We start from the raw sequence: 281,320 nt of genomic DNA, 5'->3' as shown, positions 1-281,320 counted from the left end.
GGTTCTGAATACAGAACTATGTAATGTGGTTTGACTGAGGGTTCTGATAGAACACAAAGGTGCGATAGAATTAAATAACCTGACGACACACTGAAACGAGGGCAACGCCTGAGGCTCTCGGTAGGGAATCCATCTTTGGAACGATGGATTTCAAAGTGGAGGTGTTATCTTGATTTTTTTTTTTTTTCTTCTCTCCACAGAAGGTGCTAAAAAAACAGGCTCACATTAAACTGAAGCACATGAAATTTAATTCAGTGCACATAGACATGTAAATCCCCATTTTAAGAAACTTAAATAGGTGATCATGTTTCATTGTCTGGTTATTTGTTCATTTACTAAATTTGTTTGTGAAGACTGTACTTTCAAGTTTTATTTCTTTTTGAGGTTGACAACATTTAAATTTGACAGACAAATCTCCACACATAAGGGACGGGCGATTCAAATGTGTTGCATTGATCAGATTTTCAAAATTAAAAAACGGGACACGAAAATTTGCAGAACATATACAATAAATTCTCACCAGGAACTATAAAAAAAAAAAAAACCTTAACTACGAGTCAATCTGGTGACCGGTGGTTGTTTTAGTACCTTAGCTAACGCTAAATGCTATCCTGGCGCTAAACAAGTCATTACAGTCACTATTATCCAACCTTTTTGTTCGGTCCCCGCAGCTATTGGAAGCTGACTATGCCGTTTACCATATTCTAACATTGGGAATATGCCGCCAAAAAATCTCAGCTTGCGTTGTGTCTGACCGGCAACTGCAATATTATGGTAGTAGGACTACATTTCCCATGATTCTTAGTAGTGTTGTTTTCCGATACAGATACTGGTATCGGCAGAGGCGCCGATACTGCATTAAAAAAGTGGTATCGGTATCGGTGCCTACTCACAAGTAACATGCCGATACCATTATTTCCAAAGCTGATATAGTATTTTGGATGCAGCATCTTGTGTCTTGCTCGTGCACGACATTCACTGATATGTGACATGCTCACTGCATGCCGATCTAAGATATCCTATTGGCCCTTGAATGTTCTGAACCAATGGCAGGACAGCTTTTTCATGTTGAGGAAAAAAAAAAACGTAGGTATCGGTATGGTATCGGTCTGGTATCGGTATCGGCCGATATTGCAAAGCTGGGTATCGGAATCGGTATCGGGGGCCAAAAAAACACTAATTCTTAGACATGGAAGCTGGGCGAGTTTATCATTATTTTATATATATTTTTAATGTTTTAAATTATTATATTTGATTATTTGATGTTTGACAAAAACACACCTGTTAGTGAGTAGATGAGTTAAATTAGGTGCATGAATCGCTATGACAACTGTGTGATTTGCATACACATGGCCCAAACATGGATGTGGATGGACTTAAAGAAAAAAACGGGACACAAGGCTAAAAAAAATAAATAAAACAATCATCCGGAATGTCTGGTCACCCTATCCTATAAACAAAGCATGCAACTTCCAAAGTACTAAACCTCTTTTTAGCCATTGAGGTTCAAGATCACAGGCAAGGATTTTACGTATCAGTGAAAAATGCTTCAAGCTAGTCCAAGGTCTGTCTCCACTCACATTTAATGTATAGTGTTGGACCAACATAATGATTGCTAGGACAAAGAAGTGAGATTACAGAAGGTCAAAGCAAAGTGCAGAGTACTTAAATGAATGTTAGTATGGACCTTACACAAGATCACACGTCCATGTGAGAGAATCCTAATTATAGCCTTGAACAATAATGCTGGCAGCTCTCTAATTGCCAATTACCTCAGGGTCACCACTGTTACCTCTCAATCGCACACCGTCTCCCCTGCTATGCCCCTCTACTCTTCCTCAAGGGACAAAACGGGTGCTTTACGCGGCGCCCCCTTGCTCGCTCCCTCTCATGTGTGCCAACCAAAGCGCTTTTTAATTTGTGGCAGGCCTTTTGAAAAGCTGCGCGATGGCCAGAGACATGACAACTAACTAAATGGCTATCATTTCGTGTCGCCGCAGAATTGTCTGAGCTCCCGGATGCTTCTGTGCGCTGCGCGGCTGCCTCTAAATCATCGCACAATCCACCCCCGCCTCCGCCCGGCAACGCGGTTAGCTGCTAAATCACAGAAAGTAAATGTGACAGGGTAGCTAATCTAACTGTAAACACATTTGCTCCTAATGCTGATATACAAACGGCCTTTAGATGATACATAATGGGAATGGGTGGGGGGGAGACAAGTCTCTCTAGTAAGCTTAAGATGGCGACAGGACTGTTAGATGCATGCATCCTGGTGATTCAGTAGCAGAAACTGCTGCTGCATAAAATAACAAAGACATACTAGAAACTATGTTGGGATACTTGCACGTTGGGATACTGGCACATGGGAGAATTACCCTTTAAAATATAAAGGTTTTGTCAGGCCTTATGAGTGTGCAAAGTTCCCAGACAGCACCAAGATTATTTTAGTTAGCTAAAATTAACGAAAAAACTCAAATTAAAATTAAAAAAACAACTTAGTACACAAAATAAAATAAAAACGAAAATGCTTTTTAAAAAGTTAAAACTAGCAAACTACATTTTATGTTTACAAAAGTAAAACTATAATTATAGCAAAAATGTTTTCATCTTTGGTCATTATTTTAATGCATGAGACTTTGGGGATGATTTTAAGTGCGCCTTATATATGGATCAATATTGAGCCGCCACAGGTCTCGCTGTCAAGACGCTATCGGTGACCCTGCACGATCGGTGACGCGCATGCGCAGAAGATCCCGCCATCTTGGATTGCGAGCTAATACTAATACTTTACCTCAGAGAAAATAATAAAACAGCTGTTTATTCATTTTGGGAGTGAATGGAGTTGTCAGAAAGCTGGTTTGTAATCTATTAATAAAGTTTGACTGACCTATCTGACTGTTTTGTTGACATTCCCTTTAGCGCAGCACCATCTAATGGATGCATAACGTAACCCCAGCATCTACTGTAGCGCATTATATATGGAAAAAGTTTTAAAAAAAGGTCATTCATTGAAGGTGCGCCTTATAATGCGGTGCGCCTAATAATATATAATATTAACCAGAAAAAAGACATTTGAAAGTGTAACACACAGAAGTGATGTCATCTAGCAGCAGCCAATAGAAAAGTACCTTCAGATGACGTCGCTTCCATGGTGTTTTTTTTAAATATTGCGCACAACTAATAAACAATTATATATATATATATATATATATATATGTATATATATATATATATATATAAATATATAAACTACAACTAATACTAAAACTAAAACTAAACAAAAACGAAGCATTTGCATTTATTAAATAACTAAAACTAATAAAAACTAACAACCACCCTGAAAACTAATTAAAACTAACTAAATTTAAAAAACAATATTCAAAACGAAATCAAAATTTTACTAAAATGAAAAATTCCCAACCTATAATAACACGAGACAGCACCCATTGTTCTTGCAATCGCCACAGCAACAGTGTGAGCCAAAATAATAGCTTTCGATCTTAAACATCTTTAAATGAAACAGAGTGTGAAGACTATTTGGATAAATTCTGCAAGATGAGTTTGTGAAAATATGACCTATATAAAAGGCCCCCAAAAACTTGTGACAAGTTCCAAATGAAATTCAAAATGGCGGACGTCCTGTTTGGTTTAGCATATGGCTCCAAAAGACTTTGTGGGCTGTTCATACAACTGAGAATGCTTCGCTAAGAAGGAATTTTGAAAAGGAACATTTGATGCCCCATCATTTATCAATTACAAATAATATATAAACACAATTGATTGCGATGACCTGCAAATTCTCAAAGCACATCTCGACTATTTTACTTGTTTGTTCGCTCACCACATTTCAACTGGAAAAAGAAGCAAGTTAATGAGTCAGGTCCAGGGCATCACGCGGCGATTCAGGAACATCTTAAGGAGCTCGCCTAACAAACAGCATAATGCTAACGTGCAGCGTTTCCCTTTTAAGTAGGCAGTTTAGTATTGGCGAGGAGTTCTTCAAACGTCTGCCAGAGACACGAGTGGGTAGAGGGCAGGATGGTGGGAGGTGAGGCTGACGGTGCGAGTAAAACCAGGAGAGGTGGAGGATTAAAGCTGACAGGGGAAAAGGCACTTATGTCACCAAAAGGTTCTTAGCACTGCAGGGGTAACGAGTAAATAATGTGTCTATATTAATTTCTCTCTGCCTTTTACCCCACCCAGACGCTTTAACGCTTTTTCTTTGAGATCAGCGTTTGCCCAAGACGTGAAAGGTTCAAATGGATGAGTGCCCACTCATTTCTATTGCATCACCTGCATTTACTCGAAGCTTGAGCGTATCACCGCAAATATCAAAGCTGTAATGGCAAAGTTAAAGACCCAATATTTGCACGCTGCCACGATAATGCTGAAAGGCTCAGAATGGGCTTCTGTGATTAACCTTCAGTGCAAATTGAATTTTTAAAAATTTAATAAAAGGTCAGGTGTCTATGTATATACACAAGACAATATTTAGATACACCAAGAAGGTTAAGTTTGTTAGTGGGAGCAGGAGTCAACTCTTAATTCCTGTACTTAATGAGATTTTTCAACGATCAATTTTGCATCATATTTATGTGCCACAAAAATGTGAAATGTCAGTCATTCGTTCAAAATAAAAATAGTTCTCTACAATGTTTTTTTTTTTTTGTTTTTTGTTTTTTTAGGATTTTGTTATAGTCATTGGTCCTGTGTTCCGCCGAAATGACATCAGGAGCATTTTGTATTAATCTGACCTTGGCATCACATTTTACTCAATGATGTGTGATTGGTTGAAAACAAGGAAGTGAGAGATGACGTCTTTTCTTCTCCTGTCATGCAACCCTGTGAGTAAGTATTGTAGTACAATGCGGGCAAATGACAAGGCTGTGTCAAATGTTTATTTTAGCCTATGGTACGGGAGGCTAAAAAAAAAAAAAAAAAAAAAAAAAAGGATGGATACAGTAAATTTCGAAGAGTAAATTTTACTCTAAAAAGACTATATTTGGTACCAGGCTAAACTATAGTAAACTTTACACTTGGAAGAGAGTAAAATATCCATCCATCCATCCATTTTCTTGACCGCTTATTCCTCACAAGGGTCGCGGGGGGTGCTGGCGCCTATCTCAGCTGGCTCTGGGCAGCAGGCGGGGGACACCCTGGACTGGTTGCCAACCAATCGCAGGGCACACAGAGACGAACAACCATCCACACTCACACGCACACCTAGGGACAATTCGGAGCGCCCAATTAACCTGCCATGCATGTCTTTGGAATGTGGGAGGAGACCGGAGTACCCGGAGAAGACCCACGCGGGCACGGGGAGAACATGCAAACTCCACCCAGGAAGGTCCGAGCCTGGACTCGAACCGGAGACCTCAGAACTGGGAAGCGGACGTGCTAATCACTCGTCTACCGTGCCGCCTGAGAGTAAAATATATATTTTTTAATTACACAAGGGTTGAGGAACGAACACAGAACTTTCAGGTTGGGAGATGGCCATGGTGTCAATCCTTGTGGAATCCTCATACGTCCGACCATTTTTGGTCTTTTGGATACACCAGCAATGTTATCCAACAGTGAGCATGGCATAGCTCAAGTGATAGAGTGGCCATCTCACATGCTGAAGATTGTGGAATTGTTCCTGACCCCTTGAGTGATTTATTTATTTATTTATTTTAACTCATTCAACCCCAAAAATGTATAAATATGTTTTTTAATACTTTGCCCTTCACTCCCAAAAACATATTTATACGTTGTTGGGGTTTTTTTTGTTATGTTTTGGGGTTTTTTAATGCTTCAGACATGAAGAGGTCGCTTAAAGCAATGGTAGTTATTACAACAACAAAAAATGGTCATAAGATGGCAACAGAGTATAAGAGATCAGCAGCTTTCTTTTGGTAGGGTCCATGTTTTTATAACAAAGTGGGCCTTGCAAAATCAGTCAAAATACAGTAAAACAGTGACAACAGCAGGGAGTGAATTAATTAATTATATTTAATATTGTACTCTCTCCGAGTATAAAGTTTACTCTGTTTACATTGGGACAGAATCTAGTCTTTTAATGGGCAAAATTTACTCCACAAAATTTACTGTTAGACACCCCATTTAAACCATACAAACTTTTTTGACCCATTTATGCCACAACTGAATATGAATTCCATCTTTTTTAGCACAACAGCGACACAAAGCATGCATCCAAAATACGGTGAACAAAATGTCATCCACACTTAAGCACAACATAACGCCATAATGTCATCTTCTGTTTCCTAATTTGACCGTTTGGGTGCTGTTGAACATCTGACAGTATTGATCAGAGTTTAGAGGCCATAAGAGATCACTGCGCTGTTGGGCATGCCTGCGGTAACACTACGAGTGGAATACATCCATTAAACGGACCTTTTTTTTTTCCCTCCTCCACAAACTGGCCTTCCATCTCTTTATCTACCACAACAGATAAACACACACACACACACACACACAAGGTAGAAAACACACACCTTTGACATATTTGGTATGAATAACAAGCTCTCCCGAGAGTTCTATTGCATGCTTGAGAAATGTCGGGCCCCGTTTTGCGTTTAACCCGCAGCTTGTTATGAAAGCAGAGGTTGTTTATGAACAAGACTACTTCAAATAAACCACAAACAAGCAACAAAATGACAGAATGGACATCAGATATTCCAAAGTCGTGGTGCAGGCGCTTCCGACGCGATGCTCTCTCATTTAGATATGCAAATGCCGGCGCAGACTTGGCCTCTGAAAGCGGCGGACAACAATAATTGGCGGCGGATAATGGAGACGACGTGTTCAAAAGCCTCGTCGATATTTGCACATAGATTTAATTTGCGACTCCTGTTCACATTCTATTAATTGCTGCATTCGGCGTGGGGCCTTGTTTATGTTGTTGTCCTTTTGGCTGTTTGTTCGGACCAATTAGGGCTGATCCTCCCGAAGGGGGAACCGGACTCCTCAGATGTCTGCTTAAAATATTGATTGCTTTCATCCCGCCTTGCTTTTGCATGCGCGTGTTTGTGTATGACAGCATGTTTGTTGAAAACAGATGGGGGCGGGTGTTTGCGTATGTGCTGGAAAGGAGTCGATCTCATTTACACGCACACACTCGAGCAAAGGAGGGAGGGCATCCCGCACGCACGTTTGTTTGCCTCGATATTTCCCAGCTCCATCTTGCTCTCCCTGCCTCGCCACATATGCTCATAGCGCTGTGTCATTATCCTTCTCCGTCTCATTTGTCTCTCCCTACATCTTCTTTTTGCCTCGCAGCTTTGCATTATAACCCTCCGTCACTGTCTTTTACTTTCCGCCCGCTCACCCTCAATTTCTCCATCCGCGGCCGTTTTCTATTATTCTGCCTATTTTTATTTCACTATCACTCATTCAGGATCCACTCTCATTGCTTATTCACTCATCTTGGCCAGTCTGACTTGGAATCTCCTCGGCTTTATTCCACCATCCATCAGTTTTCTTTTTAAATCACGCACGGCGAGAAGCTAAAATATAGAAGACAAAGGTAATCATTCCAGACAAAATGAGGATGTGATTTTTGTGCATCCCGTATTTGGATGTTGATTGGGTGGAAAGTGTTGTGTCCCAGTGGTGCTGTGGAAACAAACTCAGATGAAGCAGCTTTGCAGCAGCAGCAGCAGTTTTGTTAAAAAAACGACCATGTATAGTAATGCGTTTTTTTTTTTCCACCTAAAAAAAAACAACCATGTATAGTAAGGCGTTTTTTATTTGCTTAAAAAAACGACCATGTATAGTAAGGCGTTTTTTTATTTGTTAAAAAAACGACCATGTATAGTAAGTTGTTTTTTATTTTGTTAAAAAAACGACCATGTATAGTAATGCGTTTTTTTTCCACCTTAAAAAAACGACCATGTATAGTAAGGCGTTTTTTTATTTGCTTAAAAAAACGACCATGTATAGTAATGCGTTTTTTTTTCCACCTTAAAAAAATGACCATGTATAGTAAGGCGTTTTTTTATTTGATTAGAAAAACGACCATGTATAGTAAGGCGTTTTTTATTTTGTTAAAAAAAACGACCATGTATAGTAATGCGTTTTTTTTTCCACCTTAAAAAAATGACCATGTATAGTAAGGCGTTTTTTTTATTTGATTAGAAAAACGACCATGTACAGTAAGGAGTTTTTATTTTGTTAAAAAAAAACGACCATGTATAGTAAGGCGTTTTTTATTTTGTTAAAAAAAACGACCATGGAGGAGTGGTTGCTGTTGCAGCATCACAGCAAGAAGCTGAAGGTTTGATTCCAGCTTCACTTGACATTTCCACCACTTATAGAAATGACGATCCATCCATTTTATATTGCGTTTTTCTTATTAGAGTCACTGGTGACTCATACTCAGCCCAAGAAAGAAAGAAAGAAAGAAAGAAAGAAATGAACAATGCAGAAAAATAGAGGCGTAAGAAAATGGAGAACTGTCAAAAAACTGAACGAAGCAAGCTCCCGAACCAGCAGTCGAGTGACTCAAGACAAGTATGGCCATAAACTAAAGAACAAGGAAGATATAAAACGGAGATGGACGGAATAAATTGAAGAGTGCTATGTAAAGAATGAAAAGCAGGACGGTATACAACGTCAAGAGCCATTATCTCCACTGATAGAAAATGGAAAAGCTGAAGGAGTGGATGTTGTACTTGTAAATGAAAGATGTAACTCACCAGAAGACTTTGTTTAGACAAGAACAATGCCAAAAGCAGAAGTCGGATACAATAAAATGCTCAGACTACTGAACGATGTGTCTTGTATCTCATGCCTCGTTGATAATCTTGAAAGTATTGACAAAGTGCCTGAATTGTGTAGCTAAGGACTACCTGGGAGAGGATCATCTTGGATTCAGGACAGGCTGACAGATTAGGAAAGCAATGTCAGAAAAATCATTGACTAATCTTGAAATGTATGTACACAAAGTAGACCTTGAAAAGAAGTCGGAATTGGAATAGCAATGGCCAAATCCAAATTGGAATTTAAAAGGAATGGTAATGACAAAAGGAATATCCAAAGAACTGATCTCATGAATTGTATAGTCTGGCAAGATATGATAGATGCACACGAGTGTGGCTTTGGAGAAAGATCTAAAAGAAGTGGCTAAGACGCCCCAATAATTTGTGTCTAGCTAGCAACTACATAAAAGTCACATTTTGTTTGACTTTTGTTGTTGTTTGAATCCAAAAGACTAAACATAGCACGGAGGCAAACCCAACAGAATCCAAGGAGAATTCACAGCGTAACATCCTCCTGCCTAATTACAACAAAAAGTAGTATTTTGGGATGTCACGATACAACCCCAGCTTCCTTTCCCAACAGAATGAGCGGATGACAGAACTCCGAGTGGAAAATCAAGCGCTGCTCGCTCTCTTTACGGTGATCATGATCCCATCGCCTCTCGCTCATTGTACAACTTCGAGCTACCATTTCCATCCATCACCATCCGTTGTAACGTTACTGTGGCAACCTTGACACTTTCACAGTGGGAGTCACTGACTCAGAGAGACAGAACAGAACCGCGATAACATTGCTTACCAAACGATTCCCCTTTGCACTCTCACTATATTCTGTGGTGATGTCTTGTTGCTTAACTCGTTCTCCCAGCCATTTTGACAGAAGCAATCCCGTTCGCTCCCGGCTGTTTTACTGGATTTTGACTGATTTTGCAAGGCCCACAGAATATTATGTTCAATTGCTATAAAATCATGAAATCTATCAAGGATCATCAGGGAAAAAAAGTATGTTTCTATCTGTTTCCGTTTTGCAGCAATTAGCATTACAAGAGAGCTAAGTTTCATTAGTTTTCACCAACATATTTAGAATTTTGAGTAATTGAGGTTTTTTTTTAAACATGACCCTGGTTGATCTCCTTTGCTCTGCTGTCACCTGCTGGCCGTTTGTGTAATAACTACCATTTCTACAACCGTTCTTTGCTGTTGAGAGGCTGCATCAAAGCCTTCTGTATGCTCTAGCATAAAAAAAACAACAACAACAACAACAAAAAACGTATAAATACGTCTTTGGGACACTTAAAACTAAACAAAAAAAACGTATTTACACGTTATTAGGAGCAAATGAGTTAAGGATTAAATAAGTTCCTGTTATGGTCAATCTGTCAATCTCTATAAGTAAATCTTTATGTTTTACAACTGAGACCAATCTACAGATCAGGAAAACACAATAATGATACAAACACTGTTCAGTTAATTGGATGAGCTGAAACTGTTATTTAAAAGGTTGTAACATGAAAGTGTGTCAAGAAAAACAAAATACCGTTTTATTTTGACGCTTACTGTAGAAAGTGTAGATGTTATGTTCAACATTCATTACAATTTGCAAATAACATTAAAACCCTAATGACAAGCAACAAACACGACCAACTGCGCCTTGTTTTCTTTAAGCGAATGCAAATTCCGAAGGACCTGGCTGCTTTGATTTTGTTTTGTAATGTTTCATGTCGAGAAAAGCTGTTGTTATTCTTGGATACAAATCTGCATTAGCACTAATTGCATTGTTTCACAGATGCGTCTGACTGAACGTGTTCATTCTTATTATTTCAAAGGAAGGAAGCCAACTGTGTGTGTGTGGGGGGGATATTTTTGTGTTGTGGTAAAGCAAATCAACCTGTTTTGACTGCAGTAATCATATCGGTTAATTCCACTTTGAGAGAAAAAGGAGAAAAATGTGTTTCGCTTTTAGGTTATGTTGTAAATCTAGGCATCTGAAATATGTTTTAGATTTTTTGTCCATTAAACTCTTTCTGTTGGTTCTTGTTGAAACTTAATGAAATAAATGCTAAGTCGCCAGGTCAAATCTATACTTCAGTCTCTATTAGATTAATTACCATTTAATTCTATGAATAACACATACCCATGTATAAGAAAATGCTTAGAATGATTTATCTCGTTCTCACTGAAATGTATCATTAAAACTAGGGTTCGGTATTGATTCTATTTTCCTCAATCAATTCAATTTCGATTCACAAGATTTCAGGTCTATTTGATTAGATTTTTTTTTTTCCCTCAAATCGATTCGATGCACTTCACTTCAATCTGATACTGATTAATTATGGAACATCAATTGTTGATAAATATCAAGCATATGATAAAAACTCCACAAATATGAAATTAATATTAAATATTGTGGAGGCAGTAAGTTGATAAATGATTCAGTTATAATAAAAGTAATGTGTTATGATCACTTAATTGTTACACAAATATTGATATCAGCAAGGATGAGATGAAAATATTTTCACAATTCTAATTAAATAATTGTGGATATAAATTTAAAAAAAAATGCCTTAAAGTGAAATAAGTCAGGTCTTTCATAAACGTAAACAAAAATTAAATTCATGTGAACAGGAAATTTCAAGAAAACAGTAAATACAAGAAAAGAAAAAAATGGCCTTTAAAATTATATTTTCTTTTGAATTTATAGGAAAAAGATATTAAAATAAAAAAGCTTAAAAATTAAAATCGATTCAATATTAATTATATATTTTTTTTTAACCCAACCCTAATAAAAACCTCCCATTTGAACAGGGGTGGGGACGTCTTTTAATGAAACTTATTTTATTTTATTTTTTTTATTGCTCCTAAATGTGACATACAGGACTGTAAGAGCAATGCTTGATTTAATTCTGACAGCGCAAGGAGGGTCCAAGAAGTTCACGGCCACACACGCCTGCCGTTTGATTGAACATATCGACTCCATCACGCAAACGCTGAAACTCGCTGAAACTCCTACTCGCCTGACCCTTCATAAACCATGGAACCACCTGGATAGATGTGAAATGGAGTTCAGGTCCACAGTTCAAAGCAGCACAAATGATGGCTGCCCTGTATGAGAAGGTGCTATAAAGAAGTATCCATCTGCTTTGAAAGGAAATAAAATCCAGTCTAAGGCTTGTTATCAAAACCTGGTCTACTATTGGCCAGTCAAAGCCTGGGCAAGTGACGAGTGTAACACATGTCAGCTATGTCAGTAAACGATAACTACTGACGCGTTCACGCAGCCGCGGGAGATTTCGTCTAACATCCATTTGATCAGAACAGGCCCAAGTGGAAGCGGTCTCAGCTGTTCTCTGATTTCTGTTGTTCGGCACTTTAAAATATTCAAACAGGAAAGAAGTTCAAACTGAAACAACAATCGGCGACATCTTAGATTGGGGAACGCTTTTGATTGAGGGGATATTTCGGATTCAAGCCGTTCGTCTTCCTTGTGAAGCCTCGCCAAGGCTTTGTTTTACTTGTCTTCTTTGATACGCTCTCTCTCTCTTTGGGAGTCTCCATCCATTCCCTTCTCTATCTGAAGACTGCCGGAGTTGAGGACTCTATCATGGGATAATTTCAACACAAAGAAGCCGAGGGAATTGAGAGAGCTTGAAACAGAAGAGGAAAGGAGTGAGAGATAAGTAGCACAGGTTTTTTTTTTCTCATCTTCTCCGATACAATACGCAGTTGACTGCATAAAAATCAGGGACATTCAAGATACACTCGTGTGGGCCACTATCGTTGCAGAAGGTTTTTTCAGATAAAGACAAAAAAACAAAAGGGATTATTTATTTATTTTTTTTAAATCTAGTCCACTTTACAGATATATACCAGGAGCTGTTTTTGTCTAATGTGTTTTTATGATTAGAAGTGTTTTGTTCTTTCATCCATTTTTGCAGCCATGGCAGCCTTGAGGAAGCGTTTTTGTTTTTATTTAGCTCGTACTTGACTTTCTCTATCTTTTTCATGTCTTTTTTTTTTTTTTGTTCTCGCAACATCAAGCCTTCAGGCAATGTGTCTTATGAAAAATAATAGGGGGAGGAGAAAAGACATGTCGAGCTCAGGCTATTACATGGTGAAGCGCTCACCCTGGTATCATTTTAAGTTCTTTAATTAAACCCTAACGGGCAGAGACAAAACTGTGAATTAACTAAGAATTGGTGCTTGTTGTTGATCAATCATTTAGACCGGTCCTTCTCAAATAGGGGGGCGCGGTGCAATGCCAGGAGAGGCGCGTGTGAAACTTTTTTTGCCGTAATAAAGTGTAATTGCACATCCACTACAGTAGGTGGCAGTGGCGCTCTTATTGTCAGACTGCGCAAGGAGTATTAGCTCCTCTGTAAAACAATTTTATAGATAAATTAAACTATCTATACTATAGATAGTGAGGAATAGGTGTCAAACTCATGTTAGCTCAGGGGCCGCATGGAGGAAAATATATTATCAAGTGGGCCGCATCGGGAAAATAACGGTATATAACTTAAAAACAGTTGTTATTTATACGCAGATTTTCATGGGCAAGCCCTAAATTACGGAGCTCAACTGTACCTTAAAAAATAACACAAATGCAAATGGATGCGACAACACTGCCGGTATATGTTCCGGACGTATACTGCCTTTTTTGCATATATATTGTTACCAGAATGCATTGCGTGGCACAGTTAACGATGTTATAAGGACGTTAATCCGTGTCATATGTATTTGTGTTACCAGTAATTGAATTTGTGTCGTATTTAACATGTTTATGTTGGTGTATGATTACAAAAAAAATAATATAATTAAACAAACCGTAGTTTAATTGTGTGTAAAATAATGACATCCAGGATGACGATTCCCTGTACAAGTTGCATTGCTCATCTGAGGACTGCTTGCAAAATTACAACTTTATATGTTTTGATTGTGGACGGCTAATTAATTAGTCCGTCATTACATTTTTATTTTTTTTTTTTTTACTTTAAAAAATCATCTTGCGGGCCGGATTAAACCCTTTTGCGGGCCTGATCCGGCTCGCAGGCCGTATGTTTGACACCCCTGATCTATAGTACCGTATTTTCCGCACTATAAGGCGCACCTAAAAGCCTTCAATTTTTTCAAAAGCTGACCCTGCGCCTTATAATCCAGTGCGCCTTATATATGGATCAAAATAGAGCTGCAACAGGTCTCGCTGTCAAGCCGCTATCGGTGACCCGGCACGATCGGTGACGCGCATGCGCAGAAGATCCCGCCATCTTGGATCGCTAGTTAATACTAATAGTTTACCTCAGAGAAAATAATAAAACAGCTGTTTATTCATTTTGGGAGTGAATGGAATTCTCAGAAAGCTGGTTTGTAATCTATTAATAAAGTTTGACTGACCTATCTGACTGTTTTGTTGACATTCCCTTTAGCGCAGCACCATCTAATGGATGCATAACGTAACCCCAGCATCTACTGTAGCGCATTATATATGGAAAAAGTTTGAAAATATGTCATTCATTGAAGGTGCGCCTTATAGTGCGGAAAATACGGTACACAGCGGATAGTTGTGGGTGGGCGCAAAATATTGGAAAGCAGTGATTTTGACGTAAAAGCCAATGTTGTGGCCTTACAGGATGAGTTTTTGATCAAGAGAGGAATCATACGTTTACAGACAGACAAACAACATGCTGGACTGTCACAAGTAAAGTGACACGTTGTGCGAGGGACCTTGAAAGCGGTAATGAAACTTGGACTTGGAAATATTCCATTAAGGAGTCGCATGTCCTCTTGTGTCCTTTGTCTGCATTTCCATTCAGTCACTCTTAAGCCATAAACACGCTCAACGAACAGCCCGTGGCTAGCCGAAAATGACGTTTTTTGTTGTTGTTGTTTTTTAATGCTATTCGTCTTATCTGCGTGAGTCATAACTTTGTTTTCTTGCCTTTTTGCTTCTGTTGCCGAGGACTGAGTTAAGAGAAGAAACCAGAATGAAGGATGAGTGCTGGTCATCAAAATGCAGGTTAGATGAGATAATTGAGGTCTTGAGGCAGACATGAGACGTCCTTGTGTCTTCATCCCCAGAGGTTGGCACGCTCAACGACGACTTTTTTCCCCCCTTTAATCCATTACAGCTCCTGTTTTCTCTTCTTCAGAAATGTCTTTAATATTTCTTTCAACTTGCTCACTCATCTCAACATCCATTACCAGGTGGAAGACAACAGCAATGACCAGCTTCATTTGCTTCAGATAATGAAACGCACTGCTGTGTCAATTCCACTCGTACCTTTTAACACTTTGATGTCGCTGCCCCTTCACTATAACATAACATTGTGTTCACGACTGATGGAGAACTTCAGTTGCCATGGAGATAGAAGCAGCTTAAGCAGCATTTATCACATCCATATGTCGTCTAATCGTACAAATGTGCAGCGCTATACACCGTGCAAAATCCCCAGCTTGCTTATGGACAAATTGTTCTGTTCCCTCAATTTAGTTCTGGCAGCCAGTCTCTCACTTGCCTCACTTTCTAGAATGACTGTGCCCCCTACTGGAAGTGTTGTATGACACCCACCAAGCCATTTAATAATCCATTAATCATTAGAGTTGCAGGTGCGCCGATCGCAACTACAACCAATAATAATAAAATGCATATTGAGACGAGATTCAAATCTCAAACCTCATATCTGTGAAGAAGCCTACCAAGGATTTAATTGCATGTTTACCTCTCTATAGACAATTTTGTTTAAAAAAAATAAAAACATAAAAATAAAAAAATCACACCAGGAAGTTCATTTATCTGTACGTGGGTCAAACTGAATTAGCAATAGTAATGAGTACTAACACCAGCCCGTATTTCAAGGTATCAGTACTCAAGATTGGCCATCCTCGTGTGGCTGTTTTCCAAACAGAAATTAATTAGAAATTAGAAGAATAGAAAATTGCCATTAATTTCTGTTCTTTTTTGTTGTTCTTTAAAATTATCTGTCATTGTTTTTTGTTGGGAAAATTTTATGTATCAAACGTACTAGTGGTATCAGTTCTTGGTATCGGTATCGCTGACTACTCAAGAGTTCAGTACTTCTACTGGTAGTAGTCTGAAAAAAGTGGTACATATTAATTTACATATTAAATACATATTAATATTCTTAACGTGATTTCAAGTGTACAAATAAGTTTCATTATTAAGAGTTAAACAATACAATTTTATAACTCATGGCAAGCATTTGATATTTATGATGATAATTTATGAAAATACATTTTTATTTACCAATTAAGGAAAAATGGTTAAAATGAACTGTTTTGTTGCATTATTTTGATAAAATAATGTTATTACTTTGTATTATTGTTGCTATTATATTCACTGTTTTAGCATTTGTTTATTTTGTTTATTTTAGAACATAACTCATAGTCAACAGATTAAGTATAAAATGTACATGAATAGATAAATAAATGAATATACATTTTTTTTAATTTTTTAATTTTTTCATTTAAAAAATACATCAATTGACTAATTTTTTAATTGCGACCATTTGTGGTCCGCGGACCACACTTTGACCACCCCGCTTGGCAGCAACATTTTCAGTCAACAAAGCTTGAGCAAAGTCACACTAAAGCCTTGGCGGAGGCCGTCTTGCCTCATTTTACTTCCTGTGCACTCTAAGCAGCCGGCGCACGCAGCTTTCAATCTCAAACGTCTGCCTCGAACAGGACTGCATGTCCTCATCGCCGCGTTCGGCGTGTCCTTTCCCGCGCCGCGTCCGCCACGTAGCATGAGATGCCATCTGCCAAGACGTGGCAATTCCGCAGTCCGCCCCAAACGAAACAACCGCGTGCGTCGTCGACGTGTTTTTACGAGACCCATCAAGGGCAAGCGGCTAGTAAAACGTGTTTGTGAATATGTGCATGCTCGAGTGCACATGAAGGAGAGATTACGTGAGCGAGAGGGCGTGGAGGTCACTGTCAGCCCCCAACAACGGCTGATGTTGTTAAATTACACAGTCGGATACTCATAAACACTTAAATTCATCATTTATGGTGCCGCGATATGCGGTTGTTATTGCCTTTTTAAATATTTGACCTCTAAATTGGTTCAGTGAACAGACCTTTAGAAGTTTGTTATACTGCAATAACAGTGTCACGGCGCAATAGTACAATTATTTTGCTGTCATTGAACAACATTCATCAGTTTTTCAGGGTACAGTGAATGCAAGTTAAGAATGTAAAAATGTTACACCATAAAGCTTTTATGATGGTGCCACAATCACCCTTGACCGGATTATTTCTGTTTCCATTATTTCCTGAGGGAAAATTGTTTCTAAATGCAAACATCCAAACCAAACAATCATCCCTATAGACTGGACAGCATATCATAGCAATCCACAAATGAGATGTGGGGATTGAACCAACTCTGGGTTTCTGTTTGACTAGACCCAAACTCTCTCAGACTTCTATGCGCTCCAGTCCCGCAGCAAACTTACAGCGGATTTTCATCTGATCAAGCGGATTTGACACACTCCCCTTCCTGTGAGCACATAACAACATGTTCCTGAATGTGCAGTGGACATGTCACATAAGTATTCAAAAGTCACAGTTGGTCTTGAGAGTTTTTACAGCAACCTCAAATGAACTTCGGCAAGCTTTCCTTCAGTCTTTCCTCGAAAAAGATCTCACCCAGTTGTTTTTTTTTTTTTTTTTGTTATGTTTTTTTGCGATGTCTAATCATCTACCGTTTTCACCAGTTTCATCACAGTGTGTGCCTGAGAGGTGAGTATGACCTCTAAAACAGTCTTGCCTATACTAAATAGCCAGGAAAGCGATAAGTAAGACACATTTAAAAAAAAATGTTTACAGTAATAGGTTGTATGCACCCGTACTAGTCTAAATACGACATTCTGATTCATACTGGGTTTGTGTAATACAAATTCAGCCGCAAAACCCACCGGTTTTTATCCATCTTTAGGGGCGGCCATTTTGCCACCTGCTGTCGACTGAAAATGACATCACAGGTAACGGCCAATCACGGCTCACCTGTTTCCTGAGTTTGGTCATTCATATTCCCTAATCACAATATTGAACATACTTGACTCATTGAGCCATTTTCAGCAGTAAATATTAATATTTGGTCCAATATCAATTTGCTAACTTCATCATATTTCTTGTACAATTACTACCTTTAAAAACAAATTTTTCCACTTGGTGTCGACTGAAGATGACATCACATGTGCTGAGGAAGTAGTTAACGACCAATCATGGCTCACCTGTTTTCTAGGTTAGGTCAGCAAACTGAGCCATAACTAGTCGTTACCTACTTCCTCATCATAGGTGATGTCATCTTCAGTCGACAGCAAGTGGAAAAATTCGTTTTTAAAGGTATTAATTGTACATGAAAAATAATTAAGGCATCAAATTCATTCTGGACATGTATTAGTAACTTTCTTTTGCTGAAAATGGCTCAATGAGTCAAAATGTTGGACTTGACTTCCCCTTTAAAGTGGTGGTAGCTCAAAAAGTCAAATCAAAAACACTTGCGACATTAATCTTAAATGATATGAAATAACTTTTTGCGCAAAATGACATTCAATTATTATGAATGCAGGTATTATCAGGACTCATTTTTTTTAACAGTTAATAGTTGTAGATCTTGTAAAAACGTGCACAACGTGAAGCGATTACATTCAAAAATCACAACAACAAAAAAATGCTTTAGATTGCAATATGACATGACACAAGAAGTGTTCTATATTTCATGTGTTCATCTAGCTTAAGTCTTTTGTCTTTGTCAATTGTTTTTCTCTCTCTCTCTCTCACACACTCACACAGGCACGCGCGCACACGCACGCACACAGCTATGTATCCCCTGAGACCAATTTGCTCCTGCAGGAATACGGTAGGAGGTACAGGCCATGTAGCATTCACCCATTTACCAAAGTAATGAGGCTTACTACTATTCATGGTCTCTTTTGCCTTTACTATGAAAAAAATAGAATGTTCCAGCATTTTCTCCCACGCACTGTGAAGGAAAGTGCCTGGTTGAATTTGGCTCAAGCGCGGACAACACATTCCGATACGGGCGAATTAAAGTGGTCTGAACAGCAATTTAGCCCTCTTTAAGGAAGGACCTAAAGGAAAAGCGGATCTACAAGCAGTCTGGCTCTGCACTCACCTGTGTGTAGTAAAATCGCTGGTGGAGAAAAAAGGCAGCCAAGCAAACACGGCGTCTCGGGAATATGAGCTGGTTATAAAAAAAATAAAAATAAATAAATAAAAAAACAGGGAAAGTGCAAAGTAGACAAAGATTACCTGTGACAAGAGGAGATGGAGGAGGAGGTCACTTTGGGTTAAGGATCATTACGCTTTTCCTTGATCCCAAAACTGCTTCTCTGACATTTTTCTGCCCAGATGCATCCTAGACAGCAAACAAACAAGAAATACACATTTGCCTGTTAGGGCACATAACAATCAACCAAACAATGTCCGCATTCATTGTAGATCCCTCTTGGGCAAGTTGCTGATGGATGCTTGACAAAAGTGGAGGTGACGATAGCATTAAACAAGTAACTCTCGGTTTGCATGATTGCTGCTTGAAAGAAACAAACACCCTAAGTGAACACACCTCTGAATTTGATCAACCTCAACAACCCATCAGATGATGTGAACCAAGTCTTAGCAGATACACATTCCAAATACTTTTCAGTGGAGGAAGGTAAAACTGAGTAGAAGGGCTGAAGGGACATTAAATGCCAAGCGATTGACTCACAACCAGTCCAAGCTGTACCCTGTGTCTTACGCGAAGTAAATTGGGATTGTCTCCAGCTCATTTGTGACACTGAAAAGTATACCTGGTAGAAAATGGATGGATGGATGGATGGATGGATGGATGGTGTATATGTGTTGAAATGTTAGACAGGAACAATTATCTCACCACTCTTTCGGTGAAGTCAAAAGATTCCTGGGTCAATAACTGTTTTTTATCAAGATACCTGGTGGTCCTGGTCTAGCGTTATAGTCTAGTCCTGGACATTAACCAATAATCAGTAACTTTAGACCTAAACTAAACTCCTTGGGTAGCAAGTCCCAAAAGAAAACCCTTGACAGCAGCAAGACATTGATGGCTCTTGCCGATCTCTCAAGTCAAGGATAATGGTCTCCGGTTAATTCCAAGGGGATCTCATTGGAGACACGTGTTTGACTTTGATCAACATGAAGATCTCGTTGCGCCCCGGGAAGCCCGCCATCTTGACAGCTCTCAAATAGGATCCAACGGCTGGGGAGCCCAAATGATTGGGACCGAGGCACCGCCGCAGCCTTCATAGTCGTTGAGTCGCTATTCCGCCTGGTCCGCAGTTGATGTCTTATTTGATGCCACAGGGAGTTCTACAGGGTGCCCATCCACCATTCTCGAACAGTTTTAGTCGACTGTTAGCCATCCATGACCTGAGTTTACATGGTTACGCATTCGGACCATGTCAATGGTGTCAGCCCAGACACAGACATTGATAATTGTGATTCACTCAAGAGAGTTCTTCGCATTATCAATATGGTAGTTCACTAGGCAGACCCGTTCGGGAAAGGCGGGACTTGCTGTGCTATACTTTGAGCTGAGTGGACGAAGGTACGGCATCTTTGCACCTTTGTCGTTAGCGCGAACATCTTTACCAGATAAAAATGCAAACAGAGCCTTTCGCTGGTCAAATTTAACAAGAAAACGGTGAGTAAATCTGAGAGAACAGAACTAACTCATTTGCTCCCAATAACGTGTAAACATTTTTTTTTAATGTTGTAAGTGTCCCAAAGACGTATTTATACGTTGTTTTTTTTTGTTTTTTTAATGCTAGAACACACAAATACCACGAGAATTCATCTTCCTGGCCAGGTTATGTACAGGTGTAAAACCATGTGACAGGCTTTTTCCAGAATGATCAGACGTGTCTTTATTTTAGGGCATGGCCTAAAGGAACACCTGGAAGATACAGGGTTCCAGGGCAGACTGTATGCCTGGAAGGTCATTCGTTTAGCTGCGCATGCAACCTGTCAATGCATCCACCAGTAGTTTCTGTTTATTATTGAATAGTCGTACCAAAAACTAATACCTCAAGCCATTCTTTAATGTGCTCACAACAGCCATTGTGCTGAACACACATCTTCCATTTCTTGTTCAGGGGACCAATAGACTTCAGCACAAATGAGCTAATGGTTATAATAATGGAGGATCTAAAACGGGGAGCCCGTGGCATGAGTGGAGTGTTGTGCTGAAGTCAGGAAGATTTCTATTTTATCTTCGAGTTGGTGTGTGTGTTGACGTTGGGGGGGGGGGACCAGAGATTGGCACTGACAATCCGAGGTCGAAATCAGAATTACAGTCATCAGATGTCCTGTTTACCTCAAAGACATCCCCCTGCCGTGAGAATTGCCCAAGTAAACAGTGAGTCTGAGCCTGACGGGCAATTAGCACAAAATCCAACAGAAGTTATGATTTGTTTTGCGTGGGTGATCTTCTGTGTGTAATTTCTGACTCTCTCGCCAGTTTATGAGCACAGGGGAAAACTGTCATCTGTATTCTCCTGCACTTCTGTTCATGTTGAAAAACTGTCTGGATGTGAACTTTAAGCAACGTGAACGTCTCTTGACAAAGTAAAGTTCAGGCTACAGCCGTGGGACTTCGAAGTTCTTTGTCTGTTTTTTTTTTTTCTTCAAAAAGTACATCTCAGAAATTTGCCCTAATTTATCCAACAAAATAAACCCATTTGAAATGTCTACTTTTGATGTGGAACACTGAAGTGCAAAAGTAAAGATTGCAGAATGAGTAAAAGCTGTTGCATGAAGTGAATTCACTGATAGTTTCAGTTTCAAGACTGACTGAAATTATTGTCGGCTTGTTTCCCAAAACTCCCTCATCCCGTCATTCTCCTGTGCTTCAAGTTCCTGGTCTCCATGGCAATGAGACGATATGCTTTGACGTGCTCACTGGGACCCACTAGTCCAACATTTTGCAATGCATGTGCTTTCCTTCTCGGAAAAAGCCGCAGAATCCAATATTGTTCGACACGATAATCAATTCTCGAGTCATTTTCAAGTCAAGTCACCTTTCCTTTTTATTGCGACTCCCCCACCTCCAGCTCCCAACTCATCACATCTCAGCCATCTCCTCATGTGGGCTGCCGTGGAGCAGCAGTAAAAGTTTGTGGCGGCTGGAGAAAGCCGCAATGGCAGGCAGATAACAATGCGGCAACGGCACACTAATTGGCCCGGGGCTTACCGGGAGAGTCGGATGTTCAGCCGCCTGGTATTTGGGGAGAGGAGAGGAATGAGGTGGGGGACGGATGGTTTGGAGTGTGTATGTGTTATGGGGAGGGGGCGAGTGTCAGTTTTGATTACGGATGTGTGAGATAAGTTTAGTCGGGACGTGTTTGTGTGAGGTGGAAAGAATTGTGTGGGTTTGCATGCGCGCGTGGGTTGTTTCATGCATTTCTGCCATACAAAGCTCTAATCAGAGGAGATGGCTGATGCTTTAGCACTATTTTTTTTTTAGGGGCAATTGAAGGGAGAAGTCATAAACTATGCTAATAAAATCACTTCTGCCGTATGCATTTACAGGCCAACCATCGCGTAGGCACTTTCTTAAATGGCAATTTTAAAAATTAAGGTTTTGACCTGCGGGATTCAGATGAAACTACTAACAAACCAACCATGCAAGGTAAATCTACTGTTGACTTCACAAAAGGAAGATTATACACATCTTATCAAAGTGAAAAAAAGAAATAGCATGTACAGATTTATATGTACCGTATTTTTCAGATTATAAGTCGCAGTTTTTTTCATAGTTTGGCCAGGGGTGCGACTTATACTTACGTGTGAAATTAACACATTATTATATCATTTCACATGTTATTTTCACACTAAAGCGCAAGAGGGCGCTCTAGGCCTGTGTTGATAATTTCAACATTGCCCGTAGAAGAGGAAGTGGCGCATCGTCTACCTCCCGAGTTGGGGGAGTTGTTTAAAAGTGACACCGAGGATGAAGATTTCATTGGATTTAGTGATTTGGAGTGAAACTGATAGTTTGGTAAACTTGTTAGCATGTTTTTTTATGCTAGAGTTATATGAATAACTTGGAGTGATGTGAACATAATTCACCCACGGAACGTTGGGACAAAGGGAGAGTTCCGGGTTTTGTTATGTGGAAAAGGGGAGTTAGCCTGTTAGCTTCTAGCTGAGTGGGGAGTTGCTGTTAAGACCTCAGAAGCTGATGTCAACACTCCGCCTCCGACTCCCGTCACTGCTCGCTACAAACTCTTAATATGTTACGTCGTTACTGACATCACCAGGCATGTCAGTCATGTAACGTTAGTATACCGTACACGAATTCAGCCTGTTGTTCTCTCTTTTATTTTTATTTGAAATTGCCTTTCAAGATGACATGTATGTTTTTGGTGTTGGATTTTACCAAATAAATTTCCCCCAAAAAAGCAACTTATACTCCAGTGCGACTTATATATGTTTTTTCCTTCTTAATTATGAATTTTTTGGCTGGTTCAATTTATAATCTGGAGCGACGTATAATCCGAAAAATACGGTATCTCTCATTACAAAAATAAAAATAGCAAAAAGTCGGTACAACATTGCACCAGCTAGCCTTGTTGCCTTTAAACGTAATATGCCAGCAATCTGCATCATAAAGGGGGAAAGACGCCATTAGGCAAATGGATTTCTGACATACAGTAGGTTGGGAGAGAAGTGGGTGGAAGTAATACAACTTTAATGAAGCCCGCATATACAGAACATATTTGTACGTTAGTCTATCCATTCACCTGTAAATGTAAATTTAATTAGCAAGGCGCTGGAAACTTTAATAACGTCAGTCAGTTGAAAACCTTCTAGGATGTTTTTTAAACAATATATATTTCTAGTGCTCTACAAAATGGGGGAGTTATCATTATATTACTCGATCACAATGCAAAAGCATGAGGTACAAAAAATACTGTTCAGAGGAACTTTATATCATGTATTAAAATTAATCTTTGAATTCACTTTACAGGGTCTTTAATTTTGTCAGCTGCTGACAAAAAACAAAAAGTTCTAGCAATGGAGACCACAATGTAGAGGAAGAGGGCTTCTACTTTTTCTTCACCCCCTTTAAAAAGTCTCAGTGAATCCTTTTCGAAGGTTTGAGTCAATCAGTAGTCTGTCAGATCGAAAGCATTTTCACCTGGTGGTTGTTTCAGCCGCCGCCGCTCAACTCAATCCCGCTTTCACCTTGTTTTCAGCCTTCCTCTCAAACTTGTTTTATTACCTTGACTCTATTGAGCGGACCTGCCTGCCAATGAAACATTGCCCCCCCCCCCGATACCCTCAGCCAACCTTACGCTGCTCAGGCTCCTTATAAAAGAAGGGTCATGGTGTCAGACATACTCAGCAAATTGGGTTGTGGGGGGGAAAAAAAAAAAAAGACACTTTACAGTGGGTGAAGTTAATCCTGTAAAACTAAACCACTACTCTGCCTCTGTCAAGTGCCTCTTCCTGCTGCCATTTTTTCTGCCTTTTGTATGGACAATGTTTACTGTAAATTGCAGCCATAAAGACTGAAGTAACGTTTGAACACGAGTTTATTTCTAGTATACAAGCACGCAATGAATTTTTTTTGTGAACAAGCCCTGAATGTTAGCTTCCTCGCATTGGAGTGACACTTGCTGCAAATCTACACAGCCATCTGGTGCCCTCCAGTTCCAAAACATTTTGTCCTGGTTACTCAACATCAGCACAGTAATTCACAAGTTGACAATGATAGTAGAAGAAGAAGAACAGATTGTATAGCAGGAAGTGAACTTAAAAAAATGTATAAATTTGAGATCTACCATCATAAGCACTGTCCACAATTTTTGGACAGCTTATTTTGATAAGGTCCATCTTGTGAACCTTTATTTGTCCTCTTAGTCCTAATAAAGTCGTCATTCAATGCGAAGTAAAAAAAAAAAAGCTAAAACCTCCAGAGAGGTTTGCTCTGGAGACCCGGGACGCCCTTCAGCACCGGCAATCATCAGCTGTCAATCATCCTTCACTCAGCCTGTCAGTGCATGATTTAGATGATTGATGACCATCTTGATAACAGGGGGGGGGGGGGGGGGGGGGGAGTAGGTGCGCAAACTACAGCGGAACCTCCAAAGTCGAACAAAGACGATGAATGATGATAATATTAGACTTATTGTGACATATGAACGCATCTGGTTGTCCAAGACAATATGAGCAATTGAATTAAATGAAGACTCGAGCTACTCGTGACGCTGAGGATAAGCAGTATATAAAATGGATGAATGATTCAAAATTACCATATCGACATAGCAACTACAAAGCTAAACATCTGTTGCTAGCTTGCCTACCTACAGATATAAAAGGTTTTACTAATTCCAGTAATACTTTTCGACAAACAAACAAAACACCCTCCCATTCCTACCCTTTATTTCCCCTCTGATGTCACCGGAATGATAGCTGACTCTCATCATGCTAACCGCGATCTAGCCTTGAAGCTAACGTTAGGCAAAGTCAATGCGGTTTTAGCTAAGGTAAGCCAAACTGTCAAACATTTCAGATCATTCTTTTACCGCCAAAAACGTTTAATAACGATTAGTAAAATCACAATGTATGCTGCCATAAACGTGAAATGACGTCAACTAAGTTTTTTGTTGTTGTTTGTTTGTTTGTTTGTTTGTTTGTTTTATCAATGGGCAGGTCAGCTTCTTCTGGAGCTCTGCCTGGTCAGTAGGTTTGTGAAATCAAAAACACCCACTAACTATGGCAAGCAGATGGCAGCATTGCATCTCTTTTCAATGGGCTGCCTGCCGGTGTATGAAATTACAATGAAACATGACGAATCTGATGAAATCGGATGAAATAGAACGTTTTCAAGGATCATGTGAATGATGGAAGCCTTTGTCACATTAAATCTAATTCATAGAGCGTCACTAAACAAAAAATAGTGTCAGAGTCACTGTTTAGAAAATTTTTCCTCCTTATCTTTTCAATTTCCGCTCAATGTCACTCAATTTACCTATTTTCAAATGGTGATTACTAAAGAACGGAATAAGGTAGAAACATGCGACCTTTCATTTGGCACCCACATTGTAAATGTAGTAAAAGGACATAATATTCTGTTTGCTTTGAAGGATGAGTTAAAATGCTTGAAATTGGCTGGCACTCACTTTTTTTTTTTTTTTTTGATAACGTGTGGCAGTAAAAGAGTTGAAAGAGATGCAAAAGAGATGGTGCATCCAAAGTTTTTGCTATCAATATCGTATTAGCCGTCATCTGGGTACATCTAAAAAAAAATAAAAAATAAAAAAGATTGGAAAGTTTATAACACAGCTGAATAGGGTTATACAGGAAAGTTAATTAACATGAGCCATCTACTAGTCTTTCCGTTTTATGCCAATTCGACCTCCAACATGGCTGATCCATAAATGATCTATATTCAGCATCAACTAGCATCACAGAATGGATTTTGTTTTGACTTTGGTTCCACACTAATTCTAATGAATACTCACACACTCATGCAAACACTTGATAGCATAATGCTCATTTACTTAAAGAAATGTTCAAATGTGCTCTGGGGAAAATAAGGATTCTCTGTAATTAGCCACAGAAAAAATCTACAGAGATACATTCCTTTCTTCATCAGAACATTTGTGCATCAAAAGGCAGTGCCATCTCTAGGCATTACTCTAATGTGTTTATTCTTTAGTATCAACTTGCTTTCGCTTTATTTTTTCCATTACCACCCTTTGTGAATTCATGTTTATCCTGTATGGCTTTTACAGTGTTGCCTCATCTTGCCCATTAAAGCTTGTTCAAAGAGAACCACTTGGACGGCTCGGGAAATGAACAAAAGGGAAATGCCGCCTTACATAGCGTGTAACATCACTCATAACGGAGTGTGATGTCATTTGCCAAGAATAACGCACAAGTCTCTACAAAGCAAGCTTTTCTCTTAAATTGCCCGTTTTGCTTGAGTTTTGCTTAGTGCCCGTGGAAGGTCAGTTTTGAGCAGAGAAGTTGTTTCTAAGCGAGCAGGTGTACGAGTCGATGTGATGACACAGACAGCCTCAAGGTGAAAGCGTTAACTCAATACCTGCTTCAATACAAAATCCAATGTTGACGCATTTAAGAGCAGAAATTTGATTGTCAGAATTCTCCAGTAACAAAATAAAGGATAAGTGTAAAAACCTGCGTTGAATTCATTGTGTTCCAACTCCGTTATCAACCTCATCAACATCAATTGAGTGGGTGTGCTGAAGCAGGGCGACACGCAGCGCGCCGGGGTCCCCGGCACCGTGCCGGAGAGACACGTCGTTACCCAAACGCGTCCCAATAAACGCTGAGACTTGGGCCGGGCACGCTTCTTCATCGACCCGTGCGAAAAATGCCTTAAAGTGCATCGAGTGTGAACCCCGGTGGGACGGCCGAGTCAATATGAGCCAACGGGAGCGATGATTGATTGATCCGACGCTAGCCTAGTCGACTTGCCCCACCTTTCCTCGCCACGCCGATCTTTGGGATCGTGCATGAGTGTGAATTTTCCCAAATTGGATCTAGATTCAGTCGAGATAGATTAGCCTGTTCGGGTGGTGTGTTTTTTTGTTTTTTGTTTTTCGTCAGATCCAATCCACACTAAACCTGAACGATGATAGTGTGCAGGACACCTTGTTCTAAAATTGAGTGATGACCCACCGGATCCAGGAGCATATTTATGATTAGATATATAGTTAATATAGTCATAATTTCAGAAGTACCTGTGCATAAAAAGTAGGGATGGGTGAGTATCTGATACCAGGTATCAGTTTCAGGCCCTATTTCAAGGTATCACATTCTTTAAAAAAAAATTCCGTCGTCGTTATTTGGTGGAAATTCTATGGATTAAAATTTGTAGTTGTATCGGTATCTGTGACTACTCAAGAATTGAATAGTGGTACTGATATCGGTCTAAAAACGTGTTAGAGAACATTTCTAATAAAAGCAAAGCGGTGAGAGTCTCTGTCGCACTCAATTTCCGACAGGCCACAATTCTCTGCCGCTCATTTTCTTTGTAGCTATAGTGCAGGGGTGACCAAACTACGGCCCGGGGGCCATTTGCGGCCCGCCGTCCACTTTTTAGTGGCCCAAGACATATGCTAAAAATGGCATTTGACTCAGTTCAAATAAGATAAAAATAAAAATGTTTGGAGATGGTCAAAGTAAGAAGGGAGGGTGTCGAAAAACACAGGTGCTATTCAAGTTTATTTTAGTTAACTAAAATTAACGAAAAAAATTTTATTCAAAAAAACTATTTCGTTAACAAAATAAAATAAAAAGGAAGATGCTTTTTAAAAAAAGAAAACTAACTGAAACTACATTTTATGTTTACAAAACTAACTAAAATAAAACAAAATAAAAAATATTGCGCAAAGTATTACACAAAAAAAACAAAACTTAAAACTAATACTGAAACTAACTAAAACTAAGCATTTATTAAAGAACTAAAACTAATTTAAAAAAAAAACAACAGAACCACCCTGAAAACTAATTAAAACTAACAATTTAAGAAAACAAAACTCAAAACTAAATAAAAACTAAAATGAAAAATTCCAAAAGTATAATAACCCTACTGCCATATTACAAATAAATTGGTTTAAATACTGTAGCATTTTTTTTAAATATGCAAAAGCACAAATAAATTATTTGTACAATTTTTATTACTAAAGACAATTTCCCTTCATAACATTATGTGGCCCTTGCGTCTTTCTGATTTTCTGTATGTGGCCCTCAAATGAAAAAGTTTGGACACCCCTGCTATAGAGGTCTCAGCAGTGCATCTTCTATGACAATTAGATTAGATTAGATTAGATTATTAAAATGTATCTATGCGGACTACACCCAAGGCAGTTCTACAGTGAATCCCTGGTCTAAAAATGTTAATTTCGAGTTTCACTTTTATAATGAAGCAAATATTTTCTTTTTCTCCTCTTTTAACAATGCCATGAAAGATCAATTTGAAAAATGATCATCAGACTGCAAGAGTGTACTGTAGATTTACTTATGTGTAGCTCACCTTGGATTTCAATTTTTTTTTTAAATTTAAAAAAATCAATAACCCTCTTGTGAATAAATAAACATTTGTGAAATTCATCCACGGTCATGATAAGAATTCACAAAATTCCCCTTGAATGGCTGTCGGCTGCACAAAAGGATTGCATTTTGCTCTGTGAAATGTTGATAATGCTAAAGAAGCAATTTGACTTTGTGAATAGCATGTATCAGATCTTTTCTGACATAGTCAAGGCAACAAAATCAAACATCCAGCATTTCTTTGCCTCGCTCTCAGTCAGACTAATAATACCAGTAGGTTTTACCATCCAGGAGGAAATTTCACGTTTGACTACCACCGTGGCGAGAATATGTTGAACTCACCTCCGGATCCTTTATCAGGGTACATATTTTAATGAGCCGTGCACAGACGGAGACAGGAAGCGAGGTCAGCTTTAAACACGGCGATTAGCAGTTCAAAGAGAACAAGCGGGGGTTTCATCTACCTCTCCTCCTCTCGGCCTTCCCTCCGCTCGCGCTCGCTTCCTCTCATCTTCAAACGAGCTGGGCGGAGGGTGACGGATAGCCTCTCCTGGGTCCACCGACGGGGAGCATTGAAGACAGGACGTGTAAGGCTCGAGGACGGCTTTGTTGCCTGCTTGCTCGCGCCTCTCGCAGGGCAGTGATTAAATCAAGGCCCTGGTGCGAGGCCTTCTGCTCATGCGACACCCTGTTCGGCTTGCACCCCGGGTCGCTGCTGTGCTGGTGTTCTTGAGGGGCTTTCAAATGTCATCTATTTTAATTCAAGTTGCCCCGAAGGCACATTTTCTCCTTATGCAGGACAAATAAATCACTCAAAGAAATCTCACACCGGCGCAGAATCCTAAGCAGTTATTGTTAACCTGCCGCATACTAAGTACTTGAGCAAGGATCCCTCATGCTCAACAACACGTTCTCTGCACTGTGGCAAGAATCACAAAAACAAACATTTGATTTTTCATTACTTCCACATGACATTGTTATTCGTTAGCAGCATTACTCAATACTTAAGACTAAAACGGCCTGCCAGAATCAAAAGAATTAAATATACCCACTGAAAACAATAGAAATGGAATTACAATTTGTGCCTTATGCACAATTTGGCCACCTGGGGGCACTATAATACAGTCGTGCAGACTCTATCATAGAGGAGTTTCACTACCAAAGTACGTGACTCAGTAAGCCGCTCTTATATTAGCCGTTTCTCGCAGAGGATGAAGATTGTGAGTAGAGATGGAACGATTAATCTTATCAATAATCAAATTAATTGGCAATTTTTCTTGCTGGCCAGCGTGCACACTACCTTCCTCCGTCGAGGAACGACAAAATATGGTTGGCCGCATGTCGTTACTGACCCTGGCCGGCAAATAGGATTTGACTCATGTTGTTTGTTGTCCACCAAAAAAAAAAAAAAAAAAAAAACATTTAAAAAATATATATATAATTTCCACTGCCATGTTGAAAAAAATGTCCTGTTTTTGAATAATGGAAAGGAATTTTTTTATTTTTTTATTTTATTTTTATTTTATTTTTTTATTAATGGACAAAATAATCGATTATTATTGTTTTACTGCCAAAAACGTATAATGACTTATGCTAAAATCCTAGTGAATGCCGCCATAAACGTGAATTGACGTCAACTACTTTTTTTTTTCTTTTCTTTTTTTTTCTTTGTTTTTTTTTTAAAATCAAGTCAATGGGCATTGCAACATCTTGTGAAACACTGCCTGGTCAATGGAGTTGTGAAATCAAAAACACCCGCACACTATGGCCAGCAGATGGCAACGTTGTATCTATTTTCAATGGGCTGCCAATGTATGAAATTACAGTGAAACATGATGAATCTGATGAAATAGAACATTTTCAAGGCTGACTTGAATGATCAAAGCCTTTGTCACATTAAATCTAATTTGCAGAGCATCGCTAAACAAAAAATATGAGTGTCAAAGTCATTGTGCAGAAAATGTATCTTTTGAATCACAAAAAAAAAACTTGTTTTCTCCTGATCTTTTTCTATTTTTCTTATGTCACTCAAATGATCTATTTTCAAATGATGATTACTAAAGAACTAAATATGGTAGAAATGTACTTTTTTTTTCTAATGAAAGAATGGAAACCAATCTTTCAGATGGTATTTATGTAGTCATAGTGCACAATATTCTGTTTGCCTTTAAAGATGATTGGAAATGCTCAAAATTGACTGGCACTGTCGGGGTTGTTTTTTGGAAGTCAAAGATTAGTTGAAATTAAGCAGTTAAAATAAGGCTCAGTTGCAGCCCTACTTGTGAGCATTGTTATGTTGTCTGTCCACATGTTTTGATCCATCACTTTAATCCTGTCCATGTTTGCACTGTTTGTTCGCGCTAAGCTAAGCGGACATTTGTTTGGGAGTTCAGTGGTCGCTAATTTACATAATAATATTTGGCAGACAAGCTGGCCTAACATCCATCAGTTCACTATCGTGTCCAAGCTAAAAGCGCAACATGCACGGATCCGCTCCACTAATTACCAGATATAATTTGACGTTGAAGTGCTACATCCATGAGTGAAAATCATTACCAGTGCATATTTTTTCCCGTTTTACACAGTGGGCTAGTAGAAGTGCCTCAGCAGTTGTCATGGTAATGAAATCCATACTCTGCATTGGCCCAGCAGTATATAGAGAGGCAGGGGGAGCAGTGGCTCATGTGGATGAGATGGGACCGCTCCTGAAAAACAGGCTAATTAAGAATAATGGGGTGTAAATTCACCCTTATAGGGTATTTTGAAGAAAACATGCAAGGTTATTAACTCATTCACTCCCAGCCATTTTGACTGAAGCAACCCCCTTCGCTCCCGGCTGTTTTACTGGATTTTGACTGATTAGAATATTGTGTTCTATTGCTATAAAATGGAACATGGAACCTACCAAAAGAAAGAGGAGTCTCTTTTTTCATTAGGAAAAAAAAAAGTGTATTTCTATCTATTTCTGTTTTGCAGCAATTAGCATCAGAATATAGCTAAGTTTCATCATTATTCACAAATCTATTTAGAATTGTGAGTAATTGAGCTTTTTTTCAACATGGCCCTGGTTGATCTCTTATACTCTGCTGCCACTTGATGGCCGTTTTAGTAATTACTGCCATTTTTCACCCGTTCTCTCTAGTTAAGAGGCTGCATCAAAGTCTTCTGTATGCTCTAGCATAAGAAAACATAAAAAATAAAAAAAATAAACGTATAAATATGTCTTTGGTACACGTAATACATTTTAAAAAGAACGTATTTACGGTATCCGTTTTTGGGAGCAAATGAGTTAAGTTGCACATCTTTTAGTATTATTGTCAACTTGTTGTACTTAGTAACAAAGACAAAGAAGCAGTCGATTGACTGACTTGGGAGGGAGTGGATGTTGCTAAAAGTAGCATTTCCTGTTTTATGTCCGACATCATCATATTCTTCCAGTGACTTTGGAGTCATTTCTTTCCACCAAAAACTTTAGTCCAACTCCCCCGAATATACAATTTAATTGACTTTCGGTGTTCCACTGTCCTGAATCTTAATGACAAACATCAGACATATGCATGAGGCGAAAGTATTGATCGTAACAAAGATTGGTGGGCCGTGCCAGAGGTGTCACGCATTTCAGTCGACACGCACAGAATGTATTTGATGAAAGGCCAAAAAAGTTGAACAAAACGAGCTTTTAGAGGGAACTTGTGAAGAGAGCTGCCCGTCTACTTTTTCTTGAAGAGCCTTTTGAGCAATCCTCGGTTGTTCCCTGGGAACAGCATGCACTTGGTCTTGGCAACTCCCTGCTTGGCCTCTTTATATCCGGGTGAGTATGACACAGTGTGGCGCGGGAAACCGGCGTGAGGGCGAAGGCAAAGCCCCGGGAAAAATAAAGACTTACATTTTCGACGAGCTCCCGCAAAGCACCAGTGAGTGATTGCAGAGCCAGCGGTGTCGTTCCAGTCGGCTTGACGACGCAAGGCTCAACATATTCGGGGAGGTTATTCTTTTCTAATTGCTCTCAAATCAAAGAAAAATACTTTTGTCAAGTTTTGGGGAGTGCCGCGAGTGATTGCTTGGCCCCAAGTGCTATTCGGGATGCGTTGACTGAATGATGCCACAGAAAGTCATCGTTTCTCTTTCCATGTAATCAAGCATGTGGAACAACTAAATGTCGACTGACTGGGGATGGGAAACTCCTGAAGGAATGTGTGAAATCCATGCTGGGAGAGGATTTTCAACCAAGAAACGAGGAGATGAGAGGGAGGGGAAGTCAATGCAAGGTCAAGCCTTTTTTTTCCACGATGGACTAATGAGCAGTCAGGTCTTGTGATGAATTAGTAGAAAAAGAGTCTAAAAGCATTCATTGTGTGCAATTTGCTCAAACAAGACTTTAGTAGGAAATCTTTCAAAAAATTAAGTTGAATATTAAGACAGATTTCTTCATGAATATTTGTGCGGGCTCCTTGCACAAAATTCACACACCAAAAGCTGATACGTACAAAAAAATCATTTACATGAAAGGTCAATAACAACTCAACATTCCTTGTCGTAAATGATGCCAATGTATCCTACCAAAAATCCTCTTCTTTTATTTATTTATTTATTTTTTATTTATTTTTATTTTTTGAATGACTATAGATTAGCACGTGTCGTTTCGGCAAAAAAATTGGAATTTCCATTTGTCATTATAATGGAATAGATGGGGTTTTGGGGGGGGGGGCAAACTTTCAGGATTTTCCCGCCATTTTTGACCGTGTGCCGCCATTTTGAAATTTCCGCAAATTTCATTGACAGATATAACCGAGTGTTTGCACATTAGGTGTTTTGGACCAAAGAGATGTTTAGCGACTATAAACACTCATTGAATGTTCCCGACAATTTTGACTGCCATCATTTAAGTCATTTAGACCCTTTTAGCTCAGCTGTGATTATGTGCCGTATTTTTCGGACTATAAGTCGCAGTTTTTTTTATAGTTTATATAGTTTTATAGTTTTTTATAGTTTTAGTTTATAGTGCGACTTATACTCTGGTGCGACTTATGCGGGAAATTAACTCATTATTATATCATTTCACATGTTATTTTCACAATAAACCGCAAGAGGGCCCTCTAGGCCTGTGTTGGTAAGTTCAACACTGCCGGTAGAAGAGCATCGTCTACCTCCCGAGTTGGGGGAGTTGTTTAAAAGTGACACCGAGGATGAAGATTTCATTGGATTTAGTGATTTGGAGTGAAACTGATAGTTTGGTAAACTTGTTAGCATGTTTTTTATGCTAGAGTTATATGAATAACTTGGAGTGATGTGAACATAATTCACCCAAGGAACGTTGGGACGAAGGGAGAGTTCCGGGTGGGAAGGTTTTGTCATGTGGAAAAGGGGAGTTAGCCTGCTAGCTTCTAGCTGAGTGGGGAGTTGCTGTTAAGACCTCAGAAGCTGATGTCAATACAACGCCAGCCTTTGGCTCCGCGCTTCAACACTCCGCCTCCGGCTCCCGTCACTGCTCGCTACAAACTCTTAATATGTTACGTCGTTACTGACATTACCAGGCATGTCAGTCATGTAACGTTAGTATACCGTACACTTATTCAGCCTGTTGTTCTCTCTTTTATTTTTATTTTAAATTGCCTTTCAAGATGACATGTATGTTTTTGGTGTTGGATTTTACCAAATAAATTTCCCCCAAAAATGCGACTAATACTCCAGTGCGACTTATATATGTTTTTTCCTTCTTAATTATGCATTTTTTGGCTGGTTCGACTTATAATCCGGAGCGACGTATAATCCGAAAAATACGGGAGTTCGGTTCTGAGAGTTCTAATAATGAATAATGATTACAAGTGAGGGCGGCACGGTGAATGAGTGGTTAGCACGTCCGCGTCCCAGTACTGAGTAGATTTTGCTTGTTCTCCCCGTGCCTGTGTGGGTCTTCTCCGGGTACTCCGGTCTCCTCCCACTTTCCAAGACATGCATGGCAGGTTAATTGGGCGCTTTGAATTGTCCCTATGTGTGTTCGCGAGTGTGGATGGTTGTCCGTCTCTGTGTGCCCTGCGATTGGCTGGCAACTAGTTCAGGGTGTAATCAGACGGATGTTTGTATGTCAGTTGCCCATAAAAGATAGCCATCAAACAGAACATTTTTTTTCATGAACAATTTGATCTTGATTTGGAATCATATCTCAATAGGAAGTGAACCTGTAGTAGGTGTGATATTAAACTTTTAAAGTGTGACCTTTGTTCATCTCACCAAAAACACAAATCCAATATACAGCTGCAAGTAGCACTCTTGCTCCTCTCCCTTGTAGTGGCCGTCCTATAAAGATCAATCCAAGAGCATGTTGCGGAATGCTCAATGAGGTCAAGAAGAATCTATCCTAGTGCCAGGTTTGCTAGACAACTTGCATAATAATCTGTGGACAGATGAAACCAAAGTTGGGCTGAGGTTTTATTTCTTTTTTTCACCCTAATGTTATCAACTCAACTGTGAAGTATGGTGGAGGGTCATCATGGTTTGGGGCTGCTTTGTTATTTCACAGCCTGGACGCAATGCTATCATCAGTGGGAAAATGTATTTCATTTAAGTTTATCAAGACATTTTGCATTGGAATTTAAAACATTAAAGTAAATAAATGAATTGCTTTCACATTAGAACAAATTACATCCATTTTATTCTCAGTAAAGAGAAGTAAACCAAAAAAATGTCACTTTTCTCCTAATTGTAGTGTTTGGTGCTTTATCCTACTAAATTCTTGAAATAATGAAGAAATAATTATGTGAATGAAGTCAAATATCTGAAAAGAACCTTAAGGCATTTTATTGAATACGATCAAGAATGAATCTAAATGGAAAAATCACCTCGATTTATCACCACATTCGCGCATTTTGCTGCTGTGCTCAAAAACGTGCACAATGATACGCTAATTAGCCAACCTCGCGCTGATATGCTGCTAGAGTTCCATCTTGTTCATATTCCAAACATTCACATTAAAAATTCTCTTTTCCCGCTTTCTCCCGGCGTAATTCTCCCCAACAAGTGTCTCCTCGGTGCAGCGGCGCCTGCTCCCCCGTACTGCCAAATGAAAGCTAACTCGATGAGCGCTAATCTCAAGGCCATTATGAGCATTGCCGGGATGAAAGAATGGTAACGGAGCGGATGAAAAGCTTCTTTTTTTCTCCCTCCCTTCTCCTCTGCAGCGCTGTCTGCTGATGAAGGAGTTTAGAGAGTGTTTGTGGTGATCATTAAAGATAAAATAAATCTTCTCCCCTTACGATGTACTGTACGCTCTCTAAGACAACATCGGTTTTGCGAGTAGCTCGTTGCCGTTCACTTCAGTCTTTGACAAACAAACAGGAGCTTGTGGGGAGCTAAAGAGCATTTTGAGTGCGCGGCTATGACAGGAAATGAATATTTAAGCACGGAGGCGCAGGTGGAGGAGCTGCAGCCATTTCGGCGGGCTCCTTGAGCGCATCATTTATTTACCAGTTCGGGAGACTTCAAAGCGGGTTTAAACATCATCATATTTTTCACTATGTTCTTCTTTAAACAGGCACATCATTTCCTGCTCTCCAGCCGCCTGGCCCCGCAGGTGCTGCGGTGGCGTTGCCGCTCTCAAAGCGGAGGAGCGACAGATCGGCGCGCGCTCATTTACTACAAGTAGCTCAGCAGGTTGCAAGGCTGATTTTTCGCCGGCTCTCAGAAGAGGGATGATCAATCATACAGGTGGGCAAGAGGCCTGCTGGTCTTTCTCTCATTCAGGACACATTCGAGAGCAATTGTTTAGTTTGAAAATCTAACAGAATATCAAACTCTGAGGGCTTTTATCAGTGGCCAAACATTTGCTCACAAACCAGTAGAATGATAAGTCTTCAAATGTGATATTGACTCGAGTTGGTTTCCCAGTCATGACGGCCCTCTGAGGGGAAACCGCCAAAACGACAATGTGGCCAAAAACGAGTTTGGCAGCCCTTGATTTTATAGTCTTCAATTATCCTAATGTTTTTTGGAATGTGGGAGGAAGCCGGAGTAACAGGAGAAAACCCACGCAAGCACAGGGAGAACAAGATGTTAACGCCACATGGGAGAATGGGAGCTGAGATTCAAACCTGTGACATCTCGACTACCAATCTGGCGTGACACCCGTGCTCGTCGAATGTGTTGCAAATTGCCTTCAATTTTGACCTCCCCCAAGGACTATATAGCGTGACGATAGCAAGTATTACAGACAGACTTTTTAGTAGGATTATGCAAAAAAAAAAAAAAAGACGAGTTCCATTAAACTTGGTACGTAGAATATATAATCCTGTATGCTGATACATTTTTGTTTAAAAATTCAGGTTTACATGAAAATCCTCTATATGGTATAGAGGATTTTCATGTAAACCTGAATTTAAAAAAAAAAATGTATCAGCATACAGGATTAGATTTTTTTTTTCCAACTTCCATTTACAATGGAAATATTGCCCCTCTCTACTACCGCTACTTTGAAAATCTAATGGTCGATTTGTGGATCAAACACTCGTTTAGGGCTGCAAATAACAATTATTTTAATAATTAATCTGTTGGTTATTTTGTCAATTAATTGATGAATCAAATTTTTTACCGTTTATTCAATAATTTTGCATTATTTGAAACTGACACACACCGGCGCCGTTTCCGGTTGCTGTTTGCGACGTGTGGACCACGTCCCAGTGGTTGCATTTCTTACTTACGGAAGTCGGAAGTCTGTGGCATCTACCCCATTGTTTGCAAATGTCTTATTTTGAAACCACACACACACAAACAAATATATACTTTCATGGAGGACTATATAAATTTGAGTATTAGTTATTGTTGAGACGATTTGGACATTTTAAAGTCTCTAAATGATTAGCTGATTATCAAAAATAATACGGAATTGATATAACTGAATATTTGGTGATTACTGTTGCACCTCTACACTTTTTTTTTTTTTTTTTTTTAAGGGCCTATACCGATGCTGATAACTGATATTTAAAGCCAATATTCATTTGCGATAAAAGTTACAAAAGTTTTAGTAACACAAACTTCCAACACTTGACTTCATTGAAATGTCTTTAAGCACGTTTCACAATTTTTTTATTTTTTTTTTTATGTCTTATGCCAATTTGCACCAAAATTTCACCAAATTGTATTATTTGGTTCCTTGATTAAAAAAAATACAAATGAAAAATAATAATAATAATAAAAAATAAAAACAGAAAGTTATGCCTTCAAAAGTTAAGAGAAGGTTCAAATAAAATGCTGTTTCTGGTCATTGTGCATTACAGGATCATCCTGTAAATTCTCCCTGCACAGTTGTTTCAATATCCCATTCCCATTTGGTTGTGTGTGAAAGACACAGCTGGATAAACGCAAAGTCTTCTGTAGATTCGCAAAGCAGCCTTCACCAATTTATGACATAACGGTAGTGTTGACAGCCAGCCCAAACGGAGGTTTTCCATGTGTGGGTGACTCACTCTCCTCTGAGTCCCTTTCACTGTTGAAGATCTTTGACACAACATCCTACCTTTTGTTGGAGGGCATTTCCCATTGAGAGAGTACACACGGAGAAACAGTAAAAAAAAGGCTGCTGTGCAAGCTTGTTTCCAATGTTTTGTCTTCTCCTGTGTAGTGTGAACTATCAGTGTCCTTGAGGGATCCATATTTCCCCTCCGTAAGATTCCTTCACGAGCCAAGATGTGCAAGTGTGGCTCCTGGTGATTAGACTTTGATGCTACCTTGACTGATAGTTGAGGGAGGAGGTGGAGAGCGAAAAGGCAAGCAGAGGCGCTGGTGCTGACACAGTACTTTAGTCTGATAACTTTCTTATACTTTGAAAAGTGTTTCCTGCTCTTCTGCCGCCAAAACAAGGCCTTTGCTTCTGTCAACCAAGTTAGAATTCATGCGCTGAATGAATTTCATGTGAAGAAAGACATGCATTTGAAAGCACGTTCTTTCAAAAATGGGTTTTATATTTAATACAGAGTGTCGACCTTTCTCCTCCAAGTGGCAAAGGGGCACACATGATTCTGCTCTTGCATGTGCGTGGCATCCTCTAGCCTGCTATTAGTGTTGTTCCGATACCGATACTGGTATCGGCAGAGGTGCCGATACTGCATTAAAACAGTGGTATCGGTATCGGTGACTACTCACAAGTAACATGCCGATACCATGAATTCCAACGCTAATATAGGATTTTGGATGCAGCATCTTGTGTCTTGCTCATGCACGACATTCACTGATATGTGACATGTTCACTGCATGCCGATCTAAGATATCTTATTGGCCCTTGAATGCTCTGAACCAATAGCAGGACAGCTTTTTCATGTTGAGGAAAAAAAAAACTTAAGTATCGGTATCGGCCGATACGGCAAAGCTCGGTATCGGTAGCGGGAGCCAAAAAACGGTATCGGAACAACACTACCTGCTATGCAGCTAATCAGACATCGGAAACTAACAGTTGCCAAATAATCACCTTCTCATTCATTCGTTCATTACTGTAAGTCTGTAAAATGAGAACAAAATAGATGTTATCTACCACGTAAGATATTTACAACGGAACACATTAACAAAAAAAAACAAAAAAAACATAAATTTGGCATATTCAAAATGATACGAAAGCACCACTAGCTTAATGCTACTGTCTAACTGAAGGAGAACGCAACTGGTTAGCTTAGCAAATGTCTTGTCTTCTTAGCTCCCGTAACTAAACACTCTCTAATACACAGGTGGTGGGTAATCCAGGTCCAGAAAGTAAAAACCCTGCCACAGTTTGGCTTTAGTCACAGGAGGTTCTACTTGACCGATTGGTTAATAACTTGTTTACCTGCTGGTTGATTAGATGCACCTGTAGCTAAAGCCAAACTGTGGCAGGGTTTTTACTTTCTGGACCTGGATTACCCACCTCTGCTAATACACAGTATGATACCAGAACATACATTTTTGTGCTATATAGCGTTTAACAAAGTACACAGCAACTAGAGTAGCTTTCCTGCTGTCTTTGGCGCTCTGACTTCTTGTTTTCCGTACAAACTAGAGAAATGGTTCTTGTAGGAGATACAGTTTCCTATACGCAGTCATCAAGTCCTTTTTTTAAAAATACTATATGGTTTCTTAGGTCGCCGCTCATGCCAAAATCATTGGCCACTCAAAAATAAATGCCTCATGCAGCCTATATTCTTACAATGCACTGTGAATTGTTTTTCTGTTTAAGTCGCACCTTCCTGCATGGTTTGATTGAAGATCTACATCAGTCTGCGTATATTCAGGACTTTATATCGTGAGACTCACTGCCTTACTTGAATGGTGGGCTGGCGTGTGTGTTTGTAATACCTCCTGAGGCGGAGGACTAAAATGTTCTGAAATGTTCTCTCACCAAGCAATTTCTGATCCCCTGTTAGAGATAACAATAGTAATTAATCCACAGTTGTCATATTTACTTTACGTGGGCGTTTGTATCATGACAGCAATCTTCTGCCTTCAAAGGACGCTATTACCTGAGATCACTGGGACATGATAATTCCAAAATTACATATCTGTCATTATTACAAAAAAAGGGAAAAAAGTAAAAAACTTCAACTATGAAAATATGCCTGCTTTCATACTGCTGTTGGGGGGGAAAAAACGGACTAATTCATTAATTTTGACATCCTAATTTTCTCCAAGCTACCAAACATAACCTTGCATTAATGAAAGAATTTAGTAAAAGGTGAAAGGTGCGGCTCCTGTTGCCCTTCAATTACAGTGCCACTTACAAAAAAATAATAACTCTGTCTTCATTACCTCTTGACATGCACTCTGTGTATTTAATAAGCCAGGGTAGCCAACCCTGCTGTTTGTCCCATCAGTGCAAATGAAACCAGGGCCTTCAATCACCTTTTCACTTACTGCAGCTCAAATTAACATCACTAATTTAAGGCAGCGGCCACTCCAACTAACCAAATTATGAAAATATTCTCCTACACAAAACGGAGTTGATGAAACGCTCACGTAAAGCGTAACGTGGAGGCTTACTTGATGACCCTTTCAAAGTGAACTATTGATGCAATCTATATTCCTGCTGGCTTGCAGCAGATACAGACCGGATCAGGAAATGTCATTGTATTTCATTAGCATTCATACATGAGTGAACTGTGAGGTTCGCCACGTGGAGGACAAATGCGTTTTTATGAGAAGGGGCAACAGCGCCCCCAAGTGGCTTTAGAGTTTAATGTCAACTCGGCTTTGATACAGATGTGATTCTAGAATTGTCTTCACAAAATCCCTAAAACTAATATTAATCTAATCTTCAATGAAAATAATGCAATTAAAAGATTCAAATTTCATTTATTAATAATTTTCAATGATGTTATGGGAAAATGATACCATAGAAATTCAAATAGTGCCATTAATTTGAGGACATTACAGTTATTTTATTTTTTTTTTAATCCAATTATTGTTTTAAAGGCAAAGGGTCATCTTGATTTTAATTAATCACAACAAATCACTCCAGCTTCCTCTGTGGTGACACTTTAATTTCGGCAGTTATTATCTTTGCCACGGCGTCGACGCAGCACGTTGAGTAATGGCTCCGTAATGACCCTCGCTAACTGCATCCCGCATGTCTGCCATTTAATGACGCTAGTGAACAATGTCAGCTGTGCAGAATGCATATTGTCTGATCAGGAGGGACATGCCCCGTCAACCTTTTCACTGGCAGTAATCTGTTTAACATGGTAACAACATGCACACTGTGGAGTGTGGAGCAAATCAGGCGTAAAGGCATTTGTGTCGTTCATTCTCTGCAGACAGTTTCTGAGAGGCGTACAATTGTGAATCAAAACAAAAGTCAACCGCACCAACAGTGAATAAGTAACTTCATGAAAATGGCATTTAATAAACGGGGCCATGATTGACTAACTGGTAATTGCCACAAGAAATCCAGAGGCCCACAAATGTCTCACAAAAATTGAACTGAAGAATCCTTTTCTTCAATTGAAAGCAATTAATATTGTTTGCCTTCACGTGATTTGAAGAAAGCATCAACAAGATAAATTTGAAAATTATTGAATACTTAATTTATTCCAATAGTTTAAATTTAAAAAGTGAGTCATACATCAAAGAGATTGACTGCACAGTGTGAAATATTTCATGATTATTTTTTTTCCTTATATAATTTTGATGATGAGCTTACAGCTACCAAAACCCCAAAATTCATCATCTGAAAAAATTACAATATTTCGAAAATAAATTAGGTATTTTCAATGTCAGTTTTTAGAATGGTTGTGACCATATGCTGTTGTGGTTATTATTATTATTATTATTATTATTATTATTATTATTATTATTATTATTATTATTATTATTATTATTATGCTGCTTTTGCATAACTATTTTCAAATCATTTTGTAGCAGACCGTTGCATTTTGCAGTTTGAGCAGTAGGGGGGAGTAATGAACTATATAGCCACTAAAACAGTCACGCTGTGAGAAAGAAGAAGAAATGCACCACTCCGGCAGAAAATGGCTCGCTAAATAAGAGAATGCATGTCAACTGACCCGTGCGTGGTTGATCTCAAGTCTATCGATACTTGAAGCATGCTTGATCACAGCTGACTACGAAAATGTTTAAAAGGATCAAACGCGCCAACTTCCGACGAAGAAACGAGTCCGACGAGGACGAGCGGGAGGAGAATGTGCAGCCGATGCTGGCGCCGACGTTGTTCGGGCCTGTTTTGGAGGAAGTCCCGTTCCTGGAGACGTCCAGCGGCAACAACGACGGGAACTTGAGCCCCAGGAGCAATGGCCTCGGGGGCGTTTTTAAAAACACCAGGAGGGACAAGAAGGGGAAAGACAGCGGTATGGTGCTCGGGCCCACGAAGGCCAGTTTGCTGAGTTTCGACGATGACGAAGAAGAAGGTACCGGCGTTCATTTTGGCTAGCGAATGTAGCTTGCTGTGCCGCCATTTTCACATTGTTAGCCCACTTTAGGTTCTAAATTATAATTCATATCAATAGCGAATTGTCACAATTATGCAACGGGACAATTCGTTAGTGCTACCTGAATGACAGAAAACTTGTATGATGGAAAAAATAAATAAAATTCTGTGCACCCCGACTATTCGTAGTTACAAATTCACAGTTTGCAACTGTCTTTCTTTCATGTCATGGCTGCGAACAGAAGGACCAGATGTCTTTCGAGTGAAGAAGTCTAATCACAGCAAGAAAATAGTCAAGCAGCTTAAGAAAGAATACAAAGAAGACTTGGAGAAGTGTGGTATTGTCAAAACAGGTGGGGTACCATTTACTGACATGTGATTATATTCACTGGGAAATAAAGGACAATATGAATACTAATACACTGCCTGCTAGGCACAATTTTGCCAAATATAATTCAGTTCATTGTAATTTTGCATCTTTCTTTGTGCTCAATAGAAGTCGTGCCTCAACCTGTCATTGCCATCAAAGAAGAATTGTTCAGTAAAGTGGGCAGTGAGCATGGTGAGGAAGAAATGGAGGTTGATAGTGCTGACGAGCAGCGGGAACAGTTGAAAGGCAGTCAAGTACAGAGGGGCAGCAACAACACTGGAGCAACTTTCAACACGTTCTCCTCCCTCAACACTTTGAGACCTGGTACCACTTCGCACCATGTTTCCTGGACTCGACATGTATTGTTGCCATCATCAGGATTTCATTTTGGGTACCTATGTGTTTCTCTAGGGGAAATCCCCGATGCAGCGTTCATCCATGCTGCCAGAAAGCGGCGACAGCTGGCCAGAGAGCTCGGAGGAGACGCCCCGCTCGTCGAGACGGAAGCCCCCAAGAAACGTATGACACAAGAAGACCAAGACGGCAGCGACGACGAAGACGAGGATGAGAAAAGGATCCGCTTCAGCGGCGTGCGGAGTAAAACCCAGAGGCAAAAGATCGCAGAGGAAATAGGTACGTTACCTCACTCAGACATGTTCAGCATCCGCCTTTTGCCGTCGTGGCTTGACCGTCGGCTGTGTGTCCGTGGAGGTATCGAAGGCAGTGACGACGAAGCGCTTAATGCGGGTCAGGATGAAGAGGTGAGCCGGTGGGAGCAGGAGCAGATCAGGAAAGGGATCAGCATACCACAGGTGAGATTCCCTGAAAAGCATAACACATATTGAGCAGTTGTTCTGTCCTGTAGCCTAAGTAAATAAAAGTGAAAATAAAAACGGATATAAAAATATAATTCAAAAATGATATCCAAAAAACTGAATGGAATTAAATACATAGATACATGCATACATTTTCTTGACCCCTTATTCCTCATAAGGGCCCCGGGGGGTGCTGGAGCCTATCTCAGCTGGCTTTGGGCAGTAGGCAGGGGACACCCTGGACTGGTTGCCAGCCAATCGCAGGGCACACAGAGATGAACAACCATCTACACTCACAAGCGCACCTAGGGACAATTCGGAGTGCCCAATTAACCTGACTTGCATGTCTTTGGAATGTGGGAGAACATGCAAACTCCATCCAGGAAAGCCGGAGTCTGGACTCGAACCCGAGTCCTCAGTACTGGGAGGCAGACGTGCTAACCAGTCGCCCACCGTGCCGCCCGGAAATAAATACACAACTTTTTTGGTCCTCCATACTGTAGGGAATTGGTGACAGTCTAGAAAATACAACAGTCCCAAGTGACCATGTCGTCTTTTGTGTCTCAACCAGGTCCAAAGCAGCCAACTGGAGGACAGCTCGGCTTACTACCAGAACAGCTACGACACTCAACCTTACGGCACTGGCTACAGCATGCCCTTCACCTACAGCGTGGTGCCCCCGCAGGCCAGCAAACCCCCAGCCCCGGCAGATAGCGCTTCGGCTCACTTTGGGCTCTCTGTTTGTGACTTAACCCCGGTGTCCATTGATCTGGTAAAGAAACGCCTGCAGGATAGGTAGGTCATGTACAAGACCGGCCTAGTCATGTTGGCCAATGCCTTGTCGCTTTCTCTGGTCTGGGAGACCCGTAAAGCTACATACAGAGCTAACCACATTCTCATTTATGGCCAGAAATGACTTAGAATTCTCACAACTGCATTTAAGCCTTCTGTTGCATCTAAATATGCACTGTAAAGCAATTGTCAACTTGACCTACTTCCTACTCCGTTGTTTTTTTTTCTTTTTTTCTTTTCTTCTTCCCTTGCTTCTTAATGTGTGCAGGCTCGGTCATATGCATACAGGCCACAACGCCAACGTCAATCGCTACACGCAGATCCAAGAAGACCTCAATGCCTCCGAGAGCGCCATACTGCAGCTGGACGGCTCGTCCAATGACAATGCAGATCAATATCAATTCTTGCAAGAGATGCGAGGGTATGTTGGAGACTTGCTTGAGTGTTTCGGTGAAAAGGTAAGGGAGATTGTCTGCTCTCTGTTTAGATGTTTTGTGTCTTTTGTAATCTGAGCATGTGATGATGAAGTGACATAAAAAAGATTTCATTACGAAAGATATTTCTAACTGCTAATAGTTTGAAAAACATGGTCAGTGTTATTAATATTTTGGGGCATTAACATTGCCTCTTTTACATAAAGATATTGACAAATGTGTGCACTTTGGACACATAACCTGATAATGTCAGCGTTGTGATGTAGAAGTGCTTGTTGTCACAGGGCAGGAGAATTGAGTGCTAAACTTAACTTTGATAAAACAACTGATAAAAGGTGGAAACTGCCCGGTTACATTTGGCATTTACACAAAATGGCGTCATGGAAAAATGCAGACGATAACACTTTTGTGCAAGCAGTGTTAAAGGGTTACAGGGGGTCGTTGTTGATAAGAATCCCGACACGTTTCAAGCTAACTGAACAGTGAAAAAATATGTCGGCACAAGAAACAAAAAGGTGTTTCAAGTGAAGTGTTTTTCATACACGTGAATTGTAACCGTGACTTACTGTTGTGTTAGTGATGGACTACAGAAAGTGCATTTGAACAGAACTCTCATAAGCCGAGGACCCACCGTATTGGTTTTATGCAATTCAGTTCATTTTTAGAGCACATTAACAACCACCCCAGCTTTACAAAGTGCTATACCTTGTAACAGAAGACAATTAGTACAAAAATAAAATGTTTCTACTTTATTCCCTCTTGTTACAGTTTGAATGGATAGTTTGCATGTTGAGAATACTAAACAAAACAGTGCTATGCATTCTCTTGGATTGCATTTGCTAAATTGTAAATGCATATTTAATTTAAAAAAGTTTTTTTGCAGAATCAACTCCTTGAAGCAACCTGCATCTTCTAAACTCATCAATGTTTCTTTTAATTCTAGGTGACTGCTCTAAACATAGTAATAAGAGTGGGATAGCAACCGACCTTTAAATGATAGTGGAATATTGTTTGGTGTTGGGTAAAAGCGCATCTGTATATTTGCTGTCATTTAAGGCTTCAAACACTGGCGAGTTACTTGCTTTTACTCCACACTGGTAATATTCCAACTCCGCCTTTTTGTTATCGTACGTCACAATCCTGCTCTCCCCAACAGCAGCGAGGCATTCCTGTGACTCGGAGCCCTGCTTTTTGTGCAGTTCAGAGGTCACAGAAGGCGTCATATGTTTCAGGTGCCCGCCATCGAGGAGCTGGAGGCTGCCATGCACCAGTTACTAAGGCAACGGGCCTCGCGACTCGTCCAGAGAAGACAGGATGATATAAAAGATGAATCAGCGGAGTTTGCAAGCCTTTCAAGTCAGTCCATCTTGAAGGTTTTTATGATTCATTCGAACGGCCTCGTTAGTTCTGTGCGAGTGGGCGAGCTCTTGTGTCTGTATGGTTGGGATTTGTAAACTTTAAAATGTGTGAACTGGCTTGTGTGTGAGTGAGTGAGCGAGCATGTACACATGAGAAAAATGTATTGTCTAGTTTTGCACGGCTGTCAGCGGGATGCCGGTTAAGCCACTTTTAAAGTGACAAAAGTTATCTTGTGAAATCTGAGCTAACGAGTATGTTGCAGACAGGTAAGTGAACAGGAATTTCTACAGCAGCAAAATGGGCAGAAAATGAAATGATAGTTAAAGGTGGTCCTCTGTTTACAATTATTTTCTATAATTATTACTTTACTACGAAACCGAGGACCCTTGTAATGACTCAAAATTATGTGCACTTCTTGTGTGTGACCAGCAGAGGTGCTGTTGAGTTGGTCCCCACTAATTTGACATCACCTCAGACATTTTTTATTTTTTTTTTGTCCTCAAATTTTTACTGATTGTTATTCTCTCATGGTCAAATGCCCGCCTTGAGTACAAAGATGAATTTGTAACAATTATTGCTAGAATAAAAGTTGGTCATGATGAAATGTTTAGCAGTGTTAATGTGAGGTCAGGGTGATGTCCTCGTAACACAACTGGCCCTCACATCCCTCCTGTCTCTTGCAGATAAAGCCGTCATGGCTCCCAGTCTGGACTCGTTCGGTCGCGACCGCACGTTAACCCAAGAGAGCAGTCTCCAGAGGAGGATAGCAGAAAGAGAGGCCCGGCGGTAAGACGAAAGAGAATAAGTGTAATTTGAACATATCATCTAATGTCAATATTGGTTTTGCCAGAGCTCGGCGACGTCAAGCGCGAGAGCAGAACGGAAAGTGGGCAGAGCACAAAGAAGGCTTGTCGTCCGATGACGAGGAGACGTCCACGGACATCACCAGCTTCAACATGGAGCACGGTATTCAGTCGCCTTGACAAGATTCGACAAATTCAAAACATCAGCTGACGCAGATGCGCAAACTCGATCCCTTCCAGATCGTATCAGCAGAGAATGTAAGAAAGTTTTTGAAGATGTGGTGGAGGACTTTCATTCCCTGGACTCCATCAAATCCCAATTTGAAGTGTGGAGGCGGGACTACGCCGAGTGCTACAAAGACGCTTACATCGGCCTCTGCCTGCCCAAACTCTTCAGCCCTCTCGTTCAACTGCAGCTCATCACATGGAATCCTCTGGATGTGAGTGAGGACTTTGGTTTTGCAACCTGCGATGAGCAAAACCTCAAATGTATTCTTATGATGTCCCCTCTCCAGGTGCAGTGTGCAAACTTTGAGTACATGCTCTGGTTTGAGACGCTGCTGTTTTACGGCTTCGAGGAGACCAGCACGTTGCAGAAAGGAGACAGCGACATCGGCCTGCTCCCGGCAATCGTGGAGAAGGTCGTCCTCACCAAACTGACAGGTAGGGAAAGAAATACTTGGACCTACATCAGCTTTTCTTAAGATGGAACCATGGAAAAATCTAATAGTTTCTCAACCTTTGAGTCAACTCCGTATTCTGTATTTGCACAGTGTTGGTGGAACAAGTATGGGACCCGCTGTCAAATAGTCAGACGGCACGGCTGGTGGGTTTCATTCGCAGGCTGATGAAAGGTTACCCAACTGCGCTGCATGGGGACAACCAATACACACGGGTAAGGCCTACTCGCAAAAACACCTTCATCTGGGTAGTCTTTGTCTTAACAGAAGCATTCTAAATCGACTTTTACTCTTGTCAGGAATTGTTGAAAACAGTCGTCCTGCGTGTCCGGCGGACATTGGATGAAGATGTCTTCCAACCACTCTACCCCAAAAAGTATGCTGTGTTTTTGCTAAAATGGGGTGCATACAGTATATTATGCTACTAGTGTGATTTTGCTTTTGTTTTAGTTTGCTAGAAAACAAGAATGGTGGTCCCTACTTGTTCTACCAGAGGCAGTTCTGGACATGTTTGAAGGTTTGTAGAACATCCCTCACCTATTCACAGTTTCTGTGAAATCTGTCTTTGTGTACTCTAATGTCCTAAGATGGCGCCAAAGCCTTGTTTTATAGGAAAGTAATCCAAATCTTCTCTGATAGCTGTTGAGGAACATCCTCCAATGGGACGGGATCATCTCCACTTCCTGTCTGAAGGACCTGGCTTTGGACAGCACTCTGAATAGGTACATCGTCTCCGCGCTGCAGACCACCGATGCCAGTGAGGACAATGTTCAAAAGTCCCAGAAGGTAAACTCCTGCTTGATTGTTGGCACATGCTGCGTTCAAGTGCTCAACTCTCACGCTTGCTTTTGTGCTTTTTTTCCCCCTCTCAGGTGGTGGACTGTTTGCCGCTGCAATGGTTCAATGGGCTGAAGGGCCAGCAGACGCTGCCCCAGTTGGAGCCGCTGTGTCGCTACCTCGTCCATTTGGCCAACTCGTTGCACCGCAGCAGCTTGGGCGCTTCCGATGTCGAGCGCCGTGTGATAAAGTAAGACCGTGTGTTCCTTTCTTTATAGCTTATCTTGTTTTGCAAGTCAACACGAAAATAAATATTGTACTGATTATGCCTAATAGTTAAGCACATCACCTTGCCATTGGGCCTGATATATACTGTAATCATTTTCTTGGATAAAGAATCAACATGATTTATTTTGTCACCATTTTGTGACCACAGGGATCACGTGAAAGAGATTGTGAAGATGCTGGTGTACATGAAGGCCGTGGACCACATCATTGCCGTGGCAGCTGAGCAAGGCATTAAAGACATCAAGTCTCTGTTGGAAACCAAGCCGTAGACAGAGGCGCGGCAGCATTATTGTTTGACTGCTCACGAAATTGGACTCTGGGCTTAAATGTGCATACGGAATAAAACACGTGTATATATTGTGAATAATGTATAGAAAAGCTCCTGTCTTCATGCACTTGTATGATACAGTCTATGAAACACTGCCAACAGCATTCAACATATATTTGGACTTAAAATTAGAAGATAAGATGTTTAAAAAAAAAAAAAAAAAAAAAAAGTTCAATTACTGAGTTATGTGTAATTGTCTTGATACTCCTCTTACATTTCCTGTGCTAAAAGTGGCTTCCTCTTGCACCACACAAAAAATAACGCCGCCTCACCAGCCCTATCTGTACACCCATCTGAAAGTTGTACCGTAGTCTTTTTTTTTTTTTTTTTATTTGTCTGCTGCTTGTGAATAAAGTATACATTTGAACATACAGCACTGTATCAGTTTTGTTTGGTTCCCAGTTTTGTCAACCTGACTGATTTGACATTTTAAAGCCCAAATTGACCGTCACTATGGTCAGTTACTCCCAACTACTGTGCCAAAAGAGATAATCAGGTGTGCTGCAGGAAATGATCCAATTTCACTGAAGTGGTCTGAAAACTATTTACTATAAACAAATGTATGACAGTGACCTTTAGTGAGGGACATAAGAGACTTTTCCATGGTTGCTACACAGTATAAACTTAATTTATTAAATATTTTTTATCGAAATTAGATATACTACAATAACAATTCTGCTTTTCTGTGAATGTTTTCTATATTTTTTATTTTTGGGGGACTAACCTGAGTGACCGATCGGTTTCCTTTAAAAATAAAAATAAAAATATCTGTGATCCAAAGTTATTTAAAAAAAAAAAAAAAAGTCAAAAATATGCCGTGCAAGGGTTCACACAGGGTTTACAGTAGTTTGCATACTGCTGGCTTAAATTCGGTGACTACAGCGCCACTTGAGCCAAGTTGGCGATATTACGCAACTGCGTCGGACTCAGGGCGGGCGGGGCTAGAGTGTGTGAGTGTGAGACCACGTTTTAAACCAAGTGGCCCCGAGGAAAAAAAAAAAAGAAAAAAAACGAACCCGTTTCTACTCTACTCTGCAACCGGATCGGAAAAATTTGGACTTATATCGTCTGTCGCAAGGGTGTGTGAGGGGAAAGAAAACTTTAACATAATCTGATGCTCTCGTTCAACTTGTACAAGGTAAGAGACGTGTTGCTTCACTACTACTACTACATGTGCACGCACACAATACAGAGCACTGTTTTATACTGCATGGAACTTCATGTACAGGTTTCGCAACAGATTCGCTGGTACATCATCATTGCAAATCACGTTTATTCAAGACCATCCTACGCAAAGATAAAGAACTGTTAAAGGACTTGCTGTCCCCGTCATCAACATTGCAACCCGCCAATGCAGCAGCCCCATTGCGGGCTGTTTTTTGTTTTTTTTTTGCACACATGATAATGTAGACCACAGAGGTACAATGTATTTGTTTAGCTTCGATTAAATACCGTACAGTACATGTGACTTCACGAAGTGCATTCAATGCTTTGAATACTGCACTAGATAGTTACTATTTAGTTACTTGAAATGGAATAAAGTAGTTTTTAAAATCTAGATATACAGTATCCGAATGGAAAAAAAAAATAATAACCAAAACTTTTTTTTCTTTCTTTCTTTTTTTTTTTTTTTTAAATAAAAGGATTTTTGTTGTTGTTGTTTTTTATTGGAGAGAGCCAATAAGGATTGGAGTAGCATAAGGGGCGACGTCAGCAATGCGATTGGATGCTGTGAAGGGAGGATTGGGGCCATACTTAAAAATGCAGGAAAAATAAGATAATTTAATGCAACATAAAATAATGTCATATTACAAGACTAAAGCATGGCTAAGTCTTATTTTTTCAAAGGGGGGAGTTACAGCTACTTGTCAAGGAATGTTGTGAGAAAATGCAAAACTAAACAAGGGCCATAATTTTAGGACAAAGTAACGTGAAAACGCAAAAAGTCATAAATCATAGCTTGTTAACTTCTAATCTTCAAACATCAACATTTTATTTAACATAACTTTATTCTATTATTTAAATTCTATGATTTCTATAAAGTCCAATATTTTGGAATTTGTTCTTTTAGTTGAATCCATTGAGAAGAAACCGTACTACAGAGGCCCCATCATGCAACATTTCGAGTTGTGAATGGTTGCAAAATACTGTATTCATGGTCACGGAAAACAAAACGTCACCCTCAGTGGCAGGCGTACTGATTGCTTTTCATTTTATTTACGGTCTAAAAAAGTTATTCATATAAATATTTACATCCTTCTACTAAGTAAGATTAGAGATACTGGAACACGCCCTTTGTGTTCTTCTCAGTCCTCACACTATGAATATTTTGATCGACCTACACTTGTTTTATTACCTGCCCATGACAGTGCTGGGATGCAACAGTACAGGTTTCAAATAGTATACATGAGCAGCACTGAGGGCGATGGGGAAGCATCTGGAGTGAAAGCAGCAAGTGGTTACAACAAGACTACACGGAGCAACAAATCAAAAGTTGTGTAAAATGTCACACGTGACAAAGAAGTACAAGTAGTACCGAGCACTGTAAATAATAAGTAATCTAGTTTACTGTAGATAAACACAAAATCCTTCCTGTAACTGCTTTCTGAATTACATCTCGATTGTGTCCACTTTTTGTTGTTGTTAGCAGCCGTGCCGACCGTATATCTAATTTATTTCCAGACCGTCTAACTTTAGCTGTCGTGAAAGTGGGTCAGCAGTGGTCTGACTGCCGGAATGGGAGGTATCCTGTATGTCCAGCTATGTATATCTTATGCAAGCTTGTGTGGCGGCTTTCCAGGTTCGCCGAGATCAGACTCGCTTGCCACTCCTGTGGGCTGCCATAGTGTTTATGAGGCCATATAATTCTACGAAAACTACGTTTTCAAAGCAAAGCATGGTTACAAATGAGAGTGGTTGCTGCTAGAGTAAACAGAATGAGATGTGTACATAAAAACAGTGAAGAGCTGCTTTTCCATTACACTCACAGAGAAATTGTGTACATATTGAGTCCTGTGGAAGATATCACTTAATAGTTTTCAAATTGTCATTTGAAAACTTAATTGAGTAAAAGAAAATCTGAAATACTTTCATTGTATTTTAAAATCCAATTTTAAAAATAAAACATGAATATATGCAGAAGGACGTTTTTACAATTCACAATTTGAACAAATTGTTCAGGAAATATACACAGTAAAGTCGCAGTTATTTCACGGCTTCGCACAAGAGCTCAATTCAGCAGGCGATGGCAAAAGCAGACACAACCACAACAATAGAAGAACGTGAGACGAGAATGGGGCGCAACACCCTTGCTCCAGTGAATCTGTTTTAAGCAGGTGATAAATGAGGCACAATGTATTCCCATTCCCATAATGTGCTCGATGGGAATATGAGGAATTTGACCTCCTTCCAGCTGGACGTCGAAACAAGGGCACAGCCGGCGCGGCACGTGTTGCCTCGTTGTTATTGACGTGCTCAGTGTACAAGGTTGGCCTATTCGTTCACAACTACACAATCACATTTGGGGATTGTTGACGTTGAATATATACGGATATAGTCATGTCATATTTCCATGTGGACAATCCTGAAGTGAACACTAAGTGAACCGGGACACAATTTAACATCATATGTGATGACGTGCTTTGGCTCGGAACAGATAAACACATTTCAACACTAGTGAACACGGTGTTACAAGTTCTTTCTGACCCACTGGAATACCTTCCACTCAACTCTTTGTTGTGTTCTATTTTTATTTTAGCTTCATCAAAATTACTGCCATCAATCCACATACACAGTGTCGAAATGAATCCACGTCTCTGTTGTCTTCTCAATGCTCCTTTTTGATTGGCTGTCAAAGAACACACCTTTGTTTTCCATCTGACACACCTCCACTGAAGGGCACTACTTCTACCTACACTCACCAACATTTTAAACTTACTTAACAGCAAATGACCTGGCAAGTTGTTACTATTTACCAGAGTGCTCATAGCTTGATTTCAGGAAATTGTTTGAATTTAGAACCGTCCGCCTCTGCATGATGACCGATGCTTCAGTGTGTATGCACGTCAATGCTGCTTGGAATAGCTCAGCCATGTGATTCCCGCCGCTCCTATTTTAGAATCCTTTAAGTCGCCGCACGCTCCTCTATGGAGCTCAAAGAATAGACAACAAACGTGCGATTTAATCCCGTTTCTCCGGAGGCATGCAGCGTTGCAGTGTATCCGCAGGAGAGGAGTAAAAAGTAAGTCATTGCCGCCGTTTGCATATCTTGTAGAGTTGCCGTGTTTCATCTAATTGACAGTCCTCTGAGGGTTATTATTTATGGGAAAAATACATTATATATTCATATTTAATGGCTATTCAATCTGGTTGTGTTATGACTGATGCTAAAGCTAAATGCTATCTAGGCTGACATTTCAACAGCTGTAAACAAGCAAAGCACTCACTCACCATTATTATCCAAACTTTTTTTGCACAGTCCCAGCAAGGAAGCTACCTTGCGTTGGGTCTGACTGGCAACTGCAGCATTAGGCTAGTAGGACTACATTTCCCATAATTCTTAGACAAGTAAGCAGGAAGGTTCCCCATACCCTGATTTAAGACGTCCTCATTTATGCTGCTTAATTCTACAAACAGTCTGCGTTTAACTTGGCACTCAGTTACCAAAACCTGGTCACTGAGGGAGTCATGCGGTTCATAAAGACAGCTTTGATTTACCGTTTCTGTGTGTGGTTCTGTAAGCACTCTACCAGTTGTACTATTTTTACACACTGCTTTTTAAAAATGAATTTTGTCAATGAATACCATCAACATCTTCCAAATGGGTCCCCTTGGTGACCCTCATTGAGCTTGACGAAACTGATCCAAGTCAGATGGGAGTTGCATCAGCTTGGCGATTCTTCTCAGCCAGGCACTGTCGGAAGCTCGGCACACTGTGAGCAAGTTAAGTCGCGAAGCGGTAGGCTATACGAGATGCCCTGACTAGCTTCAATTCCCAGTAACACTTGGGAACACTTCATAGCAACAATTCTGAGAAGCCGGAGTTTTAGACGGTGGTCTGCTCCTTGTATAATTTATCCCCTGGAACTTCCTGTGTCTCTGTGTAAAGAGGGGGGAGAAAATTGTAACCTTAAGTCACCCTAAAGGAAGTTTCCACGGGGTGTGACATGACTATCACTGTCCTTGTGACCTTTCGGAGTTTGGGTCACCATGTGAGTGAGTTATGGAAAGCGCTCCTTCATGGGACGTTCTGGATTCTTTCCCAATCACTCCAGAAGAACTGAAAGAGTGATTAAAGAATTTCCCAGCCCCACCACCCTACTTTCTGTTCCTCTAACTACTCCCTTTACATGAACTTAACACTAAGGAATGTAAAAGAAATGTTGAACTGCTTCGTATCATCCTGGGAGTAGTTTCCACAAACAGCTGTGGTACTGTAAATTGGGTTTGGTGCAAGACCAAGCGTGTACAGCTGAACACAATCTGTGTCAGTGGTTGACATCCAATTTGTTCAGATTAAAATAAACAAACTGAATCATAACTGATTAATCACATCCCTCTATCCATTTATTATACTGCTTATCCTGTTCAGGATCACAGTAACTTGGAACCTTATCCCATCTTATTTGGGATGAAAGGCGGACACACCCTGGACTGGACGCCAGTCAGTCCCTGAGCACGCATAGAAACGGATAAAAACAGTGTAACATTAATCCGTTTTGAAAACCCAATGAGGAGGTCGTTAAATACCCACTTGGCAGCTTGCAGGCTAACAACTAGCATTAACAGCTAACGTTAGCCATCAATTATACTGCTTGGCTTTGTCCTACATCTTCAGTTTCACTCAACGACTATCAACTAAGTGTTACATCATTTCATCTAACATAGGACAGAAATACTCCGGAATTTTGAACAGGTCGCTGTGACATGCAAAACTCTTTGAACTCGAGTGTGCTCACTTGCTTGTTGTTTTTGGTAACTGTTGCGGCATATCTTCCTGAAAAAAATTCTGGATATTGCTAAAGTGGGAGTTCCAATTTTGAGGTTCCACTCTATGGACAATGATTGTCGTCGTTCATAATTAGTAACTTCTGTTTTGCTTTTGTATGAGACTCTAAACCAATTGCAGTACTTGCATCACGAGTTATGAATGTTTATGCCAACTAGTCTGTTCAGGGGGATTTGGTTCCACGTCTGCGAATTCTGTTATGTAACACATGTCAACAAAACATCCAGCAATAAGATGGATTATCCATAGACTTTTTACGTTTTTGGACACTTATCAGAAATTGTGGATTTGGGATGTGTTATGCAACACAGGAAACTGTTCTACTTAAGTTTGTCCACTATGTCCATAGTGTAGATCTGATTGCAAGTGTGACCGCTAAAAGCGTTGCCACAGCTATGTGCCTCTCTGCCAGTGGATCAAGCTTCTTCTGTTAACCGCTGTATATAACTGCACGCTTCAAACCTGTGCTCATTTCTACCAGCGACAGAGACCATTGCATTGTCTTTTATCGCTAAACTTCTCCTTCCTCCAAAGGGTGTACGCTGCTTCTCACCTGTGACCCCTGAAATCGCAGACAACCGTCTACATCTTCTCTTCATTTGGACCAATGGGGCTGAATAAACTTGTCAGATTTGGGAAGCAGTTGCTGAGGGTCAAGGTGGTGGATTGTAACACGGAGGATTCCCGCCTGTCGCGATGTCTCAACACTTTAGACCTGGTGGCGCTGGGAGTGGGCAGTACGCTGGGGGCCGGTGTCTACGTGCTAGCGGGTGCTGTTGCGCGGGAGAATTCAGGTAATCGCCGTCCGTGATTTAAAGCACCTGTCGTATGCTGTTTAAGTCTTTAATTCCAAGCCGTGCGCTGCCCTCCTAGGTCCCGCCATAGTGCTATCTTTTCTGATAGCAGCTTTAGCATCAGTCCTAGCCGGCTTATGCTATGCTGAATTTGGAGCTCGTGTTCCCAAGACGGGCTCGGCTTATCTGTACTCTTATGTGACTGTTGGTGAACTCTGGGCCTTTATAACTGGATGGAACCTCATACTCTCCTATATCATCGGTAAGCCTGCATTTCCTACCCTAATAAATACCAACAAGAGCATTCACGGAGTGGTAACTTCCAGCTGAAATGTTATCCCCATTCGGCCAATTAAACGTGACATATGAAATGACCTGATCTGACAAAAATGTGTCTGAAAATGTTCAGTGTAATTTTCTATGTTAAATGTCAGCCAAGTGAGTAGTCTAATTAAGACAGATTTAATTATAACCAGAGGTGGGCGCTTCAATGAATTTTGAGCGTCCATCAATCCTCATCAATTGGGACACGCTTCAGTCATCGCCAATCCGTCAAAATTTCAAGACGGACCTGGACCGCATTGTGATCCGTCATTCGGCATTTCACAGTGAAATGAGCGTCCGTCAATCTTACCATCATTCGTCAGCAAAATAGGCATTCCGTCATTGACGCATTGATGATTACGTTGACGGACGAAAACCCACTTACGGTATATGCGTAGCCTTTCAGTTTTTCCAAGCTTCCCGTCATTCGTCAATCATCAACAAAACGTTTGACAGAATGTCCATCTCCGATGATAAACCACCACATCAAATCTCATTTCCATGAGAATTCTTACAGCTCTGACAAAAACAATAAGTCTCAATAATTCATCCATGTCATTCAGGTACTGCTAGTGTGGCTAGAGCATGGAGTGCAACCTTTGATGAGTTGATAGGGAAGCGGATAGAAGAGTTCTGCAGAGGCTACATGAAAATGAACGCACCAGGAGTGCTGTCAGAATACCCGGACTTATTTGCAGTTGTCATTATAATCACCCTCACAGGTAAAATATGAATATTCATATTAGCTGTTTAAAATGTTTTTCCCTTTCTGGCCATGCGGTTGATCTTATTTTTTTCTCCCGTTTCTTGTTCACATCTAAGGACTGCTGGCATTTGGAGTAAAAGAGTCTGCAATGGTCAACAAGGTTTTTACTTGTATCAACATGCTAGTCCTGTGTTTCATGGTGATCTCCGGCCTGGTCAAAGGTTCTTTGAAGAACTGGTACCTGGACCCTGATGAAATCCTGCATGCCAGTAATAGCAGTAACTCCAGCCTCAAGTAAGGACATGCTCACATACAGCCACACTCACCATTAGGTTCATAAAGAATGCGACAGACCTTCAGTTTCCATATTGATTCAAGCGTTGAGAAAAATTAAATTCATGAGCACTTTAAGGCCCACTACAACCTCGAAACCAGCTGAGTTGATGTGCAGTATGCGGGTTTTGGCCACTACCTTTCATGAGTAACTAACTACTAGCCACTGTCACCAATTTTAGTCGCCAACCATTGATCGAGATACAATATAAGAGAAAATTTCTTTTCTCCTTCACTACAACTGTATGTCATACACAGTGGAATTTTCGCCATAGATGCAGAAAATAACGTGAAAACGCTGCCAGAAAATCAATGTACTCAAGTTAGCAGGCTTAGTAGTGAGCAACAACGTAAGATGGCTGCCGGTGCCTTCGCTTCTCCCAACGCCGAGTAAGCGGCATTGTTAGTCCATTCATATAAAAGTCCATGGTTGCACCAATAGATGTGCGGCACTTCTATTCCTGCAGATGTCACTTTGCTAGTTACCGCCACCTACAGGATTGGAGTGGAACGTTTTGCAACTGCTAATCATTTATAGTGTTTATTTATTAACTTGTATTAATCTCAGAGTTCATTTATATATCTCAGCTGTCTTGCTCATGATCCAAGTTCCTTTTTTTCACCCTCTGCGTTTAGTTTTACAGATGTATTACCAACGAGAGAGGAACTAGGAGTTGGTGGCTTCATGCCATTTGGTTTCACAGGCGTCCTGTCTGGAGCTGCTACCTGTTTCTATGCATTTGTTGGATTCGACTGCATAGCAACCACAGGTCAGTGTTGATTCGGTTGGCCCTCCAGTCTTCCTCTAATTTCCCCATGCCTAATATCACCCAGTGGACATACTTTTGGGGGAGTGTAACTAGATCTGGAGCAGAGATCATGTCCCAAAAGCTTGTCCAAACATTTGGCGCTCTTACATAAGTGGGGCATAGACAGACGTTAAAGTTTTAGAGTGCTTGGCGCAATACGAACTGCGACGCCGGTAACGAGAACCACTCGGACAACCTTCCTTTTAAGTACTGTAGCTTCTAATCTGTTCACTCTGTAAAAGGACTTTTAAAGCTTGCTCTCACCTCCTCTTATCCCACCCATCTATGTTCTGAATTCTAATTGGCTCCTGCGCCGTTAACCCTGAGCAATTATTTGAGCTTTATTTATGAGGGCGCAGAAAGACTTTAGTGTGTGTAATCTGGGTCATACCGGTGGCTTTGACCTGTCAAAAACAGCAAAAGGACACAGACGGTGTTGTACACACTCCCATCATTGCAATGTGATTTTTTTTTAAGTGCACAAGTCCTGAGTCTTCGTCTCAGGAACGCCGTTGCGTAATGGCCTGCAGTTGAATAGTCGGGTGTTTCAGTTCTAACGGTGCAAAAGAAGCTCCTTGTTCAATTCTGTTGCAAAATGCAGCGGAAACTATTATTAAATTAACTCATTCACTCCCAGCCATTTTCACAGAAGCAATCCCGTTCGCTGAATTTTACTGGATTTTGACTTATTTTGCAAGGCCCACAGAATATTGTGTTTGATTGCTATAAAGGCATGGAACCTATCAAAAGAAAGATTAAAGTCTCTTCTTTCATCAGGAAAAAAAAAGTATGTTTCTATCTGTTTCCGTTCTGCAGCAATTAGCATTAGAAGAGAGCTAAGTTTCATCAGTTTTCACAAATCTATTTAAAATTGTAAGTAATTTAGATTTTTTTCTAGATGGCCCTGGTTGATCTCCTTTGTTCTGCTGCCACCTGCTGGCCGTTTGTGTAATAACTACCATTTCTGCAACCGTTCTTTGCATTGAGAGGCTGCATCAAAGCCTTCTGTATGCTTTAGCATTAAAAAAAAAAAAAAAAAAAAAAAAAAAAAACGTATAAATACGTCTTTGGGACACTTACATTAAAAAAAAACATATTTATACGTTCTTGGGAGCACATGAGTTAATCCGTTTGCACCGTCTTTCCACTATGTTTACTGGGATTCTGCACACATCCAGAGAGGCCTGAAACTTAAATTAGGGTAAAGTTTAAACAAAACATCCATTTGTTATGACCAAACAGTGACATATGAGCTAATAAAAAATTGAGATAAAAAAAGATGTGATTAACCTGTGAATCCAGCCGTTGCTATATAAATAACAGAATGATCTTTGTGTTCAACTAAACAGGGCCAGGTTTTCGTAATTAAGTGTATTATGATTTTATTTTAGGCGAAGAAGCGAAGAACCCCCAGCGAGCCATCCCGATCGGCATTGTGTCGTCGCTGCTCATCTGCTTTGTGGCCTACTTCTGCGTTTCTGGCGCCCTAACGCTCATGATGCCGTACTACCTGCTCGACAGTAACAGCCCCCTGCCCGTCGCCTTTAAGTACGTGGGCTGGGACGGCGCCAAATACGCCGTGGCTGTCGGCTCCCTTTGTGCGCTGTCTACAAGGTAGGCCCAGTATTGATGTGCTTTCAGTCTGTGGGTCTATTTGTGTAAGCGTATTTTTAAAGTCTTGGCTTGCGAGGGATTTGGTGTCATCAGACTGCATGGGTGGTTATAAGATCACTAAAGGTCACTGCAAGAAGCGTCTTTTCTAAAAATCCGCCTTGAGTAGTTCATGAACTTTTGAATATGTATGCATGACTGGTACCAAATTTGCAACCATGTTGTTATGCTAGCATGGACTCTCAGAAGAGGAACATTTCAGCAGTTGAACTAAATTTAACCTAAAGTTTGTTGGAAAGTATTTTTAGTGATTTTTTTTCCCCTTTGGCGATTCCTCTGTGTGTATGTGTGCATCAGAGTTATAATAATTGTGGATTTGTCACTGTAGTTAGTTTTGACTTTGTTTTATGTTTGGTTATTTTTAATTTGTTTTAAGAGTGAATTTGTTTCTTTTTATTCTTATTTTTTGATAATGCTTTTTTTTAGTGATTTTTTTTAGTTTTAGTATTAGTTTTCATGTATATGGAATATTTGTTGAGTGCAAGATTTAATTAAAAAAAAAAGATTTAAAAAAAAATAATAAAAAAAAATAAAGGTCACTATAGGGATAAAGTGAAGTAAACCTTCCTGCTTTTGTCCGGTCGCACTGTAATACCGGAATATATACGTATATACGTTTTTAATAGATTAAATTAATTGACAAAGACAGTAAGCTAACAAAGGACATTTTTTGCTATATTTATAGTTTGTTTTAGAAACGCCAAATCTTGTTTGTTAGTGTTCTCATTTTTATTTAAATTTATTGTAATATTTTATTTATTTAGGTTTTTTTTTTTGTTTTGTTTTTTGCAATTTTAGTTCTACAAGATACAAGTTTTTTTTTTTGTTCTAGTTCAGGGATGGGCAATCTTGGTCCCCGAGGGCCGCAGCCCTGCAGGTTTTGCAGGTTTCCCTGTCAATGGGATCGTTATCAGTCTAATGCATGCAGAGCTTGCTGATGAACGGATCATATATCAGCTGCGTTGGAGAAAGGCAACATCCAAAAACCTGCAGGGCTGCAGCCCTCGAGGACCGAGAGTGCCCATCCCTGTTCTAGTTATTTCTGAGTGTGTATGTATAAATGACTGAGTTTGCGACATATACACGTCTTTGAAAATGTTCAGCACAATCTGTAAAATAAAATAAAATAAAAAAATGTAAAAAGTGAAACAATTTGATTAAAACCAACTGGTAACCGCCTAGTCCTAGATACGACATTTATATAAATTCTTATGGGGGAAATGTTCTTTGACAGATGGAAAAATGTCTTTGAATTTCATTTGACTTCTGAGGGTCCATTGTAAATTAGTATAACTTATAGCAAATAGGTTATTCCAAGCGATATACTGCAAAGAGATGGATAGATACAACCAGTAATTTTAGTTGCATGCCACTCTCTCACTGCATGCACAGTACCATACCACTGTTATGTATGTGACTTATGATGAATGCTTTGTCATATTTGTTGACTATTTGAGATAATGCCTGATGTGTGTGTACTGCCTTTACGGTTTCTATATTCCCTGGCCCCCCTCCCCCACCTCTGGTAGCCTGCTGGGCTCTATGTTTCCAATGCCGCGTGTCATCTGGGCAATGGCTGACGACGGGCTGCTTTTCCACTTCCTGGCCAAGATCAGCCCGCGCAGCAAAACCCCGCTAACCGCAACCCTCACCTCTGGCATAGTGGCAGGTGAGACACTAACACGCATGTTTTCAAACGGGCATTTGCGGTTTCCTTTTTCATGCTGCAGGTCTGAGGAGGCCAGATTGTCGATTCTGTTTTTGTTGTTTCGAGAGCCCCTGGCAGGAACCAGTACCGACGCACGCAAAAGGAACTCACTAATCCTCTCTAACGTCATGCAATTTCTATTCCGAGGATAAATGCATGATGTTGATATGACAGATTACTTTTGTTGGAATGCAGATTGAAAAACAAGTTCTTATTCAAACTTTCTGCATGCAAGCATGAAAATATATCAAGTCCACCGTCGTGGCCTGCTGCTCATGTGCAGCCGCTTTCACACCCCGCTGCTTTTTTCCGTCCGTGGCACGACTGCAACTTTCCAACTGCATTCGTTTCCTATTGACTAATCATTTCCCTTCTCCCACTACTGACCTTTCTCAATTCCACCCCCACCGTGTCCTGTTCTCATGCCTGTCACCCCAATCTGTTGTTTACCTGCCCACGCCACCCCAGTCTGTTGGGTTCCATGTTCCCCCTGCCTCGTATCATCTTTGCCATGGCTCGGGATGGCCTGCTCTTCTCCTTCCTGGCCCGCATCAGCGAGAGGAAATCCCCCATAACGGCCACTATGACTGCCGGGGTTCTGTCTGGTAAGATGAATAGGGCACGCAACGATATCTGCATGGGTTGTTTTGAAGTTCGTGGAATGATGACGTGCGTTTAAAAATATGTGTGTATGCTAGCAGAAGTAGCTACACGCTCATAGAGTAGCCTTCTGTTATCTGCAATTAAACTATTTGCATGGGATAGGGACCAAGCCATGCCATAAATGTTGAAAAAATGTGAGAAATTGATAACCAAATTGTCTAAATTAACTCATTCAAACCCAGAAACGTATACATGCGTTTTTCAAAACTTTTTCCTTCACTCCCAAAAACGTATTTATACTTTTTTTTTCTTTTTTTTTTTTTTTAATGCATAGCGAAGGCTTTGATGCAGCTTCTGACCTGAAGAGGTCGCTTACAGCAATGGTTGTTTTTACAAAAAAACAGCCAGCAGGTAGCAGCAGAGTATAAGAGATCAGCCAGGGCCATGTTGCAACAAGCTTTTTCCCAGTGTTTTAAATAGTTTTGTGAATAATGCTGAAACTTAGCTATATTCTCATGCTAATTGCTATAAAATGGGAATAGATACAAATGTACTTTTTTTTCCCCTGATGAAAAACAAGAGAGAATCTAATGTTTATTTTGGAAGGTTCCATGTTTTTATAGCAATAAAACACAATTTTCTGTTGGCCTTGCAAAATCAGTCAGAATCCAGTAAAACAACAGGGGGGTTGCTTCAATCAAAATGGCTGGGAGGGAATGAGTTAATAGTTTTAAGTATTGAAACTTTAACACAAAATATGATCTCAAAAACTGCAAAGCTCCTTTTTTTTGTGGAGGGAGTGGGGGTCAAATAAAATTATTTGCATTAGTTTTGTGTTAATTTGCAATACTAAAAAGTACTGATTTAGTTATTTAATTAATTGCACAATAATAACCAACAATAATAACAATATTATTTACTCATCTTTGAAATCTATAATACCCCTGGATGTGGGAAAGGAGAGCCACAGTAGCAATTTGTAATGGGCTGACGGGTTACTGTGGTTTTAAAAAGTCAAGGTTTCAATAACCGGGTGGCATCGCTAATGAGGTATTCTTTTTTGAGTGGACGAGCCTCCTCTTTTAAGTTAATTTATTCCAATCAACATTTTTTTTCTCCACCTATGTGGTCACAGAGGGGATGAGGAGGAAAGGGAACCGAGGAGGCGTTGGATGAAAGAGACATGTTGCAGTTACACAAATGTCTTCTGATTGATGTGAATTGTCCTCATTAAAAATAAATAAATAGATTGCACCGGTGTGTACTAATTACCCCCAAGGACAACATGAGTACCCCACAAATATATGGTAACTTAACAGTGATAGGACACAATAATTTATTGTGATAAGTTGTAATATTACCAATAACTACCTCGTGAATAGGCTTCACTGTATGACTTTCTTCTCTATTCGTATTTAATACTTTATGAAAGACCACACTACAACCAAATTTCTAATTTTCTCTATTTCCATTGTTCTCCCTTTCAAGCAATCATGGCATTTCTGTTTGACCTGAAGGATCTGGTGGATCTGATGTCTATTGGAACCCTGCTGGCCTATACGTTAGTGGCTGCCTGTGTCTTGGTACTAAGGTGAGTGGAGCACTGTCAGAATCACCAACAGGTTCTCGTGTCCGGCCATTACGAGCAGGACATAGTTGACTGTCAAAGCCAATCTGGCGTATTTTGCTCTGGGTGATGAGTGGAAATAATAAGTAATACCGCCAAACAGGCGCTTCATCAGCACGGTCGCCACCCCCGCACTGCAACGTCTGCTCTCAAGCAACCGTTCAAATTGAGCCCTGCATCCATAACCGAATGTCATTTCACACCTCATCATCTTTTATACCGCTGCACAGATTACAACCGACATTATGATTGACAGAACGCAGAAGCCGGATTATTGCCTGCTAACGTTACAGTATGGCGGCGTTATTACTGCGAGGACACAGGTTGTTGCGGCTAGTTTCAAGTTGATGCGCCCGTTTGATTGCCAGGTACCAGCCCGAGCAGGCCGGCGCGATGTATCAGATGGCCAATATGCAGGAGGAGATGGAGCCGAGCGATGGCAGTATGGGAATCCTACCCGGGGTGGAGGAGCGGTTCCGCTTCAAGTCCTTGTTCTTCCCGGACAACCTTGATCCGTCCTCCCTTTCGGGCTTCACCGTCAACATCTGTGCTTCTGTTATGGGTAGGCGAGAATGCAAGTGGGCTCCTTGCATGCATGCGAAACGCGTAAATATTTAAAAATATTGAATGAGTGACTATAATTTCGGAACAGGCTTCAAAAAACAGGGACTCCCTACAGCACTGGTGTCCAAACTACGGATTGAGGGCCATTTGCAGCCCAACGTTTGTTTTGAGCGGCCCTCAGCTTTTAAAAAAAAAAATAAAATAAACTTTTGTCCTGAATTTGATTTCTAGAGCATTTTTACTTATGCGGTGAAACAATTTACAACTAAAATAGTATCAACATTTCTCTTTGTAACTGAATAGATATATTCTATTTTCCTCCACTTTATGATTTGTGTTAATTTGTGAACCTAAATGCTTTATAACTAAGATCCTCAACTAAACACTGCTTTAAAAATTTTTACCATTATGATTAGTCTTGCTTTGATTCTGAATGTTGGCATTTGCTCAGGGCAGGGGCGGCTCGATTGTAGTGGGATGCAGGGGTTTGCACCACCCTAAAATCATTAAAGAAATAATAAATACATTAAAAAAATAAAAATAAAAAAAATCACAAAATGTTTGCTTTATTGCCTTTAAGTACATTTTTTTAACCCTCTCATTAATTTTAAATGCCAAGGGAATTATTATTATTATTATTATTAGATATTTAGCCATTGTTGCTAGTTGACATCCACTGCTTTCACTCACATGGCAACGAACAGAGAGGAGATGCTTTACAGTTGATGCCAACTACATTTAGCGACGTTTCCAACCGACCCCAGTTTGAGAACACATTTTCCTCCAGACAATTGAGAACAAAATCCACAAAAATCCATGCTAAGTTTAATTTAAACTGTAGCCAAATGTGCTATCAAAATCACAACATACACGTCTAATTATTTAAATTAGATTCGATTTGACAGATATTCCGATTTTGACTCCACTATTTCGTTGCTACTCAGGACTGCTGATCCTGGTTTTCAGTGCGCTGGCAGTCCAGGGAGGCTCAGCTACGTGGAACATCATATTCCTCATTATCATCTTCATCGTGTGCCTCCTCCTCACTTGTATTGTCTGGAGACAGCCGCAGAGCAAAACAAAGCTCTCTTTCAAGGTGGGTGTCTTTGCGCAGCCACAAATTAGCACCGAGTGAAATGAAACAGACTTCCTATACAGCTGTTACTTTTCTGTCATATTTTTGCTTTTTAGGTTCCGTTGCTGCCGATTCTTCCGGTCGTCAGCATGTTTGTTAACGTCTACCTGATGATGCAGCTGGATAGAGGCACCTGGATACGCTTTTCGATCTGGATGGCGTTAGGTAAACAGGAGTCAGTGTTATTGTTGGCGAGTAAGGCATGGGCATAAGCTGTGGCGGTTTCTGGCATGCGCATCATGTGCGGCCCCCATTGTAGCCCGTAAAAATTCTGTCATGTTGTCAAGCAGTAAAGAGCTCTGTCGTTTGTTTGCCTGAGCTTTTTAACTCATTCAGTGCCATTGACGACTATCGACGTCAAAAGTCCATTTTAACTAGGCTGGCAGTGAATGAGTTAACAGCCACTCCACTTTCAACTTTAAACATTGGTTGACATTTAAAAAGGGATTTACGGTATTCATTTTCCTCGTTCCTCGTTTCCTCCTCCTTCAAAGTCGAATGAGAAACCGTCACAAAGACTCATTGAATTGTCATCTAGTTAACATATGTCTGGCTTAGGTGTAATATTAATATTTTGAAATATTATTTTTTATTTTTTGGATAAAATATTCTTCAAATAAAGTACCGGTCGTAATTCAGATTTTTTTTTTTTTTTTTTTTTTTTTAAACGATTAATTGAATATGCAAAAAAATGCCACACAGTCCAAATGTTTAAATTGTCAGTAAAAGAGAATTTAAAATGACCTAAAAATGTCCAAAAAGTGACCTAAAAGGGCAGAAAAAATATCCAAAATAAAATAAAATATCCAAAAACAAAAATAAATTCCGAAAATTCCCATAAAATTTACACAAAAGTGCAAAAAAAAAGGCAGAAAATTTATTTTAAAAAAGCAGAAAAGAAAATGTTTAAAAAGTACGGCTGTAATTATAAAATGTAAAAAAAATTTAAAAAAAAATAAAAATTCTGAAAATTACCATAAAATGTCCACAAAATTGTTAAAAACGTCAGACCATACAATTGCCAAAAATTTCATATTTGACAAAGGCTGAAAAGTCTAAATATGTATGAAAAATGAGTATGAAGAATTACAAAAATGTATAATATATATAATAAATAAAAACTAAAACGGAAGGTGAAAGGACAAAGTATTGGATGCTGCATATTTTTGTGCTATAGTGCAGCTCGAATTAACTCATGCACCCTCAATATTACACTAACACACTGTTTCCTTCATGTTCAAAGGTTTTGCGGCACCAGACAGATTATTTATTTTTTGGCCTAAAAAAGCTCTTGACAGGAAAGGTCGCTGACCCCTGGTCTGCCTTGAGTCACATTTCCAACACTGCGAACAACAACTCTATTTGTTTCCCTGCAGGATTGACGATCTACTTCTGCTACGGCATCCACCACAGCGCCGAGGCGGCGGGCGCCCGTGCGTCTCCCGACACGGAGATGAACGGCTTCAAGCGCGATTCTGTATCCACGACGCCCGAAAAGGAGGCCTTCCTTTACAACCGCATCGAGGTCAGGGAGGACGACGACGGAGACTTGTAGGGAGCTTTTGTTTCGCATACACGACGAGCTGCCCTAGCAACGGCGTCATTTGGACAGCATATCTTATTGTAAAAAAAAAACAGGCAAGAAACATCTTGTGACCCAAGTGCAGTGGAACATGCCTTACTGTGATGGTAACAGGTATAATAAGATCGCTTTCTATTTGTAATGCTTACTGCATTGCAGCATAAAGTGATACTTATGCATGGGAGCGTCTTTCTTGACATGCACCAGTACATTCTATAATTGCCAACACTTATGTAAGTGATGTTGAAATGTTCCCCCCCTCTTCTGGCAGGACACACCAACACAAATAGCTCATCTCTCATGTTATCGCTATCTGTCAGTGGCAGAAAAAAAATGACTGCACCTGTTGGGGCAGAAGCGGAGGATGCAGGTCATGTGTCCAGAATAAGGTGGCAAGTAGTCGTTGTCGTTTGGATCTAAAAGATTAATCTGACGAGTGTTGAGCATTGCGTGAACATTTTCACAGTGCTGGTTGCTGTGCCCTTTAGCACCCCTTAGCTAATTACATTGTTGATTTTCTAAACCTAATGTGAACCGATGCATTGCGTGGATTGTTTTTATATAAAATATCTTTTACTTTATTATAGACTTTTCCCACTTTTGTATTATTCTATGTATTTCCCCATTATTAAGGCCTTTCAAGACATATTTTTTTTTGTATTTTAGTTACAGAAGAATTGGATCCAAATAAACAAACACCTGCATTTTGTTTTAAAGTTTGTACAAATTAAATATAGTAACAGGTGGCTTCTATTTACATCAGCCACAATTATTCCTCAGTTGCGGTTAAGGTCTTATTTTGAAGGCCAGGTATTTGCCGTGCAGGTTGGGAAAATAGAATATAGGAAACTAGAATATAATAAAAGAATATGTAAATATGTTTTTGTTTATATTCAAGTAAATTATTTGTAAATGTTGAAGGGGTTTGTTTCTATTTTGTATGTCTGGTGTACAAATTGTCTACAGATTGATTACAGTGGTGTTGTACAGTTACTCGTGTTCTCGGGATTATTCCAAATCTCTGACTTCACTTGTCACCGGAATTGGTATTAGCACAAGATAAGACTGTAGTTGTGAGTTGAACGGGTGTGTGAGTGTGTAGATAGGACTTTAGGTTCTGTTTGTATCTAAGCTTTTCAGGAAACAAAACAAAAAAAGAAAGAAAATGAAACATTGTGCTGTACAGTAATAATAAACTCCATGAATTGTGCACGTGTCGGTAATTTGAACTTGCTCAAACTTTTGTTCATGCAGAGAGAAATATGCTGGTTCTCTGTCTGAAAGTATAAAAAACAATATTCTTGTTTTTTCCATTCTTTGAATTACACTGAATTAATTTTGTCATAAACGGTGGATCCCCCTCCCCGATCATCGCAAAACTGGAGGATGCTCAGCTGGAGTCCATTCTGATCATTTATAAAAATGAATTTCTCATTTGTCACTGAATAAACACCATCCCATCCACATAAAATATATATATATATTTTTTTAAATCACACCATTTGGTAACTATATACTCACCATTCCCAAATGTTATTTTAAGTTTTTTTGAGATTGCATCACCATTTTCTGATAGATTCCGGCCTAATGATGTCATGAGATTTTAAAATAAGAATATTATTATTGGGGCCACACTAAAGATAGAAAACAGTAATAATACTTTGAGAACTTTGAAACTTACAAGTTTATGTATGAGAATAAAAGATAAAATATTCCAAATATGAGATTAACTTTATCGTATCTGTCATAAATATGCGGCTTGACTTCAAGCTAAAATAAATACAACAACAAATGCAAAGTGAACGTGCATGTGTGCCTTTGACAGAAAATTTTGTGGATGGAAAATCAATGACGATTTTGTGTAATAATGTCATAATTTATGATGGCCAAACCACTTAAGTGCTCTTGTGCTTCCGTTTAAAAAAACAAAACAAAAAAAAAACAGACAGCATTACTGCGATGCAGAGAACAGTAAATAAATAATATGTAGGATAGCATGATAAATAATATAAAAACTACGACTGTTACTATTCCACCATTATTTATTATTATTATTATAAAGACGTGTTTTCAAAGGTGCTATACAAATAAAAAGTTTATTGTTATTTGAAAATGTGAACGTTGGTCGGGATTTATTCAAAATGCGCATGCTCAGCGTTTGGGAAGCCCGCTTGGGAAACACGAGTAGCTTTCCAAGTGTTCAACAAAATTTTCTATGCTGGCCAAGATCCGGCAGGGGGCGCTGTGGTGCAGAGACAGAAAATCCGGCACTCTGACACACCGCCAAGAGTGGCTGCAGCATCAGCACCATCAGCTCCTCCTCCTCCTTCTGTCCGCAGCATCTCTCTCCCTCTCGCGTCGCACCATTTCATCCAGAAAGGGAGAGAGTGCAAGGCACACGCGTGTTTCTGGTGGCTGTGCATGGAACGGTAAGCCGTGAATGTTTTTTTTTTTCAGTTAATTAGCAGTCGTAGACTCTTTGCGTTGATTATTTTCTTTGTCAAATCAGTATCCTGTGGCTTGCATTTACACATATGGATTTGTACTTATTTCTATTACTCATAAGAGGTGCGTTGTTTGCGTTTGTATGACGAGACCGTAAAGTCAGACGGCAAAGATCGCGCTGCCGTGATAGATGCGGCAGGTCAAGTCGCTAACGATCACGCGTAGATCATCAGAGCTTGAGGTCGAACTCCTGCGATGATCCACTGCGCACGGATCACACGCTAAACGCAATCATTGTGGACATATAAACAAATGTGAATTTAACACACTGTGATGCTGACTAAACTCATTCAAGATGAAATATTTTTCCAGTCAGATGCTGGGGCATGAATAATTCAGCTCTCTTTTGGGAACACCTTTCTATTTTGGGCCACAACTGTTATTCGTCTCTGAAGTCATTCATGGGGCTTTCCTGTAAACAACCCAAAAGCGGCTTTTAGTTTAGTTTTTGTAGTCATTTGTGTGTTTTAGGCTGATACTGCGGGTGCTGTGGGCATGTGGAGAGGAAGGGGAGGGGCTGGGTCAACTAAAGGTAAGCACGTTGAGGGCATGTCGTCCACAGCTGCCCCCCCCTTGTCATGATTGAGTGTTGTCTGACGGTCAGGTTGTCCTTGAACTGCACGCGTGCACAAAAGGACACTCGTGCTTGTTCGCACTGCACAACCATCTCATCCAAATCAGTCAAAAAAAATTAAAAAAAATGTTGGTTTTCAATGTCACAGCATTTGTTTAATCAGTGATTTGACACTGCATCAAAGTCTGGTCGCCCGTGGCCTCGGCTCGCCTTGCGCTGCCGGCGATGCTGATGCATGTGTGATTGATTCATTATGTCTGACCTCTGCAATGTCTGAACAACGATCAATTCAGCAGATCTCTGCCAGTGAAGCCACCAGGGGCTCGTGGGAGTGTGCGCCTTTTGAGTTGTGTGGCTCACAAGCTTGCACGCATGTTGGCCTATACGATGCACGTGCGCGCACGTCTATGCAGGTGAGACGTGTTGTCAGGGCGTATGAGTGTAGCACACTGGTTTGACCTTCAAGGTCATTTTAATAGGACAGAAGAGGGGGAAGAGGAGGAGGAGGCGCAAGTGAGAAAATAGAGACTAACAATGAGGTGAAGAGGAAAGAGTATGAGGAGACATTGAAAAGGAAAAAAACCTCTTGTGAAGCCTTTTTTGGTATGTTGTAAGTCAAATAAAGTTGTAATATAAAAAAAAAGGTGGGTTTAAAAAGGTGTGAATTAAAACACATTTTTTTCAAGCCGCTGGTTTATTAGTTTCATTTTTTTATTTATTTATTTATTTATTTATTATTTATTTGTTCATTTATTTAATTTTTTTGTATGTTCTAACCCACGTTAAATAAATTGGAAAAAAGATAATTGAAATTATTATTTAGATTTATTTCATGCAATTTTAAGGAAAATAATAATAATAAAAAAATAAACAATGATAATAATAACAAAAATAATAATAATCATCATCATCATCATAAAGCCTAAAGATGCTGCCCCTGCGACCCGATCTCTGATAAGCGTTAGAAGATGGATGGATGGATGGATGGATGGATGGATAACAATAATAATAATAATAATAATATTAATATTAAGAAGAAGAGAAAGAAAGAAAGAAAGAAAGAAAGAAAGAAAGAAAGAATTGTAATAAAGTTGTAAAATTATGAGAAAAGTTTCTAAAAAGTCATATTAGTGTATGTCAGAATTCACACACTAACCAATACAGTAATCAAGACCAAGTCCAGAGAATCAGTATTAAAATTATATTATTAATTGCTGTTAAATTAAAAAAAAAAAATGAATACAATATAAAGGCAAATTATGGTAATAGTATTGTGAAATTTCAACTTATTTTTATTACATTACTGCTTTATTCTCATCAAATTATGACAACTTATTTCATGCAATATGTTGACTTATTCTTTTTAATGTGGACAGCACTTAATATTTTCATTTTTGCTGGTTCGATTGTATTTGTCGTTTTAGTGGCAGCACTTTTGTCTCTTTGCTTGGACACAAAACATGCAAATATATTCAATGCTGCAGTGGCTATTATGTTGCGGATTCAAATGTGTGACGGCATTATTTGGAAATGTGTGTGAAACAACAAAGAGGGCTGCAATTACTTTCCTAATCTCTTTTTTTTTTTACACTGTGAAAAGACGCAGTGAGTGTGTGCGTGTGCGTCTGAGGTAGAGACACACACAAGCATGCATACACTACAAACTGCCTTTGTCTGGAAGGTGGCTTGCTTGAGCTCCTCCCCACAGGCACAAAAGCAGCCGAATTTCATATACATAAACGTTCATTTGTACAAGTCAGCACAAATCCTGCTGTCTATTCTAACACAAATCATTTTATCTTGTGCACTAATATAAAAATCAAAAGCCACAAAAAAAAAAAAAAAAAAAAAAAGAGTCCAGCCCACCGGGTATCTGCCGTGTATGCCCGATGGCCAATCCAGCTCAAGTGACCAGTGCACCTTTCAAACTCTTTGCTTCTTTCTATTGTAGCACCTTCCCCACTCCAAATGTTTTCCTTCGACAGCCAGTTCAAACCATTACCATATTTTTCCCCTCTACCACCATTTCCCCAAAACGTCCATCTCTCTCTATGGTTTGCCTTCACCTCTCACTGATCCTTTGCCAGCTCTCCCTCCCCCACGCTGCTGGTGCTTCATCGCCACTTGCTTATTGCATTTACACACTACAAGGCGAGAGAGAAAACTCTACCACCACACACTCTTTTCTTTCCCTCCGCAGCACCTGTCGTTGAGGGTTTTGTATTCTCTAAGAATAACAGACGTGACTCAGGCTGGCGTCTACACGCCTTCTTTATCCACGCCGTCTGCACATTTCTGTCTGTTTGTGTACGTTTGTGTGGGCAAAGGCTAACTTCCTCGCAGTCCCACGCGTTTGCGGAATCTCCGGCTGAATCGAGCTCCGCATTTGAACTCTGTTTTTCTTTGTCTCCTCGTGCAGCCGTGTGAGAGTTAATGGTTTTCCTCCCGGATGGTGCTCATAACAATGCCGAGCCAGCGTGCAGGAACAGACAACTTCTCCTCATGACACCCCCGTCGGGTTTGAGCTTCGTCGATATTGCGGTCTGCTGGGCATAAAGCAGAATAATTGCTACACTCGGAAAAAGGACGCGTTCGTTAGAAGGGTTTTAGCGTGCACGCTGTCAAATGTTCTTTGTCTCCTCGCTCGCTGGTCGCCAACGGAGTGCGTAGGCGGCGTCTCGACAAACTGCGCACGTTTAACTGTCCTTCATCACTTTACCTTTCTCGAGGTGTTGATTGTGTTAATGAGTGGGCTATTTTTAGACGTGTAAATGGCAAGGAGTCAAAGCTATTGTGCGAGAGCGGCTCGCATGCTGGTGAACGAGCAGTGGCGATTTTTCATCTCACTTGAGCAAATAAATCCTATTAGTGGGCTATAAGTATTTGCACACGCATTCTTAGCAGGTAGCCCGCCTGTGCGCAACGTGGAAATAAATCAGCTTTTATTGCAGATGATCCGATTTCCACTTTCTCCTCATTCATCATCAAGGTATGAACACCCACTCTGACCCCAAATCCTGTTAGAGCCCGCCTTGTGATGACGAATGAATTCCCATGGGGTGCAAAAAAGCATCAGAATGTACGTGTGAGGGAAATGAGAGAGGGAGATGGTGGATTATTGAGGTTTCTTTATGGTTGAAAATAGGATTGATGATGTCAGCCTCCCTCATTGACTCTATTATCATGCTAAAAGATTGACGTGACGAGGGATTTTATTTTAGAAATGGAGGCGCATTTAGATGTATAGAATGACACGTCTCATATCTAATCCAAAATCAGTTATAGACTATGTGAGGTCAAGGGTTAGACTACTAAAATGTCGACTTCTGAAAACTGGAGTAAATAGCCTTTCACTTGTATTGTGCTTTTTCTACCTTTAAGGAATACAAAGTGCTCTAACAATGTCTTGTTATTCATTTACGTATAACAAAAAAAAAGGCTGCAATGGGAGCAGCTGAGCCGCAAATCGAAATCAGCAGTGTAAATTCAACACCTACAGAGTTAAATTTGATACTTCAAAAGTGCCTATATTTTAAATATAGTTAAAACAACATTTTTGAAAGTGTTAAATGCAGAGGTAATCCAACACTAAGTGGTCAACTAAAATAACACCAACTCTGGACACCATATCACTCTGAAAGTGTTAAAATTACATTTCAGGAGTTAAAGGCCCGGTCTGCCGTTTTCACTCAGGAAAAGGCACTTTTTAAATACAGTGTTTACGCCCCTCCAGCGAATCGCAGAGCGGGACGATGGCGTGTCGCAAACGGGGCTGGACGACTTGAGAGCTCGCACGGATTTTTTTTTTCCACTCACTCGTTCACATATGTAAGCTTCTGCGAGTGAGTGAAGAAAAAATAATCCGTGCGTGCTGTCCAGTTGCCGCGGGAGTGACGTCACGCAGCCGACAAATTCGCCCGGCCCCGTTTCTGACACGCCACCGTCCCGCTCTGCGATTGGCTGGAGGGGTATAAACACCGTCTTTCCACAGAAACGTCCCGCTGTTTACAAAACAAACACAAAATGGCAAAATACACGCTGGGGGGGTGCGGATTTAGGACGAAATCACCACCAGAAATTAAGAGAAGCCCATAGCTGTAAATTGAGAAGTAAATTGTTTGTTTAAATCCTGTATTTAAAAAGTGCCTTTTCCTGAGTGAAATCAGCCGACCGGGCCTTTAAGATCAACTCCCAAAAATCTTACCCTTGAATTTAAACATTCCAATTTTTGCTCTGTGATCGATTGGGAGACGACTACACTCTACTATCAGAGTCAAGTAGGAAACTTGGGTTTACTTGACTGAGTTAGGTTGATCTTAGTTTGCTTATAATCAAATCTGTTGCCGGTTTTTGAATGTTTGACTATTTTGCAGGGTTACAACGTTTATTTCCGTGGTGCTGATTGACTACATTTGTTCAGATTCCAAAACTATTTTTGAAACTGTGACCATCATAGAAGCTTCATTAAATGCTACAACAGTGTTTTAAGTGACACTATTTATAAAAATAGGTAAAACGCTGTAATATTACTGTGCTAAAACATATTGCTTGTTCAAAAACGTGACGAATGAGCGTAATCAAAGTCACGTCAGAGATGCGCTTCAGGTGTTAAAAGAAGTTCAATCAATAACACACGATCTTCCTATTTCACGCCACCAAAAGCCATCGGTACCCTTTAGTGGTTCCATTGTGATTTTTTAATCTCTCTGCTGTTTAGCAGAACCGAAAGTGAAGACTGGAGGAGAATGGCTGCATGATTAAGCCCAGCTTATTCCTCAATGGATGCCCTCACTAAGCTTTATCCTACTGGTGGATTCCAAGCACATGAAAGAAAGTATAAGGAGGGAATTTCTGCATTTGATGACAAGACAAGCATGTTTTGACGCGTAGAATTCTATTTGAGTCCATTTCTCACAGAAGGAAACACATTTCATACTTCAGAGTCATGGGAAAGCCTCTAAAAATATGCATGGATGATAAAAGCATCAATCGCGGTGAATTACAAGCGCGCAAATGCAACGTAGTGTATGTGCAGTAGCAGAGGAGAGGATGTTGATGTCAAGGGATAACTGCTACACTGCATTTTTATGTAAGCGCAGCGCTAAATCTAATTATGTCATGTGCGACCACTCCACAGCCATAAATTATGGTTATGCACATGTCAACGCTCCTTCCATTTGCGTCGCCTCTTTTGCTTCCTCCTCACTCTGCTGGAATTCACACGTTGAGAGTGTGGATGAAACAGAGGAGATGCGACAGGAGTGTGAGCCGAAGTGTGCGGAGCCGGGTTCCCCCCCGGGGACCGTGCGGTGTAGAACCTGTCCGCTCTCCGGAGGGGGGAGGAGAGCAATAAAGCAAAGTGCCGAAGACAAATGGCTTCTGTAATATCCACATGTGATACTGGACACACAACAAAAGCGCTGAGATAAGGCATGTCCGCGCGTATGTGAGCACATGGCATTAGTGGTTGGCGGCTTTGTTGGAAACAATGGTCATTTATACATGAAACAGAATATTCATTGATAATCTGTACCTTCAAATTTACTTTGTACCGTTTACCAATCCGTACAGTCAATTTAGCAATCTGTACATTCCATTTAATAACGGTGGCATGGCTCAGGTGCTAGAGTTGCCGTCTCCCAAACAAAGGTTGTGGGTTCGATCCACAGCCATGATGACCATATTGAAGTGTCCTTGAGCAAGATATTGAACCCTAATTTGCTCCCAGTGGCCCTGGCATTGCAGTCCATTTACTACCATTTAGTAATCTGTACACTCACTTTATGTGTACCCTCAATTTACTCATTACTAATCTTCACCCTCAGTTTAATAATCAGCATCTTAAATTTAGTAATCTTGTACACTCAATTTAGTCATCTATTTTGTACCCTCAATTTACTAATCTGCACTCTCAATTGATCTTTACCCTAAATGTAATAATCTGCACGATCAATTTAGTAATCTGTGCCCACAATTTAGTCATCTGTAACCTCTATTTAGTAATATGTACGCTCGGTTCAGTGATATGTACCCTGAATTTAGTAACATGGACCCTCAAGTTTACTAATATGTACGATCAATTTACTAACATGTTTTATCAATTAGCTAATCTGAACCCTTCATTTAATAATATGGACTCTCAGATTAGTAATCTCCACCCAAAACTGAGTAATCTGTACTCTCGGTTTAGTCATCTGTACCCAGTGTTTGGTTTGTGCTGTGAAATTTTACTACAGAAATGTCAGGAAAAGCTTAATAGAACATCCGAACTTTGTTTAACTTGGTCTTATTTTTAGATATATATATATATATAGATATATCTCAAAAATGTAGACTTTTTATATCTACTGTAGCTCCTCCTCATTATACAAAATTTGCCTCTCTGTCGAGGTCATCATTTCCATATTCTTTCTTAGAACAATTGGTCTACTACTTTCCTATTTATACTGAGCTTTGGCCACATTTTGTGGCATTTTAGGAGTATCGGAAAGATCATAAAAACACGACTGGGTGAGGTTTTCAGCTGGTTATAGTTACAGGGGGAAAAAGGCAAGTAGATGAATTTGTAAATACAATTACATTTATAAGAATAACAGTGCTACCTTCCAATGTGACAAATAAAAAAAAATTCACACCCATGTCCCGGCATTATAGCTTTCCCGCTTACACCCATGCAAACCTTAGTGTTGCCATGATGTAAACACAAACATAACACGATGTACTATTTCTTATCGTTAATTAAATTCACCGCTAACGTTCGGAATGATGGCTATAAAAAGAACTTGGCTCTGATAGCACAACGTAATACGAAAGCGTGTTGTCCTGTCAATGAGAGCTATTATGAGCTCATTAGCAGACTATAAGGGAAGTTGCCTTCATTAATTCCTTCACTCTGCTCTTGTGATTTGTGATCACCAACAAACATGTCCTCTATAGCTCTTCCTATAGATGAAATATTAACATCCATGACTGTACCTGTTGTTAACAATGCAGGCTTTCACTCATTTATTCTTGGACCCGCCAGATGCGTTTGTGCAGCGTCGCGAGTCACGAAACATGCACGACAGGATGTATCGTATGCCGGTTGAAAAGCACCCCGCTAACCTTCAGAAGTGACCGTCCCTTTCTGCCGCTGACCTTTCTCACTCACCAAAGACCATACGTGGATTCTGTCGTTCTCATTGCCATGACAACAGAAGCAGGACTGCTCTTTTTTTTTTTTTGCTTTGGTTTTGCATCTTACATTTCTCCCGGCGGAGTCCAGATGTCACGCGAAGCAAAGAAAATCTTTCTTACAAACGCTCCTACCTTGTTCACCTCATGCTTGTGGCCAGGAATACTCAGTTGGTCTTATTTTATTATTCCACTCAAACATCAAGCATAATGGAGGGAAATGAAAAAGACAATCATTATTCGTACAGTATTTCACCTCCCGTCTTCAGTGCCTATACGTGTAATGGCCAGCATTTGTAATACTTTTGTCCTAAAGTCATGCACTGTAGCCTACGTGCAAATTTAGCGTTATTTCCACAGGGCATACTGTAGAGAAGCGTATCCACGTTGTCTAAATCAGATTTGTTACCTCAACAAGGGAATTCAATGATACAGGTTTCTACATTTTATCTATTTATTTCTACGAGTGATTTTCACCAGATTGATGCGGTCTTTAGGATCACCATCCAAAGAGTGCTGCCATCAGTACGGCTGCCAACGCTGCATCAATGCTAGGATGGATCTGTCAGGATATCATCCGAGTAAATTTTATACTCTCTCTTACGTATCCCACTGCTCCCCTGGCTTTTCAAATGATTTCTTTTCTGCGTGTGCTCCTATAATTAGCTAATCATTTGTTTGTGTGCACCAATTGAGGGTAAATATTAGCAGCGAGGTTGAGTGGAGCAGAGAGCATGCTGATAAGCTTTACAATTTGTTTGTGCGCTAGTCTACCGACAGGATTTTCGTTTCGCAGCAGTTGGTGCTCCAAATACAACACAAGCTTGGAATAATGTCAGAAAAAAGCGGTAGATCTTGTGGTAGAAAAAACAAAAAACAAACAAACACCGCCATGTTTCCACCAAGCAGCACTGTTCTACATTCAGTACACCACATCACTGTATGGAACCGTATTCAGTAAACCGCCAATAACCAAGAGAAATAAAACATGGTATGAACTATGAACAGAAAATGTTGTGTTCTGATCACCAATCAAGCAACTGCATTGACATTATAAGCTAAATCTTGAGGGTTTTTTTTCTACCTTTACTCTCTATCTTAGCTTGATACATGTGACCAATGGTTTTGTCATTCTCTCAGCATCAAGAGACGCCACATGCTAATGAGTACTAATGCTCCTGCTGTACTTATTATTAAACCGCAGGAGCTCAGTTTGCAAACTTGGATTCTAATCAAGTATTCATTACAACAAATAAGCATTGAAGGGACACCATCCAATATCAAAAACAACTGCTTGGTTTAAACTTTTTTACATAGCACACCGTCACATAAGAACAACATGCTTAACATCATCTCTTTGTATTTTTGTTGCAAAGCAAGTGGAGAGCTGGCTGTTGTTTTGTTGAACACAAGAGACTCGTGGTCGATTCAGCCATATGGTGTGCTTGAGGAGAGTGTTAACCCCCTGTAGAGATCAGGCCAACAATATGGATTTATCAGCACTGAGCCGGTGCTTTGCTCCTGTTCCTCAACACTAGCATGTTTTTGCTTGCTCACAGAATGCAAAAAAACCTGAAGAAACCACTGCTACATTACACAATGTAGAAAAACACGTTGTCCCAGGCCTTTTTAATTTCAGCGTCGCTGAAAGGAAAGGGCTCATTACAAATCATTTTATACTCTTCTTCTTCCTCTTCTCATCTCTGAGTGATCCCCGGAGTAATTCCAGGCTAACAAGCAAACAGTGCACAGCCAGAACCAACCCGAGCCTCCCTCCTAACTCATCTCATTCATTCATGCCGCTCAGTGGCCATATTTCATCACAAAGTTACCTGAATTAAACTAATGAGTGATTTTTTTTTGCACTGAATATCATTAGTTCCACTTTTCCATCTTGAATAGAGGCTAATTTCGTATCACACTTTTCCATATACATTTCAACTCGCTTCAAAAATTCACGCCTTCTTGGTTCAAGTGTTCTTTTTATTCGTTAACTGTCAACTACAATTAATGCTTTGTAATTTTCAATGTTCTTCATAAGTTTTCAGTTTAGCATTCAGCTATTAGCATTCCCACGCAATTTCTCCAGAAATTGCACTTAGCATAGTTAATAACACTCTTGCCAGTGATTTTGCCAGCAGTTTTAGGAGATGATGCAGCCAACTGGGCCGGAATTATATAATATTAGAAATTGCTTTTGAAAACATTCTACAAAAGAATGGAGCTTATTGTCTTATAGTCCTCTGTTTTGTTTTGTTTTTCTTCGTCTAGATTGAAGAGTCCTCAATGCAGAGTCACCACAGACTGCTTTGCTTACTCAAAGGGAATGCACGATGAGTGGTGAGCTGATGTAAAAAGAATTCATGAAATTCTATTTTTGGAGGACCGCATCACAGCATCACAAAGAACCTGAACAAAATAGAGCGGGAAAAACAGACTTCTAAGTCAATCAATGGCCTCAGGCTCTCGAATTTCCTTCGGGATTAATAAGGTATCTGCCTGGTATCGTTGAGCGCTCGACAGAAGTAGTCCAAAATGAGCATCCCAACTAGTTTCAAGGGACATGGGGTTGTTGAAAGACCAGAAAAGATCACAAACAAAGCTCCAATCCGATTCCCCCACTCTGGCGATGACAATGCCAATCAATTAACTTCATCAAGTAATCAAGGAAGATTTTTAGAAGACACAGGCTGCAATACGACCTCGCTCCCACCTCTGGTATCACAAAGAGAATCCCACGACAAGATGATCATCTGGGGCCCTGAGCAGCAATGTTCAGAGCCTGGGCTGAGAGAGATCGAACTTGTGGAGTGTCCGGACATACATACGTTTTTGAGAAACCCAAATGAAGAAGATGACGATGACGAAGATGGGGGAAGCACAGGAGAAGGTAAAGATGAGGGTCCGATGTCAATATCCTCCAGTTCAACTGCCAGCTCTGCTTCAACGGGGGTGAGGAGGAACGACAACGACAGCAACAAAGTGGAGAACAGAACTCAGAGGGACAAAAATGAGTGGAGAAAGAATACTCGTCATAGTACAGAGCAAGACACTTGTGTGATAGGCTTAACTGAAGAAGAGAACACCAACACAGGTCGAAGAGGGCTCAAGCAGTCCAAGTCGGAAACAAATGTGTTTGTCTCCAATCTATCCACAATGAATCTCAGCGGAAGTCTGTCTAGTACCCTGGATTCTACGCGAGACACGTTTATCTGTCTGCCCAGCTCTAAGACTAACATTTGCTATGCCAACAACACTACCTCAGCCCAAGCTCTAAGAAGGGCCGCTCAAGAAGATAAACCTCCACCGTTGTGTCATCAGGAGAAACGTGATCAATGCCACAGTCAGGATGAAAGACACGAGGAAAGAGTCCAGTACAGGAACGGATCCTCCTCTGATGGCGGTTTGGGCCAAAGAAGAAGGACTGGATTTGAGGAAAGAGTTCTACCACCGAGGCAGCTTGTCAGACCGATGTGTCAGTCAGAAATGGCTAGAGCTCAAAACTTAGCAGAGCTTAGCAGTCAGGGTGCTGAAGTGTCACCAAGTCACACTCACAACGGGTCAAACAAAAAGCTTACAAAATCATCTTTACGTGAACCATCAGATTTTTCCCACCTGTACAACACATATGGAGTCTTCCAATCCAAGCAGCCCAACCAGGCAGCCAAAAAAGAAGTTGCGTTAGTGGACAAGCAGCCAGGTTCAATTACAAAATCTACTTCAAACACCTCCAAATCTTCCACCATGGAGAAGCGACCCCAGACTCAGTTCACCTACAGACGCAATTGCTCCAGTCCCAAAAGGACATTCACGCCTCCCCACTCCCCTCTCAGGACTCCCCAGGGCTCACCTAGCAGGCAAGCATCAATGTACCTCATCTCGAAGGACACACGTAGAGGAATTCAACACGCCCCATCGGGAGGCAGCCCTGACGCAAAGACATCAGCTCAGGGCTACGACAGCGCTTGCATGAGAGCGCCGGTTAAAACCAACACAAACGCGACTGGAATCCCCAAAGCGCCTCTAAACAACCAGCAGAGCACCCCCAACTCAAGCCATAACTCGAGCCCCAAAGACAGCTCTCCTTCACCGAAACTTAAACCGAAAGGGGTCCGTCCAAAAATCATCACTTACATCCGCAAAAATCCTCAGTTCAAGCCTCAGGCTGCTGACGGACCGTATCAGGTATCTTCTTTACCAGCAAGGTTGTCCACGTACACGCATGGTGCAGGTGCGACACCTAGTTCCTTCAAAGATACCCCCAAAGTCCCCTTCAAGACTGACAAAGAAACCAGAGGGGCACCAGTGTTCAGTGCCTCCAACTTGCTTTATGACAAGTACCACAAAGAAATGCAAACAAACATCTTCCCACCAGGATTGTTGAGTAGGAGCATCCGGGGTCCGGGACATACAAACACAGTTCCGCCAACACATACCCACAGCTATGCAGCGCCCCCAAAGCTTGCCAGCAAAACAGAAGACTTCTATGGAGCACACTCTGAGGTAGGTGTTCTGTATGAAGACATTACCGATTTTTACTGAGGGGAGGAAGGGTCATCACATACGAGTGAGGTTATACATTATACATTTAGGCAATTTATCCATCGTTTCCAGGTCAGATCAGCCAGTTTTAAAGAGAGTTCCGCAGAGGACCCACTACAGCTTCGGACAGCTGCTCAGACCGGAGGCAGCGGAAGTCTCTTGGGGTCCGGCAGAGGTCTACGTTTAGGCCTGGGAGCTGTGACCAGAATGGCTTCAGGCTCAGTCAAGTGCAAAGGAGCTAGTCAAAGTCAGAGGTCAACAATCAGCCAACCAATCCAACAAGTCTGCCCGGCAACCAGCCATAAGAGCCACAATACCACAGGTAAAAAAATAAATAAATAAAAAAACGAGTCCAATTTCATTTTATCTAGCAGAGATTTGACACGCCAGAAAGCTGTTATGTGTCTGCTCCGAGATGTCGGTCTGCTCTGACAAATTTGGCCTGAGATGAAAGCAGCTCATTAAAATGCATTTGCTCAAATTCTGGTTGATCCGTTTGGAGGATTTTAAGATGCACACCACTCTAAGGGGAAATGTCCTGCTCCAAGAGGCTGCGTCTGTGAAACGAAATTAATAAATCCCCATCTGCTTTCACTTCTCCCGCACCTTGAGTTTAATTTCCAGTTCAGACAATTCACCTTCTACCTCTGGCACCTGCAGCCTGCTTTATGTTGCAGTGTGGTCGTCCCTGGTAAATTGGAGCTCGAACTCTCCTCATCATCCTTCCTAGTGATGGCTTGAAATTCCATTTCTCACCTCCATACATATTTAAACTTCTCTCGCCTTGGGTCTAATAACATGGAAATCAAGCTGAAAACATGGGCTTGTAGTGCAACACACCGTCAGCTATACAAACGTATATCATCGCTATACGTACAGATTTTATTAGCACACTGCTATCATGTGCCCCATCTTATTATTATGATCTCTGTTGATTCATGCTGCTTGGCCTTCTGGGACGTGCAGGCTTTGAAGTGAACTCCAATTAACTCTTAATTAATGTCCCTATCTTCCTGCTGTATCCATCTCACCCCCCTGCTGCCGACAGTCCTACAAACACTGCATGCAATCTAACATTTTGTCAGTTCCCCATTGAGATATGACCAAACCTGCGCCCTCATTTCCTCTCCAGATTCATGTGGAAAAATGTTGCGTTTTCAATCATCAGCAGGATGTGTGCTGTTTCAGGTTTAAGTGGATATTTGTCACAATCTATTTTGTCGCCACACACTCGAAAGGGGAGGGCCAGAAACGGGGACAGGAGGGAAATTGGGACATTTATCTTTAATGATCCAGAATTACGCACTCGAGAGGAGTGAGCTCCAATCTAATACTCCGAGCAATTGGCTAACCGGCTGACAAGGAAGAAAGAGGTGGAGCAGCAGCAATGATAACACCTTTCAGTGAAGTCCCTACTTTCCCCCCCCACTCCTAGACATAAACAGAGCTCACATTTTCTCCCGTGAAATGTTTTTATTCATGGGTTGATGTGATGGGGACTCTCTCTGCAGCACACAGTGGAGAGTTGTGGCAATTGGCTTGCGGCCTTATCTCTGCAGCCAGCAGGGGATAATGTTTTCCACTGATTCTAGACCTTACTGGGCCGAAAAGGAGTGTGCATGTGTGTGTGTGTCCTTGTCCAACAACAATTACTGATTTTTTTGTTTTTGCCTCCTTTGTGTATTTTCCTAATTGATTGGCTTGACTGAAGGTTTTATTGTCAAAACAAGCTAAGCCACAAATTGCTCTATGCATTTTAAACCCTGTGACAATGTTGGCATTAGATAAAGCATGAGAGGACCACACAAAGCCAAAAAGCCGCTGATAGCCGCATTGGTAATTGTTAAAATTGTGGAGTGAGCAAAGTAACTCAGAAAAGCCTGCGGAGAGCAAAATCAGCACAGAATGATGAACGATTCCACGGGAAACAAACATCTTAGCTATGCAGTATTACTCACACACGCGGTCACACTGCTGAATAATGACCTAGTTCTGCTCGACCAGGGGTTGTCGCAACCTGGCCTGTCAAAGGAGACAATTTTGGCCAAATAACTAAAAAAATCTTTTTGGAGCTGCAAAACATTTAAACATTGCGATGACGGAACACGTACAAATTCATTTTCTTCTACTTTTTGTCTTTTGTTTTTTTCATTTTTTGGTAATAGTTTCAGACTTCATTTTTCACACATTTTTAGACTTTTTGACCTTTCTTTCAAATTTCTGACATTTTTGGCAATTTTATGGACGTGGTAATTTTCTGCCTCTCTCCTTCCTTTTTTTGAGATTTTATGGGTATTTTTTTCACTTTTTTTTCTGTGCCTTTTTTATATAAATTTTCTCACATGTGTGGCAATTTTGTGGGCATTTTTATGGTACATTTCATGATTTCGTCTTTGTTTTTTTGACATTTTATAGTTACTTGTTGAACATTTTCTTCCCTGCTTTTTCTTAAATCATTTTTCTGACTCATTTTGGGCAATTTTGTGGACATTATGGTTACATTTTGATTGTTTTCTTTTCTGACTTTTTTTTTAAAATTAAATTCTCTGACATTTTTGGCAATTTCATGGACATTCTATAGCATTTTTCTGCTTTTCTCTTCCTTTGTGGACTTTTTATGGTCATCTTTTGGATAATTTTTTTTTAGGTAATTTACAATTTTCGACTAACAGTTTTTAAATATTTAAATCTTTTTTCTTAATCTAAATCATGAATTCATTTAAAGAATGTTTTATGTATATGTAAATTTAAATATATGTAAAACAAACTCATTTGCTCGCAAAAACATATAAATCCGTTCTATTTTACAAGTTCTACGTGTCTCAAAGACGTATTTATACGTTTTTTTTATGTTTGTTTGTTTTTAAATGCTAGAGCACACAGAGTGCTTTGATGCAGCCTCTCAACTGTAAAGAACAGTTGAAGAAATGGTAGTAATTACACAAACGGCCAGTAGGTGGCAACAGAGCAAAGGCGATCAACCAGGGCCATGTTGGAAAAAAAAAAAAGCTCAATTACTCACAATTATAAATAGATTTGTGAATAATGATGAAACTTAGCTATATTCTAATGCTAATTGCTGCAAAACGTAAACAGATAGAAATATACTTTTTTTCCTGATGAAAGAAGAGACTTAAAAAAAATTAGCGATCCACAGGGAGCCACAAGAAAGGGACTAAGGAGCCACATGTGGCTCCAGATCCGCAGGTTGCGGACCCGACATCAAGTATGGTTTGGTTCGATTGTGAGGACAAGTCGTACAACACTTTTGTTTTGGGTACCAAAAAGAGTAGGTATCAAAAGGGTGGCATGAAAGTCTCTTAAATAAGTATGTCTTGCAAAAAGTTTGTTAAGAATGTAGAGTATTTTGTTCATTGAATTAGATGGTACAAATTTGACAAGAAACTGCAGTTAACATGACTATTAGCTGTTGGCTAGTTGTTCTGTCTTCTTACTTTCTTCTCTGCTTTTACTCAAACTGTTTACGAATCTTTTTTTTTTTTAAATGTTGCTTTGTGTATGTTATTCTAGCTGACGATGAGGTTTTCACTCCAGCGTCAGCGCAGACGCAGGCCGCGACCTCCCGATCCCTGCTTCCCAAAGCGAGCCAGTCAGGCCTTCGCTCCCCCGGCTTCAGCTCCACCCGCCTCCCCGTGGGCCGCCTGGCCGCCTTTGGCTTCGTCAGGAGTTCTAGCGTGTCCTCCGCTTCCTCCGCACACTCCGCCGACAGCACGCAGGGTGACCCGAGCAGGACGGTTCACCGTAAGTCTCAACGTTTCACAACTTGCGCTGTATAAATAACACGTGACGAGAAATGGTGGAACAAAGTTGCGTCCTAGATTGTTGTGGTGTAAAAGTCGCAGGCATACACGAGAGCATCATTGTGGGACTGCTGAAAGCAACTACAACAACTACTACTACTAGTAGTAGTAGTAATTACTAATTATGTAATTACTTTGTAATTTTAACAATTTATCCTTCATAGGCATTCAACTTAGCATTCAGCATTCCCACGCAATTTCTCCAGAAATTGCACTTAGTCTAGTTATCATCACCATCTTGTTTTTATTACCGCTTTTATGCCTCATTTGCATAAACACTCCCCATCCACATTCATTATGTCGTATTTACAGCTGAAGCTTCTTTCTTCTTAACATCTTTCAACACCGTTTCACGAGACCCACCGGTAGAAACTTTTCAGCCACTGATTTTCTCCAACGGAATGAATTAAAATCAAGCTGAAATATAATCAAACATTTTTGTTTGAAATGATGTATTCTTTTTTTATAGGCCAATAGCTCAGCTGGAGTCAGACATCATTAGCCAAGAAGCTGCCTACTCATGTTTTACGCTGCTGCATGAAATGTGCGCAACCATAACATTACAGTACTTGAAGTGTACGCCGTTTTGGTTACGTGGCTGAATTTGGAATAACCGCATGCGTTTTTAATGTGACCTACATAGCTTGCTTTTTCTCTCCCAGTTACAGCTGACGTTAAAGCTCCTCAGCTCTCGCGTACGTCACGTTCCCCGTTACGTAATCGCTCTTCTCCCTTGTTTCCCCTGAGAACTCGTTTCATCTCTCCTGTCGCCCTCCCATCGGTTGATCGTGAGTGCAAGCTGTGTGCCAATGTGGGGGAGGCCCTTTCTTAACAGCCATAAGGAACGAGGGGAAGCATTCCGCATATACCAAAGGCAGATTCATTTTCTTATCAATATTCAACGAGTTGAGAGACAAGAACAGTCAAGTCACACAAACCTCAGCGTTTACTTACCATCCTTGAATATAATCACACATTTGAAATTATTCAAACATCCCAGAATTGAAAGTTCAACCAAAATTCTCCAAAAGTCGCCGGACAGTTCAACTTGGGAAGATAGATTGTCACTATTTTAACATTTATTTGGCTAATTTTTCTGCGTGCTCTATGCAAAACACAATCAGCAAGGGATGGGCCGGTATCGGGCCAATACCAGGCCTTTTTATTTCAAGGTATCGATACTCACAACGCCTACCGATACCAGTATTATCAGCCGCCGTCTTGTGGCCATTTTATGATCAGGAAGCACCCATCCACTTTCTCGACCGCTTATTCCTCACAAGGGTCGTGTGGGGTGCTGGAGCCTATCCCAGCTGGCTTTGGGCAGTAGGCGGGGCACACCCTGAAATGGCTGCCAGCCAATCACAGATCAGGGAACAGATATTAGAAATTATAAGGATAAAAAAAAAGGAAATTAAGGAAAAATGCTATATTGGAGTGCATGGCCTCTCTTTAAAATTATCTGACACTTTTTTTGTTAAGTTTTATGTATCAAAACTAGGGATGGGTGAGTACTGACAACTACTTATGTACTAGTGGTATCAGTATTTGGTAAAGTGGTATCGAAGTTCCCTAATAAAAAGTAGTAATGGCATCTGTAGCAGTGACTAATCAAGAGTTGAGTACTCATACTAGTATCGGTCTTAAAAAAAAATAAATAAAAAATAAATAAAAATAAATAAATAAATAAATAAATAAATAAATAAATAAATAAATAAAAGTGTCATCTGATCATCAAATGAAAAACAAATTCCACCTTCTTATTTCAAGGCGCAATTAGGAGAAATAAGATAAGCGCCTGAAAATTAAAGCTCTGTGCAGATTCGAATTTTAGATATCGCCACTTCTGCCTATAAATAATTGTACTGTAGCGTCGGCACGTAGCCCAAGGTGTTGTGGGAAATAATGAGCTTGTGAGTGACTGAGCAAGATGGCAACATGACGATTAGAAGGAGAACATTGCACTGGTAATCATGGTTTCCGACTACCAGGGGCCTCTTTCAACTCTGTTTACGTTGTGTTTGCACTACCTTATTTTCCGCTCATCGCGCTGGGTTTCCCCCTCACGGCACACTCCGAAATCCGATCAAAGAGCAGTCAGATTGACAGATGAGTTTTTCACACATCCTTCCAGCTTTCGTCAGGGGAGTTGGAGCAACCCACAACCTCATTCTGAAACAAAGAGAATAGAAAGCGGGCTCAGTTGCGCAGTCGAGCCATTGATCCAGCAGAAAAACAGGCTCCGTTTGGGCTCCGGATGATCCAGAAAGGAGCAATCATTAAGGAATAGAGCGATATGGAGGCAAGGGGTTGCCAAGTCTCAGTAATGTGGGTTAGAGGAACATCCCCTGAGTTTAAGCTCCCCCGCTGCTCAAAGCAGCGACTCAATGCAATATTTAATTCGAGAATAAATTCATCCAAAAATGCTGACATTTATATTCCATTTCGGTCACCACCGATTGGCCAATTTGAACGTAAAGGTTTCGAGAGCTGTCAAATTCATTGGCAAGTAATCGATCATCAAATTCATTGACAACTATTTTAATAATCATTAATCTTTTTGAACTATTTTTTTTTATTTAAAATGGTCAAAATTATCTGATTTCAGCATATCAACAGTAATTTTTCACTGATTTCTGTCTTTCATTAAAAAAAAAAAAAAACTATCTTCTGTGTTTAATACTTGACTCATTGAGGCATTTTCAGTAATAAAAAGTTAATATTTTGTCTATTGCTATAAAAACATGGAACCTACCAAAAGACAGATTAGAGTCGCTTCTTTCATCAGGAAAAAAAAAAAAAAAAAGTATATTTCTATCTGTTTCCGTTTTGCAGCAAATAGCATGAGAATATAGCTAAGTTTCATCATTCATTATTCAAAAATCTGCTTAGAACTGTGGGAAAATCAGCTTGTTTTAACATGGCCCTGGTTGATCTCTTATACTCTGCCGTTTTTGTCATTACTAACATTGCTTGAACCGTTCCCTGCAGTAGAGAGGCTCCATCAAAGCCTTCTCTATGCTCCTGCATTAAAAAAACAAAACAAAAACAAATACGTCTTTGGGACACAAAACATTTACAATAGAACATATTTATACGTTTTTGGAAACTAATGAATTAATGTGGTGACGTCATTATTTTTCATGTACAATTAGTACCTTTTGAAAAGTAATTTTTCTACTTGCTGTCGACTGACGATGACATGACCTGTGCTGAGGAAGTAGGTAACGACCAATCATGGCTCAGTTTACTGACCAAACCCAGAAAACAGGTGTGCCATGATTGGCCGTTACCGACTTCCTCAGCACAGGTCATGTCATCATCAGGTGATGTCATCATCAGTCGACAGCAAGTAGAAAAAATACATTTTAAAAGGTATTAATTGTACATGAAAAATAAGGAAGTTAACAAATTCATTCTGGACAAAATCTTACTTTTCACTGCTGAAAATGGATCAACGAGTCAAGTATTCCTTTAATCAAAATAAGACATTTGCAAACATGTTTTTATTTTGGTAAACAATGACCGAACAGTGCAACATCAATCCCCCTTTTTTTAAATCACTATATGAATACAAAGTATGAAATCACCACCAATCACTGGTTAATAAACATTAATTGTGGGAAAACTTTTTCTTTTTTTTAATGCCAAATTCAAATGAATCTGATTAATCGATGGAATAATTGATCGATTAATTGATTCTAGAAATATTCAATATGACAGCACTAAAAGTTTCTTTAGACGGCTAAAACGCAAGATCAAGAATGCCGAAATGTTTTGATGGCACCGTCGATTGCCAACAACCACATTTACCATCACGTCTCCGTATGACTTTACACTTAATTGTTTTGGCAAGCCGCCCTACATCATTGAAGCTGTCACAAAATCGTTTTGTTGGACATCCCGAACCCTTCCGGGCGCCAGAAATGAACATGCATTATAGATCCCTGGCAGGAAAAAGCAATCGAACTAAGTCCACAAATGACGTGTTTGCATATAAAGCTGCATGTAAGTATTAAATTCTATCAAGTGTGGACGCGTATATGTTATCGCCAAACATCGATTAGCCATTAACGCAATCCCGTCGTCAATCCTTGTGCTGGCATCCCCAAGGTGTTTCCGTGTGTGTGTGCGATAGAGCGATGCATCCATGCATGTCAAGTACACTGGGAAAACGCTGTTAATTCCGCTGTGATTGGCAGGTTCTGTTACAGAGCTGGGGGAGGGGTTACCCCGCAGCGTAAGGCCCAATTCAATAGGCAAAACAAATACAGTCGATCTCCTCTTTAAGAGATAATAAAACTCGACGAAGTGAGTCCCAGGAAGGAAACGTTTCGAGAGCTTGGCACCAAGGAGGAGAGTGGATGTTGCACCCCAGATGCCACGGCTCCGAGCTCAGATCTGGTGTGCGACTCAAGCTAGCTCGCTGTCACCAGATGGTTTCCCGTGATGCGTGTGTGTGCTTGTCGTAGATACACACAAGCACGTACGCGCATACACACAACCGAGGAGAAGCAGATGAGATGGCCAATTAGATATGGATGCCACTTGGCAGCAAAAAGGAAGAAAAACTAGCACGGCAGCCGTGACGGCGTTGATGCCTCGGCTCGCACTTTATTTCAACCAGTGTCACCGAGTGCAGACATTTGATTAACAGTTTTTTCTAATTATTTTTGATTGCATTTTTTAGTCTAATTAATTTCATCATTATCATTAATGTAAAATCGTCACATTATCATCAACTCTGCAGCCTGTTTACCTAATAAATATTTTATCAAAGTAGGGCTGCTCGATTATGGAGAAAAAAAAAGAAAAAAACAATCACGATTATTTTAGTAATAATTGAAACGAATATTTATTTTTTGGGACAAAACAAATGTTTGCACATTTAAAAATATTAAAACCAATTAAAAAATAGAAACACTATAATTCCGTAAGTTCCGCATGGAACAAACATAATTTATAATAATATATATTTATCCATCCATCTATCCATTTTCTTGACCGCTTATTCCTCACAAGGGTCATGGGGGGTGCTGGAGCCTATCTCAGCTGGCTTTGGGCAGTAGGCGGGTTGCACCCTGGACCGTTTGCCAGCCAATCACAGAGCACACCGAGACGAACAAAATATATATTTAAAACAATATTTATTTATTTATTTATTTATGTTGGCAAAAACTTGAAGTTCAAGTGCAATCATTTAATTTTTGGTACAAAACAAGAAAATGTTTAAACGTAACAAAACAAATAAAACAATTTGAAACACTATAATTATGCAAGTTCCTTTTGGATGAAACAATTATTTTATTCAATGTATTTAATATTTATTTTATTAAATTTTATTTCATTATTTGTTTGAATTAGGTATTTATTAAATTTTATTTCATTATTTATTGAATTAGTTATTAAATTTATTAAAATTAGTTATTTTAATATTTAAAAAAGGTACAAATGTATTAATTTAAACAACTCAAAATTTGTATTAATCTTTTTTTTTTTTTTTACGATTATCATGATTTTGTAATTGTGGAGTGTACCAATTGAAATTGTAATTGAACTTCGATTAATTGCACAGCTTTCGTCATGTCTGTCTAATTCATGACCCTGGGTCCAGTTCTGGGCGCCGTGTCATTTTTTGTGGCCCACAAAAGCAAATCATGCTCATCAACTTGCATGATTCTTGCTAAAATCTGTACCAAATTTCAAATTGTCATATGCAATAAATAATAACATTGAAATATCACAAGCATAATTTTTCACTAACCCTTTTTGATAGTAAATTAAACAATTGTTGGATTAACTATTATACTCTACATAATTAATTTATAATCATAATAATTTGTTAATAAAATGTTTATTTTATGATATGATAGGGTGCTTTTACATATGTTCAGTCATAACAGCCCTCTGAGAGAGACCAGAACTACAATGTAACCTTCAACAAAAATGAGTTTGTCAGACTTTCGCATTTAAGACACATAAATGTACAAACTAGTGACCTATAATGTGATGCAATTTTTTCAGAAGAATGTTCAATTAACCATAACATATAGACCTCAGTGTGACGCACTTGCATCTGACCCCTTAATACAGAAAAATCAGAAAATCTTTTGTCATCATATCCAAAAGTCATAAAGCCGATTGAAATGATTTATTCAAACAATTCTTCTGACAGCGCTTCTGTGGCAACGTTGAGGACGTGCCAAGCAGCCTCACACTTGTCTTTTCTATAAGCAGATACTCAACTTTGAGAGCTTTATTCTCTGACATCATCATCAGACTTCTTCTCAGGTCCAACTTTGCAGGGCCATTACTTTGCGCTTTATGTATGCAGCTTTAACCTTGGCCTTCTCTCCGACTTACACACGCACACACATACTGCTGCTCACATGCGGTACTTTGCATTCATAAGCGTTTCCTGCAGATATGTGGTGAAGATATGCTCACTTATTAAGTTTTCATTGCCTCTTTGCTACATTAACTGGCACATTCCTCCAATAAAACACATTACGGTAACAATTGGAATCTGCTCAGCATCAATCACATCGTGGCTTAAAACTAAAGCAACAGTATTTGATGAATACAGTAAAGGTTATTGACGAGGAACACGGCGAAGATTGATGATGATTTGAACAAGTTCAAACTTCGAACAAATGACAGGAAGCAATAGGCGGAACAAATTACAGGCTGGGATGAATTCTATCTCACAGTTTAATTAATGACACATGGTGTCAAGTGTGAGGCACAGCACAGAATGAAGCTGACATCTGTCTGGTATGTTTCACAGACAGCGGCGAGGTTAAGCCATCAAATAGGACGGATTTAAAGAATTACGCACTTTTAAACTTGCCGTTCAGGTTTCGGGTTCCAGAAATCAGGACTGCAAGGACTCGAGATTATGCGGCGAGACCTTGCCAATAAATCAATCTCCAAGCGAGCACGGCTTTTTTTTTTTTTGTTTAATATCCTTGGTGTTTTTCATAAGACCAGAAGCTTGCCACCGGCTCCACCCTCATCTATCTTCATATCTCTTTTTACATTGTTTGCTTCCTCCCGAGCCCAGCTGCTCCTCCGTTCCGGCCGACTTATTATCCTCCTCGTGTGCCCGTATCCATCTTCGGCTGCCATTTTGCCAAGAAGCGTTCGTGTTGACGATGCAACTTGCCTTTACTGTTCATGAAATCCATCGGTTTGGATTCCTTTTTTTTTTTTTTTTTTTATCATTCACGTCCTGCCTCGATTCTGCACGTGTAGAAATGTTGTTACAAAGTTGTCCTCGGCAATTTCACCGTCTTTGATCTGTCCTTGCTTGAAGTCCACTTCAATAAGACCAGTCAGAATCAAAACCTAAAATATTCCCCATGTTAATGTTACTTGAGTTTATGTGATGTTGTTTTTATTGCAAATCAAACAAATATCAATAGAGAACAATAACAGTAATCGGTTTAAATTTTGCAGCCTGCTTGAAATCACCAACTAGGCTTTCTGACGTCCATGCAGAATGCTTGCTTGCTTTCTCTCACATCATGTTTATTTTATTTAAAATTTTTTTTGCTGTAAATTAGTCTGCAATATGACTCAGAAGAAAGTCAAACATGCTAGTAAGAAACCCTGAAAAGTGTGCATGGGATCTGTTGTGCCCTTAATGGTTACGTACGAGAGCGCCATTAAATTTTGGCTATTATCCTTCAAGTATACATTTAACACTTTGCACAGGAAAATACGACTCCTTAACTCACTTTACTCCCAGCCATTTTCACTGAAGCAACCTCCCTTGCTCCCGGCTGTTTTACTGTTTTACTTTTTTACCAAAAGAAAGATTAGAATCTCATTTCATCAGGTACAAAAAAAGTATATTTGTATCTATTTTCCATCAGCATTGGAATATAGCTACGTTTCATCAATATTCACATTCCTGGTGAAAATGCTGACAAAAAGCTTGTTGCAACATGGCCCTGGCTGGTCTCTTATACTGTACTGCCACCTGCTTGCCGTTTTTTTTTTTTTTGGGGGGGGGTGGGGGGGGGTTAACACTACCATTGCTTTAAGCCACCTCTTCATGTCAGAAGCTGCATCAAAGCCTTTTGTATACACTTGCATATAAAAATAAATAAACGTGTAAACACGTTTTTGGGATTGAAGGACAAAGTATTTAAAAACGTTTTTACACGTTTTGGGGTTTGAGTGAGTTAATAGTAACGTTTGTGGCAAAATTACACATGAATGCCAACCTTTTTTTTTTTTTTTTTTTTTAAACAACTTGTGTCTTATCCAAATAAACTACTCAACATACTCAGCGATATAATAAGTAATTTTTAACAAAACCAAACCAAAAAAAAATAACTTTGTTGTGATGTTTTCCTAACAAGCATGAGTGTCTGCTATTCGGCACTTAACATCTAACAATAAAGGCCAAAAGGAGACGAGCGGTAGCCTAATCAACACCTGACGGTTTCTTGTTTACCCCCGTGTGTCACACACAATGACTGTGTAGAAGTGCAATATTGATCGCTTATGGGGAGATAAACAGGAAACACACAGTGTGAGAGTGTTTGAGAGATTATCCACCTGGAAATCAAATCATGAACACAAAAATCTCATTAAGTCATAACATAATTTGGACCTGAAAAAAAATTATTCAAGTCATTCATCTAAATATGTCTATTCCAGGTCTGAGTGTGAGCGAGGATCCCCCCCTCCACCGAGTGGCAGTTGCCCCTCCGTCAACGGATCACCAGAGAGGCGCACCATGTCGCAGCAACAGCCTTCAGCCACCGTCCACCCCAGCACTGCCGCGACGATATCTACCCGCACAACCAAGAAGCTCCCCTGCCAGTCAGTACATCACATTTTTCTCCTCCGTTAGAATTCTAATTAGTTCCTTCTCTCTGCACAGACAATAGACTCCCCATGAACCTCGTCTTTATTAACTACAAAATCCTTCCCTGTCGCTCCCCACTCGCTCCTTCTTTTCCCCATTCCAAAGTGTCTAGGTAGCACATTTCACAGGCTGTTCTAAATCCAGCTACGGGTTCTTAATACCCACGCATCACGCCCACTCCAACTCCAGATCTAATATGACACACAACAGATTGGAAAAGTCATCCCGAGTATCATCCGGAGTTTTAGGATTGTTTTCTGTCTTGTCTGGAAAGTTTGTAAGAGTCATGGAGGGCAGACGAGTGCTGGCTCATCCCTCTCAGGAAGCGTGACTTTGCTTTGTCCCGGATTCCTATCAAATATTGAGCACTTGTAGTTGTAAACATAAAATCTCTCCACTAGTCTTTAAGTGGACATTATTTTTACGGTGATGGTTATTTAGTTCATAATGGTCCAGAAACAATCGACTCTCTCCTTTCTTTTATTTTATGAAGTAATTTCTATGCCAGTCAATTAGTTTTTAGTTTTGTTTCTTTTTTTAAATCAGGTTCAACTTGGACCTTGAGGGCTTATAGTTTTACAGAACAGAAAAGAGAAAAACGTCAGAATCTGTTTCCATTTTTCAGCAATTAGCATTACAATATTTCTAAGTTTCGTCAATATTCACATTCCTGGTGAAAACACTGACAAAAAGAGCTTGCTGCAAAATGGCAATGGCTGAACTCATACTCTACTGCCACCTGCTGGCCATTTTTTTATTAACTACCATTGCTTTAAGCCACCTCTTCATGTCAGAAGCTGCATCAAAGCCTTGTGCATTCTCTTGCATTAAAAAAAAATAAAAATAAAAATAACAAAAAAAAAAAAATATAAAACATTAAAAAAAAAGTGTAAAAATAGGAATGCTTAAATGTTTTAATTTCTAGGGCAGCCCGTGTACGCAGAAAAGAAGTGACTGAGACATGAACGGAAAGATTCGTTCTTGTTGACTGTCATGTTGGGGATTAGAGGTGCAACAATTCATGGACAAGTAATTGATTATAAATGAATTACTTTTGATCAAAGTCATAATATTACTCGCTAGTCGAAACGGTTTTGTATACTTGTTGTTTAACAGTTGGCAGGAAGGAGTTCCAGCGGAGTTCAGAGGTAACGCGCTCCCTCCCATCCTCCCCAAAGAGGCTGGCCGTTGTTCCACCCAAACCTCAGTCGCCAGGTCAGTTGATCATTTCTTAGCTTTTGAATCTCGTCATGATAAACCCTCAGACAAGATAATGGGGAAAATGTGTGAAGCTCGTGGCTATTCCCTTTCCTTGAGTTCTAATGTTTATACTTCCGTTAAATTCTGTGAACCCGATTGGGCACAAGGCACCCGGCTGCATCTGATTCTTGCTAAAGTTGCCTTTGTTTACACTTGACTGCAAATTTGCTGACACATTCTCTTCTCTTGAATAGTAAGCATTTTCTGTTTCTTACCGAGATTATAGAGATATTGACAGAGAAGGTGCTTGTGTGGCAATAAGATGGGGGGAAAAAAAAAAAAAAAAAAAAAGTGAAATTGTGTTGAAACGTAGCTGAAACTGGCAGAATGAGAAAGCTAAAGTTGCCACGCTAGCGAAAATCACCTCATTGTTCCTCGCATTATTGTCCTTCCAGTCTGCCGCCATATAAACTAATTAAATGTGCGGTATTCACTGTTCTCCATCTGTCAAGTATCATTCAGATATGTGCTAGTGTACCTTTTTTTTGGTTGGTTCATCATTTATACACGTTGTGGAGGTTTTTTTGCATGACTCTTTTGTCTAAATTGCTGGAAAGTCCTTTGAACTACAATCATTGAATGGCCTCAGGTACCCCAACCCTCCTTGCTTCTTTACACAGGATTTTTCATCCTATCACCCCCCACCTCCCGCAAACTGATTTTCCACTCATTATCTGGGACCCTGCACCCAACCCCAGCACCGGGTTGTCATGGAGACCGCTCCCCCACGCGTTAATTGGCTGAATGATAAGGTCGAGGCAGTCAAAGTGTGTGGCAGTCTTTTTGATTGCTAATGTTAACAAGGCATTTTAATTTGTTTTTTGGACTTAGTGAAGCTATTGTCGTAAAATAGTTTCACTATATTTTTTTATTATATTGTCTGCCACTGAAAAAAAAAGGATAGGTCACTTGCTCTTCAGACGTGAGGTGTATTTTATTGAGCAACTCCAGAGTATTGTCGTGTAACAATCGGCAGAGCTTGTTGGCAGGGAAGCTGTGCCACTATTGGCAATCCAAATCCATATAAAACTTACAAAATAAGGGCTTAAAACATGCAAATGAGTCACTGTAACACAATACTGTAAAATGGGCAATATTCATATTCATAGTCATTTACTCTTAGTTTTGAAAAGCGTACTGTTCCTTTCACAAACATCCTGCATAAAACGTTAATGTGACCTAGTGGCAGAAAATTTACCTCACCATTTTACATTCATTTGAACTTGTATCTTTTTAACTTCAAATTACTTTCTGAATTACTAGAAAACTACTTTATTAATGAACTACATGATAAAATCATATTTGTAATAGAAAAAGATTTGTCCGTTTTTATGAGTATTAAAAAATGAAAAAAATATATTTTATTAAACATTTAGAACAAATATAAAATGTGCGATTAATTTGCGATTAATCACGAGTTAACTATGGAATTCGTGTGATTAATTATTATAATTGATTTTTTTAATCGACATTAATGGCCCCAGTTAAAACTAATCTTTATTCAAAGTATGTTCTTTTCCCAAAAGTGCAGGAATATACCCTGAATTAGTAAATCATAATAGGGTTTTAGAGTTGCATCTCAGCCATTAATGTTAATCATGAGATCGGTATAAAAGATTCAATTAACTCTGTGTCATTTATCAGCTGAACGCAACCATTAACAGTGGGTCAGGCCAAATTTCCTTGGTTGATACTCATCAGTTTGATGAAGAATTTATGCAGATTCAATGGAAATATTTATGAGTATATGATGACTGGTGATCTATGTAATATTTAATCATAGGCATTTATAATTCTTATTCCCTGTGTTTGCTCGTCCAATCAGGCCAGCGGCCTGCAGGAGGACCATCCCGGGGGTCCGTCCCCGCTGGTTCCCCTCGCCGCGTTCCTCCCCTGAAGCTGCAGCAAGACAAGGAGGACGCTCAGCAGAGAGAAGAAGAAAAGAAAGCAAAGGAGAGAGAGACCGAGGAGCAACGCGAGGAGGTACGATTCAAGGAAAAACCAGTCAAAGGCATTGATGCTAACATTTTGTTTTTGTCGCATAAGCTGGAGAGGCTGCGCGGATGCTGCGAGCAGCAGGAGAAGCAACTGAGAGCCCTTAAGGAAGAACTGAGGAAGACCTCTTTGGGTTTAGAAGCCTTCATCGTAACCACTCAGCATTACTGCCTCAAGGTGACAGTGCTAATTGAATACAGTACGGCATTATACTACCCTGTGCTTGTGCGCGTCAAAATTTGCCTTTTCGTCTACCAAAATGTACTTGTAGTCTGCACACGCACTCAAGAGCACATACAGTATTTAACACGGTGAGGTGAGATTCACAGCGCGGTCCCCGGGTGTGATGATTATGAGCCGGAGTGTTAGTGACTGCGGGGGAGGTTGCGAGAGAGTTCAGTGTGTCATCTCTCTCGCAGCCTCCCGAGTACTCGGGAATGATTTAACCCGTGAGGTGACCAGACGTCTTTATGGCTGATGTCTGAGTGCAGCAATCACAAGCCCCTCGGCGCAAATAAATAAAGAGCTGTTGAAGTGTGACCTCATAACGGGAGCTATCAGCGCCACCTGCTGTCTGTACCAGCGCAACTACAGTTTGGAACGGACAGCACATTAGGGCAGGAAATTGCTGAGTAAATCACAGTACTTGATGTCAGTGATATCAAGAGTGTATCTGATGTTGGTGTATCAGTACTGTACTAATAAATAGAGCAAAAGATATCTTGTTCTCTTTGACATATCCATTTAAAATCATGATTTAAAAAAAAAAAAATCCCATCAGCTGCAGCAGATGATGCAAATGTTTGTAACACGACTTTCACCTATTTCTTCCCCCATCAGAATAAAACCGCAGAAGAGAATGAATCAAACTTGTTCCAGGAAATACAACTGATCAAACAACAACTGGGTGAGTTAAAATTTCCCGTCACTAAATGTCTCATAACTTCCTCTTATCGTATCACATTCGTTTTCTACACACTTCCTGTAGTAATGGGGCAAATGTGGATAAGAATGTTTGCACAAATTTGTATATACCACTTGAATGATTGAATGAAATATTTGTCTAATTTAGAGTCGTCAAACTTGGGGGTCCCAAAATTAGCCAAAATGATGCCCTATTTAAAAAATTTGCATACCTATACATCGCTGGTGTCGGGCCAAAACCTTGTACCTCCAAAATCGTCACTTTTCAGGAGACCCCAAAAAAATTGGATGTTTGTGTAACTATTAACATTACATCATCAAAGAGCGAAAGGCATGGATCCAAAAGTTTGAGAACCCAAGATTTAGGTTACACTGTGAATGTTATTCTCCATAAAAACATCAAATGAATTCCAAATGTTTGAAAAAGTCTTCTAAAAATGACATTTTATCAAAGAGGAAGCTTTCATGAATGCACATTAAAATGTTGTAACTAGGGGTGTAACAAAAAAAAAAAAACACACAAAAAAAAAACGGTTTAACCGGAAAAACGGTATTTGATTTGTGAAAAAGTCTTCTAAAAATGACATTTTATCAAAGAGGAATCTTTCATGAATGCACATTAAAATGTTGTAACTAGGGGTGTAACAAAAAAAAAAAAACACACAAAAAAAAACGGTTTAACCGGAAAAACGGTATTTGATTTAAAAGATGTAAGTGCATCAAATCGAACTGAATCGAATCTTTCAACTTTGAAACATCGAGATATGTATTGAATCGTCCTTTATCGGAGAGATATATCTTAGAAGGAAATGGCAAATTTGCAGTACGAACAAGTTCATTCTAATCTATGTAAAATGACAACAATGATGAATGATACGCTCTCGAACTGAACCATTATATATATATATATATATATATATATATATATATATATATATATATATATATATATATATATGGAAACCAATCGTAATACCCTTCAGTCAATCCAAGTTGAATTGTTCCACTTTCAAATCAAACTAAATCGTTTCGCATCAAAAATCGTACCGAATTGTCTTTTGTGGGGAGATGCACACCCCTACTTACAACTCATCTCTCCTGCTCAGTGTCCAACTCTGCAAACTGGGAGCGGCTCAAGCTGGAAAAATCTGCCGTGGAGTCGGCGTTTGAACGAGAACTCCAAGAACTGCAGGTGCAGCAGGAAGCGGAACTGTCCGCCGTGGAGGAGAGCCTACGGAAGTGTCACTCCGTCGAGACGGAGAACCTGAAGGCGGAGCATCAGTCGGAAATGGAGGAGCTCAGGACCCAGCAGCAGGAGCAGGTGACAAGCGGGCGGCATCAAATTAGATTTCTATAAAAAGTCAAAGCCAAATATTGTTCTTCATATTGCATGTGAGAAGTCCGCGGAAGTCCTCATTCTGTTTGTGCGTCAGGTGGAGGAGATGACAGCACACCACCAGGCAGCCATTCAGGAGCTCAGAGACATGCATAATATCACCATGGCAACGCTGCATGAGGAGCATGCCCGAACCATGAGAGGTTGTATGATTATAGGTCACACAAAAATAACAAACTGACCTTCTACAAGTAACACAAACTTCGTTCTCCAGACTTAAGGAAAGCTCACGAGCAACAGAAGTTGCTTCTTGAGGAGGATTTTGAGAAACTCAGGCTTTCTCTTCAGGTCTGCTCCGACAACATTTAATGCCTTTGAAGCCAAAGCTGGCGCACAACAATGTTTTTTCTGTGTCGTCCAGGATCAAGTTGACACGCTCACGTTTCAAAACAGCAGCCTGCGGGACAAAGCCAAGCGCTTTGAAGAGGCGCTGAGGAAGAGCACCGATGAACAGATAGTTGTGAGTTTTTAACCAAAAGCAAATATGCGCTGCTAACAACTGGTCAGACATTACAGTAAAAAAAAAAAAAAAACTATTGAAAATATATTTGTATCATAATGTAATTCTCCTCCGTAACGTGGACATATTTCGTATATACAAGTGAGATTTATAGACCCCTTGGATAAAGTTGGAAGGATTGGCAAGAAAATGAAACACTTTTGGAGTCTCTGAATAGTCTTTGAATGTGGTCTCAAAAATGTGGTCCTGGGGGCCATTTTGCGGCCCACAGGATGATATTTTACGGCCCTCTACTTGGCTGGCGATGATAATTGCCAATTTCAAGAAAAACGGGAGACACAATATATATTTTTTAATATTTAGTATAATATAAAGTCTCTATGTCAGGGGGTCTAGATCGATTGTGTCGAACAAAAGGTCTAAGGGGCCATTTGTGGCCCGCAGGATAATATTTTGCGTCCCTCTACTTGGTTGGCGATGAGAATTGCCAATTTCAAGAAAAACGGGAGACGCAATTTGTTTTTAATATTTAGTATAATACAAAGTCTCTATATCAGAGTGTCTAGATCAGTGGTATTAAACAAAGGGTCTTGGGGGCCATTTGTGGCCCGCAGGATAATATTTTGCAGCCCCTTACTTGGTTGGCGATGACAATTGCCAATTTCAAGAAAAACAGGAGACTTCTATTTTTTAATATTAGGATAATATAAAGCCTTGATCAGAACATGCAAACTCCACCCAGGAAGGCCGGAGGCTGGACTCGAACCTGAGTCCTGAGAACTGGGAGGCGGACATGCTAACCAGTCAACCACCGTGCCGCCCTGGAGACGTATTATTTTAATAATATATAAAGGTTCTAGATTAGAGGTCTCAAACACGCGGCCCACGGGATGATATTTTGCTACTTGGTCAACGATGAGAATTGCCAATTTAAAAAAAGCAAAGAGGCCCTTCAAAATGAATGCACAAAGAAAGTTGTGTTGCTTCAGAAATCAGGCCTCATTACAGACAGAGGACAAACCACCAATCTTGTTCATATTCTGGAGAACTGTTCATGTTCTGAATCTGAACTGTTATTAATAAAAAGACTGGAATAGTTCAACTTTTTTTTAATATACTATAATATACAATACTAAAGTAATCCCTTTCTAGTGGAATACTTGATGCAGCCCAACATACCCAGACTATCTTCAGTCCCCCCCCACATAAGTTGAGTTTGAGACCCCTACTCTCCATGTTTCCATGCCACAGGACGCCTTAGCTCCATACCAGCATATTGAGAAGGATCTAAAGAGCTTGAAGGAGGTTGTGGAAATGAAGAACCAGCAAATACACCAGCAAGAGCAGAAGATATCCGAGCTGGAAAAAGTGGTAGGCTCAAATAGACCACCTTCACCAGCACTATGCACTTTGTGTGAATATGTCGGACGAATGAATGACATTGCCTGGGTTGCGTTTTTACTTTTGAGCAGGCCCAAAAGAATGTGTTCCTGGAGGAGAAGGTGCAGGTTCTGCAGCAACAAAATGAAGATCTGAAAGCTCGTATTGAAAGAAACCTCACCTTATCTAGGTAAAACATCGCTACATTCCTCATACAAAACCAAGATGAACCTTTTAGTATGCAACATTCTCTTTTTTTTTATCCTTCTCCAGGCAACTGTCAGAAGAGAACGCCAACCTCCAGGAATCGGTGGAGAAGGAGAGCACGGAGAAAAAGCGCCTCAGTCGGAACAACGAGGAGCTGCTGTGGCGTCTCCAGACCAGCCCCCTGACGTCTCCCTCGTCCTCCCCCCTCCATCGCTCCTTCTCCACCTCCCCCATCCCGTCGTCCCCGTTGTTCTCGTCCTCACCTGCTCCTCCTCCGCTGGGATGCCACTCCCCCACCCACTGCCAAGGCTGCCCCCAGCAGCCACAGTCCACCTCCCCCTTCCACACAGTCAATCAGAATTACTCCCCGGGCCCGGCCACGCCCACTCACAGGGCAGCAACCAATCAGAATTACTCCCCGGTCCCGGCCACGCCCACTCACAGGGCCGCAACCAATCAGAATCACTCACCGGGCCCGTGCACACCCACTCATAGGGCAACGGCCAATCGCAATTCGGTAGCTTGTCTCACGTTACAGAGATAAACAATTCTAAAAGCCCTTCCTTTTTATTTACATTTTGTTTGTTAAATTATTTCCTCTAACCACTACTATTTCCTTACTGAACGTGGAATGTATTACGTTGTGGCCAGAATCACAATAGTTTTGAGTTTGACAGCTGATGCTTCCTTGATGCTGATGCTTCATAATTCTTACCAAACATTCACGACGTCTCAGTTCAGTCTTGAAATAGTTGTTGTATACATTATGTACATTAGTGGCACAAATAAGCATGAAGTCAGAGGAAGCAGCACACAACAACAAAATCCTTTCAATTAAATGATGATTTTGCCACTTCTGTTTTACAAAAGTTAAATCCCCAACAAAGCGCCTTATTCTGCCATTTCACCAGCAAAGGTCAGTCAATTGTTATTCAATATCTGTTATTTTTAATTGGTTTTAGTGAAATCTTATGCCTCACCAAAATGTAATATACTTCACTTACAGTGGAACCTCTAATGTTGAGCACAATTTCAGGACGCTGAGCCAAATAATTTGGATTTTCAAACTATTATTCCCAAAAGAACTAATTTCCATGAAACAAAAACAACTAAACTGTGTATTTATTATAAAACAAAATACACATACTGTAACTTGTTCATATACAAAAGTCAGCAAGCTTCATGCTAACAATGTAAAAAAAGAAGAAAAACATTATAAAGACAACATAACAATACTCACAGGCATATATTATTTATTCTCTGTGGAAAATAGCAAATATTAACTTAAAATAGCAAATATTAACTTATTTTCCCCAAATGTTTTTGGTCCAATTCTCATTTATATGAGCTCAGGGGCATTAAACAGAGGTTCCACTGTATCCAAATACTGATACCTTTGCATGATATTATTCCGATAGTGATAACAATGGACTGGATTTATGGGAGCTGTTCCAACAATTTGCTGGATCCATTTCTTGTAAGTTTAGTAGGATTTTGTACGAAAAATAACGAGCATTTAGTTTCAATGAGAATAATTCATTCAAAGGATGGATGGATGGATGGATGGATGGATGGATGGATGGATGGATGGATGGATGGATGGAATATTTCTGCACAACACTGATATTGTCCTAAAAGATTTTCGAAGGATTCAGAATTTTTCCTAGTGACATTTTCATTTTCCGTACAGTTTCCTACTAAAGCCGGTTGGCATCACGACACATTCCTTCAGATAGGCTTCAGACCTAGTTGATCTACGTACTTATTTTTGGTACTTAAGCACGCATGCACTGTGAATGTCTTCCAGTCTTATTATTGCCGTGTTTTGTCTTATTTATTTAGCTAACTTTATGAAGGAAACGAACGATACAGGGGACAGTCTTGAAATGAATGAATTGTCAATAAGCTATTTACAGTGGAACCTCCAAATTCAAATTGTATTCATCATGCTGATTGACTTCTATTTTTTTCAAACTGTAGAATAGTAATGCAAAATCATCACTGTCTGAAACATTTGCCGTAATGGAAAATGTATTAACAGGGAATATTAACATTTCAACATTCTCAACTGTGTAAAGAGATGTTAACCACTATAGTCAAACTACTCAACTATTGACAGTGTAGATGGGAATAAAATGCCTCGTGATATTAATTATACTGCTCATATAGTACCAAGCAGCCAGAGCTCAAAGCAATTAATAATTTATTTTCTGCCATCATTCCTGATTATGGTTTGATCCGCTTTGACTTTTCAGGTATATGTTTTCGGAAAATTCCTGTTGATCTTCAAATTTTTACAACTTTTGACTTTGGGGTTCCACTGGAACATTAAACTTCAGTTTACCTCTTTGTGAAGATTATTTTCAACTTTTTCTAAAAGAATCTTTGAAAGAAAAAAAAAAAAAAAAAAGAATTCTAACATTTCTGCTTTGTCAGAGCATGTATTTACCAGTATGTGTTCTAAACCTTTTCAAATAACACAAATTTCTCAAGTGTTTGAAATGTTATCATTCAGGGAGTTTCTCTTTAAAATGTTTCAATTTTTGTTATTTTAAATATATCTTCTACTCGGTCTCATTTGTCGTCTTAAAAAAAACAAATGCAATAGAAACCAACCAGGATTGTAATGTACTCACACTTCAGCCTCAGGGTGCTCATGGGGGCTGCCTTGACCAAGTCATCCCGATTTTCAGTCCGTTTACACGTGTGGTGTCCCGCTAAGGAGCGTAAAAAGGTATTTAGTCTTTGCATGAAAACAAACTGCTGTAAATAAACTATGTCAGAGAGAGTGATGGGATAAAAGAGTTATGTAGGGGCACCGGTCATGTGTTCTTTTACAGCAGGGGTGGGGAACCAATATTATTACTGTATAACGCACATTCGAGCATTGTTGTTTAAAAGTAAAAAAAAAAAACATTCAACTCACAAAAATAATAATGGATAATATTTGTGGATTGAAAGACTGTAAAATTACTGGGATCAATTAGCCTGAAAAAGAAATAAAAGATTCCCCACCCCGTGTTACAGCATTTAGCAACATGATGTTGTTTCCGTGTTGCACTTTTCTTTTCTTCTTAGAAACAAACTGTAAAGTTGATGCTAATTAGCCATACCAGCACTTTTGATGGTCATGAAAAGCGAAGTGTGTCATGACGAGGGTTTTTTTTTCTACGGTTGGTAGACAGGGTTGTAAAGAAAAGGAATGTCGAGTCAAACAAAGCATTTGATTGATTTTCAGAATGTTAATTGTACGAAAACTGCCAGTCACTCAGTCACTGTGTTTTCAAATATTTACAATTGTACTTCAGGGTCGCTTCAGGTGTAAAATAATACAGTTTACAACAACAGGTTTTCAACACAATAACAGTATACAGCTACATGTAATTTAAACAACACTAATCATGACCCTGCCAGTGTGTCCTGTGGACATCTGTATCTTGCTCTGAATGTGAAAAACAACGTATTGACTGTATTTTCTATCATTCACGTGATTTGATGACACATAAAAGGACCTCTTGTCGAAACAATACTGCATTTGTAGCAGCCATTTAATATGTCAATATGTAGCACATAGTCCTCGAATAAGAGAAGTCTTTTCCACAAGGATTGCATTTGTAAATGGTGTTACAAAGCGCGACGGCTTTCTTTTCTTTATTTTTCATGGAGGTAAATGACACAATTTGGTCCTGAGGGAATGAATGTGTTTGTTCTGGCACTGATTGTATGTCTGAATGTAAATATATTTACCACACAACGCGTGTCTTAGTGCACCAACAAAGTAATAGAAGCATGTTTTGTCAGTCTTTTGCTATTTCTCTTCTTTCAACTTCTAGCATTCGTGATGGTCGACATGTAGTTCGAAAGTGTTGCAGACCAATTTGAAGGATGATGAATGTCATTTGAAGGCAAATGTATCTGTTTAGAAATTGGTCCTGCACCTCCACTTATCACTTAATTGTGTAAGACTATAGAATAGATATTCATCACAAAACAATTAAAGTCTACTTGAACATTCTTATTGTCTTGTCTCTGTTGATTTTGCTGCAATTGAACTTTTAATTTTAGTCATTATTCTCACCTGTGGATGTGATACATCATGTCCAGGTGTCACCAGATAGTTTGACGTCGGGTGCCTTGCCTTGTCTTGTCTTTCTTGTCCACTTCTCATAACTACGTCACTCGCAACTTTTTCAAAATGACCTGTGTGTCTAAATGTAGTTTTGTTCAATCAATTTGGTTGCGAGTACCGTATTGTTTTCGCGTTTGTATCAAGCGGGCGAGAAGTATAGTTTCGCAATCACGAACCACGTGATTATGAGCCACTGAAATGATTGGTTATGCGAAATTGCTGTTGTTGCATTCAAGGACACCCGGAGTTTTCGCTTTCCACTGGAATTTATTAATGAAAATTCATGTTAATGATATTCTGTTTGTTTGTTTGTTTGTTTGTTTGTTTGTTTGTTTGTTTGTTTGTTTGTTTGTTTGTTTGTTTTTTCCCCACAAACAGATACATTTCAATAATGCAGCACTTTATTTTTACTGGTAAGCTACTGTAGTTTTAGAACAGGTATGCGGTCTTTTGGTGACCACTGTAATTTACCATTCCTGCTTTTATATAAGCGGTTCACAAAATGGATGGATAAATAACTGGAAATCATCATTAAGCAACACCTCATTGCTCATCAGGTATGGGGATGTTAACTAAGTAAACAATTAATACATTACAAAATGAGACAAAAACAACATTGTGAAATGATGGTATTTCTTAATAACATCCAGGAAATTGATAAAGACCAGAATACTCTGCGCATCAAACGGAAAAAGAGAATATTTGAGATTTGATGTATGAAAGCATGCAATGGTTCCTTCACAAATAGAAATGTATACGCTGCAGTCTCAGCGAAACGGCACTCACTACGATGACATTAATTGTGATTACATCAACCAAATCCTCTGTTAAAAGTTGTCCGTTCAACAACTGCATAAAATTATCTGACGTCAGCAAACAATGCTACTAATGTTGTCACTTGCGCATGAAATGCGAAATAACATCCATGGGCAGGGGGAAGATGATGGTGGAGTTCTTCTCTGCGGCGATGGTGTTGAGGGTCTGCAGGTAACGGAGCTGCAGAGCTGATGGAGACTCGGCGATGACCAGTGATGCCTCCTTCAGGGCGCGGGACGCATTCATCTCACCTTCTGCAGCTATAACCTGTAATTAGGGGGTTCAAATTAACACAATCGCTTGGTCCAAAAGGGGACAGACACAACGCGGAGTTATTTGCACCCGACGTAGTAGGTCGAGGATTTGACCCAGCACGTTTGGTCAAGATTAAGACCCAACAAGGGGTAAAAACTACTCATACTGATGAGTTGAAGCTAACAAAAATGGGTCAGTACAGTAAAACTGTGGTTATAAATAATGCTTATTTTGTTACCAACATTTAAAACTTCTGGGTCAAAAACAAACAAATTTTGTTAAAAAATAAAATAAAAATAAAAATTGTACAAAACAACCCAAATAATTGATTTGTTTACATTCAAAACAACCCAAAGTTGGGTCAAATTGGCCCAAGTTGGGGGTCGGCTCAATTTTTGACCAAAAGTGGGTTATTTGGATGGATGGATGGATGGATGGTTAGATGGATGGATGGATGGATGGATGGATGGATGGATGGATGGATGGATGGATGGATGGATGGAACACTAGCCCGGACGGATGGACGGATGGATGGATGGATGGATGGATGGATGGATGGATGATGGATGGATGGATGGATGGAAGATTAGGCCAGATGTTGCATGGATGGATGGATGGATGGATGGAAGATTAGGCCAGATGTTGCATGGATGGATGGATGGATGGATGGATGGATGGATGGATGGATGGATGGATGGATGGATGGATGGATGGAAGATTAGGCCAGATGTTGCATGGATGGATGGATGGATGGATAGATGGATGGATGGATGGATGGATGGAAGATTAGGCCAGATGTTGCATGGATGGATGGATGGATGGATGGATGGAATATAAGGCAGATGTTGCATGGATGGATGGATGGATGGAAGATTAGGCCAGATGTTGCATGGATGGATGGATGGATGGGTGGATGGATGGATGGATGGATGGATGGATGGATGGATGGATGGATGGATGGATGGAAGGAAGGAAGGAAGGAACACGAGCCCGGACGGACGGACGGATGGATGGATGGATGGATGGATGGATGGATGGATGGATGGATGGATGGATGGATGGAATATAAGGCAGATGTTGCATGGATGGATGGATGGATGGATGGATGGAAGATTAGGCCAGATGTTGCATGGATGGATGGATGGATGGATGGATGGATGGATGGATGGAAGGAACACTAGCCCGGAAGGACGGACGGACGGATGGATGGATGGATGGATGGATGGATGGATGGAAGATTAGGCCAGATGTTGCATGGATGGATGGATGGATGGATGGAAGATTAGGCCAGATGTTGCATGGATGGATGGATGGATGGATGGATGGATGGAAGATTAGGCCAGATGTTGCATGGATGGATGGATGGATGGATGGATGGATGGATGGATGGATGGATGGATGGATGGATGGATGATTAGGCCAGATGTTGCATGGATGGATGGATGGATGGATGGATGGATGGATGGATGGATGGATGGAAGATTAGGCCAGATGTTGCATGGATGGATGGATGGATGGATGGATGGATGGATGGATGGATTGATTGATTGATGTGTTGATGACTTAGAACAGATCTCTGAGGTTTTATTCGTTCTTAGAATTGCACAGTGGGTGGAATTCGACACTCTTTTGGACCGTACATGGCACGCTGGTCTCTTTTTTTCCCCACTTTTGCTGTTTTTTTGTTTTGTTTTGTTTTTTTTACCTTGGCCCTGGCCTCTCGTGCAGCCTCCGCCTCAGCAGCCATGGCTCTCTGCAGCTGATGAGGCAGCTTCACATCTTTGATCTCAACACGTTCCACTTTGATACCCCAGTTGTCTGTAGCTTCATCCAGGTTTGTCTAAAAAGATGTAGCGAGAAAAGATTTTTTTTATTTTTTTTTTAACTTCCATTTTTGAATACGTGTATCCATACCTGCATGCTGTGAGCGATGCCCTCGCGGTCAGACAGGACCTCGGCCAGGTTCTTGGTGCCCAACACGTTTCTGAGGGTGGTCTGGGCGAGCAGTCGGGTGGCGAAGTCGGCATTGGATACGTTAGCGACAGAAGCGATGGGGTCATTGACCCGGAAGTACACCACGCCATCCACGCTCACTGTCACTGAGTCTTTAGTCAAAATCTGGAGATGAAAAAAAAAGAATGTGTCAAAATGAATTGTTTAACTTCGACCGATCATCATTACCTCTTGCGGAGGGATGTCGAATGAAACAGTTCTCAGGTCAACTTTAACACATGAATCAGTGCAGGGCAAAATGAAGAAAATTCCTGCGGGTTAACCGAAAACAACATTTTCAGTCCAATCAAACACATGAGGTTCGAACCGTTACGAAAAACACGCTGCTGCTTCATACCTGGTCCTTTTGCCTTCCTGTCTGTTATGCGGCCCAGTCTGAAGATAACCGCACGCTCATACTCCTGAACTATCTGCAAAAAGAATCATGCATGAGCTCAAACCGCACAGATCAAGAGGAAGTGAATGTTCCAGACCAACAAACCACATGTTTTTATTGGGGTTTTTTTTTTTTTCACACGCACTTTCAAACAGAACCAAATGGTGAAGGGGAAGAGGCATATTGTGAAGAAGCCAACCAATATGACGATAAACCACCCGCAGCATCCCAAAGATCCGGTCTTCTCAGCTGCAACGACAGATGAGAAATTGATTATTCAGCCTTTGAAAACTGGTGTGCCCAGTCGGACAATACCATGATTGTGTAATACTTTATTAGTTTATTATTAGTTTGTGGTCATCTCATATTTCCTTCATTCACAGTGGACCTCAACACAAAGAAAATGCAAACAGTGAAATGTTGACGCAAGCTTTATCACAGAAGACGTTTTTCCATACGCGTCATAGTTTCCAGTGCACGTTAGTTTACAATATTACCACAGTAGTTAGGAATAACTTTTGCTCACACACATATTTGTAAAAATCCGTACACGGAATGGCAATTACATCAAGAAATGACCTTTTGTTGTCATGACCTTTTTGCTTTTTAACTCATTCACTCCCAAAAACGTATTTATACGTTTTTTAGGTTTTTGTATGTTAGAGTTTTTGTATGAAGGCTTTGATGCAGTTTCTGACCTGAAGCGGTCGCTTAAAGCGATGGTACTTATTACAAAAAAAATAAAAAAATACGGCCAGCAGGTGGCAGCAAAGTATGAGAGATCAACCAGGTCCATGTTGCAACAAGCTCTTTTCCCCAGTATTTTCAACAGGTTTGTGAATAATGATGAAACTTAGCTAATTCTAATATTAATTGCTACAAAACATAAAAACAGATTAAAAAAAAATATATACCGTTCTCTTTTTTTTTTCCCTGATGAAAGAAGAGACACATTTTTCTTTTGGTAGGTTCCATGTTTTGATAGCAATAGAACATGAAAATGGCTGGGAGTGAATGAGTTAATCGCACAATCAGTATTGTTCTCAATTTTGAGGTCAGACCACATGATTTGCCCACAGCTGAACTAAAGGAAATTTTACTGTTGCTTTTAAAGGAATGACTCGGTAGCATATCAGACAGCCTCATTGCGACACTCAGTCACATGATTGATCATAAACACAGTAGTGTTTGGACTCTTGGAATGCTGTCAAAAATGTGTCATACATATTTTTTTGTTTTGTTTTGTATGTATTTCTATATAGGCTATGTGTCAGAAATTATTATTATTATTATTGTTATTATTATTATTATTATTATTATTATTACGTGGCACTTATTCTATCTGTGTTGTAAATCACCATGGTCACATTGTATCATATCTCACAAAATAAACTGCAATTAATATCATTATCTGCATTTATAACTACATATTTTACAGGCATTTTATCTGTATAGTAAAACGTGATTACCAGGAAAAACAAAATATAATTTAATGCGCCTAATCTAACGTGTCATATTTTACAGTAAAAAATAATGGCTCCCAATTTAAATGGATTTTTTTTTTTTCTGCAACAAACACCTGGAGATGATAATTCTGTGCTAAAGATTTGTGCTTAATAACTAGATGGATACGATGCACAAACAGCCACGTCACATGCTTTGGGGACGCTTTGTCGCCGTGTGTCTCTATGACGACGGAGCTATAAAATGCCTTAAGCCGCTTCGCACCTTTCTACCTGCACAGGTGAGCGTCTCCATGCAGCACACACAATAAACTTGCTCTATTGTACATTATGCCGATTCCATTTTAAACAATTTCTGTGAAGAGAGAACGCTTGTTCATTGTACAGCAACAAACCATTCAAGATTTATTGAAGTACTAAAAGCTATAAATGGAAGAAAAATAATGTCAATCTTACATATTAAGGCCTCTTTGCTCACCCCCGACCTCTTCTGACTTTCCATTCGGTCCTCCATTTCCATATGGTGCAGAAAAAAAAAGTGAAGTGAGAGTCACTTGAGCGAGTGTTACAAATCAGCAGGAAGTCATCCGGAACCTTTTAAAGCTGCAGTCTGATCTCATACAACTGAAGGAAGGTGTGGCTTCGTGTCATCAACTGAGGACAATCAGGCTGCCATGACAGATTAATAGCTTTCCCTCTTGTTTGCACAAACTGTGACAACAATCAGGTTGGAAACCTGACTTTTGTAGAAATCAACCATTTCCTAGTACGGCACATCAGACCACTGGGATTGGCTTGCATCAAAGTTCTAAATGACTGTCAATTTTGGCCCATTTTTTTATTTATTTTTTATTTTTTTATCATTAATCAGTACGAGTTAAGCGCTCTCATTCTCAAAAGCATCCGCTGAATTGAGTCTGCTCGAAAAGTTTGATTATTGATGATAGACAGGCCTTCTGTTATGTTGTCAAGAACAGATCCTATTTCGAGAAACTTGACAAATGTTACATACAAATTAATTCCAGATCAAAACTAATAACTCATTTAGTGGATCTCGTTTCTTTGTGAGAGCTTGGTACATTCATTACATGAAATTAAAGGGATACTTCACTCATTTATCCCATTAGCAATAGCAATGAAAAGTTCAAATTTTGTCTATAATTAATTTGATACTTTCATTATTTTTACACATTTTTAAAAACACATTTCGCAACTTGCTGTCGACTGAAAATGACATCACAAGGGCTCAGGTAACCATGCAGCTCACCTAGTTTTCTAGGTTTGGTCATGTGACAGTCACAAGGTGAGCTGGGATTGGTTACCTGAGCCCTTGTGATGTCATTTTCAGTTGACAGCAAGTTACAAAATGTGTTTGTAAAGGTACGAATTGTACATGAAAAATAATTAAAATATCAAATTTATTATAGGCAAAATAATGTTTGACTGCCAAAAATGGCTAAATAAGTAAAGTATCCCTTAAAATAAATGAATACAATAATGATTTTTTTTTTTTTTTTTTTTAAACAGGTTACAATAGTTGTGGAATTTTCATTAGTTAGTTTATATTAAGTTTTGAGTTCTCTTAATTTAGATAGTTGTAATTACTTTTCAGAGCAAGTTTGTTAGTTTTAATTGGCTTTATTTTTTAAATGCTTTGCTTTAGTTTATTTTTATTAACTTTAGTACAGTATTAAGTTGTTGTTTTTTTAATTTGGGGGGATATTTCTAGTGTGCAATATTAAAAAAACAAGTACTGTGTAGTACAAACTAAACAAAAGTATTTTTAAAAACAACCAACCAACCTCAATTGTCTAAATACTGTACAGTATGCCTCATGGCTAATTACATATGATGACTGGCATTAATCATTCATTGATGCTTATGATAAGCACTCCTTGAAGGTCCACGTTTACAGCATAAACAACAGCAAGTCAGCAATGTAACGTGGCTTTTTTGACAACCTCACATTCAGGAAAATCAATCATTTTGGCGATTCACCTCTATAATCAAATGTAAGAACCTGTTTCTGATGACCGTTCCATTTATTGAGCTGATCTCATTCCATTGGCTTGGCACAGTCATAACACGATATAAACCACAGAAATTTTTACAGTATCCGGTGGTTTACTGGCAAAAGCAATAAAGCAATTTCCAATCCGAGCAAACAAAAGACAGTGTAAAAAATGGAGACCAACTCTCAAAGTAATAGTAGGTATTAAAATGTAAATCAAGACAGAAGGAATTAGTGTTTCACTCGTTATTAGAACATCATAACTAAAAAAAAATAAAATATGACTATCAAAATGAATACAGCATGTCAATTTACATGCCCATACATACTTGATTTCATCAATGAATTAACATGAGAGCGGTCATTTCATTACATGACATCATGTATCCACAGACATTTCATTTTCACAATTCATGTTGGTAAAATTGGCGACAACAATAACATTAAAACTACTCATAATCAATTTTAAAAATAATAAACATATTTATATCTGTTTACTACAACTAACACGCATACTATTTTTCACTCATTTCATTTCACAGTCTTCTGTCTTCAGCTCATGGATAAAAACAAAATTGCTGAAGGCCGCAGATAGGGCATTGAAAGGGATGGACGGCAGTTATCACTGCCAACCTAACTGGGGGTGCAGGCCCGGCTGGAGGGGGAAGGGGTTTCCTGGGCCTGCGGGGTAGTTGGTGAAAGCGTTGGGCTGAGGAGGTAAGCCCTCCAAAGTGGATGTCGGAGCCTGGAACATGAGGAAAAGCAAGATGTTAAAAAAAAAAAAAAGTTCCTAAAAAGTAGTATACAAAACTGTTTGTGTGTGTACCTGCAGCAAGGCAGGCTGCATCGCTGGATTGTGGAGGCCACCGAGAGCAGCAGTGGAAGCGGCGGGAGAGAAGCCCGGGACACCAGGGAAGGACAGCAGGCCCGGGAAGGCGCTGTTTGCTGGAGCCTGGAGGCCACTGCTCAAACTGGAGTACACCATATAAAAATCAACATTTAAATCAAGGTATTATTTTAAGCTAAAATGGATTTCTTTTTATTTTAATTTTAAGTTAAATGGATTTTTTATTTTAAGTTTAAATGCATTATTTTAAGTTAAAATTAAAATGTTTTAATTTTAAGTTAAAATTTATTATTTAAGTATAATTGATTTTTTTAATTTTAATTTTAAGTTAAAATAGATTATGTTATTTATTTTATTATTTTTTTATTTGAAGTTAAAATAAGATTATTTTTAAATTGATTTTTTAATTTTAGTTGTAAGTTAAAATACATTAAGTTACAGTGATTTTTTAAATTTTTAGTTTAAAAAATTATTTTTAATTAAAATTGATTTTTTTATTTTAATTTTAAGTTAATATAGATTATTTTAAGTTAAAATTGTTTTGTTTTTTTTTTTTAAGTTCAAATTTATTATTTTAAGTTAAAACTGTTTTTTATTTTAATATTAAGTTAAAATCGATTATGTTTTATAAATTGATTTAAGTTCAAATTAAAATTGATTTTTGTAATTTTAATTTTAAGTTAAAATAGATTAAGTTAAAAATTGATTATTTTTAGTGAAAATTGATTTTTTTTTATTTTAAGTTAAAAAATTGATTATTTTTAGTTAAAATTGAGTTTTTATTTTCATTTTATGTTAAAATTTATTATTTTAAATTAAAATGGATTTTTTTAAATTGGAAAAAGAGTTCAAATTGATTTTTGATGTTTATTGAATGCTGGTTTTGTACCGCCACATCATAGGATTATATAAATTTATGGTTATTTTTGAAAGGCGTCAGTGAAACCAAAGGTACAAAATAATTTGCAAGGCATTAACGAAAGTAGAAACACAGTGAACTAATACAGTGGAGTCATAAGTGGAATTAACATGACATCACCAAGAACTGGATGTCCTCTGAAAATTGATGAAATTACGGGCAGAAAAGTGGTCAGAGAGGCTGCGAAAACATCAACAGCAACACTGGAGGAGGTTCAGCAATTGCTGGCAAGAAGTGACTGACAACAATCTGCCGTGGTCTTTATTTTTCTGGGCTATGTGTAAGACAAAAGACCAATTTTCAGAAAATAATTACTATGTAAGATATGTTCTTGAATGCAACTGTGTTCTGTGTTGAATTGTCTCAGTAAAAGCAATTTAATTAAAAAAATAAATAAATTCCAATCACTATCGCGGCCGACCTAGCAACACTCCATTCTGTGATCCCCGCTTCTCACCACATACACAATGAATGGGTCTGATTAGGGTGCGCTGTGCCCTGCTAAATGCAGTGTGAAAAGGGCTTCCGCTTATTTTCTGTTCAAAGAGAATCCATTGTGTTGTACAGGTTTTAGGCTACATTAATGGTGGAAAATGTTTTGGAAAAAAACGTGGTATTGTTTTTTGTTTTTTTTTAATATCAGAAAAAAACAGGCATCACAACAGGCACATGCAAAACAGGAGGACTTTAGGTGTGGCTTGATGGAATATAAAATTCACTGCTCATACTCTACTCGAGACAAAGTCCACACACCGCACCTAGGGCAGAGTACAATCTGTAGAACATAATGGCTCCACCTCAGATACAAGTGGGTGGATATAAAACGTCTACACACCCCTGTTCAAATGGCAGGTTTGAGAGGAATAAATGAGCACAAGCTAAATCCTTTCAAAAGTTCAATCACCATTAATGTGACCTATAACCTTTACAGATAGAGAATCTTTTCGAGAGGAAGCATGTGTTGCACAAGTGTGCACACCCTCTTCGAAATGTGGATGTGGCTGTATTCAGATTCAGAATAAACCCAGCATGTGAAATAGGAGTCCGCAAACACTTGAAAGCGCCTCTGACTTACTTTACGTAATATTCAGATGTTCTAGTAGGATTTTCTTGCCCCTTTCTGCTTTTTCGCAGAAGCCTAAAGATGATGTGCAAACAGTAATCACTATTTTTAACTATTCTCAAAATTCTTTCCACCTTGTCTAAGTCTCCAGTTGCAGCTGAAGAAAAACTGTAGGATATGGATATGCCAGGACATGTCAAAGTGTTTTGTTTTGTTTTTCTTTGTCCAAAATGGAGCAAAACTAGTAGGTTTTTCCATGGAGAATCAATCAGGCTTTCATCTTTCCACCCTATACCCCATCTGAAGAAGACGGGAGATTGTCATCACACGTACAAAACAGCCAGTACTTCCCTGCAATCTGCAACATTTTTAATATAGTATAGTTACTAGGAAAAGGCACTCCAACCAAAAAATATTTCACAAAAAAATATACAGTGTTGCCTCGTATACTGGTGGGGTTAGGTTCCAAAAATACCACTAAGCGTTATGTTTTACAGTTATTATAAATGTTTTAAGGGTGTAAAATCCCTCACCACACATTTTATACACTTTTCTCATCGAGGCATTTACGTTTTCTCACATTTCTCTCTTTGGGGTTAAATATTCTCAATGCTCAAACCTCCATCTAGTTTATAAAATAGGTACATTACTGTCAAAAAAACGTCCATGCAAAATTGCACTAAAAAAATCCGCAAAACATAGAGACTGCCAAAAGGGAGGGAACACTGTAAATAAAAAATAAACGTCTCAATGTACTTTCAAATGGAGCTAGTGTGTCTTGTCATACTCTTTATACAATGGCAACAAGTGGAGAGGCTAATTATAGACCTGCTGCCATCTGGTGGAAGAAAATTTAACTGTTTTGACTGTCCTTACACATCATCTCAGGATGGTTAAATCAAAATGTGTGACATACCCAGGCTGGAAATTGGAGCTGAAAGCAGATGCGAAACCAGGTAAAACCGGCGATGACGCCGGGACGCCGGCCGCCGCCGCTTGCATCGGTGCCACCGACGCCACGGAAGACGGAGAGGCTCCTGGTAATCCCATGAATGAAGGCAACACGGGGCTCCCTGCACCGTGCCCTCCTGACACTCCCAAGCCTGTGAACGCAGCGGAGCTCGGACCCGGCGGCAGGCCTGGGAATATCGCTGGAGCAGACGTGAGGCCGAGGCCGAAAGGAGAGGCCGCTCTCGGTGCGGCGTTGGGAGCCAGGCCGTGGTAGATGGCGCTCGGCGAGGGGTTGGAGATGTTGCTCGACGAGGGGATGGAGGCGGGAGGGAGGGCGGAGGACAGAGCGGGAAAAGGGGACAGGCCCGGGTAGTGCGGCGGTCCCGGGCTGCCGGACAAAGCCTGGAGGCTGCTGATGGCAACGGGGCTGGCGAGCGACACCTGAGGGGAGCCCGGTGGGTGCGAGAGCCCCAAAGAACGGGCCACCAGAGGGCTGAGAGACGGCGTGCCCGAGCGAGACGTCCCCTTGAAAGCCGAGGGCGCCGGGCTGTTACTGCCGCCGCCGTGCCTGTTGGCGGCTGCACGTTGCTGCTCGTGCTGAAGTTGCCCAGGCGGGCCCATGGCGGCCTGAGTCTGGCCGGAATGAGCAGGGGAGGGTTTGGGGCTGGGGCCTGGGGTGGAACTACTGGGAATGACCGGAGCGGAAGACCCAGGGGCGTTAGATGGCGTTTCAGAGGGGGCGTGGCTACGGATCACCGAGCCAGGGTGGTTACCTGCTTGGGGGTGTCCGCTATGGAAAGGGTGCTCGGTAGATTGCGCAAAACCCCTCTGCTGAGTCGAACCCATCTGAGGGTTGGCAGGGGTGCCTGGTCGGGAATGAGAATGGAAAGGGGAAGGGGAGAAGCCGCCGCTGCCAGGAACGGGAGTTCCACAAGGGGTACCAGAGGGGGTGTGCGCTTTAATGACAGAAGATGCATGGCCAGTGGGGGTCTGCGGACCCGTTTTGATGACGGACGGTGACGGAGCAGGCGACGGAGAGTTGTGAGCGGGCACCATGCCGGGGAAAACAGGTGTGATGGGGGTGGTGGGAGGGGGCTGGGAGGGGGAAGCGTGCGGTCGGACGGGGGTGGACGGCGTGGAGCCGTGAGGAATTAGCAGCGGCCCACTGTTGACTCCTGGTGTCGTTTTCTGGGGATTGCCTGGTTTGGCGTAGCCTAATGGTGAGAAGACATCAAGATGACTGTCATTCCGTTATCACATGACATGACCACACTTTTGGAAATCCTAAAGACAGTGGCACCTTCACTTAAGGTGGCTTGGTCAATTTTGTGTTTTATGTTGCCGGCCAAAATTTCAAAAGAACAAATTAACCTCCCAAGTCACATGTGGCTCCTCTCCTGAGGATGTCTTTAAAAAAAAATTAAAAAAATATTTTTTTGTTTTGTTTTGTTTTTTAACATATTTGCATTTTTCAGATAAAATATTTGTCAAACGAATTAATGATTTAGATTTTAAAAAATGAATTAAGATTTTTGAAAATGAATGAATTCCAAAAAAAGTTCAAATTTAAAAAAAAATAAAAATTATAATTACCTAAAAATGTCCAAAAAGTGATCATAAAAGGAAGAGGAAACTCAGAAATTTTCCATAAAATGTCCATGAAATGGCAAAAAAAAAAAAATCAGCTTACTTAATTAAAAAAAAAAAAAAAGGCAGAAAGAATGTTCAAAATGTAACAAAAAATGTTGAGAAACAAACAAAAAAAGGTAGAAAATTACCATAAAATATTTTTTTACTTAATTACTATAAAATATTCTTATTCTTATTATTATTATTAAGAAAAAAAAGGCAGAAAACATTAAAAAAGTAACCATAAAATGTTCAGAAATAAAAGACAAAATTCTTAAATGATCATAAAATGTCCACAAAAGTGCCAAAAATGTCCGAAATTTAACAGAGTAGCAGAAAATTCTAATCATGCATGAAAACAGAATTATGAAAAATAAAAATAATTTAAAAAAAAAAGACGAAAGATAGACGAAAATGAATGTCAAAGTATTGGATGCTGCATATTTCTGTGTTAGGGTGCAGTTCTAATTAGCTCTTGGGCCACCAGTACATTAGGCTACATTAGTTTTTACAGTACATTAGGCTCACAACATTCAAATGTTTTGCAGCTCCAGACACATTTTTGGTTATTTATCTGGCCTAAAATGGCTGTTTTGACAGGAAAGGTTGCTGACCTCTGTCCCAAGTCAAGGTACCATTGTAATGTTAGAATCCAACACTTGTAAAAAAAAAAAAAAATAAGATAGAGTAGAAAAGTAGAATAGAGAAATTCCCCACGTGCGACTTCAAAGGTTGGAATAAAAGTGGGTTTGGCAATTTCACTATTAACATGGCTGACAAGCCTGACATCGTCCACTTTTGAAAATGACAAGTGAAAAAAAAATGTGGTTCACATGCCTCCCCAAAGGCCCCGAAACAAGAATTTCAAGTAAGTTGGCACAAAAGAAAAGCAATGCGAATTAAAAGTCCCCTAATGAGCTGCAAGCATGAACCCCGAAATAAAACCAGCAACAGCATTAGTCTGAAGCTATTTGTGCCATAAGCAACCAAATGATAAATGAGCATCTACATTGACTGACCAAAAAACACAAGTTACATATTTCCTCAGATACCTTGACTATGATATGACCATATGTCATGTCTCTGCAAAGTAGACATGGCATCTGTCAAGCTGTTTAAAGAAAAAGCGCTTATGTATGCAATGTGGGTCATTCAGGAGCATAAAGCATTGGATATGGAGACGTTTACAGCCTTAAAATGTACCAGGAGTTGTCATTTTCTGGTCATTCAGTGCACCTGTTAAAAAAAAAAAAAAAAGCAAATTGTGCACCTGAAAGCTGCAGAAGCGCAGGTAAGCAGCATGCCAGCTTTAATAGGCGTCTACTTGCTCATACACATACAGGCTTCTCAGTTGAACCATACCTGCTACTTTGTGGGCAGAGTTGTAGGGGGGAGGGGGCACATTGGCCGTTATGACCCCTCCCATAGAAACAAGGCCTGCGCTGTTGTACGCACCTGTGTAGCAGTTGCAAATACAGGACTGTCATTGCCCAACTTGCAATCAAACAAGATCTGACTTTACGCCCACCACTGAACCTTTTTTTTTTGTCATCAGTCTAGAGCAGGGACTAGCTTTGCCTCTTACTTGGTGCAATGGTAGCATGAGGTCTGCACGGGGGTATGGGGTAGGGCACGGGCCGATGAGGGTTGTAACTTGAAGGGAACTGAAAGACAAGTCATAATAAAATGAAAAGAAGTCATTCACATATCAGGCAGTTCTAGTTTTGGAGTGCTCATTACTGGTTTGGAATGTCCGATTATGCGAGAAGCAATCCCTTTCCCCTCCATACTGTTAGAAGGGTCATCTTTCTTCTCTCCCTCTTTCTTTAAGGGAGGGATTCCCTGTGATACAAGGAACAAAAAAAAAATCAGATTTGGTTCAGCGTCAGCCCTTTACCATATATCAAAGATTGTAGGTATTGCATCGCATTTTCAACAATACAAGCAGATCGTGACACTGATTCCAAACCTTCAATGTGTCTAGATTGGATTTGAAAAAAAAAAACAACAAAAAAAACGTCAACATGGAGCTCAATGGAAAAAAAAATCATTAACAGTAAACATGATTTTGATTAAACAGAATCTAAGAATATCTGCATCTGGGGAAAAATTCTGTATACAGTCAAGAACCTTATGTGACTTACCGGGAATGTGCCTGTAACCAGACTGGGTCTGCCTTTCGGATATGGATTTCCTGGTATCATACCGCAGGATGAGATCATGGCTACAGGAGCCTTGCAACCCACTTTACATACCTTGGAAAATAACGTTAAGTGAATGTGGTATGTTCGTAGAGATTATATGTAACATTCATCACTGATCTTTTGGAAAAACAAAATCATTCATCCTAACACAAGATAGAGCAATGTCTGACTGTATATATAAATACCTGTTCCAGAATCCTGCGAGCACGCTTCTTCTCCGACAAGTGTATGCGAAACAAATCCTCGACAGGACGGTAATTTTGTGCATCTGAAATATTCCTGCAAAGTAGACAAAAAGTTGCTATGGAAATCCAACAATTTCACACCTGAATTAACCAAATAGGATGATCTTCCAAGACGCCTAGTGTTATATTAGCTAAAGTACAGCACTTTGTATACAGTTATGCCTGTTTTTAAAGCACTTTATAAATAAAGTTGAGTTGAGTTGAGTTGAGTTGAGAGTGCACTCACAAAGCAATCAGCTCCAAGACAATAATTCTGTCCTTTGAAAAGGTGAAGCAATTCAGAATGTTCGCAACTTTGGTGGTGGGGATTGCGACCATTTTCTACAAGAAAAAAAAAATCTATTAAACATGAGAAAATAACAGAATGGCAAGACCGTCGTCTATAAAACATTGCTTACATGCTGCAGAGCTTTTACTGCTTTAATTTGAGGTTCTGCCCATGAGAAGTATTTCAGTATGTCCATGACCTGTACATAAAGAAGACATCTTACAACGTGAGACTGCTTCATATAAGTTTGTGAATTTGATCTATTAATCATAATACAAATTTGATCTATCCGTGTTTCTATCTGATAACCTGTTCGCTGGAGAAGTATCCATGGACCTGCTCAATGGCTTTAATCCGCTGATCAGTCAGGACACACTGAAAAATGCACAAATTGAGAAATTAGAAACCGTATTGTTGATTGAGTGTTCATCACAATTGTGTGAATTTTCTTTCCACCAAACAAATTTTACCTTCTTTATTTCATCTATGACGATGTCAAATGACTTCTTATCCATGGTGATACAATTAAAAGATATTTTTTTTTCGTTTTGTTTTTTTTAAATGTACCACAGGCGTGGTAAATCCACTATGCAAATATCGTGATTCACAATAATTTCAAATGATGTAACGCCAAACTATGCTGGCATATTCATAAACCATTGAATAATACCAATACATTTATGGTACTTCACATTCATCTCACGCGACACAACTTTTCCCCCGTTGGAACAATGACTTCCAAAAAAAAGAGAAGCGATAATTTCGAGGTGCAGTGCACAACCTGCCTGCTTCACATCCCCAACAACAAGCTAGTCAACTTTCGCTGCTCCGTTTACAACTATGGTTGAACTAAAAGGCGTTATGCAGCTGGAAAAATGTTTCATCGTCCGTTTCATTTGTGTTCTTTTAAATTCGATACCAGAAAATATTAAAATAATGGCATAAAATAACAAAATTAACAAAAAAACGCGACGGGGACGATAGCTCATATGCTAGCTACAAATGACAGCTGCCGCTAGCACGCCAACACGTTCAAGGACCTCTACAAGGCAGCTCGACAGAACGCCAGCTAGAAAAATATGTACAAAATGTAAATATTTAAAAAATATATAGACAATATAAAAGTAAAAAATATTATATATATACTTTAAAATGTTAATTATGTCATAATTAATAAAAATATATATTTTTAGCAGTATAATTTGGACTTTTTCAATAGGCAGCGCCGGGGCCCTCTTAGACTAAGTATGAACAGGAAGTAAACATAAGATAAGACGCCCCACTGATTGTTTTATTTTTTATTTTGCAAGAAACTATCTGACGCCAGTATCACAAGAAATGGATCGGTTTTCGTGGTCAAACGGCCTTTTGGAAATAAATGAGACTTTAGTAATACAGCAGCGTGGCGTCAGATTGTATGATGGCGACGACAAGGTATAATATTCCTACTCCGCATTCTACGTACATTCATGTCAGATTCAGTGTATGCGGAACTTGGTTTCTTGCACTGTTGTAGGCTAAACTAGATGTTGGAATTGCGTTGCTGAGCACCCATCGCCTGATTTGGAGGGACAGTAAAAACCATGTAAGGGCGCTGAGAAATTGCAAAGTGTAAACATAACAAAACATACACATATTTTCGTGTTCTGTCTCATTGGGACTTGTGAATGTCTGTTCTTTATCACAGGACTGCTGTATTTCCATACCATTGTCACAAATTTTATTTTTTGAGGAGCAGGCTGCAGGAATAGGGAAGAGGTGAGTAAAGTAGTATACTGCACATGTGTTTTGAAGTGTATGTGACCTTGCTGTTAAAGAGCATTGTATGTATTTGCATTCAATTCATATTTTGTTTAATGTATTGTTTTCATTTGTTGCAGTGCAAAAATTGTGATACACCTTCATCCAGCACCAGCCAACAAGGAGCAAGGTCCCTACCAACACAGCAAGTTTTCCTACATCAAACTCTCTTTTAAAGAACATGGACAGATTGAGGTAAATCCCACTTGTTTAAATTCTACACTTAATAAGTGTGCGCCGGGCGGGCACTTCAGAGACCCAACGATTGGTGTGGAAGCATTTAAAAAGCCAATTTTCCATAATATGTCTACTTTATGGTGCAATTTAATCTTTAGTTTTTCAGGAGGCTAAATGAGGAGATGACTCAGAAGAGATGGCAGAATACACCCGATTCCCAACGCGTCCCAACAGAAGTCGGATTACAGGTTTGTACACCCCTGTCATTTATTTCTGCCTTGGACTTTTGGATGGAGGAGTGAAAAGGCAATTTCGCAGGCCACTCCCCTTTTAAAACTTGTCCCACAGGATGGCAGTGTTGCATCCATTTCAGATGCAGACTTGTTTTGGAACCAGCCATATGGGTACTTTGCCACTTTGGTTTACATCCCCTCCAATCTAAATTACATTCATGCAAGCAGTATTTAACAGTATGGAACAATCACCACAAAAATACATTATAGTATTCTCTTGCTAAATTGCAGTTCTGATAATACGACTTTGCAGGTTTTCATTTGTGACCATAACTTCTACAACTGAAGTAAAATGTGTATTTTTTTTTCTTCTTTTAATTTGTTTCACACAAAAAAAACAGATACCATGAACATTAGAGCTGTCGCCCCCAAAATTCCTGCCACTTCACTCAAGACCATTCGGAAACTCAGAATGGTGCTCAAATGTGCCTTCAGTTATTCAGAGTGTTGGGGTGCAGGAGTGCATGTTGCCTCCAGCATCGCACAAGGATGACGGATTTTTTTTAAATTCTAAATGGCTTACCCTAACCAGAATCCTGCGTTGCATTGCATGTACACTCCTGGTGGAATAATGCGCTTTGTAAATTGTTGTGCAACCTGAAAGTTAGTTGTCATGGCTAACATTGCTTCTTCTTTGTCGTCATCGCCTTCATCTTCTTCTTTAGTCTTCTTCTATTTTAAAAGAAGAAGGCAAAGAAGATGCAACGGTAGTCATGGCAACTAACTTTCATTTTGAATAACAACTATTTATAAAGCGCATTAATCCACCAGGATTGTACCTTTGGCAACAATGCAATGCAAGATTGTGATTAAGGTAAACCATTTTAAAATAAGAAGTAAAACTTTAATGTGTGCTGCACTCACATTAATTTATAAATGCAGCCTATGATCAGCAGCTCGACATTTCTTATTGCTGTAAATATACGCATGTTTAGCTAGCCGCTAACTGCAATTTGTTCCTTGCTCTCGTGTATCCTTTGCTCTCAAAACGTTCACATTTTTTTTTCTTTTTCCTTCTCCATTGTGGTCTTGCAGGCAGGAAAGACGCGAGCAGTCGGGATTGTCGGCATTGAGCGGAAGATCGAGGAGAGGAGGAAAGAAACGGACAAAAACATCTCAGAGGTGTTTTAAAATAAGTTGGCTGACCATGTTCGGTCTATTGTCGTGGTGAAAGTAAAGAAAAATGCACTAGCAATTAATGAATCAACGATTTTGATATAAACATGCTTCTGAATTGTATCAATGGTGTGCCTTTTATTGTATTTTTTTAGGCCTTTGAGGATCTCAGTAAGCTGATGGTAAAGGTAAAGAACACGTGTATCTTTTTTCACTTTGTTTGTATGATATAAACAATTAGATTTATTTACTGGTTGATTACTATGTGTTCCCTCGCTGTAAAAACAGGCCAAAGAGATGGTCGAGCTGTCCAAATCTATAGCAAACAAGATAAAAGACAAGCAAGGGGACATAACCGAGGATGAGGTGACAACAAGAGCTCACCAAGTTGGATTCTTTCACATATGACACACAATAACGTGATTATTTCTACTTTGAAGACCATCCGCTTTAAGTCCTACCTGCTGAGCATGGGTATCGCCAACCCCGTCACCCGGGAAACGCATGGCTCAGGCACGCATTACCACATGCAGCTGGCTAAACAACTGGGAGATATGCTCCAGGCCCCTCTGGAAGTGAGCATGAGATACCACGCAGGCCGCCATCTTAAATCCCTTCTCAGTTTATCACACAACACCTTTCCGCTGTTTGATATGTTCTCAGGAGCGGGGAGGGATGATGGCGCTGTCCGAAGTGTACTGTCTGGTCAACCGGGCTCGAGGCATGGAGGTAATCCTATTGTCAAAAATCAATAAAAATACAACCAAAGTTGAATGGGTTTTTTTTTGTTTTTGTTTTTTTAAACAGCTTTTATCTCCAGAAGATTTATTGAATGCATGCAAGATGTTTGAGTCCTTGAAGCTCCCACTGAGGTGAGTTGTCTTAAAAATAAATAAATAAATAAATAAATCCTACCACACTGCCCACATAAGCTCAAAGTGGCACCCATAACCCTCTGAGCCTCGAGTCGCCCCTGGTCGACCTACACAGAAGACCCAGCCAGGCTTTTCCTGTCAGGCTTCCTGTTTTTGAAAATCTTGACCCCTTCCTGTCACTTCCTGGGATTTTGCACCAAGCTACACCTAATAGTCGTACATACTAGTCATTCACGTATATGGCAAAAGATGGAGAAAAAAAGATTGCAAAATCATTTTAATATGACACAATTTTTGCCTTGCGCAGGCTGCGTGTTTTTGATAGTGGCGTGATGGTGGTGCAGCTGCAGTCTCACAGCGAAGAGGAAATGATCGCCTCAGCGCTGGACAATGTGAGCGCCGCTGTTACAAACACTCCTACCATAACAAATAGGGGAAGAATTCATTTTTTAAACACCCTGTTTCTTGTCTCTTCTCAGGTGTCAGAAAAAGGTTCTTTAACAGCAGAGGAGTTTGCTAAACTGTTGGGTCTCTCTGTACTTTTGTCGAAGGAGCGGTAAGTGTTTTAATATGCAACTTGAGTGCAATGGAACCTTCCTTTTTGGGGGAAAAAAAAGACTCTGTGTTAGGCGGCCATCTGCCTTGACCGGTTGGATTGAGATAGAGAAAATGGGCAGAAAAAGAAGATAAATATATTATTAAGGAATTGCAGGAGGGATAAGAAAGTAAATTACAAGGGGGTGGAAATAGAGTTTGGTGACATACATGATCATGTAACTTTGTTGTTGTTGTTTTCTTTCTTTCTTTTTTCTTTTTTGGTCTTATGTGACACTTAAAGCCATAAGAAATGTTTTAGCAAAGATAAACATAATGACAAGAACACATAGACTGGACCAAGAACTGGGGTTGAATGCTAATGCTAGCTAGCTGCTAACACACTGTCCCTCAGCAAGCTAGCTAGCTACCATTTTTTTTGTTTCTATACCTGGACCAGGAACAAGGGTTGAATGCTAATGCTAGCTAGCTACTAAAACGTTACCCCCCCCAAGCAAGCTAGCTACCAATTTGTTTGTCCTATACAGTATGTTAGTTGTTATCAAAGGCAGAATGGCAACTAAATGACCCTTCAAAAGTTTTCAGGTCAATTTCCATTAATTTTTGTTCACTCTCTCTGTAATCTCTCCCACTTCCGTATTGCAGTTTGCTTCTGGCTGAGAAGATGGGCCACCTTTGTCGAGATGACTCCGTTGAGGGTTTGAGGTTCTACCCAAACCTCTTTTGAGGTTTTTGTATACATTCTCGATATACTGTATGTGTATCAGAACTTTCATTTAGCCTGACTCCTCTTTGTGCGCTCTCTGCTATCATAAGATGTTCAGAAGTATTGTTTGTTGTGTGTCCACTCGTTCTTTTTAAACCAAAGTGTACACAATTTAGCATGGTAATAGAATGCATATGAATGAATATGTAACAAATCATCTTGTAAATAAAATCCACCTTTGCCACTTTTATGAATGGCATATTTACTGCTGTGGGTCACTTTAACTTGTAATAGAAAGCTTCCTCTTTTCAAATGGTTCTCCAGAGGTAAAAATCAAAGTATGCAGTCCACACTGATTAGATTAGCCTGCCACGTGGTTTATGTGGCTCATTGAGGAAGGACAGATTATCCTGTGAGTTCTAAATGCACAAATGAACTTGTATAAGGTAAATTTATTTTCATTTTTTCATACGGTAGTGCAACTTGAATGAATGCACTAGCAAAGGATAATTTACATGAATGATTGTATTAGGCTACCTTTTCTTAAAGAGTTAAAAATAAAACTCTTATTTTCAGGTAGTATTATGACTTCATTTACATCTCACATAATATTGCACTTATTTGCACAAATTTACAGTTTGAGTGTGCTTTAATTCACTTTCTATCTGAACTTGTTATATGCGGAATTCAGTTAATGTTTACTGTACATGTTTAGTTTCCATTTTAAAGTAAAAATTAGTTGTTTTAGTAATGTGCAATACATGTTGATTGAATCATTAAGTGCCTCCCAAAACACACAACACACAGTGCAATATGAATGTTCAAACTGTGGATAATATCACATTTGTTTGCAATAATAAATGAAGACTTAATGAATAAAACTGGCTTGATGAACACTTTGAGCTATTACACTTTACTGCATGTTGGTCGTTATGTTTGTCCTTGGTGAGGACATTTTTTAGGGGCTTCTTGCATAGTGTAAAAAGTTTTAGAACCACTGATGTATAACATTTTTGTGCAGGCATTGTCTCTTATTAGACAAGCTCCTTATATAGAGTTTTTATGTCGTATTAATTTTGTTCAATAAAAGATAAGACAATTATGGATATTTTGAACCTCAGAATTTTTTTTAAATTTTATTTCCTAAACCATTTCCACATGCTGAAGTTGACGATAGGTATGGTGATGCATTAAGAAACGAGCATTAAAACAAAAGTAAAACAATGGTGAGCACGTGAGCTGTGTTGTCTGCCACTCTCACGACAGCAGCACACGACCACTGTCGACTTCTCCACACGCTGAAATAAATAACAGCGCAGTTTGGACATCATTCTTACTTAATTGGAGCGAAAACAAGGTGGGAAAAGCAGACTGATGTTGCCGAAATGAGGCTGGACGCGTGAGTAGTTTATTTTTTATGTACATTTTGTTATGTTTATGACGCATTGTTTTGCGCACACACAATTAGAAAGTGGGTATTTTTGTTCAAATGATTTTTACGACTAACGACCATTTGCTTCGAGTATGTTTCAATGAGAGTGCTTGTTGTGTATCAAAGTTGTTTTTTTTAAATTGTCAATTTGAGAACGATTGAAGCATAAAGATTAAACATAAGCAAAAATTCAACGTTCACAAACGAGTATTTTTTTTGTTTTGGTAAATTGGTGTTGTTTGTAAAGAAAAAGGCATATGGTTTCATTTAAAAACTAATAAAACAAGACAATAGGAACCGCAGGGCAAATATGTAAAAAAAATATATTGGGACAATCGACAATTCCACAGAAGCAAACATTTGCTTTTAATCTGGACAAAAATTTTACATTTATTTTATGGTACATTGTGAAATTATCTATCTATCTATCTATCTATCTATCTATCTATCTATCTATCTATCTATCTATCTATCTATCTATCTATCGTAATGATTCTCCATGTTTTTTTTAATGTTAATTGGTGTTGTAAGTTTCTGTTCTCATTGAGGAAGAGGAAAACTCCACAGTGATGTTTGCTTCCTTCCTGTTACTCAGGCTACACCTTGACATCCCCCAAGCAATTTTCTACTATGTTACGTGTAATGTTGTGTGTTGTTTTGTGATTTTTAGAGGTCAGCGATGGTAAAAGAAAGCGGCCATGAGGTGTAGACTGAAAAACGAGAAATCGGAATGCCACAAGCTGTCTCTCTGCTCTCTCTGTTGCTTGGGATCATGGGATATGGTATGCGTGATCACATTGTATACATCAGTGACTTTTTACATTTTTATTTAAATTTTAAATGTGCAATAATGCAATTGAATCATGAGAGCTATTTGTCCATATCACCTAAAAATGTGTATCTACGAAAAGGGGTAAATCATATTTGTGCTTGTCTTATAACTTGTTTAAATGTTTTTTTTACTTGAATAATTCTGAAAGGAGTACAGTAGCTCTTAACATGTATTACTCTGTCGTGATATCCTACTTTTATTCAATTGAGGACCTGAGTCAGTCAAAAGAACCATATAGTAAAGTTGTATTACAGAATAAAGTACAGGTATGTGATACAAAATTAAGTCAAATCGATAAATACTACGAGAATAACTTGTAACACCTTTCATGGACGTATCATTTCCCCGGTGAAGCTTTGGCAGGGCTCAACATCTGGCCCTCCTTCCACGTCGCCCTTAGCAACGCCAGCGTATTCGTGGACTTCAGCACCAAAACCAACAGCAGCCTCATCCGCCACCTGAGCCTCTCTCTGATCGACATGGACACCAACGCCTCCCTGCTGACCAGGACTCTGCCCGACAACCAGTCTGCCGGCAGGGTGGAGTTCAGCTGCTCCTGTTTCCTGTACGCCGGAACTTTCCGCTTCCTGCTGAGGCAGACCGGCATGGCGGTTGAGCCGCACTCAAATGGGACGGGGCGTTCGGAGAGTAGCGCGCGGTGGTGGAGTTCAGAACTGCAGGTGCAGTGGCCCACGTTTCACATTGCGGTTGAGAGGGTTGGAAACCACTCGGGAGCTTTTCAGGCAAGTAACCCCTCGAGATGAATGCGATAAATTTAAAGGGTGGAAGATGCTTATTTTATAAATCTGTCTATTCAGATTTATAGATCTATTTCGATCAATATATCGAAAAAATATCAATATCGCGATATTGGCCTATGCAGTATGCATATCGCAAACACATACAATAAGCTGTGATTGGCTGGCAAACCAGTACAGGGTGTCCCCCGCCTACTGCCCAGAGCCAGCTGAGATAGGCTCCAGCACCCCCCACGAGAAAAAATAATAATCCCCTCCTTACCCTCTCTTTTTATTTGGTTTCTACGCCCCTAGTTCCAAATGTGTTCCAACCCTAATAATTCAAATGCAAAACATAGTTGGAACACAGTGTACTTAAAACGTGCACCACCATCCAATAGTTGGACATATCAAGAGGTAATTACAATCAATTAAAGGGATACTTTACTTATTTAGCCCATTATAGCAATAAAAAGTCAATATTTTGTATATAATTAATTTGCTACTTTCATTATTATTCACATACAATTGGTACCTTTAAAAACACATTTTGCAACTTGCTGTCGACTGAAAATGACATCTCAAGGGCTCAGGTAACCAAACACAGCTCACCTGTTTTCAAGGTTTGGTGATGTGACATTCACAAGCTGAGCTGTGATTGGTTACCTGAGCCCTTGTGATGTCATTTTCAGTTGACAGCAAGTTGCAAAATGTGTTTTTAAAAGTACTAATAGTATGTGAAAAATAATGAAAATATCAATATTATTATAGGTAAAATATTAATGTTTGACTGCCAAAAATGGCTAATTAAGTAAAGTATCCCTTTAAGAATACATTGAGTTTGGTTATTTTGCCGTATGAAAAAAATTGAAGTCTTTCATTAGATAATAAAAATATCATTTCTAGGTATGTGTTAAATATCGTAATAATATCGATGTCGCTATATTCAGCAACTATATCGCATATTTTTCCAATATTGTGCAGCCCTAGTTGCTAGCATCAATGTTGTGCTAGTTATAATGCTTTAAAGCTGAAGTATGTAGTCTCACTTCCTCAGAGTATTTCCAAAAACGAAATGTTACCGGTTTGTTGACACTAAAGATAGGTCATCAATAATGTCACTTTTCTACCGACAATCAAGTGAGCAACATGCACCTTGTTGATAAATTCCTTTTCTCTCCAGATCGGAATATCCACCAATGAACACTTCCAGCCTTGCTCCAGCATCCTCGAACCCGCTCTGCTACTCGAAGTGAGCTACATGGAGTACAACCAGATCGGACGAAAAGGCATCAACAAGGTGCAAGCCCGCACGCAACATCCAATCCGACCTCTGCGTTCCCAGATGATCAAGCTTCCGTGTGCCTTCCCTTTCACCGACAAAGACTTCATACAAGTGTCCCTCCGCTCTCCCCATTCAGCGCAGGAGGTGAAGCGCTCCGGTCCTCTCTACCTGTCTCGCATCTTCCCCTATAAGCTGCGAGTGGAAAACGGCAATATCTATAGGAGTGGCTGTGAAGGGACTGTGAGCGTGAAGCTAGTAACGCCACCTTGCGCTCACATTGACGGGAAAGTGCTTCTGTATAAGGACGGCGTTGTTGGGAGAGGGGTCGGCGTCTCCTCTGGGGCGGGAGCAGGGGGTACGGCGGCGATGGGTTTCGGGCAAGAGGAGCCGTCCTCCCCCCCGTTGGCTTTCAACTGGCTCACGCAGGGGGAGAACGAGACGGAATTCAACTGCTCGGTTTTTTACCCGGGAAGGAGTAAGTACTGCTTCCGATTTGTGTTTAACTACAGCCGCTCGCCTAGTCCGGCTCAGAGCTGCCTGGTGGTGTACAGGAGCGAAGGTGAGCAGTGTGGCGTGACGACATACATGACTTTCTTGTAACATTTCTGTTCAGTTTTGTTCTTATGGATGACTGAAAGTGTTATTATTAATGATTTCAACGTGTATGATAATTCAAATGACTAATAATGTAGCAAATACCAATTGACTTTATGCTTGTGTTATTTCATTTAATCCACGGTCCCGTGTTAAATTAAATATAAATGTACGCCATCATTTAATTATTTTATTGTCATTAATTAACTAAAATTGTGATTCAATACACTTTTATTTAGTTTTTTTTTTTTAATTATTAGTTGTTTCATGGTATGAAGTTCCAAAAGTTCAAAAATAAATAAAAAAATTAATCGGTCATGAAGTCCTTAAGAAAATGAGTTGTTAATAAATTATCATTTGAATTAAATACATAAAAATGTAATTGATTCAAATTCCAATTCATTTTATTTCAAAATGTAAATATTTTACTGTTCAATTTAAAGAATACTTAAAGGCACAACTGAATAATTACTTGAATGTGTCAAAAATGTAAATATTTTACTTTAGAAATAATGTATTTAGAATGTAATTAATTAATTAGCATACAGATTCATTTCATGTTAAAATGTAAATATTTCTCTATTCAATTAATTACTTAATGATTACATAAAGAAATACATCACTGGTGCATCTACTTAAAGTGATACTTCACTTATTTAGCCCATTATAGCAATAAAAAGTTAATATTTTGTCTGTAATTAATTTGATACTTTCATTTTTTTTCCAAGTACAATTAGAAAATGACATCACAAGGGCTCAGGTAACCAATCATAGCTCACCTGTTTTCTAGGTTTGGTCATGTGACATTCACAAGCTGAGCTGTGATTGGTTACCTGAGCCCTTGTGATGTCATTTGCAGTCGACAGCAAGTTGCAAAATGTGTTTTTAAAGGTACTAATTGTACATGAAAAATAATGAAAATATCAAATTTATTATAGGCAAAATATGCCAAAAATGGCTAAATAAGTCAAGTATCCCTTGAAATGTGCCATTAACTACAAATGGAAATAAATACACAAATGAGAGATGTATCAATTAATTCTAATTGAAATTAAATTTAAAAAAAATGTCACACCAATTCATTTCATGTAGAAAAAGAAACCCACAGATCAATTTATTTCACAAGTAATTCCTTTAATGTGTCATTAATCAATTACAATTAGGATTAAATACACGTGCTTATTCATTAGATACTAATTCATTCTATTTAAAACCATATGTAAATATTTCACTGTTATTCCGTATATTTTGCTCATCCTTTTTCGTGAAGAATCTTGGGGGCCCTGGAAAGAGTGGAGTGCGTGCAGTGTGAGCTGTGGCGATGGCGTCAGGGAACGTGTGCGGGAGTGTTTGTCGCCCTCTGGTGTTCAAGGGAAGCAGTGCACTGGAATGGCGAAGAAACAGTCCCTCTGCTCCCTGGAAGACTGTGCAGGTCAGTCAGCCATTTACCCTGATGTTGATTAGATAAAAATCCTGCCAAACATACAAAACTTGTTTTGAAAATCGAAAGTAACGTTTGCTTTTGTTTCCCCAGCATTTCCAGCTCCTTCTCCATCTCTACCTACCGTGCCGGCTGGAGTTGGCCCTCGAGGTGGCAACATGGTGGTGATTGCCGGCATCTCCCTCTGCCTTGCCGTCATCCTGGCCACCGTCGTCATCACCGTGTGGGGGAAGCTCTGCCGCGCCCCTCGGTGCGGCTCCGTCCGCAGAGGCTCCGTGCCTTCCCCCGGCGGCCGCAAACTCTCCGACGAGGCCTCCATTTGCGGCAACAGCCTTCAGAGGCTGAGCCTGGCGGGCGTCGGTTCGACCCAGATCCACGGGCCTCTTCCTCAGACAACGGTGACGCCGCTCTCGCAGGATCCAGAGAGGCTGTCTCCCACCGGCCAGAAGGTCCTGCCTCCCATTTTTGGGTATGTACATGAATCAGGTCTTCAAACTGACCACATACACAAGAAACTGTTATTTTAATGTAAAATGTGTTATGTCTCCCGTACAGGTACCGCTTAGCTCAGCAGCAGTTAAAAGAAATGAAGAAGAAGGGCTTAAAAGAGGCAACTCAGCTCTACCACGTCTCCTCAAGCCCCGTTCACGATTCTTCAGTAGAGACCCCTGCTTCACCAACCAATCCCCACATTCCCTCACCCACCGCCTCCTCCTTTTCCGAACCGCCGTCGCAGGCTTCCAGGATCACGCCGGACCGACCGAGTCCTCGAGTAGACCTCGTCTTGGGTCCCCAAGGGTGTGGACATGCAAGCGGGGGGAGATCCAAGTGGCGAGACCGCACTGCCGATTGGGTGGAGATGGTGGAGAGGAGTGGCGTCGCGGGTCTCGCAGAGAGGCCGACGAGAAACGCGTATCAGAAGAATCCGAATTTCCGCAGGACCTCCAGTTTTACTGAGGCAAAAGCTCAGGTTTCATCGGCGGGGCACTACCGAGACAGGAGCATGACTCAGGTGAAGTCCACAGATTTAGTCAGGTCATTTCTGTTCTGTTGAATTATCCAGTTTTATTAATGGGTCCTAATATGATTTATTCATTATTTATAATGTATCGGTATTCATCTTTTTATGTCAGCAATGTGTAGTGACATGCAGAACCATATGTTTAGGGTTCTGCAAGCTGAAGCTCTGGAACCCTTTTCTATGTCTCCCCATGCATTTCTAAAAAAAAAAAAAAAAAAGTAGAAAATACATGTTTTTTTCATATTTATTTTTAGATAAATATTATACAATGAAGTAATGATTTATATTCAAAGTGAATGATTAAATAATCCAAAATTGTCAGAGTGCAATGATTTAAATTGTCAGAAAAAGGGAGATTAAGTTGTTGTTTTTTTAATTACCTAAAAATGTCCAAAAAGTGACCATAATATGTCCAAAAAAAGAAGAGAAAAAGCAGAAAATGACCATGAAATTGAGGAAAAAAAAAAAAAAAAGTAGTAAAGAAAACGTTGGAAAAGTAATCATAAAGCATGCAAAAACAAAAGAAAGCAGAAAATTACCATAAAATATCTTTGGAATTGCCAAAAAATATATATATTTATAATAATAATAATAATAATAATAATAATAATAAATATTAAAAAATAAAATAAAATTTAAAAAAAACAAAGGCAGAAATGAAAACATTTAAAAAATTAACTATTAAATATTAAATAAAAGAAATCCACATTACCATAAAATGTCCACAAAATTACAAAATATGTCACAAAATTAACAGCAAAAAAATGAAAAAATATTTATTAAAAATGGCTATAAAATGTCCAAAAGAAGAAGAGAGGCAGAAAATTACCATATGTCCATAAAATTACCAAAAAATGTCAGAAATTTGACAGAAAGGCAGAAAAGTCATGAAAGGGCATGAAAAAGAAAATATGAAAAAGGTGTCATTAGCTCTATTAACACTGTTTCCGCCATCACAATCTTCAAATATTTTGTGATTTATTTGGCCTAAAATGGCTTTTTTTTTTTTTTTTTTACAGTAAAGCTTGCTGACCCGTAGTGTAATATAAAATATGTTGCCTGGCTCTGTAAAGATTACGAAACATTAATTTTTGTCCTGTTCAGGTGGGATCTCGGACCCTTCCTGAAGGAAACTCGTGGACCAAAGAGAGACGAGAGAGGTCCCCGTTTAGCTCCTACCCCATTCCAGAGCACGACACCCCAAAGTGGACCCAATCTAGACCCCAGTGGAATCCCTCCATACAGAATTCCATTCCCTCTCATGCTAATCAAGTCAAACACACGGGAACCAGCACCTCGCCGATACCAGTGGACCACAGCGGCGCTGGTGAGAGCGAGGCGGGAAGCAGAGCTCACCAGGGAATCTCGGGGATCGGCGGCCCGGTCACGAGTCCTGCCTGTCAGCACGGCGTCAACCTGAGTGTGGAACGGGCCGAGCAGAACTGGAACCGCCGCGGTCCATCGCCTATCCAGAGGAACATGCTGGCGCGGAAACTAAAGGAGGCTCAGTCCTGCTCCAGCGTCAGAGGACGTCAGCGCAGCTCCACCTTCAGCGTGGCGCCTTCCGAAAACAGGAGAGAACATGGCCGCCCGCGTCCTGGTTCTGGATGCTACGTCGGCACTGAAAGCTCTGCGTATATCCTGAGTGAGGCGGAGCAACAGATGCTGGAGCTTTAACCTATTGTCTGTTATTTACTCACCTAAAGTAATACTTTGGCATCAACTATGTTGTGATTCAGATTTATTGATCCCTAAAAGAGCAATTCCGCCAGTCACCACCCGTCCAAGAAACAGAAGGGGAAGCCTGGTGGGTCGTCTTTCAGCGCCCCAGCTTTCTTAGATGAAAAAGAAACAGAGGGGAAAATGAGGCTCAAAAGCTGATCGTTCAAGGGATACTTGACTAATTTAGCCGTTTTCATCAGTAAAAAAAATATATCGACTGAAAATGACATCACAAGTGCTCAGGAAACAGGCAATGACCAATCACGGCTCGCCTGTTTTCTGGGTTTGGTTAAGTGACGTTAACAAACCGAGCCATGATTGGTCGTTAGCCTCGTTACCTGTTTCCTGAGCATTCATGATGTCGTCTTCAGTCGACAAAATTAGTTTTTAAAGATATTAATTCCATCCATTTTCCTCAAAAGAGTCGTGGGGGTGCTGGAGCCTATGAGATTTTAATTGGACATGGAAAATAAAGAAGTTAGCACATTAATTATAGACAAAATATTATCTTCTTACTGTTGGGAATTGCTAAATGAGTCAAGTATTCCTTTAAAGGGGGGCACAGTATGAACCTGGAAAAAAACCTCATAACACACAGCAACGCCATTTTGTGGCATCTTGGTGGCAAGGAACAATGTTGAAGTGTTTTAGAGGATTTTTTATTTTTTTTTTGTGATTAATAATTTGACATCATTTTACATTTTCAATGAATTTACAAATTTATCCTATTTTGCATTTGATGTGTTTCGTCTTTGTATGTCAACCACAGTTTTTAAATATTTTTTTGCCACTGTTTTCAAGAAAATTAAACATTGCTCTTCCACACAAATCCCCTTTTATGGATGTCAAAATACAATTGTTGTTTTATTATGAGTCACATCACATACATTTGTGGTATTGATTGATTAGTTGTAATGATAAAAGATGGTGATATCCAACTATCAGAATAATAAAACTGTAGTCCGTCACCAACGTTTACGGCATGTTTGACGTTGCTGGTGTATTTAACCTTCCCCGCCACCGCTGCCCATGGCGTCCAAGAAAAGCAGAGGGCGGACCTTCATGGTGGTGTGTCTGAGGGAGTACCAAAGGCCCCGCCAAGTGCCCCACACGATGCCGTTATCAAACTGGCCCTTGTACTCCCCTTTGCGGTAGAACTTCCCATTCAGGTTGGCAACATGGCATCTGTTGGCGGAAAGGGAAAATTACTAACCATAGCGCCAACTAGTGTTGAGGAGGACTTACTCCATGTGTGTCAAAGATCAATATCGGTATAGTTTCACAAGTCCCACCTGTTGTACCACCAACCCGCGTTGTTCTCCTGAGCACAGCTGCCTTGAATGTAGCGGTCATTGTCCTGTTCATGACAACGTATTTAACCCTTTATACGAGAAAAACAATACTTGGTACTACTAATACTACTGACCTGATCCCTAGTGCTAAACTGCATGCCACCGAGGCCCGCGGACCACTGCTCCACCATGCCCCGTCCACCTGCCAGAGCATCCCCAGCTTTCCCGCTGTACAACCCGTACTGTAGCCGGTAGCGATCCTATTTTGAAATCAAGACATTCACAGTGCATGACATGAAAATATTACAGTTGCAAGTGAGTACAAGTAGAATTGTGTTGCATACAGCTTCATTAGTGATCCGGAAGTTCTCATAGTAGGCATGACTTCTCTGTCCCACCCAGTCCATTAAGTCTATCTTCACCAGATTTTTACCTGTGGACACAAGTATGGAAAAAATATAAATCTACATGAGTTTTGCTTTTCAATTAAAATAATAGAATTAGGGGTGTCAAAAATGTAAAGTTCCTTTCACGCCACTAATTCTATAACACGCGATTCCAGTTGCAACGCAGCAGACACGTCCACGTCAAAATTTAGCAGTAAATAAATTTCATAATAAAGCATATATTTGTGGAGACCGGGGTCAAGTTGTATTTTACAATTTTAAAAATGTGCAGAAAGTTATGTCATGTTAAAGATTAGATTGCTCTTAATATAAAAAGAAAAATGCACTGAGCTGTCACCAATGTCTTACAAATGCAATTATGCCATCTAGTGGCGGAAAAACGACCTCAACACAAAACAATTTTAACTCAATTTTGTGAATTGTGAAATTAATGTTATCAATGATAGGGCTGCACGATATTGGAAAATTGATAAGCCATATGCGATATAGTTGCTGATTATAGCAATATCGATATTATTGCGATATTTAACATGTACCTAAGGAAATGACATTTTTTCTGATCTAATGAAAGAATGACATTTTTCATACAGCAAAATAAGCAAACTCATATTTTTTTAGTGAATTAATTGTAATTACATATCGATAATGTTCAACTATTGGATAGTGGTGTACATTTTAGTTAGTGGCTGACTGGTCAAATTCAAATAAAAGCATAAAATTCCATATGAGACTTATTGCATGTATTTGCGATATGCATATTGCATGGGCCAATATCACGATATCGATATTTTTTCAATATATTGTGCAGCCCTAATCAATTATCAATCTATTAGTTTAATATTTTTTCCATTTTTATGTTAACAAGTGTTTACATTTTATTGTACATTTACAACAGATGTAAAATTTGTGATTAATTATGAATTAACTATTGACGTCATGTGATTAATTACGATTCAAAATTTTAATGGCCTGACACCCCCAAATAGAACATTTGTTGTAGCCTACTATACAAATCATATTAAGATGCACCAGTATCCATATATAAACAATTTTGATATTGCTTACCGTTGGAAAGTAGAGAATAGATGTTCTCATTTCCCAACCAAAACTCGTCATTCCACAGTTTGAAGTCGCCAAAACCATCTCTATAATCCACCCAGTCTCTATGAAGAGACACACTCATTAACTCATTCACTGCCAGTTCAAGAAAAAAAAAAATCTTTGACGTCTAAAGCCGTCTATGGCAATGAATGTGTTAATATAAACAAGATGAGTTCATATCATCTTTATGAATAGAACACCTGTCAAAGTCAACTTTTCCATTGCGCCTCCTCTGGAACACCGTCCACCCTCCACCGTCGTCCATGTCGCAGTAGACCAAAACTGGCTCCTGGTGGATTTTGGGTCTGATGCGGTAAAACCCGCTGGGTGGTCTCATTCTGTCGAACAGCTCAGAACAATCTAATATCATAACAAAAGAGAATTATTTTGAATATCTGGATCAATTCTGTGAGTGGGTGCAAACCTCGGTCGTGGACAATCAGGCTTCCTGCTGGTGGCAGACTCGTCATCAGGGTCGTGTTGGAACTTTGCGACGTCATGCTGCCGTTGTTAGGGCCCGATAGAGTTGGAGCAGGTGAAATCGGGCGAAAGAATTTATGCCTCTGCAAGTGTTCCACCTGCCAAGCTCCTATTAGGAGTTTGTTTTCCAGTCGTTTTATGCTGCGCTTGAGAGCTGCAACATCTGGACTGCATCCCTTTGATTGTAAACACAAAAATGACTGAAAATCCAGGTAAGATATAGTAAGATAAAATAGAGCACCTACCGAAAACTGGTTCAATGATGAAGTCTCGGTTGGGGAAACCAGCAAAAACAACATCAACACTGTGAAGGAATTCCTGCAAGTCTAAAATGATTGAAAACATTGCACTTACACATATTTGATCACTTGCTAAATAAAAATATATTATGTACCTGCATTTTGAAGCTTTCCTTTTGTTGTCTCCCGGCTGTGTGCTCTGCAGTCAGTATTTATTTCAAGCTGGGTTGGGTTGGTTCTGCATGGTCCACATTAAAAGAAAGACGTTGCCAACCCAAGTTTCGCTTTTTTTTTCATCCCTCTATCAAACAGTCCAGCTTTCGGGAAGAGTAGCTGACGTCATTCCTTTCATTCCAGGAATACTAGTTGCATTCTTTTTTAGTTAACATGTTTATCTTTATATGACTCCTAAATTGTTACTGTTAAAAGACCATTAATGGACAATTTAGAACAGGGGTCAACAAATCTGGTCCTCAAGGGCCCCTTCTGCACGTTTTAGATGTTTCCCTCGTCTAGCACACCTGCTTCAAATGATCAGCTCACCAGCAAGCTCTGCAGAATCCTGATAATGATCGTTATCATTTGAATCAGGCGTGTTGGAGGACGGAAACATCTAAAGATGCAGGATAGGGGCCCTCGAGGACTGGAGTTGGTGACCCCTGGTTTAGAGTCGTGTGGTTAACCTTGCAAATCCTGCACGGGAATGTTGCAGCTGTGAGGCAGAAATATTACCCGAAAAAAACCTAATAAATAAATAAATAAATAAATAAATAAATGCCATTATTGCCCTACCAACTGGGCACACCAGCCAATAAAAAAAAAAAAAACATAAGCGAAAATAAGAATAATCTGCCAAATAAACAATAATATAAAGACTAAATAAATCAATAAAATTATCAACCTACCAACTGGGCACACCAAAATAAAAAAAGTTAATTAACATAACTGAAAATATATAAATGAATAAATAAATAAAGGACTCATATCATTATTGACCAACTGGGCACACCAGCCTAATAATAATAATAATAATAATAATAATAATAATAATAATGAGTGAAAATAAGATTAATCTGCCAATTTCTAAACAATGGAATAATGAGCAAACATTTCAATAAATAAATAAAATAGTAAGCAAATAAATAAATAAATAAATAAATAAGATTATCAACTTAACTGGTCAGACTTACCAATAATTAAACAAATAAATAATCAATTAAATAAATAAACATAATCAAATACATTATTCTGCAAAGTAGTAAACAAATGAATAGTAGATAAATACATACATACAACTGCCTATGAGTAAAACAAATACAGAGAAATACAATTACAGAAATCTGAGAATATTTACTGCGGAGAAGCTAAAATTCCGAGGATTTGGACATTTAAAAATTAAACAACATCTCTAAATTATTAATTGATTATCAAAAAAAGTCAATAGTCTAATAATTTATGAGTTGTCGATTTATTGTTGCACCTATTTATAAAAATAAGTGAATAAATAATACAAACTAAACTAAAAATGAAAAAAAAAAACTGCTGCCAATAATTAAATGAATGCATGAATACATGCATACATCGTTCATCATCAACCAACCACTTAAGGCACATCTTAATAAAACATAAACAAAACAAAACGAAACAAAACATAAAGGTTTCTGCCAATAAAATGAATCCAAACGTGCTTTAAAATCGGACAGACATTTTGTTCCTTGCATTTGCTATCCTTGCCATGTTCAAAACAATTTCTTTCTTTTTTTTGTACTTTTGTGCAGTAATGAAAAGCAGATGTGGCAAAGAGGAGGAGGAAAAGGAGGTGGCTTAACTTTTGCAACAGCGAGAGACGAGGAAAAAAAAAAAAAAAAAACATCCAGGAAGTCCCAAACACAGAAAACCGCTACGTTAGCACAAAAAAAGGAGGAGTGGATGAGTAGAACACAAAGCATCCGTTTAACCTTTGAACCGTCTTCCTTTTACTCCACGACGAGTCACAAGACCAATTCCCGGTGATTCTCCCGAATGTCATTGCCAACGGTAAGCCAGGGGACACTTGAACGTTCTTCCACAGAGGAACCGGAGGGACTTGCACTCGCGTTCTGCATGGTTTGTGCGCATTTTCTTCCTGCTAATTAACCTCATTGACAGCCTCGCTGTGCTAATTGCGCGCGGTTTTCTGCACCCACGAATTCCACCTTGCGAGTTTATTTGCAAACATCTTTGCACGCTGCTATTTGTCTCGTCTAGAAACTTCAGGACCACAACACAACTTTCTTAAAGTCATGACCACGGTCCACTTCGACCCGGGTTCGGATTGGGGTGTGAATGGGTGAGGATTGAAAAAAATAAATAAAAAATAGACAAAACACATGACTTCCTTTAGGGAAAGATTAACCTGTGCATGTGTGCTTTTTTTTTTTTTTTCTTACTGCATGGTTTAATGTTTGAGCCGTTTTATGCGTCACTTATTTTTCAATCAATTGTGTTGTTTTATGACTTAGAAGTGTAGCAAGGATGAATGATGCCAAAGTGGAGATTGACAACGGGCGAGATGATGGAATGGAACCAGACACTATGTACCAGTGAGTATTTTTTGTTTTCCTCCTCATTTTTCAGGAACAGTCCGATATTTAGTCATCAATGAACTTAACATGCATGTAAGAAATTGTATGCAATCCGCTGCTACTAGCTTTATTCATTAAGTATTCTGATCCATATTTGTATTGTTCTTATTTTCCAGCAATATCCGGAAGAAGATTGCCCCCTTTGTTATGTCTTTTGGTTTCCGGTCAGTATCTTTCAGAATTTTTATCAACAATATCGTCTTATTTTGAAACATAACCTTCCATATTATCCCCCGCAAAGTGTTTTTGGAGTGGTACTGATCCTTGTTGACATTGTGCTGGTCATCGTGGACATTTCCCTGCCAGCCAGGAGCAGAGAAGTTGGCAATTCTCTGGAGACCGTGTCCCTTGTGATCTCCTTCTTCTTCCTGGTTGATGTTCTCCTCAGGGTCTATGTGGAAGGGTAAGAAGAAAATCCAAAGTGTGCTGTGATTGGCTGTAAAAGAGGAAGTAATGAAGGAGGAAGTGAAATGACCTCCTGTGAAAGGAATGTTTTTAAATGGACATTGTGACATGATCACATTTATTTATTTCTTTGTGTGTGCCTTTGTTTAAGGTTTAAAGTTTACTTTGGCTCCAAGCTGAACATCGTTGACGCTTGCGTCGTGGTGGTCACGTTGGTGGTCACAATGAGCTACACCTTCACTGACCTGTCCGGCGCCAGCCTCATTCCCAGGTACTCGCTACAGTGCGGCCGTAAAGTATTTCCGAATTGATTCGAAAGGTCCAATAAAATTCCGCAAGCAAGACTTAACGGACACTTTATTAGGTACACCTGCATGAGACCCAATATAAATGTTTTGAATCATGAGAGGTACTAAAGAGGAAGTCAGTCTTAAACTTTTTAATATGTTTTATTTGACCTCTGATTAATATGACATTTGTGGAATATGCGTTAAGCAGCGAAAATCCAACCGTTTTTATCCATCTCAGGGGGCGGCCATTTTGCCACTTGCTGTCAACTGAAGATGACATCACAGTTGCTCAGCGCCCAGGCAACAACCAGGCAAAGCTCACCTGTTTACTGAAGCTGAGTTATGATTGGTTGTTACCTGAGCAACATTGATGTCATTTGCACTTGACAGCTAGTGGCAAAATGGCCACTTTCTGATTATTATTATTATCATCATCATCAAGAATTTTGGGGGGTTTGACTTGCCTTTAACATATTTACCCTTTGATCATAGAAATGTAATATTTTTTCTTTTTCCATTCATTATTATTATTATCATCATCATCATCATTATTACGTGACTGCTGAATAACTTTTTGCTTCAACTTGGTGTCACTACAGAATTTTTTTTTTGCTGAAAGAGCCTGAGCTGTTGGTAGCCCATGAAAGATAAAAAAAAAATCACGCACACACAAAATGCCCATGGCAAACAGTGGGGGCATCACTAACATTAAACTTTAATGTCAATATTATATAAAATATATAATATATTATCCAGAGTCCAGGGGTCCATAAATGGCCCCCGGGCCCACAAGTTTAAGACCACTGCTATAAAGTGTGTTAGATCTCATGGCTGTGTTGTGCGGGGGTACCTAACTCATTTGCTCCCAAAAACGTATAAATTAGTTTGTTTTGTTTTTTTTACGTATTTATACGTTTTTTTATTTTATTTATTTTATTTTTTTATTTGTATGCTTTATTTATTTGTATGCTGGAGCATACAGAAGGCTTTGATGCAGCCTCTCAACTGCAAAGAATGGTTGCAGCAATGGTAGTTATTACCTAAACGGCCAGCAGGTGGCAGCAGAGCAAAGGAGATCAACCTAAGGCCATGTTGGAAAACAAGCTCAATTACTCACAATTCTAAATAGATTTGTGAAAATTGATTGATCTTAGCTATATTCTAATGCTAATAGCTGCAAAACAGAAACTGAAATATACTTTTTTTTTTTTTTTTTTCCTGGTGAAAGAAGACTAATATTTTTTTTTTATGTTTTTTTTAGCAATATAACACAATATTCTGTGGGCCTTGCAAAATCAGTCAAAATCCAGTAAAACAGCCGGGAGTGAATGCGATTCCTTCTGTGAAAATGGCTGGGAGTGAATTTAATAAAGTGTCTGAAGACTGATTATTTTGTAATTAATGTGCATATTTGAACTGAAGTCAGTACTTGTGAGATCACGACATCATTTGCAATAACTTTCAGTGTTGTTCATTTTCTTAATCACGCCATTTTATTGTCACTTCCTCCCCAGGGTGGTTTCCTTTCTGCGTTTCTTGAGAATTATCATCCTGGTGAGGCTGTTCAGGCTGGCAGCTCAAAAGAAAGAGTTGGAGAAGGTCACGAGGAGGATGGTAATACTCGCGCCTGCCGCTGTGTACACATCGTACTAGATTGACGTTGACAGATCAACTTGTGTCCCTTTCTGTCAGGTGTCTGAGAACAAGCGGCGCTACCAGAAGGACGGCTTCGACCTGGACCTCACCTATGTCACAGGTAGAAACGGCATAGCGTGACGGTAGCATGTTGTCATCATTTTTTTTCTGAAGGGATTTTTCTTGTCCAGAACGTGTCATTGCCATGTCTTTCCCTTCATCTGGGAAGCAGTCCTTCTACAGGAACCCAATCAAGGTAAACTACACAATTATTGCCAAAAGAACAGAAAATAATGTCATGTATTTCGCACATTTTAATAAAATCTGCCATTATTCTCGTTGTGCTTGTCTTGTTTACGTCCAGGAGGTGGCTCGGTTCCTTGACACCAAACACGACGGCCATTACAGAGTTTACAACCTTTGCAGTAAGTCAGCTGAGCTACTTGTAGTCAAAATAAAGGTTCTAATAATAAAGTCCGTGCAAATGCAGTATTAAATCTACTTGTATAATTATAAGAAAAGAAAAAATCAACTATGAATCAAATGTAATTTTTTGTTGTTGTTGTTTTGGTAGGTGAGAAAGGGTACGACCCCAAATTTTTCCACTACAGGGTTGAACGGGTGTTCATCGATGACCACAATGTTCCTTCTTTAGAGTGAGTTCCTCACTGGATAAAGTATGATTCAAAATGGCAGTATTGCACCATATTATCACTGTTGCGCGGAAATGTCCGCTTGCAAATTTGGTCAATTTAATATTTTTTGCATTTCACGTCATATTGGTTAGTTTCCTACATTTTTTTTTTTTTTTTTTTAACGAATTATTGACCAATCTAAAGAGTTGAAATGGCTTGTTGTCTTTGACAATATACAATAATAATAGCTAAAAAAATATGCTCTTTTTTTTTTTTTTATTATTATGATTTTTTGGGGGGCTCGATTATGAAAGAAATATTAATCACGATTAATTTGGTTATAATTGAAATGACAAGACAATCATTAGTTTTTTGGTACAAAAGAAAAATGTTTAAACATGTAAAATACATATATTAAGCCAAATACATATCTTTGAAACACTATAATTATTATCCTTTTGGCCCAAACAAGATTTATTAAATTAGTAATTATAAAATAAATAAAAAAAGGTGCAAATATTTACATTTAAACAACTCAAAATTAGTAGTAATAATCTTTTAATTTTTGTTTACTATTATGCCAATTTTGTGGAGTATAATAATTGAAATTGTAATTAAATTTCGATTAATTGCACAGCCCTAATTTTTGGAGATGTGAGGATTATTCTGCCTGACAACAGCAATTTATGCAGGAGGTCAATGTTGAAAAATGATACATAAAGCTGGTCCCACCCACTTTTTGATGACATATCCATAAAATGATTATCTAATGTTAAGATGCTCCGCCCACATATGTCATAGGCACACATTCTGACTGGTGCTTATTTGGATGAAAATAGATGCTTCAAAACAAAATGGTGGACTTTTTATGTGCAGCCAGTCATGATAGAAATATACACGGATTTTTTTTTTTTTTTTTTTTCTTTTTCTTTTTTTCTTTTTTTTTGAGAACCCTAAACAATGCATTCATTTTGACCAGGATTGCAATAATTGCAAAAAAACAAAAACCAAGAATGACCTTTTCCACAGTCATTTATCAGAAAAATAATAATAAACATTGAATCCAAGAGGGGCTTTACACCATTTAGTAATGCCACACATTGTTCAGCAAGATTCTTTCCAATTTTACATTAAAACCACTGAATAAAACTAACATAAATCACAAAAATTCGCACGGGTTAAAAGGACGGTGAAATGATATCAAATTGTTCGGCCTCTACCGAATGATGATGTATTTTTAATATTATTTGTATATTTCAGGGACATGCTGAAATACACGGCTAGCGTGAGGGAGTGGATGTCAGCTGATCCCCAGAACGTCATCGCTATTCACTGCAAGGGAGGGAAAGGTTCTTCCTTTTATTTTGCAAGGCAACCATCTCTTATTTTGTGGCCATGTACATAAACGCTGATTTTGACTGTTTGTATCAGGTCGTACTGGCACTCTGGTGTGCACGTGGCTTATTGATAGCGACCAGTTTGAGAGCGCACAGGTGAGGCGGACTTTGATGTCTTCATCCAGTGACAGATTTTCATTTTATTTTATTTTGTCTAATAGGACAGTCTGGATTATTTTGGTGAGAGGAGGACGGATAAAAGTCGAAGCTCCAAATTTCAAGGAGTGGAGACGCCCTCACAGGTTGGAAGATGCCCGCACAGGTTTTTCGATTTAAAAAAACAAAAAAAAAACATTTTTTTTTATCTTGACTACAGAGCAGGTATGTGGGCTATTACGAGACCATGAAAACTAAATTCAACAGACAGCTTCCTCCTCCAAAGACCCTCAGAATCAAGAGTATCCGCATCCACTCCATAGCAGGTCCAACTTCAACATTCCGCACGTACGCAAATATCATGAAGACTTTTGAGAGGTACAAATGATGTGATTGTTCCCGTCATCAGGTGTGGGCAGAGGTAACGGCAGCGACTTGAAGGTGAAGATCATCGTCAGGAAAGAGGTCGTTTTTCAGTGCGTGTGCGCCACACAGGAGAACTGCACCGTAAGTCCTCTGAAGTGGGATCACTCGAAAGTGGCCTGGAGACTCACCTGCGGCCGTTTTGGTTTTAGGTGTTTCCCGACGTGGGCGCCAATGCAGCTATCATTAGCCTCCAGGATGGACCCGAGGTTCAAGGAGATATTAAGGTCATGTTTGAGTCCACCGCTGTGAGTGTTTTACACGTTGAAATCACATGTAAACAATACTTTATTCGATATTAATGATCACAATATATTTGAAGTCATTTTTCAAACTCCTCTTCCTCAGGGTATTCCGAAAGGATATGAAGATGTCCCCTTCTACTTCTGGTTCAATACCTCCTTCATATCAGATAACAAGTATGAACATCCTCACCTCTCAAAATCATATTTCTGATTTGTTTTCACTGTAAAAGTGTCTCACTGTTGTGTGATGATTTCTCCGCAGGCTGTTTTTACCCAGAGAGGAACTGGACAACCCTCACAAATCCAAAATGTGGGATTTGTACAAGGAGGACTTTGGCATCACCATGTCTTTCTCGGATGTCTAATATTGTTATTGTAAAAATAAATTACCTTTAGCAATTATGATGAACTATACAAAGGAGCTCTTTTTTTTTCTTTTTCCAGTAGTTGTGGGAATGCTGGAAGTATCCCACGTTATTCGGATTTTTATTCTCACTTTTTTGCCGAGAAACAACTTCCACATAAATACTTGATTTACACCGATCAAATTTCAACTTGCTTCAAAAATTCAAACAATTTCTGGGGTATATATCGTCTGATTTCACATTACTTACAGTACTCACACAATTTGATGTTAAATAACTTTTCCCTCATTCATTTCAATGGTACTGACATTGAACTTTTTCAAAGTCCCACTTTCCACGCCCACTTCCATACATGCAACTTATCATTACCAGCTCAGTTCTTTGTATTCATTTATCTTTTAACTTCAATTAAAACTTTGTAGTTTTCACAAAATGTATCTTTCAGTTTACTTCATAAGCATTCAGCATTCCCACACAATTTCTCCAGAAATTGCACTTAGTTAATTTGGGTTTTTATTAACTAAGCTAGCATCAATATTTTGTGTAGTGAACTAGTGATATTTAATTTAACTAAAGAAAAATTTCTAATTTGAGATGCCACATTTTCAAGTTTCACAAATAAAAAGCCGCATATACCAAAATCTTTTATTCATAAATTACTATGATAAATTTTATTCACAATTTATACATCAACAAGCTACATATTATGTAGCTTTTCATTCCATCTTTATGTCAATTAAAAGAACAGTAATACTGTATTTAAATTGTGTCAACACATCCGAATTTGCTAACATTAAAGTGCAGACAGTAGAACACTTCTGGGACTGATAGTGACCCAACATTGTTGCATTTCAAGTAAACAGAAGACATTCTTAGCTGGAAATAAAAACGAAAGCATGGGAAACGCTACACCTGACACCAATTAAACACGTCATGAATATTCCCCTGCAAAATACCAGCAGCAGGCAACAAAAAGTTCCTCACTTCACCTAACATGGAATTTTTCTCACTTTGACACCATTGAGCAGGTCACACTGCTGCAGCAAGTCATATCTGCCGCTTTGCAAAAAGCACATGACGGCGGTTTTGCACGTCTCCTTGCACGGCTCGGAAACGTGCCCCTTATGTCGGAAGTACCAGAACTTCTGGAAGAGGCGGTCGTCCCCGATGAAGCCCCGCACGAGCCCGTCCAAGTCGGACGGGAAAAGGCTGGAAAGACCGTAGGCCGCTGTGGCGCGGTACAGCAGAGTCCACTTGGGGTTTTCTTGAGGCTCGCCCAATTTGTGGTTAGCTTCGGTCAAGTTGAGGATGTAGGTCTCGTGATCCAGAACCAGCCGGGAGCTCCCTTGGTAGTTCCCGTCTACGTAGTAGACACGGTAACCTGGAAAATGAATTAAAAAAAAATAAATAAATTAAATCAATTAACCTGGAAAAACGGTCAATAAAATTAAAAACTTTAAAATAAATCCATTAGTCTGGAAAATAATCCAAATTAAATTATAAAGCAAATAAATTACATCAATTAACCTGGAAAATGATCAATAAAATTCAAATGTAAAATCAATTAACCTGGAAAAAATTATCAATTTAAAAAAAAAAAATCAAATTTAAATTATAGCCATTAATCTGGAAAATAATAAATTAAATCAAAGCAAATAAATTATATCGATTAACCTGGAAAATAATCAATAAAATTCAAATCAATTGATCTGGAATATTGATCAATAAAATAAATCCAATTAAATCCATTAATCTGGAAAATAATCAGAATGAAATCAAATTAAAATATAAAGCAAAAAAAATTACATCAATTAACCTGGAAAAAAATGATCAATAAAATTAAAATTTAAATCAATTAACCTGGAAAAAATGATCAATAAAATTAAAAAATTGAATTTTAAATTATAGTCATTAATCTGGAATAAAGTGAAATTAAATAAAATAATTTTAATCAAATAACCTGGAAAAATGATCAAATTAAAAGTTAAAATTGAAATCAAATAAATTAAATCAATTAAAAATGATCAATAAAAAAAATCAAATTCAAATTTTAATTAAATCAATTAACCTGGAAAATAATAAAAATTGAAAATTAAAATTTAAATCAAATAAATTAAATCAATTTAACATTCTTTGTGTACATAGAATGGAACCTATGATGTGCTCACCTGGATTTAAATTAATATAGGTGGTCACACTGGGAGAAATGAAAGCAACCCCTAGCGGGCGAGTCAAAGTCTCCTCATCATACAACATCTGGAACTCGTCAAAGTGTGTATGCCCGAAAAACTGGCCTGTAATAGTACTTTCATATCTAGAAGGAAAAACAAAACAGTAAACAGTTTTTATTTCTCTCAAACGAATGTTAACATTTTCACTTTTTAAAACTTAATGTACCTGTTGACAATATGATAGTAGTTCCAGCTCCAGCTGCCCAAGCACAGACCAGGTGGAATGTGACCAATAATATGAACCTGCCCACAGAAAGACAATTACAGTCATAAAGAAACACACGCCACCAACTTTAGCCTCATTAAAAAGCAATTCCACAATGTTTATGATTTCCTCGTTCCTGTTCACCTTCTCCCCCTTGTCTTCGCTGGCCTGGAGAATGTGGACCAACCACTGCAACTGGTTGGCGGGGTCGGTGGAGTTCACCATGAGCCAGAAATTCTCGCGAGCGCAGAAGTTCATGTTGAGGGACACCAGCCTCAGACCCGGCTGGATCTGCATCGTGTAAAATCCTCCGTATCTAAAAATCACATCCGAAAAATTATTTTTTATACAAATATATGGAGAACCAAAAAATGCCAAAATAAAAATAAATAAATGTGAAAATAAAAATGGATATGAAAAAAAATCATTAAAAAATAAATATAAATGGAAATAAAAACAAAATATATTATACATACATAAATACATAAAAAGTAAATATACATAAAGACAAAAAAAGATTCAAAAAATACAAAATAAATGTGGAAATAAATACATAAATACAATTAAATGTCAATCAATAAATAAGAATGCTCTGCTCTCATATTTTTTTCATGCTGCAAAGGCTGTCGGCATGAAATGTTTGTACTGCCCCCTCGTTTCATACTGACAGTATCTGCAGCATGAAATAAATGAGTAGAGCCTTTTTATTTATTGACTGATATTTAAATCTATATATTTATTTTTGGATCTTTTTTTTTTATTTTTGTATTTTTAATCAATTTATTTATTTGAATTTAATTTTAAAATTATATTTTTACATCCATTTTTATTTATTTTTTAACTTGGCTTTTTTGGTCTTCCATACAAATAAACTGACATTTTCTGTCATCAATAAGTTGACCCACCTAACATCAATTTTATCCACTTTAAAAAAAGAAAAAAAAAGAAAGAAAAAAGAAGCTAATATAAAGATGGCGGCACCTTGCGAAAGTATGACTCACATCGCCAAGCGACATGTTCAAATTGCAGCCCACCTCAGAGACTTCAAAGCCTGCTCCGGCAGCCATTTTGACCACTCGTCAGCCATGGTGTCATAGAGCCATGCGGAGGATCTGTTGCCGTGAACAAAAGGCGGCGGGAAGCTGTTCACCGGGGTGCTCTCGTGGTTGCCAATAGCAGGGTAGACCGTCACATTCGGCCCAAGGTGTCTGAATGGAAGATGGCCAGGTTGTTCAAATGGATCCAACTGCAACTCATTCACTGCCATTGACGACTATAGACGTCAAAGATCCATTTTAATTAATGATCAATTTTCTTACTTCTGGATGAGCGTGGTGACAACAGTAAGTGCGGACAGCTGCTGTTTTCTGGTCTGAGACCAGACGTTGTGCGCCGGGATGTCCCCCGTCCAGTAAACCCAGTCCCAGGGTCCGGCCCTGGCCACATTTTCCAGGAGGTTTTCCACCGTCCAAAACGGCAGATCGCACTTGCTGTATGTTCCCCAGTAGCCCGCCTCCCTCCGCCGCCATTTGGGCGTGTCCGAGTCATTACGGCAGCACAGAGGCTCCTTGCAGTCGGCGGCACTGCCAGTGGCGTACTCCTGTCAGTGGAGAATAGACAGTTAATAGTTTGTTTGCAGAAATAATTCAGGTCCATCAACACCCATCAAGTGTAAATTTGAGCTACCATGTAAATCTGCTCATTTCTGAAAATTAAAATTGTGTAAAGTGAGCTGTAAATTTTGATTTCTGTGGGATTTTGACAAACCTGACACAGACATGTTATTAATCAAACAGCCAGAAACTGTTTGAAATAAAATTTAAAAATGTGTAGATAATTAGTTATCTTGTTTACAAGACAAAAACCAGCAGAGGGCGCTATTACTTTGCTACCTAGTACCAACAAGAGAAGAAAACAGGAATTCAGCACGAGGGGAAGGAAGTTTGTTGCAAAACCATTTCAGATGCTTTTTATTTATGGGCCAACTGTGTACATCAATAATGCTCATGGAAAGTGAATATAATGATGTTTCCTTAATGTTAATATATTTAATACGCTGATATGACTCAAGAAGATTCAGTTAGCTGGAGTGGTTTCATTTTGTTTATACCTGAATGAAAAGGGATTTAGCTCAGAGCTGGATTTTCAACTTTCAGTCCCAATTAATAATAATAATAATAATAATAACAACTATTATTAATTATTATTATTATTATTATTATTTTATTTATTTTTGAAAGTCTAAATTAAACATGGCCAAGTGAGCCAGGTAATATGTAGATTAGGTGAAAAAAAAAAAAAAAAAAAAGTGGATATGGAATTATAAATGTAACAATTATATTTATTTGCTGTATATTAATTATTAAACTACATTTTAATAAATCAAGTTTTCATATATTTAAATGATTTAGTAATTTTAGTACGCTACGTTTTATTTATTTGCTTTAAAATGTCATTCATGCTTGGAAATACTTTTCAATTTGTTTTGAATTATGTGAAGCACATTTGTGTATGAAATGTGCTATATAAATAAAAGCTGCCTTGCAAAATAAATACATTGAATTAAAAATTTGAATAAAAAAATATACACTCCTACATTTTAAATCAGTCACTTAGGAAGAACAGCTAATTTAAAGCAATATATATTACAGTACGGTGGATAATAAAAATGCTCAATGGACTGTCCTAATAAAGCAGACTTACGTTGTCCCAGTGGATGTCTGTGAGAAACAGCACCCTGCTCTTCGGCGAGCCGGGTTTAGGCGGCACAGGCGGCGTAACGGGAGGCTTGGGGTCCTTGGGCAAGGTTATGTTCCACGACGCGTAGATGTCGAACTTGCCGCAGGGGGGCCCCACCAGCAGGCCGCACGCCTCGGACGGCCACAGCAGGGACTCCTGCAAGGCCCGGATGAAGTCGTCCCGGAAAAGCTCGGTGATGTCGCGGCACACCTGCTCGTCGGCCAGGTGGAGGCGGATGCAGGCCTCGCCCACGGCGCGCGCCACTCGCTCTTCGTTGATGTCGCTCTGGAAGCCAAAATAAAAACACAATAATAATTGAAGACTTGTTAATCAACAAAATACCCTAAATATGTGTATTACTTTATGAGGCCATTACTACAGCCATAAGAAAAATACAATTTTTGGATACAGCTTTTTGCATTACATCGCATAGACTGTTCACGTATATATTATGGATTGGTGGAGGACGGAGTCCACAATTGAGGTCAACCAAAGCGGTCATATGATTCTTGGTGTCATATCAGCTATACAAGCCACAAAGAAGACTTCGTACCCTTAAATCAATCTAGATTACTAATAGTTTTGTTTTTTTTTGGCTGCCTATTGTGACATAAAAAGATGACACTGATGGTGGAATCAACAATCACATTTATTGAAAAAAAAAAGAAAAAAAAAAGAAAAAAAAAGCCTCCTATTTGGTTTGGACAAGTAAATGATTGAGTTAATTCAAAGAACTGCAGACTGACCACCACTTACAAGTTCAAAATCTAGTAAATGTCAACAGAACTCATGTGTTTGAAATACTCAAGTCCACATTTCCTTGTTTTTGTTCCTCTAAAACCGTGTTTCAAAATCTTTACTGAAACAACAAGATTTCACACTGAAACGGACACATTTGTGAAATCTGAGACAATTTAGTTGAACACAAATGTATTATTCCGTTTTAGAATGGCAACGGGCGGATACACGTTCAAATTATCGGGTATTATGTCAGTTATTATAATAGACAGAACAGACAAATGAAACTTTTGTTTTTGACTGCTAGCATAGATAAAAAGTAACAAAGGCTCATCTTGTGCATTACTTGTCGTACATGAATAATAATGTTCTGACCAATTATTTGTCATTGGATTACTTCCACTGCACATCTGATTTCACACTGGTTGGGAATTACGTCTCTAAAATGAAGCTTAACTTGCACTTCTTGTAGATTCCTTGGTTCACTCTAGTTTAAAGTCTTGCACAAGTATTTTAAAAATCAATTGCGACGTGACTCGTGTTGCCCTCTAAACTGATGAAAGGGGCAAAAGTAAAACGTCATCAGAAAAATAAATACTCAAGTAAAGTAGAGATACTTGAAAAATCCACTCAAGTACTCGTGCAATATCAATTCTTACCAGGAGAGCCACATCGAGTATAGTGAAGAGGACTTGACACGCGCGGCACGAGATGCTGGTCCAGTTGAATCTGAACATCTGCAGGCTGAGACGCTCCATTACGAACTGCGGCTGATCTGAGATCAGCGTCGGGTGACACGACGCGTAGAAAGGCAGCACGATCAACAGCGCGCAGGTCAGCACACCGAAGCGGAGCTGCGGCAAGGGCAGCTGTGTCATTATTGTTCTCCTCGTGGAAGCCTTTAAACGTCCTAGCGTGGAGAAAACACAAACACGGGGAGTGGGTTCGGGGTGAAGTTTAAACATAATAGCGTGAGAATGTTTGACTTTCACGAAGGAATGAAATACAAGGCTGATGAATGCAGACCGAGCAAACTTTTAGCCGCTACCTGAAGCTAATGCAGACGGGAGTTTGTCGTCGTCTTCACCCGGCGACGACTTTGAAGAAGCGTCGTGGGACGAATGTTGTTAATCTCGTCCTCCGACCTCCGTGGCCGCAAGTCAACTGCGACCAGCTGACCGACCGATTCCCCTTTAAAGGAAGTTACACGATCAGCTGATTGGTCATGTGACTCACACGTGACCCGCACTTGTTTACAACAAGGTGCAATGTTTATTTTATTATTATTATTATTATTATTATTATTATTATTATTATTATTATTATTATTATTATTATTATTATTATTTATTATTTTATGTTTTATAGCGATGGTATAAAAGCGTATTGCATTCACTTGAAAAGACAATTGGGGGTTGGGCGTGGGACTTTTTTTTTTTTTTTTTTAATTATATTTTTTTTCCTTGCTTTATTATGTTTTTCCCCGGTATCCTCAATTGTTTTTCAGTTCTTTTTGTTTTTTGTTTTTAATATATATTTTTCTGTTTCTAAATATTTTTTCAGTTTCTTTTTTTTTTTTTCGGAATACATCTTTTCTGTTTTTTTTCTGTGAGTAAAAAAATGTATTAAAAAAATATTCAATAAAATAGAAAATTAAATACTGAAAAAAAAATAGTAAGTAAAACAGAAGTGTTTTTTTCCCAAGTGAATGCAATATGCTTCCATGTGATGGTGTGGCCTATGTAAAAAAACGGAAAAAAAAAATACAATGATTTGCAAATCCTGAATACTCTTCCAATACAATTTATTTAATTTTCAAGCTGATTTTAAACACTCATTTCGAATGCAAAGCCTCAATTTAAGCTGGGACAGGAGCAAGAAAAGACTGGGGAAATCGAGGAATGGGGGTTAAAAAAATAAATAAATAATCATGTTTGGAAAATCCACAGTTGAGAGATTTGGGCATAGTAAATTATGTCCGAAATTGTCATGTGATTTGACTAAGTGTAAAAATATTTTGATTGAAAAAAAAGCCATCCATCCCTAGTTTTGTCAATTTGGCACCACCTGGTGGCATTTTAGGGTCTTACAGAGATAGCACAAATATTGCAAGAACTGCAAAATAGTTATGTCTTTCATTAGTGAAGGAAACAGACCACAGAATGAAGCATGAATAAATGAATTCGTGAATAGCGAACCGCGAATGAGGCTGGAGTTCATTGGAAGCACGTTGTTCCACCTACTCTAATTTTTTCTATTGACTGTTGTTTTGTTTGTTTGTTTGTTTGTTTGTTTTGTTTTGTTTTGTTTCTTTCGCTGTTGTTGTTTTGTTTTGGCTTATTGCACGGTTGTGTCCAACCCGGCCCCCTGGGCAGTGACAGATATCTGTCGGTGGGGACTGGGGGAAGGCTATCTGGGAAATAATCTGCCCACGCGTTAAGCTGCTTTATCCCCGCCGAGCCGAGCCGACTGCTGCGCCTCCGGTTCACCGACAAATCACAACACGAGCGGGAGAAAGAGGGAATGACATCTCATGGTGAGAGTTTGACAAGTTGTTTCCATCTTCAGAGTCGGGTGGAAAAGAGTCTCGACTGGAGCGACAGGAGCAGAGAAAGTCGCTGCTGAGGCAGGCCACAAGTGCACACTGGGAACTGAACCAAGGAGAGAAACTGGCAAAGGTGGTTTGGGCATGGAACATACGACACTTTGGATATTCTTGATAACAACTTACGTCTTGTCAGGTAAACGTTGTTGTCTGTTTTTTTTTTTTAAACTTCAGATAATAGTTATAGCTAGAGTTTGTTTTGATAACAAATTTTGCTGCAAAATGGAAATATTTAGAATTGTATAGTCACTTAACATATAATGAGATTACACACAAACAATATAAGGTGTATGAGATACAAAAATGGTGGCGTTTATAAAGATAACACTCACTCACTCAATCACTCTATCTATCTGTGACCACCTGGTAAAGTTAATTTAAAATTGATTTTACTGATTTTTTTTCCCCTTATTATTATGGTTTTCCTATAGCTACTGAACATTTGTTGTTGTTGTTGTTTATTTCCTTATTTATTTAATTTTTTTGCCAAGTGGTAGAGTGTGCTGTTAAAAATTTCTAGGGTCAGGTTTTAAATTGGCTCCGGCCTTCTTGTGTGAACATGTGTCGTTGAAAATGGGACAGACTTATGGAAGTTCTTTTGGGGAGAAGACAAAAAGCTAAAGAAGATGCAAAACAATAGTAATATTGTGGCTTGTAATGTTTTGTTTTGTTTTTTTTCCCCTGAAACTTTAGAGTTGTATTTTTCCAGAGAATTTTAGTCGAATTTAGATTCACAGATAAAACAAATTTGTTGTTTTGGTATTGAAGGCAAGGAATGAATGGCAACAGTTAATTGTTCCTGAAGTGGAAGAGCATTTAATTGTTCTTCCTGTCACTATACATCACTGAAATTGATAGATGCACAAATATATTAAATAGTTATTTTAAGATCTATGGATTGAAAATGGATAATTTCCCACGGCACATTACTGTATATGGTAAGGTTGACAAACACTTTTAATGAATGGAGCAATGAGAATCTGGTGTCACACTTGTGGTGGCATCCCATAAAAAAGTAGGTTAGCGGGGGTTGGGCTGGTTACGTAACGACAATAGTGGCAGCATACGGATGTGTTGAGCTGCTGCGACATCTGCTCTGATTGCTTTTTTCACTCAAAGCCCTCCCAGCAGTAATTTGCTGGTGCGTTTACATGTGTACATGCCGCTGTGTGTGTGTGTGCCATGTGTTGAAGGACAGGGATTAGAACTGCACACGGAGGGTGAGACTGCCAAATCCCACACTACAAACGTCTTCACCTGCTTGGTGCACACTCATGCTCGTTCCCTCCACTTCCTGTTTTGCAATTCGCCGCTGGAGATTGACAAGCAAATTTCAGCGTAATCCACCAGACTAAAATAATCCAGCCCAGGCCTTCTTGACCTCTCCCTCACCCTTTTACATAGCATTTGCAGACCCATTTTTATGATTGACGATTTAGCCGTCTTCCCACTTGTCCTCCACTGACATTTTGTAACCCATCGTGACTCCTCATCTCCTCTTTCTCTCGCGTCCATGTCCCCAAACAGCAGCAAGAGTCATGCTAATCCGGTGAGCTGGCCTCGCTGAACGCGGGCCAAGTGCACACTCCACGCCGCCGTGCAGATTACATGCAAACATGCACTCTCAAACAATGACAGATTACATTATATGTTGCGATTTGGAAAAACCTGCATTTCAATCAGTTAAAATGGGAGCATGCGAGGGATGAATTCATGTGCCGCTTCTGCGGTGCAATCTGTTGCTTTTAGAGATAAGAACTGGAGTAGAAATCACATGATATCATGGCGGTCAATATCTGTTTATGTGTGTCATTCTGTTACATAGTTGTTATTGTGCGTCAGGTTTCCCCACAGTAAATTCCACACAAACTCAGCGTGTTAATCCGCGATCAATCACAGATTTGATGGCGCGGAGATTAAAGAGTTAATCTGCTCTCATTCGCTTTCTCTTTCATTTTCTTGTCCAAGCACATTCTTCTCCTTTTCAGTACCAGTATTTAGAAAAAAAAAATGTTTATATAAATATGTTTCAAGGAGTTTGGTATTATCAACAACTGACCTTGAAGTAAAGCTGGTCAAGACTGGTTGAAGGCCAATAGATGGTTGTGCAATTTAAGTTTTCCCAAGAGCGAAAAACTCCCCTCACAGTCTTTCTAAAGGAACAATGCATGTCTATCTCAGTGTATTAATCACTCTACAAACATCCTCACACTTTTTAAAGACTGTTTTTATTTATTTATTTGCTAAATTGCAATGAAATTGAGGTTGTACTCAAAGGTTAAATGATCCAAATTGGTTTTTGATGCCAGTTTTTGATGTAATATGTCTAAATTGGACTCATTTAATAGGACTAATTCTCATGCGTGTTCCACGTGTAAAACAACATTGCCATTGTTGTGTTAAGTTCCCATGCTGCTGCTGTTTTTAGGTCATTGTGGCTCATGAGGTCATTTCCCATCATCAGAAACAATGGAAGAATGAATGAATGAATGAATGGATGGACCTGAGAGCAGGAAGGTGAAAAAGAGTGACGGGGTGGGAGAGTGACTTGGGGGGGGGGGGACCAAGGTAGCTCAACTGGGCTCACAAGGGAACTTTCAACTGTGTGAATGTGGTTGGTTAGTAATCGAGATGGGGCCATTTTGTGCCCAATTTTTTTTGTTTTGTTTCAGTATTGCTAATCAAGAGTCACATGCCTCGATAAGTTAATAAACACAATTCAGTTTCCCGTCTATGGAAGTAGCTTACAATGACACCAGGAGAATGTATACACATCTTTACTGTATATCAGATCACATACACGCACAAGACTGAGAGCTGTTTCCATTATTTGGGCAGACTCGTGTTGGTAAATTAGGGAACCAATCTTGGACTGTGTACCTCTTGTCATGGTCACTGACAGACTTACAATAGCCCTTTTCTCAGAAATGAGATGTACAAATAGTGAAACATTTTTGGTTTAGCAAGAGGGAAGAGCTTACAGTAGGTCTGCAATTTCTGCCTGAGAATGGGAACAGCCATTGTTGGGAATATATATATGTGTATATATATATATATATATATATATATATATATATATATATATATATATATATATATATATATATATATATATATATATATATATATATATATTGGTTCATTGTGCCATCCTTGTGCTCTTCTAGGTTGCATTATGAATCAACTTGCAGCGTAGCTGCTTAAAAGTAAGCCCACCACTGACCTGAATATACAACTGGATAGCCGATAGCCCATACTTGGCCGTGCAAGCCGTTGAAGTCCCAGGGCGGCCATCTTGCTTCTCCCACCTTGTGAGCAGACTATCATATACAGCTTGTAGGCAGTTAGTAGTATAAGGCCAGAGGCGGGGTGGTCACTATTATTTAACGAGTAAATAAATAAATAAATAACTAGAGCCCGTTTTTCTTTTATCGCTTAGTTCCTTAGGCCCCAATATTAGATTTGGCAGAGGCATCTTTTGTTGAATTACAGTTATAATTCTTTAATTTAAAAAAATATCCAAGTTTCCTTCTGTAAACATCATTAAGGATATAATTTATGCATGTATTTAAGGCAAGTAAAATATCTTAAGTCCTCTTGTTTATGTTTAATAAATTTAAAACACCATAAATCGTGCTGTTTCTACTAAGTACTGTCTCAAATATTTTCCAATTTTGATACTGTAAATGTACAGGATCTTATGCCGAGAAACGTTTCTTGAGAGGAGCAATATAGCGGCCTCGCGACTTCAAAAGTCTTGGCCTAGCGGCTATCCAGTCATATATTCAGATCAGTGAAGCCCACACACACTTACTAGTGTCCGTCAGGCCATGCAGCACAAGTAAACACGTGAGTGAAGTGGATTTGTTCCAGAGGATCAGTCAGGTAGTGGGGACGGTACTTTACACATCACTCCTATTTATATACTTGACTGTAATCCCCCATCTCTGACCTCAGGTCCCTTCTCATGTTGTCCGATGCTATCACCTTTGACATAAACTGTACTGACCATGTTTAATCCTTTTTACATGCATTTTCTGAAATATTACTGTTGTTTAGGTGGAATCTAAATTAATTGTAGTGTAAAGCTGTGTGATGTAAAAAAAAATACAATTGTTGTGTGATATAAAATCACTCTCCTAGCATTTATCGTTATTGTGATACGTGGTATATTGAATTAGCTCTTAGCATCCAAAATGGTAACTCACTCACCAGGCACGACCAATCAACCCACACTTAGTCAAACTATTAGATTAGTGTAACAGTTGGATTAAGCGTAAATCGCTAGCCAGTGGGTTAGCAGCCCAGGCTATTAGCCTGCTGTTTGGCTCTCAATCTGGTGCTAACAGCAAATTGACATTTAATGTAATTTTGGTAAAAATTCTACATCAATATATATCGTAATTAGGATAGAAATTTATCTCCATATTGTACAGCAAAATTGTGTGTATAAGTTGCCATAAATGTCCATCTTTCTTTCTTGTTTTATAGGAGGGAATGGCCAAACTGTAGAAATGGATGATGGGAAGTCAGGGTACTTGGGTTCCAAGGTGGATCTCCGCTGTCGGTTCATCAACAGCTCGCCGCCTGTCAAAATCTCGCAGGTACTTGTCACCACGCAAAGAGGTTCTGAATCAACACTACAGTTGATCTTAATGTTGTTATCTCAAGATAAAAATAAAAAATAGGGATTGTAGAAAGTTCTGTTCATCTGTGTGAGATGAAGAAATTAAGTGTCATTATGATGTATTTTAGTAAAAATGCTTTTAACAACGCATTTCTCTTCCTCGCCTCCTAACCATCATTCACATCCTCACCCCTAATTTATTGTAACTTTGACTTGAGAGGGGGAAACCTGATCCAAATACAAAATAAGAGCACACACACAGACACTCAATCCTTAATAAGGTTACCCATTCAGCACCTTGCTATCTTGATGTTTAAAACTCATTCACTGCCAGTCATTATAGAAAATTTTTACATTTCCAATACTCACGTGATATTCCATTCAATAATTATATATAAACCGAATCTACCAAATAACAGAATAGACTCCCTACTTTTTGTCCCGTCCCGTTCTTTTATAATTGACAGCAGAAAAATGTAGGTTTGCCAAAATACAGCCATTTCTCCCATGGACTCTGAAACTGTGTTTATTTCCTATAAAATGGGGCAATGATGTCATCTACCGGTGGTTGGGCATCAGTAAAGTTGTTTCCAAGTTTGATATTTACAGTGGAGCATGCTCAGATTCGTCCCCATTTAGCACCGCTCTAAAAAATACAATTGACAAGTATACTTGTCAAAGGCAGTGAATGAGTTAACATAGCATAGGAGACAGATTTATTACGACTATCACCCTGCCTACTTCCGTGCTTATCTTATTTTGAAGGGCAGACGGTAGAAGGTTACGATTCACGATTGTTATAAAAAACATCACATGGTGGTGTTGTTTTAACAAAATTCCCTATTCAGAATCCCTTCACGGCATACCAAAATGTCCTTGGCCCTCTGCATTTATCTGAAGATTATTTCATTCAACAATTAGAAAAGCCCAACGCAGTGTATCACGCCCTCCTTCTGTGCCTTCCTAGGTGACATGGCAGAAACTGGTGAACGGCTCGAAGCAGAACATGGCCATCGCCAACCCATCCCTTGGTGTCTCTGTGGCCCCTCCCTACAAGGACCGCGTCACCTTCAAGAATGCCCTCGTGAGGCGTCGAACGCCGTCGCTTGAAGACACCACCATCACCTTCTCCTCGTTGCGTTTGTCCGACGAGGCCACCTACATCTGTGAATACACCACCTTCCCTGCGGGCAACAGGGAGAACAAGGTCAACCTGACCGTATATGGTGAGTGAGAAGTGCCTGCTGATGTACAAAGTAACATCGCCAACTACTGGCCTTGCATGCATATGACAACAATTTTAGTTTTTTGCTGATAAGCATGAATGGAGATGCAATATACAGTATCTTGTCATTTTATAGTCTTTTTTTTTTTTAAATATTATGTTTAGTTCGCCCAACCACTCAGATGAGTCTGTCCACACCTACATTGGTGGCTCGTGCATCCAACCTGAAGACGCCAGTGGCGTCGTGCACCTCTGCCAATGGAAAACCACCTGGTGTCATCAGGTGTGTGCTGATTCATCACTCTCCAGTTCACCATGCTTTTTTAAAAAAAAGCTGAATTTGATCGTATATTTTATTAATTGATCTGTTTAGATGTTAAAATGGTTTGAAGTGGACTTGTTCAATTATTTTTATTGTCAAGGTGTATACAATTTAAAGTTAGAGTAAAGTAATATACTGTATTTTCAACAAAAAAATAAGCTGAAAAGGTTCAAACTAACACCTATTTGTGTATTTTAAAAACAAAAGATTCAAAAGGAATAAATTGTAGTTTATTTTAATAATGGCTGACATCATACTGATCCACTGTGTGGTGACGTCAGGCGTTACCCCAAAACAAGTTCTCTTGTGTAGTTTTTGTGCCATTGCTCCAGATTGTTGTCTTGCTCCTCCTAAAAACAAACAAACAAACAAACAAAAAACTGTTATTACAGGACAGACCAAATGGAAGGAAAAAATCAACAACTTAAAAATTAGCTAGCTTGTGTGCTAGTATTAGCTAGCTAAAAAAAAAAAAAAATTAGCTAGCTCGTAAACTAGTATTAGTTAGCTCAAAACTTACAAATTAGCTAGCTCATAAGCTAGTATTATTTAGCTAAAAACTTACAAATTAGCCAGCTCGTAATCTATTATTAGTTAGCTAAAAACTTACAAATTATTTAGCTAGAAGCTAGTATTAGCTAGCTTGTGAGTTAATATTAGCGAGCTAAAAATTTTAAATTAGCTATAGCTAGTATTAGCTAGCTTGTGAACGAGGATTAGCTAGCCAACACTGGTATGCGTCTCCTGTGGGCAGGTGGGAGACGAGGGTCCCAGGCGAAGTGAGCACCCGCGAGTACAGAAACTCCGACGGAACCTTCACCATTCAGAGTGACTACATTCTGGTGCCCAGCAGAGAAACGCACAAGGAAACTCTCACTTGTGTCACCTCGTACAACGATGAGGTGTTCACCGACAGCGTCACCCTCGATATTCAGTGTAAGTACCCTCCTTACTAAAATGTGTGTTTTATGGGTTGGAACAGCAACCAGGCTCCTTTGTTGTCACGCTCAAAACGATGTAAAAATTTAATTACCGTTATGTGTGCACTCCAGATGAACCCGATGTTCTGGTGGACGGCTACGATGGAAACTGGTACCTGAACAGGGAGAACGTCCAGCTGAGCTGCCAAGCCGACGCCAACCCGGCCGTCTCCCTCTACCAGTGGAAGCTGTGAGTGAAGAGGATTAAAAAAAAAAACCAAAAAAAAACGTCCCAGTAAATCTTTCACTTACAAAAGTTCTCCATCTTCTTCAGGATAAACGGCTCCATGCCGAGCAGCGCTGAGATAAGAGACAACGTCCTCATCTTTAAAGGGCCGGTCACGTACGACCTGCAGGGTACTTACGTGTGCGATGCCACGAACAGCATCGGGACCCGATCGGGATTCATGGAAGTCAGCGTCATAGGTACGAGACCGCTTTGCGTTACGTCTCAAGATCCAGAGTCGATCTTGACACGTTTGCGTCTTGTCTGGTTTCCTTGCAGACAAGCCTCTGCCGCAGATCGCGACGGGTGATGTCATCAGCGTGGTGGCCTTATTGTTGGCGGCGGGCGTGCTGATGGGAATTACCATCACGGTGCTGGTGCTCAAGATCAGAAGCAGAAAGGATAACACCTCGTATGTTTTGTGACTAAAAGTCAAAGACAATTTAATTAGATTTAGGTTAAAGGTCAAGGGCTATAGAAAATGAATGGATGGCATAATTTTGTTGCTGGACCTCAGTAGTTTTTAAATCCACAAACTAAAATAAAATGTGTATTTTTTTTCTCAAACAAAAATAACTCAAAATTGTTGTCTACACCGTTTCCTGTCTTTCTTTTTGCTCAGAGACGATTCTCCATCAAGGAAACTGTCCCAGCCGATACGCAAAAGACCCGCGGAAGATATTCAGGTACATGCAGTGCACTCATTGGTCACAGCATTAGGTACAATCACTTTAATATATATGCAGCCTTTAGACTTTATTCAAACATTGAAACGTTCATTCAAACCATCTAATGAAATTCCACTAGCTCAATGCTAACATATAATGTGAAACATCATAGACTGGCTAACAGAATGTAGCATATAAGGTGCGGTTATTTGGTGAACGTTGCAAATAAGAGCTCTCTCATCTTTCCACAGCATTCGGGCCGTTTCTACGAGGAGCTTCCCAACACAGCCGACTATGTAAGCTACAGACTAGCCTGTAACAAGGAAGACTACCCGGAGCCCTACTCGCCCCCCATTAACCCCCCTCTGTCCTACCTGCCCCAACACCCCTACCAATCTCCACAAGCCACCACCACCACCACGGGCAGCAGCAGCAGCACCAACTCATCCAAGAACACCTTCTCGCCACCCTCGCACTCCACCGCCATCTTTAAGTACCCCTCAGTACAGGGCCTGGCATCTCCTCCCCCTGGGGTGGGGGCGTACACGTTCCCCAAAGAGCAGTATGTGTAAACCGCCGGGGTGTCGCGGTGACCTCAAACGGAACACCACAAACTTTTCCCAAGAGGAGGATGGAAAACTCTCTTTGGGCGACTTGGCAATTTGTTTTTGGACTGTCTGCATTGCAGCTTTCAGACTTTTTTGAGTCAACTTTTACAACACGTTTTCTTCCTTTTGTGTCACGTGTTTTATTTAATTATCAATTTTTTTGAAAGGGAATGTTATTTCAGCCAAGTTACTTCTCTTATATTTACAGCTGTCCATGACAAATTTGAATTTGTAACGGGATATTTGAATACGGCTAACCTTTTACCAATCCTTTACACTTTTTTTTTTTTGTAAGAAAAAAAAAACATAAAAGCTTTTAAAAAGTTATTTCGTGAATGATGTTGAATAATTTACTGTCTTTATCCTGCACTGTAAACAATGATCATTTCCAACACTGAATCCTAGCATACCTCACCTTTTACTGTTCTATTGATTTATTGTGTTTGTATTTTGACAAGACATTTTTATTGAATGAGATTTTGTTTTTTGACATTTATAGAAAAATGTGTTTTTGCTGTTTTAGTATTCATTGACACTGGTTGTTGGATGAACTCTAAATTTTTTGCGTTTCAATAAAAAATAAGCAAGAGGCTTCTATCAGTTTTGTTGTCAGTAACTTTTTACAAACCTTAATGGATAATGGGCAAGAAAAGTCAAATATTTTCTTTACAATAATATGTGTGCCCCCACTAGTCGAAAAATTCTGAATAATGTGTTTGTGGAATATAAAATAAGCAGCAAAATCCTCCTATTTTTGTCCATCTCAGGGTGTGGCCATTTTGCCACACACTCTCAACTGTAAATGACATCACAGTTGCTCTGAGCTCAGATAATGACCAATCACAGTTCAGATTTCAAACGTCACATGCCCAAACTCAGAAAACAGGTGAGCCGTGACACATGGAGGACCAAAACTGCCAAAATTCGAAATAAAGAAATGGCTGAATAAATAAGTAAAATGACTAAAAGTGAAAATAAAAATGGATATAAAAAATGTTTAATTTGAAAATTATATCCCAAAAAATAAATGGAAATAAAAAGAGCAAATATATATATAAATATAAATATATATATATATATATATATATATATATATATATATATATATATATATATATATATATATATATATATGTATATATATATATATATATATATGTATATATATTAAATTTTTGAATTATATGTTTTTATATCCATTGTTATTTTCACTTTAATTTATTTATTTATTTAGTCATTTATTTATTTTGAATTTTGGCAGTTTTTGTCCTCAATAGGTGTGACACTCGTTACCTGATCCTTGAGCAACTGTGATGTCATTTTCAGACAGCAAGTGGCAAAATGGCCGCCCCTCTCAGGTGGAGAAAAATGGGTGGTTTTGCTGCTCTACTTATATTCCACAAAATACAGTATTATTGTCAACTTTAAAAAAACAAAAAAACAAACTTATCTTCCCATTTTAAGCATAAAAGAACAATAAAGATGTTGGTGGGAATTATTCATCTATCCATCACGTTTTCCAAAGGATTATGGAACCTTCATTGTTATTTACTTGTTATGGAATGCTAAGCCAGTAGTAATACACTCACATGACAAAAACATTCCTGACAGTTTGTGTATTGGATCTCATGATATTGTGTAGTGTGCCTAAAAACAAAATAAAAAGTGGCAGGCGAATGCATTTATTTAGTGATAACTTGAGCCTTGTCACAATGGATGTAGTCATTGCCAACTGTCTGAAACTGATCAGTAGCCTGCACTCATTTGAGAGACTCATCTCACCTTACCTGCTAATGCTTCGACTTATTAGTCCCCTCCCACTGCTCTCTTCTTCTACTTCAACTCACGAATGATCTTTAAAAAAAAATTCTTCACGACAAGATTTGATAATACGGCAAAATCAGATTTAAATGCTTAAAGATTAGAAGGAAAGAACAATCGTGGCTGCTATTGAAAATCTATCCCAAACCAAATTTCACCAGTTGCGGTTATTCTGCTCTGTTGTGCCCACACGACCTCTGAAATAAAAAAAATCTTCCAAACTTATTTGTACAATTCCCCAAAGAAGATTAAAAGCGGGGGACCGTGATCTCATTCAGCAGATTATTCTTTTATTGTTTGATTTTGTTCAGGTGCTTCCTGCAACAAAAACAGCAAAAGAAAATCAAACATATAAATCCCCTCTAATCTTCATTTTGTGCATCATCCGCAGCAGATTGGGGCCAAGATAGGGGGGGAAAAAAACAAAACAAAACTACTGTGAGTTTTGTGTGGTGGAATGTCCATGTTATGATCCTGCGTGGCAGCCATGAGTGTCATGTGCACGTATATAGGCCTGCCTTGTATAATGGATGAGCACAAAGTATCACCGGTGTCATTCTAACCCCACTGGAGAAAGATAGAAGGATGGAGAGAAAGGAAAAAGACATGAATAATTGAACCCAAATCAGTTGACTTCATCCCTCACTACTCTCGGGCTACTCAAAGTCAGTGCCTGCAACTGGATTCTTCAGGAAAAAAGAGAGAGAGGGAAGAAGAGGAACTCATTTTGGCTTTAGAAAAATCTTTTCTATTTTTGTGGAAATAAAATGTTGCCGGACTGAAGATCATGATGATATCATGCTGGCCCAACTGCTAGGGCTGCTCGTTCTGCTGTACTCTGCGAATTGTAAGTACAGTATGCAGAATTGTGGTGAATGCAATTCTATACAATGGGATCACAATTGAAGACAAACTCAAGAGTATTGCAATAATGGCACAATATAATAGTTGATTTGGTTTGAATTATTTTTATTGTGAATTTGAATTCCAATACAGTATATTTTTTTTCCAATTGAATATTTGTACAGGTTGGGAAAAAAAAGGATATACACAATTGACTTGACTCAATCCATTTTATCCCGACATCGAGCTCCTTCCACGTGTGCATGCCTTGGTCACTCATGATCGAACCATTCATCTTTATTCACACAACAGATACAGTGCGCACATTTCTATTGTGTACAAGTTACTTGAGCAAAAACAACACACAAAAGCAGATTAAGACTTTAAGTTTCCATATGAGATTCTTTGTCATGACCAACAAAATACAGAAGGGACAAATAAATATAACTGGTTATTTTCTTACTTTTACAGTGATTGTAAAAATCATTGAAAATAATTTGTATAAACTACAATCATTATATTATATATATAAATGTATATTTATACATATATATTCATACATATATTTATTTATATTTGTATTTTATATATTTGATTGCGTATTTATTATAAAGTATACAAGATATATAATCGCTCCCTGCCTCTAGATCAAAAGTGTAAAATTGCAACCTACACTGGAAATGAAAACCTGTTTTTTTTTTTCCAATCAAACATTCCACATTAGCAGCATTTATGTTTAAAAAAATAATAATAAAATAATAAATACATTATTCCCATGAAAAGCGTTTGCGACAAAAGAGCAAGTTATGATTCTGACTTTTTGTTATCAAGCGTCATTCACTTGCACAGCTTTTGAAAATAACGTTGCCCCTACCAACATGGCGGCCACCAATGCGTCTTTTTTTCCTTTATTTTTTTTCTTTTCTTTTTTTTTTAAATTGAATAAACAATAACACAAAGTGGTACAACAGCCAGGGGTAGAAAAATACACAGGAAACTTCTACAAAAATATATTGTTATAAAGCTGCCACTAATGCGTCTTCTGTGGTCTCAACACCATAGATATAAAAACAAAACTAGATATGCTTGTCCACTGGAGCAACCCGGCTAACCGGACCACGTGACGCCAATATGGCTCTCAAAGGCAACGCATGGCCATGGACCTTGCTCAGTTTCACTTCTCAACCGATTATCTTGCGGTTTACCTTTTTGCCAATGTCGTGTGGTAATCATTATGTAACTTTTTAAAAGCATAAATGACGACGTTAACCCAGTTTAGCTACAACAAGGTGCTGTGGTATTTACCTACGATATGTTCGCTGTTGGATTTGGGAACGTGACGTCAGCCCCGTTGCATCATGGACGTCTCAGCCATTACAGCTGTACCAGGCTCTTATTTACTCGTGCACACAAATGCCCCTTGTCGTCGTTTTAGCTATTTTTCTGTTAACGTAATGTTTTTTTTGTCAGTCGAATGTAAGTATGGTGACACATTGCTGTGTTGTGGGGTGCAAAAGCGCCTCGCGTGATCCCCAAAGGAAAAAACTCAACCACGGACGGAGATTTTTCCGCTTTCCTGCTTGGCGGCAGGGACAGGGCAGCCAAGTGTCAGAGATCACGAAGAGACGTCGGATGGCTTGGGTATCAGCTATAAGACGCAAAAATATAACCTTCAATAAAACTCCGTGTGGGACGAGAGTATGCAACTTACACTTTCATTCTGGTAAGTGTAAAAATAAGTTTTGAATCATTTTGTTTTGATGCAAACACACACTACAAGCTCTAATTAATTGTTGAAATATGAGTAATATACAGTACATTTGATTATGAGATATATATACGGAGCACCTAAGGTAACATAGTAGAAAAAAAACCTTTGCATTCCCTTGCAAAACACTTTGCGTTCCCTCGCAAAAAAAACTGTAAGCTTTGCGAGGGACTACAAAGTTGCTCCGTAAACACTTCCGGGTCATCTTCCATGTGACCAAAAGCAACGACGATGGAGCGTGTAAACAAAGCAGTGGGAAAATACACGCTCTATCCTTGTTGCTTCGGGAAAGATTTCCCACTGCTTTGTTTCATGTTTACACGTTCCATCCTCGTCGCTTTTGGTCACACGGAAGATGACCCGGAAGTACATTAACTCGTTTTTAAAAAAAAATTAAAAAGCGACCTCTGCGAACTTTATCTCGCAATATTTGCGTGAGAACTTAAAGTGTTTTGCGAGGGAACGCATTTTTTTTTTTCTACCATGTCACCTTGGGGGCTCCGTAGATATTTATATACGTTAAAATCTTTTTTTTTTTTTTCTGTTACCAGGCCAACCATCAGATTTAATGCTGGAGACACATCCAGATTGGGCACCATCGCTAAACCTGGGTCACAATGAGACCAAGCCTACAAGAACTGCACGCTACGCCAGGCAGCTCAACAGAAGACTGCAAAGGGAAGCGATTAGAAAAAAAACAGAGGCGGTAGTAACAACCGAAGGACTAATCCCACCAGTAAAAGATGAAGAAGCAGAGTGTGGAGCAGGCGCCTGTGAGCTTACTGTCCAGAAACCGGTACAAGGAGACATACAGGGTGGAGCAGGCGCTTGTGAGCCTACTGTCCAGAAACCGGTACAGGGTGTAGCAGGCTTTCGTGAGCCTGCTGACAAGGAACCGGTAGAATGCAACTTCTGTCATTCTCGGCAGACTGAAATCAACCGCCTTTTGGAAGAGAACCGAGCACTGAAGTGCGAGCTTTCCATGGTTAAAATGAATGAGGAGTTTTTGAAGGATGACGTTAAAGTCAAGTACTACACCGGACTTCCAGACTTTACAGCTTTTATGCGTCTTCTTACCTGTGTTGTACCATACATACCACGAACTGTTAACAGAGCACTGTCACCTTTCCAAATGCTCCTCCTGTCCCTCATGCGCCTTAGGCTGAATTTGCCACCTCAGCACATTGCCTACATGTTTAATGTTAACAGAAATACATTTAGCAATGCGTTCAGTGACATCATAAACATTTTGCATGCACGTGTTAGTCCTTTTGTGCTCTGGCCAAGAAGAAATACGTTGCAGGCTTCAGTGCACCAGTTTGTAAATTCTCTAGCTATAAGCCTGGGTTGTTTTGAAATAGCCATAAAGAGACCATCAAATCCTAATGCTGAAACTCAGTCAAATACCCACAAAAAAGTCAACAGAAGCATTAAGTACCTTCTTGGTGTTACGCCACAGGGCACTATTTCATTTATTTCCAAGGGCTGGGAGGAGCATGTCTGTAACAAATCCATCATTGAAAACAGTGGGATTTTGGACAAACTGTTACCAGGCGATCTGGTGTTTCCGGAGCGTGGCTTTGACATCGGCGGTACAGAAGGACTCAGATGTGCTGAAGAAACTCTCCCTGTGTTCATTAAAGGACCTTACCAGTTGGATGCAAGCGATGTGCACAGCAAACAGACGATAGCCGGTCTCCGAATGCATGCCAAAAAGGTGTTTGTAGCTATCCGCAACAAGTACACCATGTTGACGGAAGAGTTATCCGACAGAATGTTGCTGCCTTGCAACGGTGAAGACATGACAATCCTTGACAAGGTCGTCTCTGTATGCTGTGTACTACATAACTTGTGCTCCGGTGTGTCTGTGGAACACAAGTAATACGTCTTGCGTATGTTTTCTATCAGGCAACAAATACATGTTTTATTGTATAAAGTCATTTTCTCCTGCCTTTATACTTATTAAAATGTGTCTAAAGGATCAGATACGGTTTCAAACATGTAAACAAAAAAAAGATCAATAATGAAAGCATATTTATTAAAATTATACAATACTTCCAAAATATGAATAAATAACTGTAAATGAATGTTACAAATAAAGCATTTAAAATAGTGAGCTCAATGTAATAAAAATGCAATAAAAAAAATACAATGAATTAGGGATGGTAACCACAAAAGGTATTGACAATTCCAGAGGGCAGACGCAACATAGTAAATACCACAATGTTAAAATAATAAAAATTAGACATTTAAAATGCAATTAATCCAATCAATAATAATACCAATCATTGACCTCATGACACCACCGTCTCACATTTGAAGTGGAAGTCAACCTTAAATATGTCTTGACAATTTATGTGACCTCAAAAATCTACACATGACATTCTAATTAATATTACATTTGTGGAATATGAGTTATGCAGCAAAATCCAGCTTTTTTTTATCTATCTTAGGGGCAGCCGGCCATTTTGCCACTTGCTGTCGACTGAAGATGCCGTCAGTGCTGCTCAGGTCTCAGGCAACGACCAATCACAGCTCACCTGTTTTCTGAAGCTGCGCTGTGATTGGTTGCTACCTGAGACTTGAGCAACATTGATGCCATCTTTAGTTGACTGCAATTAGCAAAATGGCCACCCCCTGAGATGGATAAAAAGGGCTGGACTTTGCCTCTTAAGTCATATTCCACTAACGCAATATTAACCAGAATGCCATATTTAGACTCGTGGGGCTAAATAGAACATATTGTCAAAAAAAAAAAAAAAAATGGGGGTTGACTTCTTCTTGAAACTTCTCTTGTCTTTTCTTCTTTTCTTCCCCCAGCGCAGCCCCTCAATGGTGAAGTCGTCTACAAGGAAACGACTGTGCACGGTGTGGTGGGCAAAACAGTGATCCTGGAATGCGGGTCCACCTTACCTGACATGTACTTATGGGGCTTCACCAAGCCCGGCAATGACACCTTAGGGTCGGTGGTGTACGACTTGGGCCAAGGTCCCAAGATCCAGAAGCTGGCACAGATGCTCGGGCAGGTGACGGTCATCTTGAGAAGTGCCGATGTCAGCATTGACAGGCTTCCTGTGGCTGCTCAGGGGCTCTACACCTGCCAGGCCTTCTACAACATGGACACCACGCCTGTAGTCTATTACTACTATGTGCGCCTCACAGTTCGAGGTAAGGCCGATAGTTCTTGTGTAATCCAACTCGAAAGTACTTGATGTGTATATTAATTAAATTGGAAAACCACTAAAGACAAAGATGTTCTCACAAGCTGCATGCTGGCAACCCCTGTCCTAGAGGGACATTTTGACTTGCTTAAAAGGGAAGTAGGGAAGTCACCCCCCCCCCCCCCCAAAAAAAAACAAAAACAAACAAACAAAAAAACAACAACAACAATCTTGACAATGATATGCGCTATGCTGCCCCACTAGTCGAAATACGGTATTCTGGTTAAGATTTTGTTAGTGGAATATGAGTTAAGCAGAAAAATCCAGGAGTTTTTATTACTATCAGAAGGCGGCCATCTTGCAACTCGCTGTCGAGTGAAACTGAAATGCTCAGGGCTTAAGTAACAACCAATCAGAGCTCAGCTTCAGAAAACAGGTGAGCTGTGATTGGTCATTGCCTGAGACCTGAGCAAATGTGATGTCATCTTAAGTCGACAGCAAGTGGCAAAATGGCAGACGCCTGAGATAGATAATAGCTGGATTTCGCTTCATCACTCATATTCCACAAATGTATTATTAATCCGAATGTCATGTTTAGACTAGTGAGGTCACATGTAACATTATTGTCAAGAAATGTTCAAGGTTGACTTCCTCTTTAAAATATTGCTATTTATGGGGTAGCGATTAGCATATGGCTAATGAATAGTAATGTAAATGTAACAAAGCAATTTGACACCTCCTTCATAATAGTTAATATAAGCCATATGTACTATGTTTTACCGTGGACAAAAATCCTGAATCAGCCCTGTCTGAGAATGAGACAAGACAGAGTAAAAATGCCTTTGATTCTGAGATGAGACTGAGACCCTTAAAAAGTGGTCTCGCAACCAAGACTGATCTGGAGAACTACAACACGAGTACTAGAGATGGATTAGTAAAACTAATATTATCAAACATTTATTGAGTGTCAGTACTGCTTTTGCCGTCCATAGTTCCGGTAACAAAGCCGCGTCTCCTGGTGAGCGATGATTCTCCGGTGGAAGGATCCACAATATGGCTGCAATGCAATCTGGACAACGGGACAGGACCCATCCAGTATGTGTGGCAACAAGAAAACCGCCATGGAAATATGTCCACGTTCGCGCAGGGCAACACCAGCGTGGTGAACGTGACAGAAGTGAACCGTAACCACACGGGCTGGTACCGCTGTCTGGCCAGCAACGCAGTCAACAGCGAGCGATCTGACCAGATATGGGTGGACATTATCTGTGAGTAGAGATTTGGTGGTACAAAAATGTCTTTACATTGCATGCCTAAAGGTTCTTCCACTGTATAACTTGTTAAATCTTGGGGATCCAAATCTAAGGGAGTAATAACCTTATCACATAAGTTGTTCTTTACAGACATTCCCAACAATTTAGATGAGAAAGTCTACTTTGTCCACTAATTAAAAAATAAATACAAATTCTTCCCCAGTTGGTCCAGACATTCCCCAGATCGACGTGACGCCTTTCACAGTGACCGAGCGAGGTTACTCAGCCCTGGAGAGAGAAACGGTCTCTCTGCAGTGTCAAGCGAAGTCCAACCCTCCCAGCCAGTACGTGTGGTTGTACAACAACTCGCAACTCTACACCGGGCCGCAGCTCACCATCACCAAGGTCCTCCGCTTGCACACGGGCGACTACGCCTGCCTGGCGCAGAACACCTACCTCAACACGCGCTCCAAGAAAACAATCAGCCTGACTGTCTACTGTGAGTCTAAACGCTGCGGCCTTATGTTTGATTGAAAGCTCGCCTGTGGGTTTCTGTCTTGGTATTGTAAATGGTGGCAGGAAAGCAATGGACAAATACTGAATTGTCACAATTTCTGATCTTGTCGATTGAACCTCTTCTGATTTCCTTCTCGATCAGACAACGTCCTTTATCCGTTATCTCTTCCAATTATATCTATCCATGAAGCTTTCCACATCAAATACATAGCACACTTCCACTTACAAAACACAAACACAGATGAATAAGGAGGCCCTCCAGACCGGTTCTTCTATTCGGACCGTCGGGGAACTTGACAGGACTCCTTAGCAGGTACTTGCTCTCATGTCAAAGCCATGACAAATGGCAATGGCAAGTGGCAATGGTCACCTGCAAGGACCAGTGCTTGCCATTCTACCAATTTTATTTTGTAGCTGATACAGTGTTCCCTCGCTATATCGCAGTTCACCTTCCCGAACTTGGATTCTCACTAATGCGGGTGGGTGTGGTTCCTCCGCGATGAACGGGGGTTCACTGTATACCCAGTATCGTCAGTGTCGTCTTCTCCCTTGCTAACCTTCTGCATCCTTCTCGTTGTTACGTGTTTTTTTTTTTCTCCTTCTAGATCCACCAGACGGCTCTCCTTCCTGCTCCATGGAGCCGGCCGTGAATCACACCTCCCTGAGGCTTCGCTGCTACTGGACTGGCGGTTTCCCTTCCGCCAACGTTCAGTGGGATGAACACTTGAGACGTGCAGGAGAAGATAAAGGAGACGGAGGGAACGACAGCGACATATTGCTGCCGTCCGAAGACTTGGCTGGCAACAGCAGCTTGTTTACGTGCACGGGCTCCCACCTTGCACTTAATCAAACAGTGGAGTGCAGCACACAGGCTTGTGAGTGCACTTTGTGAACAATGGTTTGTCACTGGTATTATCCTCTCTGAAATTGACCCCCATTCTTTCTAACTATCTTACCTCACTTGTAATCTTGACTTGAGACAGAATGAAATCACCAGTTTTAGAACTTCGGACTACTTTGGCAAAAACATGTTCTATATAAAAGACATAACAGATAACTAAAGGAAGATCTCTGTGTGAAAGAGGCTATTTGGTTTTGCAAGCTTTGTCCAAGCCTTGAATCTTTTCTCCACCAGATCTCCCCGCTTCAGAACCAGTATGTTTCGCCTACATGATGACCAACAACCAGGATCTGTTGTTAACCTGCTCATGGGACGGAGGGTCACCCAATGCTTTGGTGTGGTGGGAGGGTCCCGGTGATCATGGCACACCCAAGGAAGAGAACACCAACATCCTGAACATTCGCTACGGCACGGCCCGCAGTGGAAGACCTTACGTCTGCCATGCAAAACATCCACTTCTGGGCCAAACGAAGACCTGCAGGCTGACGTTGGGTCAGTGCTCAAAGCCAAACATTTACAGCAAATGCTACATTCTAAAAACAGTTGGGTCAAAATGGACCGACCCAACTTTTTGAGTTATTAAACAAATTAACAAAAATATTACATTAAAATATATATATATTTTTAAATCCATAAAGCAACTTTTTTTTTTTTTTTTGGTTGTTTTGTGGGTTATTCATTTGACCCAACATTTTGGCTAAATTTAATACCCCAATTGAAATGGGTGAAAAATAAACCGACCCAATTATTTAACCCAAAATATTGGGTAAATTTAAACTAATAACCCACAAAGCAAGTTATTTTATGGGTTCTTCATTTGGAATAACCCCAAAAGGTGAGTTGGTAAGTACCTCTTTGACCCAATTTGGGTAATTTATGACCCAAGTGTTTTTCGACTTCAAGTGCTGAAAATCTGAAATATTGACAGATTTAACACTCCGGCTCTTCACACTACTTTAGAGGCCCCTGTGTTGCTAACGCAGCGCAGGGTTGTGTCTGCGTACGAGGGGGCCGACGTGCAGCTGTCTTGCAACCTGAGGGCGAACTACCTTCCTACCAGTCAGATAATGTGGTTCAATAACCACGGTTTGGACATCCGGGACACGTCCAAGTACATGCTCCTGCGGACATCAGCATGGGCCAACCTGACCGTGCGAGACACAGATGAGACTCAGGATAGCGGCGAGTACAGGTGCACCTCAAGAAACGCGGTGGGAGGGGCCGACCTCAACATCACGCTCGTGGTTAAGAGTAAGATTCTTTCAAGTAATATTTCCTTGAAGAAGCCGCAGTGTTTGGTTCTAACTGATCTCTTTTTCAGAGCACCCAATGCCACCCAACGCCACCCTGATCAGGGTGATGTACATCGGCCGTCTGCGCAACGAGGTGGAGCTAGAGTGGAAGATGGAGGACGATGCCCAACAAGGCTGGACCGGGTTCGTCGTGCAGCACAGAGGGCTGAACGAGCGACCCGGGAGGAGAGCAAGCAACAATGATTCAATGGAGGAAAGAGAAGAAAGGATCACTACTGCGGTTTGGTACCATAACGTCATCCAGGATCCCGATGTCAGGATTCACACTGTGGGCAGGCTGACACCCACCGCAAAATACCAGTTCCGGGTCATGCCTTTCAACCACAGGACCACCGGGCACCCCTCTGCTGCAAAAACGCCAGGTGGGTTAAAAAGCAATTACGAGAGTGGCACCTAGGAGAGCATGAACATCTGCCAATTAAGCAATCTCACTAATACTTTTTTGTCGACAAACTACCAACCTGGCATTTTTTTTGTACTGTTGATTTGAAAATAAACGGAAAAAGGCAGAAAGGAGAGAGAGCCTATTCTGTCATTTTGTAGATATGGTATTAAATATGCGGTAATCATTGAAAACAATATCATCTGGGAATTGTACATTTTAAAATGTTTTAAAATGGCTGGCAATGAAATTAAGCACAACTATAAATGCCATGGGAATACAAAGTTGCCTATTTTCAAGAAAATAAGTTCACATTTTTTAGACAAAAATAAGTAACGACAATACAGTCATATTATTTCAAGAGGAAAACTGTAACCTTTACAAGACCTAAATCGTAATATTTTAGAATGAAGTATTTTTTCAGATTAAGTCGTAATATTACATTAAAGTCAGAGTTCAACAAGGAAGGAAAATAATATTTTAAATACATTTGACCTTTTATTGTGGAAATACACATTAATTCTCTTTCTAAAAAAAAAAAAAAAACTAGACTTTTTGCTTTTGAATATTAAGACATTAGTCCTGTAATCATACATTTTAATTGTCCGAAAGCTAAGGTAGGGAGGAGTAATTGTTTTATTAATTGATTATATGTTTTTTGTCCATCTACAATTTATACACCGTTTTAAAAATCCCATGACAATCCTTGATTACAAATTATTAGGTTACAGTAGTTTTAGTTTCAATTTAAGACATCCAAATACTTAAGCATTTCCACATTTTTGGTGGACCATGCCCATATTTATGTCTGTTCGGAGTAAGGAGTGTCTAGTCAAGTCAAATGTCTGGTAGGTAACTCACTCCATATTTGCCAGGTAATTAATCCCACCATTTTGGCACTATCCACCAAGTTAAAGGTCTTAAAACAACCAAGAAGTCATGTTGGCTTACTGGATGATTGTATGTCTCTATATGTAAACGTTTTAGGATTCTTACATAACCACACCTCAATATTTATAGTGCAATCTTGCCAACAACTGCAGTGAAAACAGCCTAATGTCAAGGGGTTCCAAATGTGTAACTTATTTTATTTTTTTCAATTCAGTGATTGATTGAATGTGATTATATCGGTTTAACATTGTTCTTATTCTTTGTTATCTACTCAGGTGAAAGACTCAACCCTAAATCCCACAAAAACAAACAAACACACACACACAACACTCGCTTTCTGTTTGCCTTCTTCACTTCTCCTTTCCTCCCATTTTCCATGTGTGGTCCTCTTTCTTCTGAACCAAAGTAACTGTTAACCATATCAGGTGTTTGCTAGTTAAGCAGAGGTTTGAGGGTTTGGTTTTAACTAAACTATTTCATGCAAACGCCCCTGGAAATTATCCAGCTTTGAAAATTCCCAAAATTCAAAACATTTTCCAAGATACTGTATGCATACTATATGATGACTATGTAGCTTTGTTGCAATGTAGAACTGTGATGTGTTGCAGCCGAGCCGCGCTCCAACAACTACCCTGCTGTGATCGGCGCAGCCATAGGCGGGATGCTTTTCGCAGCCATCCTCACAGTGCTGCTGCTCATGTACATTTTCCGCAACCGCAACAACACTCCTCGTGAGTCTCAATCACACATTCGTGACTGCGTTTGAATGCTCAATGAACAAAATTCAAGTTTCCCACTTTTGCCTTCTCACAGGACTACATGACATGTTGTTTGGCCTGTGAGTATACATTGCATAAAAGAGTCCATTTTAAGTTTAATTAACAAACTATATTAAGGGATTCTCATGTTTTCCTCTTACAGGCGTCACAGCCAGTCGAGGGAGAACATTAACTTCCCAGAGGATGAAATAGCCAATGGGATGGAGGGTGGAATACCAGAACTGGGCAGCTCAACCAACCCTGGCAAGATGGACACAAACTTGGATAAATACAAATCGAGAGCGTCAACATAAACCACTAAGTCACGCTGATTTGATGATTCTGATTCTTTATCCAGGTCCAAGAATACCCCGGGCGGCTTCACCCTTGGCTACCGCCGGGCAAGCCCCACCCACGGGCGAGAACGAACCCGTCAACGTCACCATCACCGTCCAGGCGACAGGCTCCTAAAGCCAGCAAGGCCATAGTTGTCCTCATTTTTTAGGAACCTCCAAGATTGCGTCACTATTCTGTCTTCCTCTTACAAAAATCATTGTGAATGTCTGACATGTGCATCTTATTTTTATTTAAACATTATTTATTTAACATTTTGAACAGTGACATGTGAAGCAACAAACGGATAAATGGGTGTCAGTAGAAGCTTTACCGAGATGGAATCTCGATATGGATTGGTGACCTACAATGTTTGATACGATACAAAAACATTTGAGCATGAAGTGGGGAGGACAAATACAAAACAGAATGAAATATAAGATTAAATAAAAGCGTACAACTACATATATACAAGTACCGCCCTCTTTCAACTGTCACTTCATGTTTGTTTGTCGTCACCAGCGACCTCAAGTGCCGGGAAATGTGATTTTCTGAGTGCAGACGATGTCGCACAGCTTCTGCTTTATCTTCAAGAAGAGACGTTTGAACTCCAGACCGTCACCCTGAAAATACAAAATGATCATCATATGATAGCTAGCGTGTCAATTACATTTTTGTTTTGCTTTATATGAATATTATTAAAAGACTAAAACCCACCTTGGACAGCCTGAAATCTAACAGCACTTTCTGATTCATATCAAGCAAATGGACTTTGAAAATGAGTTTGTTATTGCGTTTATCCATTGTGCTCACAGTCACCTGAGGGAAACACATATGTTAAATTGTGTTTAAATAATAAACACTTACACACACCATCTTCTAAAATCTTAACTTGGGTTTACCAACCAATGTATTAGGGTGGCAAAAAGGGAAAATAAATAGATCTTAAGAGAGGCAAAGGAGAAGGTGGCCGCGGCAGCCACTTTTCAAACCACCGTTGACAAAATTTGATGGGCAAATGTGACAGACCGTGATTGTCGTGGTGAGATGCTTCAACTGTCAAAACATTTTCCAGGGCAGTTATAGACTAGTTGTAATTTGAATGTATTGACTGCAACTAACCCTGACAGTATGTAATATTGCCTAACAAGCTGCAGTTTTTGTGGGAATGGCTAGCATGAGTTGCTGCAAGACATGGATTAGTGAATTAGTTCTTGATAATGTATTATTTAAGGGGAAGTCAAATCAAAATTTTGTTTGCCATATGCTCTATGTGCACTCACTAGTCTAAACATGGTTTTCAGAACAGATTAATATTGGGTTTGTGGAATATGAATTATGCAGCACCCGTTTTTTTATCCATCTCAGGGGGGCATTTTGCTACTTGCTGTTGACTGAAAATGACATCACAGTGTTGAAACACAGATTGGGCGCATCACGTGAGCAAACCCAGAAAACAGTTGAGCTGTGACAGTCGTTAGTACCTTATGTAAAGAAATATTTTGACTTGACTTGCCCTTTAAACATTTATTAACAGGCAATTTACACTATCCCCCAAGAAAACAGGTGCACACCAGGGTTATAATAGCTTTGGAGTTTTCATTATAAGACCGGTTTACATTGAGACTTTTTTGCCATTCTGATTGAAATGACTCCGACTGATTTATTAAAATGGGGTTCTTTCATCTTTTTAGCACAGTAGTAGTAATTTTTTTTTTTAACACTTTTATTGAAGATGTATAGATAAAAAGTTACGAGCTCAGGTAGGACGCTGCCATTTTCAAGTACGTAAACAACAACCCAGACTGAGCATGTGCTACTCCAAATGAAATATTTAGTAGATTGACGTTTGTTCGCATTGGAAAAAGGATCGCACCTGCGATTGTGAATGAAATCCCATTGAGATTAGGCCTTTTCATTCCGGTTGAGGTATTTATAAGGTGCATTTTCATTCCATGTGGTTATTCGATTTCATTCTAATCAGAATACAAGGCTCCATGTAAACCTTGCTATAGCTAAGTTTTTTTAGTATTATTTTAGATTTTTTTAAGTCAAGTTAGTTTCAGTTAGTTTTCATTTAAAAAAAAAAACATTTTCGTTTTTATTTTATTTCTTTAACAAATTTTTTTTTCCGCCCAATTTTATTTTATTTTATTAGTATCCGTTAACTATAATAACTATAGTGCACACTTGCACACTAACATGCACATGCACGCATACATGCAGACGAACACTTGAATGCATGCAGACACACATGTAACGACACAAACTTAGGGAACCTCACTCCTTTTTTCCACCACTTTCCTTTCCCTTTACATCTTGTTTTGAATGTTGTAGCAGCATTCTAACGGCGCCCTCTGCGTGCCGCTGCACAGTAGTGAGATAGACTATACTGTAGAAGACATGCACTGAAGAAGGCAACTGCACACAAATGATCATGTGAATAATGGCACTGAAATCTACAATCCCTAATTTCCAAGCATGCGTGATCAGGTTTTTAAAAGGTCAAGTCATCTAATTAAAATGGAGACTGATGAAAGCACTTGCGTACACATACCTGGTTGCTGCAGGTGAGTTTGTAGCAGAGGGCCAAGGTATCGCAGGCGCCTTTTAGCGATGCCAAAGAGGTGTCAGCGTTCACGGAGGTGAAGAAACGTGTCATTCGGCGCACTAATCTCTGCCACGGTGTCTGTGTCCATAAAAGAGATTTCATCATGACATTTTAAGTTTTTTAGTATTATTTTACATATGGAGTATTTGTCAAGGGGAAGTAAAAAAAGGCACAAAATATTGTGTAATAATCCTTCCATTTTCTGAACCGCTTGCTCCTCACAAGGGTCGTGAATTACAGAATTTCTTGGAGTCACCTGACTGGCTCCCGGCGTTCCCAGCAGCTGACTCCCCAGCAGCATGTGCTCAGGTTTGGTCGGCTGAGAGAAGCTGACCTGACCATCTGATTGGCCGATGAGCAACAGGGCTTCCCAGCCTCCCAAGGCAATGTCGGGCTGGGAGCTGGAAATTTGTACCTTGTCATCACTGCCACAGACAATACCGGAATGTTGGCGTTAGGAGCACATAAAAAAGTATCTAAAAAATTAATAAATAAAATTATTTACCTGCTGGTTTGAGATGTGACTTCAACATCGGATCGGTGTTTGGTGGCACCTGAGCCTGAAGAAGCTAGTGGCTGCTTTACACCTGCATAAACATCAAAAATGATAAAATATGTAATTGAACGGTCATGTTAAGTTACAGGCTCTTTTAACACTTGCCTTCAGTGAACCAGCGGTCTTTCCGAATGTCCGCAATAGTAATGCGCGCTTCTGGTTTCGTCAACAGTAACTTGGACAACAAACCTGACAAATAACAAGATGGAGTTCCACACAAAAGGTGCAATGGAATGATGTACACATTGAGGTCTTACAGAGAGGCATCGGCTTTATTTTCTTCCAGGGAGACAGGTATGTTTTCTTGTTAAGCCAATCGGAATACTCCTGACAGGCTTCAGCCGGTTGGTCCCATGGCAGTTCTGAGAGAAAAAGAACAGAAGCTTGGACCAAAACTTGGTTGTCAGAATCAAAATAGCCCTTCGTTAGCATGCCTTGAGAATTACAGCCAAATAAATAAATAATAATCATGATAACCCATAAACTAACAATGTCAATACAATGGCTACAAATTAACAAAAACATAATTAAAAAAAATGTGCATAATGCAAAACTATGAAAATCAAAATGGCATATCTAAGTGTAACTGTACACTGCATTTCCTTACACATTCATTAATTGAGAGAGCAGATTGAGGGATGGGTTTTAAGAGTAAAACCCATATTATACTGTGGAGATGTGGTAAATGATGACATGAAGGCAATAGATGTCTCTTTTACTCTCCACACATAGACTGAACGTTTCTACAGAAACACTACTACGCTACTCTCTTTCAACCCTTTGAACCCAGAAACATGTCAACTATCTCTTCTCCATTGCAAGGTTCCTGGTGAATGTAACTATCTTGTAGGTCATGTGATCATATCCTGATATAAAATCAATGTATAATTTACCAGTATACATCACATTTGTCAGAATGAATCAATCAATATCGGAAACACTGTTGTGTTGATATACTAAAGACATATCAACAGATGCAATTCACTAAACATGGTGATTTTGACATCACACCTCCTTGACTTGACTTGACTTGACCTACCTCCAGCCAGCATTGCAGTCAGCACAATGCCACAAGACCAGATATCTGCAGGTTGCGCTTTGTAATGGGTTTGGCTCAACAGCTCTGGAGCGACGTAAGGGAGCGTCCCGCAGAGGCGATTCATCGGCCGCTCCCGTCCTTTGAAGCGAAACATCGTTGCAAGGCCGAAATCGGTCAGCTTGATGTTGTCTGGAAGGCCAAAGCGCAGTACATCAAAATCACATGAACGCATGCAACCAATGATGTATTATTTTATTGTATTTTATTTTATTTTTATATCGTTTGCCATCATTAGAATTTCCCTGAGTAATCAATAGGATAATCAATTCCAAAATAATTCATTTGTGACAGCAATAATATCACAGTATCATGGTATTAAAATTACAGTTCTAGAATGTCTTTTTTTTTAACATTTGGGTAAATAAAAACAGTTTTTTCCATTGAACACAATATATTTATTATAAACTAAATTTAGAATATTTGGTACATTAAAAAATACCATGTTAATTTAAAAGAAATAAATTCTTAGTCACAGTGTCTCATCACTGTTGAGCTATTTTTAGAACAGACCAGTAGGCTGCTTATGTTGGCCTTGGGGCTAACCTCCCCTCTCTGATCAACTGAGAATGAAAGGGAAGAAAAAGCTGTTGGCCTCTCCAATTATCTTCAAAGAGTCGACTTGTTTTGTGAACTATGCAAGCAGCCAATCATATTGCATGGGGACTTTGCTTGCTTTGGAGCTCCCTCAAAAAATGAAAGAAATTCCTATTACAGTAACGGACAATTTTAGGAGTAGTCATTCAAACCTTGACTTTATAAAACTGTGGTAAACCGTCAAATGGGTTATTGGCGCATGGCTATTTGCAGCCGTAATACACAGTAATAGTTTCTTACCTTTGTCATCCAGCAAAATATTCTCTGGCTTTATATCTCTGTGAGTGATTCCAATTTTGTGGAGGTACTCCTGCAAAAAGCATAAAGTGAGAATTCAATAGAAGCAGAAACAGGGTCACATGATCAACACATACACAAATGTGCTTCTCTCACCACAGCGGCTATAAGTTGCTGGAAAAATCTGTGAGCATCCTTCTCATCCATTCCAACATCCGGCTCTAAAAACAGAAGTTTGATTGGTGACATGCATTTGTTACATTACTGGTGGAATCACAATTATGACAACCGATGTAACAGTTTTTACGGGACATGAAAAGTTCATTAAAATTAATCTGTGTCTCACCAATGCGGTCGAACAGCTCGCCTCCTGTGCAGTACTCCAAAAAGAGAAAGACGGTTGTTCCTTCCTTACGATGACCAAAGAAACGCACAATGTTGCAGTGGCTCAGCATCTGAAAACAGTGCAAAAATAGATCACACACTTATCAATTTAATCAACAGAAATGCTTCATGTATTGCACCGGAGGTCACATCCTGCCTTGTGCACGCAGATTTCCTTCTTGACATTTTCTGCACACTCTTTAGCCTGCAAGGTGTCAATCACTTTGACTGCAACCGCCTCCTCCGTCTGTCTGTTCACCAGCAGCCTCACTCTAACCACATGGACAGAGAGGGACATCATAAAAACAAATAAGCTACAGAAATTATATTGTCAATGTGGGGTTGTCCTCCAAGGCGCAGTTTATTGGGGAAATGTTTATAAGCTACAAATAGAATTTGATAAAGACGTAAAACAAGAAATGATTCATACTCTCCATAAGTTCCTTCACCAAGCGTCTGAACAATATCCCAGTCCTGCACAAACGGCACCGCCATACTAAAAATAGAAGCATACATACATTTATTATGAACACACTCGTATCTCTTAAACTAATCATTATCTGTAGCATGACAACCAAAATACACTTTTTTATTGTTTCATTCGCAGCTACGTACCTGCCAAACCAGCAGTGCTTCCCAATCTTCCGAGAGTTTAACTGATGTTTCTCGGACGTATTGAACTCAAACAGAAGAAGCCTCTGTGTACACTGCACTGGGCAGTCCGCACTGACTTGCAATCGGCAATCGAATTGGCGCGCTGTTGTTTTGTTCGCGTCTACTTCCGCCTCTTCGCCATTTCCGCCTCCGTTTCGGTAGTTTCCGGTTTGCTTCCGCATTGGGTCCATGTGTTCGTAAAACATCAATGGTTAAACTTCACGCTTTAATTAAAGCAGGGGAATTGTGATATTTTATGGAGATTCCGTGTAGTGGGGGCGGTATCACATATCACTATTTGACGAGCTCCCCGATGTAAAGGGGTTCTTGATTTACGACAGAGTTCCGCTCTTACAGTGGAATGCGTCGTAGTCTAAACGCAGTTAGTCATGTTTTACTATACATTCAGTAAATATACAGGTATGTAGCTCATTCCTGGCTTTTGGTGCCTTTTATGTCCCTGTTAAAACACTCAATATTTGACTTAAAATATAATAATAATAATAACATTCCTTCAAAATGAATATAATCTAGGCCTAATGCCTATATTTCCTACATTGTTTTCGGTAATACTGAATTTGTTTTTGGGACCATAGTCTCTTGAAATGACGTTCCCAAGGATATTTCCAGTTTAAAAGAGAGATACAGTAAAAATTTAAATGTATGTAAATAGAAATGCACCTTCTTTATCAGTTACATTTATTTTTAAGTCTCACTATATATAAATGCTGTTCAGTAAATTAACTGAAACAGTGGTTTTCATTTTGTAAAAATATTTATAGCGTGTGCCCAATATCACATGATTCTGCCATGCTGTGCTTGTTTTGTCATTTAATACTTATATAAAAAATATAAATATTTTACCATGAATCCATATTTTGGATGCAACATTACTATTTATTTGAAATTATAGTATTTCTTACTCACAGTAAGGTGAGTAAGAAACTTTGTCGAGTTTAACCTTATAAATACTTCTTGTAAATTTCGACCCTATTATAAAAGTAAAAGTTTTTTTTTTTTTTGAGGGGGGGCAGAGCTCACTAAAACCTGGTAATACCTGATATTACCTGATAGAATGTTAAAAACCTCAAACATTTATTTGTTTTCCAAATGTTATCACACTGTAAATTCACACAAGGCGGTAGCCAAGTATAACTCATGTATGCAAAAACACTGTAGAGCATTATCAATCACACGAAAAACAGTAAGTATGGGGATGACCAGAATTTATGAAACACTAACGCTCACGTAAAACTGAAAGTGTTCAGTATCCTTGTCCTCCGTTTACCTTTCAGTTTTCAAAAGGTCATCCCCCCATGTTTTACTGAGCCGCACACTGCAGAAGGATGACTGGGGGAATTCCTGGAGGGTCAGTTGAACCCGTGTGGCGTGCGATCAATACCTGGATGAGCGTGTAAACAAATCCATGCTCAACTACGCCTCCGTTTTTGGGAAATGATGAGGTGAGTGTACTTTGTCTTTCTTGGTCAAGTGTTCACATGCTGGGGAATACAGAATGAGAAGAAAGGAAAAGATGACCTAATTAATACAATAGTGTCCAGTTGACTTCATCTAGAGCAAGACTTTAACCAATTACTCACTATTAAAATTTAATTTAACCGAAAGTTAAATTCCAGTATATGCCTAATGGCGAACACAGCAATATGAGTTACTGATTGGTATTCCAGTCAAAAATGAACACTTTTAATTTCATTTTGACTGTAACCAATCAATTTCAACTAAATGAATATGACTGTGAGAGTCTTTGCAACATTAGAAAGTTTTCAGAGTCATCTCTGACAGTCATATTGATCAAATTTTATTTGTCCTGAAGTTAATAAGTAACTTCTCGATTTTGGCTTGTAGCTGCGTGAGTTGATAAAAGCCCATCTCCTGCAAAACCTCTCAATTTTTGATTTCTCGCTTGTTGAAGTTTCCATAATGCAGCTTCGCTGGGTTTGGTATGCGGCGCTATTGTGTCTCCTAATAGGTGAGCTCACTGTGTGTGACATTATAAAAGGATCGAATCTTGATTGTAAATTTAAACTAAGGCAACTTTGTTTTTCATTTTAGCTGTAGAAGTGCGGTGCGATTGTACCGAGGACAATCTGCAAATAGAGGGAGGCCATTACACACTGACCGAGGGACTAGGTGTAGGCAGCGTGCTGATCTACCACTGTCTTCAGGGTTTCTATCCATACCCTTTCAAAAGGCGCCTGTGCCAGAGCAGTGGCACATGGAGCGTAGAAGGGCGCAAACCCTCTAAACGTCAGACGTGCAAGAGTGAGTAGCACCAAGTTGATGCTTTTAACCCTCGCCTTGCTCCACAATGAATCCACATCTCTTTGTTCTCTGTGTCTAGCGGTTGAGTGCCCGAACCCCTTCGTACTGATGCACGGCAGCGTTTACCCTCCTCAGGAGAAATACTTTGTAGACAACGAAACCACATATCAGTGCTACTCCGGCTACAAGCTACGAGGCTCAGCCAGCCGGGTCTGCTTACCAAACGGCAAGTGGAGTGGCCCTACTCCTATCTGCAGCCGTGACTGTGAGTCTACTTCAATTGTCTTTTTTCAACAGTGGAACCTCTAAAATTGTACATTAAATCCTTATGTACTGGAAATATGCCAGCTTGAAGTTCAAACCATCATCATAAGTGATGTGACGTCAACATTATTTTGGGTTGTAGGAATCACAGACGGGTACCAGATGGCAAAGAGAAGAAGTGTTATCTCATGATAGAACCAGAAATTGAATTTATAACAATTTATAAAAGCTCTGGCTGACAGTAAATACTTATGAAGCAACCGCACAGATTGATATGTGTTCTTATGCTGCTTGCTAAAGGCAGATACAGTGTTCACTCCGCCTATTCGCGTAACATTTGCAAATTTATTTTGGACCCCATTTGCTGTTATTTGCTGAAAAACTCACCTATTCTGTTTTTGTGCTCTTTGAAATACTTAAAAAAAAATGCCACAAGATGGCGGCAAAAGTGCTGTCTTGGTGTCAAACAACTGGAAAGGTGACATAGTACATGGGCACTCTCTTATAGTGGTTTGTGAAAGAATCGCTGTCTTCGTGCTCAGTTGTATATCTTAAAAAAAACACAGACATTTGTATTTAATCTAAAGAACTGTTCTAAAATCTTTATTTGAGCTGACATTTTTATTAACTTTTATGTGCTATACATTTTAAGTGATTTTTTTTTCAGTACTGTAGTTCTTTTTTATTTTCCTTTAAGCACAATGTTAATGTTCATAGATGTGTATTGTTAAAGTTGCTCACAATAATATTAAATATACATGATAGGAATTTGACTTCCATCTAGTTTTTGATGACTACTTGCGTCAACTGCACTACTGCATTTTTAATGTTGGCCATGATGGTGGTACTTTGAGATGTACAGTAAGTATTTTTTTTTTAGATGATATTTGGTGTGAAAGGTTTGAGAACCACTGCACTATATGACTTTATATAATGTACTATTGTATATTTGAAGGCCAGCAATGTCTATAAATATCTACTAGATGACAGGGTTTGACAGGGATCATCAAATGTTGAGTAGTTTTACTGTTTTTTTGTTTTTTTTTTGTACAGTTGTCAATTAATCTTTATACCTGCAGTAACAAATGCTACTTGCCATTCTTTGTGATGGCAAATTCCTTTTTTTTCTTTGTGTAAAACTATTGAAACTTCAAGTCAAACAGCATCACGAAACAGATTTTGTTGAATTTTGGCGGTTCCACTGCGTCATGTTTACTGTTCCGTGTTTTCTATTTGATTTTTGATTTGGCGCATTTGAACTTACCACACAGCAGGAAGTGATTGCTCTGATCCCGGGATCCCAGCCGGGGCTTTGAGGACCGGGAATTCATTCGGACTTGACGACAAAGTGAAATACAGCTGCGGCAGCAATCTGTTCCTGGTTGGCTCCAGTGAGCGAGTGTGCCTCGAGAACGGCCAGTGGACTGGCACGGAACCAGCTTGCTACTGTAAGCCACACACTATCACACTCACACTTACTTTTTGAATATTTTACTTATTTATTCAAGGGCTCACTCAAATTCTGCACTCAGTCTAATTGAGAGGTTTTTTTTTTTTCAGATATTATTTATTTTATTTATGTTTTTTGGAAATGTACAATGTTTTTCAAATGTTATTAATTTAAAATGTATTTTATAGCTGAACTGTGAGAATCTCCATGTTGATCATGTTAACTTGGCCTTATAATATATTTATATTACATGACTGGGGTGGCCACATTTTCATTTAAGAAAAAAAAAAAAAGAGGAAACTCGGCCTGGTTTTAAGATACTAGAATGATACTCAAAGTTTTAACATATTTCTCCTCTGTATTTTGAGAAAAATAAACTCTTTTTAAGCATTTTCTCTATTTTTGTCTATACAGCATTCCCGAGTTTTTCACGGGTTCATCTTTCGCGGCCTCGCTGTTTCGATGATTTATTTATTTATTTATTTTAAACATGCTTTTTGGTTTGTTTATTTTTTTGGTCTTTGCACGGCCGTACCTCCTGAACCCTCGACGAGACCTTTCCAACGGTGTCTGTCACGTCGCTCTACAACATTGCATTCCGGAGATAGAAAACATATATTGTGCTGTATAACAAGTAAATTATAAACACATACTTTTAATGGGAAAAAATGACATAAATGAAGAATGAAAAAGCATTCATAATAAACTAAAAGTCATACCAAAACAAAAAATATATAATAAATGAAAAAAATATATATACTGTGCTGTATACTGTAATAAATTAAAAAAAACACACCATACTTTTCATGGAAGAAAATAAATGTAAATGAAAAAAGAACACACCCGATGAATGAAAAAGCATTTATAACAAAGTAAAAATCATACCAAAATGAATATACATATATATATATATATATATATATATATATATATATATATATAAAATAAACGGGGATTTTTTTTTTTTAATTAATGCGGATTTCCATTAACGCGGGCAGATTTTGGAACCTAACACCCGCCAGGAAACACTGTAATACAATCGTATCAAAAGATACTAGTATTTTTTTCATTTTTTCTTAATCAACATTCCCAGACGATTAAAACCATTGTGGAAAAAGCGACGTATTAACCGTCATTATCTTTACCTCCTTAGATGATTACACATATGATACGCCACTAGAAGTTTCAGAGGCCTTTGGCAGCGCAATTAAAAACAGCCTCACCACTTTGGAGTCGCTAGGTAAGTCTACTGATAACCATTGACATATGTAGTACAATTAAGTGGAACGCTATCGCAGTTACAGCAAAATTATGCTCAGCGCATGGTTAAAAATCTATTTGTGCTGAAACTAAATTGTTCATTAAACTTTATTAAGTCTTTCATTCCATCTTTTTAAACATTCAGACGACACACAGGAGGGCAGAACTATCCGTATTACAAAAAATGGAACACTCAACATCTATATTGGTTTGGATATTTCTGAGAGCATTCAAGAAAAAGACTTCAATAACTCCAGGGATGCTGTATCAAAGCTGATCTCCAAGGTAACAACAATGACTTTTTTTCCTCTTGATTATATGCAAAATCAGGTTGTAATGAGCATAATAAATGAGTATATTGCTCACGTCTGGCCGATACCTTATAACTCACAATTTGGTAGATTTCACATTTTTTGAAAATCTGCACGATTGGTCAGTCCACACATGAAAATTGTCCATACGTTTTCAAACGTTGAAAATTGTACGATGCTTACAACTGGCGTCTCTTTTAATATGCTGAACTTGAAGAGTCAGCAAATGTGCTGCCGGTTTAGGAGATCCAAGTTAGATTGTAACTGCTTTGCTGATTGTTTAAATAGGGAGCTTTTGCTGATGGACGCTGGACACAAATATGCTGACTTACAAAAATACCCCAGTCATTTAGTGGGTGGCACATTTAATCATCAGTCGACATTCTGACAAATAAAATTACTGGACACATTTGTCGATGTGCTTGACATATCAGCAGCAGCATCAATTTCTCTTCATTTCATTGTGATTAAGTTGAATTTTGAGATGCAGGATTGAATGTGTCAAATTTGGGGACAAAAGTGGCTAATTAAATGTAATGCATGTCCTCACCATCAGGCCAGCAGATGAATCCTGTAAAAATTAATATTTAAACAGTCCTCTTCAACATGATGTTCACATTTTGACACAGCTGAACAATTCAAAAGTTTCAAGAATGTCAAATTAAGTTCACTTGTAAAGCTAGGTTCATCCTGAAGTTTCACAAATTTCCGTTTGACTAAACTAAATTAACAGTCAGGATAAAGGTGAGCCGTGATTGGTCGTGACCTGAGCCCTGAGCAACTATCTCACTTTCAGTAAACAAGTGACAAAATTGCCGCCCCCTGGGATGGATAGAAACGGTTGGATTTCGCTGCTTCACTCATATTGCACAAACGCAATATTAACTAGACTACGGTAAGTGCAATTTCTGGAGAAATTGCGTGGGAATGCTGAAAGCTGAACACTAATAGCTGGATGCTAAGATGTGAATGCATGTGGAATGCTTATGAAGTAAATTGAGAGATAAATTATGAAATTATGACCTCCTGATTACTGGACAATGCACTTTACCAACTGTGCCACCAAGCAGTATCAGACATCTGGTAATGATGGTAAGTCATATGTATGGACGTGGGTGTGGTACTTAGAAAAAGTTGAATGTCTGTCCCATTGAAAATTAATGGGGAAAAGTTGATATAAAATTTTTAAATCGAGCAAGTACTGGAAGTAATGTGGAATCAGACTATATATATCCCGGGAGGTGTGAATTTTTAAAGCTAGTTGAAATTTGAACAGTGTAAATTGGAAGTATTATGTGGGAGTTCTTATGCGGCAAAAAAGTGTGGACAATAAAAATCACAATAACATATGTGGGAATGCTTCGGCATTCCTACAATTATAATAATGTTGTTTAGACCAGTGGGGCTGCATAGGACATAATATTGTCGAGAAAATTTGTTGATCACTTGAGCATATTTTGGCTCTCTGTCCACATAATATGTACAAACAGGGTCTCATTCCATTTAGCTGTCAGGTCAGCATCCAATAAAAGTGCATTTCATTATGAATTACTGTACGCATCATAATCCTGACTGATGCTCCTTGGCCTGAGTCCCTTGGCATGTTTTCAGTGCAGCCGGCAGTATATCATATTGGCTGAAAAATGTCTCATTTACAATTATTGAGAGAGTGGAACATATTTTCCGGTAATTTGCATACACTTTTCTGCTCGTTACTAAACATAAGTGGTGCCTTTTTTTCCTCCCCTCCACACAGATTTCATCCTTTCCTATCTCTCCAAATTATGAGGTTATATTTTTCTCCTCGGATATATTTGAAGTTGTCAACATTATTGATTTTATGCAAGGCAAAGTCCAACTGAACGTCTTGAAGTCACAAGTGGATAACTTTACAGTAGGCGGTGAGTGTCCAACAGATCAGACCGATTTCTGGAGATGTGGTTTTACTCAACTGCTTGGTTTTGAGGTTCTACGTACTGTTTGTTTGTTCTCCCCTCAAAGATAAAAACACAGCCGGAACTGATCTCAACCTGCTCTTCAATACCTTCTTGGAGCGAATAGCACTTATAAAGCAGCAAAAGGGGGATGAGCAGTTTAAAGAGCATCGTCACGTCATCATTGTTTTTACAGACGGTAACTTCATTCGCCTCTGAAATCAGTTTCAAAGTGTACACACAATTTGCTGCAGTTTTTCATTGGAAAAAAAATGCTTTGAAATTGTAGTTTGGGATCTTTCAAGTCCAATTAGAAGCTAAAATGTGTTATTTGTTCAGATCTATCGTTTGTTTTGATTCATACACAGGTGCTTACAATATGGGTGGTTCACCTGAGGGCACAGTGGAACAAATAAAGCACACAGTCTACATGGACGCCAATTATAAGCAGAAGAGAGAGCTGTTGAGAGAAGACTACCTGGGTTGGTGTTAGCTTGAATGGGCTTAAGTCCAGTTTCACGTGACGAAGCTGCTCCTCATTTTGCATCTTCCTTTCAGACATTTACGTTTTCGCCGTCGGGGAAGTCATCTTTGAGAATGACTTGATTCCTCTCGTCGCGGGGGCGGGTGGCAAACATTTCTTCAAGCTGGAAAATAACGACAAATTGCTGAAGACATTTGATGAAATTATTGGTGAGTTTTGCATTTATTTTTCCATGTATTTTTGCTTCCTCATATGGTGTTCATCTCCAACATGATGACCAAACAGCCTTGTCTTGTCTCCTGATGTGCTTACAAGTAGGCTTTCTTTTCCTGAACATGTCTCCAGTATTCCTTCCTACTATGTTGCGGAAACAAGCTTAAGTATCACTTTCACATTTTACACGATTGATTTTATTTCATTGCCATTTAAACAGAATTACAATGCATGCATTGTGTAACACAAATCGGGGGCAAAAATATGTTGTGAGTCCTTAATGAAAATATTAAGCATACTTCAATCTCGACTGAATTTCCGACAGTTTGGATTACAAATAAACAAACACTAAAAATCTCGAAATAAACACAGTATTCTGATTAATTTTGTGCTTGTGGAATATGCATTAAGAACAGTGTTTTATAGCCCTGCTGCGCTGGCTGCCCGCCCATTGTGGTGCCGGGTGGATGAGGTGGGGGGCGGGTGGGGGTGGGGGTGCTGGGGGGCGGGCGTGCCACCTACACCCGCCGGGTTGGGTGAGGCCCCGCTGGTCGCTCCTCTTACTCACTTCACTAGCTTGCACTATACACTTTGTAAATATACACATAGGGCACACAACACATTTCTTGGTGGGGTGGGGAAGGGTGGAAACACCGTCTTCACCCTTCAACTCCCCTCCAATTTTAATGCACCTCACGTCCAAGGGGAGGAGTGAGTTGGGGCGGGGAGCCCTCAGAGGGGATGGACTGCAGTGCCTGGCAGCGCTGTGGTCCCCCCCATTTGTGTCCCTGCCCCACCACTTTGTCCCTCCATTCCCTTTTTTAATGCACCACACATATACATATTCATTTTTTTGGGGGGGATACGGGTGTGTCGGAGTAGGGGAAATTTTTTCCCTCTGCTCCGACTCACCTGCTCCCAATTTTAATGCACCACACGCACACACTTGTATATACACTGGGTGGGGCCACATTCACGGTGTAAGGGTAGAGCTCGCCAGTCGGCGAGCTGGCGGACTCAGTAACAGGGTTAGGCGTCACTAGTACTCTGGCGTGACGACCGGGGCCTCTCCCCACCGGGCTCGGTGTTCTGGTGTTCCGCCTTCTCCCCTGGTGCTTCCTCCTCTGCTTCCCCCCTCCCGCCGCTGTGCAAATCTCGCGCGGCTGGAGGTGGGGTGGGCACATCTTCCCTCTCTGCGCTGCTGCCCGGTGCCGGTTTCCGGGGGGGGGGTGGGGTGTTCTCGCGGGGGGCCGGGTTCGCGGGGGGGGGTGGCGGCCGTCGGGGGGGGGGGGGGGGGCGGCTTGTTTGGGGGGGGTGGAGGTATGGGTGGGTGGGGGGTTGGGTGCTGGGGGTCGGGGTGTGTTCGGGGGTTTGGGGGTCGGGGGTGGTGGGGCCTGGGTCGTGGTGGATGGCGGGTTTGGGTGGGGTGTGGGGGGGTCGTGGGGGGATGGGGGCTGGGGACCGGTGGGGCGCTGTGGGGGCCCGCTGGGCCTCGTTCTGCGGCCTTGGGCTCGGGGGTGTGGGCCGGGGCTGGGGCGGGGGTGTTCCGGGTGTCTGGGTCGGCTCGCCGACCGGTGTCCGCTCGGGTGGCTTGGGGGTGGCCTTGGTGCTGCCGCGGCCTGGGGATTCCGGGGGGGGGGGATGCTCGCTTTGCTGGACCGCGGTTGACGGCTTCTTTCTTTGGTGGTGGTCCTTATGCATGCCAGATCCGTCGCACCAGCATCTACTGAAACTCAACAGAAGTACCCTCTCCCTCCCACAGCCCCTTGAATCAGTTGGTGCTGGTGTCTGTGGTTCTCACTTTGCTTTATCTATCCTTCCCTCCTTCCTCTCTTTAGTTTTTCCTCTGGTCACTTGAGATCTTAATTTATTAGAAGTATGAGGTTTCTGGGGTTGGCATAAGACTCTGGTTTTGTAACCACGCAGGAGGGGTCTTGTTGGTGCTGGACTTCACTTTGATGGATTGGATGTACTGGCTTCTATGGATCTCACTCTGCCTTATCGATCCTTCCCTCCTTCCTCTCTTTAGTTTTTCCTCTGGGCTCTTGAGATCTCGCTAAATTTGCTGGAATTTAGAGGCTTCCGGGGTTGGCGTAAGACTTTGATTTTGTAATCATGGGGAAGGCAGGAAGTGTTTGGTCGGTGCTGGATTTCACTTTGATTTACCTTTCTTTTCTCTTTATTTCTTTTTTTTTTCTGACCTTTTCTCTGGTCTCCTGACCATTTAAACCTCACGACTCTGGCAAGATTCTGAAGTACCTGGTTAAGGCGAAGGGTAATGGGATATTTATAAGGTTTTAGGTGAATGAATGAGTATAAATTTATACGTATTTGCACGCACGCACGCACGCGCACGCACGCACACGCACGCACGCGCACACACGCAAACGCACGCACGCAAACGCACGCACACATACACACAAAAAAAAGCAATGATGACAAGACGTTGAATCGGTAAGACTACCGAATGAACAATTCTGAGCTCTTTAAGAAAAAAAAAAGAAAAAAGAACAGTGTTTTAAGTAGAAAAAAAAAGTGCATCTATACGTGCATATATATTATATACAATCAGTCGAAAACAAGTCGCAAAATGGCCACCGCCTGAGATGAATACAACATATTTTTTTGTAAAGACATTTTTTGATTGTTTGTTTACTTCCCCTTTTTAAATCAATGTGTACTTTCAAGAATATCATAGCGATTGACATTGAACCACTATACGATATGACATTTAAACTGGACTATTTTACAGGAATGCGCATCACTATGACATAGTGGGGACTCGACCTTCTTCTGCTGTAAAACATTTTTTTTTCTAATGGTATTAAATGAGGGTTTGACCATCAGTTTTGATTCACTTTCAGATGAGAATGAGGTCAAAGGCTTATGTGGTCTTCACAAGGAGTATAAAACCAGTGACAAAAGGTTACACTATCCATGGGCGGCGGAGATTGTTGTCCAGGTAAAAAATGAAGACTGTTGCTGATTCCTCCTCCACCCCGAACCCCCAGTACCCCATGCATTCCACGGTACCTTTGTGGACTAATTATAATTTGTGTCTGACTGATATTTGAAGAACAAGGGTAGGAGTATGAAATGTATGGGCTCTCTGGTGACGCCCATGTTCGTCTTGACCGCCGCTCACTGCTTCACGTTTGACGATCTGCCCAAACACGTCACAGTCGACATTGACGATGGAAACGGCAAAAGTAAGATGATCCCGATTGACCCTCCATCATTTTTGCTTTGTATTCTCTCAAAGGCTAGTTTGCATTTACGCCTACATGGCGCTTCACTTACCATGAAAAAATTTTGTGGAATTCATCTGTGGATATTTATGTTATGGAAAGCAGAAATTTGTGGCGATTCTTTTTAACTCACGTGTTTCTATTTCATTCCTTACTCTGGCAGCAAAAAAAGTCAAGAAGTTCTTTTTACACCCCGAGTACAACATCAAGGCCAAAGTGAACGAGGGTGTGGAGGAATTTTACGACTATGATGTGGCTCTCATCCAACTTACCACATTTGTGCAAATCTCCACTCGGGTCAGGTACAACATGATTCATCTGTAATGATTAAAAAAAAAAAGTAACATTTGTGAAACAGCTGGCAACATTATCTGCTCTCCTTGTTTAGGCCCATTTGCATACCCTGCACCCAGGAGACCAGTGAAGCTTTAAAACTGGTTGGTGAATCCACCTGTGCACAACAAGGTAAAGTAAACAAAAAGCACTTGCATCTAAAGCAAAATGTCAAGTTACAATATGGTGGAAATGATTTAAAAAAAAAATAAAAATAAAAAAAAATAAAAGATTAAGTAGCGATATCTTTATATTCTAAATCAGGGGTGTCCAAACTTTTTCATTTGAGGGCCACATACAGAAAATCAGAAGGTTATGTTATGAAGAGAAATTGTGTTTGGTCATAAAAATTATACAAATAATGTATTTGTGCTTTTGCATGTTTAGACAAACTAATTTATTTGTAATATGGCAGTAGGGTTATTATCGTTTTGGAATTTTTCATTTTAGTTAATTTTTATTAGTTTTCAGGGTGGTCTGTTAGTTGTTTATTATTTTAGTTCCTTAAAAAATGCATAGTTTTAGTTTAGTTTGTTATTTTCAGTATTAGTATTCGTTTTTTTTTTTTTTTAAATGTGTATTACTTGTACGCAATATTTAAAAAACACCATGGGAGCGACGTCATCTCAAGGTGCTTTTCTATTGGCTGCTGCTAGATGACGTCACTTCTGTGTGACATACTTTCAAACATCATTATTCCGGTTTATATCAAAATAAATCCACTAACAATCACATTTAAAATCATTCCCAAAGGCTCATGCATTCAATTAATTACCAAAGACTAAAACGAAGGACATTTTTTCTATAATTATAGTTTTTTAAAAAGCATTTAAAAAGCATTTTCGTTTTTATTTTATTTCGGTAACAATATTATTTTTTGAATTTTAGTTTTAGTTTTTTCATTAGTTTTAGTTAACTAAAATAACCTTTAATGGTACCTGTTTTTCGATACCCTCCCTTCTTACTTTGACCATCTCCAAACATTTTTGTTTTGTTTATTTTATTTGAACTGAGTTAAATGCCATTTTTAACATATGTCGCGGGCCACTGAAAAATGGACGGTGGGCCGCAAATGGCCCCTGGGCCGTACTTTGGACACCACTGGTCTAAATTATACTCATTAGTTTTGTTTTGTTTTGTTTTGATTTTTTATCAAGACCCTTAAACCAATACAATAATGATCAACTGGCTCTATTTTCATGGTCTCTCACGACAGAGGAGCTCCTGTTAAAGAATTTGGATAAACTGTCTTTCCTGACACCTAGCAATATAAAATGGGTGTATATAAAAGATGTCCATGTTAAACTTGATGATAAGGTGAGTTGTTGTGAAATTTAGTCACTTGTTCCCGCAAAAGTTCCCTTGAGCTCTTTGACCTTCCCATTGTGTGAGGCAGAGGGACGAATGCATTGAACATGCACTGAATGCGACTGGCATCACAACAAAAGACGCAAAAGTTCCCGTGACGGAAAACTTCCTCTGCACTGGTGGTCTTCAACCTTTCAGAGATCATATAGCATGCAAAGGTAGGCCTGTTTATGGCTTTTTGTAACCTCTATATTTGACTGAGGAATGTCATTTGGGACAGGTGACTCGGGAGGAGCTGTCTTCAAAGACTTTTACAATCGCACAGTGCAGGTGAGCTTTCTGTTCTCTTTGTTTCCAGTGACCCAAATTTTCAGGTAAAATAGGTCAGGTACCAAGTTATAAAAACAGGCATTGTATATCATCTGTATATCAGTTGTATTGTGTATTGTATTGTATATCAGCTCAGTGAAGTTACGATTCAATATATATATTTTTGTTTTACATACATTTCAAAGAACCTGTCAGTACTGCATTTCCTTCTTGGGTACATCTCTTCAATAAAAGAGGATTTGAACGTGTCTAAATATATTTCAAAGTGGAGAAATACGATTTGGTTCCATTCGATTTGTACGCAGCTATTAAATCAAACAATTTTTCGGTTCACACCATTTTTGTTACACCCCTAATAAATAAATAAATATAAAATGCACAGCTGTTAAAGTGTTACCTTTTTAAAAATTGACATTTTATTTTTTTATTTTTTTCCAGATCGGAGTGGTCAGTTGGGGAACCAAAGATCTTTGCACGAAGAGCAAGAGCGTTGTTGAATCAGACCACTTATCCCGAGATTTCCACATCAATGTCTTCAGGGTTGTACCGTTCCTCAAATCTATCCTTGGAAACAACAAACAGGATGTGTTTGCACCACTGGTGTTCTTGAAGAACTAAATGCTAAATTGTTTCAAAACTGCTGTCATTTGATTTAGAGCCCCTGAATTCACATAAAAAAATCAGCATGCATGTTTTTGCTAAATGTAAAGCTGATGTAACATTTTCCGATTAAGTCCAGACAGACATACTATTGAGAGCAAGATGGAAAAACATTTGAAGTGAAAGTTGTGGTTTGAGTATGATTATAAAACGCATCATGCAACAGGTTTCTGTTGTAGAATGTGCCGATAAAGCTTACATGAACTGTCAACTGATTGTTCATTTGTTTTGTGTTAATTTGTATCACAGTATATTTTGAACATGTTGGGCTTTGTTTAATTGGACTTCTAAGTTGAAAAGTTTTTATTCTCTAATTGGTTTTGACTGGCGTCATTATAACCTTGCGTGTGTGTGGTTGAATACAAATAGAAAAATAATAAATTGCATCATCAGCATATTCCTTTCAATCTATAAAGTTTTTATTTTTTTTATTTTTTTTAAATTTCTTTAAAAAAATAAAAATCTGCCATTGAGAGCGATTCAAACCGGAAGTCCCTCCCTCATAGTAAATTGATTGACACTGGTCATTGGTCAAGACTCAAGACGAGAGCCGCCCTTCGGTGGCAGCAGCGAAGCCACCGTACCAGAGAAAATAAAACGCTCAATAACGACGTTTAATGTACTTAATGTGACTAAAACCCCAACTTATTCACATATAAATAGAAAACGACAGCTGTTGAAGTCAAGAAAAGTGACCAGGAACCGGACAAAACCATGTTTTCCCCCATCATTGATTGACTTTGGTAAGCTAAACCAATATGCCAAGTTACCTTGCTGACACAGTCACAGACAAGCTAAACTATGCTAAAGCTAAGCTATGCTAAATTGCCAACCCATTATTAAGTGTTCTTACAACCACTGATACAAAAGTAAAAGCTGGTTGTGTAAAGTTTTTGAAGTCAATTTAATTAAGGAAGCTTTTACGTACAAGAAGTATTACTGAAAGTGATGTTTTAGTATGTTTTGAAGTTGAACTGTGATCCAGTGACAATTAAGCTGTTTAATTTGCACTATTGTGACCACCACTATTTTGCTTTGTTAAATAAGAAATAGAAAGATGCACCATAAAGTTTGGTATGAAAATTGCCATTTTTTTATGAAGTTACATTACAATTTAAAATGTTTCATAACAGCTTTAGCTGAATTGTACAACAGATGTGTCACAGATATAGTTATCTCGTATAGAGATGAATAAAAATACTGTAAAAAAAAAAAAAAGAACGGATCGAAACTTGGTGGAAGACTCCTGTACCACTGATGGTGAACCTCCCAGCTTGAACAACAAAGAACCACCGTTATTCATATCACTGAAAAAAGCATGACTGGGCTAAATTAATATTTCCACAATATATTCTAGTAAACTGTACATAATGAAATGACACTATTTAGTTTGGTATAATATGTTGGTGTAATCAAATTTGAATAATTAGTCAGTTATATGAACTCATTTTGTCTGAATAAAATCAGGTAAATATCAAAAGGTAGAATTTAATTATATTTTATCAGTTCTAAACACTTCCGTTTCTGGCCAAAGCCCGCCATGGCCAAATATTGTTTAAAACTACTCAGTTAAATCAATTGTTTTTAATCAAAGATGAAGTAGTTAAAATCTACTGAATTATATTAATTGTCACTTTGTTGCCACAATTTATTTAAGTAGGTAATGGTCTGACTTTATACAGTGACCTCTCTACAGTGTGGTAGGACTACCAACAAGCAAGGATTTTGACACAAACGTTTTTAAGTAGAAAATGGATTTAAATAGAAAAAGAAGTTATGAGGATCACAGACTAGACGTTAACTTACAATTTAAGATGACTTATTCTTCAAGTGCCCATTTCATTTTCTTGAATTGTTCAATTTGTGTGGCGTTATTGATGACTTATTGTTACTAAATGGTACTTCATTTATATAGCGCTTTTCCACCTTACAAGGCCCTCACAAGTACTTCACATTTGACTACTCATTCGCCAACTGATGACGCAGCATCAGGGAGTTCACTATCTTGCTCAAGGAAGCTTCGATGTGGTCACAATGGCATGGGATCGAATCCACAACCTCTTGGGTATGTGCAAAGTCCAGGTTGTTCTCCATGCTTTATTGTGCAAGTGGGACAACTGGGGGAAATGGTCAGTGCGGTGTGCAATTAGCGTGAAAACAAATCCATGCTCAACTATGCCTCAGTTTTTGGGAAATGATGAGGTGAGTGTACTTTGTCTTTCTTGGACAAGCGTTCACATGCTGGGAAATACAAAATGAGACGAAAGGAAAAGATGACCTAATTAATACAATAGTGTCCAGTTGACTTCATCCCTACAGCAAGACTAACCGATTACTATTAAAATTTCATTTATCCAAATATTAAATTGTATGCCTAACGGCTAACACAGCAATAAGACTGATTGGTATTCTAGTCAAAAATGAATTCCTGACTGTGACCAATCAATCTTAACTAAATGAATATGACTGTGAAAATCTTTGCAACATTTAAAAAGTTTTCAGTCATCTCTGACAGTCATATTGATTGAATTTTATTTGCTCTGAAGTTAATAGGTAACTTCATGATTTTGGCTTGTAGCTGTGCAAGTTGATAAAAGCCATTTTCTGGTTCCTGTCTTGTTGAAGTTTCCATCATGCAGCTTCCCTGGGTCAAGTGTGCAGTACTTTTGTGTCTCCTAATAGGTAAGTGTGTGACATTTTTACAGGAATAAAATCACATTTTTTCATTCTTCATTTTGTTTTCATTTATTTCAAGCAACAACCACAGTTGAACACAGGAGCAACAATTCATACTGTAGTTTCATAATCTGAACAGAAAAAGAAAACCTGAGAAAAAGAGAAAAAAAACAAGATTTTTCCCTGAAAGGGAGTGGGGAGAAGAAAATTTATATCATCTCACCCCCATCTCCAATCTATAAAACACAGCTATACAGTACTTCCCGTAACTTATTGCTATCTTAACAATTTAAGCAATTTACTCATAATAAATTCAAGCCCCTGTCTCTGAATATTGTGACCAAACCATTTTTTATCTACCATTTTAAATCTGTAAATATTTTGAGATTGCTATTCCAAAGTTTCACTCCACATACTGACACACAAAAACTGAATTTGCATAGATGTCCTGTTGAATTTGTTTTTCATTTTAGCTGGAGAGGTGCGGTCTGATTGTACCGAGGACAATGTGCAAATAGACGGAGGTCATTACACACTGTCCAAGGGACTAAATGTAAGCAGCGTGCTGGTCTACCACTGTCCTGAGGGTTTCTATCCGTACCCCTTCAAAAGGCGCAAATGCCAGCTCAGTGACACATGGAGCGGAGAAGGGCCCAAAAGCTCTCAACGTCAGACATGCAAGAGTGAGTAGCACCAAGTTGATGCTTTTCCACCCTCACCTCGCTCCACAATGAATCAAAATCCTTTGTTCTCTGTGTATAGTGGTTGAGTGCCCGAACCCCTTCATGCTGATGCACGGCAGCTTTTACCCCCCTCAGGAGAAATACTTTGTCAACAACGAGACCACATATGAGTGCTACTCTGGCTGCAAGCTGCGAGGCTCATCCAGCCGGGTCTGCTTACCAAACGGCAAGTGGAGTGGCTCCACTCCTATCTGCAGACGTGACTGTGAGTCGACTTCTATGGTCTCATTTCAACAGTGGAACCTCTAAAGTGGAACATTAAACCCTTCTTTACTGGACATATGCCAATTTGAAGTTCAAACATCATCATAAGTGATGTGACGGCAACATTTTTTGGGGGATGTAGGGACCACAGAAGGGTATCACACGGCAAAGTGTTATGATGATAGAACCAGAAATAGTAGCGTCATCTGCAGAGAGGACGTGTGGGCTTCACAACAAAAACTGAAGTACAAGTAAAACTGAAGATGTTTTTGCACCTAGTTGAGAAGGGAACGAGAATTGCATTATAGTAAATGTTTGATTGTTCATCGAACTTAGACATATCTCACAGTGTTTGTGATCGGCTGTTTAGTAAAACTGTTCCGTTTTCATCCACTAGAGTTTGCTAACGTACCTTGGTAAATATTTAGCAATGCTGTTGCTCAAAATTCAGCATTGTTTATAATAACTCGGTATTTTATACATGGTTTATTTTGTAAGAAAGGGGCAAGGTTAAAATGTTGATATGCAATGTCAATTACTTGAGGAGATTGTGAAGGCTATTATATGTAATACATTAAGTCTAACGTAAATCATTAATGGCATGTTGCTTAAGTAAGGTAAAAGGATACAGAAAAAATACCGTTTGAGCTATTCATTACATATCGTAGCTCTACGGTGTGTTCACATAATGACTAATAAAAATTGGAAACCATCTGTTGTGATTGCAAATTCCTTTTACTATATGGACAAAATCTGTATTGAAACTGCAAGTTAAACAGTGCCATGAAACAGATTATGTTCAATTTTGGCGGTTCCACTGCGTCCTACTGTCCATGTATTTGTATTTGATTTTTTTATTTGATACATTTCGACTTACCATACGCAGCAGGAAGTGATTGCCCTGATCCGGGGATCCCAGCCGGTGCTTTGAGAACCGGGAATTCCTTTGGACTCAATGACAAAGTGAAATACAGATGCAGAAGCAATCTGTTCCTGGTTGGCCCCAGTGAGCGAGTGTGCCTCGAGAACGGACAGTGGACTGGCACGGAACCAGCTTGCTACTGTAAGCCACACACTATCACACTCATACCTACTTTTTGTTGTATCAACAGATAGATGATGAAATCATTGTGGAAAAAAATGAAGTACAGGGTGACCCAAAAAGATGCGTACCCAAATTTTATTCGATAAAAAATCCATTTTTTAACGAATGTCTTTTCTGTTGCAGGACGTGAAAGGTGAACCTATGGATGATCATTTGCAGTTATAGTTGCCCTGAAAATGTCTTGGACAAATCAGCAGAAGATATTCTCCCTGGAGACCTAATTTGCTACAAAATCATACCAGAGTGTACAGATTCAGTTTCGAAAGCGTTTCCATTGTCGCAACTTTCCATCAAAATCAACGATTGTTAGTTGGATTAAGAAGTTCAGAGTTCAGTTCTGAGAACCAAACGTCTCAAGAAAGTTTTCATCATTTTCAAGCACATTACAGAACCATTCACACATTGTTACTCGCTGGTATGATTTTGTCACAAAATAGGTCTCCAGGGAGAATATCTTCTGTTGATTTGTCCAAGACATTTTCAGGGCAACTCGAGCTGCAAATGATCATCCATAGGTTCACCTTTCACGTCCTGCAACAGAAAAGACATTCGTTAAAAAATTGATTTTTTATTGAATAAAATCTGGGTACGCATCTTTTTGGGTCACCCTGTAATAACTGTAATTAAGTGGGTGTCTTTACCTCCTTAGATGATTACACATATGATACGCCACAGGAAGTTTCAGAGGCCTTTGGCAGCTCAATTAAAAATAGCCTCACCACTTTGGAGCCGATAGGTAAGTCTACTGACCTATTTACATACAATAAAATGGAACAATATTGCAATTACAGCAAGATTATGCTCGGTGCAAGGTTAAAAACCCATTTGCGCTTAAACAAAATTGCTAAACTTAACTCTTTCATTCCATCTTTGTAAACATTCAGACGACACACAGGAGGGCAGAACAATTCGGATTTCAAGAATGGAAACACTGAACATCTACATTGGCGTGGATATTTCTAAAAGCATTGACGAAGAGTACTTCGAAGACGCAAGGGATGCTGTATCAAAGCTTATCACCAAGGTAACAACAAAAAACGACTGTTTTTCCTTGATTATTATAAGTGCAAAACTGAAAGGAAATTTGGGGGCTCACTTCCCCTTTTTAAGTGTCTGGCATATCTTCAAGGAGTACATTTTGTCCACATAATGTGTACAAGCAGGGTCTCATTTCATTTAGCTGTCAGGTCAGCATCCCATTACAAGTGTATTTCATTATGAATTACTGTACGCATCATAATCCTGACTGATGCTCCTTGGCCTGAGTCCCTTGGCATGTTTTCAGTGCAGCCAGCAGTATATCATATTGGCTGAAAAATGTCTCATTTACAATTATTGAGAGAGTGGAACATATTTTCCGGTAATTTGCATACACTTTTCTGCTCATTACTAAACATAAGTGGTGCCTTTTTTTCCTCCCCTCCACACAGATTTCATCCTTTCCTATTTCTCCAAATTATGAGGTTATATTTTTCTCCTCGGATATATTTGAAGTTGCCAACATTATTGATTTTATGCATGGCAATTTACAACCGAATGTCTTGAGGTCACGAGTGGATAACTTTACATTAGACGGTGAGTGTCCAACAGATCAGACCGATTTCTGGAAATGCACTGCTTGCTTTTGCTATGTACTGTTTGTTCTCTGCTCAAAGATAAAAACACAATGGGAACGGATCTCAACCTGCTCTTCAGTACTTTCTTGGAGCATATAGCAGTTATGAGGAAGATAGTGGGGGACGAGATCTTTAAGGAGCACCGTCACGTCATCATTGTTTTTACAGACGGTAACTTCATTCGCCTCTGAAATCGGTGCACACAAAATTTGCTGCAGCTTAATGGAGGGGAAATTTAGCATTTCATATAATTGTGGTGTAGCACCTGCAGTCAATCTTAATGAGGCATTTTTATTCTTTGTTTACCGTTACTTAAATCAGTAGAAATAACCTTCATTGAAAAAAATTAATTGTCATTTTAAGCCCCTGACTGCTTTGAAATTGTAGCCAAAATAAACATTTGCCAGTCACCATTTTGGTGGATGTGGATTGTGGCAAGAGTTATTCATGACCATTGTTTGTCCAAATAACTTGTTAGTCTATAAAACAGTTTTACATAATGCAGCACTTAATTGAAAATAATGATCAATTCCACTCCTTATTAACAGTGATCAAGGGCTGACAGAAAATGACACATAAAGGATGGCACAGCAACACAGTACTGCTGCACAAATAGTTTGGGATATTTGTCTTTCAAGTAAAATTAGAAGCTAAGATGTCTTATTTGTTTAGATCTATCTACTAAAGAGATTTTTTTTTTTTTTTTTTTTTATTCACACACAGGTGGTTTCAACATGGGTGGTTCACCCGAGGCTACAGTGGAAAAAATAAAGCACACAGTATACATGGACCCCCATTACAAGCAGAAGCAAACACTTTTGAGAGAAGACTACCTGGGTTGGTGTTAGCTTGAATGGGTTTGAGTCCAGTTCACTTGAAGAAGCTGCTCCTCATTTTGCTTCTTCCTTTCAGACATTTATATTTTCACCATCGGGGCGGAGATCTTTGACAATGACTTGATACCCCTCGCCGTGGGGACGGGTGGCAAACATTACTTCAGGCTGGAAAGCAACGACAAATTGCTGAGGACATTTGATGAAATTATTGGTGAGTTTTGCGTTTATTATTCATGTATTTTGCATTTCACATCTCCTCATATAGTGCTCATCTCCAACATCTCAAATAACTATACGAAAGATCAGACATGATGACAAAATAGCCTTGTCTTGTTTCTTCATGTACTTAGGCTACAAGTAGGCTCCCGTTTCCTCAACATGTCTCCAGTATTCCTTCCTACTATGTTGCGGAAACAAGCTCAAGTATCACTTTCACCATTTACACCATCGATTTTATTTCATTGCCATATAAACACAGTACAGTGCATACTTTGTGTTATTCAATAACACAAATCGGGGGCAAATATATGTTGTGAGACCTTTGAGAACTTACTAACGCATAGCAAGAAAAACCTTTGCAATGGAAAGCTTTGCCCACTGTCTTTTGTTCATGAAAGTCCACTATAGTTGTTGGTTTAAAAGGCTAAGCTAATACCCTCGACAGAGCTAGCCTACATTTTCGAGAATAACTATAACAATACGATTGATCCACATTACAGAGAACGTTAAAATTATTGCTTTATACTACAGTTGCATTTATAACAATGCTATACAGGTTTAAAAAAGTTTGATAATGTTTTCATTAACCTTTTTGACAACTGCTGCCAAAAAGTTACCAATTAATGTTTGCTTCCTTAAAAACCACAAACAGTGGAAACCTAAATCCCAAATGAATCCACTTTTATGTGATCCGATTGATCACATTTTGATTTAAAAGTAAGTTAACCCCAAATATTGATTTGTTCTATGCAGCCCCACTAGTCTAAACACAGTCAATTATTTTTGTGCGTGGAATATGGATTAAGCAGCAAAATCCACCCGTTTTTAACCCTCTCTGTGTGCTGGGTGACTGGTCAATGGTCGTTTCCTGAGCAACTGTAATGTAATTTTCTGTCGACAGCAAGTGGCAAAATGGCCGCCCAACTGAGATGGATACAGGTGGATTTTGCTGCTTAATTCATATTTCACAAGTGTAGTATTAATCAAAATGTGATATTTAAACTAGTGGGGGTGAATACAACATATTGTTGGAAAGATTTCATTTTTTATTTTTATTTTTATTTTCGTTTAACTTCCCCTCTTTAAGACGTGTGCTTACAAGAATGGCATAATGATTCTACTGACATTTAATCACCATGCAATATTATTTAAACTGGACTATTTTACAGGAATACACATCACTATGACAGTGGGGACTCGACCTTGTTCTGCTGTAAAAAAAAAATAAAAAATAAAAAAATAAAAAAATACTAATGGTATTAAATGAGGGTTTGACCATCAGTTTTGATTCACTTTCAGATGAGAATGAGGTCAAAGGCTTATGTGGTCTTCACAAGGAATATAAAACCTGGGACGAAAGGTTACACTATCCATGGGCGGCGGAGATTGTTATCCAGGTAAAAAATGAAGACTGTTGCTGACCCCCCAACACCCCATGCATTCCACGTAGGGCTGGGTGATCTGGGCAAAAAATAAAATCTCGATTTTTGCAGTCATTCAGGACGATTACGATTTTAATCGATTTTAATCTAATAAATCCAACAAACGTTTATTTTAAGGTTTCACTTATTCAAAAGTAATTCCTATGCAAAATGTTCAGACACCAGTAACGTATACTGATTCTAGATCAGTTTTAACATGAACTTAACATTCATAGTTTGTGCTTAAATCCCACAATTATGTAGTTGGTAGCTATTGTAAACATGTTTTGTAATCCAACCATCCAGCGTTCTGCCACTTGTGAAAAACTACAACACATAAAAGCATTTGGATGTAACAGAACATAAGAACACCATCTTTTTCTAATCCAGAAGACAAAACTCGCTTTCACGATATAACAAATTTTCAACGATTCGATTTTTTTAAATGATGATGTATCGAATTAATTCGATTAATTGCCCAGCCCTAATTCCACGGTACCTTTGTGGACTAATTATAATTTGTGTCTGACTGATATTTAAAGAACAAGGGTAGGAGTATGAAATGTATGGGCTCTCTGGTGACGCCCATGTTCGTCTTGACCGCCGCTCACTGCTTCACGTTTGACGATCTGCCCAAACACGTCACAGTCGACATTGACGATGGAAACGGCAAAAGTAAGATGATCCCGATTGACCCTCCATCATTTTGCATTGTAATGTATTCTAAAAGGCTTGTTTGCATTTTTATTTACTATATCACATTTTTGTGGAATCCATCTGTGGAGATTTGTGATTTTTTTTTTTCCCCCCTCACTGTACCTGATGACTCAGTTGTTTCTCTTTCTTCCTTTCTCTGACAGCAAAAAAAGTCAGGAATTTCTTTTTACACCCCGAGTTCAACATCAAGGCCAAAGTGAACGAGGGTGTGGAGGAATTTTTCGACTATGACGTGGCTCTCATCCAACTTACCACATTTGTGCAAATCTCCACTCGGGTCAGGTACAACATGATTAATCCGTAATGATAAAAAAAAAAAGTAACATTTGCGGTACAACATGATTCATCCGTAATGATTAAAAAAAAAAGAAGTAACATTTGTGAAACAGCTGGCAACAATATCTGCTCTCCTTGTTTAGGCCCATTTGCATACCCTGCACCCAGGAAACCAGTTATGCTTTAAAGCTGGTTGGTGAATCCACCTGTGCACAACAAGGTAAGTCAATAAAATAATAAAGGAGCATTCTGCAGCACTTGCATCCGATGCAAATGGTATAAAAGTACGTTTATGTCCAAAAGGTCAAGTTACTACTTGCATATTTGAAATATTTTACAACATCTGTAAATGAAAACAAAATCTAAATGATACATTTATATTTTTGACTGTATTTTTGTGGTCTCTAACAACAGAGGAGCTCCTGTTAAAGAATTTGGATAAACTTTCTTTCCTGACACCTAGCTATACAAAATGGGTGGATGTAAAAGATGTCCATGTTAAACTTGATGATAAGGTGAGTTGTTGTGAAATTTAGTCACTTGTTCCCGCAAAAGTTCCCTTGAGCTCTTTGACCTTCCCATTGTGTGAGGCAGAGGGACGAATGCATTGAACATGCACTGAATGCGACTGGCATCACAACAAAAGACGCAAAAGTTCCCGTGACGGAAAACTTCCTCTGCACTGGTGGTCTTCAACCTTTCAGAGATCATATAGCATGCAAAGGTAGGCCTATTTACCGGTATGGCTTTTTCATTGATTCGGGACCATTATTTTTTCACTGAGGAATGTCATTTGGGGTGCAGGCGACGGAGGAGGAGCTGTCTTCAAGAACTACGAGCATCGCACAGTACAGGTGAGCCTTCCTGTCTGTTTCCTCACAAATGAGCCAAATATGAATGCATCCACCATTTTTGCAGAGGGCGGACCGTAATCCATAGCAAAACCACCACTTACCCCCCACAGGTCAACCAACAGGACAGCCAGCTTCCATGTCCCACACACTAAACTCCAGTTTTTCCCTTGCGCAACTAGAGTTCAAACTAATCTGTCCCCAAAAGAGCATAAATTTAGGGCTGTTTTTGGTATCATTTAACTACTAAATGGGATGAAATGATTGGGGGGAATAAGACCAAGGACAATGACTTGATAAGGGTATAACAGATACATTTGCATCAAATACTGAAAAATGGCTGAATATTTGATGGTTGATGTACAGTTCTTACAGGAACTCTCGAGTCTTACAAAGAACCCTTGAAGAGACCTTTTTTCTTCCAATGAAGAGTTTTCCCACAAGCAAAGGGTTCTGGGTTATGCCCTTCAAGAACAATCCTATTGGAACTCTTACTTCTAAGAGTGTAAATATGTTAGGTTTGGTACCAAGTTGCCAAAACAGGTATTGTATATCAGCTCAGTTATCGTATAATAGCTCAGTGGGATTACGATTTGATTTTATTTGATTTGATATGGTACGGCTCATTTCCAGATGGTATTATTCAATGGCTCTTCTCGTCGGTTTACATACATTTCAATGTACATATACGTGTTGTAAATAAGCAATTTCCTTCTAGGACATCTTTCTCTCCAATAAAATAGGATTTGATGACGTGTTTTGTTATATTTCAAAGTGGAACGATTCGATTCTATGCACTCAAATGGTTCTGGTTCAAAACATTTTTTGTTATGCTCCTAATAAAATAATTTAAAAGCACAGCTGTTAAATTGATATCGTTTTTAAAAAATGGACAAATGTGTTATTTTCTTTCCAGGTTGGACTGGTCAGCTGGGGCACCAAACATATTTGCCAGCGCGGTGGAGTTCTCGATTCACACCAGGACTCTCGAGATTTCCACATCAATCTCTTCAGGGTTGTACCTTTCCTCAGATCTATCCTTGGAAATGACAACCAGGAGGATTATGCACCTCTGGGGTTTTTGAACAGCTAAGTCCTAAATCGTTTAAAAAAAAAAAAAAATGCAGTCATTTGATTTGTGGTTAGAGTTCACATCAAATTCAGGATGCACGATATATGAAGGCGTAGTTGCTGAGTGAACACGTCACACTGTGTTCATCATATTCAACATTTTCCTTAACAACTGGTCGTTTGTCAAACTGCAAACATTGAATGCGCCGCCGAGTTACTAAAAGGTTCCATTAAAAGGCTTTTACGTTTGCTGATGGAGCGTTCCGAATCTCCTTTTGGGTCACTGAGTCGAGGCTTGTTTCCAGCTCGTCTGCATTGCGGACACCACGTCTGGTAGCGTGCCAGCTCGCATTATTCAAATCTAATTTAGTGGAAAGTACTTTTGGTTGGCGCGTGGTACAGTTTTGTCTGTCTGTGTGGTGCAAATTAGCAGTCGTTGTCATTGTTGTGTGTGTGTTTGTGCGAGTTTTATGAGGCCTGCGTTGCATTACAAAAGATGCAGAGGCAGGTTTATGGCCTTGGATGAGCTTATTTGACTTGATCAGCTGACCATTATGCTGTCATGGTTTGACTCAGTGGGGGCGAAAAAAAAGTCCACTGAGCAATTCTCCCTATTGGCTAAACATCCAACATGTGGTGAATTTTCATTCTGTTCCTTTGACACGGGGTACCACCCACCAGCTTAATACGCGTGTGGGCAACCAGTGATATACGGGAGCATTCCCAGGGGAGCGTTCATCTGAATTCCCCTTTAACTAATTAGGAAGGAGGGTCAACGGGATGGCTCGGGACGAAGCACGTGAATGCGGGAGTCTTAATTGAATGAAGGCTCCTCCTGTTCTCAGATGTTGTAAACAACAAGGGTTCAGTTACCCAACCCACTTGTCTTCTGCTTTATTATCCGTGTGTTCACCTCAACGTGACACCCTCCCATGTAAACCCCAGACTGAAATCAATCAAACGTAACGGGATTAGCAGCTCCAGCAATTCTACCCGTCGTCCATGTTCCTGGCCAGCCCACGCAGCAGATTCCTGATGAAGCATCCCGCTTCCTCAAACTCTGGCTGATCTGTCTCTCAGCTGCTCCTAAATCAACCTTATGGGCCATTTTAGAAATTACTCCCATCAGGAAGTGCATGCATTCCCTTTTCCTTCATCCGTGCTGAGAAAAGTGCGAGCGAGCGTCAATAGCTGCTGATCCTTGTTATTACCGGATTGGCAAGTTTGAGAGGAATGTTTCAAAACTTGCACAATCTGGCTCGCCCCGATGATGGATTGGCATTTGTGAGGATGAGGTGCAAAATGCTTGTGCTCCTCCTGGAAAGAAGTGAGGTTTATTATGGGAATGCTGAAAGCATCCCACATGTTATTCGGATTTTTATTCTCCTCACTTATTTGCAGAATTATTTGCAGAGAAACAACTCCCACATAATACTTCCGATTTAAACCGTTCAAATTCCAACTTGCTTCAAAAATTCACGCCTTCCGGGGTATATATCATCTGATTCCACATTACTGACAGTACTCGCACAATTTAACGTTAAATATCAACTTTCCCCCATTCATTTTCAATGGGACTTTTTTTCTCCCTTTTCATGCACACTTCCATACATACAACTGATCATTATTACCAGCTCTCTGATACTGCTCAGCGGCACACTTGGTTAAGTGCATTGTCCAATGGCCAGGAGGTCCTGGGTTCGAATCCCACCTCTGACTGTACGTTGCAAATATATCCATGGCAATTATGCTTAGTTATATAACTGTATACCAACTGACTATCATATCAGGAAATGCATTACAATTACACTGAAATGATTAAATGCAAGAAGAGTCCTCAGAAGTGGGAGGCAGACGTGCTAACCAGTCATGCACTGTGCCGCTCCAAACCAACATTAACTGCAAGAATTTGTTTTGTGCATTTTTCTTTCCATTCACACAAAAAAATCAACTCACCCCAAGTTTTAATATAATTGAGTTACTCTTATGTTTGTCCTGCATATCATTCTAAATTGGCAAAAAAAAAAATATTATGCCTACTCATGTTGTATAATGTTGGATCTGAGTGGGAATTTTGAGTTTTTTGACCTCCAACCAGCAAAAAGTGAATATAAAAAGCAATTTTTTTTTTCCAGAATTTTTTTTCAGTTTCATCTTTTTCCGGAGAATTTTTGGGGGGTAAAAGTATATATTTTTTTTATCATTAAAAAAACGTTTTTCTTTATTTTATTTAATGAATTTAATCAGTTGAGAATCCATGTATAAATGAGAGAGAGAGAGAGAAAATAAGTAAATGCCAAAGTTTACAATGCAACCAAACAATTTTCTTTTGTTTCAAATCCATCATGCTTAAAGGCAAAATCCTAAAAACAAATCAATGAGCCAATAAGATAAAATAAAATATTCAGCGCCATAATTTCCACTAAAACACAATACGGGAACAACACTTCTAGTGAAGCAACACATTAAAAAAAAATAAAAATAGGCCTGATGAAATTATAGCAGATCATTTTCATGTAACACCTTTTGTAATGATAATCCCCTAAAGCGCTTGTCATAAAGCCAGGAGTGAAATCTGCCTCGTGTCAGCGTTTACAATGAGAAGCACTTGCGTGATTAGATGTCTCTGCGATCAATGCCGCCTCTTCTGACCATCATTAAGACTGCTCTTAACAGATTACAGCCCCCTCCCTAACACACACTGCCCCCTTCCCATCCTCTCTTCCTTGCTCCTCCTTTTCTTGACACACAAGCATCACGCACGAGGACCGGACTCTTAATTTCATCATTTGAACTCCATTTTTGGACACGTGGAGCATCCGATCGCTCTGTCAAGTTTTGGCTTGATGATGCGCTGATTACGTGACAGTGATATGACAAACTAACGGCAGACAAAAGTCAGATGCTAAAAGCAATGGACCGGCTCGCCATCCTCTGTCACGTCATGATTTTATATTTCAATCCATCAGCAGCCACCAGCCTCATTACAGGTAAGACTCACACACAAACTATTTCTAATGTCTTCTACACAAGCTCACTTGTGGATCTCTCTTTTTTGGGGGGCGTTCGACTTAAATGGATACTCGGCTCTCAAAGCGGATGCATTTGAAGCGAGAGGTAAGCAGCCAAGAATGTGTGGATGTGATGTGCAGTCACTTTATTTTTTCACAAAGAAAATTTTGAAAGGTGAATTTAATTATTCATTCATAAAAACTTCAACTCTACACTTTTCATTATTCAAGTCTTAACAGCTAGGTATGTGTTTTGCACTTTTGATTCTCAAAAATACCATTTGCTGCATTACTCCACAAAAGCACAAATATCTGCATCACCAATTGGCAGAAATGATGACATCCATGTGCATTCAGCTACCAGTTCGATCATCAAAGGACAATCTGCGTTTTGGTCATGCACTTTGACCCATCAGCAAGGCTTACTGCAGCTGTGATGCTGAAGGCTGCCGAAAATGTAATCACTGCATTGACCGGGCATCGAACCCTCGTCTCTCACATGACAGGCGAGAATCATACCGCTGGACCACCAATGCTTGTGATGCAGTGCCAGTGTTATGAAAATTGTAGAAATCCGTAATTCAATAGGAGGACACCTAATGAGTAAACACAGGTATGTCAAACTAATATTATTTCAGGGCCTACTTTCACCCAAATTTGATCTCAAGTAGGCCAGACCAGTACGTTCGTGGCCTAATAATCTTAACTTAACGACGGACAACCAAATATTTCCTTTTTTGCATCAAATCCTGAGTAGCAGCCAAATTTCAGAATGTCATTGAAGTGGTCATCCGTACAGTGTATGCTATTAGGCCACTTCTAAATATATATATATATATATATATAGGTTTGGGGGGTGGGGGGGGTAATATTCCAAGAAAATCCTCACAATTTACGAGAAATAAACTTGCAAATTTGTGATATTATAAAGTGGAAAATTTGCGAGAGAAAAAAAGCTTAATTTGCGAACTCACAAATTTGTGAGAAAAAAACTCAGAAACTTAGAAAGGTAGAAATTGCATGTAGGACGTAGTAAATGTAGCTAGTAGGTACACTTACTTACTTAACTTTTGCAGCCATGGGTCTTCTGTGCCTCCTCAAATTTGCCACTTTATAATGTTGCAAATATTAAACTTTTTTTTTCTTGGAAATTTGTGAGTTTTTTTTTGTTTTTTTGTTTATTTTGTTACGGTGTTGTTGTTGTTTTTTTTTTTGCAATTTTGCCATTTTATAATGTTGCAAATATTCCAGATTTTCTCCCGTAAATTTGTGAGGTTTTTCAGTGAAAATTTGACACTTTATAATGTTGCAAATATTCAAAATTTTTTATCCCATAAATTTGTGGTTTTTTTTTTTTTTTTTTTGCAATTTTACCGCTTTATAATGTCGCAAATATTCAAGTTTTCTTCTCATAAATTTGTGAGTGTTATTTTTTATTACAAATTTGCCACTTTCTAATGTCACAAGTATTCAAGTTTTTTTCTCGTAAATTTGTGTTTGTTTTTTTTTTAAATCAGAATATAACCCCCTTCTCTAAAAACAATATTACGTTTTTACGTGTCCCTAAAATTAACAACAACAGTTTCTTTTTTGTGAAAATTTGCAGTATGTGTTCTGTCGCCATCGGGCCAGATCGAACTCTCTCTCTGCCTTTTCTGGCCCGCGGGCCTTATATTTTACACCTTTTATAAATCGCACGCATACCTGTGTGTGCAGGTCAGCGCGTGTGCAAAGCGGGCGACGGCAGGCCATGCTACAAGCTGGCCTACTTCTCCGAGCTGCGGCGGAGGCTGAACTTCGGGGAGGCCGACCTGGCCTGCCGCCGCGATGGCGGGCAGCTGCTGAGCGTGGAGTCGGCGTCCGAGCAGAAGATCATCGAGCAGCTCATCACGGAGCTCAGGCCGACCGACGGAGACTTCTGGATCGGGCTGCGGCGTAACCACGGAGATGAGGACAGCAGCAGCAGCAGCGAGTGCTCGTCGCAGTACCGCTGGCTGGACGGCAGCGAGTCGACTTTTAGGTGACAGATATGTGACCAAACATTTTCAAGTTTTATTTTTTTCTTGTTTACGTTTACTTTTTTCCTATAAGAAATACAGGAATGTAATGATGATGTCATGGAACTGCAAGGTCATTTTGTCCATTGGACATCTAAATAGGTCGTCATTTCATTTCTCTCCTATCAGCGTTCACGCATGGCTTCTAATGGAATTGCAATTTTTTCATTTTAAATATACTTCTCAGTACATATTCGATGATGGTATTGCACCACTCCCAAATGACGGCCCCTAAAATGCCCATTGAATAAGATCAATAGCTCTCTCTCTTAAACAATTACAGTAAAAGTGAACATTAGAACCCCAGAGAGAGAAAGATTTATTGCAGGGCCGCATTGGTTTTATCTAAGCGGGCCCAATAAAACGGATCGCGGTGGCCGTTTTGAGATAAATGACAGTGGCTTTTGTGTGCGTGCAGAAACTGGCACTGGGATGAGCCATCATGCGGCTACGAGGTGTGTGTGGTGATGTATCATCAGCCGTCCGCTCCACCAGGCCAGGGGGGCGGCCTTTACATGTTTCAGTGGAATGACGACAACTGTGAAACCAAGCACAATTTCATCTGCAAATACACAGCAGGTAGACCTCGCGCGCACATTTGAAACACATGAATATGATACGAGTCTTACGACTGTTTTTTTATTTTATTTTATTTTTTATTTTTTGCTCTCGCTAGACAATTCAGCTGACGCTTCTCCTGCAAATTCCACACATGCAGGTAAAGATGCAAAGATGTTCCTTTATTTATTTATATATTGTATTATTAAAGAAAAATAATGACATTAAAAGAAAATATCAGCAAAAAAAAAAAAGATTTTTCTCTCTATTGTAAAGTTGAACAAATACCAGTTTTTATCCATCCATTTTATCCAATCACAGCTTGCGAACGTCACTGACCAAACTCAGTAAACAGGTGAGTCTTGACAACTGTGATGTCATTTTCAGTTGACAGCAAGTGACAAAATGGCCGCCCCGCTGAGATGGATAAAAATAGACGGATATTACTGCTTAATTCATATTCATCAAACACAATATTAATCAGAATAAATGTGAGCGCATCGAACAAGATTTTTTATTTTATTTTAATTGTTTATTGGAATTTTATCGGAATTTTATTCGGCCTAAAAAAAATCCATACCAGTCGGACTCTATTCATTACGACCATCTTCCAAAATAGCAAAAAACATAACAATTCTGAATTGTGGCTTCATATTTGCGTTTTAAAAAAATGTAGAGACATTTCAATGTATCGTATGTCATCTAATCACACATTTTTTTAAATGTTTTGATTTGGAATCAAAATGTACAGTGCATTTTTAACTCATCTGCTCTTAGGGAAAAATCACGTATTTTTTTTTCACTATGCAATTTTATCATTACAGACATTTTCCCCTCATCTGTGCCATGGAATCCAAGTGACCACAACGCGAAAAGGAGCACAGGTTAACTCACTGAATTTCCTTCCTTATATTTTTCAGTTCACTACTTTTATATCGAAATGCTAATGTGATGTAACATCTTGTTTTTTTCCATAGCCCTGAATGTGATCTATATCATCATCCCCACCATTCCGCTCATTCTGCTGCTGCTGACAGTGACGGGCGTCTGCTGCTTCAAAATGCTCGTCGCACGGTGAGGATCCGATAGCTCTGACCCGCCAATCAATGACCGGAACCATCTAGAGGGAGCAGCGCGTGCGGGCTGAGCACGCAAAGTCTTCAACATGAATTCAAACATCAATCGTGGATGCTTATCGATCGCGGAGCAGATTATCTATATATATGCATACGTGTTTCATACCCTGATTGACCTCATCAGTCCTGACAGTGAAAATTTGTTTTGTTTACGTAAAGAAAAGTGTTTGCACCAAAGCTCTTCTAAGTGGGGTACACGCACAGGACAATCTTGCACATTTTCTTCCTTCCGGTCAGCAAAGCTTTTATCGTAAATTTGGTACCTTAATCGACCACTTTAATAACGCCATCAATATGACAGAAACAATGTAACACTGGTCCCGAGTTATTGTTTGACCAGCAATCAGTTAGCTAAATTGTGACCCTGGCATTAGCCATCTATCTTTGTGGCGTTTAGAGTAACAGATGACTTAGATGTTGTAATTGTTGTCTATCATTCATCATCAATTTTCTTATCATTCTCTTTCCCCTAATTTTATCAAAAATGATCATTTTGAATCCAAACTATATGGGTCAATTTACCCCAACTTTCTAGGTTGTTATATATATATTTATTTTTTTTATTTTTGGGGGGTCAAATTGACCCAAGTAGACGATCTGACCCAAATTTCTGGGTAGTTATATATAAAATGAGCCAAATTTTGACCCAAAATTGGACCAAATAGTGGATCTGACCCAAATTTCTGGGTTGTGTTTATGCAAATTTATTTATTTATTTATCCGACCATCCATTTTCTTCATCGCTTCTTCCTCACAAGGGTCGCAGGAGTGCTGGAGCCTATCCCAGCTGGCTTCGGGCAGTAGGTGTGGTACATCCTGAACTGGTTGCCAGCCAATCGCAGATTTATTTATTTATTTGTTTATTTATTTAGTTATTTGTTTATTTATTCATTTACTTATTAATTTTTGCAAAACAACCTAGCAAGTTAGACAAAGTTAGCTTTTTTTCAGTTTTTTTGCAAAACAAAGTGGACGATCTGACCCAAATTTCTGGGTTGTTTTATTCCAAATTACTCGGTACCCAATTTTTGCCCCAAATGGGGTCAAATTAACCCAAGTAGAAGATTGGACCCAACTTTTATGGGGATTTTTAATACAAAATTACTTCATGATGTTTTTAGTTTGTTTTTTTTGAGTTTTCTACAACTTTTACCTTTTTTTTTTTTTTTTTTTTTTTTGTATGGGCCATGGGTCCGTTTTTGACCCCCTGGTTACCCCTTTTTTTTTTTTTTACCCTACTGTTTTTAGAGTGAAAACAAACTGAAATTGAAAATGCAAATTCTCAAATATAAAAGTCATCATCATTGTTCTGCTTCCGACAGGCGAACAAAAAAGCAGAAGTCCGAGGTACCCAGGACAGAGCCGAGCGCCCGGCCCAGCCCAACCCCAACTGACGTCTACAATGTGATTCGCTCCCAGAAGGACGACGACTTGGTGTCGGGGCGCCCCCACACCAAAAACACGTCCTTTCTGTGCTCGTCGCCCGACACGCCCACAGGGGATTACGACAACCTGGGGGGCCGCGACACCGAGAGCGGCTTCGTGACTCTGGCCAGCACCGAGAGCTGCTTCCTCAACTTCGACCTCAACGACCTCAGCCTGGGTCGTCGCGGTACGCGCGACCTCTACAACAGCAGTTTGGGCCGCCCGGCCAAGAGGGACGCGACCGACGGGGGTCTGGCTCGACACGGGCAGTTTTACGAGCGCAGCCTAGGCCGCCGCACCACCAAGAGCGAGCATTTCGGAGGCGGCGCATACGGGGATCACGAGTTGTTTGATGACATCGTGGCAGCGAAGAGGGACCTCTACGAGCCCAAAGTGGCGCCTGGGGCTCACGCGGTTAAGGCGGACTTGTATCAGACCTACAGCAACAATGGCAACGGGGATTCGTACCAAAGCATCCTGGGAACGTACGGGAGCCGCAAACCCTACCAGCCCACGCTGGAGAGCTACAGAGGTGGTCTGAATCTCGACGGCGGAAGGAGATACTTAAACGAACAACATTGGCTCGACAGTGGGAAGTACTGACGTGGACGTGAGTGTGTGTGCACTGTAAAGTCTGATGGTGGATGTGGATGGTAAATAAAAAGCTGCATGATGTTTTTATGGGGCAAAAGAATTGGATAAGCTTAATATAAACAACACAATGCATCCAAAAAGCCTTCACTAGCTTCACTTTTTGCACGTTGTAATCAATCTCACTGGAGCCTTCCACGTAACGAGGCACTCAAAATCACAGTCTTAAAACGCATTCACTGCCATTGACGGAAACACACGTCAAAAATCCAATTTAAATGGACAGGCAGTGAATGAGTTAAAAAAAAATAAAATAAAAATCTTCACACTCTTCCAACAATCTGTGCGCTATGCATGCACTTGTGGCCAACAACAAGGCACTCTAAAGTGGCCACACACAGCTGTCTATTGGAAGGGAAGATGTATTTTCGGGATGCAGGCATAGCTAGCTAGCTTTTAGCTAGTTTCTATAGTTTTATTGGAGTCCAACTGTAGTCAATTCACTGGACATGTTAACTGGAATTTGTACAATTTTCCGGGATTTAAAAAAATAATAATCTATTTCAGAATAAGGCTGATGCATAACAAATGCAAAAAGTGAAGTGCTGTGAATACAGATGCACTAAAATCACATTCTATTTTGACGTTTCATTCTTGAAAATGTTGTGATTTTATATTGGCGTTCTGGAAAAGATTGAACATTGTGATGTTGCATGCACTGAACAAACTTGAAGTGTGCTTGAAGCACAGTTTGATTTTTGTAACAGTATACCAGACAGTGTTGTGTGTGATGAGTGGAAGCCTCAAACATCACACAGCGTATTAGTATGGCATATTTGGTCTCTGCTAATGCATTCTGATTTCCTTGCTAAAAAGCCAAAAATATACTTAAAAAAATGACTTGTGCATTGCATCTGCATGATCTGTTAACGTCTCACTGGCGTGCTGTGATTGTAAATTCACATTCATTGGGTAAACTGCAAGTGTTTGTTTTTAGGGTCGTAACGCAGGAATTCATGAGTGGCTGAATCGATCCATGCCCGTGAGTGTTGAGGCCGCTTATTAATAACGCAGCATGTTATTGAAGAATGTTCAACTCTGCTGATATTTGTAAAGATGTGTGTAACGTCGACAGTGCTTTGTATGTTTGTTAAGTAAATAAACAAATCAGAGGCGGTGCTGTTATTTTATTGAAAAAACAGAATGATTGCGTTCACAGTCACATTTTCCTTTTATTACCCGTCAAAATTAAATTAAGCGTCCATTCTCACCACTCATAACAAATACATTTAGTAAACATTTTTCATGACATGATTCAATGAGGACTTTTCTTGCATTCAGGCCACACTTTAATGTCCAGTATGAGGGGAAACACGGATGGATATGATCAACATCCAAATAACACAGACAAAAACAGGATTACTGCCAGTAAACACCCCTTGGAATTGTTTTCACATGCACGCACACGCCCACACATTTGACGCAAGGTCCTTAAAGGGTCCATTTCTTACACAGATATTTCAAAACACGCACGCACACAGCAGCTGTGTCAAGTCAAAAGGTAAGGATGCTGTTGTAGCCGAGGGCCAAAGGTCAGCCGTGGCCGCGCGCACGCGGCTGCTTTTGCCGCCGCGGTTTCAAGATGACGTAGCGTCTGTAGCTGGTGTGGTGGTCGGAGAGGAACGGGATATAAAAGGCTCTGAAGATCGGCGAGGACCTAGGAATTGGACACGGCGGCCATTTTGAGATTGATGTAATTTCCTATGGACACGCTACTAAAACTAGCTTAAAAATGTGAGGATATATAAGTAAAGTAAAATGAAAATATACGTTGTCTGAGTGTGGAATACCTGGAGGCTTGGAGAAAAGGCTTATAGGCAATAACGTTCCACTCCTCTTTGTTGGCAGCGTAGCGTGGTTCACGTGGCGTTTCTTCTTCTGTGTCGAGGTCGACCAGGTAGTGGCAGTGTCGGATGTCCACCTGCACGGTGTTAACAAAAACACATTCCGCCATGTCACGGACTGCTAATAGAGACTCCATGAGGGAGGTGAGAAGCACGTCTTACATATCTGCTGGGCTCCTCCAGATTCTGGTCGTTCATATCGGTGGGTATGATCTGCGTGGCATGAGGGCCCGAGGCGTACGGCTTGGGGAGTTGACCTTTGAACTCGCTTTGGATGAAGTGTAGTTGCCAGCTGCAAGATCACAAACAGGACAGTTGTTTATCCATGTTTCTTCTAAAAATAATCACCATCACCATCATTGATGGCCTAAGACGTCAAAAATCCATTTTAACTGGGCTGGCAGTGAATGAGTTAATATAAAGTTACGTGGTAATTATTTCACTTTTCGAAGTAAACTAATGAGAAACAATTATCGTACAATGCTTTACTCTGATTAATCGAGATGTAAATACATGTTCTATTGCAGTATTTACTCTCAAGTGTACTTTGATGCAACAAACTTTGCTCTCTTTCTGTTTACTTCATGTTGTGATCATTTTGGCACCAAATCAGAGTAGAAATGTCGGAATTGACTGTGGTCTCTTTTGGAACTGAGCTTCAGAACTGCGATGTGGACGTGCTAACCACTAGTCTGTCGTGCTGACAATGTGAAGACAATTGTGATATCATTTGAGAATCAAAATGAACAATAAATTTCCATACCTACTGTCTTGAGTCCTTGTCACATTTGGTGCATTTCTGGCTTCAGAAGTACTGCAGGGTTATTATTATAGTTTTGGTATTTTCATTTTAGTTCATTTTTATTTCGTTTTGAGTTTTGCTTTTGTTTTTTTTTATTTAGTTATCGGTAGCTTTAATTAGTTTTCAGGGTGGTTCTGTTAGTTTTTATTAGTTTAATTTTTTTTTTTAAATGCTTGGTTTTAGTTAGTTTCAGAATGTTCGTTTTAAAAAGTGTATTACTTGTGCACAATATTTAATTCATTCAAGCCCAAAAACGTGTAAAAACGTTTTTAATACTTCATCAATCACTCCCAAAAACATGTTTACATGTTTTTGCTTTTTTTTTGTTTTTAATGCTAGAGCATACAGAAGGCCTTGATGCAGCTTGTGACATGAAGAGGTGGCTTAAAGCAATGGTAGTTATTAAAATCATGGCCAGCAGGTGGCAGCAGAGTATAAGAGATCAGCCAGGGGCATGTTGCAACAAGCTCTTTTTGTCATTGATGAAACTTAGCTGTATTCTAATGCTAATAGCTGCAAAATGGAAACAGATACAATATACATTTTTTTTTCCTGATGAAAGAAGATACTCTAATCTTTCTTTTTGTAGGTTCCATGTTTCTATAGCAATGGAACACAATGTTCTGTGGGCCTTGCAAAATCTGTCAAAAGTGGGTTTCTTCAATGAAAATGGCTGGGAGTCAGTAAGTTAATAAACATTATGCTAAAATGAAAAAATGTAACATTTCTTTTCTATTGGCTGCTGCTAATTGACGTCACTTCTGTGTGACACACTTTCCAACGTCCTTATTCTGGTTAAAATTTAAATAAACATACTTAAAATCACATTTAAAATCATCCCCAAAGGCCAATGTATTAAATTAATAATGGTAACAAAGACTAAAATGAAGGACACTTTCGCTATAATTAATTTTAGTTAATGTAGAATAGGCTTGTCACAAGAACCGATACTTCGGTACAAGATTCTGAAAATGTGACGGTACTGCCTTTTCTACAATACCCGAAGTATCTTTTGTGTTGTTTTGGATGTTTTTTGTTTTGTTTTGTTTTTTAAATCCCACCGCACTCCCACAATCTTACATCATGTAAGCTGTTTTGGGGGGTTTTACGAGCGCTTATCTGGCAACCCACGCAATCACGTGACTACCCTGACGCTGCGGCAATAAGGAAGTAGAACCACCGTCAGTGCGTGCAATTAACATGGCCCGTTCATCTGCGGCGGCAGATGCCTCGCGATTAGTTGAGAAGAAAAACGACAAAAGTCGCGTATGGAAGTACTTTGGATTTGAGGTTGATGAAGAGGGATCCTGTATGCAAAAGATGCCGAAAACCGTTTCCAGACGAAAGGGGGACACATCCAACTTAGCGAAACATTGACAACCAGACTTCGACCAAGAATTGAAGGCGAGTTCATTTAAATTCCAGTGTTACCATTGTTGCCTATCAAAACTAATAACGTTCGTATGATGACCCCACTTGCTTGGCGAGGTAACGTTAGCGTTATGTTCAGTCTCTTCTGTCCCGCATAATAAAGTTTGGAAATATTACCGGGCAGCTAATTTACTGAAACACCTAAAGTAACATTAAACAGCCCTGAAATAATATATCAAACGTTATTCGTTATTCCGTTTGTTTGTGTGTGTGACTGTGCTGTGTCCGCGTGAGGCTACGTGCTGAAACTGGTTGGTAAATAAGCACAGTATGAGATTTTTATTTATTTATTGAATGCTACAGGACTGTCTCAGAAAATTGTGATAAAGTCCATTGTTTTCTGCAATGCAAATAAATGAGCAAAAATGCCATGCATTCTGGATTCATTACAAATCAACTGAAATATTGCAAGCCTTTTGTTATTTTAATATGGCTGATTATGGCTTACAACTTAAGAAAACTCAAATATCCTATATGAAAATATTAGAATATTTCCTCAGACCAAGTAAAAAAAATATATATAAGCCATAATCAGCAATATTAAAATAATAAAAGGCTTGAAATATTTCAGCTGATTTGTAATGAATCCAGAATGTATGACATTTTTGCTTAGTTAATTGCATTCCAGAAAATAATGGACTTGATCACAATATTCTAATTTTCTGAGACAGTACTGTACATGCACTGTGATTAGGGGTGTGAATTGCCTAGTACCTGACGATTCGATTCGTATCACGATTCACAGGTCACGATTCGATTCGATACCGATTAATCCCAATACGAATTTCTAAGTCGATTGTTGCGATTTTTTTTCATTCAAATTTAGAAAATACTAATCAGTAAGCTTGTAGAGTGTAAGATTTATATGAAAATGTATTATTTATTTATCTGAAATTTCAGTCTTATAGAGGTTGTAATTTGTTTCATGTTTGAACAGCATTGAAATAAAATATTAAGGCTTAATGTTCCGTTCATATAACATTCTTCCATGCTCAAGGTGTGAATCCTAAAAAAAAAAAAAAAAAAAAAAAAAATCGATTTTGCCGATTATTGAATCGATTCGAGAATCGCGCGATGTAGTATCGCGATATATCGCCGAATCGATTTTTTTTTAACACCCCTAACTGTGATGTTTATTTTATATTATTTTAGTCTTTAATACTTAAAGATAGCCTGCTGTACATGCACAGTATTTTATTTTTTTGGTTTATTCTATTGTTTAATACTTTAATACACAGTATTTTATTTTAATGCTTTAAAGCTACATGCCAATTGGTGGGTTTAAGCACACAGTGTTGTTTGTTCAGGAGTGTATGTTGAAGTACAGTGGATTTATTGTTTATTTTATATTTTTACTGTGGTATCGAAATGGCATCGAGAATCGTGGAGTTTCAATGGTATCGGCATCGACTACTAAATTGTTGGTATCGTGACTATATTTTCGTAATTTTATTTCCTTAACGAAATAGTTTTTTGAATTTTAGTTTAGAGGTGGATTCAATGATGTTCTCGAAAAATGGAAGCCAAACATCTGTTCGTCACGTTTAAAAAACGGTGCATGCGGAAGGCCATTCTACCGTCATCATCTTCATCAGTCTCTCCAGCCGGCCTTGCTTCATACGGATGTGCTCTTGCGGCTCTCGGCTATTTTCAAAGTACGCTGTCAGCTCGGCGGAACTACAACGAGGAATGGCCAAATCTGAAGCTCACTACACGAAGCTAGCTATATGCTACAAACACTTGAAGTGCGCATGCGCGGCCCCGGAACGAGCACGCACGACGTCGTTAGGCATATTGATTGACAGGATCGAGAAACAATCGCTAAGATGATCCACCCGGAAGATGCAGCCGCAAGAATAAACCCACCTTTAAATTTGTTCTTTAGTTTTCTTAAATTAAAATAACGTTGGACTACTAACTTGTTGGGAAGAAGGAAGCTGCTGGGGAAGCGGTACCACTCCTTGCCCACACACACGCTAACCGGTCTGCCTTCTGGGACCGAATGCAGGGTCGTGTCCTTGGCGATGCGGAGGAACTCTGGGTATAGATCCAGGGGGGCGTGGTAGCCTGTAGGGAGGTAACGAGAACCCATAAAATCAACCATGAGATGCAAGGGAGCTCACACGTGGACACACGGCCACCTCTGAAGAGGGCGACGGAGCGGGAGAGCGACACCGCGGCAAAAACCACGACGGCGCTAAGCGCCAGCCAGTTGGAGGAGACAGTGTAGTGCTCCAGTCGGTAGCGCTGGAACAGGAAGTGATAGCATTTCTGCAGGAAGGAAAAAAATGTCAATTTTCATCACCGTTTGGGGTACAAGTGGAAGCGCACCTGTAGAGCCGAGAGAGCCACGGCGCCGCTGAGGCAGATGAGGGGGTAGACGGGGAAGAGGAATCGCTCTTCTTTGTGGGGGCGGGTGAAGAAAACCAACATCCACAGGTACATGGGGGACAGGGTCAGCCAATAGGGACGGCCCAGGTTCTGCACTGCAGAAAACGCGTGCGGCTACATGAGCAGCTAGCATCAAAGCTAATTTGAACGCTCACTCACCATTAAACTTGTGCAGCAGCGTCTCCATGAGAGCAGTGAGCGGCAGGGAAAAGAGCGCCAAAACAAACACCAGGTTGAAGTTCAGGGCCCCGTTCACAAAGTAGAAGTGCCACGGCTCCGTACCTGGGAAGAAGCCCAGACACATTGCGTCATAACGGGGCGGCCATGTTGGCCAAAACATTAAGATACATTCTTGTCTGCAGGCGTCCCCAGTGGGGCAGCCAAACTGGACAAAACATTAGGTACACCCTGGATTCTTGTCTGTAGGCGTCCCCAACAGGGTGGCCATATTGGACAAGGCATTAGGTACTCCCCAAATTCTTGTCTGTAGGCGACCCCAATGGGGTGGCCATATTGGACAAAACATTAGGTACACAATACACTATACAATATTGGACAAAATATTAGGTACACCCTGATTCTTGTGTGTTGGTGTTCCTTCCTTACTTCCTAGTATCCTTGCATCGTTATTTTTTTTTCTTATTCCGCTCTTTTTCATCGTTCAACTACTTCTATATTTCTCGACTGATTCAAACCAGTCCAACTTTAACATGTTAAGTTTATTCCAGGGCATTGTACATTATTTCATGTCAATAAATATCACCCCACACTACTGGATATCAATCCACATGACATTATTCAGCCCTTCTCAAAAACTGCATTCTGCAGTCTGGATCTCACTATAGGTGGTGTGTGTGTGTCTCATATGCTTAAAATACTTGTACGGGAGGAAGCTGGAGCACCTGGAGAAAGTTCACTGGCTATTCGAACCCTCTTTACTTTGAAACAGATGTGCTAACCACTAGTGCCATGTGCAGCCCACTTTGAGTCAATCAAGCATGTGTTGTTGGGTACAAGCTCCCTCTAGTGCCCCAAAATGGTAATACAGCTTGAAAATTACCTTTTGGTCATAAAATAAATGTTAAAAAATAAATAAACGCCTTCTTTAAGGTCAGTTAAAATGTCGTCGAATGGGCATGATGCGAATGTTTACACACGATACCTGTGTGTGTTAATTACCATAGAGATCGGGCCCATGTGGCGTGAATACATTATAAAGTAGAATATTGAGAGGGGCCACCACCAGCTTGCCATAAAACAAAGAGTCCACTGCCACCAAGGGACCCTGAAAATGGATGAGAATTCACATGTATTCAAGTTGAACTGATTTTTACAATAATTTATACTGAAAATGTGCTCTCAAAATATATATATATATTTTTTTTTTACCAGCAGTAGCAGCAGAGCAACAGCAGACCAGGTGATAAAACTCTTCCACTGTCTTTTTATTACAAGCAAGTCAAAAGCAATTGGCACCCTGCAAAGAAAACATACCAAAATGGTTAAAAAAAACAACAACAAAAAAGATTTAATTTCCAGTTTATAAATAAATAGACATTCCGGTCAATGACAGTACCCAATCAGAGCAGAGAACGGCCAGCCGACAATGGTTCCGGCGGCTACGCCCGCAACAGCTAACGGCGTGCAGTCCTGGAACCACCCCGTCATGGCGACCAGCGTCGTGTACATGCAGAAGGAGGAGGGCAGGAATGCTGCAGGAGGGAACGAAACAAGGATGAGGAACTACAGCAGCGGCAACACAAAAAAAGAAAATCCGGATGAATTTGAGCAACCTGCAGATGAGGTGAACATTCCGGTGCTCAGGACGAGGAAAGCCAACATCAGGCGGCCCACATGTAAACCGAATTTCTTACAAACGGCCCTAGAGACACAAAGTTATTGTTAATCACTGATGCATTAGTACGTATCTGCACACACTGAACAGCTCATTAGGTACACCTGTGTAATCTACATACAATACAAGCCACTTAAGATCATAAAGTCAGGTTTCATTATAGTTATATTTTAGATGAAGATAAATAAGGTTAAAAAAAAAAAAGATTTGGGGACCCTAATTTATTATGACAATATTTAGTTCTGCTTTGCAAGTGCAAGACAGGCAAGCAGTGAGAATAGAAAGCCAAGGAAGAATAATAGTCGTGCTTTTAAAAAATATGAAAACAGTGAAGAAAATGGGAGGTCAAGCTTTTTTTTTCACTTTTTTTTTTTTAACTTTTAAATACAAGTATAATTGATAGATTGTTTATACAAAATACATGTTTACATTACACAAATATAAAGACAAATACCTAACATTTATTTTAGTATTTAAATTCAAATACCTGATTTCTATATTTAAAAAAACAATATTTGGATTGTTTATGTGATATTCTAATTTGTTAAGATGGTGAATTTTGGGTTTTCATTAACCGTAACTTAAAACATAAAAAAAAAAAAAAAAAAAATACATTTAAAAAAAAAAGCAACACTTTACTTTTCATATAATCTATATGTGACAAAATTCTGCACTTAATTCCCTTTAAAATGATATATAATACATGATTGTAACTCAAAAATTTACAAAGTTACAGCAGTTTTAATGTTGGAAGGTTGAAATTGCTAGTTTTGAGAAAAAGGGCTTTAAAGTTTTGCTAATTACATCTTACAAATGACCATAGCAACCAGTACCTCACTTGACTGTTTTTCCCCTTTTATTTTACTTGGAAAAGATAGGTGACAATTGTCCAATTGTATTTGAAAATCAGTTGGTGATTACAATTGTTGCTATAATTAATAACAGCTAAATATTTAGGAATTAATCGTTTCTAAAATGGGACCTCCTGAACTTTTAATTGATAATTCCAGTCCAAAAAAAAAATTAAAAAAAAGCAAGCGAGCCCAAGTGTTGGAATGCTCAGACGACCGTAAACTCACTTGTAGAAATAGAGCTCGCAGACACAGCAACAGAAAGCGAGGACACATCGTACAAAGTAAAACACCAACACCTGCAACAGAAGAGCAAACACCCAAGCTAGCTCTTGCATATGTTCTACTGCGATGTCAGTCGCCGAACACTTGCCTTGCTCGTCTGCAGCACATGGGCGTGCAAACAGGCCGGGAGAGCGTGAAGCCACAAGTAAGCGTAGGACCTGATGGCGTACAACGGCGAGTATTCCCATGTTTGCATCCCTGTGCCGTAAAGCAGGTAGTGCATCTGTCAGAAAAAAAAAACAACAAAAAAAGTCATCACAACTATTACGGACATAGCAGCTCAAGACGGATAAAGCGTAATAACCTCCAACATATTTAAAAGAGATGCATTGTGCTTTAGTATTTTTCCCCTTGTACTCACAGGCTCCCAGTAGTTGAAGGTCTCATCGCAGTCGGAGATGTTGCTAAGCAACGCTGCGCAGAAGCGTGCCGACAGCAGGCATTTAAAAGCAGTCGAGCCTTCCGGGGCCCATACCTGCCCACTACGACTTATTGACCTATAAAATGAGCACACATCCCTATAGTTATTAAAGGTCCCTTACAAAGAGTTCCTTCATTCATTGGTTTTCTGTGGCACTAATTCCAACTGACATCATAGCTGCGCATGGCTTGCACTGGCAACATGGCTGCCAAGCTAGCCGAGTAAATGAGTTTACAACAGTAGTCAGTTGGAGCTGACACGATCTGAAACATGAATTCTATTCAACCAGAAATGTATATTATTGATGATACGATGCAATATTTTATAGTAAATCTGTATACAGGGTGCAGACTAAATTTGCCATTGTAAATGATGCAGTAGGGGAGAACGAAGAATGAATGAAGCTGATCAAACTAGTGACGTCAACAATGCAATTATTTCCAAGCAGCAGAGAACGCACTGGGTCATACATTATTGTAAACATGTATTTCTACCGGAGATCGTTGTCATGAAATTGACATCAAAGTCGCTAGCAGGCTAGTACGTTAGCTCCCCTGCCCGAGCTGTCAGTCAACCCGGGGATGGACATGACAACAGCGGCATGTCTACTGTCTCACTCACTCTTGCCGAGTCTCTGTGACTTTACTCTCTTCGCCCGCTTTCTCCTCTTTCGGCGTCCGATTCTCTGCGGAAACGTTGACATTGTTCGGATCTTGTCTGCTGCCTCGTCTGCTACGCTGACGGAGAGCCTTGGCCGCCATGTTTACCAACGAGCCTCCTCCGAATCGCCCTTCGTTCATTTCCGTCATTGCTCGGCTCGTGACAGGTCGAGCTCGGGACACGGACCGAGAGACGCTGATTGGTCAATAGGTGGAACAAGACAGGCTCGTCACACTTGCATTGAAACGTATTATCAAACAATAGACGAGGAAAAACTGACTTTTCGTCATTGTCATCGTCATTTAGGAATATTTTTTTATAACATCTTTTAACTGATTTGTGTTGTAGGAATTTAAATACTGCAACAACAGTGAATGGGATCCAAAACACAAGCATACAGATCACTTCAAGTATTTTATTTATTGTAAACAAATGACTATGTACAGGACTGCAGTTTACGTAATGCATTGTGTGTTTGCGTTTGTTCGTTGTTTTCACCGTGTTGAGCAAATTTACAATTTTTGTATGAAACAAGTTTGTTTACAAACTTTTATTGTTTAATACGCCCTTCTTTGTTTTATTGCATATATTGTACGATGCACTGAACTTACATTTGTCATAATTTTGGCTCAAAGTCTCTTGTTGAGCATGTAAGCAATATGGGCACACCTAATCACGCTATACTGTCGTGTCTCGTTTGACGTTTGAACAAATCAAACGCTGACAAGTGGCTTTTTAGGGGATTTTCACCGATTTACGTCACGGATTTACGTAAATTTGTTCATAAACACAAAGCGGACAGGTTGTTGGCACGCTGGTGACCGCGAACGTTAATTTGCTCTCGTGAAAATACTTCAATTTTGAGCCAAATTTGAGATAACTAAGAGGAAGCAGCTCTCAGGCCGCGAACGTTCCTTTGGTCTCGTGAAAAATACTTCAACTTTGAGCCATATTCGAGACAACTACGATGAAGGTCATCAAACGAAGTAACGGTTTGGTTTTATATTAAACGTTCGTAACTTTGAGTATCTATCTATCTATCTATCTATCTATCTCTTTTACTCCCTCTTTGCCATGCCTTCCATTGTTTTTGTAAAAAAAATAAAAAGAAAAAAATAATTTGTTCATCTGGTCTTTTTATAGTGCATTGTTTATACTTCCTGATTTGAGGTGCTAACAATTAACCATTGAGGTGTTTGGCCGGGCGGCACATATATTAGCCAACACAACTGGCTTCTAATTATTTTCCTCATTATTTTTCCCTCCAGACGGGAACACAGAGGAAATCAACGTTAATATAATCCTAGCTCGCATCCAGGATCTTTGCACAAACAACCACCTTAATTTTGTGGATCCTGTAAGTTAAAAGAATAATTACCGTAAGTACGACAATGTTATACCGTATTTGTTTATTAAACTTGAAGTCCGTGTGTGTGTGTGTGTAGGTCCGAATTTTGGTTTTGTTGTTGAACGGTTTGCCCGACCTAGTGACCACTGTGGAGTTGGACAATCGCTTAGTTCAGTCCGCAGCCAAGCTGATGAGCAAACACCCTGACTATGGCATGCTCGCGGGTCAAATTTCTGCATCCATTCTGCACAAGGAGACGAACGAACCCTTCAGTGGTAAGTTGCACACAGCAGCCACCGTGAAGACAAGCTTAATATTAAATATTCATCTCTTTTTCTTTTTTTCCCTTTGAAGATGTGATGAATGACCTGTACTACGCCGGTTGTATCACGGAGGAGATACATGAGATTGTGCAGGCAAACAAGGAAGTAGGTTATTCTGCTGATGAATTATTAGGGCTGGGAATCTTTGACTGTCTCACGATTCGATTCAGAATCGATTTTCGATTCTCGATGCAAGCGATTTTCGATTCAAACTTATTTGATTGACAAATGATTTCTGCTTCAATTTACAGATATGCACAACATTGTCATGATCTACTCCAGTCTGCTTTGCAAGACAAAATGACAAATAGAGACATTAAAGTGTCTTTTTTTGTTTTGTTTTGTTTTTTGTTTAAACATTTATTAATTTTCTATTGTAAGTGCCTTTTTCCACAAAAACATGTGGGCTACAACTGCCTTTTCCGCTTCTTCTTCATTTCTAATTTAAATCAAATCGATTTTTGGATATTAATATCGATTCGATTAATAAATGAGAATCTCGATTCTTTTATGAATCGATTTTTTGGCACACCCCTATGAATTATGCTTGAGGGTCGCAACGAATACATCTAAATATTAAAAGAAAGTTGCTGTAAAAAATAGTTACTGTATATATTCAAGATGAAGGCAAAATATTAAATGTTTGAAGAATAAATTTAATTTTACATGAAATATGTGTAATAATACTTTAATTGATATATTTACCAATAAATTGGCTGATATTCTGAGAGTAGACAAGTTTTTCAAGAAGAAAACGGAATTTAAAATAATGAAATAATGTTACTTTTTTATTTTAATTTGTCAGGATTTAATGCCGTACATTTTGTGTGAATGTGATGATTGATGATTTGCACTTACTGAGAAATTCCATCTTCATTCTTACAAATACTGTATTACAAATTTATTGTAATGAAATTACAGTGATTCTTGTAAACAGTTTTTTTTTTTTTATCTTGTAATATTACTGATATTCAATACCATGCACTTCTTCCCTATCCTTATGTTATGTTAAAATGTTTACATTCACATTGATTATTCTGATCATTCTCAAACTTTCTTTATTCCCTTGTCAGTAATACTCTCAGATTGATTGATTGATTAATTTCCCAGCCTCTTGACTCTGCCATTGATTACGAGCGCGACTTCGCCTTCGACTACATTGCTTTTAAGGTGAATATTTGCTGGTTAATTACAAGAAATATCTCTCAATCCAACCTTTGGAGCTAACTTTCATCTTCTGCCTGTAGACTCTTGAGCAATCATACCTGTTGAAAATCTACGGCAAAGGTGAGGACTGTTTTTCAAATGAGGCTATTTGCTTTTCATTAATAACAAAGTTATATTTTTGCAGTTTACGAGAGACCACAACACATGTTTATGAGAGTGGCGGTTGGTATTCACAAAATTGACATTGATGCCGCCATTGAGACTTATCAACTGCTGTCACAGAAATTGTTCATGCATGCCTCTCCCACTCTAATTAATTCTGGTACCAACGTGCCACATCCTCCCAGGTAAGGAAAAGTGTGATTAAGGCAGCAACCCAAAAATGTTGTTGAATTTATTTGTATTTTTTTTTTTTACAGTTCATTTGCGCTAACGATGTAAAATGATGACATCAATGATCTCTATAATACACTGAACCTTTGTGGCTTCGTCTCGGCTTCAGCACAAGGCATCGGATTGGCCGTGAGCGGCATTAGCACTACTGGTTCTTACAGTAGTAAGGTGAGTGTTTGACCCACCAATATACACAATCAAGGAACTTCAACAATTATGTATTATATTGAAAAAAAAATAATACTATTTTCATTTCAGAAACGTAAGACTTCTCAAGGGCTGATTTCTGAGCTGCGTTTTTACAACAACATGGCAAGCAATAGGGACCAAGAAAGCAACAAGGTCAGGACAGACATCGAATGCAGTGGTGTCAAACTCATTTTTGAAGGCCAAATTGTGGTTGCAGTTTTCACTCAGATAACGTTTAATCACCTACTAGTTTTGAAATCAGAAGTCAAGGATAAAAATGTGTTCAATTTTGTTGAAGTTCCTGGGAAATTGAATTTTGGTACAGATTTTTCACATGCGTGGATTGCTTATGGAGGCACCGCCAGTTTGACACCTGCAATCTAATGTCTGATAAAACCTACTTAAACTGTAGGCTGACACGACGAGGAAGGTAGGACTCAGACGCAGGGTGAGAGTAGGCCTCAAAGGCTGCAGTTTATTTTCTCCAAACACAAAATCACCTCAGGACGCTCCGCTGGGGAGGAAAACAGGCTCAGGGCACAGGGAATAACAAAAAGCTCTCCGGAGCGGGAGGAAAGGCAAGCGACCTGAGGTGAGAGGGTGGTTAGTGATTTCAAAATAAAAAGGAAATGATCCAACAAAATAAAAGCATCGGCTGGCCCGCCTATGGCGACATGACATCAGCTTGCAATATTTCAGTTGATTTGTAATGAATCCAGAATGTATGGCATTTTTGCTTATTTAATTGCATTACAGAAAATAATGGACTTTATCACAGTATTCAAATTTTCTAATATGCCAATAAATCTGGTTAACTGTTCCAAAATGTTCTGCTTTCATTTCTCTAGGGCCCCGGAGTTATCACTGTGTATTTAGAGCCATGGCATGCAGAGATATTTGATTTCCTGAAGTTGAAAAATGGCGCAGGTAATGAAGAGGGGAGGCTCCAATACCTGTTTTATGCTTTGTGGATCCCAGACCTCTTCATGGAACGAGTGCAGAGAAATCAGGTTCGTAAAAGATATTTTTACATAATTCTTATTAACTCTGTGATTGCCAGCCATTTTCAGAAAAGATCACCTCATAGTAACAGCTGATTTAGAGCATTTTGACTTATGTGTCAAGGCCCACAGAAAATTGTGTGTTGGGACTATGCAAACACAGAGAGCATATACACATAGTATATACACGCACATATGCAACTAGCATATACACGTACATAGACACCTAGCATAATCAACTAGTATAGACACGTACATACGCATTAGCATATACACATAACATAGACACGTACATATGCAACTAGCATGTACAAATACATAGACACCTAGCATAAGCAACTAGCATAGAAACGTACATATGCAACTAGCACATGCATTAGCATATACACAAAGCATAGACACGCACATATGCAACTAGCACATGCATTAGCATATACACAAAGCATAGACACGCACATATGCAACTAGCATATACACGTACATAGACACCTAGCATAATCAACTAGTATAGACACGTACATACGCATTAGCATATACACATAACATAGACACGTACATATGCAACTAGCATGTACAAATACATAGACACCTAGCATAAGCAACTAGCATAGAAACGTACATATGCAACTAGCACATGCATTAGCATATACACAAAGCATAGACACGCACATATGCAACTAGCACATGCATTAGCATATACACAAAGCATAGACACGCACATATGCAACTAGCATATACACGTACATAGACACCTAGCATATGCAACTAGCATATACACGTACATATGCAACTAGCATATACATTAGCATATACACATAGCATAGACATGTACATATGCAAGTAGCATATACACGTACACGTACACCCATCATGGACATGTACATATACACATAGCATGGACACAAGGACCGTTCATCATTCGATAAACACAAACATATGTCACGTCACACGGCCATAGACATAAGACATAGGCGCAAAGACATATTTTTGGCACTCATGGAACTCTATACATTGGGGTGGGTTGAAAAATAACAGTCACGTCACTGCCATCTAATGGCCATAGTTAGTCATTACAGTACAGGATCATTTTAAAACTCAGACCACAGCTTGGCAAGGTTTTACTCTGTAAATTCCCATTAAAAGCGTAGTTTTCGGCAATTCCCGGCGGCGGCGCTGGCAGACAAAGACTTCATTTGATTCTAAAGTTACGTACACCTTCCTGTTTTAGGACTGGACCCTCTTGTGCCCCAGTGAATGTCCCGGCTTGGACGACTGCTCGGGACAAGCGTTTGAGCAGCTCTACATAAGGTGGGAGAAAATTTCAATTTATCAACAACAGATTTCTGCAGTACCAACATACTTAATAAATGTTCCTCAGATATGAGAATGTTGATGGGCTTGCCAAAAAGCGTGTGGTGAAGGCTCAAGACTTGTGGCGGGCCATTATCGAATCGCAGATTGAAACCGGGATGCCTTACATGCTCTATAAAGACTCATGCAGCAAGAAAAGTAACTTGAAAAAATTGGGGACCATCAAATCCAGCGGCTTCTGCGCTGGACTTGTGCAGTATACCAGCAACAATGAGGTATCATGGCCATTTTTTAAATCTTGGTTGTGATTTGATGTGTAACAAATTTTCTCGCATCCAGAATGCAGCGTGTAACCTGGCTTGCATAGCCTTAAATAATAATATGTACATCAAGCCAGACAAGACGTATGACTTCAAGTTCAAACGGCTTGCAAACGTTACAAAAGTCATTGTCAGGGACCTCAACAAGATCATTGACCTCAATGCCTACCCTGAGACCAAGGTACACTGATCTAAATCAATTATCAGTATCATCCCTGTGTTTAGTGCTGAACTTGATGTTACTTTCTGTAGGCGGAGTGCTCCAACACTCGTCGTCGCACACTCGGAATCGGGGTCGTCTTTAGCCGAGTTATTTTGTATTGGAATGTTTGGATGCTGTTATTTGTTTTGTGCTGTTAAAAAAAATAACTTTAAATCAGCAAAAAAAACAAAAACAGCTATTATCATCCAATTAATCAGTCAGGGCCAGTTACGACATGTATTTTTTTGTTTCTTGTTTTGCAGATTCTTCAGTATGACATGTGGAACAAAAGGCCGACTTTTTTGTGGAACTGGGGAGCCTTAAAGGACAAAATATCCAGGTACATAATCCTGATATTGTGACTCATCACAGTCCTGCAATGACTCCGCTGTTTCTTTCAGGCATGGTGTTAAAAATAGCCTGCTTTTAGCATGTATGCCTGCATCTGCCACTGCTGTGATCCTTGGGAGCAATCAGTCTCTTGAACCCAGCAACATCTACACCCACAAGCTGCTCTCAGAGAAGTTTCAGGTAAGCAATATTCATGGTTCAATATTCATGAATTCACCTATTTGCAATTTTTTTTCACCTATTCAGTTTTTGGGCTGCTTTTCCCTTTTGGCCAGAGTATTAATCCTTACCTCGTCAAGGATCTGACAGAGAGAGGCCTGTGGAGCGACAGGATGAAAGACAAACTTTTCGCTCACGACGGCTCCATCCAGGTAACGGTCACGTAACCTGATCTGTTTTCTCTGATCAATCCCGTAGTTTTCAGTCACTGCCAGCCATTTTAGAACATTTCAAAATTTTCAATACCCACGCGATATTACGTTCAATAATTATATATCAACTGAATTGACCAAATGACAATTTTTGCCTCGTCCCGTTCTTTTATAATTGACAGCAGAAAAAATGTAGGCTGTACAAAATACAGATATTACTCCCATGGACTTGGAAACTGTGTTTATTTTGTATAAAATGGGGAAATGATGTCATCTACCGGTGGTTGGGCATCAGTAAAGTTGTTTCCAAGTTTGACATTTACAGTGGAGCATAATCAGATTCTCCCCATCTATCCCCGCTCTAAAAATTATAAGGCACTGAATGAGTTAAAAATAAATGAATTGTGAATTGAACAAGTGAACACAATCACATACTTTATACTGATCACTCACTCAGTCACTCTCACGTTGACATAGGCCATCGAGGAAATCCCAGCAGATCTGAAGAATTTGTATCGAACTGCGTGGGAAATCCCCGAAAAGACTGTTCTGGAAATGGCGGCGCAACGCGGCGCTTTCATCGACCAGAGCCAATCGCTCAACATCCATATTGCTGGGCCCAGCTACGACAAAGTGAGCGAAATGCACTTCCACGGCTGGAAGTTGGTGAGTCATACCGAAGCGAACGCATCCCCAAAGTTTGTCCACTGTAAACTAATCCACTTGTTTTGGCGTGCAGGGCCTCAAAACAGGCATGTACTACCTGAAGACAAAGCCTGCTGCCAATCCCATCCAGCGTCAAGGGAGAAGCAGCATGAAAAGAAAATCCGCAGAGCTCGAAGGAGAAGAAGAGCAAGAAGTGCACCATTCCGGCCACGGCATGTTCGCTCACTAATGAAGACAACTGACAGCCGCTTAAATGACATACTGAAATTTGGCACTTACTCAGGAGTTGGTGCAAAAATTTAGCGCTCATTTTTACTCGGCAGTAAAATAATAATAAATATAACAACTAGGAATATTTTCAAAATGTAATTATTTGTACCTAAGAAGAGGAAATAGTTTGACCTGTTCTGATCCTTCAGTGTATTCTAATACACTTAATAAAACACATTCTTAATAAAACCAATATACATTTACGGATTTGATCGGATTAATTGTGATTACATAAAGCAATGGATTGGGATGATATGCAGTAATCAAATTTGAAGTTATTGTCATTTAAGTTGTATGTTATGTGTTTTTGCAAAAGCTGTTTGCTTGTTTTTCCAATGTGACGTCACTCAGGCATTTAAATAAACATGATGCAAATTACCATGTGGACATGCTTCAGTTGATTAATAAGTGCGACCTCGTGGGAGCAGAACGTGACCTGCAATATCCTTAGGTTTATTTCAGTTTTTATAATTTCAGGCCGTACATTTTATTTAAATGACATCTTTAATTTTCTTTCCAATGTTTGACATCATCACGTATGCATCACAAACAATAATAGTGAGATTCTTCTAATTGAAAATGTTCCCTTGATCAATGACGCTTGTTCAGTCTAAATTATTGAAAAGATTGTACACAACATTTGACTTACATTAAGATCATAATTTTCCGGTAGTTAAAATAAATTAGCAGCCAAACCGAGTAACACTAGCTGCTACCTGATTGTGACTTCCAAACATGAGGACAACAACGACTCCAAGCGCTTGTGGAACTGGAGGGCTTGCGTGTGTGACAATGCGTGTGCGTGTGAATGGTAAACCAGTCTGTAGCAGTAGCTGGTCTGGCTCAGGTCCGGATGTGAGAACTTATCGATGAGTTTAACACGCGCCACTGTCCCGCAGGAGGCCTCTCGGACCAGCGCGTGGAATTTCATCTCCTCCCACGCCGTCCCTGTCCAAAAGCTGACGTCAAAGCTGAAAAGCTCAGGAAACAGCGAGCATGCGATGAAAGGTGTCCCGGGCGTCGGCCGCGCCACAAACTGTTGCGAGAAGCGCGGGTCGTTTGACCAGAGCAGACGCCAGTCTGGGAGTGAGAACGTGAGCGCGGCGAGGAGGTCCAGATTTAAAGACACGGTCACGTTGAGGAGGCTGACGTCGCTGGTGTTATTTGCGATTACTTTACCGATGAGACCCATTGGCTGCGCCATGAGATGCAGACCTTCCTGCTTGGTCACCGTGGAGACGCCATAGGGTGCTAGCAGCGTTCCCAAAGTTTGCTCAAGAACTTTTACTGGCTCGTACTTTTTAGGGAGAACACCAGTCAAGAGGAGCTCGTGGAAAGCAGGAAGAGCCCACTGGTTGATCGGAACATTTCGGAACACCAGACCACTGATGCCAAACAGCAAACTTGGCACACCATTCCAGTGTCCACCATGCTCCTGGTTCATTCTTTGAACATGCTCATTTTCCATTTCTGGCTCGTCTTTCTTAGCAACAAGGGCCTCCACCAGGGGGCGCAGTGAGGGACGCAACACATAAAGAGCAGTTTCCCCCTCAAGGTCAACATCAGGAGAGCATAATGACCTTATCGCGTCCGCTTGCTTTGAGATAACACAAGGCCCTCTAACCTCACCCCCCAACTCATCTGCGGATGTGCAAGCCTCACAGTTGAGCCCTTTCTGACAGGCGTGAATCCAGTAGAACAGTGTGCGGTCGATGTCAGGGCAGCACAAATGCAACTGCTTGGCCGTGAGGAGGAGGGGAAGGGTCTCTGTCATCATGGACACCGCCCACTTTTCCTGTAGACTTGCGAGAAGAAAATCTTGCACCAATTTGACGGGATGGATCGAATCAGAGGTGAGGAAGTCCCTAAAAGAAAGCAGACAGTAAACAAATTATTATTGCAGATATTAACAGATTGTGTCTTTGTGTGATTATCTAACACTCAATTAAGTTTGATAACAAAAATTAATTAGACAAAATTCATTCTAAAAACAGGTAAAATAAAATAACTTAAATTGGGTCAAAAAAGGACCAGTCCAACATTTCGGGTTCTATAAACCAAAAAGTTGGGTCAAATTAATAACCTACAAAACAAACCCAGATTTGGGGGCGTCCCAACTTTTTATTCCTTTAAATCCAAAAATTGCATCAAATGAATTACTGTTGGTTTTTGGATAAAAAACAACAATTTGGGTCACAAATGGACTGATCCACTACTAGGGTCAAGTTGAACCAATTTTTGGGGCTATTAAATACAAACCTTCCAAAAATTGGTCATTTTATAAAAAACAAAACAAACAAACAAACAAAAAAAAAAGTCAAATTGATCTCGTTTTGTACAACACCCCCCACCCCCCCAAAAAAAGGGTCAAATTTACCCAAGTACTGTTTTGGTTTAGTTTTTTTTTCACATAGTTGTTTTTGACCCAACTATATATAGTGTCCTCATTTTGACAACCAAAAATTGAACAAAAAAACAAAACAAAACAAAAACATTTGGGACTTTTTATTTTTTATTTTTTTAAACAACATTTTTGGGGGTTTTCTGAAATATTAATTTAACCCAACTTTTTGATTAACTGATTAACCCGAGCATTTGGGTCAATCCCTTCTTGACCCACTTTCTTTTTAATTTGACCCAATTGTTTTTAAGAGTGTGTCATCAAAATCTGTTACTTTAAACGAAATCCTTCTAACATGCACACACACTCGACAGAAAATATGAGAGAGAGTGTTCATCTTATAATACCGGGACGTGTAATCACTGAGCTCTGCTGGTATGTTGAACTGGACCTTTTCTCCTTCCACAGTTTCTTCCATTTGAAAGACTTTTGGGCAGCTGAAAGGGGTGCTGCGAGTAAACACGTGCAGCAAAGCATTCTCCAAATGGAATCCTTTATCTTGACTCCTGTGGGAAAAAAAAAAAAAAAAAAAAGACCTCTGAAATTAAAAACATCCAATCCCACTTTCAATAAACAACCTCCCTGTTTAAACACTCTCCTTTATGCCTTACCTGTATCCTGTGCACTTGTAGCTCTGATATTTGTCGCTCTCGAAAGATCGGACATCACTGAGGACGAGGTGTGCCTCTGCTGCCATGGCGACCACCTGCCAGCTGTTGTGCCGCTCTCGCCTGGGCTGGTCGGCCGGCGTCCCGCCCTGTCCGTTGCACAGGGAAACGTGAACTTCCCCGTCTTTGGCTAAAACCTCAACGCAACTGGAGGAGTAATGACACAAAAGGGACATTTGGATGGAGTTGGATAAGCGTTTGAATAAATATAGAGTGGGGGTTCGCCCTTTAGCACCCTCATTTGCCACCATACTTAATGTTTTCATATCTATCTATCGATCTATCTATGGGTTGTGTGTTCAGAATTAACCATTATTTAAACTCATAGAAATGGGAGCCACCATTTAACACATTCACTGCCAGCCCAGCAAAAATGCATTATTTGACGTCTTTTTCCGTCAATGGCAGTCAATGAGTTAAGATGAGATGTAACCAAAATTGACGGATTTTTAAGCAAAATTTTCCTTAAAAAAAGAAAAAAGGAAAAAATGATGCTGCAATATAATCACAAAATATATTGGCACATTGTGTTTAACACATTCGCTGCCAGCCCAGCAAAAATGCATTATTTGACGTCTTTTTCCGTCAATGGCAGTCAATGAGTTAAAGTTCCTCTGATGAACCTCAAGTAAAGTTCAGGTGTTCTAATAGTCTTTCCTGAAAATCTTAACCAAAAATAAGCACATCTGGCTGTAAAACCTCGATCAAAATTGGTTTCCCTCGTTGGCATCCAATTTTACCTGAGAAAAAACTCTTTGAGAAGTTGCCTGTTCTTTTTCACGCCACTCTTTCTCCCGCAGTGTGGGAAGTTAAAGACCACACGGTCGAACAAATGTCCTTGCAGGGATGCACATACTCCGAGCTTTGTGCTGTCAACCTCGAAGAGCACCCTTCCACCTGGAAAAAGAAAGATATAACAAAATACAACATGCAACAAATCAGTACTGCAGTAATTTAAGAAGCCCGGCGATCCAAAATCTAAATCTAAATCCTCACCAGAGTCCTTGATAGTCTGCACGTTATTGAATGCGCCTTCCTGCCGCAGTGCTTCCTCCTGCTGCTGCAGACAAGTGGCGGTGACGCTCACCGCAGATGGTGAGCGACACAAAGCAGCCGAAAACGAGAAGTTCCCTTCTCCCACCAGCAATATTGACAGTGGGCTAGACATTTCTACTAATTAAGTGGTGGATTCCAAAGATAAATAAAGAAAAAAAAAAGACCCTACAGGTTTCTAAAAAGTATTCTCCCCTTCTTGTCGTAAAAGAAACGCGCGTGGGAGTCCGTTTTTAAACAGACTTCATTAACAGGTGTTTTGGGCGATGTTTTAGAGATTAAAACAAGTTTTCCCGTCTTGTAGCTAAAACGGTCTGACCTTCTCGTGATTTACGGTGCCGATCAGAAGGACACGAAAGCTCAAGATTAATCTCACCTACAGTACAGCCTGCGTGGGTCTACCGTGTTTCAACTATATAGTCCGACCAAACCAATATTTTAACATTATATTCCTAAATTTTAAATTAATACTAAATAAATCGTATATTTACACCATTTATTTAAAATGTTTTAGATATGATAAAATCAAATAATATTAAAAATATACATATTATTTTGAAGCTAGGTACACCTGGTGATGTCGCTCCGGTCATGTTTCCTAGGGACATGTTATGCAGTGACACACAACAGCTGGAGGATCAGTTCCTTCATTTTTTTTTTTCTCCTAGCGATACTTCATATTCACTCAACTTGGCAGTGTTTCCAATGTATCGCGCACGGTTTCTTCCAGGAATTTAAGGTATTTTAATCCGGTTTGAAGTCGTCAGCAGAAAAAAAAAACGACTTAGGCGTCCGCTTTCGCAGATGCTAAGGTCATGCAAGCTAACGGTACTGATGCACCCGAGTTTAACATCCTCTCTGAATTCTGCACATTATGTGAGGGCGTTGGCAATTAAATTGCTGCACCAGCATAAATTTGCATTTGCATTGTTATTATTTTATTTTTTTAAACTGAGCATACGGTTCTCATACTTATTTGCCCTGTTCCTCATACATCCTACATTTATCAGCCACAACATTCGGTACACTTGCACATTCAAGTTCAAGTCGTGAAAATGAATAAAATTGCATAAGAATATAAAGGGATACATTTTGATGAAGCTTATGTTTGAAGTCTGAAATTATTGCAGTGTACTTAATGTTGTGATTTTTGTAAAGTAAAACTGAGATTTAGAAGAAGAAAAAAAGTATGCTTCATTCTTTTTCAGGAAGCGTTGCAGCCCCATGGGCAGTGTTCTGGCTTTGTCTTCCGGTCCGGGCCACCAGAACTGGCCTTTTTCTACGGACCCCCCTAGTTCTCGCTGGGACGCGCATCCTGCTCACTGGTACAGCCCGCCACGCTGGGAGAGGAGGGATGGACGACTACCTAACCCAGGCAGCTTTCACTCCCTGCACAGGAGTTGCAAAGGTTTGCCTGGAATACAATTTCAACATTACCTTTTATTTTGCCCTTTTTAAACAAGACTAATAAAGTTCTTGGATCATACAAGAATTGACGTATAATGAGCTGGGTCTTTCATCCATTTCAACTTGAGCTGAAGCTAACAAATGTGGTTATCAAGGGCTACTCGGTCTTATATGACTAATTATCCTTTCTTCCTCCTAGATGTTTTTCCTCAACAGATTGAAGGTGTCAAGATGATTGTCAATAAAACTTTGAGCAGCTTCTTCAAGGTGATGCTTGTTGGATTTCATTCGAATTTTGTTCAGGTGCAGCCAGTGAGTATGAGCTAAAACGTCACGCTTGTGTTTGTCTTCAGGTCAGTCATACCCTCCACCTCAGTGCCGTCAGCCCTTCGTACTATCGATTCCATGTAGAGCACCTGCAGTCTGACGACTACAGTAAAGACAAAGTACAGTATAGCGTGAATCCCTATTGTGCTTGTCTATGCGTTGTAAAGACACACACACGCAACTTACATATTGATCCTTCCATCTACCGCTAGGATGCCCCCGCATTAATTGGCGAGATGGATTCCTCAGGCAGTCTGAACGCTCACGCTTTGCTGCATCTCACTGAGCGTGTACGAGCCAGATCGGTTTTCCAGGTATTAAAAAAAAAGAAAAACTTTTGTTCTGTCTCTTCTGTAAAGTCAAATCTACTCTGTTATAAAACACACTTTTATTGTGCTTCAGACCCAGCAGTCCCAATTTGTCACGTGGCAGTTTGAAACGGAGTACAGGGGGAGCGACTTCACTGCTGCGGTGACGGTGGCGAATCCGGACGTGCTTAGAGAGTCAGGTGAGACCAAATACTTTCACCAGCACAATTTATCTTGTCCAACAGCAGTTTTGTTAAGCATTATAGATGTGCATATAACAATGAAACAACACCAATGTATAATACATCAACCGAGTTTGATATGACGTCTGTTTGCCAGAAGTTGAGCTGCACTGTGTTTGTTTACAGGCTACATAATTGCCTTTTCATTTCATTATTAGAATACATGAGGATTAACTCTGATATCAGCACTTATGAAGAAAATATTCATCACGATAAAGTTGGTAATAATTGAAATCATGATTAGGATGCTCGTTTGTTTGTTTGTTTTTTGGTGCAAAACAAGAAAATGTTTACATGTAAAAAAAAAAAAATATTAAGACAAATACATTTATTTGAAACACTATAATTAATAGTTTCTTTTGGATCAAACATGATTTATTAAATTAGTTGTTTTCAAATATAAAAGTGCAAATATATACATAAAAACCCTCAAAAATAGAAATCTCTGTTCTTTCTTTTTTCTTTTTTTTTCTTTTTTTACGATTATGCCAATTTTGCAATTATGGACTGGAGAGTGATAACTGAAATTGTAATTGAATTTCAATTAATTGCACAGCCCTATCAGCACTTACGATCTCTGGTTAGTTGTTCTGTCAGTTTTGTTTTAGAACTAAAATGCCTTTTATTGCAAGTTTTATATCACTTTTCTTTACAACAATACCAATACACGTACTCAACTCCTGATTTTTTATTTTTTTTTTAATCTACATTATTTCTGTTTTTGTCTTTTTCTTGAGCAGTTATCCTCGTGGCTCACTTTCTGCAGAGTGTGTCATCTGGTCTGGTGTTAGGAGGCGAGCTGGTCTACCACAGAGGCAGAGCAGAAGAGGGTGGAATCCTCACATTGGCTGGACAGTATACAAGTGGGAATTCCTTGTCAATTAAGTAAACATAGCCGTAATATTGAGTCAACTTTTGGTGGATCTCACACCATTTTTTCCCCCACTATCATTTATGTCCAGGACCAAACTGGGTGGCAACACTGAATGCCGGGAAAGGAGGTGCTCATGCTAGCTACTATCATAGAGCTAACAAGCAGGTACTGGATATAATATGACATGCAAATGAATGTAAGTAGTTTTTTGTACTAATGCACTTGTGTGGTCTCACTAGATCCAAGTAGGAGTGGAATTTGAAGCCAGTACCAGGACTCAGGAGACCACAACCTCATTTGGGTATCAGATGGAGCTACCAGAGGCCAACATGGTCTTTCGAGGTCTGCGTTTTAATTGTACATGTTGTTTTGTTAATCATAAGAGCATCATTTTAAGCATAATTTAAATTCTATGTGTCGTGTGCTTGCAGGTATGATAAACAGTCGCTGCATTATTGGGGGCGTGCTGGAAAAGCGCCTGAGCCCGCTGCCTGCCACCCTGATCATGGGTGCCTTTGTAAACCATCGCGGTGACAAGCTGCAAGTCGGTCTCGGTGTCAATGTGGGACAATAGAGTGACAGCTGATATTGATAGTGACGTGTCTGGAAAAAAAAAAAAAAGGAAAACGGAAATCTGCCAACATGGCTTCTTCCTGAATCCTGACCCAATTCCTCAAGGTGAGTCAGTTCCAGGAAATACCGCAGAATTGTGGTCTCGAGTCCGAGAACAATTCCTGAAATCAGTGCATCGTCTCTTGCCATCTACCTCTGAAACGACGAGGGATTATTTATTTCTGATTTGGTTGCCGGCCTGTTAAACAGAAATTACGAGGTGGACTTTTTGAGAGGCACAACCATAAATTTGAGGGACCTACGAGTGCAGACTTTTTTTTTTCTTTTTTTTTTTAACAAAAGAATATACTGTTAAAAAAGAAAAAACTACTTTTCTGCAGTGGAACACAATCATAGTTAATTGAATTATAAACCAGTTTTCGATTGGCATTAACCAAATTAAATTTTCACATAAATGGATCTGGGGGTGATGGATGAAGTGTTTGGATTAGACAGAAGGACTCAAAAACAGTGTTTGTGTGTGTTCGGTCGAGTGTAAAAGTAAACAAAAGGTGCTGTTACATACAACCGAAGAGGACCAAGTAGTGAATTCTATGGAAGGTATGCGACTATGCGTAATACTGTTTTGTATCATACAACATGCACTATTGCACGCTCCAGTCATCAATATATTGATTGTGTTATTTATTGTGTAATTTATGTTATTTAAAAAGGTGGGATGTGGAAGTGAGAGCATTTTTGGACTTAATTTATTAAACTGTTATTTATATCATATGTCACTATTGTTGTTTTTTTCTTTTGATACATCCACTAGTGATAACATCAAAATGTAATGACATGACATGACAGGACCTGCAGCAATAATTCACCCCTCGGTATGATGTAGTGCTATTTTATGAAATTGATAACCACCGCAGTCGCCAACGCGTTCCTGCTTAAAATCACACTGTACTAATAAACTAGCCACCAGAGGGCGCTAGAACAACACAAATGGAATACAACCTGCCTTTTTAACTTGATGTGCTGCTTTTAATATCGTGACATGACGACGGACGAATAAATGACTAAATAAATAAATAAATGACTATATAAATAAGTACATGACTAAATAAATAGATAGATGACTAAATAAAAAATAAATAAATAGATAAATAAATTACTAAAAGTAAAAATAAAAACGGATTTATTGACATTATATATATATATATATATATATATATATATATATATATATATATATATATATATATATATATATATATATAATTTTTTTAATATAATTTTTCTAATTGAAATTACAGGCTTCAAAAAGGGTTGTGAGGCAAAACAACCAACATAAATATACAAATAGTCCCAAATAACATTTTAATATAAATCAATAAAAATTGAACATAATACTTTACTGTACATCCATAAATACAAATATATATATGTACACTTGCTTGTTGTTATGTTACAAAAAAATGTTAATTTGATGCTCTGTCCCTTTAAAACTTGTGTTTTCTGTCTCCATACGTGTTATTTGTCTCTGAAAAGAGACGAGAAGAATCCTTTTCCTACTTCGCCCTTCACTTTTAACGACTTGCTTCTTTGGAGTCCTCCTGTGCTTCCTCTCTCTCGTTGGACTTCTTTTAGTCGGTCCTCCTCCTTCTGCAGCACCTGCTGATTGATTACCAAGCGCATATCCTCCTGCCGGACAGGTTGAGGAAAAAAAAAAAACATCTTTAGCTGGACATTTCTCTCGCTACAGTATAATGAGATTCAATATAAATGTGTTATATGATATAGAAGGAAGATTCAGACATACCTGCCAAGCATCCAGTTCTTGGGACAGCGCCACCTTGTGTTGGATGGTGTTGAGAAGCTGATGGGTCAATAAGTCTTTCTCCTGTCGCACCATGGCCAACTCGCTCTCTAACGAACTGAACATCGGTGAGTTAATTAGCATGATATCGGAACATACCAGATTACAAGTCATTTTTGATCAATTTTGTGTAGTTTACCTGTAACTTGGTGCATCCGGACTGCTTCGAAACGGTTTGATTTCCTCCCTCAGCGAGTCCAGTTCTGCTTGTTGGGATTGCAACTGAGAAATTGCAAACGTCAATCACGTGAGATATTGTAAAACGTTCTCCGTGTAACGCATTAAAAGTGATCCTCTCATGAAAATGGCCTTTATCTAATCTACACTGGTGGTCATTTGCTTATGTGAGCTTGACAAAGAACCATTTTGTATAGATTTACATAGCCTACTGCATCACACTTTTGTATATTATACGATATCTGTAAGATAGCTCAAATAATTCCATGCTCATGTCTCCATCCATTACAGTAAATACTTTACTGCATTTCATTGGCTGGAGCCAATAAACTACAACTTCGAGTTGTGTTGGGTAAGTAGGAAATGATTCCTGCATGCAAGTTGCATAAAAGTCTTCTTTGTGAACAAATGTAGGCTATGCAGAACTCAATTCTGCTAACTTCACAAAAAAATAGCAAATTGTAAATAATTTATCAAAAAGACAGATAATATAAACATATGTTTATCCTCTGAAAAATTACTTAAAGCATCTGACTGAGTCAGTTAGAGTAGGAGTAGAAGAAGTGCTATTCTTTGTTTGTATCTACATGACTCTAGCAATATATTTCCCCCTGGTGGCCAAGGGGGGCACACAGAAAGAATCGTAGCATTAAATCAAATTAATTCTTTACATCCTATTAAATGTTTTTGTTTTTTTAAGTACAATATTATAGAGCATGGTCGTTTAGTATTTTAACCAAATTGCTTCATGTTATGTTAGGTAGTAGTTAGCAGTCAGCTAACACTTGATTCTAGCTAGGAAACATTTTGGAGAAGCTAGCTGTATGCCCTGTGCTAATAGCCAAGATGCTACTGAAAAGCTAAATGATTGAATGCTCATGACCAAAAATTGTTATCCTTCCATAATTGTGCGAATGAAATTGTGTTAAAATATATAAAACTGTTACATTTATCTTGCCTGGTCAGGAGTTCAACACCCCTACATTTTTTACCCCAAGAACCACCCTTGTTTAACACATTCACTGCCAGCCCAGCAAAAATGCATTGCATCATTTGACGTATTTTTCCGTCAAAGGCAGTGAATGAGTTAAGAGGGTTTTTTTTTGTTTTTTTCCAACCAATTAATTAATTTCTAATGTACAGCAATACAGTTCACATAGCTGACTATTATACATCTAGCGTGATATTTATTCCAAATCAATGCCTCATTTATAATTGCCGTGATTGACTGGTAGCCAGACCAGGGAGCAAGTCGACCTTGTGTTTTGTTTTGTGTGTATATAGAGGCTGGTTGTCCAAAGTTGCTACAGACCTCCTCTTTAAGTGTTGCTATCTCATCATCTCTCGCTTTCAGCGCCACAGAGTGGGCTAGGAGGGCATCTTTGGCCTGGAGAGCGGGGTCGGTGGGGATGGATATATTAGACATACATATTTCATACATGAGCCATGTTAGTGGAAGTTCAGGTATTGATTCTTTCTAAAATCAGCAAAAGCAAGGAAATAAATAGGTCATTAGCGGTTAGTACACACAAAAAGTAGCAGTGTTGCTTCTGTGTGTGTGAGTGCACTGTAAGTACCTGAGATTGCTGAATTTCACTAAGCAGTGACAAAGGTTGTGTGTGTGTCATGTCCAGGATGCTCTCTTCTCGCAGGTTCAGGGCATTTTGCTGCAGAGAGCGATTCATGGTACGCAACTCAAACACCACCCCTTGCTCCTGCTCTATCTACACAAACACACACACAGTGAGTGAGAGAGTCCCTCAAAGATCTCAAATCACGGATTTAGTGCTGTTAGTGGCTTTGTTAGTGCCGTGTTGATCGACTTCCTGTTAGCGACGTCATGATTAAAAGGCCGCCCAGTCGCAAAGCGGCTGTTTACCTCCGCCTCTTTTTCTCTCAGCTGCACCTGAAGCTCCATCACTCTGTCCCTCAAATCGTTCCGCTCAGAGCGCAGCTTGTCGCTGTCTTCCTGGGAGGCCTTCAGCTGCTCTTCCATGTGACACAGGCGCCCCTTCAAAACTCGACTCTGTTTGAAAGACCAGTACACAAAGGATTGATGTATGCATGCTAGTTTCCATTTTAAGGCATCGCTGTGGCTCAGGAGGTTATTCTTTAGTTTGTGAAAAAGGTTTCAAACGTGTCGCCATAAACATTCCAGAAAGTTAGTGAGAATTATTAAGAAACTATTCTTTTTGGTATCTGTGGAACTCACTCCTTAATAAAATTCATAATGATTCTCGAGCACCAAAACATACATTAAGAAACATGAATACAATCTTATTTGAAGATAATTTTTAAACACGAAGTCCACTCAAAAATCTTATTTACTAAAATATTTTGTATATGCTACTAGTCTAAACACGACATTCTGATTAATGCTGCACTTCCTCGAATATGAGTTAATATCCATCTCGGTGGGCGGCCATTTTGCCACTTACTGTCAACTCAAAATTACATCACATTTGCTCAGGGCTCAGCGTCACAAGAAAGGGGAGTTGTGATTGGTTGTTACTTTGAGCAACTGTGATGTCATTTTCAGTCAAAAGCAAGTGGCAAAATGGTCGCCCCCAAGGTAAACAAAAATGGATGGATTTTGCTTAATGTTTGAACATAACAGGGTTGCCTTCCAATTTAAGTACCCCTATGAGGTTTTTGTTAAGCGTCCTTTGTTCCCTTGAAAAGCCCTATACAAGTCGAAGCTATTATTACATAATTGGTAAGAATTAATTTAAAAAAAAAATGCATTTTAATCATTTATTTATTTAATTATGCAGCAAAATGTTTTTGCTACAGCTCTATGCAGTATATTATATGTAGCCAGTATAACCCTGCGCTTTATATATTTCCAATTTAAAATGTCCTTTTTGTGAGCACGAAGAAAACAATATAAACTCACTCAAACTTAAAACTGTAATTATTCCCGCTGACCTTGGACTAAGCAAAACACCTTATATAATGACTAAAACAGATTTCCGATACAATTTTGAAATGTAATTAAATTTATTTCATTTCTGCAGAATAAATGAAGCAAAATATCGCGATCTCTTCTGTTAACTCATTCACTCCCAGCACAATTTTCGCTGTTTTACTGGATTTTGACTGATTTTGTGTCCTATTGCTATCAAAACATGGAGCCTACCAAAAGAAAGATTTGAGTCTCTTCTTTCATCAGAAAAAAAGTATATTTCTATCCATTTCCGTTTTGCAGCAATTCACAATAGAATATAGCTAAGTTTCATCAATATTCACATTCCTGGTGTTGCAACATGGCCCTGGTTGGTCTCTTATACTCTGCTGCCACCTGCTGACCATTTTTGTAATAACTACCATTGCTTGAAGCATTATCTTTAGTTCAGAGGCTGCATCAAAGCCTTTTATTTGCTCTAGCATAAAAAAATATAAAAACATATAAATACCTCTTTGGGAGCATGGTAATATTTAAGATAGAACGTATTTATACGTTTTTGGGAGCAAATGAGTTAAGGTGTTGGCTTATTCCTCCTGAATCTTGTCTTTAACACATTCACTGCCAGCCCAGCAAAAATGCACCGCATCATTTGACGTCTTTTTCCGTCAAAGGCAGTGAATGAGTTAAGAACAGTTTAGATAATGCTCTTACACTTCCAGGATGATTGTGCCCCAGTGCAATAAGCAAGGCATGCTTAGTGTGTAGTTGTGAACCCTGATCTCAACCCCATCAAACACTTTCGTAATTAACTGCAGTGAATATGAACTAGGCCCTCTCTCGTTTTCTGTAGTTGTAGACAATAACATATCAACTATTGTCAATGTATAAAGGATTCTTCTTCTATGTGTAGCATGCATTGAAAGTATGCCAGGGTGATATTTGTACCTCTGCTAGTGTGTTTTCTAATTGTGTAGAGCTGATATTCCGGCTAAAAGAGGACTCGTCCATCTCCTCTCTCAGGGTACGAATCTCAGTCCTCAAAGAATGTTCCAGCGTCACAGCCTAGAAGGGTGGCAGAGGGGGAAAAGTTGACAGACGGTTCAAAGAATTCCAGACTCCCTCAACCTGTTTGTCCACATTGCTCTCATTGTGAATTTCCTGGCGCTAACTTTAGCACATGACCGCGTCATCAAAACACCCTCATCGACTTTAGAGGATTGGAACCTGCTCGTTGGGTTATTACGTCAAACGCACCTCCGATAGCTGCTCCACCAAGCGTTGGTTGTGGTTGGACAACTGGGTCAGTTGTTCGCTCTCATCCCTGCGCCGGTCGCGCCCCTCGGTGTGATGGCGCTCCAGCTCCGAACGTAAGGCGGCTAAATCTCCGTTCAGCTCGGCCTCCTTCTGTCCGGACGCTAATTCGTTCATCTCCAGCCTCCTTTGCAGGACGTGCTTCTGCTGCTGTAACGTCTGACACATTCAACACAACATTTTTGGACAGGAACGTTATTTATTTATTTATTTATTTATTTATTTATTTATTTATTTATTATTTATTATTCTTATAAAATTTTAGAAAGAATAAAACTATTAAAAATCATCTTAAATAAAGCAATTGTGTAGGTATTTGACATTTATTATACTTTTTTTTTTTTTTTTAACCTTATCTATTACTGACCTAACTTGTTCTCAGCACAAATTTGCCTATTATTTATTTATTTATTTATTTATTAACCAAAAGTGTACATTTATTTGTTATGCTAAATGTAAATAAAAGCACATGATTGTTTGTTTATTTAAATAGGAGGTTGATTGATTTCTAAGTCCTCAGACAAGCAAAATGTGCCGACCACTGACTGCGTGGGAAAAAAATAAAAATAAATTGTCAACAGAGGATGGGGGGCAAAACATCCAGCGATTACTGTAATATTTCTTTCATTACCGGGGGAAAGGCGTGCCCATGGCGGCAGATGACATGCAGTGATTCATATTTATTGCTGGGGGTGGATGAGGGGTGATACGGAAAACCCCTGTAATTCCCGATGGCTACTTTGCCCGGTAGCGGACCCAAATTTGTGTATAAAAAGGCAAATTCTTGAAAATTCCTCATTCCTCAAAATGATAAAAATACAGAACTCATCTCAACCTTGCGATTTGATAATTTCTATAATAAATTTGTTAACGCCCTCTATATAAAATGGTTAAAAAAGTTTGTGGATTCATATTTGTGGATTCATGTAGTTCGTATCACAATTGACGACAACCTGTGATTATGTGGCATGTCAGTGGAGTGTCATTAAGAGGGCGGATGGAAATTCTAATGGTTTCTTGTCATATTTCTTTTTTGTCTTTGTATTCTTATTTACAGTATTACTGATTCTAAGGTACACTTATCAAATACATTAGTTCCACTTGCACAATCGTAATTAGATCTGTATATAAAAAAAAGTGGCCTTTATTTAATGCAAAATGTCAGAGGGATTTTCAATGTTTTGATTTGCTGCACTGATCATACCAAGAATGCAAAATGCTACGGTATGCGTTTTAGGTGTGTATTAAAGTACTCCGTACACTCACCTCCACTTCCCTATCCTTCTCCTCCAGCGCAGCGGCCAGTTCCTCATTCTTCTCCAGCAGGGCCTGTCCCAGCTCGGCTGCCAGAATCAAGTCCGTCTCGATGCCGCCCCCGCTGTCGATGCCCCCGTGATCCGGCGTGGATGTGGGGAGGGCGAAGGAGAGCGAGATGGAGGAGGAAGACGAGAGCGGGAAAAAGGAGTCCTCCAGGCTGGGGGGAGGGAGGCTGCTCTTCCTGGGGCTGAACATGGTCTCGAGGTTGCAGGAGTCAGTTGGAGGATATCATCTTAAATCTGACAGGTGGGTATGTGAACCAGATGAAATTCTTCTCTGGAAACAGTTTGCAATCCAATTAATGCTTGTGTATGATTCTTCCTTGTGGTCCTGATGCTGGTTTTAGTCACCTTTTCCGCTCCTGTGTGGGACAAGGTAATGAACCCAATCCAACTGTAAATACAGGTCAGAAGAGATTATGAGGGTTCCTTTGGCTGTTTTCTAGTAATCTAATCTCACATACTCTTTTGTCTGACATCCTCTTTTGTTATGTTCTGACTGAAATGCCAGATCCACTATAGTCATTGTTTGGATCCACTCCCTGAATTCCACGTTTTCTTCCTTACACGTCACCAAAAGTCAACAAAAGTTCCACGAAGGAAACCTTTACTTAATCCATGCTTCTCTTCAGAACACCATCTTTGGTAGACTGATGACATAATATGATTATCTACAACGTTAAGTATGTGCACATGAAATCCCACTTGAGAGCTACAGGTATATTGTAAAAAAATAAAATGTAAAAGAAAAACAATAATTTTTGGCAGAAAATACTGTAAAATAACAGCAAGTTACGATCTCTTAAAAACACAAAATAAATGTTAATACAATTAATTATTATTATTCCAATGAATGTCCTAGATTCGAGGACATTACAGAAATTGTTATTACAAAAAAATAATTTCACTTAAAAAAAAAAGTTAATTCACAAAGAAATCATGGTAAAATTACAAATTTCTACAGTTAATTTTTCAGTAAATATATATATATTTTTTTCATTTTGTAAAGGTTTTTAAAGTTGAATTTTCCATTTTTTCCCCATTAAATAATAGGCAAATATTTGTGAAATTACAATACATTTATGAATGTATTAACAATCAATGTAAGTATTTCTGATGGAGTTTTTCTTTTTGTTTTTGTAAAAGAACAGAAATATTGTGTGTTTTTACAGTTACAGTGATTTCATGTTATTTTAAATTTCACATGTCAAATCAGTGTTTATTTTTGTAAATTAAATGCTAAAATTAATTAAAAAAATAAAATAAAAAGTAAAATTCTGTTACTTTACAGTTTTTTTTACAGTGTACTTTATGTATGACAATACATTTGTGAATGTATTAACAATCAATATAAGTATTTCTAATGGTATTTTTGTTGTTGTTTTTGTAAAAGAACAGAAATATTGTGTGTTTTTACAGTTACAGTAATTTCGTGTTATTTTAAATTTCACATGTCAAATCAGTGTTTATTTTTGTAAATTAAATGATAAAATTAAGAAAAATAAATAAAATAAAAGTAAAATTCTGTTACTTTACAGTTTTTTTTATTGCGTACTTTACGTATGAAGTGTTTGTAATATTTTGCCTCTCACGTGTAGCAATGTAATGCAAACAAAACAGTCAAAAGCAGCCCCCACTATAATATGATGCAGTTCAGTGATACACTGAATTAAAGCAGTAGTTCATTCAAATGTATCTTTGAAAGGGTCATAATTTTTGCGCTACGCTTAATCAGATTTTGCAGTTTGATTTTGGCCATTATAAATAAGTTACCCTATAATCTGGACAATTTGTCCTATTTCTCATCACAATCGTCCTCTAATATCTGGAGCCATAAAAGTACATAATGTCATATTTAAAGCAACATTAAAAGATTAAAATATGATGTCAGTCTCTCTTTTTTTTTTTTTTTTTTCAACATAGAAATCAGGAAAAAAAGAAAAGTCAGCCTTACCCGAAAGTCCCCACAACCTTCTCACGCCAAAGAGTAATCGTCTTCCTGTTTGGCGAGTGTGTGTTTGCACAGGAGAGGCTCAGCTGGTTCCCTTGGAAGTGCAGTATATACAGTATGTAAAAAACAGGTAGAGGCTCCACCTCCTGGGTTTGTGGGGAGCGATGCTCTGACACCTAGTGGCTGAACAGGGAAGTAAAGCACCCAGAGCTGGCCTCAAAGCAATCCTCACTCTTGTGTGAGTCCACTGGGCCAATTTGACCTGGAAAAAAACGGGAGGGCGTGTGGAGGTCAGAAAACAAGCATGAGTTTGTCAAATCTGCACGCCTGCATCCACAACACCCTCCTCCTGATCCCTCCATCCTGTTTACCTACTTGAAAGCTTTCAAAGGACTTCTGTGTAAGGTTGCGAGGAAGGGGTTGAGGTGGGGGCGGGGGAAAAATACAAATAAGTACAAATAGTAGGCACCATCACAACATCGCCCACAAAAGAAAGAAGAGTGGCTCAGTGGGTGCAGACATGCCTTGCAAATTCTTTCTGTTTCTCTCACTTTGGCTTTTGCTGCCAAACTCTGATGCAGGAAGGCAGATGCCTAAACTTTCTACTCGAAAACTCTGTGCTGACTCGGAATGTAGCTGTAAGTACGAACACCTTCGTACTAAGACTGTTAAGAGTTGTCCGTTCAGGTCTTTGTGTTATTTCTCGACAGATGCTATCCTGATCGCTCGTGCCGTGCAGGACTATGACCCCTCAGACTGCAGGTTCATCTCCATCCGACAGGGGCAGCTGGTGTACGTCTACGCCATGCTGCAGGACACTGGCAACCTCTTCTGGGCAGGCAGTGTGAGTAAAATAAAAAAGCGGCACATCAGGAATGTGGCGGGGAAACCTGCGGCTAGCGTTTACGCCACGTGAAGAAAATATGTCTTCCCTTATTTATAGCAGCAACGAGAGAAAAATAAAAATCAGGGAAGGACAGAAAATGAACAGCAGCTTTTTTGGGGGGGGATAAATTAAATACCGGTACATAAAAAAAATAATGTAATAAATAGTGTTGTTCCGATACCGATACTGGTATCGGCAGATGTGCCGATACTGCGTTAAAACAGTGGTATCGGTATCGGTGACTACTCACAAGTAACATGCCGATACCATTAATTCCAACGCTAATATAGGATTTTGGATGCAGCATCTTGTGTCTTGCTCATGCACGACATTCACTGATATGTGACATGTTCACTGCATGCCGATCTAAGATATTCTATTGGCCCTTGAATGCTCTAAACCAGGGGTGGCGAGATCCGGTCCTCGAGGGCCGCAGTCCTGCAGGTTTTGGATATTCCCCTTCTTCAACACAGCTGATTCATGATCTGCTCATCAGTAAACTCTGCAGAAGCCTGATAATGAGCCTGTTAATTTATATCAGCTGCACTTCGAATAGGGAAATCTATAAAACCTGCAGGACTCCGGCCCTCGAGGACTGCAGTTTGCCACCCCTGCTCTAAACCAATGGCAGGACAGCTTTTTCATATTGAGGAAAAAAAACCTTAAGTATCGGTATGGTATCGGCCGATACTGCAAAGCTGGGTATCGTTAACGGTATCGGGAGCCAAAAAACGGTATCGGAACAACACTAGTAATAAATTAAAAAATAACTCAATAATAATACATTTAATTAAATAAATAATAATAAAAATACTATAAAAATAAATAAATAATATAATATTCATAAATAACAACAAATAAACAATTAAAAATAATAAAATAAATAATTAAAAAAAAAATAAAGGAAAGGAAAATCTAGTTAGAAACACCTTGAGAAAAGTGAATAGAAAATTCATGAACATGAAAGGTGCAGCAACTTGAAAAAAACGACAACTTTAGAAAAGTAAAGACTTCTGTCCACATATGTTTCATAACGTGCACATAATAATAATATCCAATCCTCACCCATGACTGTTCCCATCATCTATCACATGTTGCCAGGTTCAGGATTCCTATTATGGAGGACAGGAAGCTCGGCTTGGTCACTTCCCCAGCACTGTGGTGGAGGAGGTTCAAGCTCTCCAGCCAGCCAACACCGAAGTCAAGACGACCGTGGGTGACCGCACGAAAACACAGTGTTCCAACTACACACACATAACTCCTCATTTTTGCACTTTCATTTTTCAGAAATGGGACTTTTACTGTAACTGAAAGGGGATCCAACTGAGGTGATCGAGTTCCTTTACAAGATTATACAGCAGATTCTTCATTAGGTACACCTGCAGAATCGAATGCAAAGTTATTGTTTTATTTTGCACTGTTGTAGAAACATACTGCATCATTTTTTTTTTTTTTTAAATATTATGGTTATCTTATTTAGTTAGGAGAGAGGAAATAGTTTTGAAAACATTTTTGAATATAATGCAGTGCAACTAGTCTCATACATTTGTCACTTTATGACATGTTAGGCAAATAAACACTGTCTTAGTGTATCGGGCTGATACTTAGCCTTGAGTTATTTCAAGGTATTGGTACTCACTTGTGGCCATTTTACATTACGAACTACAAACTTTTAACTACTAATTGGAAGAATAGAAAAAAAATACAATTAATTTCATGCAATTTTAAGGTAAAATGCAATAATGGGATATCTAGTTCTCGTGATCTGTCATTGTTTTTTTTTTTTGGGGGGGGGGGAAATCTTGTGTATTAAAAGTAGTAGTGGTATCGACACTTGGTATCAGTATCGGCAACTGCTCAAGGGTCGATACTGCATTGAACATTATGTTGAACTAGCATCTATGAAAATGAAAAATAAATAAATAATCATTGTTGGTTAAAATGTAATTTCTACAACAATGCATCAGTGTAGTGTTTAAGATGAGAAAAAAAAATAAAAATGACTTTGTAAAATCACGCTTAAATTCTACTGTATTGTGTACGCACTTTTTCATTAGTGACTTTTAACCTTATAGAAAGAGAATGTAAACAAAGACACACCCATGTTATTTTCTTTCCAACATTTATTCTATGTTAATACACCAGGGGGATATTGAGCATTTGCAAAAAAAAAATGATCGGGATCATCATTGATCACATTCTCACTCTCTTTTGGGATTCGCCACACGCTCACGTCATACACATACATAAATACAAATTGTAACCCTAACCCCCACCCCCCCCTCCCCCCCTGGTCCCGATTTCAACGCATACAAAATAACAGACTCGCACTCATCCAAGCACCGCTGCAATCACCTTTGGCACAGAAGCATTTTTCTCCATGTTTGAACTTTTACATTCAAGGTGGCACATTTTTTTTGGTTTGTCCATGATTTCTGATCGGAAATTGCACTCTAACCTAACTTCAAGTCAATCTGTGGTTGAAAGCACAATTGTCTTGCAGGCATATGGCAATAGTAGTAAGTTAGATACGGCTTTATTAGAAGGCTGGTTGCAGGAAATCTAGACATGGCTGACCCCACCTATACGTGCACTCAACTGCCCACAAAACAGGTTAAATACAAACACGTGCAGAATTTAGTAGTGAGGATTAGTAGTGAAACTGCGTCAGAGGTCAACCCGACTCGCTTCTACATTTTCTGCTTGGCTGTTCCATCCTCACAGGATATTGGGATGTTGCGCTCGGGGCCGGGTGAGGACCTGGGCGCGGTGATTGTCAGCACGCCGTCGAACGACAAGCTGGAGGTGATGTCGGCGCACGACACGCCGGTGGGAAGCCGGTACTTCCGCAGGAACTCCCTGGACACGTAGCCGTGGTCGTCCTACGGATTTGGGGAACAGTTACTAAAAATCGACATTGGTTGTTGAATCGTTGAGAAAGTCACCAACCTGTCTGTCTTCATGCTTGGCGTGTATCGCGATGAACTCGTCGCCCACGCTGACGCTCAGCTCGTCCGGCGAGAAATGCTTCACATCCAGATAAATCACATAGCGATCCTTTTCCACGTGCATCTGTAGGTCAGACGGCGCACCTGTGAGGAAGACGGTTGACGGACCAAGAACCTTTTCTCACTTTACCTCGCTGTGTCCGTTTTCGGGCCAGTTTAACCAGCGCACGAAACTGGGGCGCATCCAAGCAAAAGACCACGGGAAAGGCCAGATGAGAGGCCAGTCGGTGAGAGACTCGGCGAAGGACACGTCGGCGCGTCGGTACGGGAAGGCCCGGCGGTACCAGGGGTACTGAATGGGGATATCCATGATGAGTATCCGGATGAGGCGGAAGAGCGATGGATGTGTTTGAGGGTGACACTTGGTCTTAGATGGGTGCTCGCTGTGCTCTCCCGCAGCACATTTATAGCGCTTTCCCCTCCCGTCCCATCCTGTGCGACTCGGTCCACACACCCATCACACAAACACTTGCGCGGTGACCCTGCCAACAGGCTGATCTTTCTGGAACAATGATGTCAACTGTTTGTCCCACCATTGTTTCATCTCCCCAACAGTGGCTGGCCGTCTCTCCCTCCCTCTAACTTTCCCTCTCCCTCTCATCGTCTCTCTGCGGTCATGAGGTGACATTGGCTGGGAATACTGCTGATGCTGCCTATGTTCCCTACCCAGGAAATGCCCCCGTCTGGATCGCCGCACACGTGTTTGTATGAGGCCGAGCTGCCAGAGCATTAGCCCCTGCTGGCCCGCGAGTGCCAGAAGCTTTAGGACTGCGAGCAAAGTGGATGTGCGGCTTGAATGGGAAATGATGAGTTTGTACGGCGCTGCATTAGGTGGCAGCCAAAGCGTGTTATCATTTTTGCTGTGAGCTCAGATGTCAAATATGAAGTCCTCTACAAATTTGGGCCGGCGTCTCGGTGCATCAATGCAGCCTTGATCATCAGACATTTGAATTTTCGTCTTCACAATTAATCTTGTTGAGAGGAGCATCATCAGAAAATAAGCTAAGAATAGTATCGTAAATTTAAGTGCAGTTGATATATAATCTGAAATCTACAATACTGTTTGTTCCAAATGTACTCATTGATGTCAGTAAATACAATATATAAGATTTCAATACAGGGTCTTCCAAAAGTGAGACGATCAGCATTTGAAATTAAACATTGCATGCATAGTTTGTGTAAATTGTGCTTCTCAAACTGGCATTGAACTGCAGTCGGAAGCAGAAAAACATCTTGCCAGTTGGTGATTTTGCAATGCTACTCCAATGTCAGTTGGCAAGCCATGGGCAATTGTGTACTTGAAAACTGTCAGCTGTTAGTATGTTGATGGTTTCACGTCCATCCGAATACCTGAAATGAAATAGAGAAAGGAAAGTTTAGGGTGACTTTTGGGACACCCACCTAAATTGACCAATTACCAATTAGTGTCATGCTTCGAGGTAGATAGGTAGTGCTCAGGAAGTGAGTGACAGTATAAGCAAAACAGTTGTTTTATTTTATCCTAAATAAATTATATATTTTAAAAATCACAGAGGAAATACTCAATTTTAATTTATGTATTAATTTTTCCATTTTTATTTTATTTGAGCAATATTATCATTAAAGATGACTTGAATAGTTTCCAACAATGTGACAAATTTAGAATGTACATTGGAGTCATGGCGGAAAACCATTTGTCCACGTTGAAAAACAGTATTTTTCCCCCACACGTTTACAATGTTTTAAAAGGATCCTAAAGACACATAATGTATGAAAGTATGTCGACAAGGATGATCAAACAAAAAACTAACGTGTGCAAATACTCGCCACGCACTGCATTCACAATATTGCATTATATTGTAGTTTTTTATCTCCGCAAATGCACCAGTGACTATAAATTTGAGAATTCCGACTTTCTTTGATTACCATAATGCATCACTGAGTGTCTGACTGTTAGCGTCGTTACCATGGTGATATACACCTCCCCTCCCACGCTAGTTGATGGATTAAAACTACTGTTATGACCTCGATGAATTTACCGGCCACCTATTATGGCAAAGTTGACAAAAGAAACCCGGTCATTGTATCTTTTGAGCGAGACATTAACTCTTTTATGACAGTAATGAAACGAGCGGCGTCGTCCACCTGCCAGGACAACGTCGCTTATGCTAAAGGGTAAGCTAGCTAACTTCTAAATACTGTACGCTTTATTGAGCTAGGTAGCACGACGTTTTTTTGTTTTTTTGTTTTTTGTTTGTTTTAAATATACACAATATGTTTTAGAACTATGTTTTTGCTTAGTCTCAACAAATTGCAAGCATTATAAACAAAACACTTGGTTTGGCAGTTACATGTTGGTGTTATGAACCATGTTGTATGTCAGTAAAATAAAAATTGGAATAAATTTGAGTACACTGTATGCTTTGAGGGTGTATTTTAGGTCATGTACTCTATATTTTAAGTTACCAATAAATGACAACATGGGGGGGGGGGGGGGGGGGGGGTATTCCACCAATGAAAGGTAACTGATGGATTATGTTATTGAGTGTTTTGTGTTAATAACGTTGGTAGAGTTACACTGCTGGCAGAGATCTGGCGAAACTTCAAACCACGGCTGCCTTTCAAACTGTACCAGGAGCGCATGTTACAGATTGGTGATTTTCTCACTGGATTAAAGGTACTTGTCAAATTGTCTGCCTTGTATTGACTCATTTTAGTTGTTAATTTATTCATCTCTTCTTGGCTCAGTTGTACCAGACAGCTCTGTCACAAGGCTACAGTCTGCACCTGCTTCAGTTCTGCTCAACTAGTATAACTGACATTACAGATGTGGACCATTTCACCAGCTGTTTCTTTCCTGAAGGTTTTGACACAGACCAAGATATCTTCATCATGAAAGTATTCACCACTACAAGTGTTGCCGTGCAGCGTTCTTGCTGATATTTCATTATATTTGGCTCTCGGTTTGTCTGCTTAGGTCCGTTCAATGCTGGGCTGTGCACTGTGCATATTTGAGTTGGAGAAAAGGCCCATGGTCCTCAGCCAGAAGGGGCTTTTGAAACTGCTGCATGTGCTGAACTTCATCAGGATAATGATGCAGGCTTTACAGCAGAACAAGCACCGTTGCTGGATAATTTATAATGGTCGACTAGTTTTCTTTTTTGTTCACTAAATACGTTTGATGTGGCCAAAACTGATGTTTTCTTTCCAATACTTGCCTTTTCTAGGTACGTTGCACATCTTCAAAATGTGTAGCTACTTGATGGCATTGAATCATAGTGCAAAGGTAGGCCGTGTAAGATAGAACGTCTAAGCCCAAAACTCCCCTTTCACATAAAGCAGCATGTTGTTATGTAGTTGGAAATCCATTTGATTCACTTTTTCCTTTTTGTGATCCCTTCTAGGCATTGGAGTACCTCCTGTGGGCAAGCCTCACTTTAGAGACAACCATACCCGTCATGACTGTTAAACATCTGCCATGGCTTGTCAAGCTCTACTGTGCTGTCTGTCACTGTTACTATGACAACCAAGCTTCCCTACACGCAGAGGTGAAACTCACTTGTCCCACTCTGTTCAGACACTGAAATTAATACAAACTTGGGCTCACCTCAGCTAGCTTCATTTGTGCTTAAATTGAATCAAAATTTGAATTGTATATTTCTGAGTTTTTTAATGTTCGTAGGAATTTGCCAGGAGAGCACTTGGAAAAATCAATGACCTTGCAGAGCAGGAGAAGGATAAGGAGAATGGTGGTCCCACAAACAAAGAGACTCAAATGGCCTTCAGAGAAGCATCCATAAAGGCATTCCAATACTTTTATATTTACGTTGTTAATTCTGTCATATATCTGTGCTACAATTTGCTTCAAGATCAGTGGAAAACATAAAAAGAATAAGAAAGGCAAATCATGTATATTTTATGCAGTAGAACCATCACTTTTTGTTTTCTTTCTTTCTTTCTTCAGGTTAACTTTTAATTAAATTGAAATGGACTTTTAATTAGTCAGCTTGAGATATTGTTTTTCTTCCAGCTGGCTGTCATGATGTTCAAGCGGGCTGTGTTCGAGACCAGGAGGAAGCCCAAACACATGATTACAATCAAGAGCAAAACTACTCCAAAGGACTTTCCAAATGTAAGAAGAGATTTGAAATCAATATTCTGTTGAAAAGTCATTTTTGAAGTGAAATTTTGCATTGCTGCTAGGGTTGCAAAGTTGTTGTTGTTTTTTTATTTCCAACTTTGAACATTCCTGGAATTTTGCACTTTCTCACTATTTCAACCTTGGAACAACAAATCTGCAAATCTGTTTGTCGTCATCTTTAAAGCATGAACTAATATAGTCAAAATGTTCCGTAGATACCGTGGCCTCGTAATGCCACAGAGCGAATGCTGATGGGCCTTTTTGACAGCAGTGCATCCCAGTTCTTGGGCATCTGTGAAGCACTTTGGGACAGCTCCTTACGCCCGCTGCAGGCAAGGCTGCCGGAAGAACTAGAGCTGCAGGAGGTGGTCCTGGAACTGTTTGCCTCTGGTATCAGTATATTATCTGGTAAGTTAAATCATTAAAAAAAAGAGAAAATGTTACTGTTGAGATTCTAATTGTAATGTCTGCGTTTTATCAAGGAGTGGCTAGTACTAGTGAACAGAAACGTCAAGAACAGCACTGTGTACCTCTTAGTGCACTGTCCACAACATCAACTATGATGGAATTAGCAATTGCAGGTAAGTCAGCATCTTTTTTTTGTTTTGTTTTCATACATGGTCAGCAGCCTGTGAATTCTTTTGTGAACGTGTCGCCACGTGTCGTTTTCCTACAGGAGAACACAAAGTCCCCGTCACTACCGCCGTCAGGTTCATCAAGATGATGATTCAGTACAAGCAACCAGACGTTTTCATTGAAAATTCACGCCTGATGCTGGAGATTTTGTCTGTGAGCTCTTTTGCTTGTCCGGTTTTGGAGAAAAGTCTCGGGAAATCTCATCTCTTAATGGCCGCTGTCTGTTTATGTCAGGCTGTGGAAGGTCCCGCATTCAGGAAGGCGGAATACGAGCTTACCTTGATCAATGGTTTCACCGCTCTGAAATCCTCCCACAGAAGGCGCCTTAGAGACGACGTCGCTGATAGTAGAAGTGATTGTCTACTGCAATGTTTTCTTACTTTTAATTTGCCAAGGAACATATTTTACATCATATGCAATAAAACATGTACAGGCAATTTCACAGAATCGGTGCACAAGAAAATAAAATGCATAAATGTATGCTAAAATTTGATTCAACAAGCAAATGGGAGTGATTTGGTGAATTGGCCCTGTTGCTGGCAGACGGATGAACGAAAAACATTGTTTATAGTAAATACTAATTGTTTAACTGCGTAATTTTCTGCGGCACATCTAATGATCACTCACAAAGAAAAAAATTATGTTTTTATGCGAAACATTCAAATCAATACCTGGTCTTGCTCATCAATATTTTCTACAGACAGATACAGGGGGTCACTCGATGCCATCCTCGGCCTGACAGAGACTTTGCACAAGGCAGTTTGTGATTCTGTTCCTGTAAGTTGTATATGTGAGATGGAGGATTTCCTATTGGTTGCGGAAAAGAGCATGGATGTATGCACGTGTTGTTTTGTAGGAGGCGCAGCCGGAAGTAGAACTAGTTTGGGATGTTTTGCTCTTTCTCTGGGGGAAGCTGAAGCTGGTGATACAGATGGATCAGATGAAAAACCCAGAATACACACAGGACCACGATAAGGTAAAAAACAGTGAGAGCGTGTTTAAAGAGTTGTCGTTATTTTTCACCGCCTGCGGCGATTTCTAGCGAGTACTGACTGGTATTTATCATTTCTGTCTACTCTATTGATCATTGTTTTTCATGTTTCTTGGATGGGTTAAGTCAATTTTGTTGCTCTGTACTAAAAATTAAAATTAAAATCTCAATTCCCCCCTCAAGCTCCTATTTCTCCCCCTATGCCCATGCAGTGGGCGTGGTGCCTATTCATGCAGTGTGAGGTTGCCTTTGCTTGTGACCTGGCAACGGTTGACTGCATAAAGACAGCAGAGATGATCCACAGCTTGGTCTTACTGCTGGAGAATGCGGCTGATCGCAGTAAGCAGTGTGATCACACTGATTATGTTCTTTTGTTGTAGATCCTGCAATGTCGTTTATACATTTACTCAATGTTTTATTTTCTAAAACGGATTTTTATTCTTCGCAGTAACATCTAAAGTCAAAGTTGGTAGTGACAAGAAATACTGCTTCACTCTGCTTAAGGTACCAAATTGCTTTTTGCATAGCATCAATAATAGTAATATTAAATGTAAGATTTTGTTGTTGTTTGCAGGGTTCACGTACAGAGCTTCTTCAGAAAGTGTGCATGGTGGTTGAGAAGGGTTTCGAGGCTCTAGTCAAGCGTATAGTCACACTCATGCCCCAAGATGGCTCAGCTCCGCCCGACATTACATACCTGCTGGCACGTACAGTACTGTACATAGGAGCCTCCCTGCTGTCATTTGGCACTCTTTTACTTGCAAAAACGTTTCCTGTTTGGATGCTGTGATTGTCCTCTCGTTCTCTCCCAAGAGGGAAGATGGAAACGGAGAGACTGAAATAAGTGAGAAGCAAAAGGAAGAAATCGAATCAGATGTGAAAAGGGATCGATCCACCCAGTCCACACATACATCCATGCTTGCGATAGACATTCTTCTTGAACTGGACATCATCCACCACCGAGCGTCTCTCAAGTTAATGCAGTTAAATGCAGGTGAGACCCAATTTGCTGCGTTGCTAAAGAGCTATTGGCGTTTGCAGATGATTTTACTTTGATGTTTTCAGTGACAGAATCTGCTCTCGTGGACAAGATCAAGAAGAACAAAGTGTCGAAAGCGCTTTTCCTGATACAGAAGTCTTTGCTCTTATATGATGGGAAGAAGTCAAATGAGTCCAGTGTAACAAAGAGTCTACTAGAGGTTGTATACAAAAATATTTATAGAGTACATTAAAGATATTTGGCTTGTGCATGAAATTTCAGGATGGACCTAAAATTCACTCTAACCTTGATAGATGTCCTTGGATTAAAAATTACATTGTAAATCTTGCCATTTAGCTCCTTGCTAATGAACAATAAGTAGTGTAAAATCATTGAACAGTTGGTCCAAATAGGTTCACATCTTAAGGTTGTAGTGCATTTTAGGTTTATACTGAAATTTCACTTGAATATCCTTAACTTTTTGTAAGTATTGGATTCATCGAACACTGCTCACTATTTACAAATAACCAATACATAATATGGATTTCCCCAGGAAGCTTGTATTTTAATCGAGAAGGCAGCGATAGAAGAAAGAAAACTGTACATTGCCAACAACCCAAAGTTTGCACTTGAAAATAAAGGCAAGCTAATGAAGGAGGAGAAAGAAATCCCTCCACCCCGTCCTGTCTTGATCTCACGCACCAAGCGCTCCTTGACCTTTGCCCCCGCCCCCTATCACATGGAGGAACAAGTAAGGTTTCCTCTCCCTCAAGTGTTTGAGCAACGAAATGTATCACAATTAATTTCCTGCATCAATCAAGGTGTGCTGGTACCAACTGTGTGGCCGTGCAGCGGAGGGCCTCGACTTGAAAGTCCGCCTCGGAGACTGCAGCCTGGCGGGAACTGGAAATTTGGTCTGCCGCTTATCTAAATGCTGTCATCTAAAAGAGCCGATGCTAAAATCGCAAACTGTTTGCAGGTACCGGCAGTATGTGGGGAATGGCAGCTGAAGGCGGAGAGGCTGGAAGCCAACCAGAAGTACGTTTTTGCCATCGCAGCATACACCTGCCAAGGGAAGTTACTGGGCAATGCCATTGGAGCATCGACCTTCCCGCTAATGACTTCCATGCCGCAGTCACTGCTTTCCTCGTGGGCTCACTTGGCACAGGTGCACTTTCTGTTTTTCACATTTTTAAATATTGTGTTAGGAAGGTAACTTTTTTTTTTTTTGGTCTGTTCTCAGGTGGCATTTCAAACCAAACAATTTGACATTGCAAAGAAAGCATGCAAGGAATTATGGAACCATTTCACCCTTCCTGAGAGTGGACCCAACAAAACTCAAGATAGACTTGCTTCAACAGCGTGAGGAACTTTAAGCCTCAATCTAACTAAAATTTGCTCTTTGCTCATCTCAATCTACTCTTTTTTTTTTTTTAACTAAAGGCTGCACATGAAGTATCTGCAATGCTCGTCCCCGCTCCTGTGCCAGCTCTTCCTCACGACAATCTTCATTGAGACGGACATCAACATTCAGCAGCACTCACTCCTCCGCGACACAGACAACATTTGTGGACTCTTTGTCTGGAAACAGGTGGACTCTTTAACTCCAATGTCAGAAAACACATTTATTCACATTTATGTTGATAAACAATATTTGCATGTATGTGTTGTTCATACAGGAAGCCAGACTAGCTGAATGTGAACGATTGCTGGTAACCATGGACTTGGCAATGTGGTTAAATGACAGCAGTTCCGCCGTTCAAGCTGTGATAAGCTGTTACGGCCTCTTGGTTCCTTTCATCTTCCATCAAATCCCTTGCGATCCTGCACTAAAGGTAAAACGTCATTCAGACTGTTCCTCCCTAGTGTCATATTGTTTCAACCAAATTTGTATTGTGTTTCTTTTTTTAGTTGCTGACCAAATGTTTAAATGTTCTAAAAGACAATGAATCTCACCTCAAACAAAAATGGTCCAAAAACACAGTGGAGAACCTTATGCACATGATTGCCTGCATCACCAACTATCTGTCCAAAGTATGTATGCAAGACCACTAGAAATGTGAGCAGTATTTACGTCTGGATATTGAAGCTTTATTTGCCGGTAATTATCCTCCGTCGTCAGGCATTGCGTGCACTGAAGGAGCATCAGAAGGCCTCCGTGGTGATCGAGTGTGGTCGTGCACTTCTCCAAGACATCTTTGATGCCCAGGAGCGCTTCATTCGACTTGCTTGCAAGCGTGTCTCTGTAACTATACGTTTTTGTTTTGTTTTTTGGGGTGTGGGGGGCGGGGTCCAAACTTACTGTCATCGCGATCCATTTAGATTTGAACTTGTGTTTTTTTTTTGTGTGTGTTCTTAGTCAAAGTTAGAGGATCCTGCTGCAGTGAAGAAAGAAATGAAAAAATCTGTTCAACTGAAGGCAATATTTTTGAAATTCAAGGAGGTCATCACAGCTGAAGCAGATCCCGACACAGTGATTGGTAATAAACTACTTTAAAAAGTATTACAGTTGAACCTCCAAAGTTGAATAAACAAGTTGTTTGCATTTGAGTAGGGAGAGGTGAGTACGGGCCAATACACGGCCTTATTTCAAGGTATCAGTGCTCGGGACGGCAGCTGATACTGATAACGGCCACCATCTTGTGGCGGTTTTACAATCAGGAACTAGAAATTAAAAGAGTATAACATTAAATAAGGAAACAGGATATATTGGGTTATATAGATCTTTCTTCAAAATTGTCTGTCATTGTTTATTTTTAGAGATTGTATGTATCAAAATTATATATTTATTATATATTTATATATGATATCGTTACTTTACAATACTTGAGTACTGGTATGAGCCTGGAAAAAAAAAAGTGGTATTGAACATCCCTATTTTCGAGACATTATTTCTAGATTATTTTTTTTTATTCTAAACTACATTTTTGTCACATTTTATTTGTGAGGCTCCGTTGTATTTTTGCACTTTTTAATATGCACAAATGGTCAGCTACAGAACATAATTTAACACAACTGTAAAAAAAACACAAACAAAAAAACAAACAAACCCACTAATCAAGCACATAATATTGCATGTTACAAGAATATGAAATTGCTCATTCTCTTCCATAGTCAGATCATGTCCACTATATTTTCCCATAGAGAGTTCCCCCTCACTGAGTGGTTCTGAGGACACAGCCACACTGCGTGAGCGGATCTTCACAAGCACTCTACAGCATGCTTATCGAATTGGTAAGTAGCGTGCATCATATTATGTTTCAAATCAACAATTCCTATTTCCGGCTGCCTTGTGCTTTTGCCATAGTGATGCAGCTCGGCAGCCATCCAAATTTTGTGGAAATTTCTGCGCTATTACTTCAGAGAGCCTTAGAAGAAGGACAGCTGGATCTTGTTTTACAATGGGGTAAAACCATATTTGGATTTCTCGCCAGGTATAATGGGTTCATTATTTCTGCTTTTGATCTTGACTTGACAATAAATTATAGAGATTTTGCCTATGGTGAAACAGACATAACAGTTTGCAAATGGTTCTATTTTTGCTAGGCGAGATGACGAAATGATAATGTCCACCAAATGTTCAGAGAGATACACACCGTGTGATAAAGAACCTAATGAGAACTCTCCGACAGAAAGTCAAACATCACAGGTAAAAGACGTACAATTCAGCTTGTCATAATGTGATCATGACGGTCTTTTTTTTGCAGAAGGCCACAAAAAAGGCTCCAAAGAAACGGAAGAAGCTTCGACGCGGTGCGCTTCTGACAGCGAGGACTGTCAGGTAGACGTGTATTTGACATATAATTGCACTGATGTAATCTCAACGGAGTGCTCTTATTGCAAAGGGAGCTGAAAGCTGTTGAGAGGCTGCTGTCCTCGATGAATGCCGTCGTGGAACGACACTCGAGGCGTCTTCAGCTGAGGAGGAGGTGCTCTGAGGAAAGAGTGTGGAGGTCTCAGATCAATTACAGCATCGGGCGGGCACGTCTTACATTATTCGAACAGGACCTGCAGCCATTGCATGAAGAATCACAGCAATGCAGGTTCAACCATACCTCATTGAGTATCATGCTATTTACTTCCAATAACGGCAATATAAGTTAGCATGTGAGAGGGCTCAAAATAAAACGGTTGTTTATATGTTTCAGGTACAGCCACCTAAATCTCTCCATCTTCTTTCTGGCCAACTCTGGTGTGCTGTTGAAGAGGAACTTACAGGAACAGCTATCCACCATATGTGAAGTGAGTTCCGAGAAAGACTTGCCACAGCCTGATCTGTCAGATGAAACGTCCAGCAAAGAGTGCGAAAAACATGGTACGTAAGCTGAGACAATGAAAAACACATTGAAATAGAGAAAACATTACGTTTGCTTCCTTCCACTAGAGGATAGTACTGAGAGTGTGGAGAGTGGCGAGGAGACGGACGAACACTCTCAAAAGCCAGAGGTGTCAAAAACCATGCCGTTGGACTCGCTGGAGAAAGCAGTTTTATATCTACGCAGGGCCATGGTACAGTTTGTTAACATTGACCAGAGATGGCCAAGGATTTTTGCTCAGGGGTCACGTTTGATTTTTAAAATAGACACATGGGCCAGGCCATTTTTAGATGGGGTTAATAAAAATACAACATAAATGTGTTATAAAATAAAAAAATAATATATAATTATTCACAATTCACATGATTTAAAATTCATTTAATTTAAACTGAACCACTATTCAATTAATATATATATGTTTTAAATTGTTTTACTATTTTGCATATCATAAATAATTGTTTATTTTAATAATAAATTGCTTATTGTTAAATTTGATTAGTAATAATTAGTTTAGGAAAACCAATTAACCAACTATTAAGTAAAATAAATCAATATACAATTGGCTATTTGTATTTGTAATAATTTGTATTTTATGTCAATGTATTTATGGTAACACTTTATAATAACTACCCGTTATAACTAGTTAATAGACCATTAGTAAACTGTTAATTAATGAGTTGTTAATGACTTATTATATGTTTGTTAACTGTTTGTTAAGGTTTTAAAATGATGTTTATAAATAGTAAAAATGTCATTATTAAACTGTTAGTTATTGAGCTCTAAATGACTTGTTAACTGTATATTAATTTTTCATAACTATATTTTATAAATTAGTAATACATCGTTAACAAGCTATTAGAAAATTACTTACTAATGACTTGTTAAGTATTACTTCATAGTTTGTATAGGTTTTTGGGACGTTATTATAAAGTTGCCACTATTCCTCATTTATTACGTGATAGTAAATGTGGAGTAGTTGCAACTTTAGAATAACGTCCCAATAACATAAATAGAGTAATAACTAATATTTAAGTAGTAGATGAACTCACTTTTTTACAGCAGTTGTTAATAGTTTGTTAACCATCTACTAATACTATACCAGTGAAACTTTGTAGAAGAGCAAATGAGTGGAAAAAGTTCAATGGTACAGAAAATTGATATTTATGTATAGTAACTTGATATTTTAAATTTCACTTTCAAATTCTGTACTTTGAACTTGTTCCACCTGTTTGATGTTTGACAAAGTTTCATAGGTATTAGTAGATGGTTAACATCTACTATGTAAAGAATTAGCTAATATACAAGTTAAGTATTAGTAAGTAGCTAATTTATACTATTGGGATGTTATTGTAAAGTTGCAACTGTTCCTCATTTACTAACAGTTAATAAATGAGGAAGAGCTACCACTTTAGAATAACGTCCTAATAACAGATATAAACTATTAACTGATGCTTAACAAGTCATTAGTAAGTCATTCACTAATAGTTTGTTAACTTAGTCTTACTAATTTATTATATATAGTTACAAATGATTAATATACAGTTAACAAGTCATTTATAACTCAATAACTAAGAGTTTAATAATGACATATTAACTGTTTATAGTCATAAGTATAAATCCTTAACAAACAGTTAACAAACATTTAATAAGTCATTAACAACTCATTAATTAACATTCAACTAATGATCTATGAACTACTTATAACGGATAGTTATTATAAAGTGTTACTCAACATTTTTGTGTTTCACATTTTTTTTATAATTAAACTGTAAGGCTCACTCTTTAATTAAATTGTACAATTATTTAATCATAAATAATTAAAAGTTATTGTTTTATCATTTACAGTATGAATAAATACCTTTTAAATAACTGATTTTAGAAAGTAAAATGGCTACATTAACGCAATATCTAGTGGGGCAGACGAAAGAGGTAATCAGGTCAGAGACTTACAAAGATGTTTAATGGTTGATTTTCACTTAGCATCATATTTTATTTTATTTTTTGCAAGCTGACCATGTACTGTTTAACAAATGTATTTAGTATTTCTGAAGGCTTTTTATATGAAATGATATTTTGAAAAACCTACAAACTTAAAAATTGCATCACTTTTTTCTTTTTCTTTTTTTTTTTCTTTTTCAGGTATTAGCCCACCGTGGAGGCCACTGGACAAATTTGCAGAAAGTCTGTCACACTGTGTGGGAAGAAAGCAACAGACTTTTTACATTAGTAGACACCGTCTGTCAGGCTCAACCTCCCTTCCTGGTTACACCACATGAGTTGCAAAACACTTTAACCCCTTTGTTAGTGCTTGCGACCGATCTTATCATGGACATGCTAAACAGACTGGGAGTAAGTGTCACATACAGTATATGTCGCATCTGTTCTAAACAGCAACAATTATTGAAGTGCTTTTTGTTTCATCTATTTTTTGTTGCCACCTCAAGCTGTGGCATCTGTATGACTGCGTGACTGAGGAAGAACAAGAGTTCAGTCTCTGTTTCTCCACCCCACTGGATGACTGCACCCAAGTGGACATGCGATTTGTGCAGAGTCTGGTGTTGCGTACTCTGGAGCTACTCCATGACAGCGGCAAATGGGAACGCCTGGCACACTTTGCCCTAATTTTCAACGCATACACCCGGTAAATGTTATTTAGCTCAAGTTAAGTACACAACAAGGAGAGCTGTGTTGAAAAATGTGCTGAAAAAAAGCTCAATATATTTTATTTAGACAAATGTGCCTCATAGTCAGGTATGTTTCTATCGTTCATCTTTCCTGTCATTCAGTCCCATTGACGGCTATACACGTCAAAGATCCATTTTAACTGAGCTGGCAGTAAATGAGTTAATGTATTACTGTCAATGTCATCCTAGGGAACGATATGCCTTGACAGTGACTCCCCTGTTGGTCCTAGCCCAGAGGAAACTCCTTGAAAGGATCAGTGCTAATGGAGGGCCTAAAGTCCCACAGCCACACCATGTCAAGACTCAGTGGGCCACTGACAAGGAGGTAAACAAACACGTTTGATTGAGCATCATCATTCAGGAATATTCTTTCTGGTTTTTTGGAAAGTTTGATATGTCTTTTTATTATTAGATTTTTGACAGTTATAAATTAGCAAATTTAAAGCTTTTTGATCGGATGTATCAAATATGACACAAATCAAAAGTTGTGTGGAAGTTGATTTTCAGTTTATTTATGTATATATTTTGTTCAAAAGGGCCAATAAATACTCTATTTACAAAGAATCTGAATTTTTCTCTCATATATTTCATGGTTCAAGCTTTTTAGGGTTACAAACATCCAATTCTCGCGTTTATGTTTCAGGTAACATACAATAGTTATGCCGGCTGTCAGCTGTTCAGTGGGTGGATACGTCAATCTGCTAACCAGTCATCAAGCTCTGTGAAGTTGACGCCGAATGAAGATACTGAACTCATAGGTTAGAATACCAACAGTAGCTACAGGTGTGTTTTTATTTAATGATTTCATGTCTTCTGTGTGTCGTTAAGATGCAGAAATGAAACGCTCTCAGTCGCTTGTCTGCGTTCCTCTCGATGTGGCCAAGACACTGCACTATTACCGGCACGCTATTGAAAGAATACCGCATTGCCTCCAAGTGTTCCGCTATAGCAGATCATTACTGCTGTTGATATTGGCCCATTCGCAACCGGGTTTTGAAACTGAGCAGTGCTGCGAGATCGCGTCCGACTTGATTGACTTCAATCCCATACTCATTACCACACCAAACATCCAACCATGGGACCTGATTAATAAAGACCACATCACTCCGGACACTCTCTACAATCTCCCCGTCAGCCCTGACTACTTGCCCAGAATCATCTCTACATACTTTGCATCCACAAGTGAGTGCACCAAATGCATGACTGACGAGTGTGTTTGTAGAAAACTAAATTAAACAGCTTGTGACCAATTTCTTTTCATGACTTACAGAATATCTCCAGTCCAACAACCAAGAATCCCTCAGCGTGTTTGCCCTGCATGAAATGGGAAACCTGCATTTCTACGACTTAAACACACGGTGGGAAATATAAAATATATTTTCTCCCCAGTGTGAACACAAGAGGTAGCTTTTCGTTATCGTCCTGGATGATTTTTTTTTTTCCTTTTTACTTTTAGGTTGGCACACTCTTGCTGGAGTAAAGCTGTCGACGCCGCCTTGCACAGTTCAGGAGTGATAGATAAATGGGATTGGGTGTCATTTGGGGGCGGCACCCCGCAACATACTCTGAGACAGGCTGGCCTTTGGGGATGTCTACAAGCTGCTGTGATCACTGCTAAAATCGCGCAGTAGGTTTTTATGTTGTGTTTTTTTTTTTTTTTTTAAATATGTGTTGACAAGATAGGCCTTTGACACCTGTGCGGCCTTTGTGGTATATGTGTAGGTATATTCTAACTTCAGATTTCAGCCAGAGGACCAAATGCTGTCTCCTGTCAGCTCACCTTTTCAAGGTAAATTATTGGTTGACTTGACACTCAGTCTCACAATGAGTAGTGCATTTTTTACATCTATGATTCCCACCTTCCCTAGTGTGTGCTGTGCTGCTCCTTGGCTCATCCCCCCGATGACCTCAAGTACGCCTCCTACAGCATCGGTGATGAGCTACTTCCCGGAATCGACCTTTTCTCAGAACCTCACAGGGCCGATCTCGCCGCCACTGTCGGCAGCCTGAACTTCATTTGCCAGTGGCTGTTCATCGCAGGCTACTACAAAGCGGTAGACACACATTTAACCCGTGGGTCGTGTTTTTTTTTTTTTTTAAACTAGACTTCTGGTATTTGAGCCCAAAATGCACTCTGCTCTTAAAGAGTGATAACTAAGTCAATTATGAATATATTATATATTTTTTTTTAATTCTAATTGGCATATTTCACAAGGTATAAGTATACAGCCTTGAAAAAGTCAATAGGCTACATAATGCCTGTTTTTTTTTCTTTTTTGGCAATCTTTACAGTATATCAAAAATTATTATTAATAATGGGAGTCAATGTGACGAAAATGGGCAATTTATAAAGAAACATGGTATAAATCTCTCGCTTGCCTTTGGAATAATTTAAACATTTCCACATGGTGCCATTTTGGACCTCTACATGTTATGACAAACTGCTGAATTTTTTACCTTCCTATTGTTTTTTTTTTTTTTTTTTTTTTTTCTTCATCATCAAATACTGTACATTAAATGTGCTGTACACATGAATTACACATGCATAATCTGATGAGGCCAATACAAGATCTGTATCAAAATTCTGTCTTTAGAATATTACCGGCACATTGTTTATTATTGAGGTGTAACATTGCACTGGTCTACGATTGGGACAAACCTAATAATCTCATTAGATTACGCAGGTGTAAGTATGTGCAGTATTCAGTAAGTATAAGATTCTAGTGTGCTGAATCAAGTTTTTCATTTCAGCTTCTACCTATGCTGGCACTTTATCAGCATTTTGTGGGCGCAGTTTGCAGAGACGTTCAACGCAACGTTGAAAGCAGAATACTTAAGGTCAGCTTAATGGTTCATGTTGACAGCTCTCACCTATTTCTTTTTCTGAACTTTATTTTGTTGGTATTTACTGCAGGTACGAGCGCTCACTGAACTATGCTTCTTCTCTGAGGCCATAAAAGAGACAGAACAACTCTCAAGAGGGGAGGGGATTCTTCTTCCTAATGGACGCTACATTGTCCGTGAATCTCGCCAAGTAAGAGCACGGGCACTCACTTTCTGTTACTGATTTTTAACACCCGTTTAAGAATGTCAAATGTGTCATGTTGGTCACGTTGGATTTTTAACTGCGCAGTGCAACTTCATAAAACTTGATCCAATATGCTTGTTCAGCAGTCAAAGAAGGTGTTTTTGAACAGCAAGTCCCTCCTGGACAATGTTCAGGTACTGTTGCTGCTCAATTTCCATGCAGTTGATCACTGTGTCCATTAATTAATTTGTTGTTTTTGCACTCTATGTGACTTTTGTCTTAGGCTTTAGAGGAACTTGTGAGCTGTGAGCTTTCTCCAGAGGTCAGCATTCTTTATGGATCCGCATTGGTTCTCCGATTTAACCTTGCACGTGTTCAACTGGCCCTGGCCATCAGTAGCACTGTAAATGGTCCTCCTGAGCCAGGTTTGTAGACATAATTATTTTCTTTTATTATCGTTATTCACACCGAATATTGCATTTATACTTAGATACGCAGCATCCAATCTATTTTTTCCCCCATATATACAAATCTGATCAGTGACAGATTATGAAGTCGACCCAGAAGAACAGGAAGAAGTCCCAGTGGAAACTGAAGAGCCGGACCAAGAAAAGGAAAAGCCAAAAGTGAGGGAATTTCCTTCCCAGCAAAACCTCACCCTTAGAAATATCAAGGTAAGAATTTTTCATATTTCCTTCACTACATTTCCTGTCTTTATCTGACATCTTTCTTTTCTGTTGTAGTACTTACTGCTCGAAGCAGCTACCATCTTTTTGGACTTCATATTGGAGAAACTCCCATATCCCAACTACAGTGAAATTGAGAACATGGAATTGAAACTCGAGGCAAATCTTCTCAAGGCCAACCTCTACCTGCAGCAAGGACATGTTGCACAAAGGTATAAGCAATTTGTGCGTGTGGTTTAATTTGATGTTCACATTTTATATACTGTACCAATTATTACTTTCATATTTGCACATCCTCAGTTCTGACATGGCAGTTTCGTCATTGGTGCTACTGCAGGACTTTAAAGAATCCATACCGGATCATAAGAAGCCAAATTCCGAGCTTCTGCTGGCTGAAACCGAACAGGTCACATGACTGTTATATATTTTGGAAAAAAAAAAGACCAGAACGGTTGATTTCTTAAAGTGTAGTGTGCACGTGGCAATTTGAGTTCTATTCTGTCAACAGGGAACTGAAGCCTGCATACAGTTTGACGACTGCCCCAGAGCAGTTGAGGCCAATGAGAGGGTCGGCGGTGCTCTGTGGTTACGTTGCCGCGTGGCACTGCTCCGTTGTGTTCTTGTGCAGGCTTCTGATGTCACAGTTCCTAATCCAGGTCTGTCTTTGGGGTTTCTTTGTCTCACATGAGTAGTTCATACTTCCAAACGTCTTTTAAAGGTAAACTTCACGACAAGGCAGCTCAGGTGTTAAAGCAGAGCTTGGAGGACTGTGCTCAATTGGGAGATGTGGACACTCAAGCACTTTTGCTGGTTGAAGGTTCACAATTAAAATCACGAAGAGGCAGGGGAGACGATGGCTTGTCACTATTGCAGGTAACAGCACAACACACCATGAGAACAAAAAAAATCAGACAGATGAGCAGAGTAGTGTAATCAAAGCATTTAATGTAATGTATACGAAATGGAAACAAAATGGAAATTAATTCATTCAGAATATGAACATGAGTTGACAGATGACCACCACTGTAACTCTGTTGCGTTTGTTTATAGGAAGCCGTGAGCCTTCTGTCAGGACGCACCCGCATGCCACCAGGATCCAGCGTGACTCTAATTCGAGCCACTTTGCGTCTTAGTAGTTTAAAAAGCACACAAAGCAAACTTCAAAATCTGGCTCATAAACTTTTACACAAACAGGTAGAAGCAAGAGCGTATGCAAATAGTTTGTACATAAATACTGTCGCTAAGTCTGTTTTCTTCCTCTTTTTTTTCAGCTGAGTGAGTTTGGTGAGAATGTTATATTGGAGGATGGAAAAATTTCTATTTCTCCTCCTGGACCCAAAAATATTTACCTTCCTTACATACAAATGTTAGATCAAACAACTTAACAAAAATGTAAGTGCCGTTCTCAATACTTTTTATGTCTAATGACAGAAAATCCATACAAATTACTTCACTTTCTCTCATAGTGACAGAACACTACAAACAATGGATACATCTATGCATATGTTTTGTATGAAAAATGTTTGTGAAATGTTATTTTTTTGGGGTGGGGGATGTGTAATGCTTTCACATACAATTCCTTTCAGGTCATATTTTGGATCTCGGTGGAGTGAAGAAGCCATTCCAGTGCTACCGGGAACATCTGAATGCATAGAACTTCCAAGCCATTTACTGAGTTCAAGAGAATCCATCCATACATCCATCCATCCATCCATTTTCTTGACCGCTTATTCCTCACAAGGGTCGCGGGGGGTGCTGGAGCCTATCTCAGCTGGCTCTGGGCAGTAGGCGGGGTACACCCTGGACTGGTTGCCAGCCAATCGCAGCAAGAGAATACAAATAAGACATTTTTATATTTCATAAAAATTAATGAATGATTTTGTTTTCTCTGATCTGCCTATGGTAGAGTAAACAAGGCCAAGATCTATAAAGTGAGGAATACCTAAATAAATATTGTCCAGGAAAGGAACAGAACCATTTTCATAACAAAAAAGTAGAAAAGGATCATTTAATTTGCTTTGCTTTGGATATTTATGAAAATACTGTACATAATTCAGTGTCAGTTATATATGACGGGTTCCATTTTTGGCGATATAAACTTGGCAAGCAACTAGCAGCGCAGCAAACCCTTGACTTTAGGACTGTGAACAAAATGGGCAGGCCACAAGAGCAAAGTTTGTATTGTTTTTATATTTGAATACAAATAATAATAATAATAATAATAATAATAATAATAAATACCATAAACGTTAGGAGCAAGCCAGAGAACAATTGCATGCTCTGATAATAGTTGCAATGTGAATTGTTGTTTAAATTATTACTGACCTTTCCACTTGATGTCCTCTTAACTGACTTAAAATATACTGTTTTTATCCTGTCTAACTGATTTGTCATTTAGTTCCTCAAATTGGCCAATTCTAACGTAAGTATTCATTTTTTAAAATGTATTTTGCATTATAAATGTGATTTATTGTCATTTAAATAAAACGCAATTTTGTTTTTGTTTTCTGTTTACTTTTATTAAATTACCATTTCTTTGCGTATGCAGTGCACAATTTTTTTTGTACATTTTTTTTTTTAAACATCATTGTCCATTTTAAAAAGCATGTGCGATTTGAGTACACTGAACTCTTTCCGGAAATGGTCGCGTGCTCGTTTTAAATTTAAAGCACCAACCGGAAGCAAAGTTATGTGGCGCTTCTTGACTCGACTCCGTTGGTTAGCTTGACTAACGAGGGTCGTTTCTTCCTCCCGTCCATCAAACGATGTTTGACATTTGGAGGGCTACCGCTAACCGCACTGTTTAGTTAGCCTGTTGTGACGGCTCGTCCGTAAACATGAGATTCTTGTTAAGTAGCGAGCCGGCTCTTTAGCTGACTTCAATGGGTTTTCGAGTGAAAAGATGATCGCTTCACTTTCTCGGGGAAGTTTGCTTGATGAGGTGCTGCACGGAGGCTTTAACGAGGTAACGGTACTAGTCCGGTTCCTGTTTCGGGGTTAGCTTGCGCAAACTACAACTACATGAATAATTCTGTCGTTTTGAGAGAATCAAACTTTACTTAATGTAATATGAATATACGCGGTGGCTTGTTATTGTAAAGGAAATGCGAACCTGAAATTTTAACGTGGTTATAGGTTATGAAAAAAATCAACAGTTTTGTACAGACACCTAAATGACTTTGAGGTTGTCAAAAGTAACCTTAACACGACTAATTGTACACGATAAGGCTAAAAGGTGCACTACGTATTAGTAAAAAATTTCTAATGTGTTGTTAATGGGTGGGTTGTGTATCCTGGACAACAGTGGTCACGTGATTGGACAGGACTTGTAAAAAATGGAATGCAGCGCCTTAAAAAATATATGCGAAGTGTGACATTTAGCACAACTGGAAAATATTGTATATTATTGGCTGTTTTAAAATTAAATTAAAAAAAATTGATTTGGGGTAGCGGTACAGATGGCTGACGCCGCCCCCACCACCCTTTTGTCCCCACATAATAAACAAAGGAGGCCCTTCTGCCTTTTGTGTCCCATTAGGAGCATGCCTATTATCTTTTTTGACATTCATTAAACCGTGATTTTTATTTTTATTTTTAATCTACACAGCAGCAACTGGCCACATACATCTCCTGGGTGAACGCTCAGCTCAAGAGGAAACCTGGACTGAAGCCCATCGCTGACCTCAGGAGGGATCTGCAGGATGGAGTGGTTCTTGTACAGCTCATAGAAATTGTTGGTAAATAAATGCACATGTGCGTAATAATTCTTACACTTGTACAGATCATAATCAGGAAGTGGCCGGTATAAGGATGCAGCCAATCAATTTGCTTATTTTAAGTCCAACATAAGTTCACAATAACTTTCGAGTTCTTTACAATGTAGTCTACAAGATTGTACCGACATAAGTGTTTTAAAACGGAATGTAAATTTGTTCAACTTAGTGGTTAAATACAATTGATCTGTACTTGTCACATACCACTAGAGGGAACCTGCGTACAATGTATGAGAATCACTGGCCTACATCTGTTCAAATCATAGATATAATACAGACTCTGTTGAACGCATGCCCTCACATATGTCATATTATTTGTATAATCCTGTTATTTTCTATATAATCTTTGTGGCAGCTGGGGAAGTGCTTGGGGGTGTTTTTGTGACTCCTCAAAGCAAAGAAGAAAGCAAGAAGAATGTGGAACAAGTGCTGCAATTCATCTCCTCCAGGCATATACGTATGCCTCACATCTCAGCAAGAGGTATCATAGACATTTTTTTATGGATTCAGAATTTGAAGTAAAATTAAATGTGTTACAAACACAAAATTTTTCCATTCATGAGTCATACTTTTTTTTCTTTCTTTTTTTTTTCTTTTTTTTTTTTCTTTTTTTTTTTTTCTTTTTTTTTTTTTTCTGCAGACATCGTTGAAGGCAACCTGAAATCTGTAATGAGGATTATCCTGGCACTGGCTGCTCACTT

At 39.4% G+C, this 281,320-nt stretch overlaps 23 protein-coding genes, 1 long non-coding RNA gene and 1 pseudogene across 40 annotated transcripts; 15 read left to right on the top strand and 10 right to left on the bottom strand.

The window, feature by feature from the left end:
- The first annotated feature begins 42,300 nt into the window (after positions 1-42,300).
- paxbp1 (PAX3 and PAX7 binding protein 1) lies at positions 42,301-49,761 on the top strand. The gene is made up of 18 exons (XM_077505156.1): positions 42,301-42,724; positions 42,987-43,097; positions 43,241-43,438; positions 43,526-43,747; positions 43,826-43,926; positions 44,501-44,724; positions 44,990-45,179; positions 46,388-46,511; positions 47,198-47,300; positions 47,365-47,480; positions 47,558-47,757; positions 47,833-47,980; positions 48,091-48,212; positions 48,297-48,373; positions 48,448-48,514; positions 48,637-48,783; positions 48,870-49,024; positions 49,211-49,761. The coding sequence occupies exons 1-18, from the start codon at positions 42,430-42,432 to the stop codon at positions 49,329-49,331; spliced, it is 2,721 nt and encodes a 906-aa protein (XP_077361282.1). The 5' UTR covers positions 42,301-42,429; the 3' UTR covers positions 49,332-49,761.
- A 610-nt stretch (positions 49,762-50,371) lies between these two features.
- Positions 50,372-68,463, top strand: slc7a1a (solute carrier family 7 member 1a). Of its 3 annotated transcripts, none has more exons than XM_077505017.1 (13): positions 50,372-50,528; positions 55,932-56,191; positions 56,271-56,453; positions 57,079-57,237; positions 57,338-57,515; positions 58,191-58,324; positions 59,755-59,977; positions 61,564-61,703; positions 63,834-63,936; positions 64,341-64,534; positions 65,481-65,632; positions 65,728-65,836; positions 67,048-68,463. In XM_077505017.1, the coding sequence occupies exons 2-13, from the start codon at positions 56,005-56,007 to the stop codon at positions 67,224-67,226; spliced, it is 1,941 nt and encodes a 646-aa protein (XP_077361143.1). In that variant the 5' UTR covers positions 50,372-50,528; positions 55,932-56,004; the 3' UTR covers positions 67,227-68,463. The 3 variants fall into 3 exon arrangements, with proteins under 3 accessions (XP_077361143.1, XP_077361144.1, XP_077361142.1); XM_077505018.1 differs by lacking the exons at positions 50,372-50,528; positions 61,564-61,703 and adding exons at positions 53,308-53,630; positions 62,211-62,347; XM_077505016.1 differs by lacking the exon at positions 50,372-50,528 and adding an exon at positions 53,309-53,630.
- Positions 68,464-69,581: 1,118 nt separating this feature from the next.
- mtus2a (microtubule associated tumor suppressor candidate 2a) lies at positions 69,582-106,385 on the top strand. Of its 2 annotated transcripts, none has more exons than XM_077505441.1 (16): positions 69,582-69,682; positions 79,777-82,008; positions 82,120-82,369; positions 85,579-85,809; positions 94,539-94,703; positions 95,866-95,964; positions 97,826-97,992; positions 98,056-98,181; positions 98,845-98,911; positions 100,035-100,249; positions 100,362-100,467; positions 100,539-100,612; positions 100,686-100,784; positions 102,036-102,155; positions 102,257-102,354; positions 102,438-106,385. In XM_077505441.1, the coding sequence occupies exons 2-16, from the start codon at positions 80,041-80,043 to the stop codon at positions 102,913-102,915; spliced, it is 4,263 nt and encodes a 1,420-aa protein (XP_077361567.1). In that variant the 5' UTR covers positions 69,582-69,682; positions 79,777-80,040; the 3' UTR covers positions 102,916-106,385. The 2 variants fall into 2 exon arrangements, with proteins under 2 accessions (XP_077361567.1, XP_077361566.1); XM_077505440.1 differs by having other exon boundaries at positions 102,254-102,354.
- LOC144006549 (uncharacterized) lies at positions 72,543-106,660 on the bottom strand. The gene is made up of 4 exons (XR_013279874.1): positions 106,450-106,660; positions 105,008-105,088; positions 87,899-88,040; positions 72,543-72,875 (listed from the first exon to the last, which is right to left on the bottom strand). It is a non-coding gene; the product is annotated as an uncharacterized LOC144006549 (long non-coding RNA).
- A 255-nt stretch (positions 106,661-106,915) lies between these two features.
- On the bottom strand, positions 106,916-112,023 carry stoml3b (stomatin (EPB72)-like 3b). Its single transcript, XM_077505006.1, has 7 exons — positions 111,880-112,023; positions 110,106-110,209; positions 109,922-109,994; positions 109,753-109,835; positions 109,486-109,689; positions 109,277-109,411; positions 106,916-107,583 (listed from the first exon to the last, which is right to left on the bottom strand). Exons 1-7 carry the CDS (start codon positions 111,941-111,943, stop codon positions 107,395-107,397), a joined length of 852 nt encoding a protein of 283 aa, XP_077361132.1. The 5' UTR covers positions 111,944-112,023; the 3' UTR covers positions 106,916-107,394.
- A 1,314-nt stretch (positions 112,024-113,337) lies between these two features.
- Positions 113,338-122,591, bottom strand: proser1 (proline and serine rich 1). 2 transcript variants are annotated; one of them, XM_077505049.1, is made up of 12 exons: positions 122,031-122,591; positions 121,870-121,935; positions 121,691-121,759; positions 121,519-121,613; positions 121,233-121,326; positions 120,988-121,098; positions 120,584-120,685; positions 120,429-120,507; positions 120,206-120,298; positions 117,180-118,428; positions 114,261-114,405; positions 113,338-114,179 (listed from the first exon to the last, which is right to left on the bottom strand). In XM_077505049.1, exons 1-12 carry the CDS (start codon positions 122,073-122,075, stop codon positions 114,057-114,059), a joined length of 2,271 nt encoding a protein of 756 aa, XP_077361175.1. In that variant the 5' UTR covers positions 122,076-122,591; the 3' UTR covers positions 113,338-114,056. The 2 variants fall into 2 exon arrangements, with proteins under 2 accessions (XP_077361175.1, XP_077361176.1); XM_077505050.1 differs by lacking the exon at positions 120,206-120,298.
- Positions 122,592-122,781: 190 nt separating this feature from the next.
- On the top strand, positions 122,782-127,347 carry vps36 (vacuolar protein sorting 36 homolog). Its single transcript, XM_077505051.1, has 14 exons — positions 122,782-122,994; positions 123,077-123,145; positions 123,248-123,318; positions 123,441-123,555; positions 123,696-123,785; positions 124,866-124,952; positions 125,102-125,134; positions 125,235-125,312; positions 125,387-125,521; positions 125,610-125,675; positions 125,754-125,818; positions 126,129-126,213; positions 126,301-126,377; positions 127,022-127,347. The coding sequence occupies exons 1-14, from the start codon at positions 122,899-122,901 to the stop codon at positions 127,101-127,103; spliced, it is 1,149 nt and encodes a 382-aa protein (XP_077361177.1). The 5' UTR covers positions 122,782-122,898; the 3' UTR covers positions 127,104-127,347.
- A 1,003-nt stretch (positions 127,348-128,350) lies between these two features.
- tpte (transmembrane phosphatase with tensin homology) lies at positions 128,351-147,817 on the top strand. Its single transcript, XM_077505842.1, has 28 exons — positions 128,351-128,481; positions 129,185-129,296; positions 129,701-130,089; positions 131,267-131,927; positions 133,233-133,394; positions 133,497-133,872; positions 133,959-134,415; positions 135,529-136,088; positions 139,142-139,259; positions 141,630-141,702; positions 141,913-141,994; positions 142,167-142,247; positions 142,406-142,453; positions 142,531-142,692; positions 142,846-142,965; positions 144,499-144,598; positions 144,677-144,740; positions 144,811-144,875; positions 144,984-145,044; positions 145,194-145,275; positions 146,515-146,603; positions 146,686-146,747; positions 146,813-146,893; positions 146,968-147,073; positions 147,157-147,254; positions 147,323-147,418; positions 147,519-147,589; positions 147,678-147,817. Exons 2-28 carry the CDS (start codon positions 129,245-129,247, stop codon positions 147,778-147,780), a joined length of 4,419 nt encoding a protein of 1,472 aa, XP_077361968.1. The 5' UTR covers positions 128,351-128,481; positions 129,185-129,244; the 3' UTR covers positions 147,781-147,817.
- Positions 136,345-141,764, bottom strand: fgl1b (fibrinogen like 1B). Of its 4 annotated transcripts, none has more exons than XM_077505325.1 (10): positions 141,495-141,764; positions 139,821-139,903; positions 139,672-139,752; positions 139,371-139,602; positions 139,147-139,306; positions 138,911-139,008; positions 137,783-137,871; positions 137,573-137,698; positions 137,439-137,503; positions 136,345-137,331 (listed from the first exon to the last, which is right to left on the bottom strand). In XM_077505325.1, the coding sequence occupies exons 2-10, from the start codon at positions 139,824-139,826 to the stop codon at positions 137,151-137,153; spliced, it is 1,038 nt and encodes a 345-aa protein (XP_077361451.1). In that variant the 5' UTR covers positions 139,827-139,903; positions 141,495-141,764; the 3' UTR covers positions 136,345-137,150. The 4 variants fall into 4 exon arrangements, with proteins under 4 accessions (XP_077361451.1, XP_077361452.1, XP_077361450.1 ...); XM_077505326.1 differs by having other exon boundaries at positions 139,672-139,695; XM_077505324.1 differs by lacking the exon at positions 141,495-141,764 and having other exon boundaries at positions 136,345-136,588; positions 137,120-137,331; positions 139,821-139,953.
- A 594-nt stretch (positions 147,818-148,411) lies between the features above and the next one.
- Positions 148,412-154,890, bottom strand: smpd1 (sphingomyelin phosphodiesterase 1). Its single transcript, XM_077505647.1, has 9 exons — positions 154,742-154,890; positions 154,353-154,603; positions 152,920-153,240; positions 151,536-151,816; positions 151,251-151,424; positions 150,361-150,532; positions 150,178-150,254; positions 149,949-150,094; positions 148,412-149,161 (listed from the first exon to the last, which is right to left on the bottom strand). Exons 2-9 carry the CDS (start codon positions 154,569-154,571, stop codon positions 148,770-148,772), a joined length of 1,782 nt encoding a protein of 593 aa, XP_077361773.1. The 5' UTR covers positions 154,572-154,603; positions 154,742-154,890; the 3' UTR covers positions 148,412-148,769.
- A 955-nt stretch (positions 154,891-155,845) lies between these two features.
- On the top strand, positions 155,846-165,554 carry nectin1a (nectin cell adhesion molecule 1a). Its single transcript, XM_077505679.1, has 10 exons — positions 155,846-156,434; positions 160,790-160,902; positions 161,893-162,151; positions 162,316-162,433; positions 163,227-163,408; positions 163,525-163,642; positions 163,727-163,878; positions 163,958-164,090; positions 164,301-164,364; positions 164,598-165,554. The coding sequence occupies exons 1-10, from the start codon at positions 156,383-156,385 to the stop codon at positions 164,916-164,918; spliced, it is 1,512 nt and encodes a 503-aa protein (XP_077361805.1). The 5' UTR covers positions 155,846-156,382; the 3' UTR covers positions 164,919-165,554.
- A 1,957-nt stretch (positions 165,555-167,511) lies between these two features.
- vsig10l2 (V-set and immunoglobulin domain containing 10 like 2) lies at positions 167,512-179,610 on the top strand. Its single transcript, XM_077505067.1, has 12 exons — positions 167,512-167,622; positions 172,207-172,554; positions 173,540-173,815; positions 174,024-174,299; positions 174,922-175,191; positions 175,452-175,709; positions 176,178-176,468; positions 176,539-176,892; positions 178,412-178,534; positions 178,617-178,641; positions 178,725-178,825; positions 178,920-179,610. The coding sequence occupies exons 1-12, from the start codon at positions 167,574-167,576 to the stop codon at positions 179,030-179,032; spliced, it is 2,484 nt and encodes an 827-aa protein (XP_077361193.1). The 5' UTR covers positions 167,512-167,573; the 3' UTR covers positions 179,033-179,610.
- On the top strand, positions 168,711-171,370 carry LOC144006701 (uncharacterized). The gene is made up of 2 exons (XM_077505685.1): positions 168,711-169,341; positions 169,938-171,370. Exons 1-2 carry the CDS (start codon positions 169,101-169,103, stop codon positions 171,266-171,268), a joined length of 1,572 nt encoding a protein of 523 aa, XP_077361811.1. The 5' UTR covers positions 168,711-169,100; the 3' UTR covers positions 171,269-171,370.
- chek1 (checkpoint kinase 1) lies at positions 179,139-185,142 on the bottom strand. 2 transcript variants are annotated; one of them, XM_077505076.1, is made up of 14 exons: positions 184,991-185,142; positions 184,806-184,871; positions 184,533-184,647; positions 184,338-184,446; positions 184,148-184,212; positions 183,995-184,064; positions 183,101-183,289; positions 182,319-182,423; positions 182,167-182,250; positions 182,011-182,092; positions 181,762-181,930; positions 181,452-181,583; positions 179,612-179,713; positions 179,139-179,517 (listed from the first exon to the last, which is right to left on the bottom strand). In XM_077505076.1, exons 2-14 carry the CDS (start codon positions 184,868-184,870, stop codon positions 179,422-179,424), a joined length of 1,383 nt encoding a protein of 460 aa, XP_077361202.1. In that variant the 5' UTR covers position 184,871; positions 184,991-185,142; the 3' UTR covers positions 179,139-179,421. The 2 variants fall into 2 exon arrangements, with proteins under 2 accessions (XP_077361202.1, XP_077361203.1); XM_077505077.1 differs by lacking the exon at positions 179,612-179,713.
- A 933-nt stretch (positions 185,143-186,075) lies between these two features.
- LOC144006297 (complement factor B-like) lies at positions 186,076-199,502 on the top strand. Its single transcript, XM_077505072.1, has 20 exons — positions 186,076-186,233; positions 186,325-186,492; positions 186,963-187,019; positions 187,103-187,312; positions 187,392-187,577; positions 188,848-189,024; positions 190,180-190,266; positions 190,432-190,571; positions 192,354-192,498; positions 192,599-192,730; positions 192,900-193,013; positions 193,090-193,224; positions 196,093-196,190; positions 196,305-196,437; positions 196,640-196,778; positions 196,865-196,941; positions 198,026-198,126; positions 198,206-198,335; positions 198,398-198,447; positions 198,886-199,502. The coding sequence occupies exons 3-20, from the start codon at positions 186,971-186,973 to the stop codon at positions 199,063-199,065; spliced, it is 2,283 nt and encodes a 760-aa protein (XP_077361198.1). The 5' UTR covers positions 186,076-186,233; positions 186,325-186,492; positions 186,963-186,970; the 3' UTR covers positions 199,066-199,502.
- A 154-nt stretch (positions 199,503-199,656) lies between these two features.
- On the top strand, positions 199,657-211,096 carry LOC144006296 (complement factor B-like). Of its 4 annotated transcripts, none has more exons than XM_077505069.1 (20): positions 199,657-199,850; positions 201,042-201,172; positions 201,733-201,789; positions 202,257-202,466; positions 202,546-202,731; positions 203,617-203,793; positions 204,485-204,571; positions 204,720-204,859; positions 205,266-205,410; positions 205,491-205,622; positions 206,175-206,288; positions 206,364-206,498; positions 207,806-207,903; positions 208,470-208,602; positions 208,788-208,926; positions 209,064-209,140; positions 209,335-209,435; positions 209,515-209,644; positions 209,725-209,774; positions 210,688-211,096. In XM_077505069.1, the coding sequence occupies exons 2-20, from the start codon at positions 201,085-201,087 to the stop codon at positions 210,862-210,864; spliced, it is 2,376 nt and encodes a 791-aa protein (XP_077361195.1). In that variant the 5' UTR covers positions 199,657-199,850; positions 201,042-201,084; the 3' UTR covers positions 210,865-211,096. The 4 variants fall into 4 exon arrangements, with proteins under 4 accessions (XP_077361195.1, XP_077361194.1, XP_077361196.1 ...); XM_077505068.1 differs by having other exon boundaries at positions 201,023-201,172; XM_077505070.1 differs by lacking the exon at positions 199,657-199,850 and having other exon boundaries at positions 201,048-201,172; positions 201,654-201,789.
- A 159-nt stretch (positions 211,097-211,255) lies between these two features.
- Positions 211,256-220,796, top strand: layna (layilin a). The gene is made up of 8 exons (XM_077505075.1): positions 211,256-213,832; positions 213,939-213,959; positions 215,570-215,873; positions 216,329-216,489; positions 216,587-216,628; positions 217,293-217,352; positions 217,446-217,542; positions 218,927-220,796. The coding sequence occupies exons 1-8, from the start codon at positions 213,745-213,747 to the stop codon at positions 219,630-219,632; spliced, it is 1,479 nt and encodes a 492-aa protein (XP_077361201.1). The 5' UTR covers positions 211,256-213,744; the 3' UTR covers positions 219,633-220,796.
- alg9 (ALG9 alpha-1,2-mannosyltransferase) lies at positions 220,793-230,424 on the bottom strand. The gene is made up of 15 exons (XM_077505073.1): positions 230,182-230,424; positions 229,501-229,636; positions 229,228-229,362; positions 229,083-229,153; positions 227,942-228,030; positions 227,725-227,860; positions 227,538-227,625; positions 227,328-227,433; positions 226,308-226,430; positions 226,089-226,243; positions 225,899-226,028; positions 225,677-225,824; positions 221,687-221,816; positions 221,471-221,601; positions 220,793-221,337 (listed from the first exon to the last, which is right to left on the bottom strand). Exons 1-15 carry the CDS (start codon positions 230,367-230,369, stop codon positions 221,214-221,216), a joined length of 1,890 nt encoding a protein of 629 aa, XP_077361199.1. The 5' UTR covers positions 230,370-230,424; the 3' UTR covers positions 220,793-221,213.
- Positions 230,425-230,718: 294 nt separating this feature from the next.
- On the top strand, positions 230,719-238,510 carry LOC144006298 (ribonucleoside-diphosphate reductase large subunit-like; annotated as a pseudogene). The gene is made up of 18 exons (XR_013279772.1): positions 230,719-231,206; positions 231,489-231,577; positions 231,666-231,843; positions 231,923-231,996; positions 233,002-233,061; positions 233,139-233,178; positions 233,243-233,405; positions 233,478-233,619; positions 233,710-233,793; positions 234,489-234,650; positions 235,870-235,949; positions 236,020-236,227; positions 236,292-236,453; positions 236,738-236,814; positions 236,876-237,005; positions 237,101-237,196; positions 237,674-237,862; positions 237,936-238,510. The product of XR_013279772.1 is annotated as a ribonucleoside-diphosphate reductase large subunit-like (transcript).
- A 54-nt stretch (positions 238,511-238,564) lies between these two features.
- On the bottom strand, positions 238,565-242,695 carry fdxacb1 (ferredoxin-fold anticodon binding domain containing 1). Its single transcript, XM_077505074.1, has 5 exons — positions 242,198-242,695; positions 241,942-242,098; positions 241,145-241,348; positions 240,881-241,039; positions 238,565-239,997 (listed from the first exon to the last, which is right to left on the bottom strand). The coding sequence occupies exons 1-5, from the start codon at positions 242,367-242,369 to the stop codon at positions 238,845-238,847; spliced, it is 1,845 nt and encodes a 614-aa protein (XP_077361200.1). The 5' UTR covers positions 242,370-242,695; the 3' UTR covers positions 238,565-238,844.
- A 154-nt stretch (positions 242,696-242,849) lies between these two features.
- On the top strand, positions 242,850-246,759 carry LOC144006197 (mitochondrial import receptor subunit TOM40B). Its single transcript, XM_077504923.1, has 10 exons — positions 242,850-242,993; positions 243,463-243,662; positions 243,861-243,928; positions 244,015-244,107; positions 244,201-244,302; positions 244,391-244,496; positions 245,279-245,401; positions 245,501-245,577; positions 245,652-245,754; positions 245,844-246,759. Exons 2-10 carry the CDS (start codon positions 243,479-243,481, stop codon positions 245,984-245,986), a joined length of 999 nt encoding a protein of 332 aa, XP_077361049.1. The 5' UTR covers positions 242,850-242,993; positions 243,463-243,478; the 3' UTR covers positions 245,987-246,759.
- A 568-nt stretch (positions 246,760-247,327) lies between these two features.
- bicdl2 (BICD family like cargo adaptor 2) lies at positions 247,328-255,619 on the bottom strand. 5 transcript variants are annotated; one of them, XM_077505633.1, is made up of 11 exons: positions 255,516-255,594; positions 253,913-253,955; positions 253,512-253,838; positions 252,189-252,404; positions 251,880-251,996; positions 249,906-250,052; positions 249,604-249,750; positions 249,339-249,413; positions 247,989-248,071; positions 247,793-247,907; positions 247,328-247,674 (listed from the first exon to the last, which is right to left on the bottom strand). In XM_077505633.1, exons 3-11 carry the CDS (start codon positions 253,755-253,757, stop codon positions 247,504-247,506), a joined length of 1,317 nt encoding a protein of 438 aa, XP_077361759.1. In that variant the 5' UTR covers positions 253,758-253,838; positions 253,913-253,955; positions 255,516-255,594; the 3' UTR covers positions 247,328-247,503. The 5 variants fall into 5 exon arrangements, with proteins under 5 accessions (XP_077361759.1, XP_077361758.1, XP_077361760.1 ...); XM_077505632.1 differs by having other exon boundaries at positions 253,512-253,955; positions 255,516-255,619; XM_077505634.1 differs by having other exon boundaries at positions 253,512-253,923; positions 255,516-255,598.
- mia (MIA SH3 domain containing) lies at positions 255,041-258,391 on the top strand. The gene is made up of 4 exons (XM_077505638.1): positions 255,041-256,150; positions 256,223-256,356; positions 257,500-257,610; positions 257,686-258,391. The coding sequence occupies exons 1-4, from the start codon at positions 256,033-256,035 to the stop codon at positions 257,707-257,709; spliced, it is 387 nt and encodes a 128-aa protein (XP_077361764.1). The 5' UTR covers positions 255,041-256,032; the 3' UTR covers positions 257,710-258,391.
- A 112-nt stretch (positions 258,392-258,503) lies between these two features.
- Positions 258,504-259,806, bottom strand: LOC144006767 (alpha-crystallin B chain-like). The gene is made up of 3 exons (XM_077505791.1): positions 259,537-259,806; positions 259,348-259,470; positions 258,504-259,280 (listed from the first exon to the last, which is right to left on the bottom strand). The coding sequence occupies exons 1-3, from the start codon at positions 259,714-259,716 to the stop codon at positions 259,089-259,091; spliced, it is 495 nt and encodes a 164-aa protein (XP_077361917.1). The 5' UTR covers positions 259,717-259,806; the 3' UTR covers positions 258,504-259,088.
- A 1,535-nt stretch (positions 259,807-261,341) lies between these two features.
- cfap54 (cilia and flagella associated 54) lies at positions 261,342-281,085 on the top strand. Its single transcript, XM_077504983.1, has 58 exons — positions 261,342-261,560; positions 261,957-262,062; positions 262,134-262,283; positions 262,363-262,528; positions 262,613-262,671; positions 262,790-262,933; positions 263,068-263,187; positions 263,416-263,517; positions 263,742-263,934; positions 264,009-264,107; positions 264,203-264,315; positions 264,397-264,514; positions 264,863-264,939; positions 265,019-265,138; positions 265,366-265,492; positions 265,602-265,657; positions 265,728-265,856; positions 265,967-266,147; positions 266,219-266,352; positions 266,686-266,883; positions 266,954-267,046; positions 267,112-267,300; positions 267,376-267,494; positions 267,576-267,723; positions 267,812-267,967; positions 268,044-268,166; positions 268,255-268,377; positions 268,492-268,612; positions 269,277-269,366; positions 269,440-269,566; positions 269,679-269,781; positions 269,840-269,913; positions 269,978-270,175; positions 270,281-270,447; positions 270,517-270,641; positions 272,588-272,797; positions 272,893-273,089; positions 273,322-273,457; positions 273,776-273,890; positions 273,961-274,314; positions 274,403-274,490; positions 274,589-274,759; positions 274,855-274,921; positions 275,001-275,186; positions 275,884-275,970; positions 276,047-276,166; positions 276,304-276,354; positions 276,444-276,585; positions 276,701-276,834; positions 276,904-277,058; positions 277,147-277,252; positions 277,355-277,502; positions 277,565-277,719; positions 277,897-278,040; positions 278,118-278,238; positions 278,433-279,268; positions 280,454-280,579; positions 280,975-281,085. Exons 1-55 carry the CDS (start codon positions 261,406-261,408, stop codon positions 278,229-278,231), a joined length of 7,383 nt encoding a protein of 2,460 aa, XP_077361109.1. The 5' UTR covers positions 261,342-261,405; the 3' UTR covers positions 278,232-278,238; positions 278,433-279,268; positions 280,454-280,579; positions 280,975-281,085.
- Positions 281,086-281,320: the final 235 nt, after the last annotated feature.

The sequence above is a fragment of the Festucalex cinctus genome, chromosome 18 (assembly GCF_051991245.1).
Source record: "Festucalex cinctus isolate MCC-2025b chromosome 18, RoL_Fcin_1.0, whole genome shotgun sequence".
NCBI lineage: Eukaryota > Metazoa > Chordata > Actinopteri > Syngnathiformes > Syngnathidae > Festucalex > Festucalex cinctus.
The sequence above is the reverse complement of the archived record's forward strand: the minus strand, read 5'-3'. Positions and strand labels throughout refer to the sequence as shown.

Excerpts from the sequence above, each read along its gene's own strand:
- paxbp1 (XM_077505156.1), top strand. The coding sequence starts at position 42,430 with ATGTTTAAAAGGATCAAACGCGCCAACTTCCGACGAAGAAACGAGTCC. Across the intron at positions 43,748-43,825 it reads AAAGATCGCAGAGGAAATAG|GTATCGAAGGCAGTGACGAC; the intron begins GTACGTTACCTC and ends GTGTCCGTGGAG. Across the intron at positions 48,374-48,447 it reads CAACCACTCTACCCCAAAAA|TTTGCTAGAAAACAAGAATG; the intron begins GTATGCTGTGTT and ends CTTTTGTTTTAG.
- slc7a1a (XM_077505017.1), top strand. The coding sequence starts at position 56,005 with ATGGGGCTGAATAAACTTGTCAGATTTGGGAAGCAGTTGCTGAGGGTC. Across the intron at positions 64,535-65,480 it reads CATCTGTGCTTCTGTTATGG|GACTGCTGATCCTGGTTTTC; the intron begins GTAGGCGAGAAT and ends GTTGCTACTCAG. Across the intron at positions 65,837-67,047 it reads TTCGATCTGGATGGCGTTAG|GATTGACGATCTACTTCTGC; the intron begins GTAAACAGGAGT and ends GTTTCCCTGCAG.
- mtus2a (XM_077505440.1), top strand. The coding sequence starts at position 80,041 with ATGAGCATCCCAACTAGTTTCAAGGGACATGGGGTTGTTGAAAGACCA. Across the intron at positions 95,965-97,825 it reads ACCCAAACCTCAGTCGCCAG|TCCAATCAGGCCAGCGGCCT; the intron begins GTCAGTTGATCA and ends TGTGTTTGCTCG. Across the intron at positions 97,993-98,055 it reads CCGAGGAGCAACGCGAGGAG|CTGGAGAGGCTGCGCGGATG; the intron begins GTACGATTCAAG and ends TTGTCGCATAAG.
- stoml3b (XM_077505006.1), bottom strand. The coding sequence starts at position 111,943 with ATGGAAATGGAGGACCGAATGGAAAGTCAGAAGAGGTCGGGGGTGAGC. Across the intron at positions 109,836-109,921 it reads CAGGAAGGCAAAAGGACCAG|GAATTTTCTTCATTTTGCCC; the intron begins GTATGAAGCAGC and ends GTTAACCCGCAG. Across the intron at positions 107,584-109,276 it reads CACGAGAGGCCAGGGCCAAG|GTTATAGCTGCAGAAGGTGA; the intron begins GTAAAAAAAACA and ends CCCTAATTACAG.
- proser1 (XM_077505049.1), bottom strand. The coding sequence starts at position 122,075 with ATGGATAAGAAGTCATTTGACATCGTCATAGATGAAATAAAGAAG. Across the intron at positions 121,099-121,232 it reads CTCGCAGGATTCTGGAACAG|GTATGTAAAGTGGGTTGCAA; the intron begins GTATTTATATAT and ends TTATTTTCCAAG. Across the intron at positions 120,299-120,428 it reads TCATGCTACCATTGCACCAA|GTGCGTACAACAGCGCAGGC; the intron begins GTAAGAGGCAAA and ends ACTGCTACACAG.
- vps36 (XM_077505051.1), top strand. The coding sequence starts at position 122,899 with ATGGATCGGTTTTCGTGGTCAAACGGCCTTTTGGAAATAAATGAGACT. Across the intron at positions 125,135-125,234 it reads TCAGTAAGCTGATGGTAAAG|GCCAAAGAGATGGTCGAGCT; the intron begins GTAAAGAACACG and ends CTGTAAAAACAG. Across the intron at positions 125,819-126,128 it reads TCCTTGAAGCTCCCACTGAG|GCTGCGTGTTTTTGATAGTG; the intron begins GTGAGTTGTCTT and ends TGCCTTGCGCAG.
- tpte (XM_077505842.1), top strand. The coding sequence starts at position 129,245 with ATGCCACAAGCTGTCTCTCTGCTCTCTCTGTTGCTTGGGATCATGGGA. Across the intron at positions 139,260-141,629 it reads TGGATTTTGGGTCTGATGCG|ACCGTCTTCCTTTTACTCCA; the intron begins GTAAAACCCGCT and ends TTTAACCTTTGA. Across the intron at positions 146,748-146,812 it reads ACCAGTTTGAGAGCGCACAG|GACAGTCTGGATTATTTTGG; the intron begins GTGAGGCGGACT and ends TTTGTCTAATAG.
- fgl1b (XM_077505325.1), bottom strand. Across the intron at positions 139,307-139,370 it reads CCTGATTGTCCACGACCGAG|ATTGTTCTGAGCTGTTCGAC; the intron begins GTTTGCACCCAC and ends TTATGATATTAG. Across the intron at positions 137,699-137,782 it reads TCCGGATCACTAATGAAGCT|GATCGCTACCGGCTACAGTA; the intron begins GTATGCAACACA and ends ATTTCAAAATAG.
- smpd1 (XM_077505647.1), bottom strand. The coding sequence starts at position 154,571 with ATGACACAGCTGCCCTTGCCGCAGCTCCGCTTCGGTGTGCTGACCTGC. Across the intron at positions 150,255-150,360 it reads GCGAAGACAAGGGGGAGAAG|GTTCATATTATTGGTCACAT; the intron begins GTGAACAGGAAC and ends TTCTGTGGGCAG. Across the intron at positions 149,162-149,948 it reads CTATATTAATTTAAATCCAG|GTTACCGTGTCTACTACGTA; the intron begins GTGAGCACATCA and ends TTCATTTTCCAG.
- nectin1a (XM_077505679.1), top strand. The coding sequence starts at position 156,383 with ATGGAACATACGACACTTTGGATATTCTTGATAACAACTTACGTCTTG. Across the intron at positions 160,903-161,892 it reads CGCCTGTCAAAATCTCGCAG|GTGACATGGCAGAAACTGGT; the intron begins GTACTTGTCACC and ends GTGCCTTCCTAG. Across the intron at positions 163,643-163,726 it reads TCCCTCTACCAGTGGAAGCT|GATAAACGGCTCCATGCCGA; the intron begins GTGAGTGAAGAG and ends CATCTTCTTCAG.
- vsig10l2 (XM_077505067.1), top strand. The coding sequence starts at position 167,574 with ATGCTGGCCCAACTGCTAGGGCTGCTCGTTCTGCTGTACTCTGCGAAT. Across the intron at positions 176,469-176,538 it reads CATCACGCTCGTGGTTAAGA|AGCACCCAATGCCACCCAAC; the intron begins GTAAGATTCTTT and ends TCTCTTTTTCAG. Across the intron at positions 176,893-178,411 it reads CTCTGCTGCAAAAACGCCAG|CCGAGCCGCGCTCCAACAAC; the intron begins GTGGGTTAAAAA and ends GATGTGTTGCAG.
- LOC144006701 (XM_077505685.1), top strand. The coding sequence starts at position 169,101 with ATGGTGACACATTGCTGTGTTGTGGGGTGCAAAAGCGCCTCGCGTGAT. Across the intron at positions 169,342-169,937 it reads CAACTTACACTTTCATTCTG|GCCAACCATCAGATTTAATG; the intron begins GTAAGTGTAAAA and ends TTCTGTTACCAG.
- chek1 (XM_077505076.1), bottom strand. The coding sequence starts at position 184,870 with ATGGCGGTGCCGTTTGTGCAGGACTGGGATATTGTTCAGACGCTTGGT. Across the intron at positions 182,424-183,100 it reads GACTGCAATGCTGGCTGGAG|AACTGCCATGGGACCAACCG; the intron begins GTAGGTCAAGTC and ends TTTTTCTCTCAG. Across the intron at positions 179,714-181,451 it reads AACTCACCTGCAGCAACCAG|GTGACTGTGAGCACAATGGA; the intron begins GTATGTGTACGC and ends TGTTTCCCTCAG.
- LOC144006297 (XM_077505072.1), top strand. The coding sequence starts at position 186,971 with ATGCAGCTTCGCTGGGTTTGGTATGCGGCGCTATTGTGTCTCCTAATA. Across the intron at positions 187,313-187,391 it reads TAAACGTCAGACGTGCAAGA|CGGTTGAGTGCCCGAACCCC; the intron begins GTGAGTAGCACC and ends CTCTGTGTCTAG. Across the intron at positions 193,014-193,089 it reads GTTGAGAGAAGACTACCTGG|ACATTTACGTTTTCGCCGTC; the intron begins GTTGGTGTTAGC and ends TCTTCCTTTCAG.
- LOC144006296 (XM_077505069.1), top strand. The coding sequence starts at position 201,085 with ATGACGCAGCATCAGGGAGTTCACTATCTTGCTCAAGGAAGCTTCGAT. Across the intron at positions 201,173-201,732 it reads TCGAATCCACAACCTCTTGG|TTTCCATCATGCAGCTTCCC; the intron begins GTATGTGCAAAG and ends GTCTTGTTGAAG. Across the intron at positions 209,436-209,514 it reads ATGTTAAACTTGATGATAAG|AGGGACGAATGCATTGAACA; the intron begins GTGAGTTGTTGT and ends TGTGTGAGGCAG.
- layna (XM_077505075.1), top strand. The coding sequence starts at position 213,745 with ATGCTAAAAGCAATGGACCGGCTCGCCATCCTCTGTCACGTCATGATT. Across the intron at positions 215,874-216,328 it reads GGCAGCGAGTCGACTTTTAG|AAACTGGCACTGGGATGAGC; the intron begins GTGACAGATATG and ends GTGTGCGTGCAG. Across the intron at positions 216,629-217,292 it reads TGCAAATTCCACACATGCAG|ACATTTTCCCCTCATCTGTG; the intron begins GTAAAGATGCAA and ends TTATCATTACAG.
- alg9 (XM_077505073.1), bottom strand. The coding sequence starts at position 230,369 with ATGACGGAAATGAACGAAGGGCGATTCGGAGGAGGCTCGTTGGTAAAC. Across the intron at positions 226,431-227,327 it reads ACATGGGCCCGATCTCTATG|GTACGGAGCCGTGGCACTTC; the intron begins GTAATTAACACA and ends GCTTCTTCCCAG. Across the intron at positions 225,825-225,898 it reads CTCCGTCGCCCTCTTCAGAG|GCTACCACGCCCCCCTGGAT; the intron begins GTGGCCGTGTGT and ends ACCTCCCTACAG.
- fdxacb1 (XM_077505074.1), bottom strand. The coding sequence starts at position 242,369 with ATGTCTAGCCCACTGTCAATATTGCTGGTGGGAGAAGGGAACTTCTCG. Across the intron at positions 241,040-241,144 it reads TACAAGTGCACAGGATACAG|GAGTCAAGATAAAGGATTCC; the intron begins GTAAGGCATAAA and ends TTTTTCCCACAG. Across the intron at positions 239,998-240,880 it reads CTCAGTGATTACACGTCCCG|GGACTTCCTCACCTCTGATT; the intron begins GTATTATAAGAT and ends GCTTTCTTTTAG.
- LOC144006197 (XM_077504923.1), top strand. The coding sequence starts at position 243,479 with ATGGGCAGTGTTCTGGCTTTGTCTTCCGGTCCGGGCCACCAGAACTGG. Across the intron at positions 243,663-243,860 it reads CCTGCACAGGAGTTGCAAAG|ATGTTTTTCCTCAACAGATT; the intron begins GTTTGCCTGGAA and ends TCTTCCTCCTAG. Across the intron at positions 244,497-245,278 it reads GGACGTGCTTAGAGAGTCAG|TTATCCTCGTGGCTCACTTT; the intron begins GTGAGACCAAAT and ends TTTCTTGAGCAG.
- bicdl2 (XM_077505632.1), bottom strand. The coding sequence starts at position 253,757 with ATGTTCAGCCCCAGGAAGAGCAGCCTCCCTCCCCCCAGCCTGGAGGAC. Across the intron at positions 251,997-252,188 it reads TGGTGGAGCAGCTATCGGAG|GCTGTGACGCTGGAACATTC; the intron begins GTGCGTTTGACG and ends CCACCCTTCTAG. Across the intron at positions 249,414-249,603 it reads GTGAAATTCAGCAATCTCAG|GCCAAAGATGCCCTCCTAGC; the intron begins GTACTTACAGTG and ends CCCGCTCTCCAG.
- mia (XM_077505638.1), top strand. The coding sequence starts at position 256,033 with ATGCCTTGCAAATTCTTTCTGTTTCTCTCACTTTGGCTTTTGCTGCCA. Across the intron at positions 256,151-256,222 it reads TGCTGACTCGGAATGTAGCT|ATGCTATCCTGATCGCTCGT; the intron begins GTAAGTACGAAC and ends ATTTCTCGACAG. Across the intron at positions 257,611-257,685 it reads ACACCGAAGTCAAGACGACC|AAATGGGACTTTTACTGTAA; the intron begins GTGGGTGACCGC and ends TTCATTTTTCAG.
- LOC144006767 (XM_077505791.1), bottom strand. The coding sequence starts at position 259,716 with ATGGATATCCCCATTCAGTACCCCTGGTACCGCCGGGCCTTCCCGTAC. Across the intron at positions 259,471-259,536 it reads CCGAAAACGGACACAGCGAG|ATGCACGTGGAAAAGGATCG; the intron begins GTAAAGTGAGAA and ends TCTGACCTACAG. Across the intron at positions 259,281-259,347 it reads CCAAGCATGAAGACAGACAG|GACGACCACGGCTACGTGTC; the intron begins GTTGGTGACTTT and ends CCAAATCCGTAG.
- cfap54 (XM_077504983.1), top strand. The coding sequence starts at position 261,406 with ATGACCTCGATGAATTTACCGGCCACCTATTATGGCAAAGTTGACAAA. Across the intron at positions 262,529-262,612 it reads TTGCTGGATAATTTATAATG|GTACGTTGCACATCTTCAAA; the intron begins GTCGACTAGTTT and ends TGCCTTTTCTAG. Across the intron at positions 278,041-278,117 it reads ATAAACTTTTACACAAACAG|CTGAGTGAGTTTGGTGAGAA; the intron begins GTAGAAGCAAGA and ends CTTTTTTTTCAG.